Below are 288,358 nucleotides of genomic sequence, written 5' to 3'. Positions count from 1 at the left end.
GGGAAAATGGCCCTAGCCCTCACCCTCCGATCCAACAGGTCCCAGACGTGCTCAATGGGATTGAGATCCGGGCTCTTCGCTGGCCATGGCAGAACACTGACATTCCTGTCTTGCATGAAATCACTCACAGAACGATCAGTACGGCTGGTGGCATTGTCATGCTGGAGGGTCATGTCAGGATGAGCCTGCAGGAAGGGTACCACATGAGGGAGGAGGATGTCTTCCCTGTAATGCACAGCGTTAAGATTGCCTGCAATGACAACAATCTCAGTCTGATGATGCTGGGACACACCGCCCCAAACCATGACGGACCCTCCACCTCTAAACTGATCCCACTCCAGAGCACAGGCCTTGGTGTAACGCTCATTCCTTCGACGATAAACGCAAATCCAACCATCACACCTGGTGAGACAAAACCACGACTCGTCAGTGAAGAGCACTTTTTGCCAGTCCTGTTGGGTCCAGCGATGGTGGGTATTGCGGACAGTCTGAGCACTGATGGAGGGATTGTGCGTTCCTGGTGTAATTCGGGCAGTTATTGTTGCCACCCTGTACCTGTCCCGCAGGTGTGATGTTCGGATGTACCAATCCTGTGCAAGTGTTGTTACACGTGGTCTGCCACTGCGAGGACGATCAGCTGTCCACCCTGTTGCCCGGTAGCGCTGTCTTAGGCGTCTCACAGTACGGACATTGCAATTTATTGCCCTGGCTACATCTGCAGTCCTCATGCCTCATGCCTCCTTGCAGCAGGCCTACCATCTTTCTTTTGGTGTTTTTCCAGAGTCAGTAGAAAGGCCTCTTTATTGTCCTAAGTTTTCATAACTATGACCTTATTTGCCTACCGTCTGTAAGCTGTTAGTTTCTTAACGACCGTTCCACAGGTGCTTGTTCATTATTGTTTATGGTTAATTGAATAAGCATGGGAAGCAGTGTTTAAACCCTTTACAATGAAGATCTGTGAAGTTATTTGGATTTTTACGAATTATCTTTGATAGACAGGGTTCTGTAAAAGGGACGTTTATTTTTTTGCTGAGTTTATGTGCTCTTCTGTTGTGCTTAGTTGTAGGAAAGGTGGCAGACAGTCCTAACACTAATCTGAATAAAAGGCATGGAAACTCACATCAATTTCAAATGACTAAATGCACTTTCTAAGATGAGAACACTTATTGGCAAATATAAATGCCTAATGTTTAACTATTATTTAAACACTGACGTTTAGGTTGTAAACATGTCACGTTTCATGGTTTTACAGTGTGGTTGCTGTCCAGATATAGGACCTCTCACAGCTCTTGCTATCCTCCAAACAATCCATCTGAATATGACTTTACAACAAGTAAACAAGTGTCATCACAAGTATCCTACATCCCATGTGAAATATCTGTTTTGTTTTTATGAATGACTTTGCCACAAAACCAATTCCCCCGTTGGGAATCATCAATGACTATCATGCATTACAATTAGCCATAGATATTTCAGAATCTCTCTAACCCTTTCCCTCTAGACAGACTGTATTAATGTAAAATAAACACACTGTTGTTATAGCCAACATCAATTATATACAATATAAAGTTGTTTAAAGACCACAGGAGGCTGCTGCGGGGAAAATGGCTCATCTTAATGGCTGGAACGGAGCAAGTGGAATGGCATCAAACAGCTGGAAACCATGTGTTTGATGTATTTGATACCATTCCACTAATTCCGCTTCAGTCATTACCATGAGTCCGTTCTCCCCAATTAAGCTGCCACCAACCTTCTGTGTTAAAGATATATCTGATGTTTGGACTTGCAGCTCATCATACCAATTCCTTGCAGGATTGCATAGTGCCTCAGTTGCGCTTTGATGATTTGCTTAATATGGCTATTGCGTACTTGTGACAGCTAGGCTACACAATTAATACATAAAAACAGAAATGCCTCCCACCAGCTCTGTCCATGTGAAATGTAACAAGGTCAATTGGATGGTGCACTGATGATTAGAGTATATAGTATGTCCTCATATCACTGGATACTAGATGTGCAAGCCTTATACACAAATTGAGCACATTTGCAGAAGGTCTTGTCTGGACTAGCTCTATTTTATTTATTTAGTTAGACATAACATCCAAAATCTCATTCCCTCTCTACTGCCCTCTTCTGGTTATAATATCCCCATAGATTCCTCAGAGGAAGGTAAGTCGTAATCTACTAATTAAACTACGATTATGTTCCACTAATCAAACTCTTTCCGGTTCCTCAATGGTTGGCAAAGTCAATTACATCATATCTATCAATTTTAATTTCTCATTATTTATTTTTTTCTTCCAGTTTTAAATTAAAGCAAGTATTGAGTGCATTGAGCCGGGTTTAATCAAGTGGAAACCACCAAAGCCCTCTGACTCTGCAGCAGGCAATCTCACTGAGCCTCTCAGCATATCACTGTGAGGAGGGCTTCATCAGGCTTAGGTGCACTGTGTCATATCTGCATTACGGCTGATGGAACTAGCAGCGACCATGGCAATAACCTCTCTGTGACTAATGAACGAGGTGAAGCCGAAGCCACAACCATCCGCTCCTTCTGGTGGCGAGAGGAGAGGGGAAAGGAAATGACCCCTTGACGTTGTTTGAAAGCACACTAATATCTTAAATTATGACAGGATGTAGTCTTTATGAATGATTTATTCCTGGTGAAAATGAGCATCTGCGGAGGAACACAGGCTGTCAGCTGTCTGAAGATGAAAGCCTGGAATAGGATTGGCTTGCAGGGCTTGACGGCACCGTAGCTACAAGCTCCGGGACAATGAGTGGAAGGATGGGGGAGTCAGGGCCAGCTGTCGCAGTTACCCCTACCACCGTCATCACGTTGCATGGTGCTAAGGGGTCCAGGGCAGTGGAGGCTAGTGTCAAAATCAAATCAAATTGTATTTGTCATGCACTGAATGCACTGCATACAACAAGTGAAGACTTTACCATGAAATGCTTACTTACTGTACAAGCCCTTTCCCAACAAAGCAGTTAAAAAGTAAGAAAATTAACAAATAAATAAAAAGAAAATAGTAACAATAAAATAACACAATAAAAACTATAACGAGGCTATGTACAGGCTATATACAAGCAGTACCGGTACCGAGTCAGTGTACTGGGGTACGAGGTAGTTGGGGTGATTGATTGAGGTAATATATACATGTAGGTTTGGTTAGGTGATTGATTGAAGTACAATGTACATGTAGATAGGGGTGAAAAGTATAAAGTCCAGGTAGCCGTTTAATTAATGGTTCAGTTCAGCAGTCTTATGGCTTTGGGGTAGAAGCGGTTCAGGAGCCTTTTGGTCCCAGACTTGTCATTCCGGTACCGCTAGCCGTACCGGAACAATTGATTGCTCTCACAAACACACACACACTCTCTCTCTCTCTCTCTCTCTCTCTCTCTCTCTCTCTCTCAATTCAATTCAATTCAATTCAATTCAATTCAATTCAATGGGCTTTATTGGCATGGGAAACACGTGTTTACATTGCCAAAGCAAGTGAGGTAGATAACAATGAACAGTAAGCATTACACATACAGAAGTTTCAAAACAATAAAGACATTACAAATTTCATATTACGTATATATACAGTGTTGTAACAATGTACAAATGGTTAAGGGTACACAAGGGAAAATAAATAAGCATAAATATGGGTTGTATTTATAATGGTGTTTGTTCTTCACTGGTTGCCCTTTTCTTGTGGCAACAGGTCACACATCTTGCTGCTGTGATGGCACACTGTGGTATTTCACCCAGTAGATATGGGAGTTTATCAAAATGGGGTTTGTTTTCGAATTCTTTGTGGATCTGTGTAATCTGAGGGAAATATGTGTCTCTAATATACATATACATTGGACAGGAGGTTAGGAAGTGCAGCTCAGTTTCCACCTCATTTTGTGGGCAGTGTGCACATAGCCTGTCTTCTCTTGAGAGCCATGTCTGCCTACGGCAGCCTTTCTCAATAGCAAGGCTATGCTTACTGAGTCTGTACATTGTCAAAGCTTTCCTTAAGTTTGGGTCAGTCACAGTGGTCAGCTATTCTGCCACTGTGTACTCTCTGTTTATGGCCAAATAGCATTCTAGTTTGCTCTCTCTCTCTCTCTCTCTCTCTCCAGACAGTCCCTGAGACTGCACAGATGACTGAGAGGGGAGAGCTTCGGTAGCATGGACCGACCCAGGAGAGACCATGTCAAAATCCCATCTCACACAAAGGGAGGGAGGAATAGAGAGAGAGGGGATACTGTGTGCTTCCTGTGCTCGCTCATGTCTCAGCTGTTCAAAGAGAATTGATAAAGTAACATCCTCAGGCCTCAACAAACAGCATGGCTGTGTGGTCCAGGCCTGGGTGCCTCTTCCTCACTGGGCAAACCAAACATGCCAGTCCTGCCATTTGGGGACTGCGCCCCCCCCCCCCCCCCCCCCCCCCCCCTCTCCCCCCCCTCTCTCTCTCTCTCTCTGTCTTTCAGCCCCTCTCTCTCTTTCTCTCTCTCCTTTCTCCCCCATCTCTCTCTCTTTCTCTCTCTCGCTCTCTTTCTCTCTCTCTCTCTCTCTCTCTCTCTCTCTCTCTCTCTCTTGTTCTCTCCTCTCTCCCCATCTCTCTCTCTCTCTCTCTCTCTCTCTCTCCCCCTCTCTCCGTTTCTCTCATCTGTATGCACAGTGGACATGCTCAAAAGGGAGGAATTCTGTTTGTTTTTCTTTTTCGTCAGTGTCCTCTCCAAGTAGTCTCTAAGGGATGTTGGGGGGTGAAGTCGTGAGTGAGTTCAAAGATGGCAGCACACTAAAAGAAAACTAGATCATCTCAGTATCAATGATGTACTGTTTATTACCCCTGGAATGTTAGTGGGTGTTTATTTTTGCGTATTTACGGTCCCTGGGATAATCATGGACTTGAGAAGGGAATGAAGCATCTTCCAAATAACTTCCCACTTTGTTGTATAGTTTACATTTCATATATGGCACACTAGTTACTGCTTTAGTGATGCAGTGTCCCTTGAGAACAAACTTTCATAACTACTAGAATGAAAAACAGAACTCGGAGTGTTGGATGCAATACATGTTTTCCCCACCACAACCAACAATGGATTTTGGATAGCCTTTGCCTCTAAAGCTTTACGTGACAAGTTGAACAAAAGACTGTCAAATCATCAACCCCTGAGTGGTAATGTGAAAAGTACAAAGCTTGCGGCGAGAGGAATATCTGGCTATGTTAGGAGCTGAGAGTGAATCTTCTGCTCCTATCTATCTGAACGAATCAGCTGCTCACAGTCTGTATCTTTCTTCAGCAAATTGGCCCTCAGACATCCTCCTGGCCTCATTGTCAATCCATTCTTGTTGATCTCCTCATGCTCCATGTGATACACATTGCACACCACAGCACCATTTCTTTGTGTGATACTGACAGAAAAGAACACCATTACTACCATTAGCTCGCATTCACTAAACAGACCAATTTCTGCTCTTTGAGACCGGCTAGAAGCAATGAAGAAAGACCATCTTTAACTGAAAGTCTGAGTCCCCGAAAAAGTTTGCTTCCCTCCCGACAGGAGCATCAGAGGGTGATGAGGTGGGATAGGGACAGACAGGAATTTAGGTTTACACTTCCTGAATGGGAGTTTCATTATCATGGAATTAATAATCATATCCACTCTAAATGATACATCTGATATTTCACATTTCATGCCGTTCCTATTTTGATGCTCTGGTGATGTACAGTACATTAGAAAATGAAGACATGATAATTGCCGCTGCCACAGTTGTTATGATGATTAGAATATGTTATGTAAATTCCACGAAATGACTGTCTTTGCATCCTTTGGATATTAGAGGACATGTACATTAGAGTGTCTAGTTTGAGAAACAGACGCCTCACAAGTCCTCAACTGGCAGCTTCATTAAATGGTACCCGCAAAACACCAGTCTCAACGTGAACAGTGAAGAGGCGACACCGGGATGCTAGCCTTCTTCACTGTCAACAGTGAAGAGGTGATTCCGGATGCTGGAATTCTAGGCAGAGTTCCTCTCTCAAGTGTCTGTGTTATTTTGACCGTCTTAATATTTTATTTTTATTGGCCAGTCTGAGATATGGATTTTTCTTTGCAACTCTTCCTAGAAGGCCAGCATCCCAGAGTCACCTCTTCACTGTTGACATTGACACTGGTGTTTTGTGGGTACTATTTAATGAAGCTGCCAGTTGAGGACTTGTGGGGCATCTGTTTCTCAAACTTAACACACTAATGTACTTGTCCTCTTGCTCAGTTGTTCACCGGGGCCTCCCACTCCTCTTTCTATTCTGGTTAGGGCCAGTTTGCGCTGTTCTGTGAATGGAGTAGTACACAGCGTTGTACCAGATCTTCAGTTTTTTGGCAATTTCTCTCATGGAATAGCCTTCATTTTTCAGAACAAGAATAGACTGACGAGTTTCACAAGAAAGTTATTTGTTTCTGGCCATTTTGAGCCTGTAATCGAACCCACAAATGCTGATGCTCAATAATACTCAACTAGTCTAAAGAAGGCCAGTTTTAGTGCTTATTTAATCAGAACAACAGTTGTCAGCTGCGCTAACAAAATTGCAAAAGGGTTTTCTAATGATCAATTAGCCTTTTAAAATTATAAACTTGGATTAGCTAACACAACGTGCCATTGGAACACAGGAGTGATTGTTGCTGATAGTGGGCCTATGTAGACATTCCATAAAAATTCTGCCGTTTACAACATCTGTCATTTACAACATTAACAATGTCTGATTAATTTGATATTATTTTAAAGGACAAAATATTGTATTTTCTCTCAAAAACAAGGACATTTCTAAGTGACCCCAAACTTTTGAACGGTAGTGTACAATAAAAACAACATACATTTAGAATCAAGGCAGGTAAAATAGCAATAGTGGGCTTGGTGCTAAATACATTTTAGATTGGGACTAGGACTATGAAAATGGCAGTCTGTAGAAGTGTTTTTTAAAGCCTGTTTTAAAAGTTCTGATTGATGGAGCAGCTCTCAGATGGTTAGGGAGAGCATTACATAGGCGAGGGGCAAGGGAGTAGAAGGCTGAGTCCCCCATATTACGGAGACGGGTCTTGGGGACTTGAAGCAATGGTGAGTTGCTGGAGCAAATTGTGTGAGGTGGCTCTCTGATTGAGATGAGGTCGCTGATGAAGGTGGAGCTCAATCCAATCAAGGCTTTAAATACAAGCATGAGGATTTTGAAGTCGACCCTATAGTTGACCGGTAGCCGGTGGAATTGGGCCAGGATCGGGGTGATGTGATATGACTTCTTGGTCCTGGTCATGACTCTGACAGCCCTCTTTTGGATTAGTTGGAGCCTCTGTAGTGGTTTGGCTGGGAGGCCTCCAAACAGCGCATTGCCGTAGTCGATCCTAGAGAAGATGAAGGCGTGGGTGAGTTTCTTTTCATCTGGCCGGGAAAGTGATGGCGATGACTCAGGTAATGTTTAATATGACTAAAATACAGCATTTTGACATGTCCGTCTGTCAACCCTGTGTCACTTCTAGGAAGATTTTAACCCACTTAACTCCCAAATGTATCCAAGTTTCAACGTCATTGTAAAAGCATAGTTATTGTGTTGCTTTGACAAAGTTATTTCTGAAGATGATTATTTATGTGATTAGTGATTCATTTAGGTCTGTCCCTCATTTTAAGGTCAACCCTGTAACATGAACTGAACTCTTGTTTTAATGGTGAAATGGTGAAACTATTCCTTTTTCAATATTGTTTTCAGAAGAAACATTAAACATCTAATCGACAAATCATAGTGTAAAAGCAGGTGAGCTGGTTCTACTCTTTACTTAAAAGCACTTGAGCTTGTTCTACTCTTTTTGGCCGTTTTGTGGTGGTAAAAACTGAGTGGGTCAAACATCAACCCTGTTACCAATAGATAGACAGCCTAGAAATGTTTTTACCCCCAAAAAATATAGCCACTTACTATTGTAAAAAATATATTTAACCTCTTGAGATGGGATAAGGTGTTTTTTTATGAAGTTGCTCTTTATGACCAAATGTTAAAATGAGGTGAAATCAACGTCTTTTTGGACCAAGTTACACTTCTCAAAAATAACCAAATTGATGGAACGACCCAGCTAGCTAAGACATTTTAATGGCTTTACTGCTGCTGCTGCTGTTGCTATGTTTTCATTTAACTGTATGTATACAGAATAAATAAAAATCTGATTTCATCACTGGATATGGACAGTGTAATGGTTGCTTAGCGATGCATCATGCTGGCTTACAACCCGCTGACCCTCTGGCAGTAAATGTAACCAGAGCTACAGTATGTATTTAGAGAGTTACACCAACTTTTATCATTTTTTACATTGTTCTAATTCTAGACATTCAATTACATAGCATTGTTTAAATCATATAGATCCTATAAAATTACAAAATGACTAGTATTCTAATTCCTACTTCTGTGGTTTAAATATTCCCCATGTAATGTTAACGTGAGGCTAACATGGGTGCCATGGAATTTTGAAGTTTCATGTAAATGCATCATAATGCTCATTCTAGACATTCAAGTACAGTACATAGCATTGTTTAAATATTCCCCATATATTGTTGTGGAGCTAACATGGGGTCAAGGAATATTGAGGTGTCATGTAAATACAAGCAGAACAGCTCCTAAGTGGTGCAGCGGTCTAAGGCACTGCATCTCAGTGCTAGATGCCTCACTACAAACCCTGGTTCGGTCCTGGGCGGCATCACAATCGGCCATGATCCAGAGTCCCATAGGGCAGCGCACAATTGGCACAGTGTTGTCTGGGTTAGGGGAGGGTTTGGCCGGAGTAGGCCGTCAATTGTAAATAAGAATTGGTTCTTAACTGACTTGCCTAGTTATATAAAGAAAGAAAAGAAAGGTAATTGTCCCAGCTCTCTAAATACATGGCTCTGTGTGTAACCATCTCCACCTAATCTCCTGTATCATAGCACCGTTCTGCATTTTACCTAGTACAATACAACACTGAAAAGACTGGGGACATGCGTATTGAAGGACATCTGGGCTTTTAAACAATAAAACAGACATCCTGTAAGAGACAATCAATGCAAACAGTTGAAGGGCAGCAGTACACTAGCCCCCAGGGGAAATCTGTGATGGGGAGACATTTTACCTGTCATGCTTGTGATTTAACCCCGAAGGAAAGTTACAGTTACAGCATGTCCCCGATGCTGCTATTGGCTGAATGTTAGAAGGACGAACATTCAGTGATTTTTAGCAAAATCCCCCATATATATCCAGTCTTTTTGGTGTGAAAGTTTCACCTCAGGAAGTTGAGGTTGTCTCAGAACATGACCTTTGAGCCTGCTAAAACCTGCCTGAAGAGAAGAGTTGTTTAGGGCACTATTATTAGCACAAAAAGCTGTGTTTTTATTGACGAGACCGATACAAGGTTAGTCTCCATTCTCCACCTCCTGAATGCTTTAGCTCTGAAGGTTCGAACATCACTCCAGTCTGGCTCCCCAGTAGCCCGTAGCTTGTGAGACTCACGCCAATACTCTAAATGGAATTTAATCTCGGCAGCCTTATATGTTTAATATTAAGGGATACCTTTGTGCTCTCAGTAAGTGCAGTCTAATGAACTGTGTGGAATGCAATTTGGCACTAACTAAAAATCATTTCCCTCTAATTTTCAAAGGGCATTGTTTCGAGACTTAAGAGACTGGCTATTTTTCAAACTGAGAAATTGTTGCTAGTATGTACTATAGCAATTCACAGGCTTCTTTTAACTTTCAGGGACATCTTCAGAGACATCTTAAAAGCATGACACTGCCATTCCGTAGAACTTAAGGACATGATTGTTGAGAGGTTCGCCTGCCTGCAGCTGCATTTGTACTTCAGTATCTTTACCCATGCTCTTAGTGAGGGCAATGGAAATAATGCAATTAATATCTGTTTTGTCTGACTGCCAGTCAGAAAGATGTCTGTAAAGAGGATTATGCTGAAGAGATGGAGTTTGGACAGAGAGGAATACTGGCTTGATGACAGAAATACTCAACAAGATGGTCGTGCATGTGCCAATCTAGCAGCCATATTTGGCTATTACCATATAGATAATCCATCAAGGTCTGATTACATGTCAACATTGTCTGGTTTCATTTAAATAAATAAAAAAGACTGAATCCCCAAGAACAACAAGGGTCTGAAGCTTAAACCTGAGCCCCACTATGTACACAGACCTCACAGCATGACACATATTTTCCCTGGAACAGTCAGACAAACAAGTCATAGACTTACTCCTTCTTTTTCCCATTGGAACGAATGAGTGGTTATGCTGGATTCTATTATTATGTGTCAATTTGCAGTGAAGCCAAGGTACTCAGTGGTGTAATAAGCGTAGGCTCCATGAATTCCTGCTATAAAGTGGCCTGATCCAGGCATGTGTGACTGCTCTCTGTGGGCTTTTAGTGTTCAGATACCATAGGCCTCCAGGGAAGTCCCTCCAGGAAAGTCCCTCCAGGAAAGTCCCTCCAGGTTCCTAAATCAGCCCCAGAGATAGTTGCTTGTAGGAATGTGTGTAGATGAAAAAGCCGGGGGAAGGAGACAAGGACAAAGAGGACAGTTGTTTGAGTTTCTAGGTCAGTGATGCATGACCCTGCTGATTGTTGACTGGGTCTACATGTACACTAATGCCCCAGCGAACTATAAGGAGTTCTTCCACTGCCCTCCAGTGGCCGAGAAGATTAATATGGTTGTGTGGTTGATCGACTAAAGTAATACTACATGTTTATTTCATTTGGTGTCCCTCTCTACACCCCTCAATAAATGACATTCAATGTAAATATGGAAGTTACAAGTTACCAACCCATTTCATTTAAGAATATGATACACAAATAAGCAGAATTATCCTCCATTTATTATCTGAAACCTATTTTTAAAACGTAATCAAAATTGGGGAAAGATTCTTGCTAGGCAAAACCAGATGTGGTTTCTTCGGCCTTTCCAAACCAAACCTTGAGGAATGTATGGCTCTGACTGGCTGCTTCTGAGAGTGAAAGTATGTGTGGTGAGGAAAAGAGGGTTGCGGGGTCGGAGGGTTCATTAGGCTGAATGTCTACATGAACAGTGGATGAGTTTTGGGGTCACACACCACCCCTGCTGCAGCCTGCAGCGCAGGGTGACTGAGGGGGCCAGGCAGGGGCTTTCTGAGAGAGAGCAGCCGTGGCTTAGACAGTCAGCAGGGGGCGATGTTGTCTCTCCAGACACACAGTCAGAGCAGAACACCATTCTGCAATCTCATCACTGGCTCTCCTGTACCGCAGCCTATCAGATTGAGCCCAGAACCTAAAATAACACTGAGACTTATTAGTGAAGAGGACTGCTTTATTTCCTCTGAAGCTTGTTTGTTCTAATTCCACATCCAAATCACACTGGCCCATTCAAGTTTCAAATCCGCCCGATGTTTAGGCACAAGGAATTGACATACATTTGCTGAATCTGGACACAGAACAGGGAAACTTGAGGGGAAAGTATTTTGGTCAGTTTAACCATATCCTTTACACTTCTAAATTTAGCAAAATCATCTTAAACATTGATTGTATATGCCGTTCCATTTTATGAGTGTGGTTGCTGACACACACACACACACACACACACACACACACACACACACACACACACACACACACACACACACACACACACACACACACACATAGGCTTAAATACAGAAGACATACACACAGAGCCAACCTATAAATGCAACAGCAGTTCAACATTTTGTTATCTTTGCCAAAACAAGATTATCTGGTTAGAATTCCAATTGACCAACCCAATGATTAAAAGATTTTTTCATCATTTCCAAAAGCGACCTTCCCATTAGAGAAAACATTCAATTCACTTCATACATTAACTGGTTATGTCTCCACTAATTTCCAGTTAACTTATTTATCTCAAAGTTTAATTAGATGACTTGTTCATTCTTACACTGTTTTCCCAGAAATAATGTAATCCTTGAAATACTACAAAGTATTGAATTTGACTTAAGTCAGGTATATCTATTTTATGAACTATAGTCCCTGGTACAGGCCATAGTCTCTGGTAGAGGCAATAGTCTCTGGTACAGACCATAGTCTCTGGTACAGACCATAGTCCCTGGTACAGGCCATAGTCTCTGGTGCAGGCCATAGTCCCTGGGACAGGCCATAGTCTCTGGTAGAGGCAATAGTCTCTGGTGCAGGCCATAGTCCCTGGTACAGGCCATAGTCTCTGGTACAGACCATAGTCCCTGGTACAGGCCATAGTCTCTGGTGCAGGCCATAGTCCCTGGGACAGGCCATAGTCTCTGGTAGAGGCAATAGTCTCTGGTACAGACCATAGTCTCTGGTACAGGCCATAGTCTCTGGTACAGACCATAGTCTCTGGTACAGGCCATAGTCTTTGGTGCAGGCCATAGTTCCTGGTGCAGGCCATAGTCTCTGGTACAGGCCATAGTCTCTGGTACAGACCATAGTCCCTGGTACAGGCCATAGTCTCTGGTACAGGCCATAGTCTCTGGTACAGGCCATAGTCTCTGGTACAGGCCATAGTCTCTGGTACAGGCCATAGTCTCTGGTACAGACCATAGTCCCTGGTACAGGCCATAGTCTCTGGTACAGGCCATAGTCTCTGGTACAGGCCATAGTCTCTGGTAAAGGCAATAGTCTCTGGTACAGACCATAGTCCCTGGTACAGGCCATAGTCTTTGGTACAGGCCATAGTTCCTGGTGCAGGCCATAGTCTCTGGTACAGGCCAAAGTCTCTGTTACAGGCCATAGTCTCTGGTACAGGCCATAGTCTATGTTACAGGCCATAGTCTCTGGTACAGGCCATAGTCTCTGGTACAGGCCATAGTCCCTGGTACAGGCCATAGTCTTTGTCATAAACCATAGTCCCTAGTGCAGGCCATAGTCTCTGTTATAAACCATAGTCCCTGGTGCAGGCCATAGTCTCTGTTACAGGCCATAGTCTCTGTTATAAATCATAGTCTCTGGTACAGGCCATAGTCTCTGGTACAGGCCATAGTCTCTGGTACAGGCCATAGTCTCTGTTACAGGCCATAGTCTCTGTTGCAGGCCATAGTCTCTGGTACAGACCATAGTCTCTGTTACAGGCCACAGTCTCTGGTACAGGCCATAGTCTCTGGTACAGGCCATATTCTCTGTTACAGACCATAGTCTCTGGTACAGGCCATAGTCTCTGGTGCAGGCCATAGTCCCTGGTACAGGCCATAGTCTCTGTTACAGACCATAGTATCTGGTACAGGCCATAGTCTCTGGTGCAGGCCATAGTCTCTGTTACAGACCATAGTCTCTGGTACAGGCCATAGTCTCTGGTGCAGGCCATAGTCTCTGGTGCAGGCCATAGTCTCTGTTACAGACCATAGTCTCTGGTACAGGCCATAGTCTCTGGTACATACCATAGTCTCTGGTACAGGCCATAGTCTCTGGTACAGGCCAGAGTCTCTGTTACAGAACATAGTCTCTGGTACAGGCCTGGAGAATGTCATCCCCTCTCCTTCTCCCCTTCTCTCTCTCCACTGATCTTAAGGTTCACCAGGTGTTGTTCTATTCCCCCAGAATCCATAATCTCACATTAGTCGATCTTCTCACTCAGAGCTGTGTGTGTGCGTGTGCATGTGTGTGTGTGTACCACCCTACTGAACACCCATGTGTGCAAGTATTGTGATGTACAAAAAAATAACAACTTAATTCATTTTAGCAGTATTGTGTGTATTTGCTATGACTACTTTCAAAGTAAATGAACATTTAACGTTCAACTTTATCTCAACCTTCCAGTTTTTCTCTTTTTGTGAAGAGTTCATTTCTTTCTTTCTGCGGTACAGACTGTGTTTTGGTAACCTATACCAAAATGCATGTCTTGCTGACATTACACAGTGCTGGCTTCAAACTGAAACCATTCTCCCATCTCAGAGCTTTTGCAATCTAAATGCCGTTCCTCTTTCAGGAGAATTTCTGCTGCACCTGGTCTATGTCAAGCGAAGCAGACACAAAGGGACAGTTGACGCGTATCCTTTTAGAGGGTCATGTTTTCAGATTTCCTTTACATTTTCCTACCATGAACTTGGAGTGGTGTTTCTGAGGCTCTAAAACAGCTCTGATTGAGGGGGGTCATTACATGAAAAGCAGTTACAGTATACAGGTTTAGGTGATTCAAATTGCAGCAGCATGACAGCATGGCATTTGCAAAAAAAGGACAAAAAAAAACATTTGGTCGACAATGCAGTCCTTTGTCATGGGGCCGATTGGAGAGCCGTTTAAACATTATTCCTGACAGATTTATCATCTGCGAGTCAGAGAGATGGAGAGGTGCAGAAATGTTGCGTCAAGAGTTGTGTTGATTACAGGCGACAGCAGGGGTTATGTTGAGAAATGAGTGTGTTCTCTTCTCTCCCAACACAATGTGAATTAACTGGGAGCCAGTTCTCTCTCTCTCTCTCCGCTGAGTACTGCCAAGCCAACCAGAAAAGGTATAATGCATTCTGCCTTGTTCTGTGCTCGACATAAAAGGAGATACTGCTACTTGTACTACTACCGCTACTGCTACTACTGCTGCTACTACTACTACTACTACTACTACTAAATCAAATCAAAGTTTATTTGTCACGTGCGCCGAATACAACAGGAGTAGGTAGACCTTACAGTGAAATGCTTACTTACAGGCTCTAATCAATAGTGCAAAAAAGGTATTAGGTGAACAATAGGTAAGTAAAGAAATATAACAACAGTAAAAAGACAGGCTTTATACAGTAGCGAGGCTATAAAAGTAGCGAGGCTACATACAGACAACGGTTAGTCAGGCTGATTGAGGTAGTATGTACATGTAGATATGGTTAAAGTGACTATGCATATATGATGAACAGAGAGTAGCAGTAGCGTAAAAGAGGGGTTGGTGGGTGGTGGGTGGGACACAATGCAGATAGCCTGGTTAGCCAATGTGCGGGAGCACTGGTTGGTAGGCCCAATTGAAGTAGTATGTACATGAATGTATATTTAAAGTGACTATCCATATATGATAAACAGAGAGTAGCAGCAGTGTAAAAAGAGGGGTTGGGGGAGGGTTTGGGGGGGGGCACACAATGCAAATAGTCCGGGTAGTCCATTTGATTACCTGTTCAGGAGTCTTATGGCTTGGGGGTAAAAACTGTTGAGAAGCCTTTTTGTCCTAGCCTTGGCACTCCGGTACCGCTTGCCATGTGGTAGTAGAGAGAACAGTCTATGACTAGGGTGGCTGGGGTTTTTAGGGCCTTCCTCTGACATCGCCTTCTGTAGTGCCTTGTGGCCAAGCAATTTCCTTACCAGGCAGTGCTTTCGATGTTGCAGCTATAGAACCTTGTGAGGATCTCAGGACCCATGCCAAATCTTTTTAGTTTCCTGAGGGGGAATAGGCTTTGTCGTGCCCTCTTTACGACTGTCTTGGTGTGTTTGGACCATTCTAGTTTGTTGTTGATGTGGACACCACTTGAAGCTCTCAACCTGCTCCACTACAGCCGCGTCGATGAGAACGGGGGCGTGCTCGGTCCTCTTTTTCCTGTAGTCCACAATCATCTCCTTAGTCTTGGTTGCGTTGAGGGATAGGTTGTTATTTTGGCACCACCCGGCCAGGTCTCTGACCTCCTCCTTATAAGCTGTCTCGTCGCTGTCAGTGATCAGGCCTACCACTGTTGTGTCGTCTGCAAACTTAACAATGGTGTTGGAGTTGTGCCTGGCCATGCAGTCGTGGGTGAACAGGGAGTACAGGAGGGGACTAAGCACACACCCCTGGGGAGCACCAGTGTTGAGGATCAGCGTGGCAGATGTGTTGCTACCTATCTTCACCACCTGGGAGTGGCCGGTCAGGAAGTCCAGGATCCTGTTGCAGAGGGAGGTGTTTAGTCCCAGGATCCTTAGCTTGGTGATGAGCTTTGAGGGTACTATGGTGTTGAACGCTGAGCTGTAGTCAATGAATAGAATAGAGATTGCACCATCTGTGGATCTGTTTGGGTGGTATGGAAATTGGAGTGAGTCTAGGGTTTCTGGGTTAATGGTGTTGATGTGGGCCATTACCAACCTTTCAAATCACTTCATGGCTACAGACGTGAGTGCTACAGGTCTGTAGTCATTTAGGCAGGTTGCCTTTGTTTTCTTGGGCACAGGGACTATGGTGATCTGCTTGAAACATGTTGGTATTACAGACTCAATCAGGGACATGTTGAAAATGTCAGTGAAGACACCTGCCAGTTGGTCAGCACATGCCCGGAGCACACGTCCTGGTAATCGGTCTGGCCCCACAGCCTTGTGTATGTTGTGTATGTGTATGTTTAAAGGTCTTACTCACGTCGGCTACGGAGAGTGTGATCACACAATCGTCCCGGAACAGCTGATGCTCTCATGCATGCCTCATGCTCGTCTGGTAGGCTTGTGTCACTGGGCAGCTCGCGGCTGTGTTTCCCTTTGTAGTCTGTAATCGTTTGCAAACCCTGCCACATATGACGAGCGTCGGAGCCGATGTAGTATGATTCAATCTTAGCCCTGTATTGATGCTTTGCCTGTTTGACGGTTCGTCGCAGGGCATAGCAGGATTTCTTGTTAGCTTCCGGATTAGAGTCCCGCACCTTGAAAGCGGCAGCTCTACCCTTTAGCTCAGTGCGAATGTTGCCTGTAATCCATGGCTTCTGGTTGGGGTATGTATGTACAGTCACTGTGGGGACGACGTCCCCGATGCACTTATTGATAAAGCCAGTGACTGATGTGGTGTACTCCTCAAAGCCATCAGAAGAATCCTGGAACACGTTCCAGTCTGTGATAGCAAAACAGTCCTGTAGTTCAGCATCTGCTTCATCTGACCACTTTTTTATAGACCGAGTCACCGGTGCTTCCTGCATTCATTTTTGCTTGTAAGCAGTAATCAGGAAGATAGAGTTGTGGTCGGATTTACCAAATGGAGGGGGAGGGAGAGCTTTGTACGCGTCTCTGTGTGTGGAGTTCAGGTGATCTAGATTTTTTTTCCCTCTGGTTGCACATTTAACATGTTGATGGAAATTTGGTAGAACTGATTTAAGTTTCCCTGCATTAAAGTCTCCGGCCACTAGGAGCGCCACCTCTGGGTGATTTCCTTATACAGCTGACTGAGTGCGGTCTTAGTGCCAGCATCTGTCTGGGGTGGTAAATAAACAGCCATGAAAAGTATAGCTGAAAACTCTCTAGGCAAGTAGTGTGGCTTGCAGTTTATCACAATATCACCCCCTCCCCTCGTCTTACTGGAGTGTGCTGTTCTATCTTGCCGGTGCAGCGTATATCTCGCTAGCTGAATATCCATGTCGTCATTCAACCACGATTCCATGAAACATAGGATATTACAGTTTTTGATGTCCTGTTGGTAGGATATTCGTGATCGTACCTTGTCTAGTTTATTGTCCAATGATTGCACGTTGGCGAGTAGTATTGACGGTAATGGCAGCTTTCCCACTCTCCTTTTTCGGGTCCTGACCAGGCATCCGGCTCTTTGTCCTCTGTACCTGTGTCTCTTCCTCTTGGAAATTAAGGGGATGTTGGCCCGGTCGGGTGTTTGGAGAATGTCCTGTGCGTCTTGCTTGTTGAAGAAAAAATATTTGTCTAAACTGAGGTGAGTGATCGCTGTCCTGATATCCAGAATCTCTTTTTTGTCATAAGATACGGTTGCAGAAACATTATGTACAAAATAAGTTACAAATAACGTGAAAAACCTCCACATAATAGCACAACTGGTTGGGCACCCATAAAACTGATTTCTTCCGGCGCGTACTACAGAACACTACTACTAGTAGTAGTAGTAGTACTACTGCTGCTGCTGCCACTGCTGCTTCTACTACTACTACTACTACTACTACTACTACTACTACTAGTACTACTACTACTACTGCTGCTGCTGCTGCTGCTGCTGCTGCTGCTGCTGCTGCTGCTACTACTTGTTATGGGATTTTTATGAATAATGACTAGATTATGTATACATTTAACTTAGCTTAACTTAACTAAACATAATACTACTATGTTACTGTATGAATGTATGGATCTTATTATAATCATAATACTGAATATAATGTGTGTAGTTCTAGTCAAGAATTATAACAAGGACTTTCTGTTCCTTGTTAGAAATTAATGGAGCTATCGTCAGACCGGCTGGAATAGTGTGTTCCTTACAGGACATCCTGTCTCTACCCAGGGAGGGGAGAGACCTTGGGCTAGTAGTAGATTGTTTAACAGGTGGCAGACAATGTGGGAAGGCTTGTGAACTATACTGCCATTGTATCTGAGAGGAGGAGAGACATTTATGATGAAATATGAGGTATATAAACTAATGTACATGATTTTATGGAGAGAGCTCTCGGAGAATAAACACTACTGATTCATTTTGAGACTGGTCTCTGTCCATTTTATGCATATAAGTATCTTACAAATTCTTAGAAACGGACAGAGTGTTTTAAATGAATTGGTTAATGAACATATAGGAGTTAAATTCCTCTAACACTACTACTGCTACCGCTGCTGTTACTACTAGTGCTGACGCTACTACTGCTATTACTAATACTACCACTACTACTGCTACCGCTGCTGCTACTACTACTGCTGACGCTACTACTGCTATTACTAATACTACTACTACTACTGCTACTGCTACTGCTACTACTAATGCTACTACTACTACTACTGCTAATATTACTACTAAAAGAGTCAAGTCATTCTCCAAGTAGTCCCTGTGTCTGGATATTGTTAGTTCATGAATGAGAGTGTTGGTGCATAGTCTGCTGTACCTGCTTGCCATCTCTCTTATCCGGAGGTGTTCTGACTCTGATGCAGTGATCATCACCCATTCCCTGATTAAAGGCTTTCTCATACCCACACAAAGACATGAGAGACAACCATTCCTCCAGATCACAGTAGGCCCATAATGAGATGATCATATCATAAAACAACCTCTCTTTTTTCACTTGTCTTCAATTGTGAAATACCTACAGAATGTCCTGGGAATCTCAACATATGTTCAGAAGAAATGGCCCGGACATGTTGGAGTATGGCTGAGAAAGTGCACTTAGTGTGGCAGCCACACATGGACTGGACTCTTGCCATTCACTGGCCTGTGTTCGGTGTTTACTTAGCGATGGCTAATAGATTCTCAGCATACTGCCGAAGAGGGTGGTTGATGCTCACATACATTGCTTCCATAAATTAGTCATACCCCTTCAGAGTTGGGTAGGTTAGTTTCTAAATGTAATTCGATACAGTTACTAGTTACCAATCCAAAATTGTAATCAGTAATGTAACTTTTGGATTACCCAAACACAGTAACATTATCTGATTACTTTCAGTTACTTTTAGATAACTTTCCCCTTAAGAGGCATTAGAAGAAGACAAAAAGGATCCATCAAAGCATTTCGTGTGTCATGATAGTGGTCTTTTACTTGTGGTCAGACTCGCTCAGATGCTGAACTGAATGTCATTGAGAATGTCAAAATAATGTACATTTTCACAAACGTCCTTTCTGAATTTAAAAGTAATCCAAGAAGTATCATCTAGATTTTTTTAAGTATCTGTAATGTGATTTAGAATACTTTAGCTGCTTACGTAACTGATTACAGTTCCAACTTTTTTGAAATCAGAATGAATATAACTGATTACATGTGATCAGTTAGTCCCCAACTTGACTTAGTCCACATTTTGTTGCGTTACAGCCTGAATTCAAAATGGATTAAATAAAATAAAAAATCTCATCCATCTATACAGAATACCCGATAATGACAAAGTGAAAACATGTTTTTAGAAATGTTAGCAAACTTATTGAAAATGAAATACAGAAATATCTCATTTACATAAGCATTCACACCCCTTTACTATGAGACTACAAATTGAGCTCAGGTGCATCCAATTTCCTTTGCTCATCCTTGAGATGTCACTACAACATGGAGTCCACCTGTGGCCAGTTCAATTGTTTGGACATGATTTAGAAAGAAACACACCTGTCTGTATAAGGTCCCACAGTTGACAGTGCATGTCAGAGCAGTCATAAAAAATGTAATCAAAAAATCAACACTGCAGTGCTCTCCCTGTCCTCTGCCATGCCCTGATTGTATTTATTATATCTTGAAACGTGCATCTACTGTTGCTAGCCCCAACTCTGACTTGTGCTCTGATATCTGCTTCACTGATATCTGCTCTCGTAAAAGACTGGATTTTCTACACGTTAACACGAGCGTATTCCCTACATTGATCAATTGAAAGTGTGGGTTCACAGCTCCAATCCAAATGTGTTGGTCATTACTGAGACGTGGTTAAGAAAGAGAGTTTTGTACACTGATGTTAACCTGTCACGTTCGTCGTAGGTGGAAGAAGAGGAGGACCAATGCGCAGCGTGGTAAGTGTCCATATTGATAATTTATTATCATGAACACAAAACAAAATAACGAGAACGAAACGAAACAGTCCTGAACGGTGAATACAAAAAAACACTGAACAGAAAATAATCACCCACAACTCAAATGTGAAACCAGGCTACCTAAGTATGGTTCTCAATCAGGGACAACGATTGACAGCTGCCTCTGATTGAGAACCATACCAGGCACAGAAATCCCAAATGATAGAAATGGAACATAGACTGCCCACCCCAACTCACGCCCTGACCATACTAAAACAAAGACAAAACAAAGGAACGAAGGTCAGAACGTGACACTTCCAAAGGTGCGGACTCCGGCCGCAAAACCTGAACCTATAGGGGAGGGTCTGGGTGGGTCGCCCGTCTGTCCTGAGCTGCCAGAGTCACCCATCTGTCCTGAGCTGCCAGAGTCACTCGCCAGTCAGGAGCTGCCAGAGCCTCCGGTCAGTCAGGAGCTGCCAAAGCTGCCGGTCAGTCAGGAGCTGCCAGAGCCATCCATTACTCCGGTGCTGCCGGAATCACCCTTCACTCTGGAGCTGCCGGAATCGCCCATCACTCCAGCGCTGCCGGAATCGCCTTTCACTCCGGAGCTGTCGGAGTCTCCCGCCTGTCCGGTGCTTCCGGAATCTCCCGTCCATTCGGGACCTGTTGCTAGGGTCCCCAATCCGGGGTCGGTGGCGAGGGTCGCCACTCCTAAGGTGCCACAGAAGTGGGCCGAGACTATGGTGGAGTGGGGTCCACGTCCCGCTCCAGAACCGCCACCGCGGTAAATGCCCACCCATTTGGAGAAAGGCTGGATACACGCATACTCAGGCTGACTGCCTCTTGTTCAGGAAAATGAGAAATAAGTGCACTCAGGCCATCTGGAAAGCCACAGTTAGTTACTTTAAGGAGCAGTACTCTCTGTGGGTCTAACCCCAAGAAGTTCTGGAAAACTGTTAAAGACCTGGAGAATAAACCCTCCTCCTCACAGCTGCCCATGTCCCTTAATGTTGATGATGTGGTTGTTACTAACAAGGAGCACATGGCTGAGCTCTTTAATCACCACTTTATTAAGTCAGGATTCCTGTTTGACTCAGCCATGCCCCTCCCATCCCTTCTAATGCGTCTAGCCCCGATGCTCATCCCTCTTTTCCCCCTGCCCCACTACAAAGTTTCTCCCTGTAAGCGGTCAATGAGTCCGAGGTGCTAAAGGAGCTCCTTAAACTTGACCCCCCCCAACTTCTCTGGGGAAGTTCCCATTAATTCAAAGGCAGCCATCCTTAATTTAAAGGGGGAGATAAAGCTGTTCCTAACTTTTATAGGCCAATTTCTATTTTGCCCAGTTTATCAAAAGTGTTGGAAAAACGTATCAATAATCAACTGACTGGCTTTCTTGATGTCCATAGTATTCTCTCTTGTATGCAATCTGGTTTCAGCTCAGGTTACTCAGGATGTGTCACTGCAACCTTAAAGGTCCTAAATGATGTCACTATTGCCCTTGAGGCTTTTGATATGGTAGACCATTCCATTCTTGTGGGCCAGCTTATGAGTAATGGTGTCTCTGAGAGGTCTTTGGCCTGGTTTGCTAACTACCTCTCTCAAGGAGTGCAGTGTATAAAGTCAGAACATTTGCTGTCTCAGCCACTGCCTGTCACCAATGGAGTACCCCAAGGCTCGATCCTAGGCACCACTCTCTTCTCAATTTACATCAACGACATAGCTCAGGCAGGAGGAAGCTCTCTCATCCATTTATATGCAGATGATAGTCTTATACTCAGCTGGCCCCTCCCCATATTTTGTGTTAAACGCTCTACAACAAAGCTTTCTTGGTGTCCAACAAACCTTCTCTGCTCTTAACCTTATTCTGAACACCTCCAAAACAAAGGTCATGTGGTTTGATAAAAATAATGTCCCTCTCCCTACCAGTGTGATTACTACCTCTGAGGGTTTAGCGCTTGAAGTACTCACCTCATACAAGTACTTGGGAGTATGGCTAGATGGAACACTGTCCTTCTCTCAGCAAATATCAAAGCTGCAGGCTAAGGTTACATCTAGACTTGGTTTCCTCTATCGTAATCACTCCTCTTTCATCCCAGCTGCCAAACTAACCCTGATTCAGATGACCATCCTACCCATGCAGGTAATGGTGCTTGTGATTGTGATGAGGCATGTATCTGGGGAAGGGTATAAAACAAGTTATAGAGTGTTGAAAGTTTCCAAGAACACAGTGGTCTCCATCATTGGGAAATTGAAAAATTATGTAACTACCCAGACTCTTCCTGTGCAACCGGGCAAGAAGGACCTTGACCAAGAACTCAATGATCACTCTGACAGAACTACATAGTTCCTTTGCTGAGATTGGGAGAACCTGCCAGAAGGACAACAGCATATCCCCAATCTTGGCATTATGGGAGAGTGGGCAAACAGAAGCCACTCCTGAGAAAAAGGCACATGACAGCATGCCTGGAGTTTGCAAAAAGGCACATGAAAGACTGTCCTGATAAGACAAAAATGTATCTATTTGGACTGAATGCAAAGTGCTATGTCTGGAGAAAACCAGGCACAATTCATTATCCATCTAACACAATCCTTACCGTGAAGCACGGTGGTGGCAGCATTGTGCAATGGGGATTATTTTCAGAAGCAGGGACTAGGAAACTGGTAAGGATAGAGGGAACAATGAATGGAACCAAATACAGGCACATCATTGATGAGAACCTGCTTCAGAGTGCAATCCACCTTAGACTGGGGCAAACAGGAATGTGACTTCCGAACAAGAATGTGAAAGCCCTTGAGTGGCCCAGCCAAGCCCACACCTGAATCCCACTGAAAATCTGTGGAAAGACTTGATGATTGCTGTTCACTGTCACTCCCCATCTAACTTAACAGAGCTTGAGAAAATTTGCAAAGAAAATCCCCAAATCCAGATGTGCAAAGTTGATACAGATATACAGACATTGGGGCGGCAGGTACCCTAGTGGTTAGAGTGTTGGGCCAGTAACCGAAAAGTTGCCAGATCGAATCGCCGAGCTGACAAGGTAAAAATCTGTCATTCTGCCCCCGAACAAGGCAGTTAACCCACTGTTCCAAGGCCGTCATTGTAAATAAAAAATTGTTCTTAACTGTCTAATTAAACAAAAATACACAAATATAATACCCAAGATGACTCAAAGCTGCAATTGCCACCAAATGTGTTTCTACAAAGTATGGACTCATGGGTGTGAATACTTACGTAAATTAAATATTACTGTATGTCATTTTCAATACATTTAAAAAAAAAAAATACTTTGTCATTATGGGGTATTGTGTGTAGATGGATTTATAAAATACATTTATTCCATTTTGAATTCAGGCTGTAACACAACAACTTTTCCCTGTGGCGAACATCTCCCCCTTTGTAAATCCAATCAAATCCACCTAATATTGCTGATATTCCGTAGATTTCTTGTCCATTGGACATAATGGTTATATCACCATAAATGATAGATAGTGTTATAGTCTGGAAAAGCATATAATGACAATGTCACACTCTGATTTCACCTGTCCTTTTGCTTGTCTCCACCCCCCTCCAGGTGTCCCCCATCTTCCCCATTATCCCCTGGGTACTTATACCTGTGTTTTCTGTTTGTCTGTTGACAGTTCGTCTTGTTTGTCAAGTCAACCAGCATTTTGTCTCAGCTCCTGCTTTTCCCTAGTCTCTCTTTTTCTCGCCCTCCTGGTTTTGACCCTTGCCTGTCCTGACTCTGATCCCACCTGCCTGACCACTCTACCTGCCCCTGACCCTGAGCCTGCCTGCCGTCCTGTACCTTTGCCCCTACTCTGGATTACCGACCTCTGCCTGACCTGACCCTGAGCCTGCCTGCCGTTCTGTACTTTGCCGTTCTGTACTTTGCCCCACTACTCTGGATTATCAACCCCTGCCTGTCTTGACCTGCCGTTTGCCTGCCCCTGTTGCTGTAATAAATATTGTTACTTCAACACATTCTGCATTTGGGTCTTACCTGAAACGTGATAGTACGAACTGGCCATGACTGACCCAGCAGACTTGAACCAGCTCCACAATGCCATCTCCTCCCAAGGAGCCACCATTGATAGGCACGAGGATTTGCTTCATGGTCTGATGGAAGGGTTCCAGGACGTGGCTGAAAGTCACGACCTAGCATTGGACGCATTGCTGGAGCAATTCCGTAGGCAGCCTACCACGACTGTAACCTCCCAACCACGGTGGTGTGGGAGCAACAATCTGCCTCAGTCTGGAAGTATTCATGGCTGAGGTGAGAAAGGTTTTTGAGGCTCCGGTGTCCGAGAGATAGGCTGCCCGGAAGTTACTTCAGCTTTGTCAGGACTCCCTCAGTGTGGCAGACTATGCTGTGGATTTACGTATGCTAGCAGTGGAGGGTGCCTGGAACCCGGAAGCGCTGTTTGACACATTCCTGCACGGATTATCGGAGGAAGAAAAGGAGAGTTGCAGCCCAGGAAATACCTACGGATGGGAGAAGTGGTCTGATTGCGGTCACAATCACACCGTGCATCTGATGAACTCCGGAAGTCCCCAGTGTTCCCGAGAGGATCCGGCTTACCCGAGTTCCTCCAAGAGCCTCCGAAGTCTGCCAAGAGACCCACCCCTCTCTGTTGCTGTAATAAACATTGTTACTTCAACACAGTCTGCATTTGGGTCTTACCTGAAATTTGATAGGCAATCTTAATCTAATATTAACTCTCGCAAACCTAGCCTGGTTTTCAGTGGTAACCCCTACCCTGACACATGTATTTTTTCACACAGCAATAACTTACCTTGATGGCTTCTTCAATACTGTCTAAAACACCTAATTCATTACATTACCACTGTAGTTGATTGAGAATGTTGCTTTGAACATTTCTTTATGTAGGCTAATGCTGCATATGAACCATTTCGTGCAAATACATAGAGCATAAATGACCAAATGTTTTTATTACAACCAAATCATATCATAATTAATTGAAGAAGGGAACCCATGATGTTATACACATTTTTTTGTCTGGAGTCATTTCACTGAACATAATGCATCAGAATTCAGAGAAACAAGAAAATGCTTGACTCCAAAATGGCTGTTTAAAAGAGTGTTATGCATCTCTACAGCAGATCCCATAATTCAAGACAGTATCCTGGTTGTTTTATTTTCTCCCCCCACCCACACATTGTGGAATTAGTCAAGCCACAAAGGGAGCATTCGAGTGGGCTTTTATCAGTGCAGGCATCGCCCTCTGAGTTCTCAGTGAGATTCTGAGATTCTCCACGTAATGGGAACTGACCAGTAAGACCTGCTGTATTGTGATCAATACATAGGGAGCCATAGGGAACATCCCTCAACATGTCTGTCTACAGAGACTAGTTTACCACAGATACTATGGATCTGACTCTGTTTGTAGGGTCAGGAATATGGATTTGTGTGAATGAAGTGACCTGGTATACAACATTGAATTTAAAACAGAATTTAGAATGTTGGGGGGTTTACTATGTTTCACAAACCAGTCATAAACCAGGTGTTTCCTTGTGCAATCTATCATGCAAAACATCACCATGTGGCCTAGCATGTCCACATAATGTCTGTAATGTTCTGCATATCAATTATTCCACTCTATGCCAGCCCCGCAGTCAAAAGAGGAGTGACACCTCAACTGTGTGTTTAGAGGTGCTGTGTACGCTAGCTTCCTCTCCCTGTTGTTCAGACATGTTTCTATTTTCCGCCTTGGATCTGAATCGATGCATTAACCACATTCTTCTCACTCCAAAACATATGGGTTTCCAGTATTCTTCACAATCCACTATCCTCCTTTTCCCTCCTGGTTTTTGCATGCCCAGCGTCCCTCCTGTTTTGAATGTTTTCAGACTAGAGTCAGTCAGGTTAGAAAGATGGATGTTGTGTAATGAGTGTAATTGCACTAATCCTTCCATTTTCACAGCACTTTAATTTGTTCATGCTGTTACCTAATCTTTATTGGGCCATGATTTGTATTCTGTATGTGATTACATTTCCTCTTTCGGTCAGTTGGCAATTATGGGGCTTGCACACTCATGCTGGCTTGCGCAATACCTACCATCATTACATTGGCACAGGCTTCTAAACAACAAAACAGAGGCCGTGGTTACAAGGGGAAATGCCGATACACTCTATGCACTATATAGTATACATGGGTATGACGAGCTCAGAAGCTACAAACAGAAACGTCATGTAAATCAGGAGAGATGGTTATTCCAGATGTCTATACTTTTTCTATTAAACTTTACTGTTATTTCACTCGCTACTGAACTCCACTGACAGGTCTTGGATATTGAAATGAACATCAACGTTCAATTATCTGGTGCCTGTATGTCTCAGACTCAGAACCTTTTGCATTTTTTTACAATCACAACATATTCCCATTGAACAGCCTGGCAGGCAGAGGGAATGTTAGCGATGTCATTGTATGGTCTGTGGACGAGTGGATCGTGCTATCTGATATCTAGGGAGGAGGGAGACATTTTCAGGTCAACAAAATGTTTATTTTGAGACCCAATCATCATGCGAGGGAATGGCTTCTGTCTGAATCAGAGCACACCTGAGCAGGGAATATGCAAAAGTAGTCCAATGGACGGCCGTATCGACAACTGTTACGGATACAGGTATCCTGTGTGTGTGTGTGTATCCTGTGTTCTTTTCTCTCCTTCTCCCCTCACAGGTGAAAATCATCACTCCCCTAACAGTCACCATCATAAATCAGAAGACACACCTTCTCCTGTTTCCTACCCAATCACAGTTCCTTTCCCTTGGTTTAAAAACCCTGTCAGTTGTTTGCTCTAGAGCTCAATCTCTCTGTAAATGCCATGTCTGTAGGTCTCTCTGTTTCACTCTCTCTGTGTATTGACCTCGCTTTTGTTTGAGCACCTCCATAGCACTTTGTCCTCACCTGTGAGTATTGTTTTTGGTTATGGTGTTTGTTTGCTGGTGGGAAAAGGGGGAACCAAGACAAGTCACCCATGGGCATACACTACCCGTAGGTAAACATTGTTAAATACCCTAGTTAGAACTGGGCGGACCACCCACTGTATTTTTGGTTAGTTAGTTAGCTGTTGTTGAAATAGGCTAGTCTAGTTTAGGGGTGTTTTTGGATGCTTATTGTTTCTTTCCTTGGGTCCAGCTCAGCCCCTTTTCCTGCTCCCCCATTACTGTGTGTTTTCCAATAAACCCTGAGTTTGACGGTAGATTTCAGTTGTCGTGGTTATTTCGTTCACACTTTTACTTTGTCACTATTATAAATTGCATGAGTTATGTTACGGGTCTCATTACCATACCCCTAGACTGTCGGGCCAAAAGGGATTCGTAACAACGATAAATTAATTGCAGCTCTGACCTGTGTTGAAGGATATCTCTGTACTAGATGATGCAAAACTCCTAGATAATTTCTGTACCAGATTATACTAAACTCTCTGAACTAGATGATAATAATCTCCACACTAGATGATGCTAAACTCTCAGTACTAGACGATGCTAAACTCTCTGTATGTCACGCCCTGACCTGAGTATTCTTTGTTTTCTTTATTGTTTTGGTTAGGTCAGGGTGCGACATGGGTGATGTATGTGTTTTTTGTACTCTCTAAGGGTTTTGTAGATTTCTGGGGTTTACCATCTAGGTGTTTATATATGTCTATGGTTGCCTAGATTGGTTCTCAATTAGAGGCAGGTGTTTATCTTGTCTCTGATTGGGAACCATATTTAGGCAGCCATCTGCTTTGGGTATTTTGTGGGTTATTGTCTATGTCTAGTTGCCTGTGTCTGCACTAGTATTATTATAGCTTCACGTTCGGTTTGTTTTGTATAGTTTGTTAAGTGTTCTTCGTCTTCATTAAAAGTATGTATTCATCTTACCAGCCTTGGTCTCCTCCATTCGACGAACGTGACACTGTACTGGATGATAAACTCTCTGTGCTAGATGATAAAACTGCTGCAATGGATGATGACAAACATTCTGTACCAGATGATGCTAAACTCTCTATACTAGATAATAATCTCTGTACTAGATGATGATAACCTCTGTAATAGATGATGACGAACACTCTGTACCAGATTATGCTAAACTCTCTGTACTAGATGATGCTAAACTCTGTACAAGATGATGATACACTCTCTGTACTAGATGATACTAATCTCTGTACTAGATGATGATCAACTCTCTGTACTAGACGATGATGAACTCTCTGTACAAAATGAAGATATACTCTTAGCACTAGAGGATAATAACCGCTGTGATTGATGATACACTCTCTGTACTAGATGATGATAATCTATGTATTAGATGATGCTAAACTCCCTGTACGAGGTTATACTGCATGTACTAGATGACAAACTCTCTGTAGAAGATGATCATCTCTGTAATTGATGATAATACGCACTCTGTACCAGATTATGCTAAACTCTCTGTATAACATAATGATACACTCTCTGTGCTAGAGGATAAAACTGCTGTAATAGATGATGACAAACACTCTCTAACAGATTCTGCTGAACTCTCTGAACTAGATGATGACAAACTCTCTGAACTAGATGATGCTAAACTCTCTGTACTAGATGATGCTAAACTCTATACTAGATGATAATAATCTCTGTACTATATGATAATAACCCCTGTAATAGATGATGACAAACACTCTGTACCAGATATTAAACTCTCTGTTCTAGATGATGCAAATCTCTGTACTAGATGATGATAAACACTCTGTACTACATTATATTAATATCTGTCCTAGATGATGATGAAGTATTTGTACAAGATGATGGTAAACTCTCTTTTCTTAATAATGATAAACTCTCTGTACTAGATGAAAATAAACTATATGTACTAGATAAACTCTCTGTACAATATGACACTATTCTGTGTTTTAGATAAACTCTTAGCTTAATGTTGATGAACTCTCTGTTCTAGATTATAATCATCTCTGTACTAGATGATAAACTCTCTATACAAAATTATAATCTCTGTACTAGATGACACAACTCTCTATACTAGATGATAATCATCTTTGTACTAGATGATAATAACCTCTGCAACAGATAATGACAAACACTCTGCACAAGAGTATGCTAAACTCTCTGTAATAGATGATGACAAACTCTCTGCTCTAGATTATGATCATATCTGTACTAGATGATAAACTCTCTGTACTAGATTAAATAACCTCTGTGTACTGGATGATTTTTTTTATTTTTTTTTATTTAACCTTTATTTAACCAGGTAGGCCAGTTGAGAACAAGTGCTCATTTACAACTGCGACCTGGCCAAGATAAAGCATAGCAGTGTGAACAGACAGCAACACAGAGTTACACATGGAGTAAACAATAAACAAGTCAGTAATACAGTAGAAAAAAAATTACATAAAAAAAAAAGTATTGTGTGCAAAAGGCATGAGGAGGTAGGCGAATAATTACAATTTAGCAGATTAACACGAGTGACAAATGATCAGATGGTCATGTGCAGGTAGAGATACTGGTGTGCAAAAGAGCAGAAAAGTAAATAAATAAAAACAGTATGGCGATGAGGTAGGTAAATTGCGTAGGCTATATACCGATGGACTATGTACAGCTGCAGCGATTAGCTGCTCAGATAGCAGATGTTTAAAGTTGGTGAGGGAGATAAAAGTCTCCAACTTCAGAGAATTTTGCAATTCGTTCCAGTCACAGGCAGCAGAGAACTGGAAGGAAAGGCGGCCAAATTAGGTGTTGGCTTTAGGGATGATCAGTGAGATACACCTGCTGGAGCGCATGCTACGGGTGGGTGTTGCCATCGTGAGCATTGAACTGAGATAAGGCGGAGCTTTACCTAGCATGGACTTGTAGATGACCTGGAGCCAGTGGGTCTGGCGACGAATATGTAGCAAGGGCCAGCCGACTAGAGCATACAGGTCGCAGTGGTGGGTGGTATAAGGTGCTTTAGTAACAAAGCGGATGGCACTGTGATAAACTGCATCCAGTTTGCTGAGTAGAGTATTGGAAGCCATTTTATAGATGACATCGCCGAAGTCGAGGATCGGTAGGATAGTCAGTTTTAGTAGGGTAAGTTTGGCGGCGTGAGTGAAGGAGGCTTTGTTGCGAAATAGAAAGCCGATTCTAGATTTGATTTTGGATTGGAGATGTTTGATATGAGTCTGGAAGGAGAGTTTACAGTCTAGCCAGACACCTAGGTACTTATAGATGTCCACATATTCTAGGTCGGAACCATCCAGGGTGGGGATGCTAGTCGGGCGTGCGGGTGCAGGCAGCGAACGGTTGAAAAGCATGCTTTTGGTTTTACTAGCGTTTAAGAGCAGTTGGAGGCCACGGAAGGAGTGTTGTAAGGCATTGAAGCTCGTTTGGAGGTTAGATAGCACAGTGTCCAAGGAAGGGCCAGAAGTATACAGAATGGTGTCGTCTGCGTAGAGGTGGATCAGGGAATCGCCCGCAGCAAGAGCAACATCATTGATATATACAGAGAAAAGAGTCGGCCCGAGAATTGAACCCTGTGGCACCCCCATAGAGACTGCCAGAGGACCGGACAACATGTCCTCCGATTTGACACACTGAACTCTGTCTGCAAAGTAGTTGGAGAACCAGGCAAGGCAGTCATTAGGAAAACCGAGGCTACTGAGTCTGCCGATAAGAATATGGTGATAGACAGAGTCGAAAGCCTTGGCCATGTCGATGAAGACGGCTGCACAGTACTGTCTTTTATTGATGGTGGTTATGATATCGTTTAGTACCTTTAGCCTGGCTGAGGTGCACCCGTGACCGGCTCGGAAACCAGATTGAACAGCGGAGAAGGTACGGTGGGATTCGAAATGGTCAGTGATCTGTTTGTTGACTTGGCTTTCGAAGACCTTAGATAGGCAGGGCAGGATGGATATAGGTCTGTAACAGTTTGGGTCCAGGGTGTCTCCCCCTTTGAAGAGGGGGATGACCGCGGCAGCTTTCCATTCCTTGGGGATCTCAGACGATATGAAAGAGAGGTTGAACCTCTCTTTCATTCTAGATGATAAAACTGCTGTAATAGATGATGGCAAACACTCTCTACCAGATTATGCTAAACTCTCTATACTATATGATAATAATCTCTGTACTAGATGATAATAACCTCTGTAAGAGATGATGACAAACACCCTGTACTAGATGATAATAATCTCTCTACTAGATTATAAAAATCTCTCTACTAGATGATAATAATATCTGTCCTAGATGATGATGAAGTATTTGTACAAGATGATGATAAACTCTCTGTACTAAATGATGCTAAACTCTCTGTACTAGATGATAAATATCTCTGTACTAGATGATTATAATCTCTGTACCAGATGATGATCATCTCTCTGTACTAGATGATGATAAACTCTCTGTTTTAGATGTTGCTAAACTGTCTGTACTAGATGTCAAAACTGATAATGACAAAAACTCTGTACAAGATCATGCTAAACTCTCTATACTAGATGATAAATTCTCTGTACTAGATGATGATAAACTCTCTGTACAAGATCATAATAAACTCTCTGTGCTAGATGATGATAAACTCTCTGTAATAGATTATTCTAAACTCTCTATACTAGATGACATTAATCTCTCTACTAGATGATGATCATCTCGCTACCAGATGGTGATACACTCTCTGTACTAGCTGATGATAATCTCTCTGTACTAGATGATGATAAACTCTTTGTACTAGATGATGATACACACACATTACTAGATGATGATAAACTCTCTGTACAAGATGATTATAAACTCTGTTCTTGATGCTACTCTGCGCTATACATCTCTGAATCCCCTCAAGACCCTTTGATGATTGATTCCTTCTTTAATGGCTTGAATATGCCTTCAATTGATACAGACTCCCATGACTGTCTAGAAGAAGAATTTACGCTTGAGGAGATTGCAACAGCAGTGTCCGCAATGAAAAGTGGTAAATCACCGGGTCCGGACGGTTTTCCAACCAAATTTTACAGGACGTTTTCTGGTCTGCTTTGCCCATTCTTGTCTCGACTATTTGCAGAGTGCCTTAATACTTCAAAGCTACTGCCTAGTCTTTATCAGGCTTCAATTTCATTCCTATTAAAGAAAAACAAAGACCTCCTGGAATGTGGATCCTATTGCCCAATCTCGCTTTTAAACTGTGATTACAAAATCCTAGCTAAGCTTTTAGCCATCCGTATGGAAGGCTTGCTGCACCAAGTAATACACTCTGACCAGACTGGCTTTGTGAGAAATAGGCATTTATTTGTCAATATTAGGCGCCTTATTAATATACTGTACTCCCCGGCGTCGGAGGACCCGGAGGTGGTGGTCTCACTTGATGCCGAAAAAGCGTTTGACCGCATTGAGTGGGATTACCTAACAGCTGCCCTTTATTGATTTGGCTTTGGCCCCAAATTCATTGCGTGGATAAAGATTCTTTATTTTTCCCCCATGGCTTCAGTACGGACTAATAACTTGTCCTCTGACTATTTTCCCTTGCACCGCAGATCCAGACAGGGTTGTCCACTCTCCCCCTTGTTGTTTGCTTTGGCAATCAAGCCTCTCGCCATTGCACTACGCTCTAATGATATCATTCAAGGTATAATCAGGGCGGGCTGGGAGCAGAAAGTCTCGCTATATGCTGACGACCTCCTTTTGTTTATCTCCAACCCTGATACCTCATTGCCACGTGCCCTATCTGTTCTTAAAAAGTTTGGATCAATCTCAGGGTACAAGCTGAATCTAGGCAAGAGTGAGCTTTTTCCGGTAAACAAGGCTGCTTTAAAGTGCTCTTCTACAAGTTCTCAGTTTAGGATTGTCCGGGATCAATTCACCTACTTGGGAGTTAAAGTGACAAGGAAATATTAAAATTTGTTTCAGGAAAACTTTGTTGCTCTAGCTGACAGTTTGAAACAATCTTTTACTTTTTGGAATTCGCTGCCCCTCTCTCTTATCTAAAGGATTAATGTCATTAAAATGAATGTGTTGCCCAAACTTTTATTTCAATGTTTACCCATTTTTATTCCAAAATCTTTTTTTATTTCACTGGATCAAACATTCATGCATTTTATTTGGGATGGCAAGGTACCACGGATTGGTAGAAAACATTTACAGAAACATAGTGTAACGGTTTTCTTCATCTGAAGGAGAGGCGGACCAAAATGCAGCGTGGTTGTTATTCATGGTTTTTAATGAAGGAAGAGGAGGAAGAGGAGAGGAGGAAGGCTCCGACAGCGCTAAACAGGCAGGAGACTCCGGCAGCGCTGGAGAGGAGGAAGGCTCTGGCAGCGCTAAACAGGCGGGAGACTCCGGCAGCGCTGGAGAGGAGGAAGGCTGCGACAGCGCTAAACAGGCAGGAGACTCCGGCAGCGCTGGAGAGGAGGAAGGCTCTGGCAGCGCTAAACAGGCGGGAGACTCCGGCAGCGCTGGAGAGGAGGAAGGCTCTGACTGTGCTGAACAGGCGAGGCGCACTGAAGGCCTGGTGCGTGGTGCTGGCACTGGTGGTACTGGGCCGAGAACACGCACAGGAAGCCTGGTGCGGGGAGCTGCCACCGGAGGGCTGGTGTGGAGGTGGCACAGGATGGACCGGACTGTGAAGGGGTACTGGAGATCTTGAGAGCAGGGCTGGCACAGGACGTGCAAAGCTAGGGAGGTGCACAGGAGGCCTAGTGCGTGAGGCTGGCACAATCTTCACCCGCCGACTAACACGCACCTCAGGACGAGTATGGAGCGCAGGTGCCCAGGTGCCATCAAATCCCGACACGCTCCGTCGGGCGAATTCCGTACCTAAAGCACCAACACAGCAACTCCCTCATAACTCTCCCCTCCAATTTCCCCGCTTCGCTCACCTCCAACACCGGCTCTGGTTCTGGTCTCCTCCTTGGCTCCTCACGATAAACAGGGGGAGTTGGCTCAGGTCTGAACCCTGACTCTGCCACACTCTCCCTGAGCCCCCCCCCCCCAATACATTTTTGGGGCTGACTCCGTCCGCGCCGCCGTGCTTGTCTCTCCAACTCCATTCTCCTATACCCCTCTTCGCACTGCTCCAGCGAATCCCAGGCGGGCTCCGGCACTCTCCCTGGGTCGACCGCCCACCTGTCTATTTCCTCCCAAGTCGTATACTCCAGACTTCGTAACTCCTGCTGCCGCTGCCTGTCACCACGCCGCTTGGTCCTGTTGTGGTGGGTGATTCTGTTACGGTTTTCTTCATCTGAAGGAGAGGCGGACCAAAATGCAGCGTGGTTGTTATTCATGGTTTTTAATGAAGGAAAACTATACATGAATAAACTAACAAAACAATAAATGTGTGAAAACCTAAACAGCCTATTTTTTTTTTTTTTTTTTTTTTTTTTTTTTTTTTCGATACATCTTTAATAAAGATAATAACGAACAATACAAAACACTAAACGTAACGTGAAAAAAACAAAACAGCCCTATTTTTTTTTATTTTTTATAAAAATAATTTATTATTATGTTAGTTTATTCATGTATAGTTTTCCTTCATTAAAAACCATGAATAATTTATTATCATCAATACCATTCATTCTTTACAACTCATAATTTCCATACAAACTCAAATAGTGGTATTTTAATTTAAACAAAACAAAAACCCCAAACAAAACCTCAGGGGAGCATCTTCCCTCCCCGTCATCCTACAAACTACCTTTCCCTATCTCCCCGTCCCTAATCTATCCCCTTACAAATCTAAATGACACCCAGCCCTAAACCCCCCTTCCACCTCTCCCGGGCAGCATGCTGCCCCCACTTCCTCTCCTCCCTCTTCATCCTCCCCCTCAAATCTCCTTCCACCCTCCTCACTATCCCTTCCACCCCCCAATCTCTCCCTGTCTTCACCATGTTCTGCCTGGCTTCCCACAGCCCCCGTTTAAAGAGACTCATGAGAAGCCAGAGCAGAAACCTGTCCCTATCCGTCCCTCTCGCTCTCCCTACACCGCTCTCTAACCTGGCCCACGTCAATACAAAATCCCCCCTTACCAAACCTAACAACACCCGTGCCCTAGCCCATACTACTCCGGCAAAGGCACAGTCCCAAAAGACATGGCGCACAGTCTCCTCCCTGCCACAAGAAGATCTTGGACAGGTGGGGGATTGCACCAAACTATACCGGTACATGATGGAACGTACCGGCAAGCACTTATGGAGGCTCAACCAATTCAGGTCCTTGAGCCTGTTGTCCAGACCCCGCGCCTGCACTCCCTCCCAGACCACTTCCGAGATGCCCACTACAGGCGCCGGACTCCCTGCCTTTCTGACCTCCTCGTACAGGTGCCTGTGATCTAAACCTACTCGGGCAACTTCAACCTCAGGGTGCTCACGCAGCCACTTGGCCGCATGACCAAAGTGCCACGGCAGCTGTTCCGCCCGAGGACCCGTGTTAGACCACACCATTACGCTTCTCACCTGATACGAGAAGAACACCCGCAGGAGGTAACCGGACGGGTGTATCACTGGATGAGCAAGCTCCGTTAACAAGAAAGAAACAAAAATTGCGTCCAGCTTGAGGGGGAAATGTGGTACCCCCCTACCTCCCTCCCCGATGGGACAAAGCATGCGTGCCCTGGCGACCCACTCGCACCTGCCACTCCACATGAACTGAAACACAAGCCTCACTAGAGGCCTCCTCAGACTAGCCGGCAATGGGTAGATGTACGCCAAATACAAAAGAGACGGCAACACATCCACCTTTAGAACCAGGACTTTGCCCATAAAAGACAAATACCTAGCCTTCCACATTGCTAGCTTCCTCTGTACCACTGCGATACGCATGTTCCAGTTTAGCGTCGCTAAGCCGGAGGTCTCAAAATGGACCCCGAGAATCCTCAGGGCCCCCTCACAGAGAGATAACCCCCCGGGCACATCCGTTCTACCGCGCCATCTTCCGAAAAACTTGACGGAAGACTTTGCATGGTTCAGAACTGCTCCCGACGCTCGGGTGAAATCCCCAAAGATGGCAAGGGACCTTGTCAGGCACGAGTCCTTGCACAGCAGCAAGGAAGTGTCGTCGGCGTACTGCGTCATCTTAACACGCAGCCCACCACTTCCAGGGATCAACAAGCCTTCCACCCCTGTGTCTGCCCTAATGGCAGCCCCCAGAGGCTCCATGTACAGAACGAAGAGGAGAGCCGAGAGTGGGCACCCCTGCCTGACCCCAGACGAGAGGTCAAAAACGTCACCCAAGTGACTATTTACACTAACTCGGCACCCCGCTCCGACATATAATGTACGAATCCATCCTATGAACTTCTCCCCAAATCCTAATCGACCTAACACTCTGAATAAAAATGATCTATTCACGCGATCAAAGGCTTTCGCCTGATCTAGCGCTGCTACCATTAAAGGCAGTCCTCTATCTTCAACCCAAGCGATGGAGTCCCTGATTAACTGTAGGTTCCATCTAATAGAGCGGCCCTCTACCCCGCACGTCTGATCCTCATGGACGACGTAGGGAAGGGCTGTGCGCAACCGGTCTGCTAAAACCTTTGCAAGTAGCTTGTAATCTACACACAGCATGGTCAACGGCCGCCAGTTGCCAAGGTCTGTTACTTCCCCCTTCTTATATAAAAGTGACAGCACACCAACAGCCATTGATCCCCCCGGGACCCCCGTCTCAAGGATGGCCTTCAAGACTTCGAGGACCACTGGTCCAAGTATACCCCAAAACTTGAGATAAAACTCAGCCGGCAGCCCATCTATCCCAGGCACCTTCCCTTTTCCCATCCTCCTAAGAGCGCTCTCAACCTCTTCTAGTGAGATCTGGTCCTCCATCACTTCTCTAATGTCCTCCGGCAACCGCCTGGACAAGTGTTCTAAAAACACATTTCCCTGCTCTACATCTATTTCCCTTTCCTTAAATAAACCTTGGAAATGATCAGTTGTCACCCTGACCATATCCTCTGGTTCTCTAACTATACTACCATTTTCTTCCCTAACGCCATGCATTACCTTCCTACTCTGTCTGGCCCTAACCGACTTAAAGAACATAGCAGAACAAGTCTCATTATGTTCTAGAAAGCCACTATGCGCACGCTCCAGGAAAGCTCGAGCCTTCCGCTCCTGCAACTCCCTGAGCTGCGCCTTTAGGGTTGCGGATCTCTCCCAGTCAAACGACCCGCCGAGGTTGCCTTCAATTAACCTTTGGATACGATCCACCTCCCTCCTCTCCTCCCTTTTTTTCCTCTTGCAATATCCTATTATAAAAGCCCTAATCCTAATCTTAACTAAATCCCACCACTCTACCACCCCCTCGCACATGGACCGGAGACCCTCAAGCCTCCAAAAGAAACCATAAAACCCGTCAACAAAAGCCTGCTCCTCCATCACATCCCGATCTAGCTTCCAGTCCCCCCTACCAAAGAGGCAGACTGGCGACCCCACCTGCAGGAGCACCCCGTCGTGATCCGAAAAGAAAACAGGCAACAGCCGCCCAGACAACTTACCCAAAGACCTGGGTACAAAAATATAGTCGAGCCTCCGCTCAACCCCCCTGGAGTTGCGCCATGTAGGACCGTCCATTTTCGGAGTAGTGTGCAGACCACCATCTACCAGACCATGGCAAGCCATTAGCCTGGCAATGGCGCCTGCACTGCTATCCCCCCCTCTTCCTAAATCTGTATTAAAATCCCCCCCTATCACTAATTTCCTATTTGTGACACACAGGGGCGTCAGACAGTCCACCATCTCCCTCCTGTCTGCCACCACCTGTGGTCCATACACCACCACTAATCTAAAATTACAATCCCTTATCGTGACATCCACCCCTATAACCCTCCCCTGCATTACCACAAAAGAATCCTCCACTTTAACCTCCCTGTGCCCACACAAAATCCCTACCCCCAATGAGTGCACCCCCCCAACACCCCAAACCGACTCCCCCTTGTCCCACTCCCTCTTAAACCTATTAACATCCCCTCCATCCCTCAGGTGAACCTCCTGTAAAAAACAAAAATCAAACCCCACACCCTCCAAATAACTAAAAACCGCCCTCCTCTTAACACAATCCCTTAAACCCCTTACATTTAAACTAACAAAAGTAAAATCAGACCCCATGAAAGAATAAAAAAAAAACATGTAATACACTCAAATTCTAAACCCAGACAGAAAAAAAAAAAAAAAGGAGACTCACCCGATGCTCCCCTGCTCCATATCTACCGGTGATGACACCATCTGTACTCCCAACATCCCCCCCTCTTCCTCCATCTCACCAACCCAGGATGCAGGAATAGTGTTTGGCTCCGGGGTGCCCTGCACCCTGGGTCTACCCCCACAATCCTCCCCCTCCCCAGTGCTGCAGCTGGATTGGAAAAAATTCGGGGAGGCTGAGTCCCCAAACAAAAAACTCCCCACCTCCTCCTGTACCCAGTCCTGAGTCCTGTTAGGTGTGTCCCCACCCAACAGATATTGAGAGCCTGTGGAAACCAGCAGCAACCCAGAGGTTTCTCCCACCCCCATCACTCTCTTGGCCATCCCCTCCCTCTCACTGTCGGCCAATCGCTCCCTCCTCTTCATTCTCTTCTTTGGTGATGACGGCAGTGGAGAGATACCAACCCCCCCGCCCGCCAGCTCCTCCACCATACCCCTCATCTCTTCCACCAGGGCACATTCCCCCCAGTCCACTTGCTCTTCCACCGTCTCCTTCTCCACCACTCCTCCATCGCTTTCTTCTCTCTCATGCTCCTCCACTCGGTTGCCGTCTTCCGCCGCTTTTCCTGGTTCTCCTACTCCCGTGCCTTCCGTTTCCTTCTCTCTTCCTTCCGCCGCTTCTTGCTCCTCCTCCTTCCTTGTGGCCTTCCCCTCTGGACCTGTACTCTGATCATGAGGCGTGCTTCCTTCCCCTCCTCTTCTTCCCCCATCCCCCGCCCCTGCTCCCCCCCCAGCCGCAGACGCATATGACCGCTGACGGGCCGGGCACCCCCGCCACAGGTGTGCTGACGAGCCACACCCATGGCACGTCTTAGGCTTGTCACAATCCCTCGCCTCATGATCCTCAGATGCACAAAATCTGCATTTTCTTGTACTGCATGAGGCGAATATGTGACCGTAGGCCATACAGCGTCTGCAAAATGGGGGCTGACGTGCATAAAACAACGTCCCCCTGTCAGCCCCTAGGGAGAACATAGCAGGAGGATGGAGGTAGCCACCATGTCCCTTTGGGTCCTCTCTGAGGAGGGCCTGGAAACCTCTCCTCCCATTCCAAAACCCAAGGGAGTCTTAGAGGTGCCTTGCTGAGGAGACGTTATCCATATATCTCCCCAGAAAAGCCCTCACCTCTTCGTCCTTAACGTAAGGGTTGTAAATGTTGACAGTTACAACCCTAAAATTATTCTTCGCCAGGCTTGTTATTTCGTAGTGGCACATCGGCCTCTCACCTCCCACTGCTCTTGACCTTCTCAGGATATCATCGTGTTTTGCCTCTGTATATAGTGCCACGTCGTATGCTCCCTCCAACGAGTTGCCTTGGAAACAAAACACGTCCTTCACCGTCAGCTTTAGAATCCCCATCAATATTATCCTTCCAAAAGATTCCCGTCCTAAAGGCTCCATCTCCTTTTCCTTCCAAGCAAACCTAATCGTGTTAGCCAGCCCAATCCCAGGGACCGACCGTGTTGATGTATTTAGCACCATCTCCGCAAGGAGAATGGCGCTCGTTCTCTTCTCTTCCAAAACAAGTGAAAAGAAAAAAACCAAAGTGACTGAGCCTATCTGGTGCAAACAAACACAGAGACGGGAACAATCACCCACGAAACACTCAAAGAATATGGCTGCCTAAATATGGTTCCCAATCAGAGACAACGATAAACACCTGCCTCTGATTGAGAACCACTCCAGACAGCCATAGACTTACCTAGAAAACCCCACTAAGCCACAATCCCAATACGTACGAAAAAAAAACCAAGACAAAACACACCACATACAAAACCCATGTCACACCCTGGCCTGACCAAATTAATAAAGAAAACACAAAATACTAAGACCAGGGCGTGACACCTAGGTCATTGGGGGGTTTAGCTCTACCAAATTTTCAGACATACTACTGGGCTGCAAATTTCAGAGCCCTTCTGTACTGGCTGCAGACTGATCCTACTGGCCCTAGCCCACTCTGGGTCCAGATGGAGTCTGAATCGTGTAAACCTGCAGCACTTTCCTCTGTGTTGTGCTCGTCTCTCCCAGTGTCCCTAGGCAAAAGGTGTGTCAACCCAATTGTAAAGCAGTCTCTTAAAATTTGGAATCAGTTCCGTTTAGCCTTTAGCCTCAATCAGAACATTTTATTTTCTCCATCTTTGAATGATGGGGCTTTTGGCATTTGGCACTCACTAGGCCTCTCCTCGCTAGCCCAATTATTCTTTGATCATACATTTGCCGCTTTTTCTCAGCTGCAGGAAAAGTTCAATCTCCCCCAATCCCACTTTTTCCGCTATCCCCAGACTAGAAACTTTGTCAGAGCTAACACACCTGGATTTCCCCATAGGCCTGCGAATACAGCTATAGAGAGCATCTTGGAGTTGAACAAGCTTCCTAGGGGTGCAATTTCAGATGTATATGCAATCATTCATGACTTACAGAACCGTTCTTTGGTGCCTTTAAAGACTCGATGGGGAAAGGATTTGGGGGACGAACTTGGGGAAGACGCCTGGGAATCTGTGCTGCACAGGGTGCACTCGTCCTCTTTTAGCACTAGACACAGCCTCATTCAATTCAAGGTGGTTCACCGTATCCACTGGTCGGGGGCCAAACTTGGAAGAATATTCTCTGATTTTGATCCTACCTGTGTCAGATGTAAAGTGGAACCAGCCACACTGTTGCATATGTTTTGGGGCTGTCATAAACTGTCAGGTTTCTGGGAATTAGTATTTAAATGTTTCTCTGATATATATGACACTGTTATAGATCCGTCTCCCCTTACAGCCCTTTTTGGAGTACTGCCCATGAGTACTCCCCTATCAAGAATCCAGTCGGACACTGTTGCTTACACAACTCTTAGCTAGACGGCTAATACTACAGAACTGGAAGATGGCAGCTCCCCCATCTTATAAATATTGGGTGAGAGATGTGTTGTGCTCTCTGAAACTAGAAAAAAATCAATTCAATTCACGTGGGAACCCCAAACTGTTTAATGAGGCTTGGGCTCCATTCCGGTCTTACTTTAAACAGTCCATCCTCTGATGGCATTCCAATTAAAACTAAAATAAGTCTGTATTTGACCCCCCTGTGACTTAAGGGTTGGAGGAGCCTCTCTCTGTGTTTTTTCTGGGGGGGGGGGGGCATTAAGGTCCATGTGCTTATTGATTGTGACCCACGGATGCCTTGTTCATCTTGCCCGGGCAGAGACGGAAGTGTGAGCTTGTTTTTCCCAGTTATTTTTACATTTTGTTCACGCCTACATGAATATTCATTCTATTTTTTTTATTTTAAAGCATTGTAAACTTTATTTTTGGTCCAGTGGATGGTCGGTCTGTGGCCATGTCCCTGTACTATAGATTGCCTTTTAACCTTTGTAGCCTTCTCCCTGGTGTGTTTAACTTGTCTAAAGTACGGTATCTTTAAAGCAATTTTTTTATTTGTATTTTTATTTGTATTTTTTTGAGTATAGTTGAGTATATTATTTATATTGCTTTGTGTTGTCTTGTGTGTGTAAAACTTAATAAACAGAGTTAAAAACTCTGTACTAGAATATGCTAATCTCTGTACTAGATTATGATAAAGTCTCATTACTAGATGATGATAAACTCTCTGTACTAGATGATAATAACCTCTGTAAAAATTGTTCATAAACACTCTGTACCAGATTGTGCTAATCTCTCTGTACTAGATGATGATAAACTCTCTGTTCTAGATGATACTAGTCTCTCTACTAAATTATAAACTCTTTGTCCTGGATGAGGATAACCTCTCTTTATTAAATAATAATAATCAACGTACTACACGATGATAAACTCCCTACGAGATGATAAACTCTCTGTACTAGATGATGCTAAACTCTCTGTACTAGATGATAATAAACTCTGTACTAGATGATGATAAACACTCTGTAATCGATGATGATAAACACGGTAATAGATGATGATAAATGATCTGCTAGATGATGAAAAACTCTGTGTAAAAACTGATGATAATCTTTGAACTAGGTTATGCTAATCTCTCTGTACTAGATGATGATACATTTTGTACTAGATGATGATACACTCAGATTGCTAGATTATGATAAATTCTCTATACTAGATGATAATAATCTCTGTACTAGATGATAATAACCACTGTAATAGATGATGATAAACTCTCCGTACCAGATTATAATAAACTCTGTACTAGATGATGAGAAACTCTCTGTACTAGATGATAATAATCTCTGTACTAGATGATGATAAAGTCTCTGTACTAGACAATGATAACCTCTTTACGAGATGATAAACTCTCTGTACTAGATGATGATAAACTCTCTATACTGGATCATAATAAACTCTTGATACTAGATGATGATAAACTCTCTGTACTATATGATAATGATCTCTGTTCTAATGATGATAAACTCTCTGTACTAGATGATGATGATAAACTCTCTGTACTAGATGATAATAATCTCTGTACTATATGATGATAAACTCTCTGTACTGCAGTCGTCGCCCAAAAAAAATATTTTTTACAAAGTCTGCTGCCTCAGTGTCTTTAGATATTTTTGTCAGATGTTACTATGAAATACTGAAGTGTAATTATTGTAAGGGAATAGGTATGTAAGGGGTGCGTAACTGGTGGCAGAGAAGTCAGACACAGTAAAGCAGAACTGGGTAATAACCGGAGCAGTTTAATATACAAAACCACCGGCATCCAGAATAACAACGTGGGTATATGGGTATAAAACCCATTGCGCACCAGACAACAATGTGCACAAGCACTTACAACAAACAATTCCCCACAAAGACATGCAGGGGGAACAGAGGGTTAAATACACAACACGTAATGAGGGAATGAAAACCAGGTGTGTGGGAAAACAAGACAAAACAAATGGAAAATGAAAAATGGATCAGCGATGGCTAGAAGAACGGTGACGTCGACCGCCGAACATCGCACGAACAAGGAGAGGAACCGACTTCGGTAGAAGTTGTGACAAATATAAGCATTTCATTTGTGTCAAAGGCTTTTATTGACAATTACATGAAGTTGATGGAAAGAGTCAATATTTGCAGTCTTGACCCTTCTTTTTCAAGACGTCTGCAATCCGCCCTGGCATGCTGTCAATTAACTTCTGGGCCACATCCTGACTGATGGCAGCCATTCTTGCATAATCAATGCTTGGAGTTTGTCAGAATTTATGGGTTTTTGTTTGTCCACCCGCCTCTTGAGGATTGACCACACATTCTCAGATTATGGTCTGGGGAGTTTCCTGGCCATGGACCCAAAATATCGATGTTTTGTTCCTCGAGCCACATAGTTATGGCAAGGTGCTCCATCATGCTGGAAAATGCATTGTTCATCACCATACTGTTCCTGGATGGTTGGGAGAAGTTGCTCTCGGAGGATGTGTTGGTACCATTCTTTATTCATGGCTGTGTTCTTAGGCAAAATTGTGAGTGAGCCCACTCCCTTGGCTGAGAAGCAATCCCACACATGAATGGTCTCAGGATGCTTTACTGTTGGCATGATACAGGACTGATGGTGGCGCTCACCTTGTCTTCTCCGGACAAGGTACTCACACCTGCCTGCTGCCATTCCTGAGCAAGCTCTGTGCTGGTGGAGCCCCAATCCCGCAGCTGAATCAACTTTAGGAGAAATCCTGGTGCTTGCTGGACTTTCTTGGGCTCCCTGAAGCCTTCTTCACAACAATTGAACCTCTCTCCTTTAAGTTCTTGATGATCCGATAAATGGTTGATTTAGGTGCAATCTTACTGGCAGCAATATCCTTGCCTGTGAAGCCCTTTTTGTGCAAAGCAATGATGACGGTGCGTGTTTCCTTGCAGGTAACCATGGTTGACAGAGGAAGAACAATGATTCCAAGCACCACCCTTCTTTTGAAACTTCCAGTCTGCTTTTCGAACTCAATCAGCATGACAGAGGGATCTCCAGCCTTGTCCTCGTCAACACTCACACCTGTGTAATTAGTCAGCTGGTCCTTTTGTGGCAGGGCTGAAATGCAATGGAAATATTTTGGGGGGATTCAGTTCATTTGCATGGCAAAGAGGGACTTTGCAATTAATTGCAATTCATCTGCTCACTCTTCATAACATTCTGGAGTATATGCAAATTGCCGTCATACAAACTGAGGCAGCAGACTTTGTGAAAACTAATATTTGTGTCACTCTCTCAACTTTTGGCCATGACTGTAGATGATAATAATTCTCTGGAATAGATGATGATAAACTCTATACTAGATGATGATAAACTCCACATAGTACATTATGTTGTGCGTTCTCTCTCCAACTGTTCTGATTGAGATTCACAATCTCATCTGATTGTGGGCTCTCTCAGACTTGCACTGATTCTGTCAGTCCTTTCACTGTCAAGCTTGATCAGCAGTACACCGAGAAACAAAGTGATCTTTGAGCTCAGTCTTTTGTCTGCCTGTCTGCCTGCTTGTTCGCTCACTGGCTGCAAGTGAGGACAGAAATATTGTTTACATGGGGAGGGAGGAGAGACAACGTGACTCCTGAAGGATATGATTTTGGTCACCATATGCCTCAGTCAATACCTTGAGTGTAACATCATGAATGGCCAGGATGATGGATAGGGTGCTGTAGAATGCCCTGCTAGACTCATTATCATCAGAGGAACATTCTTCGCTGGTCATGCTGGCTTCTGTATCACTACCATCTGACTCTCTGACTCCTCCTTTCCCTGCTGCTGATTCCCAGGGAAAGTCCTTTTGAAGCTATCTACAGCGTCTAATTAAGCTGTCTATAGTCCATCCTATCTCTGTTCGTTCGCATGCTAGTGGCACAGAGGAGGTGGCCGGGTTGACGTAAAAACAGACTTGACCTGAATGTCCAAGAACATACAGGCTTCTGCAGAGGAACATCAAAACTTCATTAAATAAGCCCCTCTCAGCCTTATAAGACAAACAGTTTTTTGACAGGTTTGTTCATTTGAAGAATGTTGCTAATTTCAACCAGACTTTCGATCCCTGTAAATTCAGACACATTAAATAGGCAACATGGGATTGAGTGTAGATTGCATTCATTTTCGTAATGCAGCAGTTTATGTTAGAAATGCATTTCTTAATTTGAGCCAGTTTGCTACAGCAGGAAAATAATCCTGCAGCAACAGGAAATCTGAATTTTTACGTGGATTATAATTCATTTATATGTCTAAGGCTTGATCATTTTTTTGTTAGGGCAAATCAAGACATTTTAAAGTGGAAATTACAAACTTTAGAAGCCTTTTTAAACGTTGAATACACAACAAGTTTGGATATGCAGGAAAATTCTCAGCAACAAAAGGGTGGTCAAATTAAGATCCCATATCTGTAGATAAGCATGCAGCTAACATGTCAGGCTCCTCATCCGTGGCCTTGCTGTGTCTGTGTCTGTAGTGTAGCCAGAGGCCAGAGTGTCAGTAAGGACATTCTCCAAGTGGTCTCTGAGAAAGAACAGCAGAGCAGTCACTGCTTTGAGCATTATCTCATGAGACTGGTTAGTGTGACAGAGTGAATCAACAAGAATAGAAACTCCAAAGTCAAATCCACAATATGTTTTTACATTTCCCTGAGTTTTGTTCATGTCCCTATTCTTTCCCTTTCGGAGTATGTCAACTGATGTGGGGTGGATGGATGGATGTATCTGGATAGATGGATAGATGGATGGTTCTGTATGTGCTGACACTGAGCAGGAGCAGCTGTTGCTCTGTGAGGCCACAGGATCAGACACAGGAAGCAGATGCATTCACGTGTCAAACTCAGTGGAGAACATCACATCACCAAGCTCTATTCAACCTAACTGGGCATTATCACACAGATCCTGCATCTGAGGATGCGTTCTAATCCAGCCCCTCTGTTGGAGAGAATATTCCATTATCACTTGTCAAAGTGTCAACAGAGTGTGCAAAGAGGGAATGTCTTCTGGCTGTGAGATGTGACAGGGTATCACAGGACATCTGTAAGAGATTACATCGCCAGGTTGTTGATTATTAATGGCATTTTTCAAATCGAGGGCATGATCAAAAGCAATGTGGAACCACGTGTTTATATTTAACAGTTGAAAGCACAGCCTCTTTTTACTCTCATACAAGCTATCCAGCTGTTTCTTATCAATATTTAGCACTAGCTCTCTTTTTGACACAGAAAGCAGTTTGCTTTAATGTTGTAAAGCTGCTTTTGTATTCATGTATTGGGAGAGTTTAAGAAGATCTGAAGTGGAAAATAGTGGAAAACTGTTTGAAATTGTTAGCAAACTGAGCTGTCAGCTATGCATGAAAATATGTGTGTCTCTTCAGTGTGGCAGGATGATTTATTTTATTTTTAATAATTCATTTATAGAGGTTCAAAGTGCTTCTATTCATCCATGATAAATTCGGGCAATTACATGGATTTATGTTTTGTTAAAAATAACATAAACTGTATAACCTTGTTCGGGTGCCGAGAGTTTTTCATTATTTACAAAAACAAAGATGTCTGTCTCGTGTTCAGTTAACCTCGGGCGATTAAGACTTGAAAAATAATTTCTACTTGTTTAATAATGGTTGTTCTATGTCAGAATTCCTAGTCTTTGTTTGCTATCAATTAAATAAAAGTCAATAATAATTTGTCTCTCTCGTCTGTGTGAAACTGCTCCGTAATCACAGTCAATAAAAATGTGGGACAATAACTTATCTTTAAAGACTTTTGGTTTAAAACACCACACCATAAATTACTAAATGTACAGCATATACAATTCAATAGGAACCCATTACTGGTATAATTTAGCAGGTGCTATGAAATCGGAAAGGTTTAAGCACTCATAGTTCTTCAGGTCCACTTCCATGACAAAGTTCAGGCAGGGAGTTGGGGCCTCCTCCTCTAGCATATGATCATTGACACCTGTCTGCACAGGACATAGCCATTAGACAGGTTAGGACGTGACTGACCGTTCCTATTCTCTGCCATCTCCCAACCTGTCGACCAGCCTTCAGACTGCATGAGCAGACGTGCCCCAATTGTCCCGCATGCATCCATCCCTGCCTGTGTATGTGAGGAGGATACCATGCCGTCAGTGGAGATCAGTAATTAGATTTTCGGATTTTCGGGGTTGGGAACAAGCAAGTGCCGATGTTTCTCAAACCTCTGGCTTGATAAGGTCTTGTGATAATGGAGCAGCCACTGATTCAAGAGGATTCCTCTACCCAGCTTGGGTTCCTCACACGTACATGGATCTCTGAGAAAGTGTAATGTTTCTTATAAATGTTGCATTCAAACTCCCATAAATAGCTCCTCATAACAATGCATGTTTGACCTAGTACTCTAGTGTTTCATAAGTAAGCTCATCTAACATTTTTGTGGACATGTTTCATTTAAGTGGGGTCATTACTTTTATAGGTTGGATATTTTCTCTAAGCATTACATTGAATTTCTGCAAAAAATACTAAGACAATTGAGTACACATCTCACCTCTTCAAGCACCTCACTACTGATGAAAGAAATTGCTCATTATCAAGTGAGGTCATTAGCTAAACTGACACCAAAAGAAGAAGACATTAATTAATGTGGGATAATGAAAAATCAAGAATGAGATGAGAAATTAAGGCAAAATCACAGACAAGTTAAAAAAATGTTCAATTAAATTATGTATTTTTTTATTATTACCTATTTTGGTTCAAAATATGCAGTTACTTTATGAATACAATTATATTAATTCAATCAACAGCTACATCACATCTAAGTAAATACATCTATCATTTGTTGTATCTCTTCAATTGTATCTAAGTTGTGTCTGCTGGCAGTTCCTTTTAGTGTCTCAGCATGGTAGGCCAGCTGTGAGGGTTTTACAAAGACTAATGCTCTGTGTGAACACAGTTCCTACATGATCTACAAACCCAGCAGCATGGGAGGTAATAGGCCACAGCATAAGAGAGAGCGAGCCGTCAGGGGAAGCCTCAGATGTCACTTTGATACACAATCTAAGCATGCAACAGGGGAACAAGAATGTGCCCTCTATAGAAGCGCTTCAATTTCCACATAATATAACTCTCTTTAGTGGGGTGTCTGGACCTCTTGACCAGATCTCCTCAGGACAACACACTGCTTTATTGACATACATTCTGAACTGTTCACATTCTTTCTCTCTCTCTCTCTCTCTCTCTCTCTCTCTCTCTCTCTCTCTCATCCCCCCTCCCCCCTGTTTCCTCTTTTCCCTTCTTCCTTTCTCTCCCTGACTGTCTCTTTTGTTTTGTGTGATGAAATTCTTCCCCATCCTCTTGTTTATGCATTCGATAGTTGTTCCAGATGTTGTGGATTATTGAGAGTCAGTGTTCTGAGAAATTGCCTGCAGTTACAGTTGTGTGGGAAGCCTTCATCAACGACACAGATAATGACAGCTCTACTCGGCTACTGTGTCAGCACTAGCAGTGGGATGTTGTGGGATGTTGTGTACCAAAAACTGCCAATGTTATGGCAGATGATGAGGATGATTATGGATATTTCATTTTAATCTTTCATTGCACATATTTCTCAGCTTTGCAATGCACATCTGATCTGCTGTACTGTACATGATGTTGGTGAAGTATAACATGTTGGCACATGTCCAGAAGAGTGAATTTGTACCATATCAAAACAGCCAAGTCATCACAGTAATTTTGGGTGTCTGTCACTTAATTTTCTTTCTCCTTAATGGACTGAGTATCAGTAATAGACCAAAACAAATCAGCAAGGCAATAAATCTTGCCTATGTTGCATAAAAACGGAGTAGCTATCTTGAAACTATGCGAGCTGACGCCACTGACGCACCCCCCCCCCCCCCCCCCCCCCCCCCCTTCCACCAAGTGCATGTGCGTGGTGTTTAAAAGATTCCAGGCACATATCTGTTAGACACACAAATAATGATAATCCGACAGGCCAGGGTCTCTCAAAGCCAAGCTTGTGTAAATGCTTTCTGCTGATTTGCTAGTCTGTTGAAAGGTTTGTCACATTGATTGATTACTGACAGAGCTGGAAAAGGGAGAAAGACATGGGGTATGTTTGCAAAGGCAGCTGGCTTCGACTAAACTGGACTATTATAATATACATGTGGAAAACCAACTTCTGGAATAATTGATGAGATAAATGCATTTTATAACATTTATGATGTTCTTAGTGGTGCTCTTATGCAAATATTATTTGACTATGTTATACAATAAACCCATAATAATAAATTAACATTCGGCTTTTCAGTTAATTTCCTAATGCGAAAGAAACATATGTAACTTAATCATTCTTTGGATCTAATTAATACGACCGAGACCAACGATGGTGGTGTTTGGGGTTGATATATGATGTTTTTTTTATTTTCCTCAGTACTTCACAAAATGTTCCTTTTTGCGATTAATGGTTACGGTTCTATTTCTGACTTTCTCATTCTTACAACTTTGATGGTCAATTATATTTAAATAACAGTTATGGTGCGGAAATAAATCAATATCAGGAGGACCTAGTCCTTTTCTGAAGCAGACTGTGAAGCCACAAATCCTGGAGAAATATTTGAAATGGGCCGTAATGGAACACATATGTCATGCTACAAAGGCCTCTGGGACAGCGTTATCCCATACTGCTCTCTGCTAGGTGAAAAAATAAAGAACTGAAGTCAGGGAACTAAGGGATGAAGAAAAACTCTGTACTTCATCCACTGACTGCACGTCTATTTTCCCAGAGCAGACTTGTGAGGGATGGTTGTCTCCTGCTCTGAGCCCTGTATGGCAGGCCTTCAGATGAGGCCTTTTCATTAACCTAGCGTTTGTATATGAAACAGTCACCATTTCTGCACTGCTGTTGAGCTCCACACGTGTGGTTGGGATAGTTTACAATCTGTTGGGTCAGAGGGATAGTCCTCTCACTAGCCCGGTTGGCTTGGAAAACCTTGGACAGGTCTGGCAGACACTCAAGTGGATCTCAACAACAGTCTCATTCTCCTGATAGAATCCTCTAATGCACGGAAAGGGGATATGTAGAAGTGCACTCTTCATGAATTGTCCTCTGTTTTTTGCCCTCGCACTACACAGCTAATTCAAATAACCAAGTCATCATCAAGCTTTGATCATTTAAATCAGTTATGTAGTGCTAGGGCAAAAACCAAAACAGTCCCCAGGGGGGGCCCCAGGAACTCTGCGCCCCCCGTGCTGACCCCTCGCGTGCCCCACAGTTTGAGAATGACTGATAAAGACTGTAGGATAACGTACTGCTTTTGCTTTGTCCAGCCCACAAAAATGTCCAATATTGTTTAAACATTTACAATGTAATGATTATAATGCAGTTTCTTTGTGAATCATCCTACAATAAATGGCTGATAGGCCTGTGTATGTCTCAAACATCTTACATGTCCCTAATGTATGTGTGTCTGTTTTGTCTAGTTGATTATCCATTGCTAAGCAACAGTGGCCATGTTCAGTTTGTCCTGGTACGAATCCAGAAGGTTGAGGATGACGCTTTGACTGCAGGGACGCCCAGTTTTTCATGCTTGTCCTCCTCGGTTTAATGCTGAAGTGGTTTTAGCATATGCAAGCAGATTAAATCAGTTGGGAAAATATACAGTCATACAATTGGCAAATTTCCAACACTAGTTGAAGGAGCCGTCCGCATTGAAAAGCATTACGTTTGGAGACGTTTTGTTTTTCCTCTCTCTTTCTTAATTTCTTAGAAATGAATTGAGATTTTAGGTTTAGATATTAAAGGATTGGCGAGAAGAAAGGCATAATTTTAGGAATTAAAAATAACATTTTTGATGCAAAGGATTCAATGGCATTCCAGTGATGATTCAAACTTTAAAAGGGAATTTTGTCCAATTTCTGTCAAGAACCATTCCCCCTTCACCATGCTTTCAATTATGCCAACAGCATATAATTTTAAAAAGTACATTTTTGAAAGAACACTACTGGCCTGGTTCATAGTGCTAAATCATTTTTGTTGTACACAGCAAAATATTGCTTCAATCACGTGGACTGGGATATGTTCCAGATAGCCTCAGACAACAACATTGATGTATATGCTGACTCGGTGAGCAATTTTACTAGCAAGAGCATCGGTGATGTTGTACCCACTGTGACTATTAAAACCTTCCCTAACCAGAAACCGTGGATTGATGGCAGCATTCGCGCAAAACTGAAATTTTAATCATGGCAAGGCGACTGGAAACATGACCGAATATAAACAGTGTAGCTATTCCCTCCTCAAGGCAATCAAACAAGCAAAGCGCCAGTATAGAGACAGTAGAGTCGCAATTCAACTGCAAATATTTGTATTTGTATGTAAGATTCAACAACTGAGACATAAACTGAACAAGTTCCACAGACATGTGACTGACATAAATGGAATAATGTGTCCCTGAACAAAGGGGGGATCAAAGTCAAAAGTAACAGTAAGTATCTGGTGTGGCCACCAGCTGCATTGAGTACTACAGTGCATTGCTTCCTCATGGACTGCACCAGATGTGTCAGTTATTGCTGTGAGATGCTGTGAGATGTTACCCCACTCTTCCACCAAGGCACCTGCAAGTTTCTGAACATTTCTGGGGGGAATGGCCCTATCCCTCACCCTTCGATCCAACAGGTCCCAGATGTGCTCAATGGGATTGAGATCCGGGCTTTTGCTGGCCATGGCAGAACACTGACATTCCTGTTCATACAGGAAATCACGCACAGAATGAGCAGTAAGGCTGGTGGCATTGTCATGCTGGAGGGTCATGTCAGGAAGGGTACCATTTGAGGGAGGAGGATGTCTTCCCTGTAACACACAGCATTCAGATTGCCTGCAATGGCAACAAGCTCAGTCCGATAATGCTGTGACAACCTGCCCCAGACTATGATGGACCCTCCACCTCCAAATCGATCCTGCTCCAGACTACAGGCCTCAGTGTAACACTCATTCCTTTGACGATAAACGCAAATCCGACATCACCCCTGGTGAGACAAAACCGCGACTCGTCAGTGAAGAGCACTTTTTGCCAGTCCTGTCTGGTCTAGTGAAGGTGCGTTTGTGCCCATAGGCAACGTGGTTGCCGGTGATGTCTGGTGAGGACCTGCATTACAACAGGCCTACAAGTCCTCAGTCCAGCCTCTCACAGCCTATTGCGGACAGTCTGAGCACTGATAGAGGGATTGTGCTATCCTGGTGTAACTCGGGCAGTTGTTGTTGCCATCCTGTACCTGTCCTGCAGGTATGATGTTCGGATGTACCGATCCCGTGCAGGTGTCGTTATACGTTATACTATTCATCACCATAACCATCAGATCCAATAACAACATTAGAGGATTAGAAATCCAAGGCCTAAAAACAAAGGTGTTCATGTATGCAGATGACTCAAGTTTTATGTTAAGTCCGCAAGCTAGATCCCTGCAATGTCTCATTAAAGATCTAGATAACTTTTCTGTGCTCTCTGGACGAAAACCTAATTATGATAAGTGTACAATATTACGCATTGGATCCTTAAAAAATACATGTTTTACATTACCCTGCAGCTTACCTATAAAATGGGCTGATGGTGAAGTAGACATACTCGGTATTCATATCACAAAAGATATAACTAAGCTCTCCACAATGAATTTCAATAGAAAACTTGACAAGATCCTGCAACCATGGAGAGGTAAATACCTGTCTATTTATGGAAAAATTGCCCTGATTAACTCCTTAGTCATATCTCAGTTTACTCACTTACTTATGACGCTGTCACGCCCTGACCTTAGATATCTCTGTTTTTTCTTTATATTTTGGTTAGGTCAGGGTGTGACTAGAGTGGATATTCTAGTTTTGTTAATCTAGGGTTAGTTATGTTCATCTAGGGTGAGTTTTGTTCTTCTAGGGTTTTGTATTTCTATGTTGGCTTGATATGGTTCCCAATCAGAGACAGCTGTATATCTTTGTCTCTGATTGGGGATTATATTTAGGTAGCCCTTTTTCCCACTTTCTGGTGTGGGATCTTGTCTATGTTTAGTTGCCTGTCAGCACTAGTTTGTATAGCGTCACGTTTAGTTTGGTTGTTTTCGCTCATTTATTAAAAAGAGAATATACGCAGACCACGCTGCGCCTTGGTCCGATCCTTATGACGCACATGACAGGTGCTGCCTACTCCTGATGATTCATTTTTCAAATCATATGAGCAAAAAATATTTCGCTTTATCTGGGATGCTAAACCAGACAAAATAAAACGAGCCTATCTAAATAATGAATATGAATTGGGTTGGTTGAGATTATTAAATATAAAAGCACTAAACCTCTCTCTAAAAGCTTCACTTATACAAAAGTTTTATTTGAACCCTAAATGGTTCTCAAGTAGATTACTAAGAAAAGCTCATCCATTGTTTAAAATTGGCCTTTTTGCCTATGTGCAGATTGCCATGTCTCATTTTAAATTAATTGAAAAAAATATATATCTACTTTTTTCAAAGTATCTGTCTTTTTCAAACAAGCATTGCAGAGCTCGCTACAATTTAAATTTCATACGCCTGAAAAGATAGAACAAATATTATGACTGAACTCAAATGTGCTGGTTGATAAAATACTTGTATTTATGGGAAAGATATTTGAAAATTGTATTTTGTTCTTAAATGATATTGTAAATTGTAATGGTAGAGTTATGTCCTTCATGGAGTTATCAGAATTGTATGGGAAGATCTGCTCAATCCAAGAGTACAACCAATTGATTACAGCATTGCCTCAAAAATGGAGGAGGCGGGTGGCGGCAGGAGGAGGTAGGGAACTGGTCTTTCTGCCCAATATAAAGGATCAAAAATGGAGGAGGCGGGTGGCAGCAGGAGGAGTTAGGGAAAACTGGTGGAGGAATAAAAATAGCATAAATAGAAAAGTATACCAATTTCATTTGAGGACCAGGATGCTGACAACTGTGCCATACAGATTGCAAAATAGTTGGGAAGAGATTTTTGATGTACCGATTCCATGTTAAAGGGTGTATGAGTTGATATATAAAACAAAGCAAGATTCAAGACTTCGTGCTTTTCAGCTAAAATTATTATATAGAATTCTTGCCACCACCAAAATGTTGAATATTTGGGGCGTAAAATCATCGAAGCTCTGCAGATTCTGTTGTGAGGATACAGAATCAATAGACCATTTATTTTGGTATTGCCCTCGGGTAGCCTGTTTCTGGTCTCAGGTTCATGAATGGCTGAAAATGCATAGCATTGATACATATACATATACACACTCTCATTCAAATAAACACATACAAGAACACACACATACATGTAGTAGTGCCAGACATGCACACAAACATATACAGTTTGCATTGCTGTTATGATTTCAGTTGTACTTAATGTCCTTTGTTTTAAATGTAATATTTTGTTTATATTTTTTTTTCATTGTTGTTTGCTGTTTTCTTCTGTCTTTTCCATTTTTCTCTTTAATTCATTCTCTTGGTTGTTGGTGCATAGGGGGGATCTTGGGGATGGGGAATGGAATTAATTATATATTTTTTTTTCTTCCTGGGGGGACTATTGGGGAACTGTGGGGGGATCTTGGAGGGTTCGGGTTTCACAAGATTGTGATCATGAAAAATCAAACTATGACATATATTTTATATCACTATCATGCACACACACCCTCACACATAAGGATGGCTCTGTTACGGAAAGACTGATACGTTTTAAAGTGTCTTGATGCTGTATTGTTTGTCCTTCATGTTCTAATACTTTAATGTTACCCCTTCCTTGTGTTTTTTTGTAATAAATCATTTAAAAAATCATGTAAAAAAAGGTGTCGTTATGCTTGGTCTGACACTGCGAGGACGATCAGCTGTCCGTCCTGTTTCCCTGTATCGCTGTCTTAGGCATCTCACAGTACGGACATTGCAATTTATTGCCCTGGCCAAATCTGCAGTCCTCATGCCTCCTTGCAGCATGCCTAAGGCATGTTCATGCAGATGAGCAGAGACCCTGGGCATCTATCTTTTGGAGTTTTTCAGAGTCAGTAGAAAGGCGCCTTTATTGACCTAAGTTTTCATAACTGTGATCTTAATTGCCTACCGTCTGTAAGCTGTTAATGTCATAACAACCGTTCCACAGGTGCATGTTCATTAATTGTTTATGGTTCATTGAACAAGCCTGGGAAACAGTGTTTAAACCCTTTACAATGAAGATCTTTTTTTGCTGAGTATATGTGATTTTACGCCCCAAATATTCAACATTTTGGTGGTGGCAGTCAATCACGGATTACAAAAAAGAAAAACAGCAACGTCTTGCTCCCAGACAAATTCAACAACTTCTTTGCTTGTTTTGAGGACAATACAGTGCCACTGACATGGCCCGCTACCTAAGCCTGTGAGCTGTAATTCACCGTGGCCAACGTGAGTAAAACATTTAAACGTGTTAACCCTCGCAAGGCTGGATAGATATGCTAGATATGCTACATTACTCATCTCATATGTATATACTGTATTCTATACCACCTACTGCATCTTGCCTATGCCGCACGGCCGTCGCTCATCCATATATTTATATGTACATATTCTTATTCATCCCTTTACATTTGTGTGTATAAGGTAGATGTTGTGAATTTGTTAGATTACTTGTTAGATATTACTGCAAAGTCGGGAATAGAGGCACAAGCATTTCACTGCACTTGCATTAACATCTGCTAACCGTGTGTTTGTGCCCAATGCAAAATGATTTGATTTGAACTATAAAATAAAAAATGATGTTTTGTTACACACTGTTTTGTTACATATGAATGTGCTGATATACAGTAGGTATATTATCCTACACTGAAGTGGAATGTAAGAGCAAGTTTTTAAATCAAGCTCAAATTAATAAATATCATTTTGTAAGTAGCTTGCTAAAAGGAGCTTACTGTGAATTTTGTATTTTATGCCCAGGAGTAATGTGAGTCTATTGGATTACAGCAGTACTCCATTTGCCTGAGAGCGAACCCACAAGCCTTAACCCATAATCGGAAAATAAAAATTGAAAGGTTCTGGCTTTGATAACTTTTATTATGTAATATAATCTTACTGAAATGTTTGCTTACCGAATGTGCAATCCATCCATAAATACAGATTGTTCTTGTTTGTTTTAGATTTTTGGTCAATTTGGTCAGCTACTGTATCATTATGGATACATATCTCCAAAGAATATTTCAGATGATTTACTTTTCTGTCTGCTTTTGTATGAAAGGGGCCAGTTATGTTCACCTCCATAACCCCAAAAGTTAGTGCTGAATCTAAATTATGCCAATTCAGCAGATTCAAGTAACTACAAATATGTATAGTTGAGATAGTGGAGATGGTAACAAATGGTGATGTATTTGGTCACATTTAGTAGTGGTAAGATTATGTACTTCATCATGGCTAATTGCAACCACACCTCTTCCCTTTGCGTCGGAGTACACAAATTCAGTGTGTCCTGCCTCCACTACCTCTCTCTCTCTCTCTCGCTCTCTCTCTCACTCCTCCTCTCTACTGTGTGAAAGTCATATCACACGTAAGGTGGAAATAAAAAATAAAGAATTCATCTTAATTAGATTTATTGCACCCACTCACAATTTCACATCTGAAGTCTGAACAGTTTGAATCCACTACAGATGCCATGGTTTGGTGAGCATGCCATATGGTTTTGTGTTGTTACGTTAAAAAGACCGTGCACGGCAACGAATTGGAGCAGATTTGTACAGACCAGATTGAGTGGGAGTAAGGAACTGCACTACTTTGTAAAAACCTTGTGTTATGTCAAAGCCGTACCTTTCTTGTGGTTTGGTTCTGTTTCAGAGATTAAAAGTCGTAATGTTTATGTTTATGTACCTATGTACTTTCTAGGTTGTCATGTCGAAGCATGACATGATTGTAACATAGTTCCAGTCTGGAAAATCTCCAGATATGTAAATGGAAGAATACTGTGTGCGATTCACTTGAGTCTGGTCTCCACTGTCTGCACTGAAGAGTACATTATGTGATCATAAAAGTCTTCTGTATGAAGCATAACACACCAGGACAAAGACATGGCTGGTCCGGAGACACTAGCTGGACAAACCGCAAACCATCTCCACACCCAGGCAACGCCACTCTGATTATGGCCTAGTGAAGAGAAGCCATGTGACAGCAGCACACAGACCCCAGGGCAGGTGAAGAGTTCACAGGGACCCAAAGGCTGACACTGAATATGACAGGATGTAAAGGCACAAAGTAATGTGCTGTTAATTAAAGGGATTCTCCGCTGCTTTTGTATACTTTTTAGCCAGTAATTCTGAAATTTGCATCAAGAGCCAAAAGTGTTCCCGGAAAATGGTATACTACTTCACATATGTGCAGATATGTGCGCCACGTCACCTTGCTAGCTGCCACTCAAATGGCGAGAGGATGAAGCTCATTTGCTAGAACTTGAATTTGCTCAGGGGCTGACCCATGTGGAGGAAATGGTGCCGCACAGCTTCCAGAAAACAGTTGTTTTCAAACTAGGGATTTCGTGGCTAATTGAGGTAAGATAGTCATTCTGCTCATAGATTATGCATATATAAACTACGCATTGACACATCCAGCTCAAAGCAGGAAGTTAAAAAAAGACTTACTAGTCGCCAAAGTTCATGAGCATGTATTTAATGTTTAAAATGTTCAAAATGCGTCAATCTCAAACTCAATTCTTGCAAATACTGTATGTACAAAAACAATTTCAGCAGATTTTGTGCATTTTTATGCAATTTTGCGTGGCTTAATTTTAATTCCTGTGAAAGACACAATTTTGTGCGACATAATTCATAGGAAAAGGCACAAGGTCTGGTGTGACTTAATTCATAGGAAAATAAAATAATTGGGGGGGGGGCAAACTTCGGTACAATCTTTTTTTTAATTATTAGAGCTACACACAATGGCCAATGATTGTTCTACACTGCATTATTTTTGTGTCCCAAAATTATTTATTTAAAAAACAAACTTCTTAACAACACAATATTGTTAATCAACCAGGTTGTCACCAAAATAATGATAATATAATAGGTGCCTTACATTGTTTTTTATTTTATTAATGCCAATACTGTCTTCTATGCTTGTTTTCACTTAATACTTTGAGATAATGGTGCACTAGTCAGAAAGGCCCTTATTTTGTTTAGGCAACAGTAGGCCAACATGATTTTATTCATAATGCATTTTATATTTCATGGAGCCTACCTTATACAATTTAATACAAGGCTCCACTTTTCGTTTACATTACACCATTACTTTCATAGTACATGTTATAGAAGGCTATGTCTAATTTTATGAAGTTGTCAGACTGGACACTATTTGTTAAAAAATGGAAATTGCTCTCCGTAAATAAATGGTGAGGAATGCTCAGTCTAAAGACGTGTGGCTATGGGTTTCACAGCCCTGTAATAATGATACAAGTATCTCAGCTTCAAATGGGGTTATTTATAACATATGGGAGAGTCTCCAATTAATTAAATACCCTAACCGAAGCTAAGCTATGTTCAATTTCAGCAGCAATTTCCAGTGAGAAATTCTCAGTCGGAAGACATTTGGCTATGGGTTTCACAGCCCTATAATAATAATACAAGTTACATCACTTAAAACGTTTTTTTTTTTTGCAACCTATGGGGTGTAACATGTTGGGCATAGTGGTATAGGAGTGACATGTAACCCCTAGCTTGAGTTCAGTCTTCACCAATGAGATCCAAGAGGGGTCTAGCTTCGTCCTTCATGACTGGGGAAGGCTTCGATTTTAGGCCGTAGAAAATACTACATCCATCTCATCATCTCAAACCAGCAACATCGATTCATGTTACTGGTTTGCATCCTAAAAAAAAGATAGTTGTGTTTTTGCTGCATAACACTACCCATATTATGTGGATCATTGTCAGGTTGTTAGATACAGTGCCTTGCGAAAGTATTCGGCCCCCTTGAACTTTGCGACCTTTTGAACATAAAGATATAAAACTGTATTTTTTTTGTGAAGAATCAACAACAAGTGGGACACAATCATGAAGTGGAACGACATTTATTGGATATTTCAAACTTTCTTAACAAATCAAAAATTGAAAAATTGGGCGTGCAAAATTATTCAGCCCCCTTAAGTTAATACTTTGTAGCGCCACCTTTTGCTGCGATTACAGCTGTAAGTCGCTTGGGGTATGTCTCTATCAGTTTTGCACATCGAGAGACTGACATTTTTTTTCCCATTCCTCCTTGCAAAACAGCTCGAGCTCAGTGAGGTTGGATGGAGAGCATTTGTGAACAGCAGTTTTCAGTTCTTTCCACAGATTCTCGATTGGATTCAGGTCTGGACTTTGACTTGGCCATTCTAACACCTGGATATGTTTATTTTTGAACCATTCCATTGTAGATTTTGCTTTATGTTTTGGATCATTGTCTTGTTGGAAGACAAATCTCCCTCCCAGTCTCAGGTCTTTTGCAGACTCCATCAGGTTTTCTTCCAGAATGGTCCTGTATTTGGCTCCATCCATCTTCCCATCAATTTTAACCATCTTCCCTGTCCCTGCTGAAGAAAAGCAGGCCCAAACCATGATGCTGCCACCACCATGTTTGACAGTGGGGATGGTATGTTCAGCTGTGTTGCTTTTACGCCAAACATAACGTTTTGCATTGTTGCCAAAAAAGTTCAATTTTGGTTTCATCTGACCAGAGCACCTTCTTCCACATGTTTGGTGTGTCTCCCAGGTGGCTTGTGGCAAACTTTAAACAACACTTTTTATGGATATCTTTAAGAAATGGCTTTCTTCTTGCCACTCTTCCATAAAGGCCAGATTTGTGCAATATACGACTGATTGTTGTCCTATGGACAGAGTCTCCCACCTCAGCTGTAGATCTCTGCAGTTCATCCAGAGTGATCATGGGCCTCTTGGCTGCATCTCTGATCAGTCTTCTCCTTGTATGAGCTGAAAGTTTAGAGGGACGGCCAGGTCTTGGTAGATTTGCAGTGGTCTGCTACTCCTTCCATTTCAATATTATCGCTTGCACAGTGCTCCTTGGGATGTTAAAAGCTTGGGAAATCTTTTTGTATCCAAATCCGGCTTTAAACTTCTTCACAACAGTATCTCGGACCTGCCTGGTGTGTTCCTTGTTCTTCATGATGCTCTCTGCGCTTTTAACGGACCTCTGAGACTATCACAGTGCAGGTGCATTTATACGGAGACTTGATTACACACAGGTGGATTGTATTTATCATCATTAGTCATTTAGGTCAACATTGGATCATTCAGAGATCCTCACTGAACTTCTGGAGAGAGTTTGCTGCACTGAAAGTAAAGGGGCTGAATAATTTTGCCCGCCCAATTTTTCAGTTTTTGATTTGTTAAAAAAGTTTGAAATATCCAATAAATGTCGTTCCACTTCAGGATTGTGTCCCACTTGTTGTTTATTCTTCACAAAAAAATACAGTTGTATATCTTTATGTTTGAAGCCTGAAATGTGGCAAAAGGTCGCAAAGTTCAAGGGGGCCGAATACTTTCGCAAGGCACTCTATAAAAAGAAAAAAAGATACTTCCACTCACTGTCAACTGCGTTTATTTTTCAGCAAACTTAACAAGTGTACATATTTGTATGAACAAAGCAAGATTCAACAACTGAGACATGAACTGAACTAGTTCCACAGACATGTAACCAACAGAAATTGAATAATGTGTCTCTGAACAAAGGGGGGGGGGGGGGGGGGGTCAAAAACAAAAGTAACAGTCAGTATCTGGTGTGGCCACCAGCTGCATTAAGTACTGCAGTGCATCTCCTCCTCATGGACTGCATCAGATTTGCCAGTTATTGCTGTGAGATGTTACCTCACTCTTCCACCAAGGCACCTGCAAGTTCCTGAACATTTCTGGGGGGAATGGCCCTAGCCCTCACCCTCCGATCCAACAGGGCTCTTCGCTGGCCATGGCAGAACACTGACATTCCTGTCTGGCAGGAAATCACGCACAGAATGAGCAGTATGGCTGGTGGCATTGTCATGCTGTAGGGTCATGTCAGGATGAGCCTGCAGGAAGTGTACCACATGAGTGAGGAGGATGTCTTCACTGTAACGCACAGCATTGAGATTGCCTGCAATGACAACAAGCTCAGTCCGATGACGCTGTGACACACCGCCCCAGACCATGATGGACCCTCAACCTCCAAATCGATCCCGCTCCAGAGTACAGGCCTCTGTGTAACGCTCATTCCTTTGACGATAAACGCGAATCTGACCATCAACCCTGGTGAGACAAAACCTTGACTCGTCCGTGAATAGCACTTTTTGCCAAGAATGTCTCTCTCTTTACACGGAACCCAAACCGGCTGCTCGCGTGCGCCATCATGCATAAATGTATTTTGTCCCCCCACACCAAACGCGATCGCGACACGCAGGTTAAAATATTAAAATAACTCTGAACCAATTATGTTAATTTGTGGACAATTTGTCCTGGGATATAAACATTGAGTTGCTATTTTACCTGAAATGCACAAGCTCCTCTACTCCGACAATGAATCCACACATAAAACGGTCAACCAAATCGTTTCTAATCACCTCTCCTCCTTCCAGGCTTTTTCTTCTCTTGACTTTATAATGCGATATGCAACTTTCATAAATTAGGTGCATTACCGCCACTGACCTCGTTCGTCTTTCAGGTACCTGCTTCTATAAACCAATGAGGAGATGGGAAAGGCAGGACTTGCAGCGCGATCTGTGTCAGAAATAGAACTGACTTCTATTTTAGCCCTTGGCACGCAGACGCTCGTTGGCTGCAATGAGCGGTGTAGTCAGCCTGTTAGTGTCCTAAGTTTTCATAACTGACCTAATTGCCTACCGTAAGCTGTTAGTGTCATAACGACCGTTCCACAGGTGCATGTTTATTAATTGTTTTTGTTTCATTAAACAAGCATGGGAAAAAAGTGTTTAAACGCTTTACAATGAAGATATTATAGCTACCGTCCGCTGGCTGGCTCACTAGCTAACGTTACGTGCATGATCTTATTATTCGTATCTCAGAGCCATTTGCTTGACTAGTTATAGCCTAATGTTTTCTAGCTAACATTGAACCTGCTTTGTTAGTTACCTGCAAATTCATGCAGGGTAGTAATGTCATGAGTTGGGATTATGGTCTAGCTAGCTAGACTAGATGTCTCAACAAAGGACTCCACTATGCAAGTATCAATTTTCATAGAATGTCACTGCGACAACTGTTGATAGACATAGCTGGTAAATTTGCTCTGGCTATCTACTCCGATTTCAGACCACGGGTAAGATAGTCTGGCTAGCTACATTTTCAGATATTACACATTTCTAATTTTGACATAAATTCTTTTCATTTCAAGTTAAGTAAATCCAACAAGGAGGATATTTTAAGTATAATATACTTCGCTTTTAGTTTATAACAAACTCCAATATATTAAAACTTAATTGGGATCGGTGTCCCTTCCATGGGACGGTTGAGCTAACATAGGCTAATGCGATTAGCATGAGGTTGTAAGTAAAAATAACATTTCCCAGGACATAGACATATCTGATATTGGCAGAAAGCTTAAATTCTTGTTAATCTAATTGCACTGTCCAATTTATAGTCGCTATTGCAGTGAAAGAATCCCATGCTATTGTTTGATCTGCTTAAGTCCTTCAAATCATAGAACTAATGTTCTAAGCATTAATATACTTAATGTAATCAGTTACAGAACTAATATTGTAAGTTTAATTTGCTGAATTTACTCAGTATCATAATTGATATTCTATGTTTTATCTACAAATGTTTTTTGCTCAGTTACTTATGGTACTCAGGTTAGTAAAATGTATTTAAATTTGGTTCCCACTACTCAAATATGTACAAATATACTTAAAAAGCTGACGCAAATATTTACTGCAATATACTTTGGATAATTTACAAAAAAATATTTTTTCTATACAAGGGAATAAGCAAAAACAAACAAAACACCTTTATTTTGAATAAAATAAATGTCATTTTATCATTTCTTCAAACTTCTATCTCAAATTTCCCCTTAAACCCTACTCCATTTGTGGAGAGCTCATTATTTTGTAATCTGTAAGATTTCTGGGTATAACTCCTCCTTAGGTAAAGTTACATCCAGATGCTTGCACCTGACTACAAATCATTTCAGATCTTCACTGCATAACATTTCGGTGATAGTTTGGGGTTAGCACTTTGACCTCACATCTTGTACAGTTTGGCAAGAATTCTCTGGTGGTCTGTGTGCCCCTTAACAACAAAGCGATATTTTAACAGAAATGTAAATTAACAATTTGTCTTAATAGACTTTACACAAAGTACAGTATGAATTTCAGCTCAAATACAATCTCATTCAAACTGTTTTAGATTATTTAAAACATGGGTTTTCAAAACATACGTTGAACATATTGTTACAAAATATATGCCAAATTGTCCCTTAAACCTGACTCCATATGCACTAGTGAAGCCCATATGGACATAATATTTTGACAGATATAAGCATTCTGGGTATAACTCCACCTTGCCTCCTTAGGTGACGTTACATCCAGATAGCTTGCACCTGACTACAAATAATCTCAGAAATCTACTTGTGCATATGGAGTAAGTTTTAAAACAAAGCTGTTTTTTAAACAGGAATTGACAATGTCTATTGACAATTGACAAGCTTACTGAACAAGTTTTAGACCACAGTTTGTGAGTAGCCCTTTGAGAGTTCTCATAGATATCTTTAGATATCTCTGAAAACAAGTAACTTCATCTTTAGAGCTTGGACCCGTGGGGAGGTCCTGAGATCATCAAGTTCCAAGAATACTTTTTGGAACACTGCAAAGGTATATTTCAGTTCTTTGGGGTAGCTTAGATTTAAGCCATAGATGAGGCCCATAAACAACGAACATGACTGTGTAACACTGGGAATACCAGCCAGGACCTCTGCTCCTTCGATGCAGATCCCATGCTCTATATTCTGGTGCAGATCCTTCACAGTGAACACCTTCATCACATGCTGAATGAAGTCCTCTCGGATCATGGTGTCGTCAGCATCCCGAGTGAAAAAATTAAGAAATAACAGACTAGTCAAATCCAATCAAATCTAATTTATTTATATAGCCCTTCGTACATCAGCTGATATCTCAAAGTGCTGTACAGAAACCCAGCCTAAAACCCCAAACAGCAAGCAATGCAGGTGTTGAAGCACATTGGCAAGGAAGAACTCCCTAGAAAGGCCAAAACCTAGGAAGAAACCTAGAGAGGAACCAGGCTATGAGGGGTGGCCAGTCCTCTTCTGGTTGTGCCGGGTGGAGTTAATAACAAAACATGGCCAAGATGTTCAAATGTTCATAAATGACCAGCATGATCAAATAATAGGTCTGGGACAGGTAGCACGTCCGGTGAACAGGTCAGGATTCCATAGCCGCAGGCAGAACAGTTGAAACTGGAGCAGCAGCACGGCCAGATGGACTGGGGACAGCAAGGAGTCATCATGCCAGGTAGTCCTGAGGCATGGTCCCAGGGCTCAGGTCCTCCGAGAGAGAGAGAAAGACAGAGAGAAAGAGAGAATTAGAGAGAGCATACTTAAATTCACACAGGACACCGGATAAGACAGGAGAAGTACTCCAGGTATAACAAACTGACCCTAGCCCCCCGACACATAAACTACTGCAGCATAAATACTGGAGGCTGAGACAGGAGGGGTCAGGAGACACTGTTAGGCTATTAAATTAACTGTGCAACTTGAGAGGAGATAGAGGGAAACAAAGGAAGATACCTCATTTAGAGATAAATAAGGATACAAAATAAAAAAACCTTTACCTTGTATTCTGTGATAAGGTCTTCAACCCTCTCACCGAGGTATATGACCAGGCCACGGATCACACTGTCTATTCTTTCCTGGATGGTGTTGCACAAATACTTGCATTTAATACAGAGAACTAAATACATACAGTACAACCCATATACTATTGTGAAGGTGTTACTATGCATACCCCACACAGAACTTCAAGGATTTTCTGCATGTCCGCCTTTATAGCACCTCCTATTGACTTAAACAAGTCCAATACTTCTGGTCTATATTCGTCCAGCTTCTGGATAAAGGTGGACTCGAGCAACAGTTGTAATTCTTCTGAGCTCTTCCTTAAGCAGACAGACAGACAGACAGACAGACAGACAGACAGACAGACAGACAGACCCAAACTACATTCCAAGCTATAATTTGGTACTTACCTGCCGCATGGCCATTACAGAAGAGAAAGATCAAGATGATGTCCGTTGAACTGTTCCAAGCACAATTTACATTCAGAACTAGATCTAGCATGTCAGCCAAACATAATAACGATAATTTGAATATCACATTTTTAAGTTGTTGGTTGTTACTTAGAAATATTTTTTCAAATTTAGCAGCGTATTAACTTGGATTTTTATTTGCAAATGCCAGTCTTTTTCAACACATATAAACTCAGCAACAAAAGAAACGTCCCTTTTTCAGGACCCTGTCTTTCAAAGATAATTCATAAAAATCCAAATAACCTCACAGATCTTCATTGTAAAGGGTTAAAACACTGTTTCCCATGATTGTTCAATGAACCATAAACAATTAATGAAGATGCACCTGTGGAACGGTCGTTAAGACACTAACAACTTGCAGACGGTAGGCAATTAAGGTCAGAGGCATGAAAACTTAAGACACCAAAGAGGCCTTTCTACTAACTCTGAAAAACACCAAAAGAAAGATGCCCAGGGTCCTTGCTCATCTGCGTGAACTTGCCTTAGGCATGCTTCAAGGAGGCATGAGGACTGCAGATGTAGCCAGGGCAGTAAATTGCAATGTCCGTACCGTGAGACGCCTAAGACAGCGCTACAGGGAGACAGGATGGACAGCTGATCGTCCACACAGTGGCAGACCATGTGTAACAACACCTGCACAGGATCGGTGCATCCGAACATCACACCTGTGGGACAGGTCCAGGATGGCAACAACATATCCCTGAGTTACACCAGGAACGCACAATCCCTCCATCAATGCTCAGACTGTCTGCATTTGGCTGAAAGAGGCTGGGCTGTGAGCTTGTAGGCCTGTTGTAAGGCTGGTCCTCACCAGACATCACCGGCAACAACGTCGCCTATGGGCACAAACCCATCGTCGCTGGACCAGACAGGACTGGCAAAAAGTGCTCTTCACTGACGAGTCACGGTTTTGTCTCACCAGGGGTGTTGGTCGGATTCGCAATTATCGTCGAAGGAATGAGCGTTAAACTGTACTCTGGAGCTGGATCGATTTAGAGGTGGAGGGTCCGTCATGGTCTGGGGCGGTGTGTCACAGTATCATCGGACTGAGCTTGTTGTCATTGAAGGTAATCTCAATGCTGTGCGTTACAGGGAAGACATCCTCCTCCCTCATGTGGTACACTTCCTGCAGGCTCATCCTGACATCACCCTCCAGCATGACAATGCCACCAGCCGTACTGCTCGTTCTGTGCGTGATTTCCTGCAAGACAGGAATGTCAGTGTTCTGCTATGGCTAGAGAAGAGCCCGGATCTCAATCCCATTGATCACGCCTGGGACCTGTTGGACCTGTTGGATCTGAGGCCTAGGGACATTCCCCCCAGAAATGTACAGGTGTCATTAAGGTGTCACCAGCCGCCTGTGGTTGATATGCCTTTTCCACCCTAAACCTCACACTTTTATCAAAGCTTATCATGTTGAAACTTGTTTGACGTTGTATCTACGTTCATTATCCTCTGCCTCGTCCGCCTCCTCTTCTTCCTGTTTCTCCTCATCATCATCTGCATCATCCATCCTTGCATTTGTTTTTTGTTTTGTAAGTGTTTGAAATCCCTAGCTGAGAAAGGAAGGCCTTTTCAGGATAAGGACAGGGTGAGTTCTCCTGAGCTGTGGAACTGAGTTTGTTTTTGCACTCATCCTGAGTACATGACCAAAGCCACTGTCTCCACTCCCATCTGGTCCCGCAAGTGAGAGCTTTGGCAAGTGAAGACTGTCAGGGGAGCAGGGCAGGTATTTACCTCCGATGTGTAACGCTACTGAAAGAGGATGCTGCTTTGGACGATATGATTAAGTAGCAGATTCCCAAACCTTGGGTCTGCTGTGTAAAGAATGGATAACCCATTTACACTCAGACGTCAAATAGTTAAAAACTGAACAGAGTATTAGATGATACCCAGGCCTCATGCGTTTGGAGTCCATTGGTCATCGTAGATCATAGTAGGGAACCTAGAGACAGTTTGTTCTCAGCATTTACAGCGACTCTATCTTTCCAGAGAAAATGTTCTGTTCTGTTAAAATAACACATTTGGTCAATTATTTAATTACATACAGTGCATTTGGAAATTCAGACCCCTTCCCTTTTTCCACATTTTGTTACGTTACAGCCTTATGCTAAAATGTATTAAATTAAACAATTTCCTCAGCAATCTACACACAATACCCCATAATGACTGTTTTTTAGAAATTTTTGCACATTTATTAAAAACAGAAATACCTTGTTTACATAAGTATTCAGACCATTTGCTATGAGACTCGAAATTGAGTTCAGGTGCATCCAGTTTCCATTGATTATCCTTGAGATGTTTCTACAACTTGATTGGAGTCCACCTGTGGTAAATTCAATTGATTGGACATGATTTGGAAAGGCACACACCGTTCTCTATAAGGTCTCCATGATTTTTCCAAACTGAGCAACCGAAGGAGAAGGGCCTTGGTCAGGGAGGTGACCAAGAACCAGATGGTCACGCTAACAAAGCTCTAGATTTCCTCTGTGGAGATGGGAGAACCTTCCAGAAGGACAACCATCTCAGCGGCACTCCACCAATTCACCAAGGGCTTTATGATAGAGTGACCAAACTGAAGACACTCCTCAGTAAAAGGCACATGACAGCCCACTTGGAGTTTGCCAAAAGCCACGTTAAGAGTCTCAGACCATGAGAAACAAGATTATCTGGTCTGATGAAACCAAGATATAATTTTTTTACCTGAATGCCAAGTGTCACGTCTGGAGGAAACCTGGCACCATCCATACGGTGAAGCATGGTGGTGGCAGCATCATGCTGTGGGGATGTTTTTCAGCGACAGGGACTGGGAGACTAGTCAGGATCGAGGCAAAGATTAATGGAGAAATGTAGAGAGAGATCCTTGATGAAAACCTGCTCCAGAGCGCTCAGGACCTCAGACAGGGGCGACGGTTCACCTTCCAACAGGACTACGACCCTATGCACACAGTCAAGACAACGTAGGGGTGGCTTTGTGACAAGTCTCTAAAATGTCCTTGAGTGGCCCAGCCAGAGCCCGGACTTGAATCCGATCGAACATCTCTGGAGAGACCTGAAAATAGCTGTGCAGCAAAGCTCCCCATCCAACCTGACAGTTTGAGACGATCTGCAGAGACGAATAGGAGAAACTCCCCAAATACAGGTGTGCTAAGCTTGTAGCTTCATACCCATGAAGACTCGAGGCTGTAATCACTGCCAAAGGTGCTTGAACAAAGTAGTGAGTAAAGGGTCTGAATACTTATGTAAATGTGATATTTCTGTTTTACATTTTTTATAAATTTGCACAAATGTCTAAGCCTGTTTTTGCTTTGTCATTATGGGGTATTTTGTGTAGATTGAGGTCATAAAATATTTGATCCATTTTTAGAATAAGGCTGTACGTAGCAAAATGTTGAAAAGTCAAGTGGTCTGAATACTTTTCTGAATGCACTGTATATCTGCCAGATGATACAGATAACAAGTGCACTTTGAACTCAGTCTAAATATACATCACTCGAGTTGCAGCTTAAAAAATGTCTAGCGTGATACTCCCTAGCTCCCCACAAGGGATAGCAATAACAATGACCTCAGTCTGTTTTTTTCCTAATGGGTAATTAGAGGGCTTGTTTCCGATTTGCTCCTAATGTTATTTACACAAACCATTGCCTTGTTTCCGTGTATATTAAATTATCCTGCAACGAACCCCTCTCTATAGTGCACTGCTGGACATTTTACCTGGTACTACTACCTATTTTGGCTGAGATTCAATGTGGTTATTTGTATTTGTCCAGGATCACTCAAACATCTATGTCATGTGTCTGGTTCATTTCTTATTGGAATGTATGTTCCCAAACCCAGCCAGCTGTTGTGGTGAAGCAAAAGTTCAGGTGAAACTAAACAAATGTTTTGTATTTTGTATTTATTATTGTTCCCCATTAGTTCCTGCCAAGGCAGCAGCTACTCTTCCTGGGGTCCAGCAAAATTAAGCCAGCTATACAAATTTAAAAACATTACAGTACATTCACAGCAGATTTCACAACACATTAAGTGTGTGCTGTGACGTGGACGTGGAATAGTTTCTGATTATAAATAACAAACAGCCTTGTTCTCTACACTTGCATTCTTGTTGCATCATGTTAAATGTTCCAAAAAGGAAGGCCCATAAATAGGTTATGAAGCCATGTCTGGATGGGAACGTCTAAACACAGCCGAGCTATTGGTTTAATGTCAGTGGGAAACATTGAGGGATTTCTCTGTCTCTTTATTTCAAAAGGGTTATTAATAATAATACATTTAATTTGTATAGCACTTTTTATTACAGTGTTATCTCAAAGCTCTACATAGGCAAACATATAAATAACGATAAACAGATTTAAAAATACAATAAAAACATAAAACATTTACAATCCAGACAGGAAATAGGACTAATAGGCTATTTTCCAAAATGTCCTCCTTCCTTTTTGCACATGTAAACTATTCATGGCCAATTGGGTTTTGATTTGATTTGATTTTGATTTGATTAGGATCTCTTTTAGTCCCCATTTTGACTAATCTTCCAAGAGTCCTTAACATTAAAATACAATTTATAATACAAACACACTTTCACATATAACACACTATTACAAACATACATAATACACTAGCATAATGACCCAATAAATACTCAATCTAAAAATAAAAAAATATATTAAAAAAATATTGATTCTTCATCTACTATAGTCCCACAACATTTCTATATACCATATTTAAATTGTTTTTAAATAATGTTTAAACTTTTATATTGAAAGGTTTCTAGTTTGCTCAGTTAATTTATTCAATTTCTTTATTGCTCTAAATCGAAATGTTCTTTTGCCCATTTCTTTTTTCGGGTACGTTGAGTATAAATTTGTTGAGAAACTGTAATTCAATCATCACTACCCTATACAGTATTCAGACCCTGGGCCACTGAAGGACATTTAGAGAATTCCCGAAGCCACTCCTGCGTTGTCTTGGCTGTGTGCTTAGGGTAGTTGTCCAATTGGAAGGTGAACCTTCGCCCCTGTCTGAGGTCTTGAACACTCTGGAGCAGGTTTTCATCAAGGATCTCTCTGTACTTTTCTCTGTTCATCTTTCCCTCGATCCTGACTAGTTTCCCAAGGAGTCTGACAGAGCTTGAGAGGTTCTGCAGAGAAGAATGGGATAAACTCCCCAAATACAGGTGTGCCGGGCCTGTAGGGTCATACCCAAGAAGACTGAAGGCTGTAATTGCTGCCAAAGATCCTCTAACATAGTACTGAGTAAATGGTCTGAATACTTACAGTACCAGTCAAAAGTTTGGACACACCTACTCATTCAGGGGTCTTTCTTTATTTTTACTATTTTCTACATTGTAGAATAATAGTGAAGACATAAAAACGATGAAATAACACAAATGGAAACATTTATTTATATTTTAGATTCTTCAAAGTAGCCACCCTTTGCCTTGATAACAGCTTGGCATTCTCTTAACCAGGGTCACCTGGAATGCTTTTCCAACAGTCTTGAAGGAGTTCCCACATATGCTAAGCACTTGCTGGCTGCTTTTCCTTAACCCTGCGGTCCAACTCATCCCAAACCATCTCAATTGGGTAGAGGTCGGGTGATTGTGGAGGCCAGGTCACCTGATGCAGCACTCCATCACTCTCCTTCTTTGTCAAATAGCGCTTATACAACCTGGAGGTGTGTTTGGTCATTGTCCTGTTGAAAAACAAATGATAGTCTCACTAAGCGAAAAAAATAAAAAACAGAAGGGATGTCGTATCGCTGTAGAATGCTGTGGTAGCCATGCTGGTTAAGTGTGCCTTCTAAGTAAACCAACAACAGTGTCACCAGCAAAGCACCCCCACACCATCGCACCTCCTCCTCCATGCTTCATGTTGAGAATCACACATGTGGAGATCATCTGTTCACCTACTATGGATCTAACAAAGACACCCCGATTGGAACCAAAAATGGCACATTTTGGAATCATCAGACCAAAGGACAGATTTCCACTGATCTAATGTCCATTGCTCGTGTTACTTGGCCCAAGCAAGTCTCTTCTTATTATTGGTGTCCTTTAGTCGTGGTTTCTTTTCAGAAATTCGGCCATGAAGGCCTGATTCACAGTCTCCTCTGAACTGTTGATGTTGAGATGTGTCTGTTACTTGAACTCTGTGAAGCATTTATTTGGGCTGCAATTTCCGAGGATGGTAACTCTAATGAACTTAAACTCTGCAGCAGAGGTAACTCTGGGTCTTCCTTTCCTGTTTCATCATAGCGCTTTCATGGTTTTTGCGACTGTACTTAAAGAAACTTTCAAAGTTCTTGAAATGTTCTGCATTGACTGACCTTCATGTCTTAAAGTAATGATGGACTGTTGTTTCTCTTTGCATATTTGAGATGTTCTTGCCATAATATAGACTTGGTCTTTTACCAAATAGGGCTATCTTCTGTATACAACCCCTACCTTATCACAACACAACTGATTGGCTCAAACACATTAAGAAGGTAAGAAATTCCACAAATTAACATTTAGCAAGGCACGCCTGTTAAAACCAGTTGAGTCTATGGGGGCGCTATTTCATTATTGGATAAAAAAACGTGCCCGTTTTAAGCGCACAGACAATATCTTTGCAGTTTTGGAAACGTCAGAGTGTTTTCTTTCCAAAGCTGTCAATTATATGCATAGTCGAGCATCTTTTCGTGACAAAATATCTTATTTAAAACGGGAACGTTTTTCATCCAAAAAATGTAATAGCGCCCCCTAATGCATAACTGGTTTTAAGTGAGGTACAATAAGTAGCCAATCTCTCATGCTTAAATAGCCATCGCTAGCACATTAAAGGCTGCTGCACTATATACAGTGCCTTGCGAAAGTATTCGGCCCCCTTGAACTTTGCGACCTTTTGCCACATTTCAGGCTTCAAACATAAAGATATAAAACTGTATTTTTTTGTGAAGAATCAACAACAAGTGGGACACAATCATGAAGTGGAATGGCATTTATTGGATATTTCAAACTTTTTTAACAAATCAAAAACTGAAAAATTGGGCGTGCAAAATTATTCAGCCCCCTTAAGTTAATACTTTGTTTTAGGTCAGTTAGGATCACCACTTTATTTTAAGAATGTGAAATGTCAGAATAACAGCAGAGAGAATTATTTATTTCAGCTTTTATTTCTTTCATCACATTACCAGTGGGTCAGAAGTTTACATACACTCAATTAGTATTTGGTAGCATTGCCTTTAAATTGTTTTACTTGGGTCAAACATTACGGGTAGCCTTCCACAAGCTTCCCACAATGTTGGGTGAATTTTGGCCCATTCCTCCTGACAGAGCTGGTGTAACTGAGTCAGGATTGTAGGCCTCCTTGCTCGCTCAAACTTTTTCAGTTCTGCCCACACATTTTCTATGGGATTGAGGTCTTTCTGATGGCCACTCCAATAGCTTGACTTTGTTGTCCTTAAGCCATTTTACCACAACTTTGGAAGAATGCTTTGAGTCATTGTCTATTTGGAAGACCCACCTGCAACCAAGCTTTAACTTCCTGACTGATGTCTTGAGATGTTGCTTCAATGTATCCACATAATTTTCCTTTCTCATGATGCCATTTATTTTGTGAAGTGCACCAGTCCCTCCTGCAGCAAAGCACCCACACAACATGATGCTGCCACTCCCGTGCTTCACGTTTGGGATGGTGTTCTTCGGCTTGCAAGCCTCCCCCTTCTTCCTCCAAACATAATGATGGTCAAACAGTTACATTTTTGTTTCATCAGACCAGAGGACATTTCTCCAAAAAGTACCATCTTTGTCCCCAGTTGCAGTTGCGAACCGTAGTCTGGCTTTTTCATGATGGTCTTGGAGCAGTGGCTTCTTCCTTGCTGAGCGGCCTTTCAGGCTATGTTGATATAAGACTCGTTTTACTGTGGATATAGATACTTTTGTACCTGTTTCCTCCAGCATCTTCACAAGGTCCTTTGCTGTTGTTCTGGGATTGATTAGCACTTTTAACACCAAAGTACGTTCATCTATAGGAGACAGAACGCGTCTCCTTCCTGAGCGGTATGATGGCTGCGTGGTACGTAAACTTCTGACCCACTGGATTTGTCATACGATGAATTATGAGTGAAATAATCTATATAATAGTCTGTTAACAATTGTTGGAAAAATTACTTGTGTCATGCAAAGTAGATGTCCTACCTGACTTGCCAAAACTATAGTTTGTTAACAAGAAATGTGTGGAGTGGTTGAAAAACTAGGTTTAATGACTCCAACCTAACTGTATGTAAACTTCAGACTTCAATTGTATATTCTGTATTCTATCCTATTCTATTGTATCTTAGTCAATGCTGCTCTGACATTGCTCGTCCAAATATGTATATATTCTTAATTCCATTCCTTTCCTTTAGATTATGTGTATTGTTAGATATTACTGTATATTACTGTTTCGCTACACACGCAATAGCATCTGAAACAACATGTGTATGTGACAAATAACATTTGATTTGATTTGTACACAAGGCCATGTCCAAGGAATGTAGCCAATTCACACCTGCTTAGAGACTCACTCTGCAGAGAGCTCACCGCCTCACAAGGCCGAGGAGAGAAGTGCTCCAAAGCTCACAGCCTGCTAGTACAGCGCTTGAAGGAAAATAAAAGAGAGCATAATGGGTTTTCTGTGCTGTTAAAACGCCTTTCTTTACCAATGCATGTATACTGTATACTGTAATATACATATAGCACTCAATCCCCTTCTCTCTAAACCCCATGGTGTGCGTCCATGTTTACATACAGCACATTTCCCTTCACTTGTGCCTTCCTGTATTATACTTACGCTAAAATGTTCATCTATTCTGCAGAGCCATTTCCTTTATGTTCGTGTTCTTACCTTTTGTTATTTCTTATAGTTGTTGCATTGTCGAGAAGGAACCTGCCAGTAAGTCTTTCGTTGGACGGTGTTCCATGTACATCCTGTACACACAACTAATTAACCTTGAAACTTGGAACTTTGCACTTTTCCCCTTTTCTCTCTGCACACATTATACTCTTTAAAATAAATACTAAATCTTATATAAGCCATAAGGACTCCCTCAGATAGTGAAACAGGAAGACTAGTGAACTAGAACACCTACTGCCTTTCTCACACTTTAGCATGTCTCTCTAATCCTCTAGATGCTGTAGTAGACTGGTATGCAGAGGGATAGGACTGCAGTGTTCAGGGGTTGAAGGGGTTACAGTGACATACACCTCACAATCCTGCTTGTTTAATAACGCTGACATGATCACGTTGATGAATGTCATTGTAACGATGTGCGCTGAGAGTCGGGAAGCAAGTTCAGAGAGTGAGTGTTTTAATAAATGCAACATAAAACAAAACAAGAAAAGCAAACAGACTAAACACTGGAACAGAAACAATAACACCTGGGGAAGGAACCAAAGGGAGTGACATATATAGGGAAGGTAATCAGAAATCTGATGGAGTCCAGGTGAGTGATGACGCGCAGGTTTGCGTAACGATGGCGACAGGTGTGCTCCATAACAAGCAGCCTGGTGACCTAGAGGCCGGAGAGGGAGCACACGTGACAATCATCATGCACCAGTTTCTTTGGGAAACACTTTACATTGCAAAGTGCATGTGTTCTTTAATTTGTCATCAACGTTAAGTTCAGTAAAATATTACGGAACTGAAATGTTGAAATCATAAAAACAAAAATGTGGTTTTAAATGGGCTGGCATTATCTCTGGGTTTGCATTCTTCTTTTTCTACTTCTTAATTGTAACAGTTTTTAATAAGTGGTAAGGTTTAAAAAGTGCCAAGACTACTTAGTATCTCATTTATTTAGCCCGTGTAGAGAGCTTCCATAAAATCTGTGGTGACACTTAGGCTTCATCATGGAACTTTTGATTATTTCCTCCATCCTGTTTTGAACAGTCTCGGGTGTCCTTTGCAAAAGGAATCATCTGTTTCTAATATTCCACACTTGGAAACCTCTGTAACTAATGCATTATGTTAGTCCATTTGCCAGAATGCTGAGAGCTTTACGCAAGATTTACGGCAGATCACAGTCTGAAGATAATACCTTATTTTTCAGGTAGATTTATCCCCTCTCTCAATTCAATAGAAACCAGCTTTGCACTTCATTTAACCAATACCATTCATCCTTTTGACTTAAACTCTCTTGCCATCACCATAGAAACATTGGAAAGACACAGCAAATACCACCTCATATTTCTATATTTTTTCCAAAGCTGTACTGACTCACAATGATGTGAAGAACCTTGAATCAGCAGTTGTCAACCCATTGCATACTGCAAACCTGAATATAGAAACAAAGGACTATGCATAGTGAAGGCCTATTTCAAATCTCTGTTGTTTAGCTACTGTGTGTTAGGCTACAGATTAAGGTCAGATTTTGTTCTCAGACCTTGACTCGGTTCCTATAAAATGGGGATTACCCTTCTTGTGTAGTTGTGCTTTGGTGCTTATCCTTCCAGGTTCCTCTCTGACCCAAATCCTTTCTCTCCACCTCCCAAAGAGTTTTCACTCCATTCTGATGTCTGTTATGTGAGCAACAGCTCTGCTCTCTATCCTCTGAGGGTGAACATACATAATAAACATTGCAAAGCTCATAGTCTAATTGCTGTCAAAGCAGTCCTATACATTGGGATTACAAAACATTAAGAACACCTGCTATTTCCATTACATAGACTGACCAGTTGAATCCAGGTGAAAGCTATGTTCCACTGTTGATGTCAATGGTTAAATCCACTTCAATCAGTATAGATGAAGGGGAGGAGACAGGTTAAAGAAGGATTTTTAAGCCTTGAGATAATTGAGACATGGATTGTGTATGTGTATCATTCAGAGGGTGAATGGGCAGACCAATGATTGAAGTGCCTTTGAATGGGGTATGGTAGTAGGTACCAGGCGCACTGGTCTGAGTGTGTCAAGAACTCCAAAGCTGCTGGGTTTTTCATGCTCAACAGTTTCCCATGTGTATCAAGAATGGTCCACCACCCAAAGCACACCCAGACAACTTGACACAACTGTGGGAAGCATTGGAGCCAACATGGGCCAGCATCCCTGTGGAACACTTTTGACACATTGTAGAGTCCCTGCCCTGACAAATTGAGTCTGTTCTGAGGTCAAAAGGCGTTGCAACTCAGTATTAGGAAGGTGCTCCTAATGTTTTGTACACAATGTGTAGACAAATGATGTGTGCTGATAACCATGGTCTGCATGACATGTCACTAGGACTCTCCTAATGTTTGGTATACTCGGTGTATGTATAGACTGCAATTTATTTTTGAGGCAATAAAGAATTCCATACCTTGACAAACACATTTCATCATATTCATTTGAGGCCCAAACTCGTGATGTGAGAACATTACCAATCCAATTCCTAAATGTTTTTGCCTCAGATTGTATTGTGACAGTTGACCTGCTGTTCACTGTCATAACACATGGAGAGGGGCTGGGTGGTTGTTTAGTTCTCTCACCATCTGTCATCAGCATCTTCTGGAAGACAAGTGTGGCCTTGCTTTGCCTGTTACCAGTTTGGACCCTTCCCTCCCAATGCAGCTCCAATAAACATGTTCACAAGGTCACCCTAATACCCTTACTAACATGTTTTACCCACTGTTCCCTAACAGGGAACCCTATGAACATGTAGTCCATTCATAGGCACAGTAGTTTTCTTACCAGAGAAGGAACTGTCAGGAACAGCATTATAGGAATGTCAGTAACTAACTAAACAAAATGAATGTACTGGACAGTATGCTGTTTCAGCAAGGTTTGCAAAGTTTGCAATACACACTAGTTGACAATGAAAAAATCAGTATGAACAAAGGGAACTGAATGATTTAGATAGATTTAAGTATTTATTTTAGAAAGTACACCATGTTACAGTACAACGCCACATGAAAAACACATCCCCAAAAAGCAATAACTCATCTTCACAATCTCCCACATGGTCCTCGTTTTTCTGACCTATCAAAAAAAGTCTGGGGATGGTTACTATGGCCTGGTTCCAAAGCCTCACAGAACACCCTCATCACACGACTAAAACTCACATTACTTTAGCTTTACTAGCTACAATAGAATAGAGTGAGAGGATTCAGTGATGAAGTCCAACAGCATTCTATCGATGTCACACACTGTGTGTATTGAAATATGCACTTTGCTATCAAATGAAAAGAGCTAAGTTCTTATTTTTACATCTGTGCAAAACTATTCACACAATTTACCTTCCTACGATGACACATATAGCTAACTTCCTGCAATTCCACACATTTTGCCATTGGGCAGAGAGAAAATATTGCAGTTTTACAGCTACTTAATCTCATGTTATTCTACACATGTTGCCACAGTGAGTTGCATTAGCATTTTTATAGCTAATTTCATGCTTTTCTACACATTTTGCCATGAGGCTGAGAGAAAACATTGCAGTTTAACAGCTAATTTTCAGTAATTCTAAAAAACAAATTGCCATGGTTTATGACGTGTTCATATGCTATCTGGGGAGGGGAGGCCAGTTGGGGAATGTTGTATTTATTTATTTATTTATTTTATTTAACCTTTATTTAACCAGGTAGGCAAGTTAAGAACAAGTTCTCATTTACAACTGCAACCTGGCCAAGATAAAGCAAAGCAGTTCGACACATACAACAACACAGAGAATAAACAAACATACAGTCAATAATACAGTAGGGGGAAAAAGTCTATATACAGTGTGCAAATGAGGTAGGATATGGGGGTAAGGCAATAAATAGGCCATGTTGGCGAAGTAATTACAATATACCAATTAAACACTGGAATGGTACATGTGCAGAAGATGAATGTGCAAGTAGAGATACTGGGGTGCAAAGGAGCAAGATAAATACATACAGTGCCTTGCGAAAGTATTCGGCCCCCTTGAACTTTGCGACCTTTTGCCACATTTCAGGCTTCAAATATAAAGATATAAAACTGTATTTTTTTGTGAAGAATTAACAACAAGTGGGACACAATCATGAAGTAGAACGACATTTATTGGATATTTCAAACTTTTTTAACAAATCAAAAACTGAAAAATTGGGCGTGCAAAATGATTCAGCCCCCTTAAGTTAATACTTTGTAGCGCCACCTTTTGCTGCGATTACAGCTGTAAGTCGCTTGGGGTATGTCTCTATCAGTTTTGCACATCGAGAGACTGAAATGTTTTCCCATTCCTCCTTGCAAAACAGCTCAAGCTCAGTGAGGTTGGATGGAGAGCATTTGTGAACAGCAGTTTTCAGTTCTTTCCACAGATTCTCGATTGGATTCAGGTCTCGACTTTGACTTGGCCATTCTAACACCTGGATATGTTTATTTTTGAACCATTCCATTGTAGATTTTGCTTTATGTTTTGGATCATTGTCTTGTTGGAAGACAAATCTCCATCCCAGTCTCAGGTCTTTTGCAAACTCCATCAGGTTTTCTTCCAGAATGGTCCTGTATTTGGCTCCATCCATCTTCCCATCAATTTTAACCATCTTCCCTGTCCCTGCTGAAGAAAAGCAGGCCCAAACCATGATGCTGCCAGCACCATGTTTGACAGTGGGGATGGTGTGTTCAGCTGTGTTGCTTTTACGCCAAACATAACGTTTTGCATTGTTGCCAAAAAGTTCAATTTTGGTTTCATCTGACCAGAGCACCTTCTTCCACATGTTTGGTGTGTCTCCCAGGTGGCTTGTGGCAAACTTTAAACTACACTTTTTATGGATATCTTTAAGAAATGGCTTTCTTCTTGCCACTCTTCCATAAAGGCCAGATTTGTGCAATATACGACTGATTGTTGTCCTATGGACAGAGTCTCCCACCTCAGCTGTAGATCTCTGCAGTTCATCCAGAGTGATCATGGGCCTCTTGGCTGCATCTCTGATCAGTCTTCTCCTTGTATGAGCTGAAAGTTTAGAGAGACGGCCAGGTCTTGGTAGATTTGCAGTGGTCTGATACTCCTTCCATTTCAATATTATCGCTTGCACAGTGCTCCTTGGGATGTTTAAAGCTTGGGAAATATTTTTGTATCCAAATCCGGCTTTAAACTTCTTCACAACAGTATCTCGGACCTGCCTGGTGTGGTCCTTGTTCTTCATGATGCTCTCTGCGCTTTTAACGGACCTCTGAGACTATCACAGTGCAGGTGCATTTATACGGAGACTTGATTACACACAGGTGGATTGTATTTATCATCATTAGTCATTTAGGTCAACATTGGATCATTCAGAGATCCTCACTGAACTTCTGGAGAGAGTTTGCTGCACTGAAAGTAAAGGGGCTGAATAATTTTGCACGCCCAATTTTTCAGTTTTTGATTTGTTAAAACAGTTTGAAATATCCAATAAATGTCGTTCTACTTCATGATTGTGTCCCACTTGTTGTTGATTCTTCACAAAAAAATACAGTTTTATATCTTTATGTTTGAAGCCTGAAATGTGGCAAAAGGTCGCAAAGTTCAAGGGGGCCGAATACTTTCGCAAGGCACTGTAAATACAGTTAGGGGATGATGTAGTTGGATGGGCTATTTACAGAATGGGCCATGTACAGGTGCAGTGATCTGTGAGCTGCTCTGACAGCTGGTGCTTAAAGTTAGTGAGGGAGATATGAGTCTCCAGCTTCAGTGATTTTTGCAGTTCGTTCCAGTCATTGGCAGCAGAGAACTGGAAGGAAAGGCGGCCAAATTAAGAATTGACTTTGGGGGTGACCAATGAGATATACCTGCTGGAGCGTGTGCTACGGGTGGGTGCTGCTATGGTGACCAGTGAGCTGAGATAAGGCGGGGCTTTACCAAGCAGAGACTTGTAGTTGACCTGGAGCCAGTGGGTTTGGCGGCGAGTGTGACGTGATTGCCAGCCAACGAGAGCGTACAGGTCGCAGTGGTGGGTAGTATTGGGGCTTTGGTGACAAAACGGATGGCACTGTGATAGACTACATCCAATTTGTTGAGTTGAGTGTTCGAGGCTATTTTGTAAATTACATCGCCAAAGTCGAGGATCGGTAGGATGGTCAGTTTTATGAGGGTATGTTTGGCAGCATGAGTGAAGGATGCTTTGTTGCGAAATAGGAAGCCGATTCTAGATTTAATTTTGGATTGGAGATGCTCATTGTGAGTCTGGAAGGAGAGTTTACAGTCTAACCAGACACCTAGGTATTTGTAGTTGTCCAGAGCCGTCCAGAGTAGTGATGTTGGACAGGCGGGCAGGTGCAGGCAGCGATCGGTTGAAGAGCATGCATTTAGTTTTACTTGTATTTAAGAGCAATTGGAGGCCACGGAAGGAGAGTTGTATGGCATTGAAGCTTGCCTGGAGGGTTGTTAACACAATGTCCAAAGAAGGGCCAGAAGTATACAGAATGGTGTCGTCTGCGTAGAGGTGGATAGGAGACTCCCCAGCAGCAAGAGTGACATCATTGATGTATAGAGAGAAGAGAGTCGGTCCAAGAATTGAACCCTGTCGCACCTGAGTGGGAGACCTTCCCAGGCAGTAGCTTTCCCAGCTCACAAACTAGAATCAGGGCACCCACTCCAACAAGGTTAATTGACCCACAGTCCCACACCATGACATGATATCATTGACGTGACGTGCAAATGAGCGTTAGAAAACCGATTGTGCAAATGTCACCATTCTGAATATTATTATTATTATTTTTATTTTTTTTATATTCTGTGCGGGTGCCCCATGCCTCCCCTGACAAGATGCCGCCCTGGGCAGCTGCCCATGTCGCCTATGCCTAAATCCGCCACTGCACATTGGCTACGGAGAGCGTGATCACACAGTCATCCAGAACAGCTGATGCTCTCATGCATGTTTCAGTGTTACTTGCCTTGAAGCGAGCATAGAAGTTATTTATCTTGTCTGTTAGGCTCGTGTCACTGGGCAGCTCGCGGCTGTGCTTCCCTTTGTAGTCTGTAATAGTTTGCAAGCCCTGTCACATCCACCGAGCGTCGGAGCCAGTGTAGTACGATTCAATCTTAATCATGTTTGATGGTTCATCAGAGGACATAGAGGGATTTCTTATAAAATCCTTGAAAGCGGAAGCTCTACCCTTTAGCTCAGTGCGGATGTTGCCTGTAATCCATGGCTCTGGTTGGGGTATGTACGTACAGTCACTGTGGGGAGGATGTCATCGATGCACTTATTGACGAAGCCAGTGACTGATGTGATGTACTCCTCAATGCCATCGAAATAATCCCGGGGTATATTCCAGTTTGTGCTAGCAAAACAGTCCTGTAGCTTAGCATCTGCTTCATCTGACCACTTTTTTATTGACTGAGTCACTGGTACTTCCTGCTTTAGTTTTTGCTTGTAAGCATGAATCAGGAAGATAGAATTATGGTCAGATTTGCCAAACTGGCCAATATTCTCAAAACGGATGGGTATAGCTGCATACTATTAAAGTTTGTTTTCATGTTTTTATCCATTCTGGAATACTAATATTTCATTTAGTTTGATGCTTAGAGGAAGACCCCACAGCTCAGCCCTAGAATAAACAACTGGGGCCTGTAATTCCATTGTAAGAAATAATAAATCATTAGCAGAAAAATTGGCAAGGAAACACAAACAGACAGTACTTTAGCTGTGTAGCATATTCAAATCTCATCATTCACAGCAACACACTACTGGAAATTGAAGAAACATTGTGCGGGCAAAGGGGTATAATAGAACAAAAGGATATGTCACAACTAAATTATCCAGTTTTTATGACCTATTATAAACTGGGTGGTTCGAGCCCTGAATGCTGATTGGCCAAAAGCCATGGTATAACAGACCATATACCATGGGTATGACAAAACATTTAATTTTACTGCTCTAATTAGGTTGGTAACCAGTTTATAATAGCAATAAGGCACATTGGGGGTTTGTGGTATATTGCCAATATACCATGGTTAAGGGCTGTATCCAGGCACTCCGCGTTGCGTCTAACAACGGGCTAACAACAGCCCTTAGCCGTGTTATGTTGGCCATTTACCACACCCCCTCGGGCCTCAATGCTTAAATCTACTATGCGTCTGTGTCTCTCTCATCCAATCACACGGGTCTGTGGATATTGTACAAAACTGAGGATTTTGTACTTTTGAAAGAAGAAGAAGAAGAAGAGGTCATTACATTACTCACGATATAGCCAAATAATACCATAAAGGTGTCAAGAAATTCCATCACATTTTACTCGTGAGATGCCCATTTATCATGTGTAAGAGTTGACGCGTTACCTCAGACTTTAATTGAATGCTAGTGTGCATTCCCCTTCTGTCACTGTGTCCCACAGAGCCATTAATGAACCTTTGGTTTTAGTATTTGATAGTAACACATGTGGAATGGATTTATAAAGCATGGTATCACATGTAATTGGGTTTCCCAGAGAGTAGACAAGCAATAGATGTGTGTTTCCTATCAGCAATATTATGGAGTCTGATCATGAACAAAGATGGACTTTGCTCAAAAAAGAAAGTTAAGCTGCCAGTGTGCTTGTGATTCTTGTCACATCACTGAGCATAACTGGCGTGCCCTGTGAGTTTTTTATGACCATAACACTTCCTGCCGAGATCGAAAATGCACGAGTTTAAATAAAGGTGCTTTTTTCTTTATGCAGAAAATAAATTGACAGAGAAACAGCCACATAAGGGCCCGTACACATGCACACAACTACACACAAACACACATTTATGGGGATTGGCTAATAGAGTGCAGACTGTCCCTCTGGTTCTATTACAGTAATTAGCCAAAGACCTAGCCTAAGGTATGTACATGTTTGACATGTTTTTTATGCTTCACATACATTTTAAATAATTGTTCTGTGTGATATTATCTGTATCTAGGTTACATTTCTGTATCTACTGTAGGTTACAGTTTTGTCATCTGTCCCCTAGTGTACTCACTGCACTGTGTGAAATAGGAAGACAGCCTGTCATTGTCAACATGAGTGTAAGAGCTGCAGGGTGGCCTACATGCCAGCCAAAACACTTGTAAGAATATCCTCTTTGCTTGTTCTCTCTGTCTTCTGGGATTTTAAGTGTGTGTTTCGGGGGGAAATAAAAATGTCACTTGCTATTAAGTGTTCTTCCACCCATTTGTTTTCACAAGTGCTCTGCCCGTCTGAGCCTTCAGCAGTTAGCGTGTAATGTCTCCAAAGTCCTAGTGACATGTCATGCACACCATAGTTATCAGCACACAGCGTTTGTTTATACACTGTGTACAAAACATTAGGAACACCTTCCTAATACTGAGTTGCAACCCATTTTGCCCTCAGAGGAGACTCAATTTCTCAGGGCATGGACTCTACAAAGTGTCGAAAGAGTTCCACAGTGATGCTGGCCCAAGTTGACACCAATGCTTCCCACAGTTGTGCCAAGTTCTCTGGATGTCCTTTGGGTGGTGGACCATTCTTGATACACACGGGAAACTGTTGAGCATGAAAAACACAGCAACATTGCAGTTCTTGACACACTCTAACCAATGCGCCTGGGACCTACTAACATACCCCATTCAAAGGCAGTTAAATATTTTGTCTTGCCCATTCACCCTCTGATGGCACACATACACAATCCATGTCTCAATTCTCTCAAGGCTTAAAAATCCTTCTTTAACATGTCTCCTCCCCTTCATCTACACTGATTGAAGTGGATTTAACAATTGACATCAACAGGGGATCATAGCTTTCACCTGGATTCACCTGGCCAGTCTATGTCATGGAGAGAGGATACCTTGTCAGTTGGACAACTGAATGCATTCAACTGAAATGTGTTTTATATATTTAATCCAACCCCTCTGAATCAGAGAGGTGCGGAGGGCTGCCTTGAATGAATTCCACGTCATCGGTGCCAGGGGAGCATTTGTTGTTGGGGCTTAACTGTCTTGCTCAAGGGCAGAATGGGTTATTTTTCCACTTTTCTGGCTCGGGGATTCAAATCAGCAACCTTTCAATTACTTCCCAAACGCTTTTAATCAATAGGCTACCTGCCGTCCTGTAAGAGCAGATGTTCCTAACGTTTTGTACACTCAGTGTATACATAGCTAATACCCTGAAGTGTCAGTCACAACTAGCTAGGTAAGACATAGAGCCATAGCTTTGTGTAATAATATCGCCATCACTAACATGGTTTGACACAATGAGAAGTCACACTCAGAGCACCATCCCTCTACAGAGAAGCATAGCATTAAGCATAATGATTATGGCTCTAAATTGCAGGAGAAAGCTGTTACATGTGTTTGAAAAAATGCTAAATTTGGCCATTTACAGACTGGGGGCATAGCCCCCATATTGACCACCCCCAAGCCATCCTCACATACTTTGTGTCCCCTTAGATTTTTGGGGCGTGCATGACACCCCTATGTGCAGACTATTTTTCTTCGTAACTACAATGTAATAATTGCATTACACGTTTCCTCAATTGAGTTACAATTTAAAAAGCTTAAATAATTTTTCGATTCGTAAATTAGGCCAATTGATGATTGCGTTTCAGTCTGTTGCACGGCTCTTACGGCAGTTACGGTAGAGAATTCCTCCACTTTTTTCCCGAAGAAGTCTCGGTCAATTAGTTTAGACAGTCAGGAGAGCTTGAAGTCAGTCTACTCCTCCAATGACAAATTAAAACACCCATTACTCCTACTTCGATCTGTGGGAATCCCGGCGGAGTTTTGGATTTATTTAAAAACATGGGATTTGAGTTGGATCGGTTTAAAGGGGCTGTGGACCCAGATTTTAAATGCAATTTGTGTAATAAAGTTCTAGAAGACCCGCTCACTACTCCGTGTGGTCACGTCTTCTGCGCAAGCTGTGTGCTGCCATGGGTTATCCAGAAAAGCAGCTGCCCCGTCAAATGTCAAAGGATCTCCACGACAGAGCTGAACCACGTTCTCCCTCTGAAAAACCTGATTCTGAAGCTGGACATAAAGTGTGACAACCATGCCAGAGGCTGTGAAAAAGTGGTAAAGCTGCATCATCTAGCAGAGCATGCCGAGATGTGCGATTACTCACCGGCCAAATGCAGGAATAAAGGATGCAAGGAGGTGCTCAATCTGAAGGACATGGATGCCCATATGCGCGAATCGTGTGATTACAGACCGGTCGGGATATGCGACAGTGGATGTGGCTTGATGCTCATCCACAAAGAGCAAAGATTAGACACCCATTGCTGTTTGAAAGCCATGAAAGCACATAATAGTGCATTACACGGGAAGGTGGTCAACTTGGACAAAGAGTTCAAGAAGCAATCATTGAAATCAAGCAAAAGAGAGAAATCACTTCTTGCTCAACTCTCCGCGGTGCACAATGAGCTACAAATGACAGCGCTGAAGTATCAGAAGAAATTCACTGAATACAGTGCAAGGATCGATTCGCTGACTAGGACCCTTGCTCCCCCGTGCAAGGTAAGAACGTTTCAAAAAGCACGCTACGGAATTTGTGGCTATTACAAATAGTTACTTTGTTTGTGATTGTCCATAGTTCTATGTTACCTTTTATCTATAGAGCGCGCGTACTGTTATTATTTTCACATCTGCTCTACTTTTTGCATTTTCCGTTACTTATGATACGTTTGTATAAACCAGTTTAAAACTTTAGTGGTCCGATGTCTGCCAGGTTAAATCATTGACCAGATAGACTTTGAGTCTCCTGTGGTCAAACACAGTTGCATTAGGCCTAGGCTACTACTAATGGTCAAAAGTTTGTTTATTTTCCTCAGTTTGCCATACATAGGCTATAAGGTTAGTTGCGGCTTCCGGGTGGCGCAGTGGTCTAAGGCATTGCATCTCAGCACTAGAGGCGTCACTACAGATACCTTGTTTCGAATCCAGGCTGTATCACAACCGGTGATTGGGAGTGTCATATGGCGGCGCACAATTGGCTCAGCGTTGGCCGGTGTAGGCCGTCATTGTAAATAAGAATTTGTTCTTAATTGACTCACTTAATTTTTTGTCTTGCCTATTCCCCATCTGAATTGCACACACACACACACACGTCTCAATTGTCTTACGGCTTAAAAATACTTTTAAATAACCCCTTCATCTACACTGATTGAAGTGGATTTAACAAGTGACATTAATAAGGGACCTCGATTCACCTAGTAAGTCTATGTCATTGAAAGATATGTCCTTGATGTTTTGTACACTCAGTGTATATCGCATATGCTAGTCAGTGCATCGTTTTTGCCATGTTCTATAGCCAAGTCTTGTACTCAACACAGTGGACATACAAGGATAGAGGCCTCCCTTCTGGTCAGCTAGGGAGAGGTTGAAATGTTTATGATCTTGTATAAGTCCATATCAACCCATGGTGGAAGAACAGGTAAGGTACACTACAAGCATTCTGAATATAAGGGAACATACACACCAGCCTGGTCTCATAGACTAGATGTAACATAGTATGGGTAAATCCAGAAACTCAAATTAGTATGATATGTTATGTTTGGTATGGCTACATAAGACAGAAGGTTACTTAGTAGGGTGGGTGGGCGTATAACTTGAACGTCTAGCAACCCAAAGATTGCGTGTTTGAATCACGTCATGGACAACTTTAGCATTTGTCACCTGTTTCAGGAAACTAGGCATATGTCACACTTCACTACTTCACAGGAGAGCCATTTAAAAGTACTTTTTTTTTTTTTATCAAATTGAGTTTTTGGGAAGAAATGCCTTCTGGAACAGGTGAACTTTGATGCGCATTCATAACAAACTTTTATGCCATCTTACGAATACAATTGTTAAATTAGCCCCGGAAAAAGTGAGCAACCTTCCCGCTAGCCATGATTGGCTGAGATAGTGAGTGGGCTGGACATGCCGAAAGATGAGTTCGGATTGGTCTGCCATGTAGCACGCTTCTGTCTATAATATGAGCTGGTCAGTATGTGTAGGTAATGCTTTCGAACGCTGCTTTTTTGAAAGATATCACATAGTAGAACTGCATAAGTGTTGCTCTCCACATTCTGGAGGACCGAATTTTGAAATCAGTGGAATTAGAGTATGATAGCTATGGAGATGGAGAAAATTCTGTTGTTTGATTGCAAATATGCAGACAGAGTTGAAAAAGAGAACACACAGAAGGCTGTTGTATAAAAAACCTGTCTCCGAATTACTTCTTCAAACTAAGGGCAACCATGGCATCTGTGACAGAGAAGGAGAAGCGTCCATCCATGTATACGGACGGGTAAGAGAGCCTACCCAGCTAGCACAGTGGATCTGGCCCAATTCTGGCTGAGAGTCGGGCTACTCGGCTGAGAGTCAGACTCTGCCGATGTCATGTGGCCCGAGTCTGGGCCTCCTTCAGCAGTAGTACTTATGGCTAGAGTGCGGGGATAGAGCTCGGGCCGATTCCAGTGTGAGTTATCTGGCCCACATGTATTACTTGGGGCTCGGGCTGATTCTGGTGAGAGTTATCTGGCCTAAATGTATATATTACTTGGGGCTCGGGCCGTTTGGGGCTACTCTTTGGCAGATGATTACACAGTTTTTTTTATAATTATCATTTCATTAATTATTTTTCCATATTTTCTCATTGTTTCTGTGATCAAAAATACAATTAGCATTTAAATGAAATTCTTTATGAGTCCTGTGTAGTATTTTTGTATTTTGATACTTTGTGCAAGGCATTAAACACTTAGTGGCTGGAGCCTCCCGAGTGGCATAGCGGTCTAAGACACTGCATCGCAGTGCAAACTGTGTTGTTACAGATGTTGGTTCAAGACCCGTGTTGGCTGCGCCCAGGAGACCCTTGAGGCGATGCACATTTAGGGGAGGGTTTTGTTGGCCAGGATGTCCCATCTCGCAACTCCTGTGGCGGGCCTGGTGCATGCACACTGACACGGTCACAAAATGTTTTTTTTTGTGGATGGGTATAATTTGTATGTATAAAATGTATAATAGTAATATTTAAAATGACTAAATCGGAAATTTTGTATGCATTTATTTAAATTAGTATTGGGCCGCTTCTGGGGGGATTCTGTTAAGATGCCGGCAAAGTCGGCTGAATTCTGGTAGATGGAAATGGCCCAATGTACTTGGGCCGATTCTGGGCAGTCATTCATTTTGATTCCGGGCTGAGTATGACACCCAATTCAATCAGTTCTGGCCCCCGGAAAAGGGACACTTCTGGGCCGAATCCTCATTGCTAGCTGGTTAGCTAGCTACATTTTCAGATATTGCATGTTTTTAATTTTGCCAGAAAGTTATTTTCATTTCAAGTTAAAGTGCACTGTTAGCTAGCTAGCTAACATTAGCTGGCTGGCTAGCTAGCTAACATTATGTGTATGATCTGATATTTGTATCTCTAGCATTGCTAGTTATAGCCTAATGTTAGCTAGCTAACATTGAACCTGGATGGTTAACTACCTGCAGATTCATGCAGGGTAGTAACGTTATGAGTTGGGATTATGATTCATTGTTTAGCTAGCTAGCTACATTATGTTTAGGTTCGTTGTTTAGCTAACAAAACACTCCATTATGCAAGTAACTATTTCAATAGAATGTTTATGATGTCACTGCAATAACTGTTGATAGACATAGCTGTTAAATTCGCTCTGGCTATCTACTCTGATTTCAGAGCACTCTCGTCTGAGTGTACCAGAGCGCAGAATAACTGACAAATTTACAAATGCTCAACACCCATTGAATATGGCTGGTGTGAGTAAACATTGGCAAAAAAGCGTAATCCAATTTTACCAGCAGCACTGTTGCAGTCACCAACACTCTGGATAACATAAAAACAGCCTAAACAGCTCTGATAGGGCGAGTAAGATGAAGTAGCTAGCCAACGTTAGCCAGTTACCTTGGGTGCTTGACTGCTGTTGTTAGGTCAGAACGCTAGAATCAACCCTACTCCTCGGCAAAAAGAGTCCAGTGTGCACTCTGAACGTGCCGAGAGCGAAACACTCTGAATTTACGAACGGACAATCTGACAACGTGTTTAAGAACGCTTAGAGCACACTTTGGCACTCCAGATTAAATTTACAAAAAGACCTGTAGTTTAAACCAGCCTTTAGTCTTGAAATATTTGGTTGTTTAGTACATAGCCTCACACGTGAATCTTTAACGAGATGGGTGGGGCTAAAGCTTAAGAGGGTGTGAATGATGCTGAATAGGTGTAGACAAAGAAGAGCTCTCAAGTAGGTGTCCCAAAACATTAAATTGTTCCTAAATTGTAGTGTATGATATACAATTTTCTATCTCTGAGCTTCTATATTTATCCAATGTAAAAAAACACAATTTCAATTTTGCTTCATAAGACCAAATCGAGCCGGTCTGTCACCTTTTTTAATTAGCAACTTTTTAAAATTAGCAACTACTTACTACTTTTTAGCTACTTTGTAACTACTTAGCATGTTAGCTAACCCTAACTTTAACCCTTTAACCTAACTCCTAACCCTAACATCTTAACCCCCACCTAGCTAACGTTAGCCACAACAAATTGGAATTCGTAACATATACACATTTTTTTCGTAACATATCATACGAAATGGATGATGAACATCCACAAATTAATACATACAATACCATACGAAACATAACATATCATACTAATTGTAGTGTCCCAGATGAACATTTACTATCTTATGTCTACGCTTGAGTCCAGGTTGGACAGATATGTTAGTAGTGGGACTTGTTTAGACCTTTACCTAGTGTTATTGTGTTTTCTCCCCTTGCTTTTGCACTCTTTTTAAAAATGTGTGCTGCAGCCCATTACCACAGTATTACTTGATACACTATCAGATTTGATGACTAACATGTTTTTTTCAGTCTGGTACCAGAAAGAAATTAAGATGACACTTTCAAAACACTTTACAGATTCAGGTTTCTTATTTAGTACTGTCTATTCAATCCTTTGAAATGCACTGTACAAACTCCGTTAAAGTGGATGAACAAAGAAAGTTGTTCTCCTCCTTGAAGCTCTAATCCCTGGAAAACATCTCCAAATGAATTATTTTTCAAATTATCCATGAAAGAAAAAGAGGAAGCTAGAAAAAAAATAATTATGTGGATGATGTGGTTAGTTTAAAAGGCTTTTTCTCTTCAGATTTTTTTTCCAGATTCAGTCAAGCAGTATGAACAGGATTGCTTGGAAGGTAACATCAGTGCACATGTGGCAGTATCAAACAGAAAGACACAAGTGGAATGAACTGTTGGAGTCGGGCGACATGTAGACTGTCGCTGCATTGCAAATCTCAGCGAACCAGCGTCTGTGTTTTTACTTGGGCTAGTTCAGGTCACGTGTTATCAGATCTTCTGAAATCAGATTCAGGCTCACATATTTGCTCCCCAATCGACTGCCATAACAGGAGAAATATCAATGGTGACAGGTAACCTTCTTTGACTGCTGGGTTTGGAACACAGAATCTCAGCCATATTGAAAAATGTACAGGAAAACATGGCATAGGCCAGCTTTCCAGTGCTGATATACACCTGCCTTCTGATTGACATGGACACTAATACTGACAATTGTGGCTGCTTCACGTGATGTATTGTTGTCTCTACCTTCTTGCCCTTTGTGCTGTTATCTGTGCCCAATAATGTTTGTTACATGTTTTGTGCTGCTACCATGTTGTCATGTTGTGTTGCTACCATGCTGTGTTGTCATGTGTTTCGGCCATGCTATGTTGTTGTCTTAGGTCTCTCTTTATGTAGTGTTGTGGTGTCTCTTGTCGTGATGTGTGTTTTGTCCAACATTTTTATTTTTAATTCCAGACCCCGCAGGAGGCCTTTTGCCTTTTGGTAGGCCGTCATTGTAAATAAGAATTTATTTTTAACTGACTTGCCTAGTTAAATAAAGGTTAAATAAATAAATAAATAAATACATAAAATGTACAGAACTGAACAGAATAAGGAAACTGGCAAAGATTGACTGGGCTGAATATGGGATGTGGTCTTTCTCCGTGATCCTGTCATAAATAAGGCTACATAGGTTAGGTGAATGCGAAGCAAGATCATCATTGTCTGCAATGATTGGCGTCTGTCTGTGGGATTAGTGCCTGTGTGTCGTGACATGCTCACTCCACTGGTTTTAGAAGTATTCAGTCCTCCGTACACATTGTCTTGTTTCTCAGTTCCTACAGATGTAGGCTATCCTTACAACATATAGTATAAAAGGAAGGGACAATGCTGAATGCATTGACTAACTTGCCTACCCTTCTACTTTCAGTCTTTCTATATTTTTCCTATCCTTAGATATTTATTTTATTTTATTTATTTTTTCACCTTTATTTAACCAGGTAGGCTAGTTGAGAACAAGTTCTCATTTGCAACTGCGACCTGGCCAAGATAAAGCATAGCAATTTGACACATACAACAACACAGAGTTACACATGGAATAAACAATACATACAGTCAATAATAGTAGAACAAAATAAAACAAAAAGTACAGTGAGTGCAAATTAGGTAAGTTAAGGAAATAAATAGGCCATGGTGGCGATATAGCAATTAAACACTGGAATGGTAGATCGGCAGAAGATGAATTTTCCTTTCAGGAAATAGCCAATAGTTGTTTTGAAACATAGAACTCTGTACACATGCGCCGACACAACATGGTCCAGCAGCAGTGCACATTCTTCCCTGGCAGACCTACAGTATAGGCTAGTACTCTGCACCTTATCCTGTAGTGTATATGGTAGCCGGACTCAGTCATGACACTGTACTGTTAATACCTGCTTTTATATTTAGTCCCTGTATGCTATAGCATTCTCCATACTGGGATGACTGCTGACATGATGGTCCCAGCACCAGTCCCACCCTCTGACTGTCCCCTTAAAAAGCAGATTAAGTGAGCTGACTGCACTGGTTTCTCAGCGTTCCACTTGTCATCCCTCCATTGACAGAGAGGTCTACTGGTGTATTAATACACATAGCAAATGGCTTTTGGAGCAAGAGAAGGAGAGGGCGAAGGAAAGAGCCTTTAACCCTTGCTTGAACCAGTCACTTGACCGCTCTTTCCCAGAGAGCTAGCTAAGCCACAGAGAATCATGATATAGATCCACACTAGGGGTCGACCGATTATGATTTTTCAATACCGATACCGATTATTGGAGGGCAAAAAGTCGATACCGATTAATCGGCCGATTTTTAAAATGTATTTGTAATAATGACAATTACAACAATACTGAATGAACACTTATTTTATCTTAATATAATACATCAATACAATCAATTTAGCCTGAAATAAATAATGAAACATGTTCAATTTGGTTTAAATAATGCAAAAACAAAGTGTTGGAGAAGAAAGTAAAAGTGTGCCATGTAAGAAAGCTAACGTTTAAGTTCCTTGCTCAGAACATGAGAACATATGAAAGCTGGTGGTTCCTTTTAACATGAGTCTTCAATATTCCCACGTAAGAAGTTTTAGGTTGTAGTTATTATAGGAATTATAGGACTATTTCTCTCTGTTCCATTTGTATTTCATATACCTTTGACTATTGGATGTTCTTATAGGCACTTTAGTATTGCCAGTGTAACAGCATAGCTTCCGTCCCATTCCTCGCTCCTACCTGGGCTCGAACCAGGAACACTACGACAACAGCCACCCTCGAAGCAGCGTTACCCATGCAGAGCAAGGGGAACAACTACTCCAAGTCTCAGAGCGAGTGACGTTTGAAACGGTATTAGCTCGCACCCCACCAACTAGCTAGCCATTTCACATCACATCGTTACACCAGCCTAATCTCGGGAGTTGATAGGCTTGAAGTCATAAACAGCAGAGCTGCTGGCAAAACGCATGAAAGTGCTGTTTGAATGAATGCTTATGAGCCTGCTGGTGCCTACCATCGCTCAGTCAGACTGCTCTATCAAATCATAGACTTAATTATAACATAATAACACACAGAAATGCGAGCCTTAGGTCATTAATATGGTCAAATCCGGAAACTATCATCTCGAAAACAAGACGTTTATTCTTTCAGTGAAATACGAAACCGTTCCGTATTTTATTTAATGAGTGGCATCCATCAGTCTAAATATTCCTGGTACATTGCACAACCTTCAATGTTATATCATAATTATGTAAAATTCTGGCAAATTAGTTCGCAATGAGCCAGGCGGCCCAAACTGTTGCAAATACCCTGACTCTGCATGCAATGAACGCAAGAGAAGTGACACAATTTCACCTGGTTAATATTGCCTGCTAACCTGGATTTATTTTAGCTAAATATTCAGGTTTAAAAATATATACTTCTGTGTATTGATTTTAAGAAAGGCGTTGATGTTTATGGTTAGGTACACGTTGGAGCAACGACAGTCCTTTTTCGCGAATGTGCACGGCATCGATTATATGCAACGCAGGACACGCTAGATAAACTAGTAATATCATCAACCATGTGTAGTTATAACTAATGATTATGATTGATTAAGTTTAATGCTAGCTAGCAACTTACCTTGGCTTCTTACTGCATTCGCGTAACAGGCGGGCTCCTCGTGAGGCAGGTGGTTAGAGCGTTGAACTAGTTAACCATAAGGTTGCACGATTGAATCCCTGAGCTGACAAGGTAAAAATCTGTCGTTCTGCCCCTGAACAAGGCAGTTAACCCACTGTTCCTAGGCCGTCATTGCAAATAAGAATGTGTTCTTAACTGACTTGCCTAGTTAAATAAAGATGTAAAAAAAAAAGAAAAAAAAAAAAGAAGAAAAATCGGCGTCCAAAATTACCGATTTCCGATTGTTATGAAAACTTGAAATCGGCCCTAATTAATCAGCCATTACGATTAATGGGTCGACCTCTAGTCCACACCAGTGAAGTACTAAGATGTGAGAACAGATGGCTCTCCCCACCTGCTAAAAGCCATGTTGGTTACGCTGATACCTTTACATATCCATTTACTGTGTATGGAGTAGCTTGGGGGTCTGCCCTTTTACCTGAGGCTATTTCTATCGTACCTCAAATACTCCATTGACTTCTAGGTCAATTTCATAGATTTGTTCAATACTTTAATTCAGTTGTTTTTGTATTGTTTTAAGTGAAAATAAGCACCTGCCCTCTGTCTACCTGTCTGTATGTCTGTCTGCAGGGAGTTTTATTTTATGATTTTTTATGATTTGTTCAATAATTTATTTTATTCAGTGGTATTTGTTATTTGGGTTGTTAATGACTTCCTGTCCTCTTTCTGTCTGTACACAGGGCGGGGAGACAAAAAACCTCACAGCCATCCTTCATCGGGAGGGAGGTTCTCTGGGCTTCAACATCGTGGGAGGACGACCATGTGCGGTAGGTTACAAGTGGCATCTCTGGGTTACTGTTTTATCTCATTGATGGTCAGCCAAGTGTCATATGGGAAATCAGGAATGGAGGCAAATACTTGAACTACGATTAACTATAGTTTTGTGTTTTACCCCAATACCGACATAGCTTGCACACACAGTGCTAGTATTTTTTGGGCTCCCGAGTGGAGCAGCAATCAAAGGCACTGCATCTCAGTGCAAGAGGTGTCACTACAGTCCCTGGTTCGATTCCAGGCTGTATCATATTCGTCTGTGATTGGGAGTCCCATAGGGTGGTGCACAATTGGCCCAGCATCGTCCGGGGTAGGCCGTCATTCTAAATAATAATTTGTTCTTAACTGACTTGCCTAGTTTAAAAAAAGGTCAAATTAAAAAGTATCTCTCTTGAGCCTATGTGGATAGATCGCATGGTGTTTGTTTAATGGTTAGGTTTAGCGGATTTGTGGTTTATAATTACTTCATATGAGGATCAAATTAAGGATTATGACTGTGCCCACACTATTGTCCTCTTTAATTGAGGCGACTATGATGACATGGTAAAAACAGACGTGGTGTGAAGTAGGTCCTCTGCCCTGAGCTGATAACCTGTTATGGCCTCTGTGTTTGCTGTCTCACTGTCTGCCATTGGCTCCCGAGAGGAGAGGGAAGGAATATCACTGCTGATCTGGGATTAGGGCACATATTCACAAAGATTCTTAGAGTAGAAGGACTGCTATAGGATCAGTTTTGCCTTTCTAGATAATAATGAATACAGTTATATGGAAAGGGGAACCTGATCCAAGATTGGCAATCTTACTCAGATACTTTTTAAATTTGGGCTCAGAGCTCAGTTAGAACTGGGTCTCGTATACTTGGAGCATCTCAATCTCTGTACAGTGTAAACTGGTCCCAGTTCGCAGTGTATTTTTTTGCTGGGAAGAATGTGTGCCAAAGTGTTCCACTCAGGGCTGTTGTTCTGTGGTTAATTTAAATTGCTATAGTGACGCACTTTGCTGTGGCGACATGGATTATTACAGTAAAACGTTTTACAGCAGGAAACTATAAAAAGGACCTAACACCAAAAGCATTTTTTCTTGATTCCATGGTCTTTCCGGTTCCCTTGACAGAACCATGCATCAACCCAAAGAGAGTTTTGACAGTGAAGAGTTATTGCTCATTATGTACATTGAAATATGCACTTTGCAATCAAATGAAAAGAGCTCTTTGTTATTTTTACATCTGGGGAACTGATCTGCGGGCCTACAAAACACAGGAGGCAGGTGAGGGGAGGACAGCTTGTAATAATATCTGGAATGGTGTAAATTGAATGGTATTAAAACACAGAAACCATGTGTTTGATACCATTCAATTTACTCCGTTCCAGCCATTACTATGAGCCCGCCCTCCACAATTAAGGTGCCACCAGCCACCTGTGTTACAAAAGGGGGTCCCATGCACTCAACGTTTGCTCGAATTGTCTTTAAGGCTAGAATAACTTCATAAAGAGGTCACCAAATCCTCCACAAGAAACGATTGATTAATGGCGTTTTCACCCTTGACTAGTGTTGATGCGATTCAGAGACAGAGTTGGGTTGGACACCAGGCTGAGTATGATTAAAGGCTGGCCTTCGTAGACACTGTAGGGTCTAAGTACTGAGTTTATCCACACTGTGGCCCCAGGGCAGGGGGATGCATGGCAAAGCATCAGTCCTCTCACTCTCCTGCTGTGACATTCCCTTGGCAATCCGTGCCATTTTGGGAGGAAATGTGTTTGTTTCACAGTTAAAAATGTGCTGTGATGAGCTCGGGAAAAAAAGGAAGCAGACCTGAAATAATGAATTGCAGCATTCACACCTTGACTTCTAAGGTTTCTTTAAGTATTCCATATAAATTTAGCACACTGTCACACGACTTGGCAGAGGCACAGGGTTAGTTTGATGTGGTTTTAGGAGAGAGCTGAGAGGGATGTTGGCAGTGCTTTGTTAAGCCAATCGTAGCTCTTACAACTCAGGGGTCAAAGCCTCACTGATGGACGCAGAGTAACTCATATCCTTCCAACACATCCATTCAACATTTAGCCCCTCTAACGGGCTGGGTCAGAGTTGTATTATCCAGCCCTAGGAAACATGTCAACTGGCAGGCATTTTGGCACTGGGGCTCTGTGGAGCCCAACATTAAGCCCTGTGTAATGTGCACCTGCAACCACTTGCCAGTCACTACAGGCTGTTGAGCCCTGCGGTTAATCGCTGGGTTAACAAGGCTGCGTTGATGACTGCAGTTGCGTTCACATGTAAAGACCGGCAGGGTGTCTCTGACCCTGATTGGTGGGAATGGGTAATGGGAAAACCATTTTGAATTGTCTGCATAATGTCCTCAGGACTTTTGAAAGTAGGTTAGGCAGATTTAGCAAGAGACTTGTTTAATATTTTAAAGATATTATTTTTGCTGAATATTTTAAAGTAAATTAGCATGTTTTGTAATTAAATATTTTTATGTAATCATCTTCAATAGTTACAACTATTTCTTAATCAATTTCATCAATGTGTTATCTGAGATGATCAGAAATGGGTCATTAACATGGCAGTTTTTTCGCCACAGGACGACCATGAAGGCACTTCGAATGAAGGAATTTTTGTATCCAAGATCGTTGAGAAGGGACCAACAGACAAGGAGGGAGGCCTTCAGATCCACGACAGAATAATGGAGGTATGTGACTGACCTTCTGTACCGTTTCGTGTGAAGGCCAAGAACCAGGAGGTGAGGTAGCTTCTGGGGCATTTAGCACAGCACTTAGCATGTGTCCATTTTCTCCATGCTAAGAAATAAAGCAACAGATAGTCTGATGGTGATAAACGATCAAAACCAGGAATGTTTTTTTTTTTAAATACAGACACGACAGTAACAGATAAACATTGCTAAACAACTTTGACTATATTTGCAGAAGTTACATGCAGCAAATGTCTCTTATGGTAATCATTAAGACTTTTAGTGAGACATCACTGTAAATAGAGTTAGACCAACCTGAGCCCAGGCTGTCTCTCTATGTTTGCTATAGCTGCTCAAAAGAGGCACTCGTTTACTGACTAGCTGACGAATTCCTTCTGACAGACCTGCTGTGGAGCAGCATCCTCTCGCCTTCATACAAAATCTCACTGTGTAAAGGTCATGTGCTCCCGCGGGTCACTTTTAAGCGTGTACAGAAAACCAACATCACAAAGGTTTATTTTATAGTGTGAACTAGAGGTTGTCACAAAGGATGCATAGAACTCAGATGTTAAGTTTAACTGTGCATTACTGTATTTGTATTTATTATCGATCCCCATTAGCTACTCTTCCTTGGGTCCAGCAAAATTAAGGCAGTTTATACCATTTTAAAAACATTACAATACATTCACAGACTGTGTGCCCTCAGGCTGCTACTCCACCACTACCTCATATTTACAGTACAAAATCCATTTGTACGTGTGTGTATAGTATGTATGTTATCGTGTGTGTATGCATGTGTCTGTGCCTATGTTTGTGTTGCTTCACAGTCCCTGTTGTTCCATAATGTGTTTTTTTAATCTAATTGTACTGCTTGCATGAGTTACTTGATGTAAAATAGAGTTCCATGTAGTCATGGCTCTATGTAGTACTGTGCGCCTTCCATAGTCTGTGGACGTGGGGACTGTGAAGAGACCTCTTGTGAAATGGCTTGTGGGGTATGCATGAGTATCCGAGTTGTGCGCCAGTAGTGTGCGCCAGTAGTTCAAACAGACAGCTCAATGCATTCAACTCTCATAAGGTATTATCAGAAGTAGTGATGAAGTCAATCTCTCCTCCACTTTGAGCCAGGAAAGATTGACATGCATATTATTAATATTAACTCTCTGTGTACATCCAAGGGCCAGCCGTGCTGCCCTGTTCTGAACCAATTGCAATTTTCTTAAGTCCGTTTTTGTGTCACCTGACCACGACTGAACAGTAGTCCAGGTGCGACAAAACTAAGGCCTGTAGGACCTGCCTTGTTGACAGTGCTGTCAAGTGCCTTATCATGGACATACTTCTCCCCATCTTAGCTACTGTTATATCAATATGTTTTGACCATGACAGTTTACAATCCAGGGTAACTCCAAGCAGTTTAGTCAACTCAATTTCCACATTATTTATTATAAGATTTAGTTGAGGTTTAGGGTTTAGTGAATGATGTGTCCCAAATTCAATGCTTTTAGTTTTAGAAATATTTAGGACGAATTATTCCTTGCCACCCACTCTGAAACTAACTGCAACTCTTTATGTGTTGCAGTCATTTCAGTCGCTGACACGTATAGTGTTCAGTCATCCACATACATAGATACTCTGGCTTTCCTCAAAGCCAGTGGCAATTAATTTGTAAAGATTGAAAAAGTAAATGGGCCAAGACAGCTGCCTTGGGGAATTCCTGATTCTACCTGGATTATGTTGGAGAGGCTTCCATTAAATAATACCCTCTGTGTTCTGTTAGACAGGTAACTCTTTATCCACAATAGCAGAGGGTTTAAAGCCATAACACATACGTTTTGACAGCAGCAGACTATGATCAATAATGTCAAAAGCTGCACTGAAGTCAAACAAAACAGCCCGCACAATCTTTTATCATCAATTTCTCTCAGCCAATCATCAGTCATTTGTATAAGTGCTGTGCTTGTTGAATGTCCTTCTCTATAAGCATGCTGCAAGTTTGTAAATTAGTTTACTGTAAAATGGCATTGTATCTGGTCAAATGCAATTTTTTTCCCAAAGTTTACTAAGGGTTGGTAACAGGCTGATTGGTGTGCTATTTGAGCCAGTAAAGGGGCTTTACTATTCTTAGGTAGCGGAATGACCTTTGCTTCCCTCCAAGCCTGGGGGCACACACATTCTAGTAAGCTTAAATGGAAAATATGGCACATAGGAGTGGCAATATCATCTGCTATTATCCTCAGTAATTTCCCATCCAAGTTGTCAGACCCTGGTGGCTTGTCATTGTTGATAGACAACAATCATTTTTTCACCTCTTCCACACTAACTTTACGGAATTTAAAATTACAATGCTTGTCTTTCATAATTTGGTCAGATATACTTGGATGTGTAGTGTCAGCATTTGTTGCTGGCATGTCATGCCTAAGTTGCTAATCTTGCCAATGAAAAAATCATTAAAGTAGTTGGCAATATCCATTGGTTTTGTGGTGAATGAGCCATCTGATTCAATGAATGATGGAGCTGAGTTTGCCTTTTTTCCAAGAATTTAATTTAAGGTGCTCCAAAGCTTTTTACTATCATTCTTTTTCATTTATCTTTGTTGCATGGTGTAGTTTCTTCTTCTTTTTATTCAGTTTAGTCAAATGATTTCTCAGACTTATTTGCCATTTATTTTGCCTCATCCCTCTCAACCATACCATTCCTCATCAAGCCACAGGGGATTTAAGTTTTTACAATCATTTTCTTAATGGATGCATTCTTATTAGCAATTGGAATAAGCAATTTCATAAATGTGTCAATTGCAGTGTCTGTTTGCTTCTCATTACACACCACGGACCAACAGATATTCTTTTAACATTGGAATCACTACAAAACTTCTTATACACTATATTAGGCCCTGCCTTTGGGACTTTGGTTTTCCAAGATATGGCTACTATTTTGTGATCACTACATCCGATGGATCTGGATACTGCTTTCAAGCAAATGTCTACAGCATTAGTAAAGATGGGATCAATACATGTAATCCGCAAGATGACACATGTTTCCCTACAGCCGTCTTTGTCAGACCTGAGCTGCATATTTTCAGAGCAATGACTAGATGTTTGTGTTTATCCATTGAAATATGTTTTTTTTAAGTATGCATCAAGACTACATTGATAATAGTAGTTTCTGTCCTGTAGTTCTTCCACTTACTCTAAGATACGTTCTGAGTTCTGAGCAAGCATCACACTTTCGCATTAAGTAAGCATTGATACTTGATAAATGGGAGATTTGAGCAAAAATGTAAGCTACATGCTCAGATTTGTAGTTACTATGCATCCCTCTAACCAGATCCTTGGTATTGACATGCATACAGATACTGTACAACAACCTATCCCTCAACAGTAACCACTTCAAGCAGCAGTAACAAGTGGCTGAATTCCCACTGTTCATTAAGATATATCATAAGATCCCTTGACAATAGGCAGATTTAAGCCACCAAAACCGACAGCAGTTCGGTGCCTAGTGACTAAGACCTTCGGGGCCTCCAAGTGGCCTTGTTGCCTGTTCTGTAAGGAGAGATTTGTTCATGTGCTGTGTGTGTGTGTGTGTGTGTGTCTGTGTTACCAGGTGGAATCAGTGTACTGAGCCATCTGAGAACACCTCTACAGGATCCTGCTATGCTCAGTTAATAGCCATCCATCTTTTATCAATTAAAAGAAAGCAGATTTAGCTTAAGGACGATATTGGAGCCACATTGGTGTTTTTGTCTCTGTATTGTCTTTGACCTAATGGGGGAGAAGTCACAGAGAGGAGTGGGTAGAGCATTAGGAGAACAAGGACATGTAGAACCTCAGGACAAGACGAGAAACCAAACCGATCCAATTAATAATACTCATTGTGTACACTGACGGTGCATGGTTGCTGTATCCCTGGGTGCTTTTCATTTGATAGGGAATCTGATAGAGGTGGTTTAAGTTTCTCAATCTCAACAATCCTCTTTGTTACAGCTAAGCAGAAAAAAAGTACCCTTTCATATTTTAAAAGGCACAATAGTTCAGTTTTGTTTCCTACCTGGGGGGATGGAGGTCTCAGTGGGACCAAGTGATGAACTGAGGGGGAAAATGAATAGCAAGAACCCACCGGCAGTTCCGTGTACTGTACTCCCAACCCTGTGTGGCTAAACCAACAGCCTGTAGCCTCATCCTGCTCTGCTCGCTATGTAGGGCCCTGTGCACAGCTGGAGCATGCATTTTTAAACCTGTGCCACCGGAACCCTCCCAGTACTGCTACTTTTCTCTACTTTAAAGTTGGATGCAACGTGATTCATTTTGAATGGTTGTTTGTGGATGTTGCACATTTATGGGGGGGGGGGGGGGGGTGGCAGGTAGCCTAGTGGTTAGAGCATTGAACTGACAAGGTAAAATTCAGTCTTTCTGCCCCTGAAGAAGACAATTAACCCACTGTTCCCCAGTAGGCTGTCATTGTAAATAGGAATTTGTTCTTAACTGACTGACTTGCTATGTTAAATTAAGGTTTAATTTATTAATTTCCTGGCATATTGGTATGTAGGCTATGTGTAAGTTGAAGATCTTGTTTAAGTCTGGAAAGTATTCGTCCAAATCCACATGGTATGTAGCATTCTGGTTGTATTGTGATAGTTTTGGCTTGACTTTCTGCTCAGATTCTCAAAGGACTGGCTGACATGACAGACATCAGGGTGTCACTTATCATGCTTTTACCATTCTGATTTCATTGTCCCTATCCCCTTTACAGTTGGGCCTGCACAAGAGAGATGTGAGATCCAACAACTTTAGTGCTTACTCATCACCACCAACAACACCCTCCTACCATTTCCATTGCCTTTGGAAATTAAAGCCCTTTTTTTAATGAACACCATATGAAAGTAGATAATCTAAAAGCAGATAATGTGGATCACCATTCATGCATCACAAAAAAAACCCAGAGCCTTGCCTTGCTGCGGGGATCAGCTGGCCTATTTGGAGCCATTTACATAACATGTGGAACTACGACATAATAACAAGTTCAACTGAGGAGGCAAAAGCACTGGGGTCAATTCTTTCATAGGAAAACACATGGTGTGGTGTTCCATCTTCCCCCTGTGAAGGTTGTCGTTCCAGGAAGTATACATGGATGGGGCGCAGGTAGCCTAGTGGTTAAGAGCATTGGCCAGTAACCGAAAGGTCACTGTTTTGAATCGCTAATTGAAAAATCTGTCGATGTGCCCTTGAGCAAGGCACTTAACCCTAATCGCTTCTGCAAGTCGCTCTGGATAAGAGCGTCTGCTAAATGACTGAAATGTAAATGGTCCTGGCTTGTTCCTCGGTAACAGCCTCTTCGTGGGGGAGTGTGATGGCAGATGTCCCTCCTCTGCAGCGCTGCTAATACTTCAGCCTGGGATGAATCAGCTCATGAATGCCTCCTTGTTCAGCACACACATTTTCTCATAACCTGGATCTGTGTTTGCTTTCGCTCGCTCTCTCCGCAAGCTAAATATCTGGTTCAGAGTGGATGTGTTTGCCTGAGAAGATTTAATAAATAGGTTTATTTAAATGAAACTCATGTGGCTCGGTATAGGCAAAGAGAGCTCTGTGTTGTGTACCTTATCTCGACAGGGGGACTTACTTTAGTCAATATTTTCACATTTGTCTTAAAGTGAGATGCTGTAGTAGATGTAAGAAATTGTTTTCAAACATGTTTAACTCTTGATGTTTTCCTCTTTTCTTTTTTATTTTACAGTTGCCTAGTCATCTGCCTGCACATTTCATGTAGCCCTAGTCTCTCGGGGCTAGATCTTCACATTGACACACCACACATTGTTAGTGCTTATACAAGGAAATGTGCTTTACTGTTTTTGTCTCTAAGAAATGTCTCCGGGTGTTTACTCATGCCTCAAATGTTATGCTGAATCCTAGCACCATTGTCTGCGGGACTAAACCAATGTCACAATCCCAAAATGACTGTTCCTGATCTCTCAGGGAATGGAGTTGTTTTTGTAAACATTCCAAATACAAGAATGGGAGTAGAACGAGGACACTGAGGCTTCAGTTGTAAATGTCACCTTGTAAATCCTCTGTAAACACTCTCAGGTCATGAAGGTTGAAAAACAACAACTACTTTAAAATAAACTGACATTGAGGAGAAACCAGTTGTAGTCTTGAGAGGCCATGTGTCATTGCCAGCAGATATGTGTCCAACTTTAATTGTGGCAGCAATGTAAGCTGTAGTCAAGAACTCACACAGGGCTGTGGAGTCCTGCTAAAGCCTGTCTAATGTCAGAATAATAGTCTTTAGTGTTGTCATTGTTTTTACTTGCTTGGTGTCTTTCTCTCTCTCTGGCCCTGTTTCGTCTGTAGCATTTGAAGTAAAGGCTCAAGCTAAGGCTGTGATAGAGTTTAGCAGCAGTAAAACAACGTTGTGCCGCATCTCCTGTAAATGTCCGTCCCAGGGTGTAATCAACTGTATTTTATTTAGGTCACTGTCATATGGTACTGATTTAAGGAATGTGCTTTTGAGTTTTTCCCCAGAAATGCATGTGATGCTCTCCTTCAGGCATAATGTAGGCTTGTTGTTACAAAAGTGACTCTCCAGTTCGATGGTGGGTTGACTAGCCACCCTGAATACAATGTAAAAGCCTGTCATTTGTTTCTACACAACAAACATAGCATAACATATGACATATGAATTCACTTGCAATTACTTGTTTTTCTAACTTGCTTGGAATTGCATGGGGACTAGGGAGGACTGGTTGAAAAATGTATCTGCTAATGACCACATGTCTGATATGCTATGATACACTATGTTGACTTACCCATCCCCTTATTTTTATTAATGTTGAAATGTTTATCACAAGACTGTTGAAATATGTTAACTGCTACAGCTGACAATTGCCAAGACATCAAGGTAACATTTTACTTTGGCTATCTACTGAGTGCCATGTTGTACCCGCTTAAATTCCCAAATCAGGATTGTTTGAAGGATAGGTGACTAGAAAACAGAATGCTATTCATTTAGACAGTTACGTGACCTAGTCCGGTTAGAGTGGGGAGGTGACACCTTCGTTCAAGGTCTGGAATTTTGTGGGTCACGCCAGAGCAGTCCTTCCTTATCTCCACGTGACCGCTTTGCTGTAAGGTTACTCACGGTGCACCACTTAACTCCCCAGAGCTATTTTAGTGGCGACTCACCAGCCAGACCTTCCCGGTGCTAAATGGCAGCCTGACTGCCTGGCCAGGAGTTGTGAATGGTGGCTGGTAGAATTGTTTAGGGAGTTGTGGAACAAACAAAGCGTGCATGTTGATGAGGCCTAATTCTGTCTGAAGTCCTGTTAGCATTTCTCCCACTTACATTTTACATTGGTCATTTAGCAGACACTTATCCAGAGCGATTTACAGGAGAAATAAGTTGAGTGCCTTGTTCAAAGGAACATTGACAGATTTTTCACTGAGTCGGCTCAGGGGTTTTGTATGTTACCTGAAACTGTCACGGTTGTGTGGAGAGACGGACCAAGGCGCAGCGTGATTAAAGTTCCACATATTTGTTTAAGCGAAACTTCCAAACAAAAAGAACCAACGAACCGCAACATCAGCAGCGCTACATACACTAACTCAAAACAATATCCCACACAGCAGGTGGAAACAGGGAACCCTTCAGTATGATCCCCAATTAGAGACAACGAACCTCAGCTGCCTCTAATTGGGAACCATACCAAGAGCACCAACATAGAAATAATAAACCTAAAACACCCCCTAGTCACGCCCTGACCTACTATACCATAGAGAACCAAGGGCTCTCCATGGTCAGGGTGTGACAGAAAATGTATTTCAAAAATGAGTGAACCTTTCAAACTTGGGTTAAAAGGATTTAGGGATTTTCATCACTTGACTAGAATGAGATGAACTCTCCCGCTAAATAAAGGTTAAATCATTTATTCATTTTTTCCCCCTGAGAGGGACAGAATGCCAGGTCCGACAGCATGGCGTGGGCAGTCCATCCTGATTGTCGCTAATAAGTTGTCACAGCACATGGCATCTTGGACAAGACAGGCGTTATTTCTGACCCGGAGGCTGTAAGGAACAGAAATGGCAGTTATTTCCCTAAGGGGGATCACATGTTGTTTGGCATCCCGAGACAAGAAGCAGGCCTTTGTCAGGGCCTTTATTGGACTCAGGCCCCCGTGCAGTCGGCCGGCTCCTCTCTCTCTTGGTCTCTTGCTCTCTCTCTCACTCTCTGTTTCTCTCTTAGTCGCTCGCTCCCTGCTCAGTGCAGGCAGGCCAGTCTCAGCCCCATGCTGCCCAGCACAGGGAGGCACATTCCGAGCCTCTTTGGCTCATCTAAGGCAGGACATTAAATCAAATCTAACTTTTAAAGAGGCCATAATCAGCTTCTGGTAGTGGCCGCTGCGCTGTGCAGGGCGCACAGTAAGGAACAGGCACAAGGCACATTTTTGTTTTTCCTTCTCCGTATGGAAAAGAGAGCAAAATAGATTTTTGAAGCTGTGGAGTGATTACATACACAACCCTAAGGCGGTATGAGGTGAACTGTCACCTCGTGGGGCCCGCCGCTTCTCTTCATCTACACCACCACTGTATGCCAATGCCACACACAAAAATATCGTATTTTCCCCTCCGTCTGAACAGCATCCCTTCCTCAAAGCAGAGTCGGCGGTTGATGATTTTCATGGAGACTCAATGTTAGACCTACTATAAATGTGTTTGCTTTTGCTCTGACAACAGTCTCTCTTTATTCATAGAACTCATTCCCTCTGTTAATTTTAGGGCCCTAAAAGGTTTTAGGGACAGAAATAGACAGGTGTAATTAAGGCTAATTTTCCTGCCAATCAATCTCTGGCCTTGTGTAAATGGCTCAGTGACAATAGGCTGAGGTTGCCCTGCACCAGCTGCTCTCCCTGTCAGCCCCCGACCCCAACCACTCCTCCCCCTGTGGACTGCCCACTGTCTCCCTAATTAACTACCCTCAATTAAACGCTAATAGGCTGATTAACAGACCCTTGTTGGTGCTGTAATGGCCCGTTGTTTCCTCCTGGTGCCCCTCTGAAATGTTTCCTGACTGCTGTACGTTAATCACTGCCCATTCGGAGTCCTCTCTCTGGGCTCGGCAGGCACCAGCTTGGCCAGCTTCACGCTCCACTGTCCTCCAGCTAATTCTACTGTGATTGATTTCCTTACCAAAAAAGCCCAGAGTCTGAACCACAGTTGTTTCTATGATTTCATCTGTGTATTATGTCAAATAAAAAAGTCAGGGAGGACTGGTGATTGTAAGAAATTATCCATGAAGTAAAATTTGGCCGAGGCAGCTAGTGCTGCTAACCCACAGCTGTACACTTTAGGATAAATCACACATAATGCTGACATGCATGTGGTTTGGGCTGGACAGTTTGGGTGTAGGCTTTTTTATTTGTAAAATAATCATCATTTTATGGGACTGGAGCCTTCCAAATATGGAGTTTAACTGATGGAACAAGTTAAGTATATTTTCCTAATATGATACAGGGGAGTTTTTTATGACAGTCCAGCATTATGGTGATACATGGAAGTACATTCCTGGTTTACTTCCTGGATATTTCCTGGATCATCTTTTCTAAAGTTGGCTTCAGACGCTGCGCGTGTGCATGTGTGCATGTGTGCATGTGGCAGTTCCTATTCAAATGGCCATACTGTAATTTGAACAAAGTTTGTTCAACATTTCAACAGTGACTTCATGTTCCAACATCAGTCCCTTCAGCAGGCTATATCTATAGATGTCCAGCTCTACAGACGTCTCATTTACTATCATAAATCATATACAGAATGAGAGGGGATTGGGTGTGCTCTCTTCAAATGGAAACTTTTTATAGCCAGGCTCTTGTAAGCTGTGAGTGTTAAATTGATTTTCCATTCTTCACCAGCACTTTAATCATGTACATTATACTGTTGAACTATATTGTATATGCTGAAATTCATGGCAGGAAACTCTTCGTGCAGAGTAGCTTATAACAAAGACCCCATAAAAGCTCTTTGTCTTCCTCCCTGTACTGCAGTCAGACTTCTGTCTGAAGTGCTCGGTTACTCAAACTCACTATTCCTTTTGAAAACGTTCTTATCTCTCCCTGGTTAGTGCCAATAGATGTTACTGTATTGTTTATTTTGCTTTGTAATGTCCTTTACAGATTTTATTTACACGGAAGAACACAAAGGGTTGACATCAATTTACTGCAGGTCATTCTCCCTCTTCCGACTGGCAGATGTTGGGTGATATCTGAGCTAATTGGAATACTGTACATCACCTTGCAGATGTTTCTTTACAGAAATCAACGACTGTACCATTCACGCAGAAAACATGCTCAACCATTTACAGTACATCTTAAAGAGACCTGCTTTTACATCCCATTAGGCTGTACCCTGTCTAGACAGTGGATGGGTCACAACGTGTCATTGGAGGCTGAAGTGGTATCCCAGGATGCTTTGGCGCAGCACAAAGGGTGGCAGGGAGGTTGGACAGGCAGACAGTGATGATTCAAGGCTTCACGGTGGCAGCCTGGTCTCCATTGTAAAATGCTCTCTTCCAATCGCTAATCCTGACAACATGGACCGCTTTAGAATTCTACTGCTCCCACCCTCGTCAGCGTCTCTTCACAAGGGTTTTAGATGGCCTCCCTTTCACTTGCCAACAAAGTAGAACTGGTGGCCGCTGCGCGCCTTTCTGATGCAAATGTGTCTAAATGGAAAAACATTGTTAGAAAGGCTTGGTTCATAGTCTTGTGTTATGCTGGTTTTGCCTTTCTCTCGTTCTTCTGTGAGAGATGTTTCGCTTTCAAGTTTTACCTTTCTGTCTGATTCAAAACTTCCTCTTTCTTTAAAAAGAGACAGAGAAATTGCCAGAACTGCCACATCGAGGAAGCAGTGGAGGAACACATACACGTGGCGTGGGAGTGGGGCCAGGCTGCGGGCACCTCCCTCAAAATACCTCCTCGCTCCACTCATGTCTCTTCTGTATGCGGATGAGGAAGCCTGAAGCAGGAATCAACGTTCTCCCTTCACTGTCAATGTAGAGTAGAACTATTCTCTCTCTCTCGTGAAGGAGAGCATTACACATCCTTGACGTGTTTGCTGATGCTGCTTGTCATGTATCGTTGTTTAATCAAGAAAAATGTCTGTTAGTCATTATGAGATGTTGGAGAACACAATTGAAGCAAAGCCACGGTCAATGTAACCACACACTAGTCTGGTGTGTGTGTTTAAAGGGCCAGTGTTGTGTTAAACCAACTGCTAACTGTCATACAGTGTTAGTTAAAGGCTTTGAGGGCGTCACAGATTAGTCTTTCTTGATGAACCATCTGCTGTTCCAAATATATGTACAGCCCAAAGTATTTACTTTATGGAATATTACACTGTTATAGTTATTTACTGAATCTCTGCTTGGCACAACTACTCTCTAGAAACATTCCATTGTTAACTTGATTTAGTGTGTGCAACCATATCACTCTTAAAGAATCTATTAAGTCTGTCCCTATTTTTCTCAATCTCACCATCTCTCCCTACCAATCTGTTTCACACTCACATATACAGTGTGGAAATGAAAAAAAGATGGTGTAATTCAAGCACATTGTCCAGCTAGGACTGGCATGGCGTTAAACAATGAGCCATTGTGGACTGAACTGCTACATTTTTCACCTTCTGTCTATCAACTAATGGCACGGCAAGCAAGGCCTCCTCAGGTTCTCTTTTAAAGACGTCTCTTTCTTTTACTGACATTTGAATGAATCCATTCTCCATTACGATCTGCTCTGCTATTTCCTGAGGAGAATGAAGCAGCGCCCTCTACCCTCGTACCCATATACGGGTTGAAAATGGAACATTTGGGTACTAATAAGCCCCTAAATTGGAACGTAGCGGCAGTACAGTAACATGCTGTACATGACATCAGAGTTCAGGCTCTGCACTTCACAGCACTGTATGGGTTTTGACTGACAGTCGTTCTGAACTTGAGCACCGCATGACAAGAATTTGCTCCCATCCCTCCCGGTAATTGAGCAACTTTTGCAAATGGGAAATGCTGAAAATGAAGATGACTCTATGTATTTTGAAAGATGAGATGTTGAGGATTATAGTAAATACTGCCTGTGTCCAAATGTGCACTTCATATTTGTCATATACAGGGTAAACGTTTAAGATCACTATGTTTGATGTACAGTTTACAAGATGACTTGGCGTCATACACAGGGTTGTTCTCAACAGAACGAGTCTGTTTGTTTATTGTGAAGAACATTTTCTGCTGCACACACACCTGAATACACTCATGACTCTTTTCTATGAGCACCAACATTACCATCGGTTTCTCTGAATTACCCTGTGAAAGCCTAACACTGGAAGATCATATTTAATAACTTAGCTCGTCATGTTGTCAATCAAACACTCTTTTCAACTGATTCCCACCTGATTGTTCCATTATCAGATGATTCCCACATGATTTTCAAATGATTCCCACATGATTTTTCCATTATCTCCAAACTGTTTCCTTTCAATTGCTACCATGGTTATGCATATGCTGTTCATATTTCTTCTGTAAGAAACATTTCAATTTAGCTCTATCCATATAGGCCAATTCCCACAAGTGTAAAGGGTTAAAGAAATAGGATAAAGTATGTTCTTCTGCTGTGAGGTGAGTTGACCCAGATTACATGGGTTTTGGTGGGAGTCCGAGTGCTCTCTTGAGCCTACCTGTCTGGGTTCCCACTGAGTCTAAAAACAGTGGTATCTAATACTGTCAGGCCCCATGCCCTGCACTCAGAGCAGGAGGCTCAGAGCTGGAGTCTACCTCCAATCTGAGACGGAGACCCAGAGAGTCAGGGACAGAGATTAAACGGACCTCAGGCAGAGGTAAGGTCGTTTATCACCCCGGGGGAGCAGAGGATAGAGTGGGCATGTGGAGGGAGAGACAGCCGACAGAGGGACAGATTTAGGGAGTGTCCTGTTGTTGGACACGGTAGGTTATATATTAAATAAACCTCCCCACATCTGCGGTGAGCCTCCAGTTACTGCCAGCGCTGCTTGAATTATGAGAGTTATTTGATAAAGGTAAATGTCATAGAAACTGCAAAACATGATCTTTCTGATACTATATAGACATATTTTACTTGATAAAGTGATGCTCCTTTCGATGCATTTGTAGAATATAGTATGTGCCCACCTCTTCATATACAATTTGATAACTGATAGGCCTAATATTGTCACTCATCAGATTATTGCCAATTTAATCTTGTGTATAGGCTGCGTGAAATTAGCTTTGGTATAGTTTAGGTGTAGTTTCGATGGGCCGGCTGTGCAGGCTGACTGGCATTGTTTGTTTCCCGCTCATCAACTTGGATAGTGTCAAGGATATGTTTTGCATTATTCTAGGCCTACTGCAACACATAGCATGTTTTTGTTCCCCTTTTTTAAAAATGTTTTACCTTTATTTAAATAGGCAAGTCAGTTAAGAACAAATTCTTATTTTCAATGACGGCCTAGGAACAGTGGGTTAACTGCCTTGTTCAGGGGCAGAACGACAGATTTGTACCTTGTCAGCTCAGGGATTTGAACTTGCAACCTTTCAACTGCTAGTGCAACACTCTAACCACTAGGCTACCCTGCCGCCCCTTACAATACATTTGATTAGTAATAGAATTTAATTAAATAATACAGTCCTGTAACTGCTTATTTTTTACTAAGTAAAATGTAAAAGAGAATGGTATCAAACTGCAAGGCACGTGGTCAAATTATTTGCTACTGAAAAATCGGCATAACACAAACTCATAATGACACAATTGTCTTTAGAAATTAAATCAACCTCTTCACCCACCTTAACATTCAGTTAGGCGTAATTTAAATTAAATTGTGAAATAAGGTGCACAATTATCGGCAGTTCGTCCATTTGTCATTCATTCAGTGAGGAGAAAGAGACCCATTAGTGCCTGGCTACAGCGCTTAGTGCTAACGTCCTACAGCACATTGTCTTGGCATGTTAAGTTAAGAATAGGTGTGAAAAACAAACTGGTAGAAAGGCTCTAAATACTTTCCTGTTTTGGGATTTCAAAATTCTGGCAAATGAGCAGTGTAAAATACAAACATTTAGGAAAAGTCAGAGAAGAAGCATTTTATTTATTTATTTACTGAATCAAACGTCAGGGGCCGTTGGCCTATGGTGGTTCTAGTGTTAAACAGGAAGATTCATTTAAGGTTACTTATACTATGTACTCCAGCAATTCAAGGATTGAGAGAGATGGCATTCACTGTATGTTAGAAAACAAGCAAGAAAACAAGCCAACCAAAAACATGGTAACGTGTGTATAAGTGTAGGCATGTCTACTGTGACTCTTTAGTTCCTCATATTTTGTCAAGGAGAGAAGTCGAAAATAATAATAATAATTCCCCACTGTTCCTCTGGCCTTAGATCATGGCATGAACACGACGACAGATTTTAAGGGTCTACTTTCCTCTCCTCTCCAGCCGTGCTATATCAGGCCAGCAGCTGCTGGACTAGGTTTCCATACACACTACACCGGATCTTACACAAGGCCCTTTATTTTGGGGCTTATGGCCCTTCTACGATAACAACCAGACCATGCTCAATGTTTATTATCTGGGAAATATGAAAACATTTATTTGTGTCTGTCATGGTGTCTAAATGGATTTGGCATAGTTAGCCACAGTGACACAGGAGTTGTGGGTTTTGAGATGGAAGGTGAAAGTTACAGAATAGGCAGACCAGCGTGAACAGTACCTCTGTGGCCTGCAGCACTACGGGCAAACACAAAGTCACTTCATTTAGTCAAAGAGAAGTGGTTCCAGACTGTTAATGTCTATCACAGGAGAAAGCGAGCCCTGTGATTATTTTGGTGTAAAGGTCCAAATAAACCCTGTGTAGGTCGTGACCCCACTGATCTGAACCAAATGTGCCATGGTTTCCTAACTTTTGTTGAAAGCATTACCTAGCCTAGTGACTAAGGTATAGCACGAAATGAATTTTTCACAGTTGCCTTCCTTCCCTAAGCTCTTTCTCAGCGAATGTTGCTATAAAACATTCTTTGGGTAATAACATCTCTGCACACATCTCTGCCTTGCTTTATGCACACGATAGTTTATTGACACAACTTCTTTGTCAGGTAGTCAGCAGGCAGGTTTTAGAAAAATGTACACATGCTTATGTGAGCCCAGGTTTTGAAAACAAAACCAAATCAAATTGTATTTGTCGCTACACATATTTAGCAGATGTTATTGTGGGTGTAGTGAAATGCTTGTGTTCCTAGCTCCAACAGTGCAGTAACATTGACCAATTCATCAATTACTTTATTTCATAAGGCTAATATAGTTAGTCAGCCATCACTGCACTGAAACTACATAAAAATCGCAACAGATCGATATAACTGGGAACATTTCCATTTCCATTGTGTACATATCTCTTTGAAGATCGGGTCATCCGTCAAATGCGGATTTTGTTAACACTTTCAAACACATTCAGACTAAGACTAAGGAGAGTCCATGAAACGTTTTGACTATCACACTCCTGTAATGAACACAATGGGAGACAGAGAGCTGGTTTAAAGTGCAGGGCACAGCAAGTGTTTATTGTGAAGGCCCACAGGAGGAGGCAGGTAGCTGGGTCCAGGGGCAGGCAGAAGGTCATACACAGGGGGTCCAAAACGACAACAGTACAGGCAGGGAAAAGGCTAGTAACGTCTTCCGGGAGATCAGGCAATAGGTTGATAACAGGAAATCTGACAGGCTAAAGTACAGGCAGGGAATAGGCAAAAGGCGTCGTTAGTGAGGCAGGCAAAAACTATCATACACAGGAGGATTGAATTATGGGAAAAACAGAGCTCCAAATAGAGGTGTGTCACAAAACTAACAATACCTCACAATGATGGGGTGCAAAGAACTGAACTAAATAGTGTGTGATAATGACATACATGTGTGTGAACAGGTGATCAGAATTCAGGAGATTGGGATCTGGAGAGTGAGCTGCGTTCAGGGGATCTACGTGTTTGAGTGTGTGAGTTGGAAGCAGACTTTGACACCCCTGGGAGAAAAGGGAGCTGTAATCTTATTTTGCCTCGGGGGCCGCAATGAGGGCCGCACTGAAAATGTGTTATTTCCTCGCCTTAAAAAAGTTCAAAAAAATAGTCTTCTATTCAGAATTTTTGGAAATTCCTATGGTCCCTGAAGATCTTTAATTTCTGAGATTATTAGTGAGCTATAATTTCTGAGATTATTAGTGAGCTGTGATTTCTGTGATTATTAAGAAACTGTATAAATTAAGGTCCATTATCATGTATTAACAGTTTCCATTTGGTTTTAGTCATGTTAAAGTATATTGAAATCGTAATATATAACTTTTTTACTCAAACCACCCGTGGGCCGGATTGAACCCCTCGCGGACCGGACTGAACCCCTCGCGGGCCGGACTGAACCCCTCGCGGGCCGGACTGAACCCCTCGCAGCCCGCGGGCCATAGTTTTGACACCTGTGATTTACATGGTTCTCAAAATCCGGTCAATATTTATGTAAGCGTGCACATTAGGTCAAGCTAACGGCCCGGGGCCCTGATCAAACAGCCCTTTCATCTGTGGTTTGACCTTCATTGGACTCGGCTCCCAGAAGCCCCTAAAGAAGCTAGGGGTAATCAGATGTCAGGCTGGGTGTTCACCAGGGACTCTGACAGGCATCACCTTACCCCACACACACTGAGCTCTCTCTCTCTCTCTCTTTCTCTCTCTCTCTCTCTCTCTCTCTCTCTCTCTCTCTCTCTCTCTCTCTCTCTCTCTCTCTCTCTCTCTCTCTCTCTCTCTCTCTCTCTCTCTCTCTCTCTCTCTCTCTCTCTCTCTCTCTCTCTCTCTCTCTCTCTCTCTCTCTCTCTCTCTCTCTCTCTCTCTCTCTCTCTCTCTCTCTCTCTCTCTCTCTCTCTCTCTGCCCTATAACAGCGTCCCTCATATACTCATATCCTCCTCCTTGACATATGTGCTTCTCTGGCTGGCTGTGTGGAGGCAGCTCAGCTCTTCAGGTCTCAGGGTAAATAAAAGAAGAGATGATTTGATGACATTGGACCAGAATATACTGTTAGGAGATCCACAGGAAACTACACTGGCCCTCTCACCTACCTGACAGTTCCTTCACAACACTGCCTCTGACCAGGGGACTTAGCTAGCCCTGCGCAGTGGACTTGGGTGGACTCTGGGTGTGGTCTGGGTGTGGGCTGGGCTGGTTACAGACGGCTCACTTAGATTCTCTCTGTGTCCAGTCTGTGTGTGGGCTGTGGGAATATTGCCCTGATGCAGATCAACTCAAGAATACTGCTTACACTGTATCATTGATATGACGTCATGACATTGTATAACTACACAATTACTGGGCATAATGCTGCTTCATGAACAGTGAATAAACATCTCTCCTATGTTGTTTGTGTGTGTGTTATCCATACCATTACATATGTTTGTCAGTTATCAGGACAAAACAGTGTATGTGTACTGTAGATTGATTTGTACATTTAGGAAGTGTGGTAATGGTTTGCTGCCCTGTCATGATGAATCATGAACAATGTGTTGTTCCACGGTATGTCATCATAAATGTGTCAAAGTATACCCATATTAAGGTAGACTCTGCAAGATTAAAAAGCAACGTTGCAAATTCTGAAGTCCTAAAGAACATACAATTACTATATGAGGTCGAAAGCCTCTTAAACAGTCGCCACTGTTCTCATTGTGGTGCCGCCTCACATTAAAACATATATATAGCAAGTGGTCATCTAAATGGATAATCCACAAGGCTATGTATTTACTCAGTAAACACAGAGTTAGGATATTTCACCACCCGAGAGGTGTATGGCAGATAAAAGGCCTAACTTTGCGATTTACAATTACTGGAAATGTTTTCAGAGGTTTCTGGAAGTCATTTGTCTGGCGTGGTAAGTTACCGCCACTGTCCTCCAGCAATGGGAGCCATGGTTATGTGTCTGGTGGTTCAGTGTAGCTACTCCTGAGCCAAGTGCAGTCAGAGAGCTCAGTAGGTGGACACTAGCTGTGTTTCGTGGCTCATGAATAAAATTACATGATGCAGAAACTCTAGGGGGGCAGACTCGAGACTCCGGTCTCCAAGCGGTGAGCAGCAGTAAAATATTTCCTAGTTTCCTTTTCAAGTGGCTCTTGTGCTATCAAGCTGAAATGACAAGTAGCAGCTTTTGACTTTGAGACTGCCGCTCTTATGTTGTCTGAAAGATTTCCTTTTTGCTTTCTGTCTCTCATACTCTCTGCCTTTCTCTTTCTGTCTCTCATACTCTCTGCCTTTCTCTTTCTGTCTCTCATACTCTCTGCCTTTCTCTTTCTGTCTCTCATACTCTCTGCCTTTCTCTTTCTGTCTCTCGTACACTGCCTTTCTCTTTCTGTCCCTCTCTCCCTTAATCTCTCTGACTCACTCTCTCTTCTCTACCTCTGACTAATGAGGGATGACTCTGAGGAAAAAAATGTAACTTTGTGGTCCTCCAGTGCTTCATTCCTGGTTGCTGTGTCCAAAAACAGATTTTTTTTAGCTAAATATTAAGTCTGGAAATTTAGCCCACCCCATTACAAGTACCATCTGTAGATAAATTCTCTGCTACATTGTAATCCTCTCATTTAAGTCATACCTAAGGCTATTCTTGAAAATGAAAAAGCTATCATACCATGGCCTCTAAAGGAATCTAAATTATGTTTCCAGTTCACTAAAATTGCAGAAAGACTGCACTGTCCCTGTTTGGATGTATTGTAGTCAGGATATGTAACATGACACACAGCTTGCATAAAACCATATTGTTTATGCTAACCGATTGATTCATATTGCATATTCTAATTGTCTACATGTTTCTTCTGGCTCTAGTCCACCAGTGAAAGTTGAGTTTAGGGCTGGGCGATAAATTTGAATTAATCAAATTAATTAGATACAGTTGAAGTCGGAACTTTACACACACCTTAGCCAAATACATTTAAACTCAGTTTTTCACAATTCCTGACATTTAATCCTAGTAAAAATTCCCTGTCTTAGGTCAGTTAGGATCACCACTTTATTTTACGAATGTGAAATGTCAGAATAATAGTAGAGAGAATGATATATTTCAGCTTTTATTTCTTTCATCACATTCCCAGTGGGTCAGAGGTTTACATGCACTCAATAAGTATTTGCTAGTATTGCCTTTAAATTGTTTAACTTGGGTCAAACGTTTCGGGTAGCCTTCCACAAGTTTCCAACAATAAGTTGGGTGAATTTTGGCCCATTCCTCCAGACAGAGCTGGTGTATCTGAGTCAGGTTTGTAGGCCTCCTTGCTCGCACACGCTTTTTCAATTCTGCCCACAAATGTTCTATAGGACTGAGGCCAGGGCTTTGTGATGGCCACTCCAATACCTTGGCTTTGTTGTCCTTAAGCCATATTGCCACAACTTTGGAAGTATGCTTGGGGTCATTGTCCATTTGGAAGACCCATTTGCGACCAAGTTTTAACTTCCTGACTGATGTCTTGAGATGTTGCTTCAATATATCCACATACTTTTCCTGCCTCATGATGACATCTATTTTGTGAGGTGCTGCCACCCCCGTGCTTCATGGTTGGGATGGTGTTCTTTGGCTTGCAAGCCTCCCCCTTTTTCCTTCAAAAATAACAATGGTCATGATGACCAAACAATTCTATTTTTGTTTCATCAGACATTTCTCCAAATAGTACGATATTTGTCCCCATGTGCAGTTGCAAACCGTAGTCTGGCTTTTTTGGGTGGTTTTGAAGCAGTGGCTTCTTCCTTGCTGAGCGACCTTTCAGGTTATGTCGATATAGGACTCGTTTTACTGTGGATATAGATATTTTTGTACCTGTTTCCTCCAGCATCTTCACAATGTCCTTTGCTGTTGTTCTGAGATTGATTTGCACTTTTCGCACCAAGGTACGTTCGTCTCTAGGAGACAGAACGCTTCTCCTTCCTGAGCTTTATGACAGCTGCGTGGTCCCATGGTGTTTATACTTGCGTACTATTGTTTGTACAGATGAACGTGGTACCTTTAGGCATTTGGAAATTGCTCCCAAGGATGAACCAGACTTGTGGAGGTCTACAATTTTTTTTCTGAGTTCTTGGCTGATTTCTTTTGATTTTTCCCATGAATTGTGATGCAGTGAAATAATCTGTCTGTAAACAATTGTTGGAAGAGTTACTTGTGCACAAAGTAGATGACCTAACCGACTTGCCAAAACTATAGTTTGTTAACAAGAAATGTGTGGAGTGGTTGAAAATGAGGTTTAATGACTCCCACCTAAGTGTATGTAAACTTCCGTCTTCAACTGTATATGTTTTTGCGCGATATTCCAAATGCCTGTATCGCAAGAGTCAGGTTTTTTAAATTGTTTGTTTTTATGAGCGTTTATGTCCCCTTGTTCTCATGTTGTATTTTTGGTCTCGTCTCCATCGCTCCTCTGTGCTGTGTGCACCTTCCCATTTACACCAGAGATCTGTATATTATGATGAGATGCATGGTTGCCAGGTGCTGGCAACCAGTCTTTGGGAGTCATCCCAAAGGCTGGAAGGCAGGCAACAAGTTTAGGTCCAAAATAAGCTCATAGAAACTTTATTTTGGACAGATTTGTATTTATTTATTTTTACCCCGTTTTCTCCCCAAATTCGTCGTATCCAATTGTTTTTTAGTAGCTACTAGCTTGTCTCATCGCTACAACTCCCATACGGGCTCGGGAGAGACGAAGGTTGAAGGTCATGCATCCTCCGATACACAACCCAAAGAAAAGAAGCACTGCTTCTTTAACACAGCGCGCATCCAACCCGGAAGAGAGCCGCACCAATGTGTCAGAGGAAGCACCTGGCAACCTTGGTTAGCGCGCACTGCGCCCGGCCCGCCCCAGGAGTCGCTGGTGCGCGATGAGACAAGGACATCCCTACCGGCCAACCCCTCCCTAACCCGGGCGTCGCTAGGCCAATTGTGTGTCACCCCACGGACCTCCCAGTCGCGGCCGGTTACGACAGAGCCTGGGCGTGAACCCAGAGTCTCTGATGGTACAGCGCCACCCGGCAGGCCCCATTTTGGACAGATTTTAGCAAGAGTGAAACATCTCACTTCAAATCAAATCAAATTTTATTTGTCACATACACATGTTTAGCAGATGTTATTGTGGGTGTAGCGAAATGCCTCTTCCTCTATGGTTTACACACACACCAAGCCCCTCCCCCTGCCTCCCATGCCAGCTAAGTTGAGAGATCACATCTTCCTCAGAGACAACCGGTTTCAACCTGCATTTGAGGTTTGGTCCAACAGAATGGGTCATATGGACACTAAAATACAATGAGACAGGTTTTTACTGTAATACAGGAGATGTTCACTTTCCTAACTATATCATTTTTATGTCTCAACTATTGAAATTGTGTGCAGGGCAGACACTACTAAAACAAGAGTATCAATGAACATTGATTCTGGAAAATTGTGGTACCACCTACCGCTAGCAGCATATTAACCAACGACTGTTATGCTAGCTGTCTAGTCAGTGTCTAATAAATGTGCAATATGAATAAAACACAATTATATAAGGAATTGACCATTTGTTGTCATTTTGCGAAATAAGGTAGGCCACTTGATTTCCACATCTGAACAAAGTGGACAGGCTAGCAAACTTTTCAAACAATTGGAGACAGACAGAAGGGTGTGTTCAACTGTTCAACCTTGTTAGCTAGCAAATATATCCAAGTTGGCTAAACTTGAAGTATAAAGATTAGCTGGCTAATCACTAGCACTTGGGCTTGAGAGATTGTTGATGAGGCCTGTGTTAATTTTAGCCGCCTAATGCCTGCTGCAAGAAGGTAGTCATTAGTGAATGTGCATTATGCATGGTTCCAGTTAAATTTGAAACAATAAAAGGGAATTTTCATAGACAGACTTGAAAGCCAGATTAGCGATTATTGCAAAAAAATATAATTACATTATTAGTGGGTCTTATGGCTGTGGAAGGCTTATATATATTTAGCCAAAGTATAACTTCACCAGCCCTGAATTCATTAGATTTTTGCTGACTGTTTGAAATGCAGTGTATTTGACCTTTAATTGTATAACAACGCTTATTTAGAAGAAACATATAAAAAAAAAATATATATATATATATATACATTTATATATAGTGCATCGCCCATACATTAAAAAAAAGAAGAAAATAGGCCATATCGCCCAGCCCTAGTTGAGGCAGTGTTCAGGAATTCAGTACAGGCCCATTGTTTTATATATCGTTGGGAAAGTTGTGATGGTTGGAGCGGGGATAGCCAACTGGCCTCCGGGTCCATATGGAGGGAACAGACCCTGATGCAGTCAGTTCTGTCAGTTTGGACAGGGACCATTCTCAGATTATCTTCACTCTACCAGTTTTTCTCTGTTCCCCTTGTTGTTGCAGTCTCTCTGAAAACCAGGTTGCATTGCCTTACACAGATGACTAACAACCCCACCCCCAAAAAAAACTTCTCCCACCGTCGCCACTCCCTCCCTCTCTTCTCCCATCCACACCACTCTACATATAACAAGAGCAGGAATCACTCAACTGGAACTGAGGAGAAACACTTGCCTGCGAACATGATGATTCACTTAGTCAATTAGCCCTTTCATTCAGCGCTTTTTAAAAATATCTCCTGAAAGATGCTTTGGCTTTTGTGTGCTATTCATTCCAGAGACCGTAATCGGTTAACAAGCCGGTCTTGAAGCCGCTGCCCTTCCAAGCCCTAGAGGCGAGAGACCGAGACGGAGAGAGAAAGAAAGGGGGAGAGAGAGTGGAGTAGTTAGCACAGAGTTAGTCTTAAACTCTGGAGCTCTTAAACGACGCTAGAAGCTGTGATTCAACAGCAGCTATATCACAACTACAGAAAACCCCCCCAGGGACTTAATAAATAATACACATTTAAAGTACTGTGCACTAAACACACACACACACACACACTCATTCTGACACACACACTGAAACCCACTCATTGTATTTACAGTTGCTCCGAGGCATTGTATTTAATGATACAGTGTGCTGCGCGGCTTTGATGGTGAAGAAGAAGAAGAAGAAGAAGAAGAAGAAATCTACTCTGAACTCTAAATATGTCATGTGTGGTTGCTAAGGACATCAAACGTAATCATTTATTCATCTGGATGTTACTTTAGGCAGTTCTGTATGATAATCATGTGTAGCGAGGCGCAGAGAGACATCATTTCAACTTATGGCTATATGAGGAAATGTCTACTGTATCAGCTAGTCCAACAGAATTTGTCAGCTGTGAGGAAATGTGGTGCACAGTTCTTGCTCGGATGAATTAAGACTGCAGAAGAGTGAAGAGCTGCTGGCTGGAAGACAAATTATCTATCTAAATCCTGTGTCAAATGCCCTCTCTTCCCATAATGTCACTGACATATTTGGTACATCTAGTCACAGAATGCCCAGTGAACTGAATTTGGTTTTAATTTCAACAGTTGGATTAAGATGGCCTTAGAGACACATTGGCCTACATCTATTTGGAATAAAAGCAGACACTTTTGTAAGCTTGATTGTGTCAAAACATCCTAAAATGCCCAGTTGACGGATGAAAAAGATGTGTATTTTCAAACTTGTGGCACTTTTGTTAATGCACTGCTGCTCTTGAATACCGATGGGCTGACCTTGGGACCTTCGGCGTTGGTTGGGCTGTAGTCATCAACATAGTCATCTGTTTGAGATGCAGCTTTTTTTTTAAGTGAGCGAGGGTGCTGCATGGCAGGTGCCACCCTGAATGTGCACGTCTCCGCCTTACAGAGCACAGAGGCGGGCTGATTAGCAAGTGTGAGATCACCCGCCTGTCAAGTCTATACAACGGTTGTGTAGCCCTCCTGAAGAGAGCATTGTGTTAGAACATAGAAAATAAATAAACAAAGCACAAAGAAAAGGTCAAAGTTCAACGCTCTACAATGTATACATTATGGACAGTACAGAATAGTTTAAGATACAACATTTTCCCTCAATTATACTGCAGAATCCCAATTGAATTGACTCTTACAAACAAATAGATATATATCTACAATGCTGATTGGAGGTATATCCTACATTTGGTCAGTGGGAATTTTCAGGAGAGAGTCAAATTTGGAATGGGCATAGGGGTATGTGCTGGTTGTTTCCATATGTACAGAAGAGGAGGGGACACAATATATTTGACCATAGGTTTAGTAACATTCTTTTTTTCTACTCGCCTACCTGCTGTTTGCTGGCCTGGGTCAGGTTTGTTGTTCTAGTGGTTCCCAACCTTTTTCGGTTACTCTACCATCAACTGTTTTTTGCTCTGCCTGGAGTATCCCTGAAGTACCCCTCGTGCATTTTACCAGTAGGCCTATGGTCTCATGGCTCTTCTCAAGTATCCCCTGTGGGAGTACTCCCAGGGGTCCTAGTACCCCTGGATGGGAACCACTGTTCTAGAAGGATGATCACCCTGCCTGGTTCTGCTTATCTAAGCTAACCAGTCTGGTCCAGTTTTGACCCACTGCTCACTTTAAGCTGAGCTTTATGCATAGTTTCCCCATTGAGCTGAATGTGTGGTCCATTGTGAGTGTGGTGACAGGCGAACAGCATACGGACCAACAAGGTGAATATAGAAGAAGTAGTGGGCACAGCTACAAGCAACAGGGAAAGGCAGGCAGACAGCTAGGTCACTCAGGGACTGAAACAAAACATCACACTGTGCTAGAACCTCTCTATTCTCCATTAAAGTTAAGAGGCCTCACACCTAATAATCCTGAAGGGCACTTCATGATAACAAAAAATGTTTGTCCAGGTATTTATTTTAGTGTAACAGTAACTATGCCTTACATGTCTTTAACCACCACTGGTAGAACTAGAGGAGACACCTCCATGTTGGAATGCTCTCTCTCTCTAGTGTATTTCTCTGTGTCATATCTGGGATGATACTCTGCACGACACTACACATCTTACAGTTGGTGGTATGTTAGTGCAATGAGCTAGCCTAGTTCATCATGCTGAATGACAGACAGAGCTATAGAAGACACTGAGCAGTAAGCTGCCTTCTTTATTAGTTCTCAGTGAGCTGCGTATACTATAGTGTAGTTAAACAAAAAGGCCCGAGGGGGTGTGGTATATGGCTGTTCTTATGTACAAGCAACGTGGAGTGCCTGGATACAGCTCTTAGCCGTGGTATATTGGCAATATGTCATAAACACCCAAGGTGCCTTATTGCTTTTATAAACTGGTTACTAATGTAATTAGAGCAGTAAAAATAATATTTTTGTCATACCCGTGGTATACTGTTTGATATACCACGGCTTTCAGCGAGTTAGCCTTCAGGGCTTAAACCACCCAGTTTATAATATGGTATATACAGTGCCTTGCAAAAGTATTCGGCCCCCTTGAACTTTGTGACCTTTTGCCACATTTCAGGCTTCAAACATAAAGATATAAAACTGTATTTTTTTGTGAAGAATCAACAACAAGTGGGACACAATCATGAAGTGGAACGACATTTATTGGATATTTCAAACTTTTTTAACAAATCAAAAACTGAAAAATTGGGCGTGCAAAATTATTCAGCCCCTTTACTTTCAGTGCAGCAAACTCTCTCCAGAAGTTCAGTGAGGATCTCTGAATGATCCAATGTTGACCTAAATGACTAATGATGATAAATACAATCCACCTGTGTGTAATCAAGTCTCCGTATAAAAGCACCTGCACTGTGATAGTCTCAGAGGTCCGTTAAAAGCGCAGAGAGCATCATGAAGAACAAGGAACACACCAGGCAGGTCCGAGATACTGTTGTGAAGAAGTTTAAAGCCGGATTTGGATACAAAAATATTTCCCAAGCTTTAAACATCCCAAGGAGCACTGTGCAAGCGATAATATTGAAATGGAAGGAGTATCAGACCACTGCAAATCTACCAAGACCTGGCCGTCCCTCTAAACTTTCAGCTCATACAAGGAGAAGACTGATCAGAGATGCAGCCAAGAGGCCCATGATCACTCTGGATGAACTGCAGAGATCTACAGCTGAGGTGGGAGACTCTGTCCATAGGACAACAATCAGTCGAATATTGCACAAATCTGGCCTTTATGGAAGAGTGGCAAGAAGAAAGCCATTTCTTAAAGATATCCATAAAAAGTGTCGTTTAAAGTTTGCCACAAGCCACTTGGGAGACACACCAAACATGTGGAAGAAGGTGCTCTGGTCAGATGAAACCAAAATTGAACTTTTTGGCAACAATGCAAAACGTTATGTTTGGCGTAAAAGCAACACAGCTGAACACACCATCCCCACTGTCAAACATGGTGGTGGCAGCATCATGGTTTGGGCCTGCTTTTCTTCAGCAGGGACAGGGAAGATTGTTAAAATTGATGGGAAGATGGATGGAGCCAAATACAGGACCATTCTGGAAGAAAACCTGATGGAGTCTGCAAAAGACCTGAGACTGGGACGGAGATTTGTCTTCCAACAAGACAATGATCCAAAACATAAAGCAAAATCTACAATGGAATGGTTCAAAAATAAACATATCCAGGTGTTAGAATGGCCAAGTCAAAGTCCAGACCTGAATCCAATCGAGAATCTGTGGAAAGACCTGAAAACTGCTGTTCACAAATGCTCTCCATCCAACCTCACTGAGCTTGAGCTGTTTTGCAAGGAGGAATGGGAAAATATGTCAGTCTCTCGATGTGCAAAACTGATAAAGACATACCCCAAGCGACTTACAGCTGTAATCGCAGCAAAAGGTGGCGCTACAAAGTATTAACTTAAGGGGGCTGAATAATTTTGCACGCCCAATTTTTCAGTTTTTGATTTGTTAAAAAAGTTTGAAATATCCAATAAATGTCGTTCCACTTAATGATTGTGTCCCACTTGTTGTTGATTCTTCACAAAAATACAGTTTTATATCTTTATGTTTGAAGCCTGAAATGTGGCAAAAGGTCGCAAAGTTCAAGGGGGCCGAATACTTTCGCAAGGCACTGTATATATACTGTAGTATTCACTGTGGAGTTTTTGCAGACTAAAGTCCATAACCTGTAGGTAGGTAGGACAGGGCTCTGAATGGATAGTTCTGAGCTTTTGATATTTTCTTAAACCTGTATAGAACACAATATGGTCTATACTCAGCATGTAGGTTTCTCACTTATGAATAGCACAAATTGGGATGTGTGGGTATATGAAATTTTATGCAAATTCAATATTGTAATGTTTACTATATTTAAAGTGTAGTGTTTTTGCGGTAGTGCTGAGCGATTAACCAACATTTCTGAGGGTTTTCGGTTATTAAACAACTAATTGACTGACGTCGGTCCAGTTACTCGAATGAATTCCATTTACTTGTTTTTTTTGTGAGCCGTGCCATTTCTCTCGAGAGAAATCAAGTATGGAACTGTGGAACACTGGGCTGAAGGGAGTTGTAGTTTTCATTAAGCAAATATTGAATCTAGTTCAGTGCAGAAACGTGGTAATTAACTACAATGACCATAATCCAGTGTGCCTGTTTTTTTTCCTTCTCAGACATACAGATCTCTGGACAGATACACTTTTAAGCTTGCTACTTTAGGTTAGACACACACATACACACACACACACCCCACAGACCACATGAGAGAGGAATGTACACAACACAATGACATTAGGGACAGAGACAGTTCATGAAAGTATGGCTTATCTACTAATAAAATTATTGTCAGACAGCTCTGCAGCATACTTAGGCAGGCTAGCTAAATAGATAACACATAGATAACGTTAGATGGTCTGGCTGGCTGGCTGTTTGCTAGTGCCTGAGCAGAGATGAGATGATTGCTTTAAAGAATGGAAAATGCTAAATTAATCAAATAACAACTAAGCAACTGAAATATTTTATTTTATCATCATTTCCTATTTTCTATTGATATCTACCCAATGTGGAACTGATAGAGACAATGGAAGATTTTCAAGGATTTGGCTATTGGGATGTTCGTAATTTTTGGCTTATTTCACAAGGCATTTTTTTTTTTTTTATTATTTTTTTTACCTTTATGGAACCAGGCAGGCTAGTTGAGAACAAGTTCTCATTTACAACTGCGACCTGGCCAAGATAAAGCAAAGCAGTTCGACACATACAACGACACAGAGTTACACATGGAGTAAAACAAACATACAGTCAATAATACAAAATCAAATCGAATCAAATCAAATTTTATTTGTCACATACACATGGTTAGCAGATGTTAATGCGAGTGTAGCGAAATGCTTGTGCTTCTAGTTCCGACAATGCAGTAATAACCAACAAGTAATCTAGCTAACAATTCCAAAACTACTACCTTACAAGTGTAAGGGGATAAAGAATATGTACATAAAGATATATGAATGAGTGATGGTACAGAGCGACATAGGCAAGTAACAGTAGATGGTATTGAGTGCAGTATATACATATGAGATGAGTATGTAAACAAAGTGGCATAGTTAAAGTGGCTAGTGATACTGTACAGTACAGTATAAACAAGTCTATATACGATGTGAGCAAATGAGGTGAGATAAGGGAGGTAAAGGCAAAAAAAGGCCATGGTGGCAAAGTAAATACAAAGTAAATACAATATAGCAAGTAAAACACTGGAATGGTAGATTTGCAATGGAAGAATGTGCAAAGTAGAATTTAATTTAATGTTTAAAAAAAATTGAAAACGGCAATGATTTTTTGGTAATTGAACCGCAACCGTACCAACGTCAAAAAGCACTAATCGCTCAACACTATATTACAAACATTACTGTAGTATTTACTGCAGTTTTTTTTTGCGGATAATACTGTATTTTCAATAGTATCCTACAGTATACTACAGAATTCTATAGTAAGTACTGTAGTATTCTATAGTAAACTGTAGTATGTTTTCATGTGGGCTAGCTGCCTCTGAGCAGAGCCCAAAGAGCCCACGCTATACTCCTCAGCCAGAGCAGCTGTGGGTCTCACATGACTCACTCATTACTAATGTGTTACACAGCTCTGCCAATGGAAATCTGACTTACCGCTGGATCTGTTCCACTCTTTAAATAATGAGCTTGAAAGGAACAGATACTGAATATGGAGGGAAGTCTAGATGAAATTATTATTATTTCAACATTGTCTTTTTCCATATAATTAACCATGTCTGTAATGCTATCCATATTTCAGGGAGTGTTTTGATGTCGATGCTCTGTTCACCAGCAACTGGGTTTGGAATTACGAGCCTGGAAAAACTTTTTTTTAAAACATTTTTTAAAGGTTTGTTGTGGAGATCTGCTGTTCAAAGTGTGTCCCATTTCTCAACACAGTTTTATACACCAGTCTGCCTCAATGAGTGGGTTGTAAATGTGTTTCCGTCTGGCACAGTGTTATAATAATCACAATAATTTGCTTGCATAAACAGCTCACACAAAAAAAAGAGGCAGTGATTGCAGTGCAGGGCTTGTTGCCGAACTGGGGCCACATTATACACCACATGATCTTTGTGCCCTTCCTACATTACATCAGCCGGCCTCACAGTTCACACTGACAGACAGACAGACAGCTCTGATGAGATGACAAGCCCATACACCATGCTTGTGTCAGCAGTGCTCTGATATGCTCCTTGTCCAGAGAACATGAGTGTCATTCTTCACATTCTTCCCCGGAGCCTCAGTTCTTTCAGGATAACCTTCAAGTTATCTCTCCATCAGTACATGTCTGTTAGGGAGTGAAGGAGAGAAGAGAGAGGGGAAGGGGGAGAGAGGGGAAGGGGAAAAGAGGGGAAGGGAGCGGGGGGGCTAGTAGTAGATTGGGTTGCTTGTTACAAACACTGAGTTGGTCTGGCCTGCTTGAGGAGTAGTAGCTGCAGGGCCCTGGCAGTCTGGCATGGCTCCTAGATGTATACTGTGTAGGAGTGAGCAGGCAGACTCCAGGCCAATACTGTTGTGTGAACCCTTCCCATGGTCCCCTTGGGAATAGTGTTCTCCAGACAGGCCAGGCCAGAGAGGAAGTGGACTGAGCTAGGGACGAGGAGACCGAGGGGACGGCCATCTGGGGCGGGGTTACTGAGGTTGTCTCCACGGACACGCCAGCGCCCAGTGGGAGACAAGCAGCAGACTTGTTTGATGTGCTGCCATAACACAGGTTCTCATGGTCCTAGCTGCTGACACATTCACACTGACACACACACACACCTACAGTACAGTACAGCTGAATAGGAAACAGGAGTAATGCTCCAAGCTCTCCAAAAGTTATGCTTCCACCTTGGCACTGAAAATGTCAGCTCTCGTTTATTAAGTCATTTTAGGCCCATAGCATCCAGATTGAGCACTAAATCTATCCCTTTCTCTAACGCCAGCCAAAAGTATCGAGCCCTCCTGCAAGCATCTTGCCTTGCGTCACCATAATGCAGTCATACTGTGGGAGTGAGTTAACGCACAGAGGCTGCACACCCAGAGCTCTGATGTGAGTCACTCCGCAGATCTGATTGCTGTCTCTCTGCTGACTGTAGCCTAGCATCATTCAGATGTTACCTTGATCTGCAATGTCCTGGTCTGGCTATCAGTTAACTGCATATGACCGTGATAGAACATAGTCTGTTAGGGCCACAGCAAGATAGACGTGTGTAGTCACTAACCATAAGTAAGGCTCTTAGTTCATGCAACCTGACCAGGCACAACTTAGGGCCCTAGACATAAGCTTTCGCCTACAGTTATATCTGGACACACAGTAATGCGGTCAGCCTAAACACAGGACCTAAGCCATATAACCATTTAGATTTCTCACACCAGCCTGTTCGTGGTCTTTACGGCAAAGATGGCCGATAAATGAAGATGTCTTAGGCCGTTTATTGTTGAAGAAAAATGGTCACATTACCGGTCCGCTTAAAGGGTGGCTCTGCCATAGAAACAAATGCGATAGCAGCTGGGTCTGGTCTGCTTAGTTTATTCACTGTATATGAACCTGAAAAAATGAGGGACAGGGAAGTCTCGCTTCCTTTTCTGTCTCTGCTTACAGTCCTGTAAATCCTGATAGTCAAACAGACCAAACCTAATTGGTGGATATATGTCCATGTGCTCAGGGTGTCATGCCCTGCCAAATCAACATCAACTGTCTGCAAATGACCTACACGCTGCCTCATTTGAGAAGAAGGCCTCAGCAGAAACACAGCGCTTATAGGGAAACGATATGCCATTGCTACAGTATGCTGCTCGCCAATGGCAGAGAACTACAAGGGTCAGTTTCATGGTGGGAGTGTTTGGCCTGGAATGAGACGATCACTTACATAGTTATTTTTGTGTCATGACTCATGCCTCATGTAAAATAACAACTTGCTCGTTTTATGCTGACATTGTTGGCTGAAATCTTTTGCTCTTTTTACCCTTCCAATGTTGCAGTTTTATACACACCAATGCCTCATTTCTCACCATTTGCTGTACAAAAATACTATTTCAAAGACTTTGATCGCCCTGATTTGTTCGTCTTTGGTCGATCTACCACAGTTCACATCAACACCTAATACTAGTCTCTGCAATAGAGAACATAGTCGAGATAGGCACAGAGCCTCCAACCATTATGCAGCCCGACGTATTCCATTGAGTCCCAGAGAACACATTAAACTCCAAAACCACCAGCTGCTGAACTTCACCTCCCATCAGCTCTCAGGCTAAATTCTTAATCGCTCTTTTCCGATTGAACATTGCCCAGATGGCCACTGTACTGTAGCTACAGTAAGTATCTTCCCTCCCCCTGCCCCCTAGTTATTCTCCCTGTGCGGTGACTGAGGCTCTGCTGTGCCACATAGGACTCCGTAGGAGTTTTTGCATACCTACTGTAGCTAGCTAACAATGTCTGATAGTACTGTAGTGAGGTCATGGAGAACGTGGCATGGAGTCCTGGAGACCTCCTGAAAACCACTCACCAAACCACACACTCCCCAGGCAAGCACGCAGTCAGCCGCTCCGCTCCGAACTCTGCTCTGCTAATTAGTCCTTTCTAGTAACAGTCATGATTTAGGTCCACACAAAAAACCCCGTATTCCCAACTGGAGTCCATCAATCTCCTGTACGGCAGCAGCCCCAGTCCCAGCCAAGGTATACACCACAGCAGGCCAAGCATGTACACTACCTGTGTTCACGTGCACACAGATGACACATTCTAATTTCATTAACAGACCAGTTAGGCAAGTCTTTGTAGTTGCGCCAACTCGGCTGGAAACTTGAAATACCAAATTAAATATTATATTTTCTCTGAGTTGCTGATTTAGTGATCTGTGTCCTGTTGTAGCCAGGCTAAGCTGTGGGTTGAGCTGGGCTGGGCTGGCCTGAGCTGCAGGGATACTGACTGACTGACTCTATGTCCAGCTGGAGTTGACTTAATCTATCTGGACTGACTGACTCAGACAGAAGGACCTAATGGGAGAAGCAGATGATATTTGGGGAGTTAGGGAGAGGTGCAATAACAGATATAATTTATTGATCTATGTGACCTGGTTGGTCAAGTTGCCAGAGTGGGACATCAGAGCTCCCATCAAGGAGGCAGGCCTGGAAGGAGTGCTTCATGAACTCTACAGTTATGATCTAAATCTCCTGCTAGCTAGGTGTTTTAAAAACACGATGGGATATCAGGTCAACATGTACTTTTACCTCTAGGCTTGTTTTCATATCTCTCTCTATTGTGCCATCTCCTGATCTAAATTGAAGAGTCTTACTTAGGTATTCTCCTTGGTTTCAGTGACATTGACTGTTTGTGGATTTGTGTTTGTGTGTGCACAGTATATTGTTTATCGGATATAGAGTTACCAGTCTAATGAATTTAAAGACAGTCTAGAGTAGACCTTAGCAGTGTGTCCATAGCACCTCCGTTATCAGATGTCACCTGTATTCTCAGTATGTAGCCTACTCTTCCATCTTAATAGGCCTTATACGGTACATATTGTGGCATAACACATGATCAGTCCTTCTGTGCTTTTGGTAGTTCTCTCAAAATTACAATTACGCGGCTTGTTTACATGCTCTTCTCATCGCATGAACATTTTAGTCTTTTAATTTGGCATGAGAAGCTGATCTGTTTTACCAGTATATCTGGATGGTTTGAAGTGTAATAGCAATCAGCAGAGCTGCAAACTAATAGCGAGCGTTGAAGAGGGCACACTGGTGCGTAATGCCATATGGTCTGAGCCCATGTCTCCGAGTGGATTTCTGCTGATAACCAGTAACATACAGTGGTGCTGAGTGGATAAGAATCACATGAACATCCAAGAAACATGATGTGTGCTCATAAACAGACTGTATTAATAGTGGTGCTCAGGTGTTGGAATTCTATTTGCATGTGAGCTAGCCAACCAGGAGGTCTCTGTGTAACTATAGCCAGGCTGCCAACACATTACTGTAATGTCCATATCCCAGAAATTGAGACCTGGGCCACTGCCCTATTGAGGTATGTTCATATAAGAGTACAGGCGAGCTGAGAGAGAGTAAAGCGTTTTCAGAGTTGAGTTGTAGGTTCTCTTGTAGTGAATGACAGTGTGTGTGGTTGCGTTCCCTGGTTTTGGTTGTCTTGTTTGTTTGCAGCGTATGTTCTTCGTGAGTGGCGTGCTGCTGGAGTCCAAACATCCTGCATGTGACATGGGGTTTTAATTGTGCACGGCGCTGTATGTGTGTGTGTGTGTGTGTGTACACGCCTGTGTGTGGGTGTGTTTGTGTGCGTGCATAAGCACTCTTAAAGGTCCACATTCATTCATCCAGCGGTACCCAGCAGCTCCCAGCCAGCTCAGCTCCCTTCAACAGAGTGGCTGTTGTGCGGCCTGTCTGGAACTGCGTCAGCTCCTCTGGGAAAAATTTAGAAATTGCTAAGTACATTTCTGGAAAGGACGTTATGTGAGGAGTAATCCTGGATTCTGGTGGGTCGATTCAGGGGGAATCTGAATGGTGGGTAGATTAGGGGCTAGATATGATCTGTATTCCAGTCTCTTCTAATCTCTCTGAACTGGATAAGGGTTTGTAAAGCAGCTCTGAGGCACACTGACTGTCTTCCTCCTGTCTGTCTTCTCTTCATAAAGTACGCCACCTGGCTGACCAGACACCATTACTCACAGTCCCAGGGGTGTGTCGGTTACCCTGGGGTGGAGTCTGTGTCCCCAGCTCCTCCTCCAGCATCCTGGGGCAGGTCATAGGTCATAGAGGAGATGTCTCCATGTGTTAAAGACCAAACCTCGCTCTCCTCCAACGGAACATATGAACAACACAACCCCCTCAGGACTTCACCTCATCACTGCCTGATTCTGATGGAAGCAGAGCACCCAAAAGCAGGGGTAAGCAACTAGATTCAGCCGCAGGCCTATTTTTGTTGGCGCGGATGGTGGGGGGGGGGGCATTACATAATTATAATAATTCGTACACTAAAAATGAACCACAACTAAGCCCTAAAAGAGATTTGTACTTGACAATAACAATAGTCATACCTTGATTACACTGAGACACGATCACATTCCTCTTTTTTTTTGTGGGAATTCTTTGTGAGATTTCCTACATTTCCAGGCCTCCTTCATTCTCTCACAGTTTTATGATGCAATTCTATTTCCCAGGTCCATTTTAGATATGATTTGTATTATTCTCATGAACCCTCAACTGACCTGAATGGCATAACTCACGGTGATGGCTGTATAAACCTACTGTCAGAATGGGATAAGTTGTTTAATGTGTTGAGCAGACTTGTGTTGAGCTCGAGGGAGGGAGGGAGGGAGGGAGGGAGGGAGGGAGGGAGGGAGGGAGGGAGGGAGGGAGGGAGGGAGGGAGGGAGAGCACCGCTCAGCTTATACTGGCAGGTTGGGAGGGAGGGAGAGAGAGAGGACATTGGAGGTGTGTACAGGCCCAGGTTACACAGGGAGGGTGGTAGTTAGGACTGAGCCCAGGCCATGCAGGGCTGTGTGTTGGGCCACAGCAGACCCTCTCTTTATCAGCCTGATTGGTCACATCTGGCATCATTACTCCCACCTTTGAGTCATCCAGCATGGAGGGGGAACGGAGGTGGCTGGGGTGGACAGAGGGGGCTGAAGGGGGATGGAGAGGGGATGGATGGGGCTGCAGGCTCTGAGGGTCAGACCTGCATGTGAGGGTTTAGCTAAAGGAAACAAGTTAGTGTTTATCGTCACTGGCCAAGTGGCCAGGCCATGCTGCTGTGTTTTATGTTCTGTTGGTGTTTCCACATAAACACAGTCTGGAGGACAACATGGCTCCTTTAATCAGACTCCTTTTCCTCTTAAGGTATCCAGTTTCTCTATTTCCAATTTGCTACATCAGAGATTGACTCAAGACAAAAGCGAGGTCCACAGAGCACTCTAGCAGTTCCTGTCATTACAATTCTACTGCTCCACTGTATTAGAATCACACAAATGACAAATAAGACCTTAAGTACTTTACATGCCAATACTATACTGTGTGGAATATTGTAAGTTAAGGAAAGTATACTGGACAAAAATATAAATCAGTCAATTTTATTAAATTCATGAGGCCCTATGGATTTTACATGACTGGGAATATAGTTTCTGTTTAAGTCTGTTTGTCACACATATCTTAAAAAAACATGCTGTCGTACACATCGATCCAGAGCATCTCAAACATGCTCAATGGGTGACATGCTGGGTGGGTATGTAGGCCATGGAAGAACTGGGACAATTCTGACTGACCGGCTCTAAATCGGTTTTATGTCGAAAAAAATTGAAATTGTGATTTTTACATTGGCTAAAAGTAGAGACTCGGAGCTAGAAAATGTTATATCATCATTGAGGAACAATGGGAAAGTTATTCTGCTTTAAAAGTTGATAAACTTGTAACCTCACTTTTGAGAGTGCTCCAAAACCGCCATAAAAAAGCCAGACTACGGTTTGCAACTGCACATGGGGACAAAGATCGTAATTTTTGGAGAAATGTTCTCTGTTCTGATGAAACAAAAATAGAACTGTTCGGCCAAAATGACTGTCGTTATGTTTGGAGGAAAAAGAGGGAGGTTTGCAAGCCGAAGACCACCATCCCAACCGTGAAGCACAGGGGTGGCAGCATCATGTTGTGTGGGTGCTTTGCTGCAGGAGGAACTGGTGCACTTCACAAAATAGATGGCTTCATGAGGACGGAAACGTATGTGGATATATTGAAGCAACATCTCAAGACATCAGTCAGGAATTTAAAACTTGGTTGCAAATGGGGCTTCCAAATGGACAATGACCCTAAGCATACTTCCAAAGTTGTGGCAAAATGGCTTATGGACAACAAAGTCAAGGTATTTGAGTGGCCATCAGAAAGCCCTGACCTCAATCCTATAGAACATTTGTGGGCAGAACTGAAAAAGCGTGTGCGAGCAAGGAGGCCTACAAACCTGACTCAGTTACACCAGCTCTGCTAGGAGGAATGGGCCAAAATTCACCCAAATTATTGTGGGAAGCATGTGGAAGGCTACCCAAAACGTTTGACCCAAGTTAAACAATTTAAAGGCAATGCTACCAAATACTAATTGAGTGTATGTAAACTTTTGACCCACTGGGAATGTGATGAAAGAAATGAAAGCTGAAATAAATCATTCTCTGCTATTATTCTGACATTTCACATTCTTAAAATAAAGTGGTGATCCTAACTGACCTAAGGCAGGGAATTTTTACTGGGATTAAATGTCAGGAATTGTAAAAAACTGAGTTTAAATGTATTTGGCTAAGGTGTATGTAAACTTCCGACTCCGACTGTAGCTAGCTAAACAATGAACCATAATTCCAACTCATAATGTTAGTACCCTGCATGAATCTACAGGTAGCTAACCAACCAGGTTCAATGTAAGCTAGCTAACATTAGCCTATAAGTAGCAATGCAAATGGCTCTGAGATACGAATAATATTACTACACAGATCATACACGTAAAATTAGCTAGCCAGCCAGCTAACGTTAGCTAGCTAGCTATCATTGCACTTTAACTTGAAATGAAAATGACTTTGACAAAATTAGAAACGTGTAATATCTGAAAATGTAGCTTCTACCTCTCTGTCACGGATGCCATGGTTGCCCTTAGTTTGAAGATGTATAAAGCACCTGTTTCCAGAATAAAACAGCCTTCTGTATGTTTTCTTTTCAACTCTGTCTGCATATTTGCAATGAAACGACAGAACGCTCCCTCAAAACCTGCAGTCGGCATGCTAACTGCAGGAATGTCCAACAGTGCTGTTGCCAGAGAATTGAATGTTAATTCCTCTACCATAAGCCACCTGCAACGTCGTTTTAGAGAATTTGGCAGTAGCAACTGGCCTCACAACCGCAGACCACGTGTAACCACTCCGGCCCATGAGCTCCACATCCTGTTTCTTCACCTGCGGGATCGTCTGAGACCAGCCACCCGGACAGCTGAAGAAACTGTGGGTTTGCACAACCAAACAATTTCTGTACAAACTCTCAGAAACCGTCTCAGGGAAGCTCATCTGTGTGTTCGTCTTCCTCACCAGGGTCTTGACCTAACTGCAGTTTGGCATTGTAACCTGACATCAATGGCAAATGCTCACTTTCGATGGCCACTGTTACGCTGGAGAAGTGTGCTCTTCACAGATGAATCTCGTTTTCAACTGTACCGGGCAGATGGCAGACAGCATGTATGGCGTCGTGTGGGCGAAAAGTTCGCTGATCCAGTGTAGCTCAGTTGGTGGAGCATGGCGTTTGCAACGGCAGGATTGTGGGGTCGATTCCCATGGGAACCAGTACGGACATTTATGCACTCACTACTGTAAGTCGCTCTGGATAAGAGTGTCTGCTAAATGAAAAAAAAAAAAAAAAAAAAAAAAAAAAAAAGACAACATCTGTGGCATTGTGTTGTGGCCTTTTATTGTCCCCAGCACAAGGTGCACCTGTGTAATGACTATGCAATTTAATCTGGATAGTAAAGTAGAAATGCTCACTGACAGGGATGTAAACAAATATGTGCTTAACATTTGAGAGGAATAAGCTTTTTGTCCATATGGAACATTTCTGGGAACTTTTATTTCAGCTCATGAAACACTTTAAATGTTGCATTTATATATATATTTTTTGTTCAGTATAGTTTTAGCCTCAAAACAGCCTATCCAGCACTAATTCCCAGCACATGTGGTGAGTAATGTCCCTGTGGCTCTGTTGTGTAGTGGTGATCCAGATGCAGATATTGGCCTGACTAGTGGAGAAAGAGAAAGAGGCAGCCTGAACTGAGCTGACCTTTTGAGTTTCACAGAGATTTTTGGGGACCAAATCTGTGTTGATAGTTCAAACTGTGCCATCTTCCATTTTGTGAGGGCCGTCATCTTCATATTTAGATTAAGATGTGGAGTGTCATGTGAGGATTGTAGAGGGGTTTATAGAGATGTGATCTCTCTCGCTCTCCCTCTTTCTCCCCCTTCTCTCTCCCCCCCCGCCCCCCTCTCTCTCCCTCTCTCGCTCTCTCTCCCTCTCTCTCACACTCTCTCTGTGTGGCTGTGGACCCACACCCCTCCCCCCTCTCTCTTCCTCTCTCTCCCTCTCTCTCACACGCTCTCTCTATGAGTGGCTGTGGACCCACCCCCCCCCCCTCCTCTCTCTCCCTCTCTCTCCCTCTCTCGCTCTCTCTCCCTCTCTCTCCCTCTCTCTCTCACACTCTCTCTCTATGCGTGGCTGTGCCCCCCCCTCTCTCTCCCTCTCTCTCCCTCTCTCCCTCTCTCTCACACTCTCTCTCTATGCGTGGCTGTGGACCCACACCCCTCCCCCAGAGGAGGCCGTTTCCTGCCATGCCTCTGCTGAAATCAGATCCCAACCTTCTCTTACGCCTTGTTTTTTTTGGCACGGGTCGCACACAGACACTCATAGTTCTCTGAGGCTCCCGCAGGTTTCTTCCTCCTCTTTTTCTTCTCCGTCCACCTACTCTCGATCTCTCTCTCTCCACTCTTGACTTTCACATATGTTTGTTAGTAAAAGTCCTCGTCGTCTCACTCCCAAAAAACGATTTTCACTGTAGTGACTGATAGAGATGTGTGAGGTGTCTTCAGGAGACTCTCTCTGCAGTCAACCTCAGTGATGAGGGGAAGAATAATGCATCCATGGTTCTCCGGCCATTTTCGGCAGTTATTTGAGCCCCGCCAGTTCACCCAGTACATATTTGAATGACATTTAAACATATCCAGATGCAATTGGAAAGAAGAAAAAAAACAGCCAAACAAAGTGGCTCTGCTTAAGACTTTTTTGTTTACTTTTTGCATTGTTACACTACAGGCTGGAAAATCATTCAGAATGTTTACAGGTTTGAGATGTGCTTTTTCTCGATTAATTATCAGTCAGCATTATGAATTACCTTGTATCATAAGTCATATTTTAGTGAACAAGATGATATTATTGTTATTTCATGTATTTGTTGTGCTGTAGTACCCTATACAATCCCCCTGGCTATACTCAGCTGAGGTTGTGTGGGTTGCCAGCATATTGTTTCCCAGGACGGCTCTGTGGCTTGTGGGGACAGAGTCGTAAAGAGGTTTGAATGACAGAAGTGTGCAGTCTGGTCAGTCTGCGCATTGTAGTCTAGTGTTTACATGCCTCTGGTCCTCACACCACCGCCATAGCCCAGAGCAGTTAAACTGCTAGTTTGAGTAAGTGCTGCGAAAAGGTGCTCTGTCTCAAAGGCTATTAGTGATCTCCTGAGGATGTGTGCTTTTCATGGATGAGCACACATCCCGTGTTTGTGTGTGTGTGTGTGTGTGTGTGGGGGGGGTTGAGGGTTGGAACAGACTGAGCTCATCAGCGACTTTAAACAGTCCCACATTTCAGAAAGAAAACGGTAATGTTTCTCAGCAGTTTACTACTCTGTAAGAGAGTATGCAAGCAAAAGACTGTTGACCACTTAAAGAAAGTACCTTTTCCCCACACAGCAAAGACATTAAATCAGGGATCTAAGTCATGATTTAGAATTTGGTTATCTGAGGCTATGTACTTCCACTCCTCTTACTTACATCAGAGCTTAAATCAAACCCATATGACTATCTACTAGGCTCTGTAAGTTACTGAATCGAAGAATGACCCTGCTATTAGCTTTCCATCTCCTCCTCATTTAATGTTTTCCATTGAAGTACAGTCCATACCCCGGAGAGAGAATCGGGGAAGGGAGGAGGGAGGGAGCGAAGTAACTGAGATGTTGATGCCCAATGTTGCGTCACGTGGTCTACACAGACCCATGATTGAGTTATCACACAATTACTGCTGTTTAATTATTATATAAATAGACAGGTGTTGTAAAAGACCCATTATGGATCAACCACAGTGCCTTCCATCCCATCCCACTCCAACCAGCAACAGGGTGTGCCATCGCTCATGATGCCAGGATATGTACACTACCAATGAATCGATTACATGTCCATGTACTGTACTGCCTCATCTATCCCATAATGTGATGGCAGTCGTTCAAAACTAGCAAAGATCTTTGAACATGGTGGTGTTGTTGGTGGTGTTGTTTTCCCAGTATTCCCATGACTAGTAATTAGAGGCGTGTGAGGTGAAGGGGTGTGGTGAGGGGGCGAGGCAGGGGTTTTAGATGAGACCTGAGCTGCCCACCACTGAGGGCCCAGTGCTTGTGTCTGTAGCCGGGGCCAAATTAAAAGCTTCTGCATCTCCTCCTCACTGTCGTGTTGTGTTGTGTTGTGCAAGACCAGGTCTCCTCTGCAGACACACACACACAATTGTGTATTACTATAGTTGTGAGAACTTTTTGGCGACCAAGAATTGATTCCCATTCAAAATCATATTTTCCATAAACCCTAAACCTAATCCCTAACCTTATAACCCCAAACCTCTAACCTTAATTCTAACCCTGAACCTAAAATTGCCTTTTTCCATTTTATGACCAGTCAACAGTTGTCTGAATTCTCCTTGGTTTACTATTCTTGTGAAGACTTCTGAGCCTCACAAGCATAGTAAAACAAACAAATACATACAAACTGAGAAGCAGCAAGATTAGATTAAAGCCAAAACATGGAAATTGCTTACATGAGAGGCGGCGTCCCGACTTCATTCGTGCTTATCTGGCCTGTATAATAAGGCACAATTATAGAATAGATAAGACGACATGGACAACAAGCTAGCAAGAAAGGAAGTGAGTAATAGCTTGTGAACATATGTTGGCCTGTAATCATTGATGCAGAAGGCAGAGTATCTCCATGACATGAATAAAGAACATTATATATATCCCAGCTCTGCAGATTTTGCTGCGAAGAGACAGAATCATTAGATAATTTGTTTTGGTACTGTCCATATGTAGCTCGTTTTTGGTCGCAGGTTCAGGAATGGCTGAAGAATTGCAACATTTACCCAGAGTTAATTCTGCAACTAGCACTGCTGGGTGATCTGAAAAGTCTTAGTCAATCGATCAATAATATTTTAATACTCTTAGCAAAAAATGTGATCTTTAATTTAAAATATGTAGAAACTATGAAAATAGAAAAGTTGTTACGGTTTTCTTCCTGGGAAGGAGAGGAGGACCAAAATGCAGCATGGTTATGGTTGAACATCTTTAATAAAGAACAATATATAAAACAAGAAACCGTGGCAGTGGCAAAACAGTCCTAACTTGTGCAAAACACAGAGACAAGAACAATCACCCACGAAATACCCAAAGAATATGGCTGCCTAAATATGGTTCCCAATCAGAGACAACGATAAACACCTGCCTCTGATTGAGAACCACTCTAGGCAACCATAGACTTACCTAGAATACTACACTGAACACAACCCCATCAATCTACAAAACCCCTAGACAAGACAAACACATAATCACCCATGTCACACCCTGGCCTAACCAAAATAATGAAGAAAACACAGAATAGTAAGGCCAGGGCGTGACAGTGTTTTGAGATAGATGGGTGGGGTTGAGGTTAGCTGAAGGATGGGACTAAAAACAAGCAAAATATATATATACACTACCGTTCAAAAGTTTGGGGTCACTTAGAAATGTCCATGTTTTTGTCCATTAAAATAACATCAAATTTGATCAGAAATACAGTGTAGACATTGTTATTGTTGTAAATGACTATTGTAGCTGGAAATGGCAGATTTTGAATGGAATGTCTACATAGGCGCTTTATCAGCAACCCATCAATCCTGTGTTCCAATGGCACGTTGTACTAATCCAAGTTTATAATTTTAAAAGGCTAATTGATCATTAGAAAACCCTTTTGCAATTGTGTTAGCGCAGCTGACAACTGTTGTTCTGATTAAAGAAGCAATAAACTGGCATTCTTTAGACTAGTTGAGTATCTTGAGCATCAGCATTTGTGGGTTCGATTACAGGCTTAAAATGGCCAGAAACAAAAACTTTCTTTTGAAACTCATCAGTCTATTCTTGTTCTGAGAAATGAAGGCTATTCCATCCGAGAAATTGCCAAGAAACTGTAGATCTCGTACAACGCTGTGTTCTACTCCCTTCACAGAACAGTGCAAACTGTCTCTAACCAGAATAGAAAGAGGAGTGGGAGGCCCCGGTGCACAACTGAGCAAGAGGACAAGTACATTAGAGTGTGTAGTTTGAAAAACAGATGCCTCACAAGTCTTCAGCTGGCAGCTTCATTGAATAGTACCCGCAAAACACCAGTCTCAGCGTCACCAGTGAAGAGGCGACTCCGGGATGCTGGCCTTCTAGGCAGAGTTCCTCTGTCCAGTGTCTGTGTTCTTTTGCCTATCTTAATCTCTTCTTTTTATTGGCCAGTCTGAGATATGGCTTTTTCTTTGCAACTCTGCCTAGAAGGTCAGCATCCTGGAGTCGCCTCTTCACTGTTGACGTTGAGACTGGTGTTTTGCTCGTCCAACATCTCATTCCAAAATCATGGGCATTACAATGGAGTTGGTCCTCCCTTTGCTGCTATAACAGCTTCCACTTTTCTGGGAAGGCTTTCCATTAGATGTTGAAACATTGCTGCGGGGACTTTCTTACATTCAGCCAAAAGAACATTAGTGAGGTCGGGCACTGATGTTGGGGCGACTAGGCCTCACTCGTAGTCGGCATTCCAATTCATCCCAAAGGTGTTCGATGGGGTTGAGTTCAGGGCTCTGTGCAGGCCAGTCAAGTTCTTCCATACCAATCTCGACAAAAAACATTTCTGTATGGACCTCGCTTTGTGCAGGGGGGCATTGTCATGCTGAAGCAGGAAAGGGCCTTCCCCAAACTGTTGCCACAAAGTTGGAAGCACAGAATCGTCTAGAATGTCATTGAATGCTACAGCCCCAGACCAGTATTCCTCCTTCACCAAACTATACAGTTGCCGCACATTTGTCCGTCGGACTGCCAGATGGGCAAAGCATGATTCATCATTCCAGAGAATGGTTTCCACTGCTCCAGAGTCCATTGACGGCGAGCTTTACACCACTCCAGACGACGCTTGGCATTGCACATGGTGATCTTAGGCTTGTGTGCAGCTGCTCGGCCATGGAAACTTATTCCATGAAGATCCCGACTAACAGTTATTGTTATTGCTTGCTTCCAGAGGTAGTTTCGAACTCGGTAGTGAGAATTGCAATCGAGGACAGATGATTTTTACGCGCTACATGCTTCAGCACTCTGCGGTTCCGTTCTGTGAGCTTATGTGGCCTACCGCTTTGCGGCTGAGCCGTTGTTGCTCCTAGACATTTCCACTTCACAATAACAACACTTACAGTTGACTAGCAGGGCAGAAATTTGACAAACTGACTTGTTGAAAAGGTGGCAACGTGACAGTGCCATGTTGAAAGTTACTGAGCTGTTCAGTAAGGCCATTCTACTGCCAATGTTTGACTATGGAGATTGATTGGCTGTGTGTTCAATTTTATACACCTGTCAGCAACAGGTATGGCTGAAAGAGCCAAATCCACTAATTTGAAGAGGTGTCCACATACTTTTGTATATATAGTGTAGCAAATCAGCTCATGATCAATGGGGAGATGACGAGTGGAAATAGTTTCAATATTAAGGTTTCTTAATGTGGACTAATCTTGGTAACCCAGAAGTAAAATTATCTTGTGAAAGTTTGTCATTTCCTGTTTTACTTCTGGGGATAATGACATTAACAAATGTGTTTACTTTTGTACAAAGGAAGGAAGCAAAGTCTCCTAATTTCATGGCCAAAAGTGTTTATCATGGCCAAAAGGGAGTTTTAGTTTTCATGAATTTTTACGATATAGCCAATTTTGATTTTGTGGTGGTGGAATCTATTGGAAACCGTTTATCATCCACACACAGGCTTGAAAATCCCCGCACCAGTTTAAGCACCGCCTTCGCCCAATACTGATTTGTCCAAATAATCAGTGACAAAAACCCAAAACCAGGAACTACTGCTGCTCGTAATCACATAATTCTACGTGAGTCTTGACAGATTCTCGCCATTTCCTCTGTCCACAAGAGATTAAATGGGGACCATCTCTGTTGAAAAATATCCATATCTACTCTCAACCTGTTTGTGGCTTACACATTCTCTACCGAGACTCATATGAGCAGCAAGTACGAGACAGCACAGAGAAGTTATACTGTAGCAAATGTTATACTGTAGCAGTATTTTGACTTGCATATACGAGAGAAGTTATTTGATAATGCAACCAATGGATTACAGAATAAAATAAAGTTAGGAATTTTCATGCAAGTCAGGAGTTTGGGTTTCAGTTGGATTGGGACTGGATTGGAAATTAGCCTAGGCTCTAGAATTTTCCCTCATGCCAATTGTCAAGACTTCACATCTGTAACGGAGATGCCTATGTAGTGAATTGTGCATAGGTCTATCAAATGTGTGACTGTCTGAAGAGTCACTATGACAGCTCAGAGGCACACATTATTTTATAGGTTATAGACCCCTAAGGCAATATGCGCAAGTTGGTGGCAGAACAAGGGGGAGTTCTTATAGATCACCAGCAAAAAATGCCTCTATGTTGATTCTGAGTGCATTTCACACTACTTTTGGATTATAATTGGATTTTAAGGTTTGTATGGATGTCCTGGTTAATATAATGTTTGTGTCATCATTGAAAATCAATTGCATTATTCTTAAAAAACACTTAAACTTCAACCAGTAAAATGGCACTTTGGTTAGTTTTTGCTACCGCCTATATCAATGAGCGTTAGCATTCTAGCAAACAACTGCTCCATCCAAAATAGTTATTTTGCAAAGAAAATAACCAAATATAATCTTAGTGACTCAAAATATTATTGTAAGCGTGTGAGAACCCCAAAAAGTTATTTTGTTTAGAAGTAACAAAAACAAAACTTTCTTACTGCCGTCAAGAGTGTTGTTAACTGGAAAAGGGTCTATCATGTAGGGGTTTCCTGTAGGGTTTATTAACTGCATTCGGGTCGTGTGTACTGTGCGGCAGTGTTGATTATGCGTCTGCTTTGAATTTATGTTGACTTTGTGTGAAGTAAATACGCTAAGCTAAAGGCTTCCATGCGACAACCTGTTTGGATAATGCATTTGTTTTTGCTAATCTGCTGCTGCGCATGTTGTGGATTTTGTGGATTTGCATAAGTGCGACATTGGGGAATTCTTGATTTATTCTATTTCCTATTTTTTTATCGGGAAATGTGAAGGGTTCCCGGGACAGTCCCGGGATCCCGGTTACCAAGGTTAATCCCTACTGTGGACAGATGAGTCTCGCCAACCTGAGGCCTGCCTCATTCCAGCCACTGATCATCATCCTGGGCAGTCAAGTCTGGGTCATGCCTTTGGTATGTTCACTCATGTCTCTTCCTCCTTCCCTCTCTTCCTCCCTCCCTCCCTCCTTCCCTACTTCCACCCCATCTTTCCTCTCCTCCCACTCCACTTAAATGGACGTGTGGGGTAGAGGCAAGCTGTTATCAGATGAGGAGATTTATATACTAGAACGCCTACAACAGGTTTGTAATCAAATAGCTTGTTGATTGACAGCTAAAGTAATCTCATTCTATTTGTAGTTAGCTCACTGTACCAGATGCACTTTGCTTTATCCTTATCTGACATGTACACCGTTCACCTTATGTAAATCAGACGTTGGCTTGGACAGTGCGTATTTTCACCCAAGTCATTAAAAGGTTGTTGGTTATCAGTGTTCTCTGTCACTAAAGAGTCTGAGGGACAGATTCAGTCTACTGCCATGCTTATGTGTGTCATATTCTGATAACAGGATACACACACACGCAAAGACACACACACACTCACTCACTCACATCTGCAGACATGACCTCACTCCCAGTCCACTGCTGATTTTCAGAAGAGATTGTTCCTGAGATGCTCTCTCCTATAAGCTGCCTTGATGGTCCTTGATGTTGATATGAGCTCTGGGGTCAACTCAAATCCTCACCCATCACTCTCACTATTCTATTGATAATGTCCAGCTGTCTAACCAACTCAATGACAGAACCAGAACTAGTTCAACTCTAGGGCTGGGAATTGCCAGGGACCTCACGATACGATACGACGATACTAAGTTGCCGATTCTCACCATTCTATATGTATTGCAACGTATCGCTCAGCATGTCTGCTGCGGAGGGACAAGAGAGTTTTGATCAGTCATGGAAATAAAAGTTCTGAAAACAAATAGTCTCCTTATTTAAAAGAAGGAGAACAAGCTATGAAGGAAAAATACTGGAGTTTTGGTGCAGGTACAGCCAACGAGCTCAAAAATAATATTGTGATATTGTCAAAACGATACGATATATCGGCAAAAATAATATCCCGATATGTAACTGTATTGATTTCTTTCCCCCATCACTATTGAACTATAGAACTCGTTTAGTAACTGTAGAACTTCTGTAGCTCATCCACATGAGAAAGGGAGCGGTATAATTGACATGGATAGGAAGAGGAGAAACACACGGTCTAATGGTATGAAAATGGTATATGTCTCTGTCTGGTGTTAGAATGTATGCCTGTGTGTGGGAGGAGGATGAGCAGCCTGTAGATAAGAGTGAACTGGAGGAGAATCTGCTGCCTGTCAGGCTGCCTGGCCAGCTGAGACCAGCACAGAGACCGGCTAGGGCACCAAATAAGGCCAAAAGCTCACCCTCTCACCGCCGGCCTCACCGTTCTAAATAATGAACCCAATCTACAGGCTGTCCTGGCACACTCTAAATACTGTACATGCCTCACTGTCAAATAATGTGCAAAGTTTTAACATATTCCTCCCTCTCTCTTATTGCTCTCCTTCTCCCCCAGGTAAGAAAGACTGCCCTCTCTTAAAGCCTTTGTGATCTGCCATGTAAGTAGAATGTCAGTGTGCATTCCCCATCCTCTTTTAGAATGTCACTGTGTGGATTCCCCATCCTCTTTTAGAATGTCACTGTGTGGATTCCCCATCCTCTTTTAGAATGTCACTGTGTGGATTCCCCATCCTCTTTTAGAATGTCACTGTGTGGATTCCCCATCCTCTTTTAGAATGTCACTGTGTGGATTCCCCATCCTCTTTAGGAATGTCACTGTGTGGATTCCCCATCCTCTTTTAGAATGTCACTGTGTGGATTCCCCATCCTCTTTTAGAATGTCACTGTGTGGATTCCCCATCCTCTTTTAGAATGTCACTGTGTGGATTCCCCATCCTCTTTTAGAATAGCACTGTGTGGATTCCCCATCCTCTTTTAGAATGTCACTGTGTGGATTCCCCATCCTTTTTTAGAATGTCACTGTGTGGATTCCCCATCCTCTTTTAGAATGTCACTGTGTGGATTCCCCATCCTCTTTAAGAATGTCACTGTGTGGATTCCCCATTGTCTTTTAGAATGTCACTGTGTGGATTCCCCATTGTCTTTTAGAATGTCACTGTGTGGATTCCCCATCCTCTTTTAGAATGTCAGTGTGTGGATTCCCCATCCTCTTTTAGAATGTCACTGCGTGGATTCCCCATCCTCTTTTCCAAGCAGGTACTGTATGTGTGTGATGTCCTTTTTGGATACGTGTTGTTTTGACAGCCGTTTGAGTCAGGCTGTTTTAAAACACTGTGTGAATTGCTAGCAGTGAGCTCTCATTCCCCCACCTCTCTACCATGGAGCAATCCCGTGTGTCAGTCGATCCATGCCCCTGATTACTGGCACAAGCTGGTATCTCCTCTCTCCTAGCCATTGTGCTCCCATGACGAAAGGAACCATTTACTGCCAACAATTTAGCAGGAGCCGTATTGGCTTAGTGATAATAGAGACTTAACATGTTTTAACTACACCTTTGCATAATTCTGGCTAAAGAGTAACATCCAGTGTGTCTGTAATTACTACCAGGCCAATAGCACCAGAGTAAACAGGCTGGCTGGCTGGGGAAAGCTCCAATCCTGCTGCGGGGGATACTTTGGTCTTCAGGGGGAGGGAGAGAGGGAGGTAAATGTGGGTCTCCTCTGAGGAGAGAGAGGACTTCAAAAGAAAGGAGTGAGTCCGGTCCATAATGGCAGTGTTTGGGGTGAAAGCAGAAGCCGTGTCGATCAGAGGGGCCCGGGGCCACTAGGTCACTGGGAGGAGTGTGCTTGGACAGGCAGATCACTCAAACACACAGACTGATGCTCCCCCCCGCCTGCTTATGTAAGGCAGCCTCTTCCTCGGAGTGTGGAGAAAGACGAGGTTGGGGAGCTGGTGATAGGCGTGAGCTTTCTGTTCCAGGACTGGCAAAGGAAGAAAACATTACCTCCATCACAATAGAGACGAGAACCCAGTTGGGCTGAGGGACCGGCGGTACAGCACTGCGATTCCAGAGTGCACCTCTGATTTACCACTTCTTTATTTACCAGTAAAAGCCAGGGAGTCTTGGTGTTAACTGAGTCAGGCGATTCTATCTTTGCTCTGGTTGTTTTGGTTGACGTCAACAGTGTTCCACCACACGTTAGCTTTGCTCTTACCGAATGTCCTGACAAGAAACAGATGCGTCACTCAGATGGGGAGAGAGACCATGGTTGGTGGGTATATTTAGGCCGCAGTATTAAACAGTGTGTCTGATCTGGGTTCTTTATAGGGGCCGGCCAGACATCCAACAGTTCTGGGCAGTAGCACACATCATGGAGTAGAGCCTCACTTTTTGCTCAAGAACTTCATACACTTTGCCCAGACCACACATCCTGTAGTTGGTTTGCATATATGTTTGCTCTCTCTCTCTCTCTCTCTCTCTCTCTCTCTCTCTCTCTCTCTCTCTCTCTCTCTCTATCTCTCTCTCTCTCTCTGTCTCTCCCTTTGTCTCTCGCTCTCTCTCCTTCTCTCTCTCTGTCTCTCTCTCTCTCTCTCCCTCTCTCGCTCTTTTCATACAGAACCAGGGAGATCTTATTCATCTTCACTGGCCTGTTACCTGAACACCCAATTTCATCAATATACAGCAGAGCAGAATCCTACAGCTGAGACCCCTCTAGTATTTATAAACATCTCAGATCATACTGTAATATGCCAAATATGATAAAATATTATTTGTTAAACTAAATATTCTCTAATTAGTATTTTTCTGCTAGGTCAACGTAAGCAACATTTGCAGAGTGTCTGCTAACCTAATTTTGTTTATGCAGACCTGGCTAGGTTGCCAGTGCAGGGGCTGCTGGGTAGGAGGAGGGCTTGAGGCTACGGAGCCCGCTGGCTGCCATGTTAAAACCATCTGTGATAGTGTGTGGCTGTAGCCTGGCTGGCACTGGGTCAGGTCTTATAAATATAGGTCCTGTCTGTGCTTGTTTGCTCTGGGGAAAATGGGTGATGGGTGAGGTCATATTGAAGGAAAACTACACCACAAAACTCTCTATTGGTATTTGTTTCATTAGTCCTTTGTTGATATAGTCCCAAAATGTTTGCATGTCAGCAAACAAGTTATCAAGATATCTAACTTTCAAAATACAGGAATACAGCAGGTATGGTGCATTTTGCATCATATGATGCTGCATTTTACCGTCTGTTTTCCTTAAATACGACCTTAAATACGACCTCACCCATCACCCATTTTCCCCAGAACAAACAAGCATTCCTCTGGAATTACATGGATTTCTGCATAAATTGGTCATAGATGAAGATCAGATTACATTTTAAGTCACAGTAATAGACAATCAAAGGGTGCTTAAATTAATAACACACCAATTATTATATGTTTCATGTCTATATTGAATACATTATTTAAACATTCACACTGTAGTTTGGAAAAAGTATGTGAACCCCTAGACTTCTCCAAAAGCTAACTGGAGTCAGGAGTCAGCTAACCTGGAGTCTAATCAATCAGACACAATTGGAGATGTTGGTTAGAGCTGCCCTGCCCTATAAAAAACAATCACAACATTTGAGTTTGCTATTCACAAAAAGCATTTCCTGATGTGAACCATGCCTCAAACAAAGGAGATCTCAAAAAAACAAAAATTGTTGACTTGCATAAAGCCGGAAAGGGTTACACAAGTATCTCTAAAAGCCTTGAAGTTCATCAGTCTACGGTAAGACAAATTGTCTATGAATGGAGAAAGTTCAGCACTGTTGCTACTCTCACTAGGAGTGGTCGTCCTGAAAAGATGACTGCAAGAGCACAGCGCAGAATGCTCAATGAGGTTAAGAAGGATCCAGGAGTGTCTGCGCAGTGCACGTTGACCGGGTCGCTAGGTGCACAGTGTTTTTTCTGACACATTGGTGCGGCTGGCTTCCGGTTGGATCTGCGTTGTGTCATGAATCAGTGCGGTTGGGTTGTGTTTCGGAGGACGCATGGCTCTCGACCGAGTCCGTACGGGAGTTGCAGCGATGAGACAAGACAGTAACTACTACCAATTAAGGAGAAAAGGGGGGTAAAACCAAAAAAAAAAAATTAAAATAGAAAATTAATGGTGTTCATTGGAGGACACTACGGAAGAAGCCACTGCTGTCCAAAAAAAACATTGCTGAAAGGTTTGAAGTTCACAAAAGAGCACCTGGATGTTCCACAGCGCTACTGGCAAAATATTCTGTGGACAGATTAAAGTTGAGTTGTTTGGAAGGAAAACACAACACTATGTGTGGAGAAAAAAAGGCACACCAACATCAAAACCTCATCCCAAGTATAAAGTATGATGGTTTGGTGCTGCTTTGCTGCCTCAAGGCCTGGACAGCAAATTAATTCCCATGTTTATCAAGACATTTTGCAGGAGAATGTAAGGCTATCTGTCCGCCAATTGAAGCTCAACAGAAGTTGGGTGATGCAACAGGACAACGACCCAAAACAAATAATTAAATCAACAACAAAATGGCTTCAACAGAGGAAAATACGCCTTCTGAAGTGGCCCAGTCAGAGACCTGACCTCAACTCGATTGAGATGCTGTGGCATGATCTCAAGAGATAGGTTCACACCAGACATCCCAAGAATATTGTTGAACTGAGACAATTTTGTAAAATCAAATCAAATTTATTTCTCACATACACATGGTTAGCAGATGTTAATGCGAGTGTAGCGAAATGCTTGTGCTTCTAGTTCCGACAAAGAGGTAGGTCTGATCCACAACTACTGAAAACGTTTGGTTGAGGCTATTGCTGCCCAAGGAGGGTCAACCAGTTATTAAATCTAAGAGTTCAGATACTTTTTCCACCCTGCGCTGTGAATGTTTACACTGTGTGTTCAATAAAGACATGAAAATGTATAACAGTTAGTGTGTTATTAGTTTAAGCAGACTGTGTTTGTCTATTGTTGTGACGTAGATGAAGATCAGATCAAATTTTAGGACCAATTTATGCAGAAATCCAGGTAATTCCAAAGGGTTCACATATTTTTTCTTGCCACTGTACATTTATAAGACCTGACCCAATCCCAGCCAGGATACAGCCACACTACAACAGTTTGTTTTAACATGGCAGCCAGCGGGCTCCGTAGCATCAAGCAACCTCCACCCCCCCTCACCAATGCCATCTGCTGCCATCATGGGCACAGTTTATCCTGAGAAAACCTCCCTCTTTACCACTCTCTATATCTCTGTATCCCTCTATCTCTTTCTCTTTCTTTAAATCCCTAAATCATCCTCCAGTAGACGGCCAGGCTAGGGGGGGAAAGGGATGATTAGCTGAGTTGATGAGGGGTTAGGGTTAGTCAGGGCAACACAGATTACAGCAACTCCCACTGTTGATGAGTAAGGTCCCATTGATGGAGGGAACACAGGGAGTTGAGCCCTGGCTGTCCAAGCACTAGATTCTGGATGGGATAGCAAGTGATGGACAATGAGTATTTTAAGATTCACTGACAGTACTGTCAATTGGTTCTTCCTCCTCACATTTGACTGCTCCATTGAAAATGAAATAGCTGGTGAAGCTACTAGGACAGCCAAAATGGAATAGAAAGAAGGGTTTAATTTATTTTGAATATAATGATTTTACATTTATGATGGGTTATTTTTAAGCATTGACAACTGAAAGAAGTGCCCCAACACAAAGCAGTAGTGAAAGAAATAGCTAGCTAAGCCAGCAGTTTCTGTGCTGTAGCTGGTCCATTAATAACTCTACTGCCACAGCTGGAGGAAATAAATCCTCTCCAGAACATTCTCTATCCCCCCCTGAGACTACCCTGTGACTCATACCAGTTGGCATTAGTTTTACAGAAGGTTGGGATTGAAAACAACTGGCTTTGCCCTATATAAGAAAGCGGGAAACCGTTTGAAATCAGATGGGAGTTGCATTAAAAGATAAGAAGAAGGGATAGGGAAGGGGATGGAAGGGTTACAGGAGAGTATAGAAGAGGACAGGGAAGAGAAAAGCAGTAGAGAGGAGGGTAGGACAGTATAAAGTGGGGGTGGGTTGGTGAGACTCATACTGCCAAAAGTTTTGAGAATGACACAAATATTCATTTTCAAAAACTCTGCTGCCTCAGCTTGTATGATGGCAATTTGCATACACTCCAGAATGTTATGAAGAGTGAGCAGATGAATTACAATTAATTGCAAAGTCCCTCTTTGCCATGTAAACGAACTGAATCCCCAAAAAAACATTTCCACCTAATTTCAGTCCTGTCACAAAAGTACCAGCTGACATCACGTCAGTGATTCTCTCGTTAACACAGGTGTGAGTGTTGACGAGGACAAGGCTGGAGATCACTCTGTCATGCTGATTAAGTTTGAAATAACAGATTGGAAGCTTCAAAAGGAGGGTGGTGCTTGGAATCTTTGTTCTTCCTCTGTCAACCATGGTTACCTGCAAGGAAACAAGTGCCGCCATCATAGCTTTGCACAAAAAAAGGCTTCACAGGCAAGGATATTGCTGCCAGTAAGATTACACCTAAATCAACCATTTATCGGATCATCAAGAACTTAAAGGAGAGAGTTTCAATTGTTGTGAAGAAGGCTTCAGGGAGCCCAAGAAAGTCCAGCAAGCGCCAGGACCGTCTCCTAAAAGTTGATTGAGCTGTGGGATCGGGGCACCACCAGCACAGAACTTGCTCAGGAATGGCAGCAGGCAGGTGTGAGTGCATCTGCACGCACAGTGAGGCGAAGACTTTTGGAGGATGGCCTGGTGTCAAGAAGGGCAGCAAAGAAGCCACTTCTCTCCAGGAAAAACATCAGGGACAGACTGATATTCTGCAAAAGGTACAGGGATTGGACTGCTGAGGACTGGGGTACAGTAATTTTCTCTGATGAATCCCCTTACCGATTGTTTGGGGCATCCGGAAAAAAGCTTGTCCGGAGAGGAAGAGGTGAGCGCTACCATCAGTCCTGTGTCATGTCAACAGTAAAGCATCCTGAGACCATTCATGTGTGGGGTTGCTTCTCAGCCAAGGGAGTGGGCTCACTCACAATTTTGCCTAAGAACACAGCCATGAATAAAGAATGGTACCAACACATCCTCCGAGAACAACTTCTCCCAACCATCCAGGAACAGTTTGGTGACAAACAATGCCTTTTCCGGCATGATGGTGCACCTTGCCATAAGGCAAAAGTGATAACTAAGTTTCCCGGGAACATATCGATATTTTGGGTCCATGGCAAGGAAACTCCCCAGACCTTAATCCCATTGAGTACTTGTGGTCAATCCTCAAGAGGCGGGTGGACAAACAAAACCCCACAAATTCTGACAAACTCCAAGCATTGATTATGCAAGAATGGGCTGCCATCAGTCAGGATGTGGCCCAGAAGTTAATTGACAGCATGCCAGGGCGGATTGAGGAGGTCTTGAAAAAGAAGGGTCGACACTGCAAGTATTGACTCTTTCCATCAATTTCATGTAATTGTCAATAAAAGCCTTTGACACGTATGAAATGCATGTAATTATACTTCAGTTTTCCATAGTAACATCTGACAAAAATATCTGAAGACTGAAGCAGCAAACTTTGTGGAAATTAATATTTGTGTCATTCTCAAAGCTTTTGGCCACGACTATATAGGTTTTTGAGCCTGCCTGTAGTTACTTTGTGTGTTTGCATGTGCTTGTGTAATGCCGCAGCCTGCTTGTTTGTGCCATGTAAGATATGTCTATCAGTGACAGTCTGCTCAGTTTCCAAGACAAGCCTCCAACCTCAGCATGGACTTTACCTTTCTATCTCTGGCTATTATCTATCTCCTGCTGCTTGCTTTATCTCGCTCTGTTTTTTCCTGCTTTAGGTTCCTTTTCAATTACATTTGCGTTTCATCACTTTGCAGTTCAGATGTTTTTCTCTCGCCCCATGTCCTTAGCTTGTTCTTTCAACATCCACACGTGAAACCAGATTTTCTGTGGGGGTGTATTATGGTTTTCGACACTGTTTCATTTAAATCCTTAAATCCTTTTTTAATGTCTGAGCATTTCAGGGACAACTCATTCTGACATTTTCTCCATGCAAGGTTATCCCTCTTAGTAAAAAAAAAACTCTGCTCTCTTCTGTTAGTCTGTATAACACAGAACCCTGGCCCTCCCCCTCTATGCACCTCCACCTTCCCCAGCCTGGGCACATTGACATAAAGTCTAGTCAACTTTCTTCTAAAGGCAGAAATAATCTGATTAGTTTAGGGCAGAACAAATCCGATTGGTTTCTAAAAGGTCAATGGGAGGAGTTTAACAGATTACACAATTTTTGGAAACATGGCAGAGGTTTGATAATCTTGTAAATAAAATTAGACTTACAAGTTTAAATGTTTTGAAGTCATTATTGTGTTACAGTAGTTAGACAAATGTGACAATATCTGTACAATCAGAAGCAAAGAGTAAAATGTAGCAAGCTAGCGGCAACATGCTAAGCTAATCAGCAAACTACCTAAGCATTTATCAACCAATTAGCTACTCACGTTGAATGAATAAATAGAACAGAGTAGAAGAGGGAGGAGAGGAGAGGGGGTGGGGATGGAGGAGAGGGGGGGAATGCCTTTTATTCAGCCTGACTGATCTTACCTCAAAGGTGGCCGAGGCAGCACCAGGTATCATTTCTTTCATTACCAGGAGTTTTGTGCTAATCTGTGGGGACACACCTGACAGCCGCTCAGATCGGGGAGTAAATGCTGTGTAATCTGTGTATAAAGGAGGCTTAATCCCTGGTTTTGGGGTTGCATGCTCTACTCCTGCACCGCTACCTGGTCCAGGATCAGCTCCGGAGCTTGTTAATTTGTTGATCAGAGCCAGGTTGGAGCCAGGGCCATGTGTGGATTTGAGTAAGAGCAGGGTCAGGAGCTGGCATCCTGACTACCACACACAGAGGGAGGAAGAGCAGGGTCAGGAGCTGACATCCTGACTACCACACACAGAGGGAGGAAGAGCAGGGTCAGGAGCTGACATCCTGACTACCACACACAGAGGGAGGAAGAGCAGGGTCAGGGGCTGGCATCCTGACTACCACACGCAGAGGGAGGAAGAGCAGGGTCAGGGGCTGGCATCCTGACTACCACACACAGAGGGAGGAAGAACAGGGTCAGGAGCTGACATCCTGACTACCACACACAGAGGGAGGAAGAGCAGGGTCAGGGGCTGATATCCTGACTACCACACACAGAGGGAGGAAGAGCAGGGTCAGGAGCTGACATCCTGACTACCACACACAGAGGGAGGAAGAGCAGGGTCAGGAGCTGACATCCTGACTACCACACACAGAGGGAGGAAGAACAGGGTCAGGGGCTGGCATCCTGACTACCACACAGAGGGAGGAAGAGCAGGGTCAGGTGCTGGCATCCTGACTACCACACACAGAGGGAGGAAGAGCAGGGGCTGGCATCCTGACTACCACACACAGAGGGAGGAAGAGCAGGGTCAGGGGCTGATATCCTGACTACCACACACAGAGGGAGGAAGGTCAGGGGCTGACATCCTAACTACCACACTCAGAGGGAGAGGGAGGCTGTGTAGGGCAGCATGGGTAGTTGACCTTGTCTTTGACTTCCACAGGGTAATGCACAGTAAATGGCGGTTTGGGAGTTTGCAAAGACAAATTCCATAGCTCTATTAAGACAATGATGTTACTGTAAGACCGATATATGAATGATGACCAGAGACAATGTGACTCTCTATTACAAGACTTCACTGTTTAATAGCCGAGTACAACAACTTAGGGAAAGGTAGAATAATAAAGCATTCCACTGCACTGTTGGAGCTAGTAACATAATGGTATTGCTGCACCTGCTATAACACCTGCACATCTGTGTACGTGACCGATAAACTTTGATTTGATGTGATGAGCGTGGCACCTGCTGTCACTCTAATCTCAAGACTCCCCCAATTACCCAGCAACCTCTGCTCTTCTGTTAACCTGTAGAAGAACAAATCTAAATAAAAGTCACATGCTGTTCCCGCAGTAAAGGTCCCACATTACTATAAAGCCATGTGGAACAGAAATAAAGTCTTTAGTAAAGCAGAACTGTAGATACCATTGTAAATGGTTTATTCACTGTGTATCTTCTGTGGCCTAAACATTGATTCCTGCCCCCTACTGTAGCTCAATTTCTGGTAAACTCATTGGGTGGCTAAGCATAAAAATAGCCCATTAGCAGCCAACCAGGAAGCCTCCTCAGAATAGTAATCTAATCCCCTCCCCAACATAAATTCTACAACATTATTCTATGATTATTACAATGTCATGACTCTAGGAGTTCATTTCAGTTTAATCTTCAATGTCTCGCAGGCTCAAGGCTGCTGTGAAGATCCCAGTAAAACATGATGGAAGTTCTGTCATCATCAATGTTACTCATAGTCTTTTTCTCTCATTTCTGTCAGAAGGGGCAGACTTTCCATACATTTGGATGTTGTTTGTGGGTGTGTAGGTGAAATGGTTAACAACAGAGCCCCAACTTTTAATGGACACAAGTAGAAACCATTTGAAAGATACAGTGCCTTCGGTCTAGCTGCCATGGAGTTTGGAGAAAGGTACATGTGGGCTGCGCTAGCAAAACACAGCACAAAGTTGTATAGATAATTGGCCTTGTTCCTTTAGGGTTTTGCTGGCAAAAAAAAGGAGATAGACAAGCCGAAAAGTACTCCAGTACAAAAGCAACAGACGCGTTAGTGTTCTGGCTTGCAGGTCTGCAGAGACTTTTTAATTCCCATTTCCTTGAAGGCTTGTTTCCAGTTTAGTTTGGAGATACTTTAATTTTGTGGTAAGCTCAATACATTCTTCCCAGAACCCACATGGAACTGTCTTTAAGGTGTATGAGTTCACATTATCAGAAAGCAGTAGAGGAGACAAATTAATTAATTAATTAATTAATTTCATGACTGGGCAGGGACACAGCCATGGATGGGCCTGGGAGTGCATAGGCCCACCCACTGGGGAGTCAGGCCCAGCCAATCAGAATTAGTTTTTCCCAGTTTATGGTAGGGAAATGAACATATAATTCTCTGGCAACAGCTCTGGTGGACATTCCTGTAGTCAGCATGCCAATTATGCTCCCTCAAACATGATACATCTGGTGCATTGTGTTGTGTGACACAACTGCACATTTTAGTGGCCTTTAATTGTCCCTAGCACAAGGTGCACCTGTGTAATGATCATTCTGTTAATCAGCTTCTTGATATGCCACACCTGTCAGGTGGATGGATTATCTTGGCAAAGGAGAAATGCTCACTACCAAATTTGTGCACAAACTTTGAGAGAAATAAGCTTTTTGTGAGTATGGAACATTTTTGGGATCTTTTATTTCAGCTCATGAAATATGGTACCAACACTTTACATATTGCATTTATATTTTTCTTCAGTATACAGTGGGGCAAAAAGGTATTTAGTCAGCCACCAATTGTGCAAGTTATCCCACTTAAAAAGATGAGAGAGGCCTGCAACTATGACAGACAAAATTAGAAAAAAAATCCAGAAAATCACATTGTAGGATTGTTAATGAATTTATTTCCAAATTATGGTGGAAAATACGTATTTGGTTGCCTACAAACAAGCAAGCACCTGTTTGAATTTGTTATCAGTATAAAAGACACCTGTCCACAACCTCAAACAGTCACACTCCAAACTCCACTATGGCCAAGACCAAAGAGCTGTCAAAGGACACCAGAAACAAAATTGTAGACCTGCATCAGACTGGGAAGACTGAATCTGCAATAGGTAAGCAGCTTGGTTTGAAGAAATCAACTGTGGGAGCAATTATTAGGAAATGGAAGACATACAAGACCACTGATAATCTCCCTCGATCTGGGGCTCCACGCAAGATCTCACCCCGTGGGGTCAAAATGATCACAAGAACGGTGAGAAAAAATCCCAGAACCACGCGGGGGGACCTAGTGAATGACCTGCAGAGAGCTGGGACCAAAGTAACAAAGCCTACCATCAGTAACACACTATGCCGCCTGGGACTCAAGTCCTGCAGTGCCAGACGTGTCCCCCTGCTTAAGCCAGTACATGTCCAGGCCCGTCTGAAGTTTGCTAGAGAGCATTTGGATGATCCAGAAGAAGATTGGGAGAATGTCATATGGTCAGATGAAACCAAAATATAACTTTTTGGTAAAAACTCAACTCGTCGTGTTTGGAGGACAAAGAATGCTGAGTTGCATCCAAAGAACACCATACCTACTGTGAAGCATGGGGGTGGAAACATCATGCTTTGGGGCTGTTTTTCTGCAAAGGGACCAGGACGACTGATCCGTGTAAAGGAAAGAATGAATGGGGCCATGTATCGTGAGATTGAGTGAAAACCTCCTTCCATCAGCAAGGGCATTGAAGATGAAACGTGGCTGGGTCTTTCAGCATGACAATGATCCCAAACACACCGCCCGGGCAACGAAGGAGTGGCTTCGTAAGAAGCATTTCAAGGTCCTGGAGTGGCCTAGCCAGTCTCCAGATCTCAACCCCATAGAAAATCTTTGGAGGGAGTTGAAAGTCCATATTGCCCAGCAACAGCCCCAAAACATCACTGCTCTAGAGGAGATCTGCATGGAGGAATGAGTCAAAATACCAGTAACAGTGTGTGAAAACCTTGTGAAGACTTACAGAAATCGTTTGTCCTCTGTAATTGCCAACAAAGGGTATATAACAAAGTATTGAGATAAACTTTTGTTATTGACCAAATACTTATTTTTCACCATAATTTGCAAATAAATTCATTAAAAATCCTACAATGTGATTTTCTGGATTTATTTTCTCATTTTGTCTGTCATAGTTGAAGTGTACCTATGATGAAAATTACAGGCCTCTCTCATCTTTTTAAGTGGGAGAACTTGCACAATTGGTGGCTGACTAAATACTTTTTTGCCCCACTGTATGTAGAAGTAGAGAATCCAGCAACTTCTGAACCCTGTTGATGGACCTTATTCTGCTCTAACTTTCACATTTCAGCAGACTACACTGTTGTTTGAGATGATTTGCCAAGGGCCTCTGGAAGAGAACTGAAAATGTTCTGAGAACTTTTGGCTTGAGAGTGAAGACAGAGTAGTATGAACTGAACCCTCTCTCCACCCAGCTTCCATTCCCGATCCCTCTTGGCCCTTTGGTCCCCGCAGAAAAATCCTATTTGATTCATTCCTTGGGAATCTGCAGCAGATAAAGATCAATGTCAGTATCGGCCGGAGTCTTTTCCTCCCTCTTCCCCTCCTCCTCCTCCTCTTGGTCTTATTCATCTTCTCATGACCACCAGTATAATAACAGTAGCTAGCTCCTCAACTCAGCCGTCCCCAGAATGAGCTGTTTACTTTGGGCTACTTTCCTCTGGCTGCTGTGGTTGAGTTCTGATCCCCTTAGTACTCAGTGGGGGCAGCCACACAGTCACCAAACTCAACCAAACGCCCACCAGCCAGACCCTGCTCATCCAAGCTCCTAACCAGCCGCCACACAGCCGCTGTGCTCCTCCCAATGCAGGACAGCCAGCGAGTCATAACCACGTTGGACATATTACCATCCTACTCTCGCCTCTGCTTTTCTCTCTTTTGTAGTGGTAAGTAGCTGGTACATTAAGAAATCAACTCTTGTTGAGGAACATCATATTTCATTTAGTAATGGGTTTGGATGTATGAGGAGGCATTAAGCTGGCTCTGGATGGGCACAGCTACCAGTTTTCCCTGAGAGGAAGGAAAGAGTTTCTCCCCTATGCCTCTTCTCTGTGCAGGGGAGGGGAAGCATGTTTGTTTGCACACAGCACAGCCCATGCAGGCAGGCTGACTGTTGGGTCACAGATACACACACATGTAGATTCCTTCCAGTTGCGCTGATGATGTGTAGTGTTGGTTGGGTGCAGGACCCCTGCCGGCATGCCACTCTCAGGCCTCTGGGCCCAGGTGCTTCCGGTCTACAGTTTGGTAAAGTATGAGTAAGCCCATGATGGGCCAACTCAATCATGAGCATTGCACCGTCCCTGCTCTTATCCTATGGGACTGGCAATAGGGCTTTAAATCTATCCAAAATCTAAATCCAACTCTATCTTCTCTCTCGTTTAGTGTTTCTACCTCTTTTTCTCTCTTGTAATCAGTGATGGCAGCAAATACATTCGTCACTAACATCTGGTCAGGGAGCAAGATGAAACCTTAAGTGGAGATCCTTGTAGTTCCTCTCCGTCTATTTGTAGACTGTTTCCTGCTGCTGAGGTGTGGTGTGTAATGCTGGTAAGACACACTGATATTACACATGGATCCTATCTAGGGCTGTGCTGTCTGTGTGTTGTTCTGTTGCTGTTCCCTGTGATTTTCTGCTCTCTACGCTTTTCTTGTTTTGGAAAGGAGCTCTCAAGTTCTTTCATTGGTGCACACTGTTCATAATGCGCAAATTGTGGCCAGAAAGTAAGTTTGAGGTAAAGCCGAGGTGTAGAATATGCTAAGAAATATTTTCACAAGTGAGAGGGGATTTACGCGCTTTCGTGCCAGCTGTGGCAGTACCGTAAAATATTTATATGCTCCCTAAAAAATGCATTTAATGTGTAACTGAAGCTGTTGTCTGTTAAACGGAGCCTCAGTCGACCTGTTAGAGCCGTGTGTTTTTCACAAGACTGGTTTTCATCCGAAGGGAGAAGGGAGACTCTGGGCTCTGTGTGCGAGGATCATTCTTGACATCAGTCCAGCTAGTCTAGAACAACATCAATGGCAGAGGTGTAGAGAGTCTCCTAGTGGCCACAGTCTGCACTCACAGTCTCAAACTCCCCCTAAATCTACTCTAAAAAGTGTAAATCAAATATAACTAAGCCAAGCAGGTTTTTGGAAGGTTGTTTTTTCATCGGGCTTAGTCTTGATGATTCTGTACCTCTGTTACATACATTTTAGTGCTGTCTGGGATTTATGAGACAACAGCTGACTCGCTCTTCCAGTACGTACATAGTTTGTTTAACAAGCTTGTATTTTACCTCTTGACACATGAGCACTTAAAGGGGCAATCTGCAGTTGCTACATACATTTTTGGACTTGTGAATTAATGATATGTATCCATTGATCTTGAAGATAACTTATTTAACTTATAAATGCCTCATGAGCTTAGTTCAACAGTCACACCCCACCAGAACCCAAAATATAAGTTTGTTTTACTCCAATGTTGGCCAATAAAGTAAATGTAAACAAACACTATATAGCCTAAAACCATGGTTACAACTATAATTTTGATATCATGGAAGGTCAATCTTTTCATCCTTAGCTCTGTCTATGAATTTAAGAGTCGTTACATTTCTCCAGCCCTATCTCTCAGATTTTTACCAAAACAGGGGCGGGGAATACGCTTTGTTATTGTTTCAACTACTGATTGCTGCTTTAACATAACAAGGTATGATTTATGACCACCATGAAGGTATAATTTTCAGTCTCCAGTAGAAGCTTAAGAAATAAGTGAGCCACTCAGCTGTGAAATCATGTAGGAAACAACAGCAGGCTTTTGGTTTGGGATCCTACAGCCAGCCAGCTCCTTGCCTCTCCAGAAGAACCCTTTCACCTTGGCTGGTTCTGGTGTGAAGAGGGGGCAGAACATATTGTCTCTCATCCTCCGTAGCGTAGCACGACTGATCTGATAGACAGCATGCAGGACTCGTTTGTTTCTGGGCTGGTGTCATTCAGGAGGCCTGGTGCTGTATAGAGGACTAGCCGATCGAACTGAAATAATGGGGTAGGCTAGACCGATGCGGCAATACATTAACTGCTCATGAAATAGCTGATGGTACTCATTTACAACCTGGCCCCAGTTGTCTCATTTTGATTGGTCCTGACAGAGTATCTCCATGGTGAGGGGAGCAGTTAAGGTTGTGTTGTTTACTTCAGTTTGCAGCATACCCAGGTAGTCCGCCCAGCCTGATTCCAGCCCGAGCTCTGTCTGCATGTGCTGCTGATAAGAGACTGCACTGCATGGCTGCACTGGGACTGTTGAACTCCTCAAGGATGGGTTAGGCCAGGGTCTGTCCAAGTCAGACAGAGGGGGCTGTTTGAACTCGTGAAGGTTGGGTTAGGCCAGGGTCTGTCCCAGTCAGACAGAGGGGGCTGTTTGAACTCCTGAAGGTTGGGTTAGGCCAGGGCTTGTCCCAGTCAGACAGAGGGGGCTGTTTGAACTCCTGAAGGTTGGGTTAGGCAAGGGTCTGTCCCAGTCAGACAGAGGGGGCTGTTTGAACTCCTGAAGGTTGGGTTAGGCCAGGGCTTGTCTCAGTCAGACAGAGGGGGCTGTTTGAACTCCTGAAGGTTGGGTTAGGCCAGGGCTTGTCTCAGTCAGACAGAGGGGGCTGTTTGAACTCCTGAAGGTTGGGTTAGGCCAGGGCTTGTCTCAGTCAGACAGAGGGGGCTGTTTGAACTCCTGAAGGTTGGGTTAGGCCAGGGCTTGTCTCAGTCAGACAGAGGGGGCTGTTTGAACTCCTGAAGGTTGGGTTAGGCCAGGGGGCTGTTTGCTCCAACCAGGCTGTAGTAAGTAGAGAGCATAATAACATCCCTGAAAGAACAGCTGAACCACTCAGATGTAGGTCAGTGCCCTCAAGCATTTTGCCCACCTATCTGTTGACCTGCTTTGAGAAGGAGAATTGAATGTTCAGGCCCGGAGATGAACCTTGCTTGATTGCACTCTTCCAGTTGAGTAAAATGGTTCTACTTAACGTCCTGCTTTCATCTCTGTGAAAGGACAATGTCGGACCAAGGTCAACCACAGTTCAGGTGCTGTCACTGTCTTCTTGGGGGACCTTAAACGATTGCCACTGCTCCATACTGCTCTTTTCGTACTATGACCTGAAAAACATCCACAGAAGGGCTGAAAGGTTTCATAAAAGCTTCGACTCAGTTTCTGCTGAATGGTCTCTTCTGTCAGCTCTGTCCACATGGCGATTACTGCATTGTTGTGTTTTGAGTTTGCAAGAAAGGCATTTCACTGTACTTGTGCATGTGACATTAGAGCATGAACTTGGCGGAGGAATGTGATTTCATTGGATCAGGTGTATTATTTATCCCGTTCTCATTCTGTAACAGTTTACCCACAGCATTGTAAAGATGTATTTAATGTAAGAAATATTTGGGGGCCTGTTTTATCACAAGAGAGTGGTTTATACGTTTTAGTTTTCACCCGCTTCAAGTTTTGAATTCAGCTCTGTGTTAGCTCCAGATCTCCGGATAGGAACAGCTGTGGAAACAGCAGACAGTGGGCTGTGGCGACTATGAAGGGGGATTTGGTGTGCTGGATCCTTGTGGCTTTGTGGAGATGGAAGTTTTAATTTCCTTAGGATAGCGTTGGCTGTTTGAACAGGTGGTGGAGAGATCCCCCTGGGGAACCGGCTCCACTCATGTCGTCAAGTTGTCCCTCCTCTTTTCACCGTCGCATTCCCCAGCCAACAGCACAGTCGTGACGAGTAGAGCAGAGGTCCTCCTCGAAGCAGAGCAGCACAGGGCCCTCTGCTCTGCAAGTCCTCTCATGATAGAGAGGCATCCCACTCCCATCTCAGCCCGTGCCACACAGCAAGCTTCAGAAGAAAAAGCCCAACCACACGCATCTCCTAATGTGTTTCCAGTCCCCCTGTCATTGGTGTTATAACTGCTGTGTGCAGCGAGCAGGGCTGGAACTGGGGACCTGGGAGCACCTTTTGAGGGGAAGAGTAAGCATTTGAATCCTGTAATTACAGGAGGAGGGGGATGTGTGGGACTGGCTGTGTGTTTTGTCTTCTAACCCCCAGGGGAAGGGATGCGCACTGCCTGAGTCATACTAGACTGGTGCCATTGCACCGTGTCTCTCCCTCCCTCTTCCTCTCCCTCTCCTCCCACTGCCTGCACAACCAGCTAGGCTAACAGAGAGAGATGCACACACACACACACAGACGTAGATTTACTCCATGGGAGCATGGAGAGGGGAGTGTTGAAATGCAATGAGGAAGAGGAGAAGGGAGGAGGAGGAAGAAGAATAGGGGGCGGGTGGAGCGTGTGAGGCCCTGGATAGATTTATGGCTTGCTGTAGAATCAGGTAAATACCAGCGAGCCCCTCCTCCCGCGGAGGACACGGCTCTGGGATTAGGCCACTTGTTGAAGCTGTTTGCACAGATTCTCAGTTTGGCACAAACTCCTGCAGGGCAGGACCTGTCTCTCACCACTCTCACTTCTACTCTCACTCCCACTTCTACTCCCATTTTCACTCCCACTCTCACTGCCACTTCCACTCCCACTTCTTTTCAGTCAGTCTGTCTGACGGTCTGTCTGTGGTTTTCCTCCCCGTCTCCCTCCCACTCTCTATCTCTTGATTTCACAGTGTTATTTGAAATTTCAAGATAAAGGTCAAATGACATAATGTTTTGAGCACATTATGCCTAACATAGTCAAAGGCTATGTGAGCACACTAAAACACATGACCAATAGGTGGCAGTATGGCCCTATAGAATCTATTGAGGTTCTTAATTAGTTGGCAGAGACTGAATCTTTTCACTTTGCTCTTTGATCTGACTCCCCTCAGCCAAATGGTATCTCGTTAGTGCAGTGCACATTTAAAAACACCATTGGGTGCTGTAGAAAATGTACCTGACCTATATTTTTTTCTGTTGTCTAAAAGACATTACTATTTATTTTCTGGTAGAATGCAAGGCTTCGGTGCTCTAGACACCCTGTGTCCAGGACGTCTGTGGCATAACACGCCCTTAATGACTGAAAACAGGTGCTCATTGGTCAGATGTTCTGGCTATCATGATTACCTGATAGCCTATTTGCGTGTGGGTCATCATTTGCTCGAATGGGGGAGAACACAATCGCCTTGTAAATAAAGGCATCCGGACTAATTAATAACTCTAATATCGCTATTGCCCATACTGTGCTAATATGACCACATGCAGATCTAATCCAGCAAGTTTGTGGAACTGTGTCCATTCTAGTTTTGATGGATTCTCAGAACAGAAGCTCTGCTCTTGCAGCAGTCATAAGGCGCTTTTAACCCCAAATGAATCCTCTTAGTGTGGATCATGACGCATCAACGTTCATTCTCTTATTTCTCAACGGGACTCCTCTAAATCAGCTGACCTGGTGGGTGGAACTCTGGGAGGCATCTGTCCCCTTCATATTACATGGCCTTCTATGATGGAGAGTAGATACAAAGTCATCTCTGAGGGTTCCTTGGAGCAAATGTTGCATTGTCAGAGCAGAGGGCAGTCTTTTTTTACATTTATTTTTTATTTCACCTTTATTTAACCAGGTAGGCCAGTTGAGAGCAAGATCTCATTTACAACTGCGACCTGGCCAAGATAAAGCATAGCAGTGTGACACAAACAACAACACAGAGTTACACATGGAATAAACAAACGTACAGTCAATAACACAATAGAAAAAAAGTGTATATACAGTGTGTGCAAATGAGGTAAGATTAGGGAGGTAAGGCAATAAATAGGCCGTAGTGGCGAAGTAATTACAATTTAGCAACTAACACTGCAGTGATAGATGTGGAGAAGATGAATGTGCAAGTCAAGATACTGGGGTGCAAAGGAGAAAAAAAATAACAATATGGGGGAGGATGTAGTTGGATGGGCTATTTACAGATGGCCTATGTACAGGTGCAATGATCTGTGAGCTGCTCTGACAGCAGATCCTTAAAGTTAGTGAGGGAGAGATGAGTGTCCAGCTTCAGTGATTTTTACAGTTCGTTCCAGTCATTGGCAGCAGAGAACTGAAAGGAAGGGCGGCCAAACGAGGAATTGGCTTTGGGGGTGGCCAGTGAAATATACCCGTGAAATATACCAGCACCCACCTGTAGCGCGTGCTACAGGTTGGTGCTGCTATGGTGACCAGTGAGCTGAGATAAGGCGGGGCTTTACCTAGCAAAGACTTATAGATGACCTGGAGCCAGTGGGTTTGGCAACGAATATTAAGCGAGGGCCAGCCAACGAGAGCATACAGGTCACAGTGGTGGGTAGTAAATGGGGCTTTGGTGACAAAACGGATGGCACTGTGATAGACTGCATCCAATTTGCTAAGTAGTGTTGGAGGCTATTTTATAAATGACATCGCCAAAGTCAAGGATCGGTAGGATAGTCAGTTTTACGAGGGTATGTTTGGCAGCATGAGTGAAGGATGCTTTGTTGCGAAATAGGAAGCCGATTCTAGATTTAATTTTGGATTGGAAATGCTTCTTGTGAGTCTGGAAGGAGAGTTTACAGTCTAACCAGACACCTAGGTTGTCCACATTTTCTAAGTCAGAACCGTCCAAAGTAGTGATGCTGGACTGGCGGGCAGGTGCGGGTAGCGATCGGTTAAAGAGCATGCATTTAGTTTTACTTGCATTTAAGAGCAGTTGGAGGCCACGGAAGAAGAGTTGTATGGCATTGAAGCTCATCTGGAGGTTAGTTAACACAGTGTCCAAAGAAGGGCCAGAAGTGTACAGAATGGTGTCGTCTGCTTAGAGGTGGATCAGAGAATCACCAGCAGCAAGACCAACATCATTGATGTAGGCAGAGATCAGAGTCGGCCCGAAAATTGAACCCTGTGGCACCCCCATAGAGACTGCCAGAGGTCCGGACAATAGGCCCTCTGATTTGACACACCAGGCGAGGCAGTCATTTGAGAAATCAAGGCTGTTGATTCTGCCGATAAGATTGTGGTGATTGACAGAGTCAAAAGCCTTGACCAGGTCGTTGAATACGGCTGCACAGTATTGTATTTTATTGACGGCGGTTATGATATAATTTAGGACCTTGAGCATGGCTGAGGTGCACCCATGACCAGCTCGGAAACCAGATTGCATAGTGGAGAAGGTACGGTGGGATTCGAAATGGTCGGTGATCTGTTTGTTAACCTGGCTTTCGAAGACCTTAGAAAGGCAGTGTAGAATGGCTATAGGTCTGTAACAGTTTGGGTCTATAGTCTCCCCCTTTGAAGAGGGGGATGACCGCGGCAGCTTTCCAATCTTTGGGGATCTCAGACGATACGAAAGAGAGGTCAAACAGGCTAGTAATAGGGGTTGCAACAATTCCGGCTGATCATTTTAGAAAGAGAGGGTCCAGATTGTCTAGCCCAGCTAATTTGTAGGGGTCCAGATTTGGCAGCACTTTCAGAACATCAGCAATCTGGATTTGGGTGAAGGAGAAATGGGGAGGCTTGGGCAAGTTGCTGTGGGGGGTGCAGGGCTGTTGACCGGGGTAGGGGTAGCTAGGTGGAAAGCTTGGCCAGCCGTAGAAACATTCTTATTGAAATTCTCTATTATAGTGGATTTATTGGTGGTGTTTCCTAGCCTCAGTGCAGTAGGCAGATGGGAGGTGTTCTTATTCTCCGTGGACTTTACAGTGTCCCAGAACCTTTTGGAGTTTGTGCTAGAGGTTTCAAATTTCTGTTTGAAAAAGCTAGCCTTTGCTTTCCTAACTGCCTGTGTATATTTGTTCCTAACTTCCCTGAAAAGTTGCATATCGCAGGGAATATTCGATGCTATTGCAGAATGCCACACAATGTTTTTGTGCTGGTCAAAGGCAGTCAGGTCTGGAGTAAACCAAGGGCTATATTTGTTCCTGGTTCTAAAATTTTTGAATGGGGCATGCTTATTTAAGATGGTGAGGAAAGCACTTTTAAAGAATAACAAGGCATCCTCTACTGACGGGATGAGGTCAATATCCTTCCAGTATACCCGGTCCAGGTCAATTAGAAAGGCCTGCTCGCTGAAGTGTTTTAGGGAGCATTTAACAGCGATGAGGGGTGGTTGTTTGAGCGCAGACCCATTATGGACGCAGGCAATGAGGCAGTGATCGCTGAGATCCTGGTTGAAGACAGCAGAGGTGTATTTAGAGGGCAGGTTAGTCAGGATGGTATCTATGAGGGTGCCCATGTTTACAGATTTGGGGTTGTACCTGGTAGGTTCATTGATCATTTGTGTGAGATTGAGGACATCTAGTTTAGATTGAAGGATGGCCGGGATGTTAAGCATGTACCAGTTTAGGTCAGCTAACAGTACGAACTCTGAAGATAGATGGGGGGCAATCAATTCACATATGGTGTCCAGGTCACAGCTGGGGGCTGAAAGGGGTCTATAACAAGCGGCAGCGCTGAGAGACTTGTTTCTGGGAAGGTGGATTTTTAGAAGTAGAAGCTCAAATTTTTTGGGCACAAACCTGGATAGTATGACAGTCTGGGCTTTTAACAGAAAGGCATATATGAATTCTCAATAGCCTTTTTCACCTTCAAGGTTTAAATGTGTATGTTTGTGATTCCCCGTGTGTGTGGGGTGAGGGCAGTACAAACAAATATAAAAGTGTATGCACTCACTACTGTAAGTCCCTCTGGATAAGAGCGTCTGCTAAATTACTCAAATGTAAAAGTGTGTGTGTGTGTGTGTGTATGTGTGTGTGTCAGCATACTTGTTTGGGTGGATGAAGATGTGTGTATGTTTAAGTCTTGGCTATAGGTCAGAGTGTGTATCAGTCTCTTGAGGCAGACCAAAAACTTCTGCCATCTTTGAGTGCAGTTGCCTATTGGCTTCCGATTCTCAAAGTTCGGGGATATCGAAGTGTGTATTGGTTTGTGTGACAGTTGGTGTATATACAGTACGTGTGTATTTTGGGGAGAGGGAGAAAGATTTGTGACGTAATCAGGAGTTCATCTGTGCCCTGATGTTTGCTGAGTGGCTCCAGTGCCACAGCACGGCACCCTTCCTGCAGGAGTTGACAAATCTCTATCCCCCAGTCCTCAGAGCCCATTTGAACTGATAATCTAATAAGCAGAGTGAGAGCATTCAGAGATCAAAAGCTCTACTTCACCTGAGCCCTTACATTCAGTAACACATAAATAGCTGCTTTAGAGCCCACTGGATAGATGGGTGGGTGGATGGCGTATCCAGATAACTAACTAATAGAGCAGAGCGGTTGGGCTAGTTGAGAAGCAACCACTGCTGTGTGCTCTACACTGGCCATGGCCCTCTCTGACTATTTCTTATAGACAGAGTACAGTTTATTATGAATGAGCTGACTCCGGTATTGATAATTAAATAATCTTTTAAGAGTACTAGGTTCCCAAACAAGTTTTTTACCGGTATCTGCCCTCCTTCAGTCTCTGTATGCCCTTGTGTCTGTCCTCCTTCAGTCTCTGTATGCCCTTGTGTCTGTCCTCCTTCAGTCTCTGTATGCCCTTGTGTCTGTCCTCCTTCAGTCTCTGTATGCCCTTGTGTCTGTCCTCCTTCAGTCTCTGTATGCCCTTGTGTCTGCCCTCCTTCAGTCTCTGTATGCCCTTGTGTCTGCCCTCCTTCAGTCTCTGTATGCCCTTGTGTTTGTCCTCCTTCAGTCTCTGTATGCCCTTGTGTCTGTCCTCCTTCAGTCTCTGTATGCCCTTGTGTCTGCCCTCCTTCAGTCTCTGTATGCCCTTGTGTCTGTCCTCCTTCAGTCTCTGTATGCCTTTGTGTCTGTCCTCCTTCAGTCTCTGTATGCCCTTGTGTCTGCCCTCCTTCAGTCTCTGTATGCCCTTGTGTCTGCCCTCCTTCAGTCTCTGTATGCCCTTGTGTTTGTCCTCCTTCAGTCTCTGTATGCCCTTGTGTCTGTCCTCCTTCAGTCTCTGTATGCCCTTGTGTCTGCCCTCCTTCAGTCTCTGTATGCCCTTGTGTCTGTCCTCCTTCAGTCTCTGTATGCCCTTGTGTCTGCCCTCCTTCAGTCTCTGTATGCCCTTGTGTCTGCCCTCCTTCAGTCTCTGTATGCCCTTGTGTCTGTCCTCCTTCAGTCTCTGTATGCCCTTGTGTCTGCCCTCCTCCAGTCTCTGTATGCCCTTGTGTTTGTCCTCCTTCAGTCTCTGTATGCCCTTGTGTCTGTCCTCCTTCAGTCTCTGTCTGCCCTCCTTCAATCTCTGTCTGCCTTCGTTCAGTCTCCGTATGCCCTTGTGTCTGTCCTCCTTCAGTCTCTGTATGTCCTTGTGTCTGTCCTCCTTCAGTCTCCGTATGCCCGTGTGTCTGCCCTCCCTGTCTTCACATGCACTTATCTCTGAGAATGGAAGACAGAAAACCCAAGGACAGCATGATCTTCAATGGACCATCATCCCCTTCACAAGAGCCCCGGAACACTTTTGGGATCCAGTTTGCCATAGTGACTGAAAATAACAGCTCATGTTTCCTAGGCGACTGTCCCTGTTCCTGCCATGCAGGGTACATTAGCGTCATAGGGACGGCAGGTAGCCTAGTGGTTAGAGTGTTGGACTAGTAACCGAAAGGTTTCGAGATCAAATCCCTGAGCCGACAAGGTAAAAATCTGTTGTTATGCCCCTGAACAGGCAGTTAACCCCCTGTTCCCAGGCCGTCATTGGAAATAAGAATTTGTTCTTCACTGACTTGCCTAGTTAAATAAAGGTAAAATACATTTAAAAAAATAAATAATTGTCTGTCTCTCGGTCCTGGTCTTGTCTACATCTACACAGAAGCACAGAGACACTCACAGGAAGCTGTGTCTAACAGGAAAACTCTTTGCTTGACTGTGAGAAGGAGGTCAGCTATTGTGGCTGTGTGGCGCACCATGAGCACCTAATAAAACTGGCCCTTTCCCATTGCCGTCCTTGCCTTGTTGCCAGATCTGTTGGAGCTTTGGCCAACTCTGTCATGTTTGAGCGGCCTGAAAATGAATGTCTGCAGAGTTGATCAGAGCAAACACAGTTCTGGCAACTAGGCTCTGAGACTACTCTTCTTCCAAAAGGAAGATTCGAATCCATTCACTTTGTCATCTCTATGCTGCAGCGGAGTAGACATGTTGAGTTATGGCGAGGTTTGTTCATGGTTTTCTGTGCTCACCTGTTTGCCTCATTAGGGCCCAGTGTCTGGTGGAGCATGAAGGAGCAGCAACAGCAGCATCAAAGGAGAGAGGCCTGGCAGTAATGAGAGGCTTTGTCATCCTGGGCAACTCAATTAGCCCAGACAGCCCAGAGTCCCTCAGGATGACTGATGACACCCCACTGGGATCACAAATCCCTGCAGGGAGAAAGAGAGGGTGTGGGTTTAGGGAGGCAGGGGTGGGGAACGACAAGTACCCAATAGTGGGCTCTTCACTCTGGACTTCTGAAGGAAATAACCTCAATACTCAACACAGAAAACCACGTCCAGATCACACATACATTAACTAGGAATTCACAAATACGACTCCTGGGCAGTTGTGTGGTCAGGAAAAATGCAAGGCCCTACCCACAACACAGTGGGAACTTTACAGACATAGCACTGGTTCTCATACTTGAGTATCTATAATTCACATTTACCTATGATCTCTTAGATAGTAAATCCGAGCCTAGAGCTTTCAACGGTAGTCTGTGTATTCCTAGGTGATCCTGTAGTTGAACTGTGTACTTTCATTACTGTTATCTTGGCCAGTGATCGTTCTGACGGGTCAGGCTCTGTGACCCCATTGGGCCTGCTGTATACAGCCAGTCACTCACCCGCCAGCTCACTGAGCTGTGATTGGCACATACTGTAATAGAGCCTCACTTTTAACATTGATCAGAAAACATTGATATTTTTCAACAGCAGAGCAAGTCCATTGGTTTTTCACATGAGTTGGAGTCAGTGTGAATGAGCTAGCGGTAGCTGACTGTGAAAGATAAGGAGAGGACTGATGGAGAGAGTGAGAGGACTGATGGAGAGGGTGAGAGGACTGATGGCGAGAGTGAGAGGACTGATGGAGAGGGTGAGAGGATTGATGGAGGGGGTGAGAGGACTGATGGAGAGGGTGAAAGGACTGATGGAGAGAGTGAGAGGACTGATGGAGAGAGTGAGAGGACTGATGGAGAGAGTGAGAGGACTGATGGAGAGGGTGAGAGGACTGATGGAGAGGGTGAGATGACTGATGGAGGGGGTGAGAGGACTGATGGAGAGAGTGAGAGGACTGATGGAGAGAGTGAGAGGACTGATGGAGAGGGTGAGAGGACTGATGGAGGGGGTGAGAGGACTGATGGAGAGGGTGAGAGGACTGATGGAGAGAGTGAGAGGACTGATGGAGAGGGTGAGAGGACTGATGGAGGGGGTGAGAGGACTGATGGAGAGGGTGAGAGGACTGATGGAGAGAGTGAGAGGACTGATGGAGAGAGTGAGGGGACTGATGGAGAGGGTGAGAGGACTGATGGAGAGGGTGAGAGGACTGATGGAGAGGGTGAGAGGACTGATGGAGAGAGTGAGAGGACTGATGGAGAGGGTGAGAGGACTGATGGAGGGGGTGAGAGGACTGATGGAGAGAGTGAGAGGACTGATGGAGAGGGTGAGAGGACTGATGGAGGACTGATGAAGGACTGATGGAGAGGGTGGGAGAACTGATGGAGAGGGTTGGAGGACTGATGGAGAGTGTGGGAGGACAGATGGAGAGGGCTAGGTAGTGTGCTGCTCCTGCTATGAGGGAGACAGATGGGGATGGAGTAGCCTATATGACCCTTCACAGAACACCAAGCCAAGCTTCTGTTGTTTATTCAACCGTTCAACCTCCTGTATTAACCCCTCCTGTATTCAGAAATACTTCCAAAGAACATCTCCTTTTGGAGGGAAGTGTTTCATTTGGAATTAGTTCATTATTTATTCAATTGTGGTTTTTCCACCTATAGTATAAGTTTTGCTGTGATGTACAGTAGCTGGCTGTTGATGGCAGAGTCTGTGTGATTTTATGGGCAGCACTGTAGCACCTCAAGCCATCTTTAAAACTCCATGGAGTTGTCCAACCAAACATTCTACTGTTGTGTCCCAAGGAGCCAGCTGCTGGAGGTGTCATTGTTCTGAGGCTGGGTTGCGGTAACCTGCTGGCCTGGATCCCCTCACCTCACCCTATCCCAGGGATACCCCACCATGAGCCCACATGACCTCTGTGTCACAGACCACAGCTTGAATGGCAGGTACAAAGTAACCATTCTCTGCCCTGAACTCCCGGAGAGAGGAGCAGATGCTCCCCTGTCACTCACCCTTCCCGGGACAATGATGGGGCGGAACAGGCGATGGCCTTGTCTGTCTTTGTGTGCTCAGGGAGTAATTGACAACGTGTGGCAATAAGGAGGGTGGAAAATGGAGGATGTGATCCATCGAACATGACTCCACCAGCACAGACAGTCAGTCAGTGAAACGAGCCAATGAAAGTTAATATCATGGCATGCTGAATACAGGGCTCAAGTGGTACTTTTGTAGGTTTCAAAGGTGCAATATGCAGAAATCAAGCAATGTAGAGAATCACTTACCACCTAAACCGCTGTGAAATATATTTTCCATAACCAAAAATATTGTATTTTCAGCTGTTTGAAGCTTGTGTACAACACTGACACAAAAACAAAACTTATGAACGTAAAGCATAGAAATAGTGCTCATAGCACATATATCAATGCTAAGACTTGGTTCCGATGAGAATTACATCTATAACTCACATTTCTATGTGAATTTGGTCAGGTCACCCAGAAAGTTCTGGATGGAACCAGGCTTTTAGGTGACTGGAGGGACGATGCCGTTCTCTGACAAGAAATGAAGTTGTGTTCAAACCAGTTTGTGTAGGCAGAACTTAACCTCATGGGTCTATAATATAAAGGCCGATAGTGGTCAGTTGGGATATAGGAGAATACTTACACCCAGCCCCTCTCTGCTTTGGGTCAGAGGACAGTCAGTGATCACTTGGGGAAAGCGTTTACAGTGCCCTCACATAAACTCTCTTATGCCTTGATCTTCAACTCTCAGTAACCCCAGGTCGGTCTCAGATTTGTTATCTTAACTTTTTTGTCTCAAATGTCTCATTCCAGCCATATTATATGGTAGAACTCCATTCCAAACCTATTGAAAAGTATTTGTCCTAGTAAAAGTCATTGTAGAGGGAGGAAGCTATCCTAGGGCAGTATTCCACACTCCTCTGTCTGTCTGCAATGCCACATTTCTGTTATGATGACCCTGTTACACATGAGGTGTGTAGAGCACCAGTGAATGAACCACAAAGTCCCACCGAAAGTGACCCACTGCCACAGGGAAGAGAAAGGCTGTGATTACTATAACATTGATTTAGACACGCACGCACCAACACACACACAGACACACACACACACAGGGGGTAGAGAGAGTGGGGTGCATAATGTTTTTTCTGCGGGTACACGAGAATATCAACTCTCATTTTATTTATTTATTTTTATTTAACCTTTATACCTTTAACTAGGCAAGTCAGTTAAAAACAAATTCTAATTTACAATGACAGCCTATCTAAAGGCAAAAGGCCTCCTGCGGAGACAGGGAACGGGTCTGGGGTTAAAAATAGAAATATAGGACCAAACACTCAACACTACATAAAGAAGAGACCTAAGACGACGACGACGACAGCATGGCAGCTACACATGACAACACAGCATGGTAGAAACACTACATGACATCAACATGGTAGCAACACAACATGGCAGCAACACAACATGGTAGCAGCACAAAACATGGTACAAACATTATTGGGAATAGACAACAGCTCAAAGGCAAGAAGGTAGAGACAACAATACATCACGCTCATTACTCAGTTGATGACCTTAATATTGCCTCTGATCTAGGACCTATCATATGCACCAAGGGATCTGAGGGTCATAGGTCAAACCATCCCCCTTCTCGCTCTCCGTTCTCCTCCAAAATCACTGTCACCTCATTATAAACAGGGCTCTGTCTCACTCCCTTTCCCCTTCTTACGCCCCCATCTCTCCTTCTGTTTCTCTCCCCCTATCCCTCTTTCTCTCTTATCTTTGTAAATGGAAAAGGTGTACAAGACCCTTCCCTCATCTTTCCATTTAATGGACACAGGTCCTTTTCACTGTGCCATACCATTGCGTTCTGTAATGACAGCATTTGCTGAGCACTTCAGTGCAAAATGAAGTCGGAATTGGAGGAAAATTATAGGGCCAGGCGTTTTAAAACCAGACATCTATTTTCCCCTATCCATTTGGAGAGAGCAGGAGAAAGCAGAGGCTACATTTGTGGGATGTATTATTTTCAATCAAACATAATTCTCTCTAAGGGTCTGTGGAGGAAATAATACTTAGGGAATTACAGTTGTACTAATAACAATGGGCTCATGGATGCGTACCGGATCTGAAAGGGGAAACCTGCACTTCATGACAATTCTCCCATCCCCAACCTGAAGTGAATTACTCACAGAGATACAGAGGCTTGGAAATTAAATGGTTTCAATCAGTATCTTGTATTGACTCAAACACTGTTTCTGCTTGATTCATCCCATCCCATTTTTACATACACAATTTGACAAACTTCTGTAGTCCAGCCTACACTGTTAGCGAAAAGGTATTCAAGGCATTCAGTTATGACATCTGTCGCAATTTAATTTAGTCGATCTCCTTTAAAAGCAGTAACCTTTCTGTTATCTGGGGATCAGCGGGAGAGGGAGGAAGTGGAGTTGTGATAAATTGTACTTTGATACTCTGGGAGTTGCTTATTAAATTCACTTATCGGCCTAACGAGGTTAGCATTGTTTTGAACAGATGTCAGGGCAGGGCCGAGAGAGACTGTCAGGGACAGGGACAGGGGGGGACAGGATTAGATGGACCAGTCTGTTACTGTATGTCCCTGGGCTCCACTCTTCCACCATATTATCACAACACCATAGTGCCCGCAAAGCTCATCACTAAGCTAAGGACCCTGGAACTAAACACCTCCCTCTGCAACTGGATCCTGGTCTTCCTGATGGGCCGCCCCCAGCTGGTAAGGGTAGGCAACGACACATCTGCCATGCTGATCCTCAACACGGGGCCCCTCAGGGGTATGTGCTTAGTCCCCTCCTGTACTCCCTGTCACCCACGACTGCGTGGCCAAGCACTAGTCCAACACCATCATTTAAGTTTGCTTACGACAGAATGGTGGTAGACCTGATCAAATCAAATCAAATCAAATCAAATTTTATTTGTCACATACACATGGTTAGCAGATGTTAATGCGAGTGTAGCGAAATGCTTGTGCTTCTAGTTCCGACAATGCAGTAATAACAAGTAATCTAACTAACAATTCCAAAACTACTGTCTTGTACACAGTGTAAGGGGATAAAGAATATGTACATAAGGATATATGAATGAGTGATGGTACAGAGCAGCATAGGCAAGATACAGTAGATGGTATCGGGTACAGTATGTACAAATGAGATGAGTATGTAAACAAAGTGGCATAGTATAGTATAAAGTGGCTAGTGATACATGTATTACATAAGGATACCGTCGATGATATAGAGTACAGTATATACGTATGCATATGAGATGAATAATGTAGGGTAAGTAACATTTATATAAGGTAGCATTGTTTAAAGTGGCTAGTGATATATTTACATCATTTCCCATCAATTCCCATTATTAAAGTGGCTGGAGTTGAGTCAGTGTCAGTGTGTTGGCAGCAGCCACTCAGTGTTAGTGGTGGCTGTTTAACAGTCTGATGGCCTTGAGATAGAAGCTGTTTTTCAGTCTCTCGGTCCCAGCTTTGATGCACCTGTACTGACCTCGCCTTCTGGATGATAGCGGGGTGAACAGGCAGTGGCTCGGGTGGTTGATGTCCTTGATGATCTTTATGGCCTTCCTGTGACATCGGGTGGTGTAGGTGTCCTGGAGGGCAGGTAGTTTGCCCCCGGTGATGCGTTGTGCAGACCTCACTACCCTCTGGAGAGCCTTACGGTTGAGGGCGGTGCAGTTGCCATACCAGGCGGTGATACAGCCCGCCAGGATGCTCTCGATTGTGCATCTGTAGAAGTTTGTGAGTGCTTTTGGTGACAAGCCGAATTTCTTCAGCCTCCTGAGGTTGAAGAGGCGCTGCTGCGCCTTCTTCACGATGCTGTCTGTGTGAGTGGACCAATTCAGTTTGTCTGTGATGTGTATGCCGAGGAACTTAAAACTTGCTACCCTCTCCACTACTGTTCCATCGATGTGGTGAGACCACCGACAACGATGAGACCGCCTATAGGAAGGAGGTCAGAGACCTGGCAGTGTGGTGCCAGGAAACAACCTCTCCCTAAACATGAGTAAGACAAAGGAGATGATCATGGACTACAGAATAAGGAGGGCAGACTACGCCGCCATTCACATCGATGGGGCTGCAGTGAAGCGGGTCGAGAGTTTCAAGTTCCTTGGTGTCCACATCACCAACAAACTATCATGGTCCAAACACACCAAGAAAGTTGTGAAGAGGGCACGACAACACCTTTTCCCCCTCAGGAGACTGAAAAGATTTGGCATGGGTCCCCAGATACTCAAAAGGTTCTACAGTTGCACCATCGAGATCATCCTGACCAGTTGCATCACCGCCTGGTATGGCAACTGCTCGGCATCCGAACGAAAGACACTACAGAGGGCATTGCGTACAGCCGGGTACATCACTGGTGCCAAGCTTCCTGCCATCCAGGACCTATATACTAGGCGGTGTCAGAGGAAGACTCCAGTCACCCAACTCATAGACTGTTCTCTCTGCTACCTCATGGCAAGCGGTATCAGTGCACCAAGTCTAGGTCCAAAAGGCTCCTTAACAGCTTCTACCCCCAAGCCATAAAACTGCTGAACAATTAATCAAATGGCCACTTGGACATTTCACTGTAAGGTCTACGTTGTATTCGGTGCATGTGACAAATAAAATTTGATTTGATATTATGATTATCACTGGGAAAGGATCATGTTCATGTGAAGTATCATTCTTATTATAACAAGTAAATATTATGCGTTACTCTCCGGCTTGGAGAATAGTGGACGACTGAAAAGTTTCACAAAATAACCATATGAAGTTTAGCCAGTGACAGGAAGTGTTATGGTAGAAGGTTTGTGTGCTGTTACTGTGCAGTAGTTTAATCCAATACACTATGGGAGTAATCAGTGGTGTTACCAAAACAGATTGCCATAGGAAATCTTCAGGGCCCGTTTTTTCAAAAATTATCTATCTGGATTTCAGCTATCGAATAAGATTAAATGCATAGAAATATAAAGAATAGAACATACCAATCATTGATTTGGGTGGGGACTCCCATTCTATGCATTCTATTTCTATGCATTTAATCCTATCCGATAGCCAGATAGATCATTTTAGAAAACTGGGCCCAGAAAGCTCCGGGTCACTGGATATACATTATATACAATGGGGAGAACAAGTATTTGATACACTGCCGATTTTGCAGGTTTTCTTACTTACAAAGCATGTAGAGGTCTGTAATTTTTATCATAGGTACACTTCAACTGTGAGAGACGGAATCTAAAACAAAAATCCAGAAAATCACATTGTATGATTTTTAAGTAGTTAATTTGCATTTTATTGAATGACATAAGTATTTGATCACCTACCAGTAAGAATTCCGTCTCTCACAGACCTGTTAGTTTTTCTTTAAGAAGCCCTCCTGTTCTCCACTCATTACCTGTATTAACTGCACCTGTTTGAACTTGATACCTGTATAAAAGACACCTGTCCACACACTCAATCAAACAGACTCCAACCTCTCCACAATGGCCAACACCAGAGAGCTGTGTAAGGACATCAGGGAAAACATTGTAGACCTGCACAAGGCTGGGATGGGCTACAGGACAATAGGCAAGCAGCTTGGTGAGAAGGCAACAACTGTTGGAGCAATTATTAGAAAATGGAAGAAGTTCAAGATGACGGTCAATCACCCTCGGTCTGGGGCTCCATGCAAGATCTCACCTCGTGGGGCATTAATGATCATGAGGAAGGTGAGGGATCAGCCCAGAACTACACGGCAGGACCTGTAGTGGAAGAGAGCTGGGACCACAGTCTCAAAGAAAACCATTAGTAACACACTACGCCGTCATGGATTAAAATTCTGCAGTGTACGCAAGGTCCCCCTGCTCAAGCCAGCGCATGTCCAGGCCTGTCTGAAGTTTGCCAATGACCATCTGGATGATCCAGAGGAAGAATGGGAGGAGGTCATGTGGTCTGATGAGACAAAAATAGAGCTTTTTGGTCTAAACTCCACTCGCCGTGTTTGGAGGAAGAAGGATGAGTACAACCCCAAAAACACCATCCCAACCGTGAAGCATGGAGGTGGAAACATCATTTTTGGGGATGCTTTTCTGCAAAGGGGACAGGACGACTGCACCGTATTGAGGGGAGGATGGATGGGGCCATGTATCGCGAGATCTTGGCCAACAACCTCCTTCCCTCAGTAAGAGCATTGAAGATGGGTCGTGGCTGTGTCTTCCAGCATGACAACGACCCGAAACACACAGCCAGGGCAACCAAGGAGTGGCTCCGTAAGAAGCATCTCAAGGTCCTGGAGTGGCCTAGCCGGTCTCCAGACCTGAACCCAATAGAACATCTTTGGAGGGAGCTGAAAGTCCATATTGCCCAGCGACAGCCCCGAAACCTGAAGGATCTGGAGAAGGTCTGTATGGAGGAGTGGGCCAAAATCCCTGCTGCAGTGTGTGAAAACTTGGTCAAGAACTACAAGAAATGTATGATCTCTGTAATTGCAAACAAAGGTTTCTGTACCAAATATTAAGTTATGCTTTTCTGATGTATCAAATACTTATGTCATGTAATAAAATACGATGTGTGATTTGTGATTTTATGGATTTTTGTTTTAGATTCCGTCTCTCACAGTTGAAGTGTACCTATGATAAAAATTACAGATCTTTCCATGCTTTGTAAGTAGGAAAACCTGCAAAATCGTCAGTGTATCAAATACTTGTTCTCCCCACTGTATACAAAGTATGTGGACACCCTTTCAAATGAGTGGATTCGCCTATTTCAGCTAAACCCGTTATTGACAGGTGTATAAAATTGAGCACACAACCATGCAATCTTCATAGACAAACATTGGCAGTAGAATGGCCTTACTGAAGAGCTCAGTGACTTTCAACGTGGCAACGTCATAGGATGCCACCTTTTCCAACATGTCAGTTCATCAACTTTCTGCCCTGCTAGAGCTGCCCTGGTCAATTGTAAGTGTTGTTATTGTGAAGTGGAAATTTCTTGGAGCAACAATGGCTCAGCCGTGAAGTGGTAGGCCACACAAGCTCACAAAATGGGGCCGCCGAGTGCTGAAGCGTGTAACGCATAAAAATCACCTGTCCTCGGTTGCAACACTCACTACTGAGTTCAAAACTGCCTCTGGAAGCAACATCAGCACAATAACTGTTCGTCGGGAGCTTTATGAAATGGATTTCCATGGCTGAGTAGCCGCACACAAGCCTAAGATCACCATGCGCATTGCCAAGCGTTGGCTGGAGTGGTTTAAAGCTAGCCGACATTGGACTCTGGAGCAGTGGAAACTCGTTCTCTAAAGTGATGAATCATCGTCTGACAGGCAGACGGAAAAATCTGTGTTTGGTGGATGCCAGGAGAACGCATAGTGCCAACTGTAAAGTTTGGTGGAGGAGGAATAATGGTCTGGGACTGTTTTTCATGCTTTGGACTAGGCCCCTTAGTTCCAGTGAAGGGAAATCAGATTATGTGCTTCCAACTTTGTGGCAACAGTTTGGGGAAGGTTATTTCCTGTTTCTGAATGCCAATGCCCCTGTGCACAAAGCGAGGTCCATACTGAAATGGTTTGTTGAGATTGGTACGGAAGAACATAACTGGCCTGCACAGTGCCCTGACCACAACCCCATCGAACACGTTTTGGATGAATTGGAAATCCGACTGCGAGCCAGGCCTAATCGCCCAACATCAGTGCCCGACCTCACTAATGCGCTTGTGACGGAATTGAATCAAGTCCCTGTGGCAATGTTCCAACATCTAGTGGAAAGCCTTCCCAGAAGAGTGGAAGCTGTTGTAGCTGCAAAGGGGGGAACCTTCTACATATTACTGTCCATGAGTGTCCACATACTTTTGGTCATGTAGTGTACTTTACTCAATACAACTGTAATGATTTCCTATCACAGGGAAAACTACAGAGAATAAAACAATGACTTTTCTCTACATGTACTGTATGATTGCCCTGAAGATGACAAGATTTAGGATGAACTTCTCTGCCTTCAAATGTTCCATCTGGTATCAGATGTTGTTCCTGAATCATTCTGCAAGACAATCTAACAACTAGAATTGTCTTAACAGACCAAGCAGAAACTGTGTGTAAGTGTATGTTTAGTTACTTATCGGTGAGCGGTGGAGGGTTCAGCCTGCATAAATTTACTTTAGCTATCATTTATAGTGTAGTCCAATGTGTCTGGATGTCAGGCATGACTGATCTTAAGAGATGGGACATCTACCTCACTTTAAAACTGCTCAGTGACTCGGCAAAAATAACAGGGAGGCTGGGAATTCCCCCTCTAGTTCTCGCTTGGCCACACAGAGGTCACTGTCTGTCTGCTGGCTGAGTGACTAACGGGGAGAGGGGTTGTTAATGTAAAGATTTACTAAGTGTCTCAGTCTTTGAGTTAGCCCAGTTAAGATGTTTGAATATCATTAAATCTTGTGAAGTAAAACAGACGGTCAGCTTTGCACATAGAGAAATATTGTTTCTTTACTCCTTCGGCAGTGATCCTCATTCATCATGGTTGACTTGTTGGTCGTGGGCCTACAGTAGGTCTCTGTCCTAGTATAGAAGTCTGTGATATCATTCTCATGTCAGTTACTCACCTGTCAATGAGGTCACCCCTCACTCAGTCCTTTCAGTTGGGAGGGCACTGTAATGTAATGAGATGGACTCCTGAACATGGACCTGTCCAATATCTCTCCACCCACAGCCCCAGAGACAGACCACCTGCAACACAGACCTACTGATTCAATCCCACAATGGTCCTGTCTCACTCCATGCCCAACAAATTGAGCTCTGTCCAGTCCACAACCTTGGCTGTAAACACACCGACTCAGCCAGGAGTGTTGATGGGTCTGTGAATGAGCTGGTGACAGGAGCCAGTGTCCAGGTCAGAACTGAGAGAGAGAGAGAGAGAGAGAGAGAGAGAGTCAGAGAGTCCCTGGGCATGGAGGATGGAGGGTGCCCCACTGCCCACCTAGCTGTAGCTCCGTAGCTCTGCTCTCAGAACAGGAGAGATGCGACAGGGATGAAATATGAACTCCTTTAATATTCTGCCTAATAACTGTGTTGACAAGCGGCATGAGTTACCTTCAGGAGGAATGTCGTGGCATTTGGATAATTAGCTGTAAATAGTGTTTTATGATACCTTGCTGGAGGCAATCGGCAGCCTTTTTATTTGTAGCAAAGGTTAGGTGGTGATTTTAGTGGCCCTATTATGGCCGTTAATTTTGCTGGGACCAGAGGTCCTGCATTGGAGGGTTGGAGTCCTGCCATGGCTGGAGACATATTGGATCTCTCAGCCCCCTGGCCAGGGAGAATCCATTACCTCAGACTCAGTCACTCTCTGTCATCACAGAACCAATTTATTTACATTCAAATCCCTGTGTGAACACCCAGCTCTCGCTCGCTCTCTCTCACCCTCGCTGTCGCTCACTATCTCTGTCACTCGCTATCTCTCTCTCTCTCTCTGACAGACAGCAGCTTATATCCAAATCACTCCATTAGAAGCAGCATGGAGCCCTGAAATCTCCAGTGTGTGAACACTGTTTATTTTTTAAAAGCTAACAAACTCTGTGTTGGATCTGTTGTTTTGCTGTTTGGCAGTGAGTGATATTTTCTTATCAGATATGGCATGTGGTTGTGTGCTTTTGTAGTGACTTTGTTTAGTTTTCCCATATCCCACAAGATGGCAAATATAGACAGGTCGAGGTAGAGGTAGCCCCAGCTGAATGCAGTACATGATGAAAGACATACAGTGATGTGGGGAGATGGAGAGATTTAAATGCAATCTGATGTTTTGTTTTCTAACTCCTCTAAGAGTAGGAAGGAATCTAAATAACATCTATTCTGCTTTGTCACATTACAGCGTAGTTTATTTACTCTCTGAAAGGAACCTATTTATACATTCAGAATATCTTTGTTAAGGCATATCTAGTGATTGAGACAGTGATCCTCTGCATGGTTTTCTCCCAAGCCAAGTAAATGACCATACTGTACAGCAGGGGCAGACATTATTAGTTGCTCTCCCCTCCAAATTAAAAGGTTGTGGGGACTGTGATTCCCCTGGTACCTGTCTCTGTTGGTGGAGAATCTGTGGATCACAGTCAACAGCAACGTGGAGCTGACAGCTGTCTGTTAAATTATGCACAGACTATTGTTCTAGGGGTGGACACACATACACACACTCTCACACACACAGGCCCCAACGGCAAGGCTTAAGGGAGGGGAACTCATTAAAGTACACCCTCTGCTTACTCTTCCTCACTCTCCTCTTTCACCCACCATCTCTCTTCCTCCCTCTCTATCTCTCTCTCTTTCTCTATCTCTCTCTCTCTTTCTCTCCCTCTCTTTCTCTCCCCTCTCTCCTTCACTCTATCCCCCCTCTCTCCCCTCTCCCTCCCTCTCTCTCTCTCTCTCCCTCTCCCTCTCCCCGCTCCCTCTCTCTCTCCACCTCTCCCTCCCTCTCTCTCTCCCCGCTCCCTCTCTCTCTCCCCCTCTCCCTCCCTCTCTCTCTCCCCGCTCTCTCTCTCTCTCTCGCTCTTCCTCCTCCTTGTTCTTGTTCTTATTTTTCTTCTTCTCTGTCCCTCTTTCTCACACCTGTTCACCTGCTGTCTCCATTATTCATAAAGCCAGTGCTGAACGGAGTGGGTCCTCAATCCCTCATATTGTCTACAGATTAAGGAGATGATAGGTGTAGCCCAGGTCCAAAGTCAACTCAGGGGAGACGCCACTGAATCTCTACCCGGCCACACCACTGTGGGAGCCTGTGAGATTATGACCACTCCTCTCTCCTTTCTACTTCCACAGCCTAGTCTCAGCTTGGCCTAGCATGTCTGCAGGGAGGGGAGGTGACACGGAATATATCAGCCATGGAAGGAACCAGAGACTTCTGTTTATTTATATAGATGTCTCTACTCCACCCCTCCCACCACCTCTGCTGGTGTCTGGACAGAGCATTATGAACTGTGAGAAGGACTGGACTCTTATCTCTGTCAGTCATCGTTTCCTGTTTTCCTTCTTCACATGTTTCCACGTCGTCACAACCCCAGATCGTTCTCAACATTCTGCTAAACCCCCTCTTTCCTTCTTCACATGTTTCCACGTCGTCACAACCCCAGATCATTCTCAACATTCTGCTAACCCCCCTGTTTCTCTCTGATCTTCTCAGGTCATAAAAACCATATCCAAGTTGGAAGACATTCACACAACTTATTTTGCCCAGGCGAATCGTCCGATAGATAGGAAGACTGATAGCTTGACATTTTCCAGCTTGGCGTTCTGAAATGCCGAGGTCATCTTCACTTAACTCAGTGGCACGGTGAAGAGACCCTGGTAGATCTACAGAGATGCTGCTCTGCCCTGCAGTCAGACAGGCAGTAAAAGCACGGTTTAAACTGCACCACAGATCAGCACTGAGACTGACCCTGTTAACACTGGTGCACTCACAGTAAATCCTCAATTAGTCTGAGCTGAGCGGGGGTTGAGCAGGTGTCAACTGCGCACTTGTAAATACATGCCACCTGTATCCAAGTGGATCATAGTAGAATGGAGACATTGTCAAACTTTGGTCAATAGTTTATAGGCTGAGGAAGGACACACAATCATGGAAATAATACTGCACACACGTATGTGATTTCTGGTCTCTTCAATCCAAATGTATCCTGAGAACTTGTCTAACAAAGAAATAGTAAGAGAGAGACAGATAATGAGAAAGTGTGTGGAAGACAGAGAGTGACTCTGAGCCAGACCCAGTCAGTGAGTGTCGCACCGCACCTCTGTTGCTGTAGTTAAAAACACAACTGTTAAACTGGCCCCAGCGGGACCCTTACAGAGCAGAGTGCTACAGAGCGGCACTACAGAGACACCATGAATATAAATTACCCAGTCAAGCAGGGAGCTACACAGCACAGGAGACCCACACTTTCAAAGGACCCCATAGCCAATGAGGGAGGGACATGATAACCCCCGTCCCTTCCTCTAGCCAAACCCCCCGATGTTTACAGTGACACACATGACATTATTACCTCTTGGTCCTACTTGTTACTGGGTCCTGTGTAGAGGCAGGAGACTGTGTCTCTGTCTGTCACTAATGACTGGGACTTGCTGTTGGACTCCTTGTCTCCAGAGCCCATAGATCAAGCTGCTGTTTGAAGTCTGTTTAAACCCCAACATTTTTGCAGTGGTGGGGGAGGGCGGGCGATGGTATACTGTTGTCACAGCAACTAGAAATGAATTGGTCATTTGATTAATGCAGTGACAGTATCACGTTTCAGGTAAGACTCAAGTGCAGACTGTGTTGAAGTAACAATGTTTATTACAACAGGAGCAGGCAAACGACAGGTCACAGCAGGCAGGGGCAAAGGCAGGCAGACTCAGGGTCAGGGGCAGGCAGAGTGGTCAGGCAGGAGTCAGGACAGGCAAAGGTCAAAACCAGAAGAGCGAGAAAAAGAGCGACTAGGGAAAGCAGGAGCTGAGACAGGAGACAAAGGGCTGTGAGACATGAATTTACATCAAGACACATAACAAGTAGGAAGTATAGGGTACGGGGCAACAGAGGACAAACAGCAGAGGGGCTAATGATTTTGGAGCAGGGGGAAAGGTCTCGGCCTCCGAGGGTGTAGCCGCGGGGCTATAGTGGCGTGCCAACGCATCCGGCTTAACATCCTTGGGTACTGGTCGGTGTCGCGGAAGCAAAGTATCCCGGGCCTTAATGAACCCCTCCCAGAGGTCCTGGTACTCTGAGGGAATGGCAGAGAGGTTCGGGGCAATAATTTCCAAGCCCCCAGGAAGACGTTCCAGGGCAGGCAGAGCTGATTTTAGGCATTGAGCGTGGCAGAACGGGCTCCAGCCCACGATGGCACCAGTAGTCCAATCAATCGAGGGATTGTGTCGCTGGAGCCAAAAGAATCCCAACACCACAGGAACCTGCATAGACTCAATTAGCAGAAATTGCATTCTCACTGTGGTTCCCCGACACTCGTAGGTTGATGGAGGTGGTATGGTGGGTGACCCGGCCTATAGAGAGCCCGTCCAGCGCTCTAACATCCATGGGAATGGAGAGGGGTTGAGTGGGGATGCCCAGCTCGGACGCCATGGTAACGTCCATAAGACTCATATCGGCCCCCGAGTCGATGAGTATCTGGAAAGACTTGGACTAGTTGCCCCACAGCAGGGTGGCATGGAGAGGGGGGTGAGTAGGGGGAGATGCAAAATTATCCTTAAGACCACCCAGAGTACTCATTCCTACCAATGAGCTAGGTCTCTTGACGGAACAGGTAGACACACAATGACCGGCAGCACTGCAATACAGACAACTCTGAGTGTTGTCTGCGTACGTGTTCGGCTGGAGACAGCCTAGCCCTGCCGAGTTGCATTAGCTCAGGAAGAGGAAAATCAGCAGTCTTCTGAGGCTCTTGGAGGAACACGGTAAGCTAGGTTCCTCACGGGGACAAAAACGCTGGGGACTTCCAGAGTTCATCAGATGCAAGGTGGGATCCTTGAGTGAGCGATTGGGACCGTAATCAGACCTCTTCTCCCTCCTACGTTCCTGTAGCCGACCATCGATCCGGATGGTTAAAGTGATGAGTGAGTCGAGTTCCGTTTGTAGTTCCCGGGCTGCAAGCTCGTCCTTCCTCCGATAAGCCGTACAAGAACGTGCCGAACAGCGCTTCCGGGTTCCAGGCACCCTCCGCTGCTAGCGTGCGGAAATCCACCGCATTGTCTGCCACACTGAGGGAGTCCTGCCGAAGCTGGAGTAACTTCCGGGCAGCCTCTCTACCGGCCACCAGAGCTCAAACTTTTCTCACCTCCGCCACGAATACCTCCAGACTGAGGCAGATGGCGGATTGTTGCTCCCACACCGCCGTGGCACAGGCGAGTGCCCTCCCGGACATCAGCGTAATAATGTATGTTTTCTTTGAGGTGTCCTAAGGGAACGAAGAAGGCTGCAGCTCGAAAATGAGGGAGCACTGAGAAATGCTGACAGACGGATAGGGATTGATGGAAACATCTGGCCTGCGGAAACACCCTGCACAGTGCTCATGTACCACTATCAACACCAGCCACCACGCCAGCCATGTGACGTAGACCGGTATGAATACAACCCAGCATGCTCTGTGAAAGAGAGGACATGGGATATGGGCTGGGGCCCTGTTTACCAGTGTCTGAAATAATGTCCTTTTGTAATAACCCCCACATTTGACAGACGCAGGAATGACGACCCTGTAGGAGCTAGTAGCGGTGTGTGGTTAAACTCACTGGGGAAGCCAAGCCAGGAAAAGCCATAATTACAACCTATGTGTTGTGATAATTGTGTTGTTTGATCTATAACCTGTTAGTTCATATGCCTTGACACCGTGTTATATAGACCTAAGGCTGAGACAATAAGAAGCCACAATGGCAGAATAAATACAACCACAGCTTTGTTTCATCACCAAACCGTAGAGCAACCTCTGTCCGGTGGAGTCCACAAAGCAAATTGCATGTTACGAAAACATGGTCAATCAAGTTAATGTTTCCAACATTTTTGGACTACTAAACAACCATTGATTTCGGACAGCGGAGAGTTACTGCAAATCACAAAGAAAATAGGAGTTGGCTCCACTATTACCGGACCATTTCAACATCATCAAATCATCTCTGCTTAGTGACACAGTGACAACTAAACGATTCCAAAAACAATTTAGTCCAATCAATGTAAGCTAACTGTTATGTGTCTGTCCATGGTACTGATTTCTGTGTGTGTGTGTGTGTGTGTGTGTGTGTGTGTGTTTCTCGACTTGTAGAGAAATATCAATGCCATCCTCTTCTCTTTAATGTTGCCGAAATGGAAACTGATAAATGTATTTAATTTTTTCTTCTTTTATTGGGTTAAGTGCCTTGCTCAAGTGCACATCGACAAATGTTTTACCCAGACAGCTTGGGGATTCAAACCAGCAACCTTTCAGTTACTGGCCCAACGCTCTTAAACGCTAAGCTACCTGCACTTATCACACAATCCGTCATTTCATTACATAATTGGCCTCAATAGGTCATTAACCTTTGCCAGTGTACTGACGTGAGCGGCGGGTTGCCCTTCTCCCAGGACTCCCCAACATAGGCCTTGCTGATCACTGACTGCCAAGTGACATCAGCCTTGACGGACCGATGTGTCACTAACTGCGTAAGTGGAGCAGAGGCTGAGGGTACGACAGTGGCACTCTGTTTCTGGGAGGGCACTGCCACCCCTTATCGTAATAAGCAGGGCCACCCAGCGCCCCACTATCAAACCCTAATTGGCATTACAGTTTGGATGGCTGCATGGCACCGGAGAGTGTACCAAGACCCATGCCAGGTCTGGCACACTGGAGCCGTAGCCATTGTCAGCTCAGGTGCTGGAAAGGGCAGCCTTTGACTTAGTTTTGCGACACCACCGAGGATGCAGAGAATGGCATGTCACTTACCATCAGTGGCTCCATTGGCTGAAGCTTCCCTCTATGTTTTAGGAAGCTTAAACATTTGATTTGTTTGTTTGTTTGTCCGTCTACCCACCCAATAGGAGAACGAATAGTTTGGCTTTTCCTGAGAAAGAATGTGACAAAGGTCATGGTGAAAAAAAGCCTAAATTGAACCCGGGTCATGAAACATGTCAAATTTCCTCTACTCCTTTGTTTTATGTCAACCTCTTTTGTGAAAAAGCTATAGAGCATTTCTGTGGACTTTGTGTCTAAATCGACATTGGAGATGGATGCCTTTATGTGGCTCCGTGCACATGGGACTGGGCTCATTGTCACAATGCTAAACCATTCAAATGGAATTCCTGGAATAATTAAGACTGACAAGATGTCCTTGCCCCCATAAAAGGAAATCATGTTTGTTTGCAGTGACTACAAAAAGCCTCCATGTCACTCATTTTGTCCCCAGCACAATAGGCGTAATTATTGTTCATTAATAAAACTTCCACTAGCATAGTCTGCGGTTAGCTCACCCCATCATATTGGGACAGTCCTTCATGATTATTCAATGAGCGGCTGCTTAATATGCATGAGGGGGTGTATTTGGGCTGAGGAGAGGCGCTGGCTCAGAGTGAGGGAGGGAGTGAGTTAGTGAGAGACAGACTGAGAGTAGAGCGTGCTTACTCCTACTCAGACACACTCAGGACACGCGTGCATGACTGGCTGCACAGCCTTCATGTAAATCCTTTCAGCTAAACCTATTTCCTGGGTGAGTTTGCGAGACGGAGCAGCCTGGTCTGCAGCTCCATGTGAGCCAGCAGCCCAGAGAGAGAGACAACTTGCCTGGCTGACTGGAGAGCAAGACTGTATGGTGAGATTCCTCCACCATGGGATGCAGCCTCTGTACCCTGCAGAAGCCTGAGGAGCAATACAAACTACTCTATGAAGTCTGCCAGGTAATGTAACCAAGCTACTTCTGCCCTCTTCTGAACGGCTGAACTTTCAGGGCTGTTGAATCACTGCTGATGTCAACTCAAAGTGTAGAGGTTCTACAGATGTTTTGTTGTCTACTGCAATGTTAATGTGTTGAATGTGGTGATTCATGGTCATACGTCTTGTAAGTACTGATTTATTCACTAGCTGGGATTCCTTTTCAGTTTGATGTGGTTGTAGAGGTTGTAGATGTGTTGGCTTTGTGTTGTAGTTTGGTGTTTTTTCTTTGCATTGGCCTCTCTGTTGGTTTGATGCCAGTCTGGCTAGGGCAGATTGAGTGACAGGGTTGGAGTATAGTAGATTGTAGTAGAGTGTTGTTGTGGCTGCCTGGCTGGCAAGCCGGATCCCCACTGGTGTTGCAGTCGTGTGAACTCTGGGCGCGAGGTCACGGAGCAGTGGTGAGGAGGTCTTGATAAAGGAGGACTGAGGGAGAGCTGACAGCTCTCTGAAGGTGTCTGTTAATGTGTGCTGATCATAACCCACCTCATTGTCAACTGACTCCCGACTCAGCCACTTCTGACTTTAACCCCTAGTTCACTTCCGTTTAAAATGTGTTTAACACTAAAGTGCTTAGACTGCAGATGTTTCACTATGATAATAGACCAGAAGTGTTGTATAGGTATTTGATTAATGTAAAAAAAAAAAAGGTTGTTTTGAACAAAGTAAATTTATCAATGAGGAATGAATCATCCCTTGTCCCTATGTTTAGGTACACTGAGTATTACAAAACATTAGCAACACCTTCTCTTTCCATGATAGACTGACCAGGTGAAAGCTATGATCCTTTATTGATGTCACCTGTTAAATCCACTTCAATCAGTGTAGATGTAGGGGAGTGTAGGGGAGGGGAGGAGACAGGTTATAGAAGGATTTTTAAGCCTTGAGACAAATGAGACATGGATTGTGTATGTGTGCCATTCAGAGGATGAATGGGGAAGACAAACGAATGAAGTGCCTTTGAACGGGGTATGATAGTAGGTGCCAGGCGCACAGGTTTGTGTCAAGAACTGCAACGCTGCTGGTTTTTCATGCTCAACAGTTTACTGTGTGTCAACAATGGTCCACCACCCAAAGGACATCCAGCCAACTTGACACAACTGTGGGAAGTATGGGAGTCAACATGGTTCAGCATCCCTGTGGAATGTTTTTGACACCTTGTAGAGTCCATACCCTGACAAACTGAGGCTGTTCTGAGGTGAAAAAAGCACCCTTGATTTGTATGGAGAAGATATAGCCTTCAGAAAATAAATGTATTACTAGCCATCAAGCACACATTCCTGTTTTTTATGAAAGGTAGTTACTTCTGTTCCAGTATACTGTAATACCAACGTTGAAGAAGATCACTTGGACATTGTACAGCCTGGGACTTGTGCTCTGGTCACGAAGTATAAAAGAGAATAAATAAAAGAGAATGGTAGAGTGGGGTACCAGGAATAAAAGAGAATGGTAGAGTGGGGAACCAGGAATAAAAGAGAATGGTAGAGTGGGGAACCAGGAATAAAAGAGAATGGTAGAGTGGGGAACCATATGGCTCTTCAAGGTCCAGTCAGTCTACATCCCCTCTGTCCTCAGATGAACCTGATAGGAACAAGCTTGTACGTTAGCTGCTGCTGCTGCTGCTGCTGCTGCTATGTCTAATAAAATTCTGTCTGGCAGGGAGAACATAGCTTCATTTATAAAATGTAGATAGTCCTTCATTGCTGACTCTCTTTTTTTCTTTTTTTTTTCTTAAAAAAAAAATCTTATGATGGGAATGATACACTGATGTGTAGTTTCCTTTGTGGCCAGAAGGGGGTTATTCAGATCAAACATTCCCTAGTGTACACATACTTCTTCATTCTCTTCTTCACTATACAATATGATTATTACACTCGTAGAAAAAAGGGTTCCAAAAGGGTTCTTCTGTCCCCAATCTGTCCCAAACGGAGAACCATTTTGGTTCCAGGTAGATCCCTTTTTTTTGTTTTTTTACGTGTTATTTCTTACATTAGTACCCCAGGTCATCTTAGGTTTCATTACATACAGTCGAGAAGAACTACTGAATATAAGATCAGCGTCAACTCACCATCAGTACGACCAAGAATATGTTTTTCGCGACGCGGATCCTGTGTTCTGCCTTACAAACAGGACAACGGAGTGGATCCTATGCAGCGACCCAAAAAAACGACTCCGAAAGAGAGGGAAACAAGGCGGTCTTCTGGTCAGACTCCGGAGACGGGCACACCGTGCACCACTCCCTAGCATTCTTCTTGCCAATGTCCAGTCTCTTGACAACAAGGTTGATGAAATCCGAGCAAGGGTAGCATTCCAGAGGGACATCAGAGACTGTAACGTCCTTTGCTTCACTGAAACATGGCTCACTGGAGAGACTCTATCCGAAGCGGTGCAGCCAACGGGTTTCTCCACGCATCGCGCTGACAGAAACAAACATCTTTTTGGTAAGAAGAGGGGCGGGGGCGTATGCCTCATGGCCAACGTGACATGGTGTGATGAAAGAAACATACAGGAACTCAAATCCTTCTGTTCACCTGATTTAGAATTCCTCACAATCAAATGTAGACCGCATTATCTACCAAGAGAATTCTCTTCGATTATAATCACAGCCGTATATATCCCCCCCCCAAGCAGACACATCGATGGCTCTGAACAAACTTTATTTAACTCTCTGCAAACTGGAAACGATTTATCCGGAGGCTGCATTCATTGTAGCTGGGGATTTTAACAAGGCTAATCTGAAAACAAGACTCCCTAAATGTTATCAGCATATCGATTGCGCAACCAGGGGTGGAAAGACCTTGGATCATTGTTACTCTAACTTCCGCGACGCATATAAGGCCTTGCCCCGCCCCCCTTTCGGAAAAGCTGACCACGACTCCATTTTGTTGATCCCTGCCTACAGACAGAAACTAAAACAAGAGGCTCCAACGCTGAGGTCTGTCCAACGCTGGTCCGACCAAGCTGACTCCACACTCCAAGACTGCTTCCACCACGTGGACTGGGAGATGTTTCGTATTGCATCAGATAACAACATTGACGAATACGCTGATTCGGTGTGCGAGTTCATTAGAACGTGCGTTGAAGATGTCGTTCCCATAGCAACGATTAAAACATTCCCTAACCAGAAACCGTGGATTGATGGCAGCATTCGTGTGAAACTGAAAGCGCGAACCACTGCTTTTAATCAGGGCAAGGTGTCTGGTAACATGACCGAATACAAACAGTGCAGCTATTCCCTCCGCAAGGCTATCAAACAAGCTAAGCGCCAGTACAGAGACAAAGTAGAATCTCAATTCAACGGCTCAGACACAAGAGGCATGTGGCAGGGTCTACGGTCAATCACGGACTACAGGAAGAAATCCAGCCCAGTCACAGACCAGGATGTCTTGCTCCCAGGCAGACTAAATAACTTTTTTGCCCGCTTTGAGGACAATACAGTGCCACTGACACGGCCTGCAACGAAAACATGCGGTCTCTCCTTCACTGCAGCCGAGGTGAGTAAGACATTTAAACGTGTTAACCCTCGCAAGGCTGCAGGCCCAGACGGCATCCCCAGCCGCGCCCTCAGAGCATGCGCAGACCAGCTGGCCTGTGTGTTTACGGACATATTCAATCAATCCCTATACCAGTCTGCTGTTCCCACATGCTTCAAGAGGGCCACCATTGTTCCTGTTCCCAAGAAAGCTAAGGTAACTGAGCTAAACGACTACCGCCCCGTAGCACTCACATCTGTCATCATGAAGTGCTTTGAGAGACTAGTCAAGGACCATATCACCTCCACCCTACCTGACACCCTAGACCCACTCCAATTTGCTTACCGCCCAAATAGGTCCACAGACGATGCAATCTCAACCACACTGCACACTGCCCTAACCCATCTGGACAAGAGGAATACCTATGTGAGAATGCTGTTCATCGACTACAGCTCGGCATTCAACACCATAGTACCCTCCAAGCTCGTCATCAAGCTCGAGACCCTGGGTCTCGACCCCGCCCTGTGCAACTGGGTACTGGACTTCCTGACGGGCCGCCCCCAGGTGGTGAGGGTAGGCAACAACATCTCCTCCCCGCTGATCCTCAACACTGGGGCCCCACAAGGGTGCGTTCTGAGCCCTCTCCTGTACTCCCTGTTCACCCACGACTGCGTGGCCACGCACGCCTCCAACTCAATCATCAAGTTTGCGGACGACACAACAGTGGTAGGCTTGATTACCAACAACGACGAGACGGCCTACAGGGAGGAGGTGAGGGCCCTCGGAGTGTGGTGTCAGGAAAATAACCTCACACTCAACGTCAACAAAACTAAGGAGATGATTGTGGACTTCAGGAAACAGCAGAGGGAACACCCCCCTATCCACATCGATGGAACAGTAGTGGAGAGGGTAGCAAGTTTTAAGTTCCTCGGCATACACATCACAGACAAACTGAATTGGTCCACTCACACAGACAGCATCGTGAAGAAGGCGCAGCAGCGCCTCTTCAACCTCAGGAGGCTGAAGAAATTCGGCTTGTCACCAAAAGCACTCACAAACTTCTACAGATGCACAATCGAGAGCATCCTGGCGGGCTGTAACACCGCCTGGTATGGCAACTGCACCGCCCTCAACCGTAAGGCTCTCCAGAGGGTAGTGAGGTCTGCACAACGCATCACCGGGGGCAAACTACCTGCCCTCCAGGACACCTACACCACCCGATGTCACAGGAAGGCCATAAAGATCATCAAGGACATCAACCACCCGAGCCACTGCCTGTTCACCCCGCTATCATCCAGAAGGCGAGGTCAGTACAGGTGCATCAAAGCTGGGACCGAGAGACTGAAAAACAGCTTCTATCTCAAGGCCATCAGACTGTTAAACAGCCACCACTAACACTGAGTGGCTGCTGCCAACACACTGACACTGACTCAACTCCAGCCACTTTAATAATGGGAATTGATGGGAAATGATGTAAATATATCACTAGCCACTTTAAACAATGCTACCTTATATAATGTTACTTACCCTACATTATTCATCTCATATGCATACGTATATACTGTACTCTATATCATCGACTGTATCCTTATGTAATACATGTATCACTAGCCACTTTAAACTATGCCACTTTGTTTACATACTCATCTTATTTGTACATACTGTACTCGATACCATCTACTGTATCTTGCCTATGCTGCTCTGTACCATCACTCATTCATATATCCTTATGTACATATTCTTTATCCCCTTACACTGTGTACAAGACAGTAGTTTTGGAATTGTTAGTTAGATTACTTGTTATTACTGCATTGTCGGAACTAGAAGCACAAGCATTTCGCTACACTCGCATTAACCTTTCTGATCTCCCCATCCCGGATCCGGGTTCGTGAATACAGACTCAAGCTCATTACCATAACGCAACGTTAACTATTCATGAAAATCGCAAATGAAATGAAATAAATATGCTAGCTCTCAAGCTTAGCCTTTTGTTAACAACACTGTCATCTCAGATTTTCAAAATATGCTTGCAAAACCATTGCAAAACAAGCATTTGTGTAACAGTATTGATGGCTAACGTAGCATTTAGCATTAGCATTCAGCTGGCAACATTTACACAAAAAAACAGAAAAGCATTCAAAAAAATCATTTACCTTTGAAGAACTTCAGATGTTTTCAATGAGGAGACTCTCAGATAGCAAATGTTCAGTTTTTCCTGAAAGATTATTTGTTTAGGACAAATCGCTCCGTTTTCTGTGTCACGTTTAGCTATGAAAAAACCCCTGTATCCAGGATTGTGTAAATCTATCAGCAAGCTCATTAGCATAACACAACGTTAACTATTTATGAAAATCGCAAATGAAATGAAATAAATATGCCATCTCTCAAGCTTAGCCTTTTGTAAACAACACTGTCATCTCAGATTTTCAAAATATGCTTCTCAACCATAGGAAAACAATAATTTGTGTAAAAGTAGCTAGCTAGAGTTAGCATTTCGCGTTAGCATTTAGCGTTAGCATTAGCGTTAGCATCCAGCACGCAACATTAACAAAAACATAAAAGCCTTCAAATAAAATCATTTACCTTTGAAGAACTTCTGATGTTTTCAATGAGGATACTCTCAGTTAGATAGCAGATGCTCAGTTTTTCCAAAAAGATTCCTTGTGTATTAGAAATAGCTCCGTTTTATACATCACATTTGGCTACCAAAAAAAATCCATAAATTCAGTCCTCAAAACGCAAACTTTTTTCCAAATTAACTCCATAATATCGACTGAAAACATGGCAAACGTTGTTTAGAATCAATCATCAAGGTGTTTTTCACATATCTCTTCATTGATACATCGTTCTTGGACACATGCTTTCTCCCCTGAATCAAATGGTAAAGTAGAAGCAGCTGGCAACTGCGCACCGAATTCGACGCAGGACACCAGGCGGACACTTGGAAAATGTAGTCTCTTATGGTCAATCTTCCAATGATATGCCTACAAATATGTCACAATGCTGCTAAGACCTTGGGCGAACGACAGAAAGTGTAGGCTCATTCGTTGCGCAATCACAGCCATATAAGGAGAGAATGGAAAACAGAGCTTCAGAAATTCTGCTAATTCCTGGGTGATGCATCATCTTGGTTTCGCCTGTAGAATGAGTTCTGGGGCACTTACAGACAAAATCTTTGCAGATTCTGAAACTTCAGAGTGTTTTCTTTCCAAAACTGAATAGAATATGCATAGTCGAGCATCTTTTCGTGACAAAATATCGCGCTTAAAACGGGAACGTTTTTTATCCAAAAATGAAATAGCGCCCCTAGAGCTCTAACAGGTTAACATCTGCTAACCATGTGTATGTGACAAATAACATTTGATTTGATTTGATTTGATTTTTATTTCCAGGTAGAACTCTTTTGGGTTCCGTGTAGAACCCTATGTGTAAAGGGTTCCACATTAAACTCGAAAGGGTTCTACCTGGAACCAAAAATGGTTCTTCAAAGAGTTTTTCTATGAGGACAGCCGAAGAACCCTTTTAGGCTCTAGATAGCACCTTTTTGTCTAAGAGTGTATATTAATCTTAAAGCAGGTATGCACTACCAATGAGTTAATAAGAACACAACGAGAGATTTTGTCAGCAGACAAGGCTTTAGCTCCAAGTGTCTCACTCTGACAGACAAGGCTTTAGCTCCAAGTGTCTCACTCTGACAGACTGGGCTTTAGTCTTATGAGCAGAACCCCGGTAATGTTTTCTAGCTTTGGGTTTTTGTCTCTGTTCTTCCTTGAAGGGCACCAGCTGAGTGTTGTCAGCATATTACATACCCATTTAGTGAGCAGGGTGCTGCTGTGTGGCAGGCTGCATGGTGGCTATTTAAGTGAAGTTAATGAGCAAGCTCTGTGTGGATTTCCCTTATTGTTCCCTAAGAAGCTGTTCTGTTCCCATTAGTGAGAGATGACAGCCCTGGCCCTGTCTCAGTATTGTGTCTGCAAATCACCCTGCTTTGATCATTGCAGGTCTGGTTCAAAATGACTAAAAGGTTTTGCCCTGACTGGAGGACTCTGGTAAGGAAGGGGTATGTTTGTGTGATGGTAAATGGATTCTGGGTTTGGGTCAATCAAACAGCTGATGTGATAGGGACCAGACAACCCCATCTTCTTCTCCATTTCATGTTTTCACCCACCAGCCCCCTACAAAAAAACATGACAGCAAGAAGATGGTACTAGAGGGAGGCAGCGAGTTTCTTTGTTCCTCTCCATCTCCAGCCACAGCCAGGCTGTCATTCTCCCTGTCGATTACTGTTGATTGGCAGGCTGTTAGCTGGCTGTTAGCTGGCTGTTCGCTGGCTGTTCGTTGGCTGTTCGTTGGCTGTTCGCTGGCTGTTCACTGGCTGTTAGCAGGCTGTTAGCTGGTGGAGTCCTACTGTTTGTCTTTTGGCTCCCTCCTTCCCTCCGTCTTGCCCATTACTCCTACCTGGAGGGAGAGCCACCTGACCAGACTGAGCCAGGCAGAGCAGACAAAGCCGCTCAGCTGCTCCGTGTTTCACATCAAACCCTATTCATCAGTGGGAGCTAACCTCAGACTAGCCCATCAGCAACCTTCCCTCCCTTCTTTCCTCCCCGATCACACAGAGAATGCTTACATGCCTTTCAACTTGATACATCTTTTTGTATTGATGCACCTTGACTTGAATGATACACAAAATAAATAAAGAAGGATGTTGTCAGCCTTGGTTTCCCCGGGCCACTCTGCTGGATAAAAGATTAAGCATCATCTCAATGGGACATTACCAGTAAAGGAAAATATTAGCAATTCGATTAACCTTCCTTGCACTGTAAAACCGTCTGGCTTGTTGCGTAAGTGGCAGCAGGATAGTGGCTTATAAACCATGGGATTGTTGTGTTGTGCAGATTCATTTTGGTCACTCACTCACTGTCCTGAGGAGTGTGCCTCAGGCCGGGGTTGAGGTGAGGTCACTTCCTGTTAGAACAGGACCTGTACTGTGACAGGGAGGGTGGTCTCAGGCTTCCAATAATCTGCCAACGTGTCTTTAAAATAATTGATTTTCAGAACATTATGTTTATTTTTACTGTGGTTATTTTATTGTCCTACTCCTGTGTCAGTTGGATGTGGGTAAACATTGCCTTTTCACTGCCAGCATATACAGTGGGCCAACAAAGTATTTAGTCAGCCACCAATTGTGCATGTTCTCCCACTTAAAAAGATGGGAGAGAAATCCAGAAAATCACATTGTAGGATGTTTTATGAATTTATTTGCAAATTATGGTGGAAAATAAGTATTTGGTCACCTACAAACAAGCAAGATTTCTGGCTCTCACAGACCTGTAACTTCTTTAAGAGGCTCCTCTGTCCTCCACTCGTTACCTGTATTAATGGCACCTGTTTGAACTTGTTATCAGTATAAAAGTCCACAACCTCAAACAGTCACACTCCAAACTCCACTATAGCCAAGACCAAAGAGCTGTCAAAGGACATCAGAAACAAAATTGTAGACCTGCACCAGACTGGGAAGACTGAATCTGCAATAGGTAAGCAGCTTGGTTTGAAGAAATCAACTGTGGGAGCAATTATTAGGAAATGGAAGACATACAAGACCACTGATAATCTCCCTCAATCTGGGGCTCCACGCAAGATCTCACCCCGTGGGGTCAAAATGATCACAAGAACAGTGAGCAAAAATCCCAGAACCACACGGGGAACCTAGTGAATGACCTGCAGAGAGCTGGGACCAAAGTAACAAAGCCTACCATCAGTAACACACTACGCTGCCAGGGACTCAAATCCTGCAGTGCCAGACGTGTCCCCCTGCTTAAGCCAGTACATGTCCAGGCCCGTCTGAAGTTTGCTAGAGAGCGTTTGGATGATCCAGAAGAAGATTGGGAGAATGTCATATGGTCAGATGAAACCAAAATATAACTTTTTGGTAAAAACTCAACTTGTCGTGTTTGGAGGACAAAGAATGCTGAGTTGCATCCAAAGAACACCATACCTACTGTGAAGCATGGGGGTGGAAACATCATGCTTTGAGGCTGTTTTTCTGCAAAGTGACCAGGACGACTGATCCGTGTAAAGGAAAGAATAAATGGGGCCATGTATTGTGAGATTTTGAGTGAAAACCTCCTTCCATCAGCAAGGTCATTGAAGATGAAACGTGGCTGGGTCTTTCAGCATGACAATGATCCCAAACACACCGCCCGGGCAACGAAGGAGTGGCTTCGTAAGAAGCATTTCAAGGTCCTGGAGTGGCCTAGCCAGTCTCCAGATCTCAACCCCATAGAAAATCTTTGGAGGGAGTTGAAAGTCCGTGTTGCCCAGCAACAGCCCCAAAACATCACTGCTCTAGAGGAGATCTGCATGGAGGAATGGGCCAAAATACCAGTAACAGTGTGTGAAAACCTTGTGAAGACTTACAGAAAACATTTGACCTCTGTCATTGCCAACAAAGGGTATATAACAAAGTATTGAGATAAACTTTTGTTATTGACCAAATACTTATTTTCCACCATCATTTGCAAATACATTCATTAAAAATCCTACAATGTGATTTTCTGGATGTTTTTCTCTTATTTTGTCTGTCATAGTTGTAGTGTACCTATGATGAAAATTACAGGCCTCTCATCTTTTTAAGTGGGAGAACTTGCACAATTGGTGGCTGACTAAATACTTTTTTGCTCCACTGTATCTTCACATGGCTTCGGTCTTTCCATTATTACAATCCGTGGATCAGACCTCGGGGCCTTTCCGTGTGTGAGTGCATGCATGCGTGCATCTGTCTGTCTGCATGCATGCCCAAGTTCAGGTAGGCATGTGCCAGACAGTGCCATGTGGCCACCTTATGAGAGAGTTCAAAAGGGTGTGTGTGTGTGTGTGTGTGTGTTTGTGTGTTTGTGTGTGTGTGTGTGTTTGCCCTCATGCCTGTTAAATTACTCCTATGGGGCTGGAGCTGTGGTTGAAGACCGAGATCAGGGTGGTCTGTGTTGTCTGTGTCAGGGAGACCTAGGATGGGATACATTGGGGATCAGACAGCAGGCTTGTTTCATCTACTGATAATACACACAGATCCTCTAGATCAGGGTGCCTGGCACACTGCCCCCACACACACACACACACACACACACACACACACACACACACACACACACACACACACATACACACACACACACACACACACACAGCTCCCTGGGGTTTTATTGATCCTCAACACTCCCTGCTACTCTCTCTATTTCTCACTGTTTACGCACACCTACTGCTCCCAGACAGAGACAGCATCGCTATCCTTCTAGTTAGTTATGGGTACAAATCTCCGGTCTAGTGGGTGTGTCATCTATACTAATAATGACATTTTAACAAAGTTGGTTTAGAAATCCCTGTTGAATCCTTTTCTTTGCCTCTTCAGTTGACTCTTGAAATTGAGCGCAATAAGCTAAATGCTACAAAAAAGGCTTAACAGATCATATGAGTCATGTCTTTTAAACCATCTACTTAACAAAAAATCTTCTATACTATGCCAAATATGTGAAGATCAGTTATGACATTGATTTCAATGAAGAAACCCTTTGAAAAGCCTCTGTTTAGGAAAGAGTATTAGTAAGCAGCATGAAAGGCAGCCTGAAGGCAGAAGAAGTACAGATAATTACAGCTTTGAGCAGGGCAGGCTAGGTATGGGAGGGAGGGAGTGTCTCAGTCCCCCCTCTATGTAAACTTGACCCCTAGAACAGCCTGAACCCCATGCTCAAGCCTCACAGCTGGAAAGGTAAGTGCCATGCAGAGATGCAAGCTCTGCTGCTTTTGTCAGGGCAGTGAAGGTAGGGAGCTGGAAACTGTCTGACAGTCCTGTCTGACCGACGGCTCTTAATCTCTCCACAAGTGGCCTGTAATGGTCCTGGCGCCTGTCTGTGTTTCATAGAAGACCCAGGGCTTAATGAGACTTCCAACACAAGCCCCCCATTCAAGCTCTGATCCAGACGGGAGTTGGCCTCATCAACGTTTTCACTGCTGCTTGACTATGTCGTCTTTACAGCTCGTTATAGAGGGAGAGTTTGAGTAAAGAAAGAGATTGACACAAACAGATTCCATGCATTTGTGTTCTGAGACAGCAGTGAGATACTATTGGACCCCTTGTTGGCAATATTTTTCACTCCAAAATATTCTGATATTCATCAAAAGTATATGAAAATTGACCTCGTTCCAAAAAGACTTAAGCATGTCTTCCTTCAGCCGGACAGAAGAGAATGAGATGAAATATTTGTCCAACATGGCTCTGACCCCCACTGTCAGGAACCCTGTCATTAAAGCAGCATGACATCTGGAGCTCCAGGATGGCTCTCCCGCTCTTCCTCCCCCTCTCCCCCTCTCCTGGTAATGAGGCTTGACAGAGGCGGGGTGGGGAGACAAAGCGGGCTATGCTGATGGGATGGCTGGAGGAGCCCACTACACTGTGTTTAATAACAGGCAGGTTCACCCTGGTGTGCCTCCACATCTGTTCAACACTGTAGCAGGTGGCAAGCAGCCACAGGGGAGCGCTCCTCCTCGCACCAGCCCATGTCCCCCGTTCCTCCGTCAAGCCTGAGGATGGCACTGAGGAGCATAGACACCATATGTAGATACAACAGCACAAACCACAAACACACTCTGAAACAAGTTATGCAATGCACTAAAGACAGAGAGAGAATTGATTGCCAATCACTATAACACTGTGAAGAAGAAAACGAAGAAGGTGTAAATGTACCCATAGTGTCAGACATGGAAAAACAACTGATAGACAGTATAATAGCAGTTTGAACTCTCAGTATGGCGTACTTGTACAGTAGATGGTTGGTCATGTTTTGCTGCTTTCTGAGTGGTTATTGTGAAGCATTATTCTTCATTTACTCTCTGGAATGACACGAGGTGGTCTCTGGCTGCACTCTACCAGGCCGATAGAAATACAATACTGGAGGTTATAACAATGACATGAAGATTATTACAGTGCCTTGCGAAAGTATTCTGCCCCCTTGAACTTTGCGAACTTTTGCCACATTTCAGGCTTCAAACATAAAGATATAAAACTGTATTTTTTTGTGAAGAATCAACAACAAGTGGGACACAATCATGAAGTGGAACGACATTTATTGGATATTTCAAACTTTTTTAACAAATCAAAAACTGAAAAATTGGGCGTGCAAAATTATTCAGCCCCCTTAAGTTAATATTTTGTAGCGCCACCTTTTTCTGCGATTACAACTGTAAGTCGCTTGGGGTATGTCTCTATCAGTTTTGCACATCGAGAGACTGACATTTTTTCCCATTCCTCCTTGCAAAACAGCTCGAGCTCAGTGAGGTTGGATGGAGAGCATTTGTGAACAGCAGTTTTCAGTTCTTTCCACAGATTCTCGATTGGATTCAGGTCTGGACTTTGACTTGGCCATTCTAACACCTGGATATGTTTATTTTTGAACCATTCCATTGTAGATTTTGCTTTATGTTTTGGATCATTGTCTTGTTGGAAGACAAATCTCCGTCCCAGTCTCAGGTCTTTTACAGACTCCATCAGGTTTTCTTCCAGAATGGTCCTGTATTTGGCTCCATCCATCTTCCCATCAATTTTAACCATCTTCCCTGTCCCTGCTGAAGAAAAGTAGGCCCAAACCATGATGCTGCCACCACCATGTTTGACAGTGGGGATGGTGTGTTCAGGGTGATGAGCTGTGTTGCTTCTACGCCAAACATAACGTTTTGCATTGTTGCCAAAAAGTTCAATTTTGGTTTCATCTGACCAGAGCACCTTCTTCCACATGTTTGGTGTGTCTCCCAGGTGGCTTGTGGCAAACTTTAAACGACACTTTCTATGGATATCTTTAAGAAATGTCTTTCTTCTTGCCACTCTTCCATAAAGGCCAGATTTGTGCAATATACGACTGATTGTTGTCCTATGGACAGAGTCTCCCACCTCAGCTGTAGATCTCTGCAGTTCATCCAGAGTGATCATGGGCCTCTTGGCTGCATCTCTGATCAGTCTTCTCCTTGTATGAGCTGAAAGTATAGAGGGACGGCCAGGTCTTGGTAGATTTGCAGTGGTCTGATACTCCTTCCATTTCAATATTATCGCTTGCACAGTGCTCCTTGGGATGTTTAAAGCTTGGGAAATCTTTTTGTATCCAAATCCGGCTTTAAACTTCTTCACACCAGTATCTCGGACCTGCCTGGTGTGTTCCTTGTTCTTCATGATGCTCTCTGCGCTTTTGACGGACCTCTGAGACTATCACAGTGCAGGTGCATTTATACGGAGACTTGATTACACACAGGTGGATTGTATTTATCATCATTAGTCATTTAGGTCAACATTGGATCATTCAGAGATCCTCACTGAACTTCTGGAGAGAGTTTGCTGCACTGAAAGTAAAGGGGCTGAAAAATTTTGCACGCACAATTTTCCAGTTTTTGATTTGTTAAAAAAGTTTGAAATATCCAATAAATGTCGTTCCACTTCATTATTGTGTCCCACTTGTTGTTGATTCTTCACAAAAAAATACAGTTTTATATCTTTATGTTTGAAGCCTGAAATGTGGCAAAAGGTCGCAAAGTTCAAGGGCGGCGAATACTTTCGCAAGGCACTGTACATTTGCCACAAAGGCCCGGCAGTATCCTGAAATAGAAAGACATCATTTGGACCCATATTGGGTCACAGATTACAGTGTGGGAAGACAGACAGACAGACAGACAGACAGACAGACAGACAGACAGACAGACAGACAGAGGTGGGACGGTTCCTTTTATGAGGACATAATATTTCCTCAACTGCGTTATTCTGTATGTGGACAGAAACACCCAGAGAGATGAACAATATAAGCCACCTTTCTGCTCAGCTATATTGTCTTGTTCAAAACAATGTTCAAAACAATCACCCATTGTAGGCCAAAAACTATTCAGAATCGTTGTAATGCATTTGGTAGCTTCACCTCTTGCTATCAAGTAAATGTGCTTGTGTACTTCTGTTTGCATTTGTTTCTCAAAACAAAACCCATTCCTGCACTGTGGATGGTAACTGTTCATTTACAGTTACACATCTCTTTCATTGGAGTCTTATGTACAAACCCAGAGACTGGTAATGTAGTTGGTAGTGATATGACATGATTAAGAGAGAACCATTCTAGGCCTACCCTGTGAATACCCCAATGTGTCCCCTGTGTCTGTCTGTAATACACTGTCATGAATAAACCATCTCAACAGACAGAGAGAGGGGTTTAAGCATTTATTAAAGCACACCAAGATGCGGGGGCCATTTTGCTAGAGGGTCATTATTCCTCATTATGTATCTGAGCTGCTATTCACCAGGAGCCCTTCACTGACAGGGCTACCACACACAGGGCTATCGCAGACAACCCTGAGGCAACGGCTGAGGACAGGAACAAGTACAACAAGTCCCGTTAGAATCTCTGCAGAGTCATCAAAACGAACAAAAAGGACAATATAGGATTAAAAAGTGTGGTGATATTACGCAGGCTTCGACGGCCGTGGCTGTGGCAGCAGGGACTACAGTCCATTACGGAGCCTTGATCTGCCCAACCATACCTCTCTACCAGACGAAGTCAACACATTTTATGCATCAACAATAACACCCACCGAACCAGAGGACTGGTATTTCAGGGCGCATTCTCAGAGCACGCGCAGATCAGCTGGCAGGCATATTCACGGTCATTTTCAACATCTCCTTGTCCCAGTCTGTATTCACCATATGTTTTAAGATGACTACCATCATTCCTGTTCCCAATAACTCGAAGGCTTCATGTTACAATGATTACCGCCCTGTAGCACTCACATCTGTAATCATGAAGTGCTTTGAAATGCTGGTTATGGCACACATCAACTCCATCGTTCCAGACACCCTAGACTCACTCCAATTTACATACAACCCCATAGACGATGCAATCTCAATTGCACTCCACACTGCCCTCACCCACCTAGATAAGAGGAATACCTATGTGAGAATACTGTTCATTGACTACAGCTTAGTGTTCAACACCATTGTCCCCTCAAAATCCGTCACCAAGCTTAGGACCCTAGTACTGAACACCTCCTTTTGCAACTAGATCCTGGACTTCCTCTGCGATGCTCAACACGGGGGCCCCACAGGGGTGTGTGCTTAGTCCTCTCCTGTAATGCCTGTTCATCCACGACTGAGTGGCCACACACGACTCCAACACCGTCATCAAATTTGCTGATAACTTTGATGATATCGTTGCCGGTGATCAGGCCTAAGAAAGCCTACAGGGAGGAGGTCAGTGACCTGGCAGTGCGGTGCCGGGAAAACAACCTCTCCCTCAACATCAGTAAAACCAAGGAGCTGATAGTGGATTACAAGAAACAGGGTGGCGAGCACGCCCCCATCCACATCAACTGCGCTGTAGTGGAGCGGATAGAGACCTTAAAGTTCCTCAGGGTTCAAATCACTAAGGACTTTAAATGGTCCAAACGTACAGTCGTGAAGAAGGCTCGACAGCGCCTCTTCCCCCTCAGGAAGTTGAAAAAGTTTGGCATGGGCCCCTCAGATCCTCAAAGTTCTACAGCTTCACCATTGAGAGCATCTTGACTGGCTTTATCACTGCTTGCTATGGCAACAGCACCGCTCTCGATCGCATGGCGCTACAGAGGGTGGTGAGGACAACCCAGTACATCACTAGGGTCAAGCTCCCTGCCATCCTGGACCTCTATATCAGGCGGTGTGAATTGAAGGCCTGGAAAATCGTTAGACTCCAGCCACCCAAACCATAGACTGTTCTCTCTGCTTCAGCATGGCAAGTGGTACAGGTGCATCAAGTCTGACACCACCAGGCTCCTGAACATTTTCTATCCTCAAGCTATAAGACTGCTAAATAGCTAACAAAATGACTACACGGACTATCTGAGTTGACCCTTGTATTTATTTTAAAAAATGTCACTATGCACACTGTCTCTATGCACACAACTCTACACACTCACACACCAACACACACATAAAATGCATGCACACACACACACTCGCATTCAATCATCATATATGCTGCTGCTACTCTACTCAAAATTATGTGGACACCCCTTAAAATTAGTGAATTTAGATATTTCAGCCAAACCCATTGTTGGGTACGAAGACCCGTCGCGCACCTATACAGAAAAACCCTACACTGACAATAAACAATCTCTGACAAAGACATGAGGGGAAACAGAGGGTTAAATACACAACAGGTAATGAATGGGATTTAAAAAAGGTGTGTGGGAAGACAAGACAAAACCAATGGAAAATGAAAAATGGATCAATGATGGCTAGAAGACCGGTGACGTCGAACGCCGAGCACCGCCCGAACAAGGAGAGGCAACGACTTCGGCAGAGTTCCAAACTGCCTCTGGAAGCAATGTCAGCACAAGAACTGTTCATCGGGAGCTTAATGAAATGGGTTTTCATGGCTGAGCAGCCTCACACAAGCCTAAGATCACCATACGCAATGCCAAGCATCGGTGGGAGTGGTGTAAATCTCGCCGCCATTGGACTCTGGAGCAGTGGAAACGCATTCTCTGGAGTGATGAATCACGCTTCACTATCTGGCAGTCCGATGGACGAGTCTGTGTTTGTCGGATGCCAGGAGAACGCTACCTACCCCAATGCATAGTGCCAACTGTAAAGTTTGGTGGAGGAGTAATATTGGTCTGGGGTTGTTTTTCATATTTCGGGCTAGGCCCCTTAGTTCCAGTGAAGGGAAATCTTAATGCTACAGCATACAATGATAATCTAGACGATTCTGTGCTTCCGACTTTGTGGTAACAGTTTGGGGAAGGCCCTTTCCTGTTTTAACATGAAAATGCCCCCGTGCACAAAACAAGGTCCCTACAGAAATGATTTGTCAAGATCGGTGTGGAAGAACTTGACTGGCCTGCACAGTGCCCTGACCTCAACCCATTGAACACCTTTGGGAGCAATTGGAATGCCGACTGCAAGCCTGGCCTAATTGCCTAACATCAGTGGCCGACCTCACTAATGCTCTTGTGGCTGACTGGAAGCAAGTCTTTGCAGCAATGTACCAACATCTACTGGAAAGCCTTCTCAGAAGAGTGGAGGCTGTTATAGCAGCAAAGGGGGGACCAACTCCATATTAATGGCCCTGATTTTGGAATGAGATGTTCGGCGAGCAGATGTCCACATACTTTCGGTCATGTAGTGTATATCCTGATGCCTAGTCAACTTACCCTTAAACATATCTATCTCTATAACTCCAGTATCCCAGCACATTGTAAGTATGATATTGAAACTGACCCTCATGTTCTTATTTTCATTTATTGTGTGTTTTTGTTCTACCTTTTACTGTGGGGGCCACCTGGGACCCAGAGCTTTAATTCCCTGTGTGGAGCTGAGGATGCCCCAGGTGGCTCCTGTAGCCCTGCTGCGATCCCTGTAGGATACGGCTTGATGCCATTAGTCACTGTCGTTTAAACAGACAAGTTTATTTTGATTGGGTGTGTTTGTAGTTTGTGTCCTGGCTTTCTGAGATGATTGAGAGAGGAAGGCATGGGTTACACACACAGCAGCTGTTTCTCTGAGTGTACTACTATATCATCTGAGATGAAGCCGTCTTGGGTAAAGGATGGTAGAGCTAACAGGAGATGCTGCCTGCTGGAGTAAAATATGATCCGCTGTCAGTCCTCACAGGGGGTGTGTGGAGAAATGAGCCTGTGTGTGCTGCTGCTGGGCTGCTGGTGGGATTGGTGACTGTGGGCCAGCAGAGGGAGATAGTGAAGGGTGACAGAGCCCTGGGTCCCAGCCCCACTGCCAGTGATTACTACCCCACTGGGTCAATCCCTCGTTCCCCTTTTGTTTCCATCTCCTGCCTTCACTGTGCAGCAACAGATAGAGGCAGACAGAGTCAGAGACTGCTGTGGTATACTGCCAGCAGACACACTCCACTCCCATCCTCATGTTATCCATGAGGATAACACACAGATTCGACCTCACGGCCAGATGTTCTATCCTGGCCAGTGTAAACCAATGTCACACAGCACAGCCTGTTTCAGAGCAATTCTCAGTCATCTCAGTTAAAACCGTTGTTCAAATTGTAAGTAAAAGGTGCTTGTTCCATATGTGTGGGAAACTAGGAAAGCCCTTCTTGATTAGCACCTTACGTTGAGCTCATTAAGAGGAAAGCAGCAGAATGCCTAAAGGAAGTGATTCTGGGTATTTTATTGATCTACTATGGATAACAGTATATCCCATGCTTATATCAGATTAGGAGAAAGTAATCAGTAGTGTCTTTTTCAGCCTGCCATGCTTATTAGCGGAATTCGTTTCTTTCTATTTGTTCTGTAATCCTCTGTAAACCTGCCTGCTGCAGTAAATAAAGACTGCTGTGTTTTTAACTCAGAAATGTAAAGACTTTCCCCACAGTCAGTCGAAAGAATAAAACCCACACAAACCACACACACTCAGAATGAGACCATTAACAAGCTCACCAAGCCGTACTGCTTTTTTGTTGAACATTTTTAAACGTGAAATAAAAGAAGGGATTAACTGTAGTTGGGAACTGAATTAACCCACATTGAGAAAACACTTCCACTGCCACTCAAGCAGCTATAGGCCCCCTGAAACTAAGCCGTCAAGCCTCCCTCCACTCTCTCTATCACGTCAGCCCTTCCTCTCTCTGTTAAAATAAATTCAGACTTTGAAGAATTTTCTTAAGAGGTGTATTGAACCATAAAGAGAGACTTTAGAGAGAGAAGTGAGCGCCACTCATGGTCCCTTCTGAACAAGTGTCTATATAAACAGAGGTTACCAGGGCTCTCCTGCCTACCCACTGTTGAAAGGTACCGTCTTTACCTGGCCATTTCCACTCTATTCACCTCACTGGCTGCATCGCCTAAAGGAAAAGAAACAGTCCTTCTTTAATTATGTACTCTTCTTTAATTAAGAAAGATTAGTTGGAGCATGAACAACTATATAAGAGACAAGTCTAACATGTTGCATTGTATGCCTGGGCTCAAATCTGTAGTTTCCGTAAAGCCTTTCCAATATAATATTTTCATCAATTATACTCAAAGTTCTACACCTCCACTTGGTGCTGTTGACGTTTCTTCCACATGACTTGAGTTCTCTTAAGGCAGCCCACAGCTACAGTATTGGGCTAGAATGAAAGTTACTTTTCTCACAAATTGACAGATACGCCTATTTGGCAGCAGGTCAGCAATCAGGGAGAGGTTGATATACACACACACACACACACACTACACACACACCTGCTGCCTTCATGCTAAAGTCTCAATCTGGATTTATTGGCATTCCATGGTTGTTTGGGGGTGAGTAAGGTTAAGGGAGGGTGGCTGGGCTGTTAATTTGTGTTCCTCATTACCTCCAGGACGAGACACAGACAGACATCTCTATCACATGTCTGAGGTCCAACATTCAACTCATTTTATGGCCAATGATAAAATTCGGAACATTTAGTCTGCTGTATCATGCCATCTCGGACTCCTTTCAAATGGCCTATTATTATGTGGAATGCTCCAGCTCTCCTGGAGGGGCCTGGCTTTGTCTCCGGGTCGCTGCCTTCAAGGACAACTGGGATTACAGGGCAAACAGGCCTGTCTGAGAAAGGGACCGCCACACAGACAAGACTCTGCTAACCCAGAGAAATGAACAGAGAGAGACAGAGAAAGCGGTGCCAGCGGAACTTTGTTTTTACTTTTTCTGTTTATAGCCCATGTGTGTTTGCCAAACGTCTCCAAAGCCTCTCAGCACTCGTCCTCACATTAATATTTTTTTATTATTTCAATTTCGTAATGATTCGGCACATCTCTTCTCATTCCATTTTCTCTCAATTATTAAATGCAAATTGTAAATAAATGGAAGTTATTACTTTTGGCCAAATTGTGACGTTGGAGAAGTGGAAATTGAACTCATTTGAGATGATACAATTATCCTCTAGGCTGGGATTAGCGTTAATCCTCTCTGGTTATTAGTGAGCACATAACCTCTTCAAAGTTGAAGTGCACAATGTCCCCTCCTCCTCCTTACACACATACACACACACACACTCACAGCTCAGTGCTCTGTGGTGATGTCTTAGCATGGAGCACATTCTAAGATACAAGTATTACCACAGAGCACTTGGCAATTTACCATAGAAAGTTGGCAAATTTGGCTATTATAATAGGTATTAGATACAAGCACAACCAGACTGGAATCAGAATCCAGGATGGCACACATGCCATAATTAAGTCACAGGGACAGGGTTGACATTGCTGCTGTCCCTGTTCTACAGCCTCCCAGTTAAGCCTGAACTTCTGCTGTCAATTAGAATGAGACAAATATGGCAAGAGGAAACAGTAACAGTTTCAACCAATTCCACGCTTTTCAGAAAATTAATCCAGAGAGAGAGAACATGGCTAATGAGCTCCAGAGGTATACACCTGGACATCAGTCTTCTCAGTGAGCCCACAGTGGGCTATCTTGGTCAAGGAGGGGGAGAGGAGAGCATGGCCAGCCACTGAAACGAGAAGAGCCCCCGGGCTCAGATCCTATCAAAGCTCTCACACGTCCAGGAATCACAAGCAAACAAATTCCAAATGCTGCGGAATTTGAGAGTGGAACTGGCGAAGGCTTTGGGAGAGGCCTGATAAGCCGAAAAGAGAGGCAGGCTGCTGACCCAGGGTGCCATGCAGCACTGCTAGCAGGAGGACAACCCATCTCGTGTGGTGCTGTCTTTTCTTCCTGACATCTTAATGAAGTTCACTCCTGTTTTGTTGTTTTGGCTGTTCTTTTTGGGGGTTAGGGTTTGGTCTAGGATTTTTGCTCTGGTGAACAGGTAGGCTACACAGTTCTCAGTGCTTTTTCTTTGTCATGTTTTGTCACGTAAAAACGACACGTTTTAATGAAATAATATTGTTCCTATACTATACTTTACTATACTATACTTTTGACTATTATGTAACCACCTAAACAATGCATGTATAACAAACGGTAATTCCCTAATGATATACAATGACACATCCTCTTCATTATAAGGATTGAGAAGGCAGAGGGGATTGACTTTAGTGGCTCATCCCAATTTAACTAGCTTCTTCTGTGTGACACTGCAGTCCGGCCTGCTGCTCAAAATAATCTGCACAGGTTAACATACTGCAGCAGCCTGGCATAGCAGCTAATCTCTGAGTGGAGGTCAGGTTCTTCTTCTTGATTAATTAAAGAGAGGCTCAGTCCTAATTAACGTCCTATGCTGCTTGGTCATGCTGTGACCCTGTCAAACAGACTGAGGCAGTAATACATTATCACACGCAACTGTCAAACCGGAATACTCTCCTCCTGGATTTTTGTGGAAATCCACAGACACACTCATCCAGTGATCTGATGGTGTAATCATCTACAATATGATGATATCAGGGCTTATGTAGCATGAGGAGGGATGTTGTATCATCTTGGGGATGTACTGTATCCATCTACTTACAATAAACCCCAGCTTGTGAACATGAGAGATGGGGGAAGCAATAGAGAGAGATTAATAGTGTAATTTAAGTATCTCTCATCCCCTCATTTACTGTGTGTGTGTGTTACAACAGTGTGTTGTGTACAAGCAAACTGTCATATAGCTACTGAAAAATAAATACTTTTAAAAGTCAAATCCAGACACCTAACGCTGTTCTTCTATAGTTAACCATATCCTGTCTCATCTGTGTGTGCAGGTGAATGGGAAGGACCTGTCCAAGGCCACCCATGACCAGGCAGTGGAGGTCTTCCGCACGGCCAAGGAGCCCATCATGGTCCATGTGCTTCGCCGGGCCCCCCGCCCCAAACCCTCCATCCCTGCCTCAGACACCGAGGTGGTAGACATCAGCACCCAGACAGACATCACCTTTCAACACATCATGGCCCTCACCAAGATACCTACCGCCACCCCCGCCGTGGCTGTGCTGGAGCAATACCTAATGCCTGAGGAGTGAGTTACAGTACACTGTCCTATCTGCTGGAATAGAGTTAAGGGGAGGGACAGGGTTAAAAGACAAGATGATTCCTTTCTTTTTGTTTTTGTCCATTCATGGTCAATGATTGGAAAAGGACTTGATAGGCAAAATAATGTTGTTGAAAACTTACCCGGTCAGTAAAGAAAAGGCTCAGGTAAAGGAAAAATATTTGGATACAGTGTCACTTTGCCAGTTCATTAAAACAGAACCTTCTAACTGAAGTTCATGTGAATGTTACAGCTGTCACTTAGTGAGATATCAGGTCCTGGGACACATGCTTAAATGAAGATGGCCTTGTTAATTTGTGTTAGCATATTGAATTACTACCTGTCTGTCGTCCACTAGCTGTGTGTCTGTGTGGCCCAGAGCTCACAGTCTATGTGTGGCCCGGAGCTGTGGCCCAGAGCTCACAGTCTATGTGTGGCCCGGAGGTCACAGTTTATATGTGGCCCGGAGCTCACAGTCTATGCGTGGCCCGGAGCTCACAGTCTATGCGTGGCCCCGAGCTCACAGTCTATGCGTGGCCCAGAGCTCACAGTCTATGTATGGCCCAGAGCTCACAGTCTATGCGTGGCCCAGAGCGCACAGTCTATGCGTGGCCCAGAGCTCACAGTCTATGTGTGGCCCAGAGCTCACAGTCTATGCGTGGCCCAGAGCTCACAGTCTATGTGTGGCCCAGAGCTCACAGTCTACGTGTGGCCTGGAGCTGTGGCCCAGAGCTCACAGTCTATGCGTGACCCGGAGCTCACAGTCTAAATGTGACCCGCTCACAGTCTATGCGTGGCCCAGAGCTCACAGTCTATGCGTGACCCAGAGCTCACAGTCTATGCGTGGCCCAGAACTCACAGTCTATGCGTGGCCCAGAGCTCACAGTCTACGTGTGGCCTGGAGCTGTGGCCCAAAGCTCACAGTCTATGCGTGGCCCAGAGCTCACAGTCTATGTGTGGCCCCGAGCTCACAGTCTATGTGTGTAACTCATTATCGGTAGGAACAGCTGCTCTTTAATCATCAATCATGATTATTTTAATTGATTTTAGTCAAATTAAAAACAGAACATTTTAATTTCTGATTAACCTCAGGCCAAAGACACTTCTTAAAACTTGATTTAAGATTCCACTCTTACAAAATAATGTGGGCAGTTGTTTTCCATTCTCAAGTCATTTCAAATTTAGCAATGTAATAAGATCTAACTGAAACACTGTAGTAACAGATTAATAATGACAAGCCTTGTAATCTGTAAGAACAATAGTGTTATTAGTTTCTGTAGGTCGCTCTATTTCCTATATAACTATCTTTATTGTGTTGAATTACTTTCATAGGCATTCCCCTGGGCACGAGTACTTTGACCCCAATGATTTGCTGGAGGGCATGCAGCAGGAGATGGATCGAGAGGAGCTGGAATATGAGGTAACAGACAGACGACTGACTACCTTCTCTTTTTCTCCCTCTCACCATCTACCTTTCTCCTCCTCTCTACCCATCTCACCCTCTCTTCTTGTCCCCCTCTCCTCCTCTCTACCCATCTCACCCTCTCATCTTCTCCCCCTCTCTTCTTCTCACCCTCTCCTCCTCTCTACCCATATCACCCTCTTCTTCTCACCCTCTCCTCCTCTCTACCCATCTCACCCTCTCTTCTTGTCCCCCTCTCCTCCTCTCTACCCATCTCACCCTCTCATCTTCTCCCCCTCTCTTCTTCTCACCCTCTCCTCCTCTCTACCCACCTCACCCTCTTCTTCTCACCCTCTCCTCCTCTCTACCCATCTCACCCTCTCTTCTTGTCCCCCTCTCCTCCTCTCTACCCATCTCACCCTCTTCTTCTCCTTCTGTCTCCCCCTCTCCACCCCTTCTCTCCCTCTCACCTTCTCAATGAAGATAAAGTTGAAGTCGGAGGTTTACATTCACTTAGGTAGGAGTCATTAAAACTTGTTTATTAACCACTCCAGAAATGTATTGTTAACAAACTATAGTTTTGGCAAGTCGGTTTGGAAATCTATGTTGTGCAAGTCACTTTTCCAACAATTGTTTACAGACATTACAGACACTGTAAAGTCCATGGAGAATAAGAACACCTCCTCCCAGCTGCCCACTGCACTGAAGATAGGAAACACTGTCACCACTGATAAATCCACCATAATTGAAAATTTCAATAAGCATTTTTCTACTGCTGGCCATGCTTTCCACCTGGCTACTCCTACCCCTGTCAACAGCACTGCACCCCCAACAGCAACTCGCCCAAGCCTTCCCCATTTCTCCTTCTCCCAAATCCATTCAGCTGATGTTCTGAAAGAGCTGCAAAATCTGGACCCCTACAAATCAGCCGGGCTAGACAATCTGGACCCTTTCTTTCTAAAATTATCTGCCGAAATTGTTGCCACCCCTATTACTAGCCTGTTCAACCTCTCTTTCGTGTCGTCTGAGATTCCCAAAGATTGGAAAGCAGCTGCGGTCATCCCCCTCTTCAAAGGGGGGGACACTCTTGACCCAAACTGCTACAGACCTATATCTATCCTACCATGCCTTTCTAAGGTCTTCGAAAGCCAAGTCAACAAACAGATTACCGACCATTTTGAATCTCACCATACCTTCTCTGCTATGCAATCTGGTTTCAGAGCTGGTCATGGGTGCACCTCAGCCACGCTCAAGGTCCTAAACGATATCTTAACCGCCATCGATAAGAAACATTACTGTGCAGCCGTATTCATTGATCTGGCCCAGGCTTTCGACTCTGTCAATCACCACAACCTCATCGGCAGACTCAACAGCCTTGGTTTCTCAAATGATTGCCTCGCCTGGTTCACCAACTACTTCTCTGATAGAGTTCAGTGTGTCAAATCTGAGGGTCTGTTGTCCGGACCTCTGGCAGTCTCTATGGGTGTGCCACAGGGTTCAATTCTTGGACCGACTCTCTTCTCTGTATACATCAATGAGGTCGCTCTTGCTGCTGGTGAGTCTCTGATCCACCTCTACGCAGACGACACCATTCTGTATACTTCCGGCCCTTCTTTGGACACTGTGTTAACAACCCTCCAGGCAAGCTTCAATGCCATACAACTCTCCTTCCGTGGCCTCCAACTGCTCTTAAATACAAGTAAAACTAAATGCATGCTCTTCAACCGATCACTACCTGCACCTACCCGCCTGTCCAACATCACTACTCTGGACGGCTCTGACTTAGAATACGTGGACAACTACAAATACTTAGGTGTCTGGTTAGACTGTAAACTCTCCTTCCAGACCCATATCAAACATCTCCAATCCAAAGTTAAATCTAGAATTGGCTTCCTATTTCGCAACAAAGCATCCTTCACTCATGCTGCCAAACATACCCTTGTAAAACTGACCATCCTACCAATCCTCGACTTTGGCGATGTAATTTACAAAATAGCCTCCAATACCCTACTCAACAAACTGGATGCAGTCTATCACAGTGCAATCCGTTTTGTCACCAAAGCCCCATATACTACCCACCATTGCGACCTGTACGCTCTCGTTGGCTGGCCCTCGCTTCATACTCGTCGCCAAACCCACTGGCTCCATGTCATCTACAAGACCCTGCTAGGTAAAGTCCCCCCTTATCTCAGCTCGCTGGTCACCATAGCATCCCCCACCTGTAGCACACGCTCCAGCAGGTATATCTCTCTAGTCACCCCCAAAACCAATTCTTTCTTTGGCCGTCTCTCTTTCCAGTTCTCTGCTGCCAATGACTGGAACGAACTACAAAAATCTCTGAAACTGGAAACACTTATCTCCCTCACTAGCTTTAAGCACCAACTGTCAGAGCAGCTCACAGATTACTGCACCTGTACATAGCCCACATATAATTTAGCCCTATCAACTACCTCTTTCCCAACTGTATTTAATTTATTTATTTATTTTGCTCCTTTGCACCCCATTATTTTTATTTCTACTTTGCACATTCTTCCATTGCAAAACTACCATTCCAGTGTTTTACTTGCTATATTGTATTTACCTTGCCACCAAGGCCTTTTTTTGCCTTTACCTCCCTTCTCACCTCATTTGCTCACATTGTATATAGACTTGTTTATACTTTATTATTGACTGTATGTTTGTTTTACTCCATGTGTAACTCTGTGTTGTTGTATCTGTCGAACTGCTTTGCTTTATCTTGGCCAGGTCGCAATTGTAAATGAGAACTTGTTCTCAACTTGCCTACCTGGTTAAATAAAGGTAAAATAAAAATAAAATAAAACATATTATTTCACTTATAATTCACTGTATCACAATTCCAATGGGTCAGAAGTTTATATACACTAATTTGACTGTGCTTTAAACAGCTTGGAAAATTCCAGAAAATTATGTCATGGCTTTAGAAGCTTCTGATAGGCTAATTTGCATAATTTGAGTCAATTGGAGGTGTACTTGTGGATGTATTTCAAGGCCTACCTTCAAACTCAGTGCCTTTGTTTGACATCATGGGAAAATCAAAAGATAATCAGCCAAGACCTCAGAAAAAAAATTGTAGACCTCCACAAGTCTGGTTCATCCTTGGCAGCAATTTCCAAACACCTGAAGGTACCACGTTCATCTGTACAAACAATGGTAAGTATAAACATCATGGGACCACGCAGATGTCATACTGCTCTGGAAGGAGATGCATTCTGTCTCCTAGAGATGAACGTACTTTGGTGCAAAAAGTGCAAATCAATCCCAGAACAACAGAAAAGGACCTTGTGAAGATGCTGGAGGAAACGGGAACAAAAACATCGATATCCACAGTAAAACGAATCCTATATCGACATAACCTGAAAGGCCGCTCAGCAAGGAAGAAGCCACTGCCCCAAAACCGTCATAAAAAGCCAGACTACAGGTTGTAACTGCACATGGGGACAAAGATCATACTTTTTGGAGAAATGTCCTCTGGTCTGATGAAACAAAAATAGAACTGTTTGGCCATAATGACCATCGTTATGTTTTGGGGAAAGGGGGAGGCTTGCAAGCCAAAGAACACATCCCAACTGTGAAGCACGGGGGTGGCAGCATCATGTTGAGGGGGTGCTTTGCTGCAGGAGGGACTGGTGCACTTCACAAAATAGATAGCATCATGAGGGAGGGAAATTATGTAGATATATTGAAGCAACATCTCAAAACATTGATATTTTGGGTCCATGGCCAGGAAACTCCCCAGACCTTAATCCCATTGAGAAGTTGTGGTCAATCCTCAAGAGGCGGGTGGAAAAACAAAACCCCACAAATTCTGACAAACTCCAACCATTGATTATGCAAGAGTGGGCTGCCATCAGTCAGGATGTGGCCCAGAAGTGAATTTACAGCATGCCAGGGCGGATTGAGGAGGTCTTGAAAAAGAAGGGTGAACACTGCAAATATTGACCCTTTGCATCAACTTCATGTAATTGACAATAAAAGCCTTTGACACTTATGAAATGCTTGTAATTATACTTCAGTATTTCATAGTAACATCTGACAAAAATATATAAAATCAGGTTAGCAGATGTTAATGCGAGTGTAGCGAAATGCTTGTGCTTCTAGTTCCGACAATGCAGTAATAACTAACGAGTAATCTAACCTAACAATTCCAAAACTACTACCTTATACACACAAGTGTAAAGGGATAAAGAATATGTACATAAAGATATATGAATGAGTGATGGTACAGAACGGCATAGGCAAGATGCAGTAGATGGTATCGAGTACATTATATACATATGAGATGAGTAATGTAGGGTATGTAAACAAAGTGGCATAGTTTAAAGTGGCTAGTGATACATGTATTACATAAAGATGCAGTAGATGATATAGAGCACAGTATATACATATACATTTGAGATGGGTAATGTAGGGTATGTAAACATTATATTAAGTAGCATTGTTTAAAGTGGCTAGTGATATATTTATACATAAATTCCCATTATTAAAGTGGCTGGAGTTGAGTCAGTGTGTTGGCAGCAGCCACTCAATGTTAGTGGTGGCTGTTTAACAGTCTGATAGCCTTGAGATAGAAGCTGTTTTTCAGTCTCTCGGTCCCTGCTTTGATGCACCTGTACTGACCTCGTCTTCTGGATGATAGCGGGGTGAACAGGCAGTGGCTCGGGTGGTTGTTGTCCTTGATGATCTTTATGGCCTTCCTGTGACATCGGGTGGTGTAGGTGTCCTGGAGGGCAGGTAGTTTGCCCCTGGTGATGCGTTGTGCAGACCTCACTACCCTCTGGAGAGCCTTACGGTTGTGGGCGGAGCAGTTGCCGTACCAGGCGGTGATACAGCCCGACAGGATGCTCTCGATTGTGCATCTGTAGAAGTTTGTGAGTGCTTTTGGTGACAAGCCAAATTTCTTCAGCCTCCTGAGGTTGAAGAGGCGCTGCTGCGCCTTCTTCACGACGCTGTCTGTGTGGGTGGACCAATTCAGTTTGTCCGTGATGTGTACGCCGAGGAACTTAAAACCGTGAAGCAGCAAACTTTGTGGAAATTAATATTTGTGTAATTCTCAAAACTTTTGGCCACGACTGTACACAGCCCATCTGTAAATAGTACACCCAACTACCTCATCCCCAAATTGTTATTTATTTTTTTGCTCTTTTGCACCCCAGTATCTTTACTTGCACATCATCATCTGCACATCTATCACTCCAGTGTTAATGCTAAATTGTAATTATTTCGCCACTATGGCCTATTTTTTATCTCCGTAATCTTACTACATATGCACACACTGTACATAGATTTTTCTGTTGTGCTATTGACTGTACGTTTGTTTATTCCATGTGTAACTCTGTGTTGTTGAATGTGTCGAACTGCTTTGCTTTATCTTGGCCAGGTCGCAGTTGTAAATGAGAACTTGTTCTCAACTGGCCTACCTGGTTAAATAAAGGTGAAATAACAAAATAAAAATAAAATAACTAATGCCCATTCTCCCAATATATCGCTGTTTTTGATGACCTGTGCCCATTCTAGTCCCGTAATGACACTTGGGTATGTAGGCCAGACAGGAATCGAGTGACTTGTTTGCTCCATAGTACAGCAGATGCGAAATGGTGACATCATTACTTATTTTGTGACAATGCCTAATGTTTGTTTGCATTGGAGGGGGGCGCTCAAAAAGGCTTATGCACTGAGGAGAATTACTGTAGATGGCACTGATAATAGGAATCAGTGATTTACAATGGTGGGATGAAGACTCCAAGGTCTCTGGGTGCTCCTCCTCTGACCACTGCTCCCCCTTCTCTCCTCCCCACCAGTGTAGTACATTAATAACCTATCACCAACATGAAGCCAGAGAGCTGAGAGAGAGGTGAAGTTCATGCTGTCCAAGCCAAGGACAGATGCACAGCAGACAGACCTGCTCTGGCCCTGTCATAGACCCAAAGTCTATCTGGTGAAGCCTTCCAGCTCAGAGCCACTGATCTCAATGCTGTGGACAGTGACAAAGGATCCAGTGGACTACCTCTGTTGGACCTTAGTTTAGTCCATGGCGGATGTTCTCCCTGTCTTCCTTTCTACTGCAGTACTATAAGATGCGTCGGTTGATACTCTGAGTTGTTATGAAGGGTTTCTGTCTCAGTCCCCTCTGGCCTGGTATTTATAGGTGCTTTCACTGGAATGCTGGTGCTAAAACATTTGCATAATGATGTTATGCTACATTTAAACGGCTTATGATGTAGTTCCACAACAGAGGTGTGAATGAGGTCTGGCCATCAGTTCAGATGAAAGGTCATTTTAAAGGGATATTGTACTGTAACAGGAAAATAATACACTTTACTCTTTGTTTGTGTGTTTATGGAAATCCTTCAATTGTTTTGTTTAAACCCTGTCTGAAACCACAGAGTATTCTGCATGTTCTGTTTTGGAGATTAGGGGGGATTTCAATAGTCAGCTGCCGTGGTAGAGAACAGTTGCGTTGGGCGGTTAACCCTCTCTACCCCCCTGACCCTGAGGCAAAGGACAGCTAGTATCAGGGTCTGTATCTCACAGATTACAGGTGTTGACTAGTGACAAATGGGATACTGCTCAGCTGCAAACCAGTGGATCATCGTTCATCCTGTCACTGTCGCCAAGAGATACAGGGCATCGTCTTGAAGGAGCCATTATTGTGATGGATGGATCATTTTGTGTTCATGGACCTATGTTGAACTCAATATACTGCTGGGTGTATAATAAAACAACAGCAACCATGGAACTCCACTCCACACATTGAGAGAGAGATCTGTGATTTAAATGTTTTTGTTTTTGCCTTGTTGCAGGAAGTGGATTTGTACAGAACCAACATCCAGGACAAGCTTGGTTTGACTGTCTGCTACAGGACTGATGATGAGGACGAGACTGGGATCTATGTCAGTGAGGTATGTAGCACATCTGCAGGCATGGCCAGATACAGACATCATTTTTTGAAAGAAAAGAGACAAGCCCTTTCCCCTTGGTTCCCCCTCCCTGGTATACTGTTGTCACGGTTAGGATGTAAAGAAGAAGCAGGAATAATGGGTGCTGGTTGGATAGAACTTCAAGTATCATCTTATGGTCACTAAAGTAACAGACAGTACACCTCTGAATTAAGAATATCAAAACCTGCAGATAAGAACTGTATTTTCTTTATGCTGTGTCTTTCCTCTGTGACTGAAAGTCTGCTTGAAATGAAAACATGCTCTGCGTTATTTCTTTAGATTGACCCAAACAGCATCGCTGCAAAGGATGGCAGGATCAGAGAGGGAGATAGAATTATCCAGGTAAGGATGAACATTCTCAATACTTACAAGGAACTTTATAATAATATATTGTGCATGACCATTTCGGAGCCCCGCTCTGATTCCATCCCTCTACTTCTCCATTTAGATCAATGGAATTGAGATCCAGAACCGAGAGGATGCTGTGGCTTTGTTGACCAGTGAGGAGAATCAGAATGTGTGCCTACTGGTAGCCAGACCAGAGATCCAGGTAATCTCACCACCCACCTCCTAGACCCCTCTCTAGTACTAGGCATGTATAAACTCTATTAATTAGTATGTTTCCTGAGTTGTACTGTAGCCTTAATTGGAAGAGACCTGTGCCCTGTGTCCTAGCTGGATGAGGGTTGGATGGATGACGACAGGAATGACTTCCTGGATGACCTCCACATGGACATGCTGGAGCAGCAGCACCACCAGGCCATGCAGTTCACCGCCAGCATTCTGCAGCAGGTACGGTACAGCAGCCAGCATAGAGCCCCTCAGCACTGTAGACACACACAGTACACACAGCGTGAGTCAACAAGATGGCTCGATCAATCATAGATTCACATATGCTCACCTGCATGTTGCTGAAGATGAGCCAATTCCATACAGGGTAACATATGCTCAGTTGCCATAATGGCCCACAGTACTCTACATACTGAAATGTAGTAGCAGTGATGTGGGTAGGTTCACATAGTCAATGATAAGTACAGAGAAAACTAATAATGTGTGTTAAAAGGTGATTAAATTATTAATCCTATTGTCTGGTGTTGCAGAAGAAGCATGAGGAGGATGGTGGAACAACGGACACAGCCACCCTGTTGTCCAACCACCACGAGAAGGATAGTGGGGTTGGCCGTACCGACGATAGCACGCGCACCGATGAGAGCACACGCAACGACGAGAGCTCTGAGCAGGAGAACCTGGGGGATGACCAGACTACAGCCTCCAACACACTGGGCAGCTGCAGCCGCAGGAAGCTGACCTACAGCCAGGACACCCTGGGCAGCACTGAACTGCCTTTCAGCAGTGAGTCCTTCATCTCTGCAGACTACGACCATGCTGACTTCCTGGGTATCCCTGCCGATGAGTGTGAGCGCTTCCGAGAGCTCCTAGAGCTGAAGTGCCAGGTGAGGAGCGTGGGGGGCCCCCATGGCCTGTACTGCCAGAGTGCCAGGGCCGGAAGGGCCGAAGAGGGGGTGGACAAGGAGCTGGAGCTGCTGAACGAGGAGCTGCACAGCATTGAGCTTGAATGCCTCAACATCGTCCGGGCCCACAAGATGCAGCAGCTAAGGGAGCAGTACCGCGAGTCGTGGATGCTGCACAACAGCGGCTTCCGCAACTACAACACCAGCATCGATGCGCGCCGCCACGAGCTCTCTGACATTAACGAACTGCCCGAGAAGTCGGACAAGGACAGCTCCAGCGCCTACAACACTGGAGAGAGCTGCCGCAGCACCCCCCTCACCCTGGAGCTGTCCCCAGACAACTCCCTCCGAAGGGGGGAAGAGAACCAGGGCGAGGCCGGGGCCTACAGCAGCGCAGAGCTCAACAACAGGATCCTCAAGCCCCTGCTGTCTCCTGTCCAAGAGGCCGATGGCCCCAGCAGAATCAGGCCCTCCTCCTCTAAGGAGTCTGAGTGTGACCTGCAGGCGGAGGAGAAGGAGCGTAAGCTGGGAGAGTCTACTCACAAGCTGGCCCAGCCCCGCTCCCTGTACAAACACGCCCACATCCCGGCCCATGCCCAGCACTACCAGAGCTACATGCAGCTGATCCAGCAGAAGTCTGCCGTGGAGTATGCCCAGAGCCAAATGAGCCTGGTCAGTCTGGTCAGCCGCGGTGACCCTGTGACCCCCAGAGACATGCTGGAGCCCAAGAAGGAGTGGAAGGTGAAGATCCGCAGCGATGGCACACGCTACATCACCAAGAGGCCCATCAGGGACAAGCTGCTGAAGGAGCGCGCCCTGCGTATCCGCGAGGAGCGCAGCGGCATGACCACAGACGACGACGCCATCAGCGAGCTGAAGATCGGGCGGTACTGGAGCAAGGAGGAGAGGAAGCAGCACGCGGTGCGCGCCAAGGAGCAGAAACAGCGCCGCGAGTTCATGAAGCAGAGCCGCGCCGACTGCCTGAAGGAACAGGCCAGCCTGGATGACGACAAGAAGGAGCCCAATATCATTGAGCTGAGCCACAAAAAGATGATGAAAAAGAGGAACAAGAAAATCTTTGACAATTGGATGACTATCCAGGAACTTTTGACCCACGGTGCTAAGTCGCCTGACGGCACGCGAGTGTACAACTCCCTCCTGTCTGTCACCACAGTGTAGGAGGCAGACAGGACAGGCCAGGCCTGGGGTGTAATGTACTGTAAATAGGACACTACCGATTGGGGTACAGATTTCTGCCTCGTTCAATGTGGCAACATTTTGTAAATATTAAACAGGTAAAGTCTTTCTGAAGGACCTTTTGGCCCCTGCGGGCGGTTGAGAGATACTTTACAAAGTGTTCCATGGATGGACTTTGAAGATGATTATTGACAGGATAATACTGTTTTCAAATGCTTTCAATAACTTTCCCACTGGGCACATTTCCCACTGGGCATTTTGGCTCAACGTAATTTCATTGAAATTATGTGGAAACGACGTTGACTCAACCAGTGTGTGCCCAGTGAGTTTCTACCTTTGTTCTGTGTGTCAAGACCGTTTGTCATAAGTAAAGAGCAGCCAACATTTACACATTTTTTTAAATTTTTATTACGTTTTTAACAAGTATCTCTTATCAGTATTTTACTGTTATACACTATACAGTGCCTTCGGAAAGTATTCAGACCCATTGACATTTTGTTACGTTACAGCTTTATTCTAAAATGTATTAAATCATTTTTCCCTCATCAATCTACACCCCATAACAACACAGCAAAAACAGGTGTTTAGAAATGTTTGCTAATTTATAAAATAAAAACAACAGAAATATCACATTTACATAAGTAATCAGACCCTTTACTCAGTACTTTGTTGAAGCACCTTTGGGAGCGATTACAGCCTCGAGTCTTCTTGGATATGATGATGCAAGTTTGGCACACCTGTATTTGGGGAGTTCTTCCTATTCTTCTCTGCAAATCCTTTCAAGTTATGTCAGGTTGGATGGGGACTGTTGCTGCACAGCTATTTTCAGGTCTCTCCAGAGATGTTCGATTGGGTTCAAGTCCGGGCTCTGGCTGGGCCACTCAAGGACATTCAGAGACTTGTCCCAAAGTTACTCCTGCATTTCCCTGGCTGTGTGCTTAGGGTCATTGTTCTGTTCGAAGGTGAACCATCGCCCCAGTCTGAGGTCCTGAATGCTCTGGAGAAGGTTTTCATCAAGGATCTCTATGTACTTTGCTCCGTTCAGCTTTGCCTCAAACCTGACTAGTCTCCCAGTCCCTGAAAAACATCCCCACACTATGATGCTGCCACCACAATCCTTCACCGTAGAGATGGTGCCAGGTTTCCTCCAGACGTGATGCTTGGCATTCAGGCCAAAGAGTTCAATCTTGGTTGCATCAGACCAGAGAATCTTGTTTCTCATGGTCTGAGAGTCTTTATGTGCCTTTTGGCAAACTCTAAGCGGGCTGTCATGTGCCTTTTACTGAGGAGTGGCTTCCGACTGGCCACTCTACCAACAAGGCCTGATTGGTGGAGTGCTGCAGATATGGCTGTCCTTCTGGAAGGTTCTCCCATCTCCACAGGGGAACTCTGGAGCTCTGTCAGAGTGACCATTGGGTTCTTGGTCACCTCCCTGACCAAGGCCCTTCTCCCCTGATTGCTCAGTTTGGCCAGGCAGCCAGCTCTAGGAAGAGTCTTGCTGGTTCCAAACTTCTTCCAATTAAGAATTATGGAGGCCACGGTTTTCTTGGGGAACTTCAATGCTGCAGAAATGTTTTGATACCCTTCCCCAGCTCTGTGCCTCAACACAATCCTGTCTTGGAGCTCTAGGGACAGTTCCTTCGACCTCATGGCTTGGTTTTTGTCTGACATGCACTGTCAACTGTGGGACCTTATATAGCCAGGTGTGTGCCTTTCCAAATCATGTTCATTCAATTGAATTTACCACAGGTATACTTCAATCAAGTTGTACAAACGTCAATGGAAACAGGATGCACCTGAGCTCAATTTTGAGACTTATAGCAAAGTGTCTGAATGCTTATGTAAATAAGGTATTTATGTTTTTTTCTCGCTTTGTCATTATGGGGTATTCTGTGTAGATTGCTGAGGATTATATATTTTTTAATACATTTTAGAATAAGGCTGTAACGTAACAAAATATGGAAAAAGTCATCTGAATTGTTTCCGAAGTCACTGTGTATGCAAAAGTATGGGGACACCCTTTCAAATTAGTGGATTCGGCTATATCAGCCACACCCGTTGCTGACAGGTGTATAAAATTGAGCACACAGCCATGCAATCTCTATAGACAAACATTGGCAGGACAATGGCCCATACTGAAGAGCTCAGTGATTTTCGACGTGGCACAGTCATAGGATGCCACCTTTACATCAAGCCAGTTTATCACATTTCTGCCCTGCTAGAGCTGCCCCGGTCAACTGTAAATGCTGTGATAATGAAGTGGAAACGTCTAGGAGCAACAACGGCTCAGCCGTGAAGTGGAAGGCCACACAAGCTCACGGAACAGCACCGCCGAGTCACTTTCCCTTCCCCAACTTAGTTCCAGTGAAGGGAATCTTAACACAACAGCATATTCTGACATTCTAGATGATTCTGTGCTTCCAACTTTGTGGCAAGTTTGGGGAAGGCCTTTTCCTGTTTCAGCATGACAAAGCCCCCGTGCACAAAGCGAGGTCCATAAAGAAATGGTTTGTCAAGATCGGTGTGGAAGAACTTGACTGACCTGCACAGAGCCCTGACCTCAACCAAATCGAACACCTTTAGGAGGAATTGGAACACTGACTGCGAGCCAGGCCTAATCGCCCAACATCAGTGCCTGACCTCAGTAATGCTCTTATGGCTGAATGGAAGCAAGTCCCCGCAGCAATGTTCCAACATCTAGTGGAAAACCTTCCCAGAAGAGTGGAGGCTGTTATAGCAGCAACTCCATATTAATGCCCAAGATTTTGGAATGAGATGTTCGACAAGCAGGTGTCCACATACTTTTGGGAATGTAGTGTACATAACTTCTGCTTATTGAAAGAAATACATAAATATTTAGCTTCAAGGTCAGCACATAATCCGCAAAATACTTTTGTAAATGTAACTCAACCTCAGTTTTTTTTTATAAACAAAACACTTTTTAGTTATTGAAGATCTCGATGGGTGCTGTTTTTAAAAAGTTATACAACGAGTGGGTATCATCTGTTACATATTCTACCTTCAAGAAGTGATATTGTGTATGTATCAGGATAGAGGTAAACCGTCACGCATTTTTTTAAATCAAAATCTTTCTGTTATTTCTGTTGAAGCACATTGTAGTCGCCTTACCTTCGTAGGACTACAAATGACACAGCTTAACAAATCCTTACTTAGCCACCCAATTTGATGTCTTGTCAAATGAGAGAAATAATAAATTATTGTTTTATATTTGATGAGCGTTCAAACACTGGTGTGGGATTTTTAATTGACCCACTGAGTCAGTGTGGGTAGATGGCAGGTGAGTAAAGGAGAGAAGAACTCTTATACAGCATCAGCCTACTGTATATGCTTTGAAGATACCTTAGTAAATTTCTGATGTGCTATGGGAAATAGTACCCTACACTCAAAATTCAGGATTTCAATACAAAATGAAAGATTTTATGGAGTATTAGCAAACATACAATAGCCTGACAATTCATGGCATTGTTCTTTTCAGCTACTGACTATAATCTCAGCTGAGGTCCATAATAAGGCTAAACTCCCTCACCATCCCAGACAGATGAGGGCCATTGGGTTGAACAGAGGAGGAAGGATACTGACTAGGGTCTCAATTTGTTTATTTATTTTTTTAACCTTTATTTGACTAGGCAAGTCAGTTAAGAACAAATTCTTATGTACAATGACGGCCTAGGAACAGTGGGTTAACTGCCATGTTCAGGGGCTGAATGACAGATTTTTGCCTTGACAGCTTGGGGATTCAATGTAGCAACCTTTCGGTTACTGGCCTAATGCTCTAACCACTAGGCTACCTGCCAAATGAGTAAGAATTGCAAAGAACTATAAGGACTTTTTTATTTATTCCCGTTTTCATACTTTTCCTCAGTTTAAATACAGCTGAACTATTGGCCAAAAGGCAATGTTGTCCTGCCACTGCACTGCTGTTATGCCCCCAGTCTAACAACACCCTATTACTAATAATAGTCATGGTGTGGATTGAACCTGCCGTCGGAGATGTCCTGCACTTGTCCACAGACTGCTGAGCAGATTCAGAGGAAGAGATGATATTTGATTTGAAAGAATTGTACTACAGTCCTTATGTGCTTATAGGGATGCAAGCCAACTCATCCCTCATTGAAATGTCATTAACCAATATCAGCAAGGGGGATTTGTCCTCGTTACTGAATCACCATTGTCTAGGGGGGCATAAAGTCTGAGGAATTATAGCTGAGTGGTGTCCACACTTGACTGACCACTCCACCCAGGAGCCACTGACTGACTGACCCACGCTGACCCCCATCTACCCCACACTTCTCCCCCACAGACTGACAACTCCACCCAGGAGCCACTGACTGACCCACGCTGACCCCCATCTACCCCACACTTCTCCCCCACAGACTGACAACTCTACCCAGGGGCCACTGACTGACCCACCCTGACCCCTATCTCCCCCACAGACTGACCACTCCACCCAGGGGCCACTGACTGACCCCCATCTCCCCCACACTTCTCCCCCACAGACTGAACGCTCCACCCAGAGGCCAGTGACTGACTCACCCTGACCCCTATCTCCCCCACAGACTGACCGCTCCACCCAGAGGCCAGTGACTGACTCACCCTGACCCCTATCTCCCCCACACTTCTCCACTACACTTCTCACACACAATCCTCACAGAAATAACCCAACTCCCAGAGAAGTTAACAGAGTCTCTTGAGTTACCACTGTCAATTAGAAAACAGAACAGAGGCGTATGAAATGTGTCAGTGCATGGATGATATACAACTTTACAATAATACATCTGTCTATCAGAGATTATTTGGTCTGTAAAATACCTTTGACCGTCACAGACCAGTGATAGATTAAGATACTGGAGAAATATTCGGTGTTGATACAGACACCAAAGTCATGCCTGTGGACACTGATCTGACTCTGTGTACTTGTCTATCCATGTCTCCATGAGCCTTATTGTCACACTGTCTTGGATGTTTGAGTGCATCTCAGTGCGCCACTGGTTGGTGTCTATGTCCCAGACTGCATCACTTAAGGGGGATGATTATGAAGATAAGAGTAGCCTAGGGAGCAGGCTCAGGTACTTCCTCTATGCCTACTGGAATGTAATGGATTGCTCCTCCTTAAGCCTCAGAGAGCCCAAGCTCTATGATTTATGTCTGGGTACAAGGCTGTGTACACACTCCTTTAATGGGAGATAACAATTTGGCATGCAAGGCAAACAAAAAGCTCTTACAATCAATTCTGGGCCGCCCCCTCTTGATGCAGGGAGATTATTCCATCACACACTTGGCTTTGTTGCCACTGTGTTTTTATGTTTTTTTTCTTCAGAATGAATGAAAGTGTTCCGTTATTCATTTGTTGGTTGTCCTCCTCTGTTTGAGCTGGAGAACTGCTCGCTCTGTTCCGTTTAAATGGCAGCGAAGAGAAAGGCTGACATTCCAATGTAATCATCCATTAAGTGATAAGGCTGGTGCTCTATTGCCTGGCTGGCTGGTGGTGCTGCTGAGGCTGCTGTTTAAATTCTTCAGGGTGAGAGGAATAGTCTTACTGAACCAACGGCAGTTAGACCAGAGTATACATACTGGAGTTTCTGGTGGCCATTTTGGTCTGACTATTTATTTACTTACTGCAGGTGGATATAAGACTATGAAAATGCTATGGCCATTTTCTTAATTCCTTACTACTAACTAAAGAATGGGTGCGTTTTGTTATGTGGTTTTATATTGAGTATGATATCCCTCTATTTATCTGAACAGTCTAAAAATGTGATTAATAAAAATGGAAATTGTAACACAATAAAAACAATAACGAGGCTATATGGGAGTACCAAGTCAATGTGCAGGGGTACGAGGTAGTTGAGGTAATTGAGGTAATACAGTACAGTATGTATTCTGTGTGAGTGTGTGTTGAATAATAATGTTCAATAAGTGCACAGTTATAAACTCAGCAAAAAAAGAAAACACCCTCTCACTGTCAACGGTGTTTATTTTCAGCAAACCTAACATGTGTAAATATTTGTGTGAAAATAACAAGATTCAACAACTGAGACAAACTGAACAAGTTCCACAGACATGTGACTAACAGAAATGGAATAATGTGTCCCTGGGGGGGGGGGGGGGGGGGGGGGGTCAAAATCAAAGTAACAGTCAGTATCTGGTGTGGCCACCAGCTTCATTAAGTTCTGCAGTGCATCTCCTCCTCATGGACTGCACCAGACTTGCCAGTTCTTGATGCGAGATGTAACCCCGCTCTTCCACCAAGGCACCTGCAAGTTCCTGGACATTTCTGGGGGGGAATGGCCCTAGCCCTCACCCTCCGATCCAACAGGTCCCAGACGTGCTCAATGGGATTGAGATCCGGGCTCTTTGCTGGCCATGGCAGAACACTGACATTGGCCAGCGAAATCACACACAGAACGAGCAGTATGGCTGGTGGCATTGTCATGCTGGACGGTCATGTCTAGATGAGCCTGCAGGAAGGGTACCACATGAGGGAGGAGGATGTCTTCCCTGTAACGCTCAGCGTTGAGATTGTCTGCAATGACAAGCTCAGTCCAATGATGCTGTGACACACCGCCCCAGACCATGACGGACCCTCCACCTCCAAATCGATCCCGCTCCAGAGTACAGGCCTCGGTGTAATGCTCATTTCTTCGACGATCAACGTGAATCCGACTATCACCCCTGGTGAGACAAAACCGCAACTTGTCAGTGAAGAGCACTTTTTGACAGTCCTGTCTGGTCCAGCTACGGTGGGTTTGTGCCCATAGGCGACCTGTGCCTGTCCTGCAGGTGTGATGTACCAATCCTATGCAGGTGTTGTTACACGTGGTCTGCCACTGCGAGGACGATCAGCTGTCCGTCCTGTCTCCCTGTAACGCTTTCCAGGCGTCTCACAGTATGGACATTGCAATTTATTGCCCTGGCCACATCTGCAGTCCTCATGCCCCCTCGCAGCATGCCTAGGGCACATTCACGCAGATTAGCAGGGACCCTGGGCATCTTTCTTTTGGTGTTTTCCAGAGTCAGTAGAAAGGCCTCTTTGGTGTCCTAAGTTTTCATAACTGTGACCTTAATTGCCTACCGTTTGTAAGCTGTTAGTGTCTTAACGACCATTCCACAGATGCATGTTCATTCATTGTTTATGGTTCATTGAACAAGCATGGGACACAGTGTTTAAAGCCTTTACAATGAAGATCTGTGAGGTTATTTGGATTTTTACGAATTATCTTTGAAAACAGGGTCCTGAAAAAGGGACATTTCTTTTTTTGCTGAGTTTAGGTGCTGTTTATTTCACTTTATCTGAGTTGAGTTCCTTTGCTGAAACAATGTGACCTAAATGAATTGCATATTTTGCAGTTGGTGCTGGCCTTCGGGGGAAGCACAGGGATTGGTAGTAAGCAAAAAGAAACAAGAATTTAGCAGGTGGAGAAAAGCGTATTAGCTGATCCCGAGTGTTGGATTAAAAACAACAAGCTGCTTGATACATGCTGCAAGGAATGCTGTCTGACCCACTTTTCTGTTATTTACATCAAAACACAAAGGTGCTGTAACTAACTGCAAAGCTGATCAGGGAGACGCATAAATATTCACACCCTATCACTGGCAGGCCTACCTTGTCCATCTAGAAACATGTTCTGTAGTGACAAATATTTACCAGTAAAGCCATATAATTTTCTTTGAAATTATATTACTGTGCATTCATTATTGATGTACTTTCAGGTGTAGTATTTTGACAGATCAAATTTTATTTTAAATCTAAATCTATTTGGCACATGCACCAAATACAACAAGTGTAGACCTTACTGTGAAATGCTTACTTACAAGCCCTTAACCAACATTGCAGTTCAATAAATAGAGTTAACAAAATATTTACTAAAAAAATGAAAGTTAAAAAATTTACTCAAAAAGTAACACAATACAATTACATATCAATAACGATGCTATAAACGGGGGGTACTGGTACCGAGTCAATGTGCGGGGGAACAGGTTAGCCGAGGTCATTTGTAAAGTCACTATGCATATACAGTAGATAATTGACTATGACCTTGACTTAATCACGTGTTACTAAACAGTGAAAACAATCCCTGGAATTAGTGGGATTGCCTGTATGTCAGCGGTGTTGACAAGTAAGGATTTACAATGTCTCAAAGGACCCTTCATTTACCCTGGCTTTATGATATCAAAAATATTCCTGAGTAATATCTGAGAAGCCTTGTGCGCACTGGAGAGTCCACATCAGAAGGGAGATGAAGAGTTACATATGCTGCATATTTTTAATAATAACACTTTTCGTATCCTATTTCCATGTGAATCAGACATTCATTCCTTTTTACATAGACAATGTCTGCCAAAAATAAAAGCCCCCAAGCTAAAGAACCTTCCAATTATAGAGAGCTCTATACTAGGGATTGTTATTATGTAGTAAGACACCAAATATGTTTAATTTCCATTTCTATGAATGTTTTATAGGAACCAAATCAATAAATACTGTCTCGAGTACATTGTTCTTCATCCAACCTTGTTCAATCATGCAAAATGGCCAGAATCAGAGCCTGTCCATTTGAAGTGCTGGGAACGATTTCCAACTGCCATTTCCAAAGGTGAGTTAGTCTTTACCATTTCACACAGATGTGGCTGATAACAAGATGTATACTGTTGATTGGACACCTTCCTTCAATCACTAGACAAACATTATTCACTGAAATTGCACACAGTATTTATAAACGTATTACTTTATCATTTGGTGATTTTGCTATTACACTTAATGTAATGAGTATTTTTTTTTTTAATCTGGCAAAAACATAGGCCTTCTATCACTCTAAATATTATCCTCGACAATGAGGATAGAGGACATACAATACCTAAATGCATCACATACATAAAATGAATAATAAAACTTGAACCCTGATAAGCTTTTATCACAAACAAAAGGTGGAGTGACAGGAGACACGACCAAAATGAATGACCTAAAATAATATGAGGACGGGCCTTGTACTTTTACAAGATTAGATAGGATGGGAATGTGTACAAGCCTCCACCATATTTTAATGAGTGGTTGGCTGTTGAAAGGTTCTATAATTCAATCTCAAACGGCACAGCCCACTGTCCATCAGATAATATCAATGACTTATTGTATGTTGGCATTTCAATAAATGTAAAAAGCATTGTTTATGGGTAAGTCAGGTGTGCCAATATCAGAATGTACATTTTCAGTCATTCAATGGTGTAGCCCAGACATCTTTCATTTATGATAACGTGTCTCATGTCATGGAGCAAAGCATAAACGAGAAAATTACATGATGAAGAGAAGCATATTATTTAGGTCAAAGGATGCCCCACCCATCCAGGCATTGTGGTGGAAAACAAAGTTACGGTCATATTTCAAACAGTATCACCACCTCCACAGAGTTGTGACAATAACTTTTGGCACTTCCCAATGACAATGCCTTGAATAAGTATAGTTTTTCAACAACTTCACAATGCCTGTTGAGAATATCTCATTTCATTTATTTCAACCATTTCTGGTTGCTGAGCCTAGAAGCCATACAGTCCTCCATTGAGCATGACAGCAAAGACAGGATTCAAATGTTAATCCAAGAGTCCACCCATGGGGTGATCTGCTTCCGCAGCATGAATCCGGTCTTTGCTGTCATGCTCAATGGATGACTGTATGTCACTGGCTTTGTGCTTGATCATTTTGTGCTCCTTGCCATGGTCACACAATAAAGGAGAGATGTATCCAGATAGACAAGTGGTAATGCAGCGTATCAATAACTTCAAATTCCTCAGACACCAAACCCCGATGAAAATAGGGACACATTTGCTCCCATTAAAATCTCCCTGCCATGGGCTACGCAGTGAAATGTGAGGGATTTCCTCTGATCTACTTGAAGGAGCAAAGAACTCAAATCTCAGTGTGTGACAAGACTTCACCCAAACAGTGTTTTCAATAGTAAAATAAAATAGTAAAAGGGTTAAGAAATATCAGAACGAGCAATGTCAGAGTCTGGAATATAAATATGTATATGATGGTGTATATAGACAGTGTGGACAGTTTATATGAATAGAAAAGTAGCTACATAGGGTGAGCCTTGACTAGAACACAGTATATACTGTACATATGAAGTGGGTAAAACAGTATGTCAACATTATTAAAGTGACCAGTGTTCAATTACTTTTTACATGGCAGCAGTCTCTAAGGTGCAGGGTAGAGTATCGGGTTGTAGCCGGCTAGTAACAGTGACTAAGTTCAGGGCAGGGTAATGGGTGGAGGCAGGCTAGTGGTGACTATTTAACAGCTTTGATGCACCTGTACTGTCTCTGCCTTATAAATGGTAGCGGGGTGAACAGGCCACTGCTTGGGTGGCTGAGGTCCTTGATGATGTTCTTGGTAGTGGGGTGAAACGATGTTTGATACCATTCCACTTGTTCCGTCCAGCCATTTCCACGAGTCCCTCCTCCCCAATTAAGATGCCACCAACCCCCTCTCGTGTGATGTGCTCAGCGTGCAGTCAGGAGAAGCGTTGTTATTTCCTGCCGTTGATTTAGGATACTACCAGCAACCCTAAATGTGACTCAAGATTGATTGTAGCAGTAAATAACCACTGCTCATTGTGCACATTCTTCTTGGAGGCACGTTTTCACAAGCAACAGTCCAATCAATGCATTTAATTTGTCAGTCTGTGTTTACAAGATATTTGTTCATCAAACTACTACCTATGTGATGAAGGCCTAGAGTACGAGTGAAGACAAAATGGCTCAGTGGACTGATCAACCACGTTTATCTAATTCAACTCCTAATGATCACGGCACCTGTGTGTCGTTGTGGCACTTTGATAAAGGAAATGGTGTGGTGTATTGTCTGAATACAGTCTGTTCATTTTGTTGCTTTGTGCTTCATACGATGCCCGCTATAACAGTGTGGAGTGCCTAGTACTGGCAGAGTGCTCTCTCATCCCTGCCTCTCCAATGTGGCCTAACTAGCACTTACAGTTACGCAACAGCTAGCCAGGCTAATTCAACAACAGGACACACACACACCAGTGTCTACATGCTCTTACCACCAACGTCACGGACAGATTTGGCTCAGATTTAGCTCCCAGTCACACTTTTACACCCCAATACCGAGATCAGCACGCCTCTTACAAAATGCCCATAAAAGTAATGTAAGAAACAAGACCCTTCAGTTCCATTCGCTGGAGTGCCTGGATGAGAAGCACGGAGGGGCCAATGTGCAGACAATTAATGCTCTTCATTACACTGTTGTACTCCTATACAGCAACCTGGTGACAACCCTGGCAATGCTAGCAATCAAAATCAGCACAAAATAGAGCCACTGGTCTAAGTAAGTACCCACTTGTTTTGTAACAGAGTGCTATGCCAGTGCAAGATCCAAACAGTTACCCTATGGTTGTACTCATACCTGCATCATATTTTCCACTGACTTACAGTTGGCTCCAGTGATGCAACTAGTGATGAAATTCCATCATGGTTGTAGCATGAACTGAACAGACGTCATCAACATAAACCCTGTCTCCTTACTCCAAAGGAAGACATTCTATTATCTCAGTACTGTTCTCTTCTTAGTCAGATCGTACATACAAAATATGACATTTTGACACCTAATTTATGTTGTAAAACGTGTTGCAACAAACACGATGACTAGGCAAACTCACAGATAATATAAAACAAAACAAGGAAAGACATGCTTGATTTAATTTGTGCTCATTTGCAAACAGCTGCAACACATTTTATGTAAGGTTAAAACTGACTCTTCCCACTCAAGTAGTTTTATTATTTCTGGACACATTTGTTTTCAAATGAATTCTGGCGAGAGATACATTGCCTCCATTTGCGTCATTCACCATACTTACAGGTTTAACCATCATCAATAGCCTCATCATGGGCCAGGGGATGGGGCCTGAAGTACTATAATTTCATGATTCTGTAATATCACCTCCTAGTACCAGGCACCGGGTGCTTTTACCATCGAACATAAACTTGGTAGAAAAAAGAGAATCACTCGAATGTAACATTCCATAATATGATGTGGGAGTGCCCTGCAGTTAAATGCTTCTGGGACAAAGTTACATTTATTTTGAAGTGCATAAATGTAATTATTAAATGCATTGTATCTGCTAGTTATTTAACAATGACAGCTTATTGATTGAGAGATTCAATCAGAGATGATTACTACTGGCAGACAGCACTGTAGCAAAAATAAATGTTTGGTCTAAGATGGCAATCATCCCACTCTCTCCCAATTCGCCAGTGAATACAGTTACCATTATAAAGTATAACATTAGAATTGTCGACAGCGAGAAGTATGTCAAGGAACAATTGAGGCCTGGACAAATACACTTGACTCTGTAAAGAATAATCTCAGCTAAACACATACAAATAAATAATTCATAAAGCCCAACACATACATACAAACTAAATATATGCTTTCAGGCCCACAGGGAAGGGATGGTATGGTGAGGGTTTCTCTGGAAGCTGGGAAGAGAGGTGGTGGGGGGGGGGGGGGGGGGGGGGGGGGGATCTATGTCATTTTTGAGTATTACTGCCTGTCTGTGATCTGAACACCGCACAAAAAAAATTATATATATGTAAAAGTTCAGCACAAAAATAAAAGAAATGCCACAAAGTGGTGTGGGAGTTGATTTGGTGGGAGGAAGAGAGAATAGAAAGGAGGTGAACTGGAACATGACTGGACATGCACACACGCCAACACAGTCTGTTGAGACAAAACCCTGGGGCTTTGTGCTCCGTGCATAGGCTTATCTTTAACTGCACAAATAACAGGGGCAGGGCCTGTTTTATTGCTTTTGTTTTTCATGAGGATTTGTTTTGGTTACGCAAGCCTGATTATTTCATAAACAATTAACCAATTTTATTACACTGCAGTGTCTAAGCTTGTTAGCATTCAGTTGAAACCAGTGTAAGCATTCAGGTGTGAATAATAAGTACCACGACTATAGAGAAGGCCAAGAAACTGGGGTTTAAGAGCAGTGCTCGGACATGCTCCCTCACCTGACTGTCCATATGGGAGAGCAGATGATAAGGAACGTGTCAAATAGACTAATGATATGAAGGCTTTCCATTTAGTCAAGAGTCCTTTATAGCTGTGTATTTTTTCATATATTTACATGTGTAAAATACATTTGTGTAGTTTTACATACAATTCCTTATTTTACTGTTTCCTCTCTTTAATAGAGATGAGCAGACAGAGGAAAACTCAATGGAATTGTTCTACATCTCTCTCTGATGCCAGTCTGGCAGGTAAGTGGCAGCTTGGACTTACACCCCTGCAGTAAGCAGCACAAGACAAACCTCAACACCCCAGGGCCTAAAGCTAGGACAACTTCCAGTCCCTTTTCCTCAGAATATTCGAAGACATTACACAGTATTCCTCAGGAGTCTCCTCTCCACTAGGTGGATCTAATGGAGTCATAAAGTGTAGCATGTCTGGTGCTTCTTCCAATGTTGACCCTGGGCTTTCAGGTTCAGTATTCCATCCGCTGGGTCGCAGGGCAACAGGAGAAGGACAAGCTCTTTTCTCCCTCCTGTACTGTCTGGTCTACAAACAGAGTGGACAGCACCGGCACCCACCCACTAGTAATGCTTGCCATTTGTCAGAGCAGTGCAGAATGTTTGAACTTGCTGTATGCCAGACTATAGAACTTCATATTGAACGAAAGAGTGTGCAAAGCTGTCATCAAGGCAAAGGGTGGCTACTTTGAAGAATCTCAAATATAAAATATATTTGGATTTGTTTAACACTTTTTTGGTTACTACATGATTCCATATGTGTTATTTCATAGTTTTGATGCCTTGACTACTATTCTACAGTGTAGAAAATAATAAAGAATAAATAAAAACCCTGGAATGAATAGGTGCGTCCCAAACGTTTCACCGGTACTGTACATATATGGTACTGTGTGTTGTTGCAGGATGTAAAATATCATATGAAATGAATACAAAACCTCTGTACCATCATTTAAAAAAATACATCATTTTTTGTTTGTTTCTTTTTTATTGTGCAATTTTCCTAACCAAATACACACAATGGTGTACAGAATTGACATAGGTTACTATCAAATAGGTGACCTATGGATCAGATCAATTCACAGACATCTACAACATATTTAACATCATCCTAGTAATAGGCTCTAGCCTTTGCCTATATGAAAAGAAATGATGCACATTCAGTGCATGAGTTCATGTGGAGGAATTCACTGCATTAGATGCAGTAGACCCAGGAGGTGGAGTGGTCCCTATGATGTGGGGGAGTGTGACAACATGGTGGGGAGAAATGTGTCACAGCTCCTATCAGCAGCTGCAGGCAGTACTGGGTCTGCGCCTTCATTTCAGGCCAGGACTATCAAGTTAAATCTGCCTGGGAAACTAAACAGTACCCTCTATTGGATAGCACAGAGATTGTGCACTACTGATAGTTCAGATGCTGCTACACTTAAAAGTCCAGACACTGTGCCCTTCTGAACTCTCAATCCTTTCAATCGATTGTTGGGGGTACTGGAGGACCAGGGTCGGTGTATTGTTGGGGGGTACTGGAGGACCAGGGCCGGTGTATTGTTGGGGGTACTGGAGGACCAGGGTCGGTGTATTGTTGGGGGTACTGGAGGACCAGGGTCGGTGTATTGTTGGGGGTACTGGAGGACCAGGGCCGGTGTATTGTTGGGGGTACTGGAGGACCAGGGCCGGTGTATTGTTGGGGGTACTGGAGGACCAGGGCCGGTGTATTGTTGGGGGTACTGGAGGACCAGGGCCGGTGTATTGTTGGGGGTACTGGAGGACCAGGGCCGGTGTATTGTTGGGGGTACTGGAGGACCAGGGCCGGTGTATTGTTGGGGGTACTGGAGGACCAGGGCCGGTGTATTGTTGGGGGTACTGGAGGACCAGGGTCGGGAAACACTGATATAGGGAACTGTCTTCTATGAATAATGCAAGGTCAGAAAGTGACTTGTGATTATAAAGCCATATTAGAACAACGCATAAAAGCCCTCATGATTTCTACCACCGACCAAGCTGCAGTTGAGGTCGGGAAGTTTACATACACCTTAGCCAAATACATTTAAACTCAGTTTTTCACAATTCCTGACATTTAATCCTAGTAAAAATGACCTGTCTTAGGTCAGTTAGGATCACCACCTTATTTTAAGAATGTGAAATGTCAGAATAATAGTAGAGAGAATGATTTATTTCAGCTTTTACACTCAGTCAATATTTGGTAGCATTGCCTGTAAATTGTTTAACTTGGGTTTCGGGTAGCCTTGTACAAGTTTGCACAAGCTTTCCACAATAAGTTGGATGAATTTTGGCCCATTCCTCCTGACAGAGCTGGTGTAACTGAGTCAGGTTTGTAGACCTTCTTGCTCACGCAAGCTTTTTCAGTTCTGCACACACATTTTCTATAGGATTGAGGTCATATCTTTGTGATGGCCACTCCAATACCTTGACTTTGTTGTCCTTAGCCATTTTGCCACGACTTTGGAAGTATGCTTGGGGTCATTGTCCATTTGGAAAACCCATTTGCGACCAAGCCTTAACTTCCTGACCGATGTCTTGAGATGTTGCTTCAATATATCCACATACAGTGCCTTGCGAAAGTATTCGGCCCCCTTGAACTTTGCGATCTTTTGCCACATTTCAGGCTTCAAACATAAAGATATAAAACTGTATTTTTTTGTGAAGAATCAACAACAAGTGGGACACAATCATGAAGTGGAAAGACATTTATTGGATATTTCAAACTTTTTTAACAAATCAAAAACAGAAAAATTGGGCATGCAAAATTATTCAGCCCCCTTAAGTTAATACTTTGTAGCGCCACCTTTTGCTGCGATTACAGCTGTAAGTCGCTTGGGGTATGTCTCTATCAGTTTCGCACATCGAGAGACTGAAGTTTTTTCCCATTCCTCCTTGCAAAACAGCTCGAGCTCAGTGAGGTTGGATGGAGAGCATTTGTGAAGAGCAGTTTTCAGTTCTTTCCACAGATTCTCGATTGGATTCAGGTCTGGACTTTGACTTGGCCATTCTAACACCTGGATATGTTTATTTTTGAACCATTCCATTGTAGATTTTGCTTTATGTTTTGGATCATTGTCTTGTTGGAAGACAAATCTCCGTCCCAGTCTCAGGTCTTTTGCAGACTCCATCAGGTTTTCTTCCAGAATGGTCCTGTATTTGGCTCCATCCATCTTCCCATCAATGTTAACCATCTTCCCTGTCCCTGCTGAAGAAAAGCAGGCCCAAACCATGATGCTGCCACCACCATGTTTGTCAGTGGGGATGGTGTGTTCAGCTGTGTTGCTTTTACGCCAAACATAACGTTTTGCATTGTTGCCAAAAAGTTCAATTTTGGTTTCATCTGACCAGAGCACCTTCTTCCACATGTTTGGTGTGTCTCCCAGGTGGCTTGTGGCAAACTTTAAACAACACTTTTAATGGATATCTTTAAGAAATGGCTTTCTTCTTGCCACTCTTCCATAAAGGCCAGATTTGTGCAATATACGACTGATTGTTGTCCTATGGACAGAGTCTCCCACCTCAGCTGTAGATATCTGCAGTTCATCCAGAGTGATCATGGGCCTCTTGGCTGCATCTCTGATCAGTCTTCTCCTTGTATGAGCTGAAAGTTTAGCGGGAAGGCCAGGTCTTGGTAGATTTGCAGTGGTCTGATACTCCTTCCATTTCAATATTATCACTTGCACAGAGCTCCTTGGGATGTTTAAAGCTTGGGAAATATTTTTGTATCCAAATCCGGCTTTAAACTTCTTCACAACAGTATCTCGGACCTGCCTGGTGTGTTCCTTGTTCTTCATGATGCTCTCTGCGCTTTTAACGGACCTCTGAGACTATCACAGTGCAGGTGCATTTATACGGAGACTTGATTACACACAGGTGGATTGTATTTATCATCATTAGTCATTTAGGTCAACATTGGATCATTCAGAGATCCTCACTGAACTTCTGGAGAGAGTTTGCTGCACTGAAAGTAAAGGGGCTGAATAATTTTGCACGCTCAATTTTCAGTTTTTGATTTGTTAAAAAAGTTTGAAATATCCAATAAATGTCGTTCCACTTCATGATTGTGTCCCACTTGTTGTTGATTCTTCACAAAAAAATACAGTTTTATATCTTTATGTTTGAAGCCTGAAATGTGGCAAAAGGTCGCAAAATTCAAGGGAGCCGAATACTTTCGCAAGGCACTGTATTTTCCTTCCTCATGACGCCATCTATTTTGTGACGTGCACCAGTCCCTCCTGCAGCAAAGCACCCCCACAACATGATGCTGCCACCCCCGTGCTTCACGGTTGGGATGGTGTTCTTTGGCTTGCAAACCTCCCCCTTTTCCCTCCAAACATAATGATGGTCATTATGGCCAAACAGGTCTATTTTTGTTTCATCAGACCAGAGGACATTTTCTCCAAAAAGTACAATCTTTGGCCCCACGTGCAGTTGCAAACCGTTGTCTGGCTTTTTTATGGCGGTTTTGGAGCAGTGGCTTCTTCCTTGCTGAGCAGCCTTTCAGGTTATGGTGATATAGGACTTGTTTTACTGTTTTACTGTTGATATAGATATTTTTGTACCTCTTTCCTCCAGCATCTTCACAAGGTCCTTTACTGTTGTTCTGGGATTGATTTTCACTTTTCGCACCAAAGTACGTTCATCTCTAGGAGACAGAACGCATCTCGGACTACCTGACATGATGACTCCTTGCTGTCCCCAGTCCACCTGGCTGTGCTGCTGCTCCAGTTTCAACTGTTCTGCCTTATTATTATTCGACCATGCTGATCATTTATGAACATTTGAACATCTTGGCCATGTTCTGTTATAATCTCCACCCGGCACAGCCAGAAGAGGACTGGCCATCCCACATATGCTCTCTCTAATTCTCTCTTTCTTTCTCTCTCTCGGAGGACCTGAGCCCTAGGACCATGCCCCAGGAATACCTGACATGATGACTCCTTGCTGTCCCCAGTCCACCTGACTGTGCTGCTGCTCCAGTTTCAACTATTCTGCCTTATTATTATTCGACCATGCTGGTCATTTATGAACATTTGAACATCTTGACCATGTTTTGTTATAATCTCCACCCGGCACAGCCAGAAGAGGACTGGCCACCCCACATAGCCTGGTTCCTCTCTAGGTTTCTTCCTAGGTTTTGGCCTTTCTAGGGAGTTTTTCCTAGCCACCGTGCTTCTTCACCTGCATTGCTTGCTGTTTGGGGTTTTAGGCTGGGTTTCTGTACAGCACTTTGAGATATCAGCTGATGTACGAAGGGCTATATAAAATAAATTTGATTGATTGATTGATCTCCTTCTTGAGCGGTATGACGGCTGCGTGATGCCATGGTGTTTATACTTGCGTACCATTGTTTGTACAGATGAACGTGGTACCTTCAGGCGTTTGGAAATTGCTCCCAAGGATGAACCAGACTTGTGGAGGTCTACAAAAAAAAAATCTGAGGTCTTGGCTGATTTTCTTTTGATTTTCCCATGATGTCAAGCAAAGAGGCTCTGAGTTTGAAGGTAGGCCTTAAAATACATCCACAGATACACCTCCAATTGACTCAAATGATGTCAATTAGCATATCAGAAGCTTCTAAAGCCATGACATCATTGTCTAATTTTACAAGCTGTTTAAAGGCACAGTCAACTTAGTGTATGTAAACTTCTGACCCACTGGAATTGTGATACAGTGAATTATAAGTGAAATAATCTGTCTGTAAACATTTGTCGGAAAAATGACTTGTCATGCTTGAAGTAGATGTCCTAACTGACTTGCTAAAACTATAGTTTGTTAACAAGACATTTGTGGAGTGGTTGAAAAATTAGTTTTAATGACTCCAACATAAGTGTATGTAAACTTCTGACTTCAACTGTACATTTGGAATTCATGCTACTCTGCAAGCAAACAATCAATCTACTAGTTCTAAAACAAAAGCTAGCATTACAGTAGAGAATCATGAACACTTGCAAACAATCACTGAGTTTTAATAAGCATCACCTGTTGTAATAAATTATAATATGGAAATTAGGCATGGCTCCTGATCCAAGGAACTCATAATTAAACTGTAAAGAGAAGTCAAAAGCAGTTAGCTTGATTGATTATGCTAGGGGTGGGCAAACTATTTTGCGCGAGGGCCACATTGGAATTCGAAATTCAACAGAGGGTTGCACAGACGACATGTTTTGTCGAAATCTATTTGCGGACCAGAAAAGGGGCAGTTGTTTAAAAATATATAGGTCCATTATCATTTCTGTCTAGTTTTAGATGTTCAAGTGTGGCCTGGAGTGTTGTTTTTTCAACCCAAAATAATCATCCCCTTAAAACGTTTGTAGTAGTTTGCCCAACCTTGTGTTATGCACTGGAGCAAGCCAGCAAGTTCTACTGAATTTAGATTCAGGGTTTGGTGTCTTGGGATAGAAGATTCAGGACATATGAAAGTAGGCTACTATAGACATACAGATCTGCATTGTGAAAGCTGTGTAGATAGGCAACACAGCTTCTTTCTCAGAAGGGCAATATTTTCCATTCTGGACTGTAGGAGAACACTTGGGGACTTATCCAATAAATCACAAATTGTGTGACGTAGATACTGAAGGGTTGCTGTAGACTGAAACAGTAAGGCTTTGTTTATGGAAATGGAGGTATTGGAGCAGATTATCTGATGTCCTTGAGAGGGCCACATTTTTATCTTTGATTCTCAGTGAATAGGAAAACAAAGATCACTTAGTCAAATTCATAAAAATGATTTCAAACCACTCAACCTGTGTTTGTATAAACCAATAATTTTTTCAAAAGCCTCTGCCATAAAAGCTTGCTTCAGATCCAAAGCACATACAGAACTCCATTGGGTTGTACTGAAGCCCAGTGCCAAGGAGTAAAAGTTGGCACCGTCACCTGGGCAGCGATTCATTAATTAAAGCTATATTGAGCCACTTAAATTTACATTTCATCCAAGTTTAAGTTAGACTACAAAAGTGCCAAGAACAATGAACTCCCATTAAGGATAATTAGAAATGCATAAAAAAAGCTAAGCCAACTGTGCAAGTCGTTCATTTCACACTGTATTTCCTTAAATTACTAAAGGTCTTAAATTTGGCAAGCCTAAAGAAAGGGTTGCTGTTGGTCTTTGTACAATGTGTTACCTTTGTGATGTTATGAGAGGCAGATAATGACCCTACTCTACATACAGACCTGACCATGGGCTGCCTGGATATTTACCTTATTTAGCCTTCTTTGATCCCCAAGTAATGAAGCCAGGTCCCTGAGATCAAACAATAGAGTTTATATCAAAGATAGTCTTTCAAACACAGTTGAGAAATAATGAGGCTCCTTCAGCGGCATACACCAGTGTGTAAACTTCTATGAGACAGAAAACACAGCAATCTGTTTACATTTTTAATTAACCCAGCTCTTTGTAGTGTTGGTCCCATGTTTCATGAGCTGAAATATAAGATCCCAGAAATGTTCCATACACACAAAAAGCTTATTTCTCTCAAATTTTGTGCACAAATTTGATTGCATTCCTGTTAGTGAGTGTTTCTCCTTTACCAAGATAATACATCCGCCTGACAGGTGTGGCATATCAAGAAGCTGATTAAACAGCGTGATCATTAAACAGGTGCACCTTGTGCTGGGGACAATAAAAGGCCACTCTAAAAAAAATGCTGTTTTGTCACAACACAATGCCACAGATGTCTCAAGTTTTGAGGGAGTGTGCATTTGGCATGTGGACTGCAGGAATGTCCACCAGAGCTGTTGCCAGATAATTTGTTACTTTCTCTACCATAAGCCACCTCCAAAGTAATTTTTAAGAATTTGGCAGTACGTCCAACCAACCTCACAGCTGCAGACCAAGTGTAACCACGCCAGCCCAGGATCTCCACATGCAGCTTATTCACCTGCGGGATCGTCTGAGACCAGTCACCTGGACAGCTGGTTTCATCCACAGATGAAACTGAGGAGAATTTCTGTCTGTAATAAAGCACTTTTGTGGGGTAAAACTAATTCTGATTGTATGGGCCTTGCTTCCCAGTGGGTAGGCAGTCTCCCAAGTAGGTGGGCCTATGCCCTCCCAGGACATCCTTGGCAACTGCCCAGTCATGTGAAATCCATAGATTAGGGCCTAATTCATTTATTTCTGATTTCCTTATATGAACTCTAACTCAGTAAAATTGTTGAAATTGTTGCATGTTGCATTTGTATTTTTTGTTCAGTATAGTATTCCAAATGATGGGTTGAAGGCCTTCTGCAAGTAGAAACATTAGGGGCAAAGTAATGAGCAGGTCTCTCCCACCCTGTTCTTGGAGCACTATACTCCTGTAAGTATTCGCCCCAACCCCAATCGTTATTAACCTGACTAATCTTATCAACCAGTTAATTATTAGAATCAGATGTGCTAGATTAGGGTTGGAATGAAAACCTACAGAATGGTAAGTCTCCAAGAACAGGGCCCTGGTCCTGAGCATGAACTAACTTTTAGTATGAAACAAACTTTTAAAAGAAGCCCAAATTAAATGCAGTGTTGTCACTCTATAATAACCTCTGCCATTTCTGGAGAGGATGAAATTATACCTCATTTGATTGAGAGCTCGTCTTTATTCCTCGGTTGGCCTGGCATTTATTTCCCTGGAGATGCCTTTTTAAAGACTACCGTTTAATGCTGTCTCCCATCCCACAGAACAGCACTGCTGCTCGGATTCAGACAATCCACTATTTATTTCCTTAGAGAGCCTGGGTAAATTTCAGCAGCCAAGAGACAGACATGTCGCACACTGTAAGTAAGACAACCCACAAAAGCACCTTTGCAGGCTCCCGTGTAAAAACAAGACATGCAAGAATTTGTGATTATTAAAATATTAAAAAGTTGGGCGCCAGGGTGGTAACAAAGGCTCTTCCAACCCCAGACTATGATCCCCTAGTTAACTTGTATTCTCACGAGAAAGACATATGTTCAGAATGGATGTGTTTAGTCAAGGCATACAAACTTAAGGTACCAGTGAGCCTTCACAAATACACTGAGTGAACAAAACATGACAGACCTTTCCATGACAGACTGAGCAGGTGAATCCAGGTGAAAGCTATGATCCTGATTGATGTCACCTTTTAAATCCACTTCAGTCAGTGTAGATGAAGGGGAGGAGACAGGTTAAAGAGCGATTTTTAAGCCTTGAGACAATTGAGACATGGCTTGTGTATGTGTGTCATTCAGAGGGTGAATGGGCAAGACAAAAAATGTAAGTGCCTTTGTACAGGGTATGGTAGTATAGTGCATGCAGAAAGAATTCAGACCCCTTGACTTTTTCCAAATGCTGTTACGTCACAGCCTTACTCTGAAAAAGAAAAACAGGTTTTAGAAAAAAAAACAGGTTTTAGACATTATTGTGAATACAAATAAAAAAACAGAAAAACCTTAATTATTCAGACCCTTTGCTGAGACTAGAAATTGTGCTCAGGTGCATCCTGTTTCCATTGATCATCCTTGAGATGATTCTACAACTTTATTGGAGTCCACCTGTGGCAAATTCAATTGATTGGACATGATTTGGAAAGGCACACACCTGTCTATGTAAAGATCCAACAGTTGACAGTGCATGTCAGAGCAAAAACCCAGCTATGAGGTCAAATAAATTGTTTGTAGAAATCCGAGACAGGATTGTGTTGAGGCACAGATCTGGGGAAGAGTACCAAAACATTTCTGCAGGATTGAAGGTCCCCAAGAACACAGTGGCCTCCATCATTTTTAAATGGAAGAAGTTTGGAACCACAAAGACTCTTCCTAGAGCTGTCCGCCTGGCCAAACTGAGCAATCGGGGGAGAAGGGCCTTGGTCAGGGAGGAGACCAAGAACCCGATGGTCACTCTGACAGAGCTCCAGAGATCCTTTGTAGAGATGAGAACCTTCCAGAAGGACAACCATCTCAGCAACACTCCACCAATCAGGCCTTTATGGTAGTGGCCAGACGGAAGCCACTCCTTGGAGTTTGCCAAAAGGCATCTAAAGTAGAGGTCGACCGATTATGATTTTTCAACGTCGATACCGATACCGATTATTGGAGGACCAAAAAAAAGCCGATACGGATTAATCGGAAGATTTTTACATTTGTTATTTGTAATAATGACAATTACAACAATACTGAATGGACACTTATTTTAACTTAATATAATACATCAATAAAATCAATTTAGCCTCAAATAAATAATGAAACATGTTAATTTTGGTTTAAATAATGCAAAAACAAAGTGTTGGAGAAGAAAGTAAAAGTGCAATATGTGCCATGTAAGAAAGCTAACGTTTAAGTTCCTTGCTCAGAACATGAGAACATATGAAAGCTGGTGGTTCCTTTTAACATGAGTCTTCAATATTCCCAGGTAAGAAGTTTTAGGTTGTAGTTATTATAGGAATTATAGGACTCTATACCATTATATCTCTCTATACCATTTGTATTTCATTAACCTTTGACTATTGGGTGTTCTTATAGGCACTTTAGTATTACCAGTGTAACAGTATAGCTTCCGTCCCTCTCCTCGCTCCTCCCTGGGCTCGAACCAAGAACACAACGACAACAGCCACCCTCGAAACAGCGTTACCCATGCAAAGCAAGGGGAACAACTACTCCAAGTCTCAGAGCGAGTGATGTTTGAAACACTATTAGCGAGCACCCCGCTAACTAGCTAGCCATTTCACATCGGTTACACCAGACTAATCTCGGGAGTTGATAGGCTTGAAGTCATAAACAGCGCACTGCTCGATGCACAACGAAGAGCAGCTGGCAAAATGCACGAAAGTGCTGTTTGAATGAATGCTTACGAGCCTGCTGCTGCCTACCACCGCTCAGTCAGACTGCTCTATCAAATCATAGACTTAGTTATAACATAATAACACACAGAAATATGAGCCTTAGGTCATTGATATGGTCGAATCCGGAAACTATCATCTCGAAAACAAGACGTTTATTCTTTCAGTGAAATGCCGTCTACGGAACCGTTCCGTATTTTATCTAAGGAGTGGCATCCATTAGTCTAAATATTCCTGTTACATTGCACAACCTTCAATGTTATGTCATAATTACATAAAAATCTGGCAAATTAGGCGGCCCAAACTGTTGCATATACACTGACTCTGCGTGCAATGAACGCAAGAGGAGTGACACAATTTCACCTGGTTAATATTGCCTGCTAACCTGGAGTTCTTTTAGCTAAATATGCAGGTTTAAAAATACACTGCTCAAAATAATAAAGGGAACACTTAAACAACACAATGTAACTCCAAGTCAATCACACTTCTGTGAAATCAAACTGTCCACTTAGGAAGCAACACTGATTGACAATAAATTTCACATGCTGTTGTGCAAATGGAATAGACAACAGGTGGAAATGATAGGAAATTAGCAAGACACCCCCAATAAAGGAGTGGTTCTGCAGGTGGTGACCACAGACCACTTCTCAGTTCCTATGCTTCCTGGCTGATGTTTTGGTCACTTTTGAATGCTGGCAGTGCTTTCACTCTAGGGGTAGCATGAGACGGAATCTATAACCCACACAAGTGGCTCAGGTAGTGCAGCTCATCCAGGATGGCACATCAATGTGAGCCGTGGCAAGAAGGTTTGCTGTGTCTGTCAGCGTAGTGTCCAGAGCATGGAGGCACTACCAGGAGACAGGCCAGGACATCAGGAGACGTGGAGGAGGCCGTAGGAGGGCAACAACCCAGCAGCAGGACCGCTACCTCCGCCTTTGTGCAAGGAGGAGCACTGCCAGAGCCCTGCAAAATGACCTCCAGCAGGCCACAAATGTGCATGTGTCTGCTCAAACGGTCAGAAACAGACTCCATGAGGGTGGTATGAGGACCCGACGTCCACAGGTGGGGGTTGTGCTTACAGCCCAACACTGTGCAGGACGTTTGGCATTTGCCAGAGAACACCAAGATTGGCAAATTTGCCACTGGCGCCCTGTGCTCTTCACAGATGAAAGCAGGTTCACACTGAGCACGTGACAGACGTGACAGAGTCTGGAGACGCTGTGGAGAATGTTCTGCTGCCTGCAACATCCTCCAGCGTGACCGGTTTGGCAGTGGGTAATATGGTGTGGGGTGGCATTTCTTTGGGGGGCCTCCATGTGCTCGCCAGAGGTAGCCTGACTGCCATTAGGTACCGAGATGAGATCCTCAGACCCCTTGTGAGACCATATGCTGGTGCGGTTGGCCCTGGGTTCCTCCTAATGCAAGACAATGTGTGGCTGGAATGTGTCAGCAGTTCCTGCAAGAGGAAGGCATTAATGCTATGGACTGGCCTGCCCGTTCCCCAGACCTGAATCCAATTGAGCACATCTGGGACATCATGTCTCGCTCCATCCACCAACAGACTGTTGCACCACAGACTGTCTAGGAGTTGGCCACCTCATCAGGAGCATGCCCATGCATTGTAGGGAGGTCATACAGGCACGTGGAGGCCACACACACTACTGAGCCTCATTTTGACTTGTTTTAAGGACATTACATCAAAGTTGGATCAGCCTGTAGTGGTTTTCCACTTTAATTTTGAGTGTGACTCCAAATCCAGACCTCCCTGGGTTGATACATTTGATTTCCATTGATAATTTTTGTGTGATTTTGTTGTCAGCACATTCAACTATGTAAAGAAAAAAGTATTTAATAATAATATTTCATTCATTCAGACCTAGGATGTGTTATTTTAGTGTTCCCTTTATTTTTTTGAGCAGTGTATATACTTCTGTGTATTGATCTGACAAAGCTTGATAGGATCTGCTGAGAAGAATGGGAGAAATACCCCAAATACAGGTGCCAAGCTTGTAGCGTCATACCCAAGACTTGAGGCTGTAATCGCTGCCAAAGGTGCTTCAACAAAGTACTGAGTAAAGGGTCTGGAATACTTACATAAATGTGATATTTTCAATAAACTTACAAAAATGTCTGAATCTGTTTTTGCTTTGTCATTATGGGGTATTGTGTGTAGATGAGGGGAAAAACAATGTAATCCATTTTAGAATAATGCTGTAATGTAACATGTGGAAAAGGGTCTGAATACTTTCCGAATGCAATGTACGTGCCATGCACACCTTGCCATGCACACCTTGCCATGCACACCAGTCTGTGTGTCAAGAACTGCAACCCTGCTGGATTTTTCATGCTCAACAGTTTCCCGTGTGTATCAAGAATGGTCCACCACACAAACGACATCCAGCCAAATTGACACAACTGTGGGAAGCATTGGGGCCAACACGGGCTAGCATCCCTGTGGAACGCTTGACACCCTGTAGAGTTCCTGCCCCGACAAATTGAGGCTGTTCTGAGAGCAAAAGGTGGTGCAACTCTGTATTAGGAAGGTGTTCTAATATAGGTGTTAAAATAGTTATACACTGTGTATAACCTAACAATTCTCATACATCTTCTGTTTGGTCTTAAACTGACTGCAGTTTGAGGATTTCAAGAATCCATAAGTAACCGATCAGGTTGTCTGCATGACTGCATTATGGCCCTTTGAGCCAAAGCCTAGACATTAGTCTTCAGCTCTTAAGACCTCAGGCAAGGGACACATTGTACAACCTGTTCAAATACAAAATGTGACCGAGGAATAGTCTTGAACTGAGCATTTATTGGCTAAATGGCCATAAATTCACATTGTTTTCAACACATGTATTTAAAACAATTCTGCAGAGGTGTTGAGGTTGTGACATAGGTCATCTGATACCAGTCGGGTTAACATGCAGCTTTTAAAGCAGCTCAGTGGACTAAACGATATGCTTCACGGGTAAGAAAGCATGACCACACAAAAATGTGAACATTTATTGCTTTATCTGAATACTGCATTGAAAGCAAAATCATTCAGAGTATACACAGAAATTATACAATTATATGGTTTCACAAAGGAAGTGAACACATACTGTATTACAATCTACAAAAGTCTACTTTACAGAAATTTAAAATTCTAAATATCAAAAGTACAGCTATAGAAAGAAACCAGTAACTGCTCTGGATATCTGTCAGTCAAACAACTTGGTGACATCACAATCCAAATTGGAAGTCATCTTGTACTTACAGCTGGTTTTGGAAACTAAACTGGCTGCCACAAAATAACATTTTACAAAATAAGTAGTTGAGTTGAAATGTTTATATAAATTATGGTGCCCCCAAAATGATATAATCTTATATCTGAAGGTAAAAGTAGCATGTTACATTACTCTTCGAGTTGGATCGGTAGTGCATCATAGCAAAGACAAGACGCATTTTAAAAAGGAGAATATGGTCTCACATGGAAAATCTAATACAATACTCCATCTCACGAGGAAAATAGATTTTTTTAAATAACATAGAAAGATACTTTTTCCTCAACAGCCAAGATGGCGGCACATGAGTAAAAACAGTGGTATGGGCTGGATGCTGAGGCTCGAGCTTCAGTCAAAACAGAAATGCTAGCTAGCTCATCTCTGGAGTAAGTAACTAACGGCATAAATAATGAAGAGGTTAGTTAGCAGGGTTAGCTCGGTCCTGACTCTGGTGGTTTGGCAGGGGTGATAATCCACAGAGAAAAACAACTGGCTACAGGAACAAAACTGGGCCTGCTTTACCTGTCAAATGCTCAATCTGATGAGAAAACAATACCCAGGTGAACACACCGTCCAATCAGCACAGCTTGAACAAACATCATATGCAACCCAAAAGACTGACCAAGGCTGAAACAAAGACCTCTGGAGACCACAAGCCTTAAAAGGAAACTCTTAAATAGAGTGTAGGGGAAGAAAATAATCCAGTTAAAAAATCTTCAATTGAAAATAAAAATGTGGATGTCCACATCAATGACAGGTGGTCATTTTGAGGAGTAGCCAAAATGTAGACAAGGCGTAAAGTATCTAGGGGACCAGGATGGAGTAGCCCCTTCACCGGTGACACTCAAGCTAGACTTGAGGACAGATGTTCTTAATGGTCAATAGATCGATCCTGAGGAGCTGTTAGTCCTGCTCCATGGGCTCTTCACTGGTCCCAGTGTCCTGGCTGCCACTCTCCATGGCACCCTCTGCAGCTGGCTCAGGAGTACTGCTGGAGGGAGCAGGGGCTGCCTCTTCCCTGGATTCATTCTCCGCACTGTTACAGCTGCTGGCGCTACTGCTGCTGACTGGGTCACTGCCCTCATCGCTGTCCCGGGCCTCAGGGTTCTTCAGGACGCCAGCAGTGGCCTGCTGTTCTGACTGGTCCATGTCATTACCTTCCTCTTGGGAGTCACAAGGTACCTCCCCCTCTGCCTGCTTATCCGCCCCGGGCCCTGCTGATGGCTCCGACTGTGTGCTCGATGGCTCTGTGGGACAGGCAAGGAAACAAAAACAGAGTAAGCAATGTTAACTGGGTTCTCATAGATCTGGCACACAGATAAGCTGAACTTGCAATGAACACCTCAGAATTCAGGCAACTCCTGGTTCTGCTCATACACTTACTAATATCCACAAAGGATTTCACCAGCGATGTATACCGGCATGATGGAAAAAGGTGAACATTTAGTCCTACCTTGGTCTTCACAAGTCCCAGCAGTACTGGCAGCCTCACTGTCCTCCTCCTCCTTCTCCTGGACCATGGACTCTGTCTCTTCCGACAAGCTGTCAGCATGGCAGGAGCTGAGGGTGTCCACCTTCTGCTCCTCCTCTTTATCTTTGTTGAACTTGAGCCTCTTCACCTCGTGCTGCTCTGCCTCCATAACCTCCTGATCGTCATAGTGCTTGTTCTTCACAGAGCTCCCTAGCGTATCCGATGCTGACACCTCACTGAGAAAGAAGATTCAACACGCATTAAATTCATAAAAGAACGGTAGGAAGTGAGTATCACATGGTCTTTTGGGTAGCAACTGAAGTACCTGGAATGTGTGTCATGTCCCTGCTCTGTGGTAGGATCTTTGTTTTCTGTACTGTCCGGTAGACCGTTTGTCGCTAGTGAGCTGACTAGAGAGAGTTTTGGTCTGTTCAGCGGCCTGGGGGTCCCTGGGCCATTAACTTTCCTGCAAGAAAATAATAAGAGACTAAGAAAAGTGAGGTTTACTTTCTGCATTTACCTTTAGGCAATTATCACTGATGTGAAACTAGGATGGGAGAATGAGAACCTGTCCTATGCGCTTTACCTCTCTGTAAAAGCAGATGAGTTTCCAGGCAACATAACACCATTAATTCTATTCACACCACTGCATCCGTTTTTCCTTCATGACAGAGAGAAACATCACAATGACAATTCCGAACATCATATAAACTTAATAAAACACACCTCTGTAAAAATGTTTCATTGCTATAATGTATAACAATAAGGAAAAGACAACCCTTACTCTGAGGTAGGATGCACACAGCTGACCACCATCACATTCTGGGAGAAGAAAAACCCTATTACAAACACTGCAATATATAAATACTATTTTATTGAGATATATATATACACACACACAGCCAGTCAAAAGTTTGGACACACCTACTCATTCAAGGGTTTTTCTTTATTTTTACTATATTGTAGAATAATAGTGAATGCATCAAAAATATGAAATAACACATGGAATCATGTAGTAACCAAAAGTGTTTTTATATTTCAGATCCTTGATGGTTTTTGCGACTGCACTTGAACTTTCAAAGTTCTTGACATGTTCTGCATTGACTGACCTTCATGTCTTAAAGTAATGGACTGTCATAATATGGACTTGGTCTTAACAAATAGGTCTATCTTCTGTATACCACCCCTACCTTGTCACAACACAACTGACTGGCTCAAACGCATTAAGAAGGAAAGAAATTCCACAAATTAACTTTAACAAGGCACGCCTGTTAATTGAAATGCATTTCAGGTGACTACCTCATGAAGCTGGTTGAGAGAATGCCAAGAGTGTGCAAAGCTGTCAAGGCAAAGGGTGGCTACTTTGAAGAATCTAAAATATATTTGAATTTGTTTAACACTTTTTTGGTTACTACATGATTATTATTGTGTTATTTCATAGTTTATGATGTCACTATTATATTACAATGTAGGAAATAGTCAAAATAAATAAAAACCCTTGAATGTGTAACTTTTGACTGGTACTGTTAATGATAGATATATGTGTGTATATCTCCCTCTCATATTCATATATATATATATATATATATATATATATATATATATATATATATATATACACACACACATACATGAGATATAAAATATATATCTCATGTATGTGTGTGTGTGTATATTCATATATATATATATATATATATGAATATACACACACACACATACATGAGATATAAAATATATATATATAAATAAAAAAATATATATATACACACACACTATAAAAATCCTATCTAATGTGGCACTGAACTCACCTTCTCAACACCTCTGAGGAATTTCTCTGTTCCTGTGTAATTCCTCTTGGGTTCTGTAAGCAGCTCACACAAACGCTGGATCGTAAATGGAATTCTGAGGGAATGATGGTAAGGAGTTGATTAAAACAAACCCGATTTTGCTGCGAAGAGAGAATAATTAGATAATTTATTCTGGTATTGCCCCCATGTAGCTTGTTTCTGGTCACAGGTTCAAGAGTGGCTGAAAAAGCAACATTGATTTAAAATGAACACTACAAACAGCAGTGTTGGGTGATTTGGAAAGCCATAGTCAATCAACAATATAATAATACTCGTAGGAAAGGATTTCATCTTTATCTCTGTGGATACTATGCAATTAGAAATGTTTCAAATTCATGTAAGACATCACAGCACAGTTGAAAATTATATGGCACATGGAAATCAAAAGAGGGTGATGGGTGAGATGGGCTGTGAGTAGCTCAGGGGTGATAAGAGAGCTCATGATCGGTAATGGTCATTACTGGAAAACCCTACATATAATGTATACCGGAGATGTCAGTACTATTTATTAAATTAAATGTCATGTGTATAAAAAATATATATATTTATATGAATGCTGTGTATAAAAGTACCATGTATGTAAAATAAAAAAAAAAGCTGTAAAAACTAAAGTGAAAAACAGACTAGCTGAAGAAAAGAGGCCTAGCTAAAGAAAAAAAAAGTGATAATATTAGATAGTGCCTTCAGAAAGTATTCATACCACTTGACTTATTCCACATTTTGTTGTGTTATTGCCTGAATTCAAAATGGATTTCTCACCCATCTACACAGAATACCCCATAACGACAGTGAAAACATGTTTTTAGAAATGTTTGCTAAATGATTGAAAATGAAAAATAAATATCTAATTTACACAAGTATTCACACCACGGAGTCAATACATGTAAGTCTAAGAGTTTTACACACCTGTATGGTACAATAGTTTCACATTCATTTAAATATGTGTCAAGCTCTGGAAAGTCTTGCTTTAGATTTAAGCCAAAACTAACTACACCACTCAGGAACAGTCAATGTTATCTTGGTAAGCAACTCCAGTGTATATTTGTCCTTGTGTTTTAAGTTATAATCCTGCTGAAAGGTGAATTGGTCTCCCTGTGTTTGTTAGAAAGCAGACTGAACCAGGTTTCTCTAGGATTTTGGCTGTGCTTAACTCTATTCAGTTTCTTTTTATCCTAAAATACTCCTGGTCCTTGTCGAAGACAAGCATACCCAAAACATGATGCAGCCACCACCATGCTTGAAAATATGAAGAGTGGTACTCAGTGATGTGTTGTATTTTCCCCAAACATACTGCTATGTATTCAGGACTTAAAGTTAATTTCTTTGTAACATTTTTTGCAGTTGAACTTTAATGCTTTGTTGCAAAAAGGATGCACGTTTTGGAATATTTGTATTCTGTAACGGCTCCTTTTCAATGTCATTTAGGTTAGTATTGTGGAGTTACTACAACGTTGTTGATTCATCCTCGGTTCTCTCCTGTCACAGGCATTAAACTCTAACTGTTCACCATTGGCCTCATTGTGAAATCCCTGAGCGATTTCCTTCCTCTACAGCAACTGAGTTAGGAAGGATTTTTATACACCATCCAAAGTGTAAGTAATAACTTCACCATGCTCAAAGGCTATTCAATGTCTGCTTATTTATTTACACCCCCCCCCCCCCAATAGGTGCCATTCTTTGCGAGGCATTGGAAAACCTCTCTGGTCTTTGTGGTTGAATCGGTGTTTGGAATTCACTGCTCGACTGAGGGGCCTTAGAGATAATTGTATGTGTGGGGTACAGAGATGAGGTAGTCATTAAAAAAATCATGTTAACCACTATTATTGCACACCGATTGAGTCCATGCAACTTATGTTACTTATTAAACACATTTTTACTCCTGAACTTAAAGGGGTTGAATACTTAGACTCAAGACATTTCAGCTGTTCATTTTCAATAAAATGGTTTAGAAAAACAATTCCACTTAGACATTATGGGGTAGTGTGTGTAGGCCAATGACAATATCTCAATTTAATCCATTTTCAGGCTGTAGCAACAAAATGTGGAAAAAGTCCAGAAAATATTGCCAAACTTCAATGAGACTTTTAATTACATAAATATAGGCTAAGTGGCCAGTCATGTTTGACAAATAAATTGAAGGATAATTAACATTAACGTCTAAAGGCTTGATTCTGTCGACATACTTGAAGCACGGTTCGTTCAGATCAAATGGTCACAAGACCAGAGTGAAGGACAGTGCTTGTTGCGCATCGCTCATCACCCACCTTAAATCTGAGCGGAGGTGGTGAGCATTTAGAAACTATTTAAACAAACTTAACTGCTTATAACCTGGATATTTTAGGTAATTTTATGAAGCATGCTTTACCTTGTTTCAAAGTAGCCTAGCCAAAAAAGCTACCATAGAAATGCTGAGGCAATTATTTTACAAATACTTAATATGCAATTGAAACCAGGAATTTTCTCATGTTCTACTGGTTTTCAAATAAACTTAATTTTATTGTCCAGCAGCCAAAGGCATAATCCTAGTCAAATTAGTAACCTATGCTAGTTGATGCATCTTTAGATTTCCCCTCTTAATTTCTAATTAGGGATGCACAGATTACATTTTTGACCAATATCCAATATTTTCCTTGCCAAAAAAAAACGATATTTAACATATTTGTGGACTAGTACAGTTAAATAGTTGAAACACACAAAGTTATTTTGTTGGCATTTACGTATGTCCCCATTACCAGTAAAACTGCACTGTTGGTAAAGGGCTTGTAAGTAAGCATTTCACGATCAGGTTGTATTCGGCGCATGTGACAAATAAAGTTTGATTTGATTTGACATAATCACAAACCTTTTTTCACTCACTTGCTGTTTCATTGTTAATTTTTTCAGTCTCAACCAGGATTTCATCATACATGTCAAGCAGTGAAGTTTCAGCTCTGTGGCCTCTTCTGCGATGCGCACTGTCACCGTTTCCATCTTGTCCAGCTGTGGCTAACATTTCACATAAACCCTGTTTCTTGTCTGCATCAAAGTAGCGGTCCTTGTACCTAGCATCGTGGCAACACAGTAAAGAGGCTCAGAGAGAATGCCACCGAATCGCTTGTTCACAGCCTTGAGTACTTTTGCAAGTTTTAAACCCACGGTCTGTCGGCAGTTTTGTTGAGCAGGTGTTCTATGCCATGACAGAGGGTAAAATGTCTGCAGCAGACGCAGTTGATGAGCTTATTTCTCAAGTCAGAGTGTGTTCATGTTCTCAAATAACATTGAAATGGCAGCAGCGGTATGAGAACCGGCACATTCTTGAGCATGCAATAGGGCTGTCGACCAACTGTGCTGTCAGACTCAGCATGCTCATGGGCCGGACATCGCGGGTACAAATGTCAGTCGTGAAGCTAATAGCAGTGACGCACATTGCAAGTAGCTCATGGATGTGCGTTTCAACAACACTGTAACTCCGGTAGGGCAACATCTGAAAAATAGCACCTACCTGGTGGTGTGTACCGGGGCTCAAGGTGCTCGACCAGTCGGTGAAAGCTAACATCATCCACAACAGAGAACGGTTGATTGTCAAGGGCAATGAATTCCATTATCTTGGCGTTAATGGATTTTGCCTTTGAGTTGTCTCGCTGAAATGTTCTTACTCATTCAAATGACTGCTCGTCTTAAACTTGTTTAGTTGTTGGAAGTGTGCGCTTAGTATTTTTCTGATTTTATTCTGTGTAGCGCTGTATTTTTGTGGCATCATTACGTCATCTACCCACATTATATAGGCATGCACGTCAGCTTTGACATCGGTTTTGCACATCGGTGTTGAACTAGACCGACATCGGGCCGATGCTGATGTTGGCATTTTTAGCTAATATCGTCTGATTCCGATATGGTTTCTGATATATCGCACATCCCTATTTCTAATGGATACTTTCATCTCAGTCCACTTGCGCGTGCGGTGAGCTTTTGAGAGGTGTTTTCCTCTAATTGCATTTGCGCATAGCCTACAGCCATGTGTGCACTGTTGAGCTTATGATATGAATAAATAAATATTACAGTTTTAAGCTAAATAGTCTGATCTGTTGAATCAGCCTCATTTCCTTTTTACATGTTTAATGTGCAGTGTTTGAATGCATTTAGGATCTGTCGGCCAAGAACCGTCTCAGAGTCAGTTTTTAACCTGTTTAAAGCCCTGTAGGGAATTATTTTATAAAGACATAAAAAAAGATTTGGTAGTAATTGTAATGTTGCAACATTTTATAGGGTACCAGGCTACCATCCTCCAGCAGAGAACTAAAGGAGAATTTTGAGACCGTCTTGATTGAATATTCAAAGAAGCCAATTGTGTGTGGTCACATTTTTTGTCTGATTCTCTATGGTAAAGATAGTAATGCATTTTATTTTGTAAATTGGTTCCTTGCATCGTACAATTATGTAAAAATTGTGTTACTGACGTGTTTTTTTTGAGAAGTAAAAAAAAATTGAACAGTCCTACTAGGCTGAGGGACAAGTGGCTAAAAAAGTGAATGTCAAGCCCTGCTACAGTACATGTGACATCTAGAAATGCCTATCCAGTAGATGGCGCCATTGTATAACCACCACAAAATCAGCAATAGTGAACTCCAGATGGCATCACATGACTGTAGGAAAACAGTTGCCTAAAGGTTTTGCTGGTACCTACCCATTGTATCCATTCACAATCTTCAGTATCCTCTCCTTCATGTCCTCAAATGGAATGGACTCCACATTGGGATTGGCTACCCCCCTTTGATCGGGTGCTGAGGCTATGAAGTCATCCATCACCTTCTCCAGTTTGAAGAGGAAATAGCTTTTAAACTGGGACCACTGGACCCTGGAGAAAGAGTACACATTTCTTAAAAGGAATAATCCACATTCCTATGATTTAACTTGTTAAATAAAGCAAAATGTGAGAATATGATGCATACACATGTTTTTGCATTTCAAGATTATAATAACTTAGCTAGCAACATGTAAAATTTGTAATTTAGTTATACACCACATGCAGGAAAGACTTGGCATGGCCTTGGCATATTCCATAATTTGAACCAGTGGTGTTCAAGTTTTCCCACTGAACATGCCTCATCCTCTCATATGCATGAAATCTGTAGCTCCAAGCTTGTCAATAGGAACATTACTTACATGGTTTCTCCAGTCTTGGCAACATGACACAGAAACTGATCTAGCAGGGGAGCCACTTCTTGCGTCCCTTTCTTGTCAAAGTCTGCAGAGAACAGTGATATCAAATCAGTGAGCACAACAGATAAGGAAACTGAATGATTCGCTTGCTTATTACTATCTAATGAATGGGGATTTGTGGCTACAACACTGTCAGTGTGTTTTAGCCATTCAACTAGCTAGCTAGCCAGCTTCAGACAAGCACCTGCCAAATGGGGATAATCAAGTTAATGACACCAACTGCGAATTTAATTGAGTGTTCGCATAAAAGGCTTCCCTTTACAGCTAGTTGTGGCAATTGAACAGCTACAAGTGAACACAACATTAGCTCACTAGCCACCTAACTAACACTAGCTAGGGTACCATTTACATAACAATTAGCTAGCTAGTTAGGCTTAACTTAATGCCAATGTATTATCTAGATAGCTAACGTAACTAGCCAGCTAACTACCGGTAGTTAATCAGTTCATTAGCTTAGCTAGCTGGGTGTCAAGCTAGCTAACGTTAGCTATGTGGCGATGGAGTTGTCAACACCATCATGGTTAACTAGCTAGCTACATTGTTGAATCCAGAAATACACATAGGAAACAATTACATAACGTAGCTCGCTTGATAGCTTTTCTGGAGGTTTGAGAATTGAACGCTACTAGCTAAGCAACGTTGCTTCTTCTTCCGAATTTTAGCATTAGCTAGCTGACTTGCTAACATTAGCTTATAGCTAGCTAGCTACATTCAACACCTGGCGATATAACTAGCTAACCACTGTGGAATCAAGTAAACAACACGTCTGCCTCTCAATCGAAGTATTACGCTATTCATAAGAACCAAAATAACCTTTGAGTGCCTCTTGGAGTGAGTTTATTTCCATCATGTTCTCTGTCAATCTCTTGAAACCAAGAGGCAGACTGATGGTGGCTACGTTCTCAACACAAAAAAAGTAGGGAAGAAGAAGCATTTTAATATGGCGCTCGTGAGGTCACTGCCTGTTGGCAGACAAGCGGATCAGATTCAGAAAGTACAGGGAGTACGCTGCTGTTCAACAAGTTGCACAATGGAACACTGGAGGGGAAAAGAACACTTGAGACTCAACGAGAGTAACAGACTACTGTACCATCCTCATCTGAAAAGTAGCCGGCCTTAATAGTTTTGAAAGCATGATCTATCTGTACATTGAACATTCATTATGGCTGGCCATCCAGATTGATACTGAACAAAAATATAAACGCAACATGAAACACTTTCAAAGATTTGACTGAGTTACAGTTCATATAAGGCAGGTATTCCCAAACTGTGGTTTACGCCAAATAAAAATGTGATTTACATTTTTCTTCACATTTTGAAACAGTACATGTATATTTTCCAACTGGCTATACATTTGGGTGTAGTTTTTCTCTCCTGAGTAGCCTCGTTTCACTGCCGATTATTTTTTTGTTTTTAACCATCTTTTGTTCAACGAAACACCACAATGGCAAATACAGGTAGCCTAGTCAAATAATTAACATCCATTCACATTAACCGTTACTCTCTCTCTCTCTCTCTCTCTCTCTCTCTCTCTCTCTCTCTCTCTCTCTCTCTCTCTCTCTCTTCACTCTTGCGCAGACATTTAGAAATTAAACATGACAATTAGAAAAATAAGCCAAGGGAGTTTGATCGAGAATACAGACGATTTTCGAGTAGTAAGACATGTATAAAAAGCAGCAGATGCCATTAATAAGAAGGGGCTAAAAGCTCTAAAATGGTGAGCTAACGAGTGGCTTGGACAGGCAAGCCCCATACTATCGTGGAGGACTAATTTCTTCCTAATGCGGCAGAAATGGCTGGGGCAACGCTGGGGGGAAAGGCCCAAATAACTATACAGACAATGCCTTCATCAAACAACACTGTTCCACGATGCATCAGTGACATGGCAGGATATGTTTTCTAACAAGTACCGCTTCGCATACAAAAAGTTGGTGAATTATATATGTTACAGCTGGATGAGTCAGACGTGGCGAGCCTGGCACAGCTCCTGGTATATGTCCGTTACGTTTATGAGGGGGCAATTAAAGAAGACATCCTCTTCTGCAAATCACTGGAAACCAGGCCAACATGAGAGGATATTTTTTAAGTACTGGACAGCTTTGACATCAAATGGACTTTGGTTGTCAAGATATGTTGGTATCTGTACTGATGGCGCAAAAGCCATGACAGACAGACAGAGTGGAGTGGTAAGCGCGTGCAAGCAGTTGGATACACTGCAGCATCCACAGAGAGGCTCTTGCTGCCAAGGGAATGCCTGACAGCTTGAAAGACGTTTTCGACACGACAGTGAAAATGGTTAACTTTGTTAAAGCAAGGCCCCTGAACTCTCATGTATTTTCTGCATTATGCAATGATATGGCCATGTAACGCTTTTACAACATACAGAAGTGCACTGGTTATCAAGGGGCAAAGTATTGACATGTTTTTTTGTAAATTGAGAGACAATCTTAAAGTTCTCTTTACTGACCATCATTTTCCCTTGTCTGACCACTTGCACGATGACAAGTTTCACACACAACTGGCCTATCTGAGTGATATTTTTTCCTCACCCGATTGATCTGAATCTAGGATTACAGGGACTCTCCAATATGCCAGACAAAATTGAGGCTATGATTTTGAGGCTATGATCATTGTATGATTTGTGTGCAAATGAACTCAAGCTTACGGACAATGTCAAATGTGATATAGTGAAGCACCTGAGTGAGCTGGATGGGCAATTACTTTCCTGAAATGGACAACACAAACAACTGAATTCGTTATCCCTTTCATGCCCTGCCTCCAGTCCACTTACCGATATCTGAACGAGAGAGCCTCATCGAAATAGCAACAAGCGGTTCACTGAAAATGGAATTTAATCAGAAGCCACTGCCAGATTTCTGGATAGGGCTGCGCTCAGAGTTTCTTGCCTTGGCAAATTGCGCTGTTAAGACACTGATGCCCTTTGCAACCACGTACCTCGGGCCTCACTAGCATGAAAACTAAATACAGGCACAGACTGTGTGGAACAAAAATGTAAGACTGAGACTCTCCAGTACAACCCAACATTGCAGAGTTACGTGGGGTGGCAGGGTAGCCTCGTGGTTAGAGCGTTGGACTAATAACCAGAAGGTTGCAAGATTGAATCCCTGAGCTGACAAGGTAAACCCACTGTTCCTAGGCTGTCATTGAAAGTTTGTTCTTAACTGAATTGCCTAGTTAAATAAATGTTTTAAAAAAATGTCTATCCTTTCAAGCAGACCGTTCTCATTAACCTGTGGTGAGTTATTTACCATTTTTGATGAACAAATAAGGTTGTATATGTAAGACGGCTAAATGAAGAGCAAAATTATTTATTATTATATTATTATTTTTGCCCTGGTCCTATAAGAGCTCTTTGTCACTTCCCACAAGCCGGGTTGTGAGAAAAACAAATTCATTCTTATGTTTAATAAATGTATCATATAGTGTGTGTGGCAGGTTTACAACGGCAAAAGACAACATTTGAGAGTGCACTGACGCTGGTGCTAGAGGGGGTACGCAGCTGGAGGTTGAATGTTTGAAGGGGTATGGGGCTATTATAAGGGCACAAGGCAAGACCCAGATGCAGACACAGGAGGCAGATGGTTAGAGTCTTTGTTGTTTAATTATAATCCAAAAGGAGTAGGCAAGAGAATGGTTGTGGACAGGCAAAAGGTCAAAACCAGTCCAAGAGGTAAAGAGTGTCAGGCAGGCTCGATGTCAGGGCAGGCAGAAGGGTCAGGCAGGCGGGTACGGAGTCCAGAAAAACAGTAAAGGGTCAAAACTGGGGAGACTGGAAAAATAGAATAGAAACCAGGAGCACGGGAGAGCACGCTGGTTGACTTGAAAACATACAAGACGAACTGGCACAGAGAGACAGGAAACACAGGGATAAATACACTGGGGAAAATAAGCGACACCTAGAGACAATCACAAGAACAGGTGAAAAAGATCAGGGCATGACAACTATAAAAAGTTTGGGAACTGCTGATATAAGGAAATAAGTCAATTGAAAAAATTGATTAAGCCCTAATCTATGGATTTCACATGACTAGAAATACAGATATGCATCTGTTAGTCACAGATACCTAAATAAAAAAAAGGTAGGGGTGTGGATCAGAAAACCAGTCAGTATTTGGTGTGACCACCATTTGCCTCATGCAGCTTGACATTTCCTTTGCATAGAGTTGATCTGGCTGTTGATTGTGGTCTGTGGAATGTTGTTCCAATCCTCTTCAATGGCTGTGCGAAGTTGCTGGATATTGACGGGAACTGGAACATGCTGTTAGACACGTCGATCCAGAACATCCCAAACATGCTCGATGCTCAATGGGTGGCATGTCTGGTGAGGATGCAGGCCATGGAAGAACTGGGACATTTTCCGCTTCTAGGAATTGTTTTTACTTCACTACATTTCTAAAGAAAATAATACACTTTTTATTCCATACATTTTCCTTGACACCCAAAAGTACTCATTACATTTTGACAGGAAAATGGTCCAATTCACACACTTATCAAGAGATCATCCCTACTGCCTCTGATCTGGCGGACTGACTAAACACAAATGCTTTGTTTGTAAATTATGTCTGAGTGTACATACATAGACTGTATGTCAATAAAAATGTAAATAAAATTGTGCCGTCTGATTTGCTTAATATAAGGAATTTGAAATGGTTTATACTTTTACTTTTGATACTTAAGTATATTTAAAACCAAATACTATTAATGAAGATCCACAAGGTCTGCCATGAGAGGTGACTGTATAGTTCCCCTAAGGAAAAGCACCTTTAGTAAATCTCCATTCTCTGTGAGAGCTTCCCATGTCTGGAATACACTGCCATCAGACACACATAACTGCACCACATATCACACTTTCACAAAATGCTTGAAGACATGGCTAAAGGTCAATCAGATTTGTGAACATGGTCCCTAGCTGTGTGTTGCCGCTTTCCATGTTGTCTGTTGTCTGTAGCTTGTGAGGTGTGGAAACACTTTGTTGCTTTTATGAATTTTGTCTTGCTGCTTTTTGTTTTATGTTGCTCTGTCTGTATGCTACGTCTTGCTTGTCCTATGTTGCTCTGTCTGTATGCTATGTCTTGCTTGTCCTATGTTGCTATGTCTTGCTTGTTCTATGCTGCTATTGTCTATATTGTAATTGTTTTTAATAACCTGCCCAGGGACTGCGGTTGAAAATTAGCCGGCTGGCTAAAACCTGGCACTTTTACTGAAACGTTGATTAATGTGCACTGTCCCTGTAAAAATAAAAAATAAACTCAACTCAACTCAAGTAGTATTTTACTGGGTGACTTTCACTTGAGTCATTTTCTGTCTTCACTGACATTTTCAACCTCTCCCTGTCCGAGTCTGTGATACCAACATGTTTTGAGCAGACCACCATAGTCCCTGTGCCCAAGAACACTAAGGTAACCTGCCTAAATGACTACTGACCCGTAGCACTCACGTCTGTAGCAATGAAGTGCTTTGAAAGGCTTGTCATGGCACACATCAACACCATTATCCCAGAAACCCTAGACCGACTCTAATTTGCATACCTCCCCAACAGATCCACAGATGATGCACTAAAAAATGTCAAAGACTCCAGCCACCCTAGTCATAGAATGTTCTCTCTGCTAACCGCACGGCAAGCAGTACCGGAGCGCCAAGTATGTTTCCAAGAGGCTTCTAAACAGCTTCTACCCCCAAGCCATAAGACTCCTGAACATCTAATAAAATGGTTACCCAGACTATTTGCATTGGTCCACCCCCCCTCCCCCCTCTTTTACACCGATGGTACTCTCTGTTGTTATCATCTATGCATAGTCACTTTAATAACTTTACCTACATGTACATATTACCTCAACTAACAGGTGCCCCCGCACATTGTCTCTGTACCTGTATAGTCTCGCTATTGTTATTTTACTGCTGCTCTTTAATTACTTGTTACTTTGATTTCTTACTCATTTTTTAAAACTGCATTGTTGGTTAGGGGCTCGTAAGTAAGCATTTCACTGTAAGGTTACTGTTGTTTTTGGCGCATGTGACTAATAAAATTAGATTCCTTGGGTATGACGCTACAAGCTTGGCACATGTGTATTTGGGTAGTTTCACCCATTATTTTCTGCAGATCCTCTCAAGCTCTGTCAGGTTGGAAGGGGAGCGTCACTCCACAGCTATTTTCAGGTCTCTCCAGAGATGTTCGATCGGGTTCAAGTCCGGGCTCTGGCCCGAAGCCACTTCTACATTGTCTTGGCTGTGTGCTTAGGGTCGTTGTGCTGTTGGAAAGTGAACCATTGCCCCAGTCTGAGGTCCTGAGCAGGTTTTCAACAAGGATCTCTCTGTACTTTGCTCCGTTCATCTTCCCCTCAAGCTTGACTAGTCTCCCAGTCCCTGCCGCTGAAAAACATCCCCACAGCATGATGCTGCCACGCCATGCTTCACCGTAGAGATGGTGCCAGGTTTCCTCGAGACGTGACGCTTGGCATTCAGGCTAAAGAGTTCAATCTTGGTTTCATCAGACCAGAGAATATTGTTTCTCATGGTTTGAGAGTCCTTTATGTGCCTTTTCGCAAACTTCAAGAGGGCCGTCATGTGTCATTTACTGAGGAGTGGCTTCCATCTGGCCACTCTACCATAAAGGCCTGATTGGTGGAGTGCTGTAGATATGGTGTTCCTTCTGGAAAGTTCTCCCATTGCCACAGAGGAACTCTGTCAGAGTAACCATCGGGTTCTTGGTCACCTCCCTGACCAAGGCCCTTCTCCCCAGATTGCTCATTTTGGCCGGGCAGCCAGTTCTAGGCAGAGTCTTGGTGGTTCCAAACTTCTTCTTTAAGAATGATGGAGGCCACCGTCTTCTTGGGGACCTTATATGCTGTAGACATTTTTTGGCACACTTCCCCAGATCTGTGCCTCAACACAATCCTGTCTCGGTGTTCTACAGACAATTCCTTCAACCTCATGACTTGTTTTTTGCTCTGACATGCACTGTCAACTGTGGTACCTTTACGTAGACAGTTGTGTGCCTTTCCAAATCATATCCAATCAATTCAAGTTGCAGAAACATCAAAGATAATCAATGGAAACAGCATGTACCTGAGCTCAATTTCTTGTCTCATAGCAAATGACCTGAATACTTATGTAAATAAGGTATCTGTTTTTTGTATTTTTAATACATTTGCAAAAATTGTCATTATGGGATATTGAGTGTAGATTGAAGAGGAAAAACATTTAATACATTTAAAATAAGTCTGTAAAGGAAATTGGTTAAAGTAAAGGGGTCTGAATGTTGTTATCTGAATGCACTGTATTTTTATCAATACATTACAATTATACAATAGGCCTCCTAAGACAAACAGAAACAAAGAGTAAACAAAAAAAAGAGAAACATAAGCATGTATAAATAAAACCATCTGGAGTTTCCAGTTTAAATTATTACCGGTAAACACAGCTGACAATTGATAGGCTACACAAACATCAAACTGATGGAGTAAACTACACAAACATCACATTATAAATGCTTGCATTTAGTCTCAGAGTTCACATACTGGATCACTGATAGTATGACATTAATACACTAAGACACTTCCTCATTAAGTTGGCTGTCCTTTTCGTACACAGAACACTTAAAAGCGTTTGTAAATATACATATGGTACATTTTGTCTTGAAAATACTGTACCACTATTATCAGCGCTTTCACTTTGGAAGTTTTTTTCAGAGACAACCACACTGCTTTTTCAGATATGGATTTGCAATGCTTTGACAATTGAATAGGGGAGAAATGGTATGCACGTCCTGTCCTAATCGCACAAGCTGAACTATTACAGAAATCCAAAAGTGCATTTATCTACACATCTTCTGTACACAATATTAATGGTAATTGCTTAGTGTATGATATGTTCATACTATGTTTAATACTGCGGTTGGCATTTGGAGAACTGGACAAGTTTAATCATATTCCCTCTTGTACAGAGAGTCATTTTAGTCAGTTAGCAGACACTGTTATCCAGAGAGACTTACAGGAAACATTTGGGTTAAGTGCTTTGCTCAAGGGCACATCAAAATATTTTTTCATCTAGGCAGCTCAGGTATTCGAACCAGCGACCTTTCGGTTACTGGCCCACTGCTCTTAACCACTAGACCTCCTGTCGCTGCTATGCAAGGGATTTTGTTGATGTAACATATTCACTTTATTTTTGGACAATTGCAACATGCAACATAAACAGAAAGCTCTGCTTAAGCAAAGACCCATATTAGCTTTGCATGACATAAAATGATCATTTAGGCAGCAACCTACAGGCAGAGTGGGACCATTTCAAACCATTTCCAGAAGCCTATGGTATAGCGGCCTTACGGAAGACATTTTTGTTTCTCATTTAAGAGAAAAACACTCAAAATCAAGTTGACAAAAACAACCTCTGCCATGTTTAAATTCTCACTTAATACTCCACCGGAACTTACCCTAATCATAAGGAGACATTGGACTTTTTTTAAAGGTAAAAAAAAACACAAAATCTCTCATCACATTTTCACATGTAAATCAGGTTCTGTAAAACATTTAGTGGGTGGATGATAAGGCAAGTTTACCCCAAACACAGCATCATTGACAAGCACTGTACATTGTGCCTGTCCTTCTACACCAGGGGTGTCAAACTCATTCCATGGAGGGCAAATTGTCTGCTGGTTTCTGTTTTTTCCTTTCAATTAAGACCTAGAGGGAGTTCCTTACTAAATCAGTGACCTTAATTCATCAATCAAGTACAAGGGAGGAGCGAAAACCAGCAAACACAGCCCACCGTGGAATGAGTTTGACACGTGTTCTACACGATCATGATCCATACCACCATCATGTCCACTAGACCAAGATCTGTTGTATTACAAACACCGTGTAATGCATACGGATTCCTTCTGGTCTGGGGACTTCTGACATTGCACATCTTCCACAGAAAGATTCCCATAGTGATGTCAGAGACAACTTCCTCTGTTCAGTTTCCTGTAATTATTTTGGTGGAGGCCTCACATGACGGACCACTTTCTTCTCGTACACGGTCCTCATGGACTTTTCCACCTGTTTGAGGAAAACCTGGGGAATCCGACCACACAGGGTGTTGACTGTGTCCAGAAACTTGGTCTGGAGGGGATAGAACAGCGACTGGAACAAGTTGTCCTCAAAGGGGTACTACAAAACAGAACCATTGCATGCCTCAGAGTTAGACACCAGTAGTGGTAGCTTATCAAACCACACAGAAATCAACAGTACCGTTGCTTACTGTAGGCACTGTAGAGGGGGATGCATATGAATCATATCATCTGGCTAATAAAAGGCATATCTATGGACAGCAGAGGGGGCTGATGTTGCTGCGTGACAAGGATTTCCTTATGTAAACATGTCCACACCGTTTGCTGTCCAAGGAGAAAAGGACAAAGGAAACAATAATCCACTAAAATGAATAGATTCTTACCTCGTGTATTGCATCATAAACAACTTTAAAGGCTGGTTGCTTGTCGTCGTGATACACTCCTCGGTTCCCATGGAGAATGGACACGCCTTCCTCCTCAGCTCCTTTACAGTTGCTCCCATACATGCAGTGATCAGGCCTGTAGTTCCACTGGCATGGGAAGGTGTACAGACACTCTGCAAACACACCGTTATACGTCTGTTACATCAGATTTCTGCACAATGTCCCCAAGATTGCCAGTGTATACCCTCTCTGATACCATTATTGTTACTGCCAAAGAGCATTTGGAAAAAAATAAACCTAATGACTTCAACGTGCAATGCTAATCACTCAGGACCCTTCTAAGTTTTGCTTTACTGATTTAACAATTATCAAATGACTTGCTTCACAACTACAAGGATTGTAGTCCTTTTAAACTGCATCAAATCCTGGCTTGTGAAGGGAGAACAACACCAACAGAGTATCCCCTTAAACCAGAAACATGGGTACACGTAAAAGGGAAAGATCAGTCATGTTTCCATGGCGAGGCAGATATTACACAGTGACTGGCTGCTCCCACCACATTGCCCTGTTTTTCCATTTGGGGATGCTGCTGTGGGAATGGTTATTTCCTGGACAGGTTCTAATTATGTTGTCAGACAAACAATGCTCCTGCCAAGTCTCCTTAAGGCTTGGAACACTTAATACCCATCTCGCAGACTGCACCGGTGTCAATCTGCTGCTGCAGCCACAGGCTGGTTTAGTTCCACAGCGTTGACTTAATTCAGGAGAGTTATTTCTTGAGGGATGTATTAGAGAAAACCAATACCTACACCTGCTTGAAGGAATTATATTGAATTGCGCACGAGCTGACATTCACGCTAACACCCTTTGGAATTACATTTTGGGGAAACATTCTAATTTGATACAGGCCTAAGTACAGCTATTGCTCTTGCTGTCATCATGAATGGTGGTGACATTAAATACAACTTTATTTTCCTATTTGTAGTCAACAAATGTATTCCAAATCAATGACAGCACTCTGCTACATTGAGGAAGAGCGAGGGAGGCAGAGTGTACCAGGGCCCAGTTTTCCAAAAGCGTATTAAGGCTAAGTTCATCGTTAGAACCTTCGAAGGAGGTTTCCCAAAACCACCATTATTGACGTTATTGACTTTGCACTAGAAAGCACTCGTAATTGAACGCCTGCCTCAGACTCATTAGATGCTTTTTTTGCCCTCCCGCATCACTTTCTACACAAACGATTTAAGCTAAACATACAATCACATGGTTTATCGTTTCCCTGTGACCACGGATAACTTCAGAACAAAATTGACTACAAATACAAAGTTACCGATATATTTGCAATTGATACAAACAAGCAACATATACAGTGCCTTGCGAAAGTATTCGGCCCCCTTGAACTTTGCGACCTTTTGCCACATTTCAGGCTTCAAACATAAAGATATAAAACTGTATTTTTTTGTGAAGAATCAACAACAAGTGGGACACAATCATGAAGTGGAACGACATTAATTGGATATTTCAAACTATTTTAACAAATCAAAAACTGAAAAATTGGGCGTGCAAAATTATTCAGCCCCTTTACTTTCAGTGCAGCAAACTCTCTCCAGAAGTTCAGTGAGGATCTCTGAATGATCCAATGTTGACCTAAATGACTAATGATGATAAATACAATCCACCTGTGTGTAATCAAGTCTCCGTATAAATGCACCTGCACTGTGATAGTCTCAGAGGTCCGTTAAAAGCGCAGAGAGCATCATGAAGAACAAGGAACACACCAGGCAGGTCCGAGATAGTGTTGTGAAGAAGTTTAAAGCTGGATTTGGATACAAAAATATTTCCCAAGCTTTAAACATCCCAAGGAGCACTGTGCAAGCGATAATATTGAAATGGAAGGAGTATCAGACCACTGCAAATCTACCAAGACCTGGCCGTCCCTCTATACTTTCAGCTCATCCAAGGAGAAGACTGATCAGAGATGCAGCCAAGAGGCCCATGATCACTCTGGATGAACTGCAGAGATCTACAGCTGAGGTGGGAGACTCTGTCCATAGGACAACAATCAGTCGTATATTGCACAAATCTGGCCTTTATGGAAGAGTGGCAAGAAGAAAGCCATTTCTTAAAGATATCCATAAAAAGTGTTGTTTAAAGTTTGCCACAAGCCACCTGGGAGACACACCAAACATGTGGAAGAAGGTGCTCTGGTCAGATGAAACCAAAATGGAACTTTTTGGCAACAATGCAAAACGTTATGTTTGGCGTAAAAGCAACACAGCTGAACACACCATCCCCACTGTCAAACATGGTGGTGGCAGCATCATGTTTTGGGCCTGCTTTTCTTCAGCAGGGACAGGGAAGATGGTTAAAATTGATGGGAAGATGGATGGAGCCAAATACAGGACCATTCTGGAAGAAAACCTGATGGAGTCTGCAAAAGACCTGAGACTGGGACGGAGATTTGTCTTCCAACAAGACAATGATCCAAAATGAATGAACCATTGAATGAACCGTTCCATTAATGGTTCAAAAATAAACATATCCAGGTGTTAGAATGGCCAAGTCAAAGTCCAGACCTGAATCCAATCGAGAATCTGTGGAAAGAACTGAAAACTGCTGTTCACAAATGCTCTCCATCCAACCTCACTGAGCTCGAGCTGTTTTGCAAGGAGGAATGGGAAAAAATTTCAGTCTCTCGATGTGCAAAACTGATAGAGACATACCCCAAGCGACTTACAGCTGTAATCGCAGCAAAAGGTGGCGCTACAAAGTATTAACTTAAGGGGGCTGAATAATTTTGCACGCCCAATTTTTCAGTTTTTGATTTGTTAAAAAAGTTTGAAATATCCAATAAATGTCGTTCCACTTCATGATTGTGTCCCACTTGTTGTTGATTCTTGACAAAAAAATACAGTTTTATATCTTTATGTTTGAAGCCTGAAATGTGGCAAAAAGTTTGCAAAGTTCAAGGGGGGCGAATACTTTCGCAAGGCACTGTATTTTAATGCATATGATAAATGCATTAAAATATAAATACATTAGGGAAAGAGGCATACCTAGTCAGGTGCACAACTGAACGCATTCAACCGAAATGTGTCTTTCGCATTTAACCCTGAATCAGAGAGGTGTGGGGGCTACCTAAATCGACGTCATCGGCGCCCGGGGAACAGTTGTTGTTGGGGATTAACTGCATTGCTCAAGTGTAGAACGGCAGATTTTTAGGCATTACTGTACATTCAGTTGAAGTCGGAAGTTTACATACACTTAGGTTAAAACTTAAACCACTCCACAAATATCTTGTTAACAAACTATAGTTTTGGCAAGTCGGTTAGGACATATATTTTGTGCATGACACAAGTCATTTTTCCAACAATTGTTTACAGACAGATTATATCACTTATTATTCACTGTATCACAATTCAGAAGATTACATACACTAAGTTGACTGTGCCTTTAAACAGCTTGGAAAATTACAGACAATGATGTCATGGCTTTAGAAGGTTCTGATAGGATAAGTGACATCATTTGAGTCAATTTGAGGTGTACCTGTGGATGAATTTCAAGGCCTACCTTCAAACTCAGTGCCTCTTTGCTTGACATCATGGGAAAATCAAAAGAAAATCAGCCAGGACCTCAAAAAATAATAATGGTAGACTTCCACAAGTCTGGTTCATCCTTGGGAGCAATTTCCAAACGCCTGAAGGTACCACGTTCATCTGTACAAACAATAGTACGCAAATATGAACACCATGGGACCACGCAGCCGTCATACCGCTCAGGAAGGAGACGCGTTCTGTCTCCTAGAGATTAACGTACTTTGGTGCGAAAAGTGCAAATCAATCCCAACAGCAGCAAAGGACCTTGTGAAGTTGCTGGAGGAAACAGGTACAAAAGTATCTATATCCACAGTAAAACGAGTCCTATATCGACATAACCTGAAAGGCCGCTCAGCAGGGAAGAAGCCACTGCTTCAAAACCGGCATTAAAAAAGTCAGACTACGGTTTACAACTGCACGAGGACAAAGATCGTACTTTTTGGAGAAAATGTCCTCTGGTCTGATGAAACAAAAATAGAACTGTTTGGCCATAATGACCATCGTTATGCTTGGAGGAAAAACGGGGAGACTTGCAAGCCAAAGAACACCATCCCAACCGTGGAGCATGGGGGTGGCAGCATCATGTTGTGGGGGTGCTTTGCTGCAGGAGGGACTGGTATACTTCACAAAATAGACAGCATCATGAGGAGGGAAAATTATGTGGATATATTGAAGCAAAATCTCAAGACATCAGTTAAAGCTTGGTCGCAAATGGGTCTCCCAAGCATACTTCCAAAGTTATAGCAAAATGGCTTAAGGACAACTAAGTCAAAGTATTGGAGTGGCCATCACAAGGCCCTGACCTCAATCCTATAGAAAATGTGTGGGCAGAACTGAAAAAGCACGTGTTAGCAAGGAGGCCTACAAACCTGACTCAGTTACACCAGCTCTGTCAGGAGGAATGGGCCAAAATTCACCCAACTTATTGTTGGAAGCTTGTGGAGGCTCCCAGAAATGTTTGACCCAAGTTAAACAATTTAAAGGCAATGCTACCAAATACTAATTGAGTGTATGTAAACTTCTGACCCACTGGGAATGTGATGAAAGAAATTAAAGCTGAAATAAATTATTCTCTCTTTTACTAGGATTAAATGTCAGTAATTGTGAAACTGAGTTGAAATGTATTTGGCTAAGGTGTATGTAAACTTCCGACATCAACTGTACATTTCATGTTCAATAAATTGAGTTCTATTTTCCTACTTGTAGGCTTCTGACTGTAATTTGTCTCATATTTTATAATGTGTGTAAAATGATGTGGCAAATCAGTGATTTAATGCATTTTTATTGGTTAAGCATTAGAATAAGCAACCTCAATGTTTGCAGCCATAGGTGGTAAAATCTCTCTCTAGGAGCTGATCCGTCGTCAGTATTGTGAAATAATTGGAACGTTAAGGTAAGATTTGAATTGAGAAAGCTGACCCGAGAGCAGTGCTGCCTTTCTTTCGATCCTATCAGTATCGACAAATGCTCCAACGACGCACTTAGCGACTGTTCTTTCTGCATGGTGTTCTGGGAAAGGCGTGTTACATCTTCGGCCACTGTAGGAAAGATGCATTGTTAAAAACACTCGTAAGCCTAAGATCCATCGCTATCGGGGAACCGGGCCAAGATTTGTAGTGGAAGAGAGAGGGAGGAAGAGTGTGCCTGAGTTGTAGTGGAAGAGAGAGGGAGGACGAGTGTACCTGAGTTGTAGTGGAAGAGAGAGGGAGGACGAGTGTACCTGAGTTGTAGTGGAAGAGAGAGGGAGGACGGGTGTACCTGAGTTGTAGTGGAAGATGATATTTAAGAGATCTTGGTCACCCCAGGTGATGTGATTCTTGTACTTCTGGTAGAGTGGGTGGAGGAGGTCCTCCCATGACAGGCCACTGGTTATCATGCTGTTCTGGAATAGGAACAAGGACTGGTTTACTCCACCGCCTAGGGAGTAGCTACACATCAAACACTACAGAAATGCCCAATAAAAAAAAAAAGCCAAGAATTGCCCATGTTACAATTTCTACTGCTCTTTCTTGGTTGCAGAGAGATGCCAACTTGAGCTTGAATGTGCTGAAGCATTGCTTTAATGCGAGTGTGGCGATCGCAGAGCCTCAGTCTACTCTACTCTGAGCACTCAGATTGTTGACGCTGACTGCCAATAAGTGACACATCTGTTGCTGGTTGGGTTCAGATAGATACGATTGATTGATAAAACTAATCTCCTTGCAGCTTTCAGGTAGAAAACAGGGAAGGCATGACCAAAATACCAAACGGAGATGACCAAAAGGCTAATTGATTGATGATGTTCCTTACTTTGAACAGAGTGCTTCGTATCCTCGTGAGGTTCATCAGCATGACTCCTGAGTTGACCCCGGTGACCCCGTAGAAGGGATGGCGTGCAAAGCGGCTATACCAGCCTATCTTAGGGATCTCATGCTCTGGGGCCATAGCAGCCAGCTGGGTGGTGTTGAAGGCCTTGAGGAAACTCCACATATCATCCATGGGCCTGAGGAACAGCACATCTGTATCCACGTAGAGTAAAGAGTCTACATCCTTCAGGATCACCTGTTAGGATAATAATCAGGTTACTATCGGAATAATTCATTTCCTCTTATTCCAGTGATGGTACATAATGCACACACACTACCGTTCAAAAGTTTGGGGTCACTTAGAAATGTCCTTGTTTTCCATACATGAAATTAGTTGCAAAATGAATAGGAAATAGAGTCAAGACGTTGACAAGGTTATAAATAATGATTTTTAATTTAAATAATAATTGTGTCCTTCAAACTTAGCTTTTGTTAAAGAATCCTCAATTTTCAGCAATTACAGCCTTGCAGACCTTTCTAGCATTCTAGTTGTCAATTTGTTGAGGTAATCTGAAAAGATGTCACCCCATGCTTCCTGAAGCACCTCCCACATATTAGATTGGCTAGATGGGCACTTCTTACGTACCATACGGTCAAGCTGCTCCCACAACAGCTCAATAGGGATGAGATCCGGTGGCTGTGCTGGCCACCCCATTATAGACAGAATACCAGCAGACTGCTTCTACCCTAAATAGTTATTGTGTTATTTTGCCCATCTTAATCTTTTCTTTTTATTGGCCAGTCTGAGATATGGCTTTTTCTTTGCAACTCTGCCTAGAAGGCCAACATCCCAGAGTCACCTCCTCACTGTTGACATTGAGACTGGTGTTTTGTGGGTACTATTTAATGAAGCTGCCAGTTGAAGACTTGGGAGGTGTCTGTTTCTAAAACTAAACACTTTAATTTACTTGTCCGGCTTGCTCAGTTGTGCCCCGGGGCCTCCCACTCCTCTTTCTATTCTGGTTAGAGCCAGTTTGCGCTGTTCTGTGAAGGGAGTAGTACGAGATCTTCAGTTTCTTGGAAATTTCTTGTGTGGAATAGCCTTTATTTCTCAGAACAGAAATATACTGATGAGTTTCAGAAGAAAGTTATTTGTTTCTGGCCATTTTGAGCCTGTAATCGAACCCACAAATGCTGATGCTCCAGATACTCAACTAGTCTAAAGGACAGTTTTATTTCTTCTTTAATCAGCACAACAGTTTTCAGTTATGCTAACATAACTGCAAAAGGGTTTTCAATTAGCCTTTTAAAATTATAAACTTGGATTAGCTAACACAACAACGTAACACAGCGTGCCATTAGAACACAGGTGATGGTTGCTGATGCCTCTGTACGCACATGTAGATACTCCATTATTTTATTTATTTTTTAAATTAAAAAAATGCAGTTTCCATCTACAATAGTCATTTACAACATTAACAATGCCTATACCTGTACTGTATTTCTTATAAATGTGATGTTATTTTAAATGGACATTTAAAAAACATTTCTTTAAAAAACAAGGACATTTCTAAGCGACCCCAAACTTTTGAACGGTAGTGTATATGGGATTTTTTATTTTACTAGGTAAGTCAGCTAAGCACAAATTCTTATTTACAATGACGGCTACACCGGCCAAACCCGGACAACGCAGGGCCAATTGTGCGCAGCCCTGTGGGACTCACAATCATGGCAGGTTGTGATACAGCCTTCAACTCCAGGGTGTCTGTAGTGACGCCTCTAGCACTGAGATGCAGTGCCTTAGACCACTGCACCACAATGGCTTGACGGAAGATTACAATCACAAAGCAATCTGTTCCTGATGAGAATCAAATAGCACTCGGCTCCTGCAAAGTACAGGGTTTGTGTTGCATCATCTGCCAATCAATAAAGTTGCAGACATGGATTGCTTACCACTTTTTACAACGGTGCAATGTGTACAAAAACAAAGCAATGTGTGCACACGGTTTGATGATTTAAAGATTGTCCATTAAAAAGTCAATGAATGGCAATGCTTTAATTAAGTTATTTAATTAAATCTCTGGGGATTGCTTGTTTGTTAAGTAACGGTCAATGGGTATGAATAAAGCCATATATTATCATACTGAGGTAACTGATTATATACCAACAAGTAAAACCCATCATAAAGTATTCATACTATTATTACCTGGGTATATCATTCTTCTGCCTGCGTAAATCAAGCTAAACATATCTAATAGAAAATGCATTGGGGTCAGGATGCAGCCCAGAGTGGCATGGTACTAAGAAAACTGATGACATGGGCAATTACCTTAACACATTTTCTAATGAATATAGCTTTATCAGTTTAAAGAATCAGTTCATATGTTTGATAGATATGATTCAAATCAAAGTTTATTGGTCGCGCACACAGATTTGCAGATGTCGCAGGTGTAGCGAAATGCCTATGTTTCTAGCTCCAACAGTGTAGTAATTATGATAAGGTACACAGAGAGAGAAGAGAGACGATGTGCTGCAGCCTTACAGGGAGAAACAGCCTCTGGGCAGCGCAGGGCTTGAACAGCTTTTTCCATTCCTCTGCATTCCCCACAGAGAACGTGATTGGGTATATACTGTACTGGAACTTGTTTGTGATAGCATGGGGCCACTGGCTCAGCTGAAAGAGAAACTACACAAAGTTACTAAACATCATAATTTGCTGTGAGAGGTAGCACAGCCATTTTTAGATGCAATCACAGGAAGTCTCATTTAATTTCCAAAGAAACAAAAGCACAACTTGAGCGCATTTTCAAAAGGTTGAGTCAAGAGGTGAAGAGGAGAGGGATCACTGAGAGACCAGATGTAAATATTCATTATTCTGACACATGATACACTCCTGAGAGTTCAAGTCTACATAAACACCTAAGGAAGTTCTCGTAAACCAATTAAGTAATGTCTTTACAGTAAGTGCAGCGGTGTCGTACATTGACCATAACGCTGCCAGTTATTGCTATGACTACGCCCAACTCCCAGTTAACCTAAACAAAAGGAGGTAGAAAATATGAATCCCATTCTGTCGAGTTACCCCCTCAAAGTCAACACTGCTGTCACACATAGAAGCCTACGATTTTCCGCTCTGTTAGACGCTCAAGCCCTCCATAATCATCAACATTATTAAACAATTTGGCCATGAGACAAAGATCAGTGTGAGGAGCAGGCAGGATTCCTGCTGACGAGGTGCACAGATCAAAGAGGTCAGAAATCTTTTTAGCTTGCTTCTAATTCCTGTTTCATCAGCACAGGCCGGATGTGAAACATTCCATCTACTGCTCACATGCTACTAACCTTTGGGTTTAACCAACTCAACTTCCTGGCTAGCATGAAGCCAATTACAAAGGGGAGGTTCTCAGATGGTAAACATACCATGACTCATAAGCACATAAAGGGTATGTAGCCCCATGCATGCACATTGTTTTCGTTTATGTAGGCCAGGGCTCTCCAATCCTGTTTATGGAGAGCTACCCTCCTATAGGTTCACTCCAACCCCAGTTTTACCTTTAACCTGATTCAGCTTATCAAGCAGATAATTATTAGAATCAGGTGTGCTAGATTAGGGTTGGAGCTAAAACCTACAGCACGGTAGCTCTCCAGGAACAGGGCTGGAGAGCCCTGAATATAGGCTACATACCTTCAGGTTTACAGCTACACAGTAGCAGAAGACATTGACTTTCGTAAAGCTTGAGTCGTGAATAAACTAACGGTGACTGAAAACTTGCATGGTAAATGCGGTGAGGCAAACGTCTGGGGGATATATGATCCGACCTTGAGATAAAAGGCCTGTAAGGCGTTAGAGGGCAAGTGAGAGGGAGATCAATTAAACATGCCAATACTCTGATCTGGCAGTGAATGTCATCTATTACTGAGCATGGAAGAACATTAAACAAGATACTATCCGTATGAAAAGCATGAGAGTCTGAAAATATTCAAATAGTCCTATATTTCATTGAGAATTACAGTGGTCCTTTTCTAGAAACATACCGTACCTAAAGCCTAGATCATGTACTTTGTTAAGGGGATACTTACCCCCTTTTCAAACTGTGAGGTCAAGGGGTCCTCTGCAAAGATGTGGAATTTGATACTCTTGATGCTGAAGAGGAGGGCTGACTTGACCATGGTGAGCGTCTCATCCAGTCGGTTCCCACAGGCCACCACGGCCAGGTGCATGACCTCCTCAGCACGGGTGCGCTTCGATGCGGGCCGACCCACTCCCATGTCACTCCTCTGTCTGCTACAGGGATACACACAGGGGCAACAAGTATGAAACTCTCCGCTTACAGAAGGCTTCTCAGGCTTGCTCATCAACTGTCAACAGAATGGCAGAGCCGTGCCGCTGCATAGCAACGCTGATACTTCTTCATGGACATGTCAACGGCCATGAGAACAGATCTGAACATTACAGGATGTGGCTTAGACACATATTCCAGACAGTACATAATCACACTGTTTCTACTGACAGACAGCTAACCAACATGTTCATATTCAAGGCCTCCTATAAGACATCCCTGTCATATGCTCAGGGTGAGCAGCACTCCCTCACCATACCCTTCTCCCTCTCCTGTAGTGTAGGTCTGTATATACCCACTGGGCTTTGTTCTCTCATGTTCAAGGCGAAGTCGTTTCTATAGCTGACATACAAATGCTCTCTGCACAGCAACAGAGACTGCCATTGAATTCAAATGGATTCAGCAGAGCAGAATAAATCACACTCTGAAAAAGAAAAATGTGTATAGCTCAATGTAGAGCTAGACCTAAATCCTTGAGTAGCATTTTATGTACACACCATATGGGATGGTTTTTATGATGCGTGTAAATGTAAACATTAGCAAACGCAAAGGGAGAATGGTCCCAAAATCCTTATTCAGAACAAAGTAGCCCTCATTTGTGTGAGGATTTTGGGAAGGAAACATACTATTCTGCCAGAGGAAAGTGCAACATCTACCCAAAAGCTTCATGTAGGCTAAGAATGTGTCTTTTAGTCTAACAGTCTGAAGGGGGAAACTGAAATTTGACAGGTGGGTCTCCAAGCGTGACACTTGGTTTTCTGCATGGCTGAGGGACAATCATGCAACACCGATTACGATGGATGGCAGAGCTCAGAGAAACCTGTCCTCTAGGCTTTGATGGCAGATGCTCTTTCAAGAACAATTCGTGTTTATGAACATGTACTGTGTACATTATTACTAGGGGGAAAATTATACACAAAAAAATACTGAGGGATAGGCATATTGTCTTTTAACCTGCAACCTAACCATAAATGATCAGAAAATGTGTTGTTCTATGATACATACTGCATTGCGTTATAGATGGCCTGGACCAGTCAAATTAATGTTGTGAACACAGTTAGTTAGACCAAACAAAGCCCCATTATTTATTGTAAGAAGAACATGCTGCTCATGTGAGGTAATCTTACATAGTGTTACTATTTTCCACCCATCTGGAAACATTTTGACAAACTCAGACTAGCTCTAAAGGGATACAAGGACTGCACTAATTATTGACAACAGAGAGTACTGTGCCTACGTGGCCTTGGACTCGCAACAATCTCTTTCAAATCATGAAGAAAGACAAAACAGCTTAGAAGAGCACAGTGACAATATAGCTTACCTTAATCAACAAGTCTATCAAACATTACTTCAACTATTTAGAAATTCCATCAGATAAGAGCCACTACTGCAATGTGCTGAAGGCTTGGATAAAACTTGTGTGAAGGGAATGCTATCAGAAGTTTTAGAAAAATCTGAAAAATGTGTCCTCCCTATGCATAATGGATTTCAAACAGAGGTGGGAGAAGCTATTGGAGGATGGGCTTATGTCTGTAATGGAACGGTATCAAACATGTAGAAACCACGTTTGACTCCATTCCATTCCAGCCATTACAATGAGCCTGTCCTCCTATAGCTCATCCCACCAGCCTCCTCTGATTTCAATAAAGTAACAGTATCTTTGAGTGAATCATCACCCCTAGCTACATGCATTCTGTTTAACAGATTTCCCAGTTACTCAACGCCAACCTCTGTCAGGAGGTACTTAAGTGAGTTAGCTACCAAAAAGAGAGCTTTTTCCACCTGATGAGGCCCACGTAAGAAGTCTCTCAAACCTTGTCAGGATGCTCGGGTAAGCAGGGAGATTTCAAAGCCCTGCAGAAAGAGAGAGAGCAGTCTCCAGTCATCCAAGATGACATTTTTATAGCTTTACATAATGTCAGAGCAACGGAATACCTTGTTGGCCTCGGGGGACACTTTTACAGTATTCCAGATGATGGGGCAAGGAATTTGTTTAAAAGGGCTTATTAAATCAGATGTAACCATTGGGAGGAAAGTTTTTTTTTTATGGGGACAGTATCATGCATGACCTTTCCTTACACACTGTGTGAGACAGACTGAAAAATACATGCTACATTGAGCCTGGATGTGAAACATCCAACAGCAGTGGAATATATTGACCAAAAATAAGTGTTATTACAGTGTAATTGTCTACAACAAGATATTATGACTGTAGAATTTAGTGTGAGCTGGGACAGCTGATGGTATCTGTTCGGGAAGCAGCTCTTCTCCCTACTTTTATCCACAGGAAGCATAGTGATACATCAAGAGGAAATGGTTTGATAAGGAAAGATGGGCATGTTTGTCTATTTAAAGGTGTGTAAGAGGAAGTCAGTTGCGTTTGAAGTGATGAAGATGGGAAAATTACACGAACAAAATAGGAAAGAGTAACCAAGACAACATAATAGCTTATATTTTATGGTAATTCTATGCCTCCCTTTCAGCCCTCCCCCTCACCAGAACCAATGGTAAAGTGCCTGAAGCAGTGTTTTTTTTATTTTTTTATCAGAGCACTTACTGCTTTGTTTGCTAAACCTGCTTTGGTTATTTTCCCCCATCCCCATTGGCCTCCACCCCATTTCTCTTATCAGTAGAGAGCACATGCGTGTGGGTGTGGTCTCTGCCAGGACACTATGGTCCAGACTGAATGCTTTATAAATGCTTCCAACCAGATCACTGATCAAACAGGACATTGTAGGTGAAAGCAAAATTTACAACAGAAAGCATTGCCTTTAGAACATTTCCTTTAGAATATCAAATCTGGGCTATTATCATATCAGTGACAGCCATGACAGAGGGAATGGAAGGATGTTATGTTTTGGGAAAGAATTTGAGCAGGGCCCAAAATAGTATAATAGGAGACATAACAAAAAACAAGTCCACACCTGGACAGAAATAGTGAATGATGACAAACCATTGTCTAGCTACTGTCTGCAAGGCACAGGAAAGAGGGGATGATGGCCATCAGTTGAGGTCATCTATATTGGTCTACTTGGGCTTGTCTACTTTGAAGGGACATGGCATCACACATCATATTATACACATTGACAAGTTCAGCCTCTTGACTTGAAGATGGAGAGTTCTAAATGATATGTAAAATGTATGCTCCTCAATCCCCAATAGTGTAATGACTGGGTCTCCTTGGACTAATGTATATTCCATCATCTTAAACTCTCTCAAGGTGACCTTTAAACCTGTTAACCACAGGACTTTAAAAAATGGATAGACCCCAGAAACCATGGGGTACAAAGGTCAGATTCGAGGTCAAACTATCAAATTGATTCCGTTGTTTACAAAGCTACACAATTAGAATATTTTTACAACCCCAAGACACTTCTTTGAGCTGATGTTGGAATTAAATATGCACACAACTTACTGAATAGGTGATACCTTTGCAATAAATGTCATACATCCATCGGTCATTTAGAACAATACATGTGATATTAAAAATAGGATTTGAATGACAAAAGCCAGTTTGGTCCTCTCATGACTGACCAAGCCATTGTTTGGTGCCAACGTCCTTGAACATAATTGAGCCTATGTATATTTTCGATGGGGGGGGGGGCACGTCTTCCTGAATGAATAAAGAGAGAAGGACGGGATACGTGTGGACTCATTCCATTACTTCCACAGGGAATAAAACCCATCTATCTCTGTAAGCAGATAGTCATGCAATCCGTTAAAAGGTGAAAAAAAATCCCCATCTAACCTTTGAGACATCTTGCGTCTTTAAATGTGCTCCAAAACGTTGATGAAAAAATATGCGTGGAGAAGAAAAAAACATGAATCACATCAACATTAGCAGGCGAGTAATGGTGCGATAATTCCTTACCTCTTTGCGATCACATTGCCTCTACTGGATACTTTCGATACTTTTCGGTACGTGAGTGGTTGTTTGTGTGGAATGTGAAGTTCATCGAGAGTTTTTTTTGTTAACTTTGATGCAACATTGTTTCGAAGCCCCGAGAACTTCGGAAAATAGTTATCCTCCTCAACTTCTTTCAAAGGCGGATCGTCTGCAGCATTTCCCACAAAAAAGTACAAAAGTAAAAAAACTCCAAAACAGACAGCGATCACAATTTTACAATGAATTCTCATCGTGGAAAACTGTTCTGATGATTTGGAGGAGCACAATATTCCTCTTTCATGTCTGTGAATATGCAATAACAGCTAGAGTTGACATTCTGTTACTACTCCGTTGCATTGCGCCGGAGATGACCCAGAGCGAAGAGGAGGAGCTTTCCACGTCCATGACCATCACTCAGTGGGAGTTTCTATATTCTCTTACCGTAATCTTTAGAAGAGAAGTGCGAGTATTTTGTTTGACATCACAACGAGAACTCATCCATCACAATGCATCAGTAGCTATGTTTACATTAAAGCTGCAAAATGCAGAAATCGCTCCGCCATTTCCTGGTTGCTAAAAGTGTAATAGTTCGTCTAATCTAAGTTTATTTGACAAAACAAGCAATGTTTAGTGTAGAGAATCATTGTACCATCTAAACCGTGGTGAAGTATGTTTGAAATACCATATTGTATTTTCAGCTGTTTGAAGCTGGTGTACAAAACCGAAAGTAAAAGATACACAAACGAAACTTAAGAACGGGAAGCATAGAAATAGAGCACATAAAACAGATCTACAACTTCTTAGACTTGCTGTCAATGAGAATGACAGATCTATGTGAATTTGGTCAGGTTGCCCAAAAAGTGACATATTGCAGCTTTTACTTGTCCAGTGATTTTTTTGCCTGCTAGGGTGCTGGACGTAATCATGTCACACCTAAATAAACATTTTAAATCTAAAAAACCTAGTGTAGAATAAAAATGTAGTGGTTGAAGTGTTACTCAATATACACAAGTTTTGTAGTGTTCAGTAGGAAAACAGTAGTGTTTCCAGTTGTAATCAGGTAGAGATTTTTACCACTTGATGTTGGCAGTAAATATGGTACTTGGTACTCCAGTGTATATTTGGCCTTGTGTTTTAGGTAATTGTCCTGCTGAAATTTGAATTTGTCTCCCAGTGTCTGGTGGAAAGCAGACTAAAACAGGTTTTCCTCTAGGCTTTGGCCTATGCTTAACACTATTCCATTTATTTCTATCCCAAAAAACTCCCTAGTCCTTGCTGATGACAAGCATACCCATAACATGATGCAGCCACCACCATGCTTGAAAATATGTAGAGTGGTACTCAGTGATGTGTTGGATTTTCCCCAAACACAATGCTTTGTATTCAGGACATTAAGTTAATTTCCTTGACTCATTTTTTGCAGTTTTACTTTTGTGCCTTATTACAAACAGGATGCATGTTTTGGAATATTTGTATTCTGTGCAGGCTTCCTTCTTTTCGCTGTCATTTAGGTTAGTATTGTGGAATAACTACAATATTGTTGATCCATCCTCAGTTTTCTCCTATCACAGGTATTAAACTCTGTAACTGTTTGTAAAAAAAAATATATGTTTTGTATACATACAAACAACATCTTACAGATTCACACAAACAATGACTATATCTCATCTGCCCAGACCCGCAAGCTCACACCTCCATCCCTATTGCCTTTATTATTGTTTGCCACTTGGCCATAAATTGTACCAATTTGTTTTAATTTGGTCGCCCATGCTCTTTCAATATTTAAATAATAAATTATTAGATTTTTCCATTGCGTTCATGATGGTGGATTGATTTCCAAGTTTTTAGTATTTGTTTTTTCAAGATGAGTGAATCGTCCAGCCCACTACACCCCAACATGCCATGTCTTGAAATATACAAACAGACAGATTAAAAGTAAGTTTATATCATAGTACTTCTGACAGACAACTTTCTAGCTCCACCCAAAATATTTGGACTTCATAGCATTCCCAGAAAGCATAGATTATTGAGTCATAAGTTTTACACCTAATGCATGACTGCTGTAAACTCTAATTGTTTTAAAGTCACCATTGGCCTCATGGCATTTGAGTTAGGAAGGATGCCTGTATCTTTGTAATGACTGGGTGTATTGATACACCATCCAAAGTGTAATTAATAACATCACCATGCTCAAAGAGATATTCAATGTCTGTTTTTTTATAAACCCATCTACCAATAGGTGACATTTTTGCAAGGCATTGGAAAACATCCCTGGTTTTTGTGGTTCAGTTTCTGTTTGAAATTCACTGCTGGACTGAAGGACCTTCCAGATAATTATATGTGTGAGGTACAGAGATGACATAGCCATAAAAAAAACAATGTTAAACACTATTATAGCACACAGAGTGAGTCCATTCAATTTCTGACTGATAAGCAAATATTTACTGCTGAACTTATTTAGGCTTGCCATAACAAGGGGGTTGAATACTTATTGGCTCAAGATAAATCATTTGATTTTATTAATTTGTAAACATTTCTCTAAACATAATTCCACTGGAATTGTGTGAAGGCTCTCATGTACAAATATTCCCAGCGTTGAGTAGTTCCCAATCGTTCTGATTGTGTTCTGATTATGATGTGTGTTTTAAAATTTCTCACAGCGTGAAAATGATCCCAGTTTAATAAATGCACGTGCGTCTCTATATGTGGAGGGCTGAGCTCGAGCTGATGTTTCTCTCACACCCTCTCGTAGCGCCAATGTTTTTGCAATGGCAAAAATCTCTCCTTACATCAACCCTCAGCATTTTGACGCGCGAGTCGGGTGTTGATATGCTGAAACAGCCACACAATCTCAGCCATCCACAGAAAGAAATGCGCGTCAATTATTGAAACGGGAACGTTTTCAAACTCGGAGAAAATATACATGACGTCACAATCAGAACACAATCAGAACGATTGGGAACTATTTCACTTTGGGAAGATGTTTTACATGACACAGACCAGTGACACAAAATCTCAATTTAATCTATTTTAAATTCAGACTAACACAAAATGTGGAAAAAGTCAAGGAGTGTGAATACTTTCTAAAGGTTCTGTAGCATTAAGTGTGGAGTGGAGCTTCATAGTTAAGTGTTGACATCACATGCCCCACTTACCTAAACATCAGGCTGTTACCATGGTTACCACATGGCTGGCTATTCATTTTGAAAGAAGTCTGACTACAAAAGACGCATGAGTCTCTACAAGCCGGAATGTTGAATAAAATGATATTTACACTTACTTTACCGGTTGTCCGTGCTGTAGGTCCTTTTGGCGATAGGAGGTGGAGATAGGGTACCCACAGGAAAGTGTTTTTCAATTTTTTTTGTAGTGTAACTTTTTTCGCACCGGTAGGTTCTGTCTATTATCTCCGTACACATTGCACGTGATGCACAATATTTAAACAATAGCCAAATGTAATCGAACGTAGTCGATCAAAGCGCGTTTCCTCTCAATCAGTTTAATTGTGTTTCATTATTTGTCATCTGACCGTGTGGGACAATGTTCGGTCTGTGATTCGGTTAGGCTCAGCCATATTGTGCAAGTGTTTGTCTAATGGGAATTGTCAAGACTGTAAATAGAAAACCGGAAATACAAACAATATACAGAACAGCATACTTTAGGTCGGGTTGATAATGCTAAATGTTATTGACGAGAGTAAGTATTTCACTCTCGGATTATAAAAGAGACTAGTAACCCGCATACCTTGAAAAGTATTGGGCAATCATCATGTATTCGTAAAACACTGTTTCCATCATCATTTGTCACAATAAAGAAATTTAGGCGAAAAAAATCCACCCATGTCGACCCGAACAGTTTCAACTAGTAACTATAGCCGGAAAGTCAAAATGTCTATGTCGTAAAAATTCATGAAAACAAAAATTCGCTTTTTGGTCTTAATATTAGGTTAGCAGTGGGGTTAGGGTTAGCTTTAAAATCACATTTTAAGAAGATAAATGGAAGAAATAGGCGGGGGTTATGACTTTGTTGCTGTGGTAACTAGTGACGACCTGGTTGAACAGATCTACCACCTCTTAGACTTGCTTTCAATGAGAACGACAGCTCTATCTCAAATGTCCATGTGAATTTTGTTGGGTCGTTGAGGATGAATAACACTTCAAATGTTCACACGTCACTGTGTTTCATGGAACAGTGCAATTCCAGGGAAATACTGTGACTGTAGCCTCCATGAGTGTGATTGGTCTAAAAATACCTTTGCAAAGTAGTTTGGACCGTATGGCACACTATTAATATGGTTCAGACCCAGATGTAGCTGCACCCTCTCAATTGCTACACTGGTGGCAACTGTTGGATAATCCCTGCAGTCTCCCAAGCGTCACTAAAACCACTAACAAACAATATATTCTATGACTACATAAAAATATATTCAAACTCCAAATGTTCCCTTTCATTGAGGAAACTGCAAAAATAAATATTTTTCCAACAATAAAAAAAAAAAAAGCATCAAAACTGCATTCCCGTGGAGCTGTTCAGCTCAGTGGTTCGTACACAAGTTTGTCATGATTATTTCTAATTTGGCAGAAATACAAACCGAATGTCGGGTTGATAATGCTTCCCTGTTAATATGTTGTATCAGATTACCTCCTACATCCGGGCAAAATCGGCGATCAACAGGTAAAGTACTTTGAAATTAAGTGTGTTTGACATTCTGACTTGTAATGGGACTGTTCCGGTGTTGTGACAGAATTCTCCCCCCGCCCTTCGCGGGAACGCCCAGGCACTCAATACTTCATTGCTGCGACTTGATTGCTAGTTGAGATTTCTGATCACAATAGGCTGCGTCTAAATAGATTTTTTATGTGGGTTTGATCGCGGGAGAGGCAGTAGTAATGTCTGCAGTTTTCGGTTTGACTATTTGTCTAAATAAGTATATTTGCCGAAATTCGTCACCTCTCCATTGTCTTACTCGACTAGTAGTTGTTCTGAAATGTTTATTGCTTGCCTACATTTTACTCCCTCTAATTTAACACATTAGTTATTTATTTCGATGGCCTATCCTGATGTGAAATTTATTCTATAGAAAGTATTTGACTCATGTGTGCCACAGAAAGTATCTTGGGACTGCAAGGCCTGACACTTCAGAATCATTTTTAGCTCATGTTAACCAGTAATGTGCCACATAAAGCACAATTGGTGTATATAAAAAAAAACATTTTTAGAAACATTTTGTAATGTTTAATTAAATATAACCTTCAAAGATCATATACATTTTTAATATCTACAATTATATTAAATTAGAAATTGAACATGCCACTGTTTGAGGAGAGTGACTGCTATTTCCTCTCTCATAATGTTAACATCTTTGTCTGTATTTGAAAAGACAATCGATTCCTCCTTCAACAAAATGGGGGAAAAAATTTGATGTGCATTTCAGTTTTCCCAAACAAAATTGTTACACTTAAGATTCTACTTCATAAGTAAACAACGACTCAGCTATAATATAATTTGACAGTTCTGTTTTTCCTTTTAGTCCGTATACTTTTAGTAGTTTAACTGTACATTACTTATACTCATACTTACTTTCAAGGCAAGAAGTAACATATTTTTGGCATGGATGAGGAAGGGTACCACACACCCATCTGGAGATATTTACACCCCTTCTCTCTCTCAGGAATGATCTGAACATATATGTTAATAAAAGTACAGCATTTTGAAACACTTTGATTACAATATAGAGATTAATAACAGAGGGGGATCTGAGAATGCAGGGATTCCAGCAGGGTGTGAATTGAAGTAGTCAAATCTGGAGCTGAGAAGGGCTTGAATGTAAATGACGTGATCATCTCGGATTATCTAATATCTGAGAATGGGCAGGCATTCCCTCAGATGAAGAGCATCTCCATCTTGCTGATTATGTGCTGTCATCCAGGTGGAAATGTCACCTGCATATCTGATGTAGGAAAAGAGATACGTTGAGTGTCCTATGAATATGTTTATGTATATGTACTATACATGTGTGTATTTATATATATATATATATATATATATATATATATATATATATATATATATATATATATATATCATTTTGTATTTGAATTTCTATTATTATTATCATTATTGTCTTTTAAGGTTGATGGGGAGGGTGGAGGTGCTGGGGGTGTCCTATTGTGTCAAGTCTGCTCCTGCTCCTCCCCTCCGGTGTACGAGTACTAACCACCGGTCCTGGCACTCATCATTACGCACACGTGTGAATTATGATTCACACCTGCACTCCATTACCTTCCCCTTTATATGTCACTCCCCCATGTTCACTCACCAGTTGGTATTGTTCTTGTGTATCGGTGTGCTGCCTTATGTAAGTGGTGTTTTGTTGGTTTATTAAGATGTTTCACCTGCTTCCGACTCACCACCCCATCATTACATATTGAGGGTGACAGGACATTTTGGGGGAGAGGATTCTTCATGGAGGCACATTCAGTCATAGTTTTATTTATAATATTATACATTTTATATTTCTTCTATTATAACTTTACTGTGATTATGGATATGCACACATGTAGACTAATATATTTGAAATTTATTTTTTTGCACAGAGTACAACATTTAGATGTATTACTGTTATTGTTATTATTACTGCTGTACCTACATTATTAAACATGCATCCTGTGGCATACATCAGAGGGCATGATTGGTCACCAAAAATGGCCTTGCTGAAATCCTCCAACCCCCCCCTTCTAATTTCCTTAATTTTGTGGCTTGTCAAATACTTTCTGTGGCACTCATCAACTGACCAACATGAACTACCAAAATTATTCAGAAGTGTGCCAGGCCTTGCAGTCCCAAGATAGGGGGGGGAGAATTTTGGCAGGCAAGAAATTTCCTTCATTTTGTGGCTAGAGTCAAATACTTTCTATAGAACAAACTTCACGTCAGGATAGGCAACCGAAATTAATAATTAATGTATGTGTGTTATAATAAACATAGAGGGAGTAAAATGTAGGCAAGCAATAAACATTTCAGAACAACTACTAGTCGAATAAGACATGGGAGAGATGACAGATTTTGACATATATTTATTTATAGACTTGAAACACATAGCCAAACCGAAAACTTCAGACATCGCTAGTGCCTCCCCCGCTATCAAACCGAAATAAAAATAAAATGGAACGTAGCCGAACATGATCAGAAATCTCAACTAGCAAGCAAGTCGCAGCAATGAAGAATTGAGTGCGTGCGCGTTCAAGCAAGTCGCATCAACGAAGATTTGAGTGCGTGCGCGTTCACAATAAGGGCGGGCGGATTCTGGCAGGGGTGAGCTTTTCGGCACAACACCGGAATGCTGAGCCTACATGTTAAGTAGAGACGAGTGTAGTATTTCACTCTCGGATTCTGACATAGGCTTAATTTCTTAAAAAAAGAACACGAAATTACCGCAAGTGACTGAATTGTTAATACATGTAACCTGCCTACATAGCTATTGTTTGAGTAACGTTAACAGGTTTTTATTTTATCTGGACAGACATTCAATTGGCTAACTTAGTTAGCTAGCATCAGTTTTAATAAACATAACGTTAGGCTAGGCAGCTAGCGTACTCAGTCGCAAATATACTTGTAATCTTACCTCTACATAATTTAAATCAGTCTTTGGCCATTCATTTGAAATGTATTTGAAATATTTAGCAGGGTGCTACTGTAACAGTTCTTTGTAACGTTAGGTAATTTAACCTACGGTAATTGTAGGCAACTGATGGGCTCATTGGCACGTGGAACGTAAACATCACATCACACTCTGCTACAAAACCGACCACACGGTGGAGTTGTTTGCCATTTTTCAAACGTGGTCTTGTGGATTCATAGGCCTGGAGCACAGGTTTTGTTCCAGCCCAGTAGTGACTGTTAAAGAGGACCCGGCAGCCTATTTAGGAGGCTCAGGTGCAAAAATAGGTATGATAGTGCAGGTGATGACTGGAGCCAAAGATTATTTACAAAATATACAGATGGTGATACTTGACAAAGTTGATTACAAAATAATAAACTTAGCTACTTAGCCAAAATAACTAGAGTAAAAAAAGGCATAACAAAAAACTGACGTGAATTGGGCTGCCTGTGTAAAAACAGCCAGTGTCAATAGAATAAAAAAGAGCTAGTAACTCGTATGTTACTTTGACAAGCAGCTGTCAGATTCCAAGACCTAGAAT

At 42.9% G+C, this 288,358-nt stretch overlaps 3 protein-coding genes across 8 annotated transcripts; 1 reads left to right on the top strand and 2 right to left on the bottom strand.

Moving 5' to 3' along the window:
- Positions 1-85,147: 85,147 nt before the first annotated feature.
- On the top strand, positions 85,148-221,550 carry LOC110494603 (E3 ubiquitin-protein ligase PDZRN3-B). 3 transcript variants are annotated; one of them, XM_021569817.2, is made up of 10 exons: positions 85,148-86,055; positions 94,775-94,861; positions 97,453-97,560; positions 209,678-209,931; positions 211,276-211,363; positions 218,167-218,265; positions 218,584-218,646; positions 218,753-218,854; positions 218,980-219,096; positions 219,405-221,550. In XM_021569817.2, exons 1-10 carry the CDS (start codon positions 85,342-85,344, stop codon positions 220,953-220,955), a joined length of 3,183 nt encoding a protein of 1,060 aa, XP_021425492.2. In that variant the 5' UTR covers positions 85,148-85,341; the 3' UTR covers positions 220,956-221,550. The 3 variants fall into 3 exon arrangements, with proteins under 3 accessions (XP_021425492.2, XP_021425494.2, XP_021425493.2); XM_021569819.2 differs by lacking the exons at positions 85,148-86,055; positions 94,775-94,861; positions 97,453-97,560 and adding an exon at positions 144,697-144,734; XM_021569818.2 differs by lacking the exons at positions 85,148-86,055; positions 94,775-94,861; positions 97,453-97,560 and adding an exon at positions 186,757-187,486.
- Positions 221,551-247,802: 26,252 nt separating this feature from the next.
- Positions 247,803-257,567, bottom strand: LOC110494602 (serine/threonine-protein phosphatase 4 regulatory subunit 2-B). Of its 2 annotated transcripts, none has more exons than XM_021569815.2 (9): positions 257,411-257,567; positions 256,541-256,622; positions 256,062-256,232; positions 251,360-251,453; positions 250,333-250,370; positions 250,135-250,209; positions 249,874-250,035; positions 249,531-249,784; positions 247,803-249,324 (listed from the first exon to the last, which is right to left on the bottom strand). In XM_021569815.2, the coding sequence occupies exons 1-9, from the start codon at positions 257,529-257,531 to the stop codon at positions 248,981-248,983; spliced, it is 1,341 nt and encodes a 446-aa protein (XP_021425490.1). In that variant the 5' UTR covers positions 257,532-257,567; the 3' UTR covers positions 247,803-248,980. The 2 variants fall into 2 exon arrangements, with proteins under 2 accessions (XP_021425490.1, XP_021425491.1); XM_021569816.2 differs by having other exon boundaries at positions 249,874-250,014.
- A 6,376-nt stretch (positions 257,568-263,943) lies between these two features.
- gxylt2 (glucoside xylosyltransferase 2) lies at positions 263,944-280,664 on the bottom strand. 3 transcript variants are annotated; one of them, XM_021569813.2, is made up of 7 exons: positions 280,143-280,664; positions 276,012-276,213; positions 274,474-274,617; positions 271,936-272,187; positions 271,405-271,528; positions 266,051-266,223; positions 263,944-265,767 (listed from the first exon to the last, which is right to left on the bottom strand). In XM_021569813.2, exons 1-7 carry the CDS (start codon positions 280,406-280,408, stop codon positions 265,588-265,590), a joined length of 1,341 nt encoding a protein of 446 aa, XP_021425488.1. In that variant the 5' UTR covers positions 280,409-280,664; the 3' UTR covers positions 263,944-265,587. The 3 variants fall into 3 exon arrangements, with proteins under 3 accessions (XP_021425488.1, XP_021425487.1, XP_021425489.1); XM_021569812.2 differs by having other exon boundaries at positions 276,012-276,216; positions 280,143-280,660; XM_021569814.2 differs by having other exon boundaries at positions 274,474-274,605; positions 276,012-276,216; positions 280,143-280,653.
- Between the last annotated feature and the right edge of the window lie 7,694 nt (positions 280,665-288,358).

The sequence above is a fragment of the Oncorhynchus mykiss genome, chromosome 17 (genome assembly GCF_013265735.2).
Source record: "Oncorhynchus mykiss isolate Arlee chromosome 17, USDA_OmykA_1.1, whole genome shotgun sequence".
Taxonomy (NCBI): Eukaryota; Metazoa; Chordata; class Actinopteri; order Salmoniformes; family Salmonidae; genus Oncorhynchus; species Oncorhynchus mykiss.
Note: the sequence above shows the minus strand (reverse complement) of the source record. Positions and strands in the feature narration are given on the sequence as shown.

Coding starts and splice junctions, on each gene's coding strand:
- LOC110494603 (XM_021569817.2), top strand. CDS start 85,342: ATGGGATTTGAGTTGGATCGGTTTAAAGGGGCTGTGGACCCAGATTTT. Junction 94,862..97,452: donor TGGGAGGACGACCATGTGCG/GTAGGTTACAAG, acceptor TTTTCGCCACAG/GACGACCATGAAGGCACTTC. Junction 218,855..218,979: donor TAGCCAGACCAGAGATCCAG/GTAATCTCACCA, acceptor CCTGTGTCCTAG/CTGGATGAGGGTTGGATGGA.
- LOC110494602 (XM_021569815.2), bottom strand. CDS start 257,531: ATGCTTCTTCTTCCCTACTTTTTTTGTGTTGAGAACGTAGCCACCATC. Junction 256,233..256,540: donor GCCAAGACTGGAGAAACCAT/GTAAGTAATGTT, acceptor CTCTTTCTCCAG/GGTCCAGTGGTCCCAGTTTA. Junction 250,036..250,134: donor TCATCTGCTTTTACAGAGAG/GTAAAGCGCATA, acceptor CACTTTTCTTAG/TCTCTTATTATTTTCTTGCA.
- gxylt2 (XM_021569812.2), bottom strand. CDS start 280,408: ATGAGAATTCATTGTAAAATTGTGATCGCTGTCTGTTTTGGAGTTTTT. Junction 274,618..276,011: donor CCTCACAGTTTGAAAAGGGG/GTAAGTATCCCC, acceptor AACTTTGTGTAG/TTTCTCTTTCAGCTGAGCCA. Junction 265,768..266,050: donor TTTATGATGCAATACACGAG/GTAAGAATCTAT, acceptor TCTGTTTTGTAG/TACCCCTTTGAGGACAACTT.